This window comes from Rhinolophus sinicus, linkage group LG17 (assembly GCF_036562045.2).
Source record: "Rhinolophus sinicus isolate RSC01 linkage group LG17, ASM3656204v1, whole genome shotgun sequence".
In the NCBI taxonomy this organism is placed as follows: domain Eukaryota; kingdom Metazoa; phylum Chordata; class Mammalia; order Chiroptera; family Rhinolophidae; genus Rhinolophus; species Rhinolophus sinicus.
Genome location: NC_133766.1, coordinates 2398079 through 2683270, shown reverse-complemented (window position 1 = coordinate 2683270; position 285192 = coordinate 2398079). Strand labels below are relative to the sequence as shown.

The window sequence follows — 285192 nt, the reverse complement described above, 5'->3', positions numbered from 1 at the left end:
GGGGGAGAAAGAATGAGACTAAGGTGAATGAATCACAGAGATGTGGAATCTTGATGCTGAAAAGCACCTAAAGTCACAATGGAAATTCACAAATTCCCCTTACAATATCCTAGATGCTGGATCATGCATCATCCAGCCTCTGCAGGATGCTTCCAGTGACAGAGCGCTCAGTACCTCACACAGACACACACACACACACACACACACACACTCACTCCATAGTTAGATCACTCTCATTTTTTGAGAATTCCTTTACATGTTAGGTAGGGCAGAGTATAACTTTCTGGAACAGACATTCAGGGCTCCCATGCTGCTGTTCTGGGGTCACCCACATGCACATCTGCCTGAACCTTCCAGACAAAGGTCTTTAAGAAGGTCACCAGCATACTCTTCACTAAATTTTGTTTTTCTTTTCCTGGCTATTCAGGGTCTTTCAATCATTACTCGAAGACCGTTTCACGTTCCATGACTATACTAGCTAAACTCTCCCAGGGCAAACTTTAATGTATCAGTTTTTTTCTTAGGAGTTTGTGTCAGGATGAAGCAGGATATTTCAGGTTTGGACAGACCCCCAGAGTCAAGGGGGCCCTTACCACCCTCATTCTGGGCACTGGGCCTTCACTGGTGCCATCTAAGCTTGCAATGGGGGTGGATATGTCACACAATGAACTCAAACTAACTTTTATATCAACTGAAACTTATAAAGATTTTTTAAACACTGCTACTAATTTTCATGTGTCTCTTATCTTGTAGCATATTTTAAACCTAAGGACAACTTTAAAAATTCCTGCTAATGGTTCTGGTGGGTATAACCTGTTCTTGACGTTCTTGTAGCCTAACAGAGACTTTTGCAAGTCTCGACTCTACCATTCAATAGACCAGTTATCCCCTGGCCTCCCTGTCTGCTTTGCTTCCTTCGTAAACATAACAAACTTGTCTCCTATGCCTTCATTCTAATGGCTGTTTAAAATGCAGCGAGGGACCTGCCTTCCCCCAGGCTGCCATCAGTCAATCGGCCAACAGTCTTTGGGGATGTTTGTAAATCAGTTGAGTCCTGTCACACAGTAGGGGGGTGACTTTTATTAGTATATCTTTGCACCAGTTAAGAACATGCCTTTGTCACACAAGACGTCAGAGACCAAAGCAAGACCTGAGGGGACCTTAAGGAGCTGTAACGCTAACAGGTGCTTTTGCCAAGGGCCAGTGGTCACTAGGGGGCGGTAAGTGGGCAGAATCCAAGCTGCGAAGGACCATCTACAGGTTGGTGACTTCTCCCCGCCCACCTCCAGCTCAGGGCTCAGCTGTCCGTCACCACGGACCTCTCCTTAACGGTTGCCCAGGCCACAACCCACTACTGTAGGTTCCACAGTCTCCCTCCCTCCCTTGGGAGGGGGAGTCACAGGCCAGTGCACTTCCGGCCATCACTAGCCAGGCGTCCTCACAAGGGCACCCAGTCACCATCTCTGCCTCACATTTTTCTTTCTTTTCTTTTTAGTTTTTTCTGCCTTCACTTTCACAGAAGTTTCAAAGGCCAGAAGCTCTGTCTGCATCTGTCATCCCAGTGCCTAGAGCAGCTCCTGGCATGTCAGCAACTCCATCACTACTTCTTAAATGAGGGATCGCCCTTTCCTCCCCGCTCTGCTTACAACCAGACAGACTGGTAATGGTGGGGAGGTTCCCACAACGTTCCGCCCCCCCCACCCCCCGCCCCCGTGTGGCTTCTCTGTGGAATTCCAGCGCGCAGCACACAGACCCCACTCACCTCTGTAGGTCAACAGGGCTTCGTCCAGGAACTCGGCGGCCTTCCGGAAATGCTGGGAGATGTCCACCTCGGGAAAGTCGTCTACCTCCACGCCCAGGTACTGGATGTCCAGGCCGGTGTAGAATTCGGGCCCAGTGTAGACGCCGGTGCCGTGAGCAGCATTCAGGATGTGGGTAATTCCCAGCCTCTTCAGCCTGCCCTTGTTCACGGCCACACTCCTGAGGAGAAAGAGGCAGGGACGTTTGTTCATTTGTTTGTTTGTTTGTTTGTTGCCAGAGTCAGAGCTAGAAAGCTGCATTACCCCCGAGACCGGGAACCTGCTTCTGCCGGGTCAGGAGGGTCACAGCTGGCCAGGGCCTCCTGCTCTGCTCCCCGATGCATCTGGGGCTCACTGCAAACACGGTTTTGAAAAGGAGGGGGGTGGCCAGTGACTTGCCCCAGTAAAGGAGAGGAGGCACAGGAACTGGGCAGGATGAACTGGAGAATAAGAACCATGTGGAAGGAAGCCTTTAGTTCTGGTGTAAAATCCCATGCCTTGGGAATAAACATTCATCAAGACACAAAAGTGCAAAGACAGTAACCGCCTTAGGTGTGCTTCACACTGCTCTGGCAACGCTGTGTTTGTCAAAGTCCTTTCACACACATTATTTTATTTTATCCTCATAATAAACTGAAGAGGCAGACAGGGAAACTATTTTTATTCCCATTTGAAGATTATAAAAATGACTCAGAGAGCTTTTATGGCTTCCCAAGACGACTGGAGGAAAAGACTCTCCTCGAGAACTGCTGAGTCAGCTTTCTAGCTCAGCGCTCTTTCCGCGGCAGAAGAATAAGGGACGCCCTGAGGACAGGGCCACCCCAGCAGGAGCAGAGGCCTTCAGCTGGGGCAACTGGAGATGCCTGGGGTCCCTGGGGACCGCGATGTGAGGGTCTCTGGGTCTACAGAGCTCATTAGAGGTCACTTAGATTGGGGCCCATCTCTGGGAATCGGGTTCCGGGAAAGATTATTCCACGGTGGAGAACAAGACCCAAGGCCCACAGGTCTTGTCCTTCTTGTCCTCCTGGGGCCCCAGGTCCCCTCCTTTGCTTCTGGATAGATGGGTAATGACATCGGGAGGACTTCTCATTAGGGAGTCAGTGGCTCTGCAACAGTCAGGCCCACAAACTAGCCTGTTGGTCCCACTGACGCACGTGGCAGGGCCCTGAAGGAACAGGTGTGCGTTGTTTGGGGTTTGTTCTGGATCCACTGATAAACTTTAATGTGTTTGTTTGTTTCCTGATTATAAAAATAAATGTTTACTCTAGGAAATCTGTACAATTCAAAAGAAACCTAAGGAAAATGAAAATCACTTGTAGAACCACCTCCTAGAGAGACGTGCTATTAACATTTTACTGTATTTGTTTCTAATTTGTTGCCTCTGCAAAAGCTATACACGCACACGCCTGCATCTCTCAGTTAGCACCATCGTGTATCTCTCAGTTAGCACCATCGTATATATACGGTAACCAATCGGTCCTCTTAGTGTACTATGAACCTCTTCATGTCGGTAAATACATATAAAAATCAGTATCGGGGCCGGCCTGGTGGCTCAGGCGGTTAGAGCTCCGTGCTCCTAACTCCGAAGGCTGCCGGTTCGATTCCCACATGGGCCAGTGGGCTCTCAACCACAAGGTTGCCGATTCGACTCCCGCAAGGGATGGTGGGCTGTGCCCCCTGCAACTAACAATGGCAACTGGACCTGGAGCTGAGCTGCGCCCTCCACAACTAAGACTGAAAGGACAACAACTTGAAGCTGAACGGCACCCTCCGCAACTGGGATTGAAAGGACAACAACTTGACTTGGAAAAATCCTGGAAGTACACACTGTTCTCCAATAAAGTCCTGTTCCCCTTCCCCAATAAAAAATCTGAAAAAAAGAAAAAAATTCAGTATCATCAGTAGCTGGGACTGTCCCGTGATATGGCTGTTACGGATGTCGTTGGATGATGGTGATTGTGGGGTGTGCTGGCAAGGCTCTGGGCAGGAAGGGAGGCCCAGAGAAGGCACCGGGGTGAGGGCAAGGCTACAACAGAGAGCTCTGGTGGGAAGGCCGAGGGTAAGGGAGCCCGCATTTTGCTGGGGGTCTCTGCGTGCAGATAGGTGGGTTGGGCCTTTCTCCAAGGCAGGGGCTGGGTGAGTGGTCAGGTAGCACCAGTTTTCTGGATGGAGCTACTGGGGACTTTGGTGAGATCTGGGGGAGTTTCACCTCTCTCGGGCACTCCCCAGAGGGGCAGCACAAAGGGTCGTGACCCCCAGTGGCTAGACTCACTTCTCTGCTATGAAGACGTTGGGCCAGACCTCATCCACCTCGTTCCAGGGGGCCTCCAGGCGGTCTCGGACCAAGGCACGCTGCAGGTCCAGGACAGAGGGGGTGTTGTACAGGCTGGTGTCGTCCATCTTCTCCCGGACTCGGTTGTACAGGTCTTCTACCAGCAGCTGCTCAGCGGACTCCAGCATACCCGGACACTCAGCATTGGCCTGCAGGCCCCGTGGCTTGAGTTCTAGAAGGGACAGCCAGCACTGTCATCAGAGAGTTCAGAACCCCACGGCCTCCCCGGTCCTGGGGAGAGCCTGCTCCAGGCCCATTTGCTGCCAGGACTCTGGACGTGGGCTGAAGTGCCAGGAAGGACTGACAGGGGTCGTGGAAGGCCCGGCCTGGGCCTGGACACTGGCCGTCAGGACCAGCGGCAGTGCAGGTGTATAGGTGTAGGTGAAGGGAACCACGGCCCCTTCCTCCCTCATATTTCTCTCCAGCTGGCTGAGAGTCTCTTAGACTGAGGTCCCTAAGTACCTGGCACACGCATATGTCCGACTCATACTTACAACTCCCATGATTCCCCTCCAAAGTAGAAGTATTTACGAAGTGTGTAAATGGCATTCTTTCCTAACATAATTCACTCTGTTACTGGTGTGACTCCTTTGCATACGGAATGCAAAGAACCCTGGGAAAAGGAGAACTTTCAGCCCCACTTTTGCTGGCTCGCCTCCAGTACACACTTGGTTTATGTGTCCGCTCCTCTGACCATCCACTCTCCTGGAGTGAACGTGCCTGTGCGTCTCTGTCCCCAGCTCTCCCACAGGCACACGCTGGCCCTGGGCTCCAATTCCAGTCTCAAAACAGCACGCAGGGCCTTGCCGACAGGCCAGAGACGCTCACACACGCAATGAATTCAAATTCTACTCATCCACATCTCCAGTGGACCTTCGTCTCCTCCTCCTCATCTATTTGCTCCCAATCTATCCACTTTCGGGGGGAAGGAAGAGATTTCCTCTCTCTAAGAAGATTTCCAAGAACAGAGGAGAGCCAAACTGTTCCCCCCACCTAGCAGCCAAGACCACTGAGCAGAGAGAAGGAGAAAGGTGGTCCAGCAGGAAGGACTCCCTCTGTGCTGGTCATGGCGCCTTGCCGGCACCTTCTCCTTCCCTGATGGGTGAAGGCAGAATGCTTGGCCGGTCGATGTGACCCAGACCAGGAACACCTCTGTGGTCCCCGAGCTCTGTGGTGTTTAAAGAGAGATGAACTGCTCTGTGTTCTCCGCACTTCATGTCTGCCCCCGGCTCTCCTAGGGTCTTGCAGAGCGAGTGAGAGAGTGCCTCTCCTTTCCTCGCTTGCTGAGAGATCTTCCCTTTGCTACAGGTCAGAAGGAACGCTCCCCAGGGCCTGACAATATGTAGCATTGTCTTCCTGGGCCATTTGCATAGCAGGCGTTGCTCTGATCTTTCCCTTCCTGGTTTGAAGACAAATGTCCCAGGCCCTGCACCCCCCTGGCAGCTCCTACCTTCCCTGTCTCCATCTCCGGGCCACACCCCAGCCTGTTCCCATGCGGCCCCTTCCCTGTATCCACTCCCCCATTTGTCTCTACCACCTGAGGTTTCCTCACAAGAACGTGAGGCCACACATGTCCCTTCTGCGCTGTCGGTGTGTGGCCCAGACAGGCTTTCAGGAAAACAGAGGGCTCTTTGACATACATTTTACCCCTCGGATCACTAGTGAGCAGGGCCATGTTTTCAAATATCACCTGATAACGCTTTCCTTTCTCTGCATTGTTTTTCAATTTCCCTACGGCCCTTCAGCCACTAAGACTACTGAAACTTAGGCCCAGTACCCCAGAGGAGGGGACAGACCTAGAATACGAAGAGCCGTTGCTCAGCCTTTGGTTTCAGTCTAAATGTTGAGTGTTCACAGCAACCCACAGACTTGAAAGTGAAGCTTTCGAAGACCAGAGATGTCTTTCTCACAACGGCTAAAACTGGCTTTTTATTTATCAGGAACCAAAGCCTGAAGAGTGGTCCAGACCGTGAAGTGCAGAGCAGGGTGAGGCAGGATGGAGAGTCAGGGAAATTCCCCGGCACACAACTGGGAGAAAGACCCCCCCAAGTTGGCCGGTGCCGTGCCCGGAGCAATCTAGAGCCAGCCCAGGACACGCCCGCCCCCCACCCGGCTTCTGACGGCATTACCTTCACTGATGATCCGTTTAGCGGCCACGGCCGAGGACAGGTGAATGGGATCCATGAAAATACTTTCCGTTTCTGCCTCGGAGACCAGGGAGTACCTGAGAGAAGAGGGGATTCAGGTGAGAGGACCAGGGCAGCAGCTGAAAGGCAGGCGTTCTTTTCACATGAGGAACCTGGGTCTGCGTTTAGCCCTAAGTGGGAAACCTTGCGAGAGAAAGGGAACCTGACAGGGCAGGACATGGGGTGCTGGGCGCAGTGGCTCTCCGCCTCCAGCCCAGAGCGGGCGCCTGTGTGAGCTGAATGACATGGTCGTCTGCGTTTGGCGGGACTCGCCCTGACAGAGCCTGACTTTCTCTGCTGTGTTCCCACCCTGGGAGGTCCCGCTGCTCATTTTGTTCCCTCGTCCCTGTCCCTCTGTGATCAGTACTATGGGATGCCCCTCACTGTACCTGGACCAGGTCTGCTGGATTGGTGGGCTGGGGAGCGGCCACCATTCCCTCCGTACCCCGTACCTTCTCCCGGCTTGTAAGGGAGTGGGCTGGGGAAACGTGCCCACGCGCCCAAATGCACAGTCCCCATTCTGACCACAAGGACTCAAGGATTGGCCTGAGCCCAGGGAGGCAATGAAGTGACTGAGGCAAATTTCGAGGCAATTCCCGGAAAGAATTCAGCTGAGGTGTCAGGGGGGCCCCTGGAGGCACGTGGTGAGTCAAGGGCAGAAACAGGGTTAAGACCAAAGGGGTGGGTGTCCACCTCCCTGGGGGGGGGGGTCTCCTCTTTTCCAGCGTTGGGTCTTTTTCTACTTAGTCCTTCCTTTAGATCCAGAGACGTTAAAAAAACAAAAGTGAGAGGCTCACAGCACAGCTTTCTGTTTCTATCACAATTCCCTCATGCTGCCCCTTTATATTCAACCCCTCCCTGCACCTCGCCCCCCAGCCATCCCTGATCTGTTTTCTGTCCCGACAGTGGCCTTTTCCAGAATGTTGTGTAAATGGAAGCATATATAAATGGCATCTTTTGGAGCTGGCTTATTTCACTCAGCAAAATGCATCTAAGAGCCATCCATTCTGTGGCATGAATCAATAACTTGTTTCTTCTTATTGTCGAATAATATTCCATTATTTAGGCACCTCAGGCTATTGCTGTCACAGTGTCATGCTCCTTGAGTCAAGGCGGAATATTCCCGAGAAAAAACTGGTTCTCCCACTGCCAGTTGGTGGTGCTTTGGGTCCAGTCTTCTCCCTCAATCTGCCTGCTACTGTTTACTTTCCAGAGCCTTCACACAGCTGCTGAGGATCCTGCCCAGGTGTTACAGGGGCAATCCATGCAACAGTCCAGGGGACGGTGCGTTCACCCCCTCGCCCAGAGCCGGAACCTCTGTCCCGGGGCTTTTTGCTCCTAAAAGTTGGAAGTCAACACGTTTCCTGATCCTCGTAACGGACCCAATTTTATCTTCATGGAAACCCGTAGGATCCGGTTTTGGTTCCTAGTGTTTAGAAATTTCCCAGTGATGTTCCTTGGTCAGTTTTCATCCATTGTGTTGGAAACAGATACCATTTTTGAGTCTCTTCTATGAACTGAATCCTGACAAAACTCTCAGCAAATAGGTATTATTATTATTCCTGCTTTAAGATGAGGAAACTATAGCTCAGAGAAGGTAACAAATTGCCCAAGGCAGAGAGAGTTAGGGCCGAGCTACAAACACAGGGGAGCCCTGCTCTAACTCCAGTCTTCTCTCCACCACAAGACACCGATACCATTTAGATTGGAAAGGGGAGGCGAGTCAGTTGGTAAAAGTAACCCCCCAATCCCAACATAGACTTTGACGTCTAAAAAATACTTGTTGAAATCATGGGTGGATGATGGGGGGACGAACTGGGCTGAATTGAGCTGAGTCCAACTGAACTGAACACAAGTAAAGTGAGCTAAGTTCAGTTGAATTGAGTTGATTCGCAGGGCAATTCTCTTAGTGGATATCATAGCAGAGTCTACCCTTGGCAGAATGGTGTGTTCAGGGCTAGCGAGGCTGTAAAGAAAGAAATGCCTTTGCCAGGAGAAAGCAGTAGCCTGTGACTCTACACAGGAAACAGCGAGACCTGCCCAGGCCACGTGAGGGACAGCACCATGTGACATCACCATGGGTAATTCCTGAGGGATTTTCCAGAGCGGTTGTGTGGGATCATGTCCTTTCTAGCACCAAGCACTCCTGTGAACAGAAGATGCATTTTCACACCAGCGTGACTGGGGCGTGGGGGTGGATTAGGGACGAGGTGTGTGGGACATTCTCCATGGATGCTAGAACCAGAGAGGTCTTTCGAGGTCTCATTGCTTGATGGAGGAAACAAAGACTGGCACGCCTGGTGAGGGGTGGGTGTGAGTTCTGCAAAGGTACAGACAGGTGGTCTTTACCCCTGTATCTCCAGCATGTGGAAGGTGACTAGGCAGCTTTGACCACTAAGTGAGTGGATGGCGACTGGACAGATGGATGGCACAGGCAGGGTGACCACATGCCACCCTGTGGTCCAAAGTCCTGCGGTCTCTGGCCCCTCTTTTTTCCAGCTTCAGCACCCAGTTCCCTCTGCCTCACTCCTTTCCAGGACCTGGTCTTCTGGCTTTGCGTCCTCATCAAGTTTCCGTCTGCCCGGGGACTTTGCAGGAGGCAGTATCACTGCCCGGATGCTGTCCTCCCCTCTCTTCCCATCTTTCAGATCTCAGGTCAGTCATCACCTGTTTGGGAAACGTCTTCCCTCATCTCCCCCTCACGTGGCAGCAGCCTCGTTTCCTTCCGGTACTTCTATTAGCTGCATGTTCACATTTACTCATGAAATCATCTGATAAATACCTGCCCCCTGTACCAGACCATACCCTCCATGGGGCAGGACCTCGGGTGGGGATTCTGACGACTGTTGGGTTCCCAGCACCTGGCCCATGTCTGGCACAGAGCAAAAGCTTAATAGATAATTTATGATTCACTGACTGGTATCATATTTAAGGGAAGGGGGCAGTTGTAACACTTAGCAACACATACAAGTGTTTATCCAGTATCTGCCACGTGCTCGTTAGTTTGCTGGGAGACCAGTAGCAAAACCAGGGTCCTGGCTCTGTTCTGTCCCTGCCCTCTGCCCTCCTGAGGCCAAAACATACACAACTTCGGGGGCCGGTGCTGGCAGTTAGCCGTTTTTCTTATGGTGGATTAAAGGTGGCCTCATACCTGTGACCCTCCTCGCCTAGGGAGGTAGGATCTATGTCTACGTCCCTTGAATCTGGGGGTCTCTCTGACTGCTTTCACCAATAGACTGTACCAGGGTGACATTGTGCCAGGGTCTGAGCCCAGTGTAAAGGGCAGCTTCCGCTTCCTGGCACTTGCTGTTCTCTCTCTGGAAGCCCTGAGCTGCCGCAAAAGAAGCCTGACGACCCCGAGATCACCAAGCTGGAAAGGCTGTTGGTCAGCAGTCCGTGCTGGGCTCCCAGCCAGCCGCCCACCCCGCTGGGAGCCTCTCAGAGGCGGATCCTGCACCCATCAGCGCCCCCTTGCGGACACCACGTGAAACACAGGCAGGCTGCCCCGCCGAGTCCGGTCCAAATTCCCCACCCACTAAACGCGGAGCAAAGTAAAATCATTGTCTTCAGACATTACGTTTTGGGGTAATTAGTAAAGCAACAGTGAATAACGAGAACAGGCTGTTCCAAGGGCTAAGAAGTGAATTTCAAGCAAATACCAAGGCACTCTTCTCCCCAACAGTGATACAGAACCTAATAAATGTCAGTGACCGACCCAAACTTGCTGCAGTTCAGACGTAACAACAAAATCACGCCGATATGAGAGAGCGGGCCCTGCCCCGGTGTCCGACCCCGTGAACAGTGTGGGCCGGGGATTCAGGCCACACTCAGTTCTCATAACACTAGCGTCAGAGCTTCAGGTTTCATAGCAATGTCACATCTCCATTTCAACAGGATTTATTACGGGAGATTAATTCTTTCATTGATTAAAAATTAATATTATTTCTCCTATTGTTAAAATAATTGTTTTGTTTCTTAAGGGTCAATACTATGTAAAATGAGGTTGGGGGAGATCAAAACAGAACGCTGTCAGGGTAATTGGCCAGAATGCTTGGTTCCTGGAGGCTGACCAGGCGCCTCCTCCAGGCAGCCAGCCCTTCCTTGCTCCCACAAAGGCAGTTGTCTTTTTTCCTCTGCCAGCCTCCAGGGCTCTGCATTCTGTAATCAGTACTCCAAGCAATGGGCACAAGGTGAAAAAGACACAGGATGGGCCCTCACCTGCCAGGTGAGCAGAAAGGTCCGGGGAGACTCTTAGCAGGTGGCGTCACGGGGATCCCAGCCTGGGACTGTCCATCTGCAAGGGACTGTCCATCTCTTCCCTAAACAGCGTTACCTTCAGATGGTGTGGATTTGGTGTTAAGTGACACACACTGGGAACTGAGAATCTGTCCTAAACACACCTACTAGCCTCCAAGGCTGGGAGTCTGACAGGGGAGCACTTGCATGAGATATGGCCGAGAGCATCCTCCTTCCTTTCTTGTGGGTGGACAAGATGCAGTTCAGCGAACGAGCCAGTGAGCAAGGAACCCACTTAAAGGCCCCACTCAGGACACTTTCCAGAAGACCCCCCTCTGCAGCCCCACGCTGTGTCTGTTCCTGCTGCTGCTGCAGAAACGTGACAGCAGGAAACGAAGCTCAACATTATCCAGCGTCACACACAGGGTGGGGGCACAGTGTTTTTATGAGCCAACTGCCGCGAGAGCAGGAGACAGCCACCCGATGGCCATAAAACTGTTTTGCCACCGATGACGGGGTTTACAAGTCTATAAAGAAGGTGTGGGGGGAGGACCTGGGAGGACTTGGGGGGAGAACAACATCCCAGCAGCGAGCAGCGGGTCCTTCGTTCTCCATGGAGGAAGCAAGGAGCAAAGAGGCGAGACCCAGCACTGGCCCTGCTTCTATCTGCAAGGTCAGTGAGCCGGTGGCCCTGCAGGGTTTGATTTATGACCATGTCAGTGCCGCCACCGCATCCCTGAGAGGAGCGAGATGACACTCACACCCTGATTAGAATCAGCAAAGGCTGGCTGTCCAAAAGGACAGGCCGGGAAAGATAGGGGCTAGGATCGATACGCACCTCATCCTAGGATCGGGGAGAGGCGGCCAAAAAGCCTTGAGGGGGGACTGAAAGAGAAACCGTAAAGCAGAGCTGGACAGACTTCCTAACCAAAAGCAGAAGACGGGTGTAGCTTTCTTTAAACCTGTGCTTTTCAAAATTGCAGACTGTGACCCATTAGTGTATTGTAAAATCAATTCAATGGGTCATGCCAGCTTCTGGAAAAAAAAAAAAAGAAAACGAAAAACAAAACAAAGAAAGGAAAAAAAGAATAGCACCACCCATCGTAAGGATAAGTATAATTTTGTGAAGCCTTTTATCAAGTTTTTGCTTACCTGCATACTATCTGCTCTGAGCTGAGGTGTAAATGGTGTGTCCTACTATACACTATAGTCAGCATTGTTTGAAAGCTACCACCATAAACCAATTGACAGGCTGTCCAGACACAGGAGGAAGTGGAATTGGGGTCCTTCAACCCAGACCCCCTGATAGCTAATCACTTCCCTTCAAAGAATCCCCTGGAAATGACATGGAGGCAGAGCCTGGAAGACATGTGTTTCTTGATTTGCCTTTTGCAGAAAAGGGACAGATTTCCGAGCTCCCTCTGAGTGTTCGTTCACCCCAGAGAAAGTGACCACACTTTCAGGCTCCAAGGAAGGAGAGAAGTCAGTAAACGAAAGCAAATCGATTTTTAGCCAGCTGCTTCCAGCAGGCTTCGTGAAAGAACAGAGGCAGAAAAATCTTCGCGGGAAAAGAAATATAAAAGAGAAAGGGTAGCTAGGAGGAGCCATTTCCCAAGGCCAGCCAGAGCCGTCACTCCATGCCCCCAGCTCCTGCCCCACCTGCCACACCAGGCACTCAGACCTCACTGCAGGACAGGCAAGCGGAGCAGTTAGGAAACTTCACTGAAGGCAGAGGGGAAATGCCACCACAAGAGACGGCCTGAGCAGGTCACCAAGGAGTTCCAAATTCTGCAAAGGCTTGAAAAATTCAGATCCGAAGAGCCAAAGCAAGAAATGGATTTCGACTTGGAAAGAAATAAAGGGAAACAGAAAAATGTGACCCGCCTTGCATCTTTGCTGCCATGTCTCACTGTTTCCCATCTCCAACCAAGAATCTGTGAAGCTCCATCACACCGAAGTAATAGGCACTTAATAAAACGCATGTTCCCTAGGGCAGTATTTAAAATATATACCAGACTTTATTTATCCAGCCTACCATTAATGGGACAGTTCATCATGTTGTTTAAACATTCTATACCCTTAATGACTGTTAGCTGCTGGAACATTCTGGTACTTCTGGTGCACATATGTGTGATACTTATTTCTGTTATGAATGTATCAGGAGTGAGCCTGCTGGCTCATAGGACCCACATATGCTTAGTTTCAGTAGATGCTACAAAACAGTGTTCCAAATGCCTGTGCTAGCTTACACTCGTGTCAGCAATGAAAGGGGGTTCTGATTATTTCATAACCTCATTAATATTTGTTGTCATTGGTCTTTAATGTAGTGAGTATATAGTAGTACTGAGTTGTGGTTTTAACTTGAATTTCTATTACATCTTTTTGTTTTTATTGATTTCTAGCTTAAGTCTCCAATGGTCAGGAAAACATGTTTTGTATGATTTCAAGCGCTAACAGTTTGTTGATATGTGTATGGCCCAGTGTATGACGTTTTGGTTAAATGTGCCTGTGTGTGTGACAAGAACGTATAATCTGTAGTTGTTGGGGACATGTTCTAGAAACGCCAAGGAGATTCCTTTTGTTTATTGTTTTGTTCAAATTTCCCATAATTTTAAATTTATTTTTCAGTTCCAGTTGGCATACAATATTACATTAGTTTCAGGCGTACAACGTAGTAATCAGACATTTTTATACCTTACAAAGTGGTCACCCTGATAAGTCTAATACCCACGTGGCACCATACATAGTATATTATTAAATATATTCCCTACGCTGTACCTTACATCCCTGTAACTATTAATTGCTAGTTATAAAACTTGCTATATTCTTAATTTTTTTTTTTTGCCTCATTGTATCCGTTGCTGAGATTGTTTTGTGAAATATGTACATTTGACTAAGATTGTGGATTTTAATTCTTTCTTTAGTTCTGTCAGTGTTTTATGTGTGTTGAGGCTATGTTATTAGATCATAGAAATTAAAAATGATTATATCTTCCTGGTGCACTGAACCTTTGATCATGATGGAACTTCCCTCTTTGTCTCTTACCTTAAAGTTACCTGTAACTCTCTCTCGTTACCTGTGACGCTTACCTTAAAATCTTTTTTGTCATTAAGAAATAAGTCAAGATTGAAAATTGTATGTAAGAAAGAACTTTCCAGTGTGGTTTCTGACTCATGGAGTTGTGGTTTATGGAGATCAGAAACCTAGTAGGTTTCTGAAGGGATCATATGTTTAAAGAAACCGTGAGCCTTAAAACAGCCCTGGGGCCACCAGTGTCCATAAGCAGGACAGCCAAAGCTATCTGCCAAAGCTGTCTAGCTTTCAAGGAAGACACTCTCCAACCTCACTTCAGAAGTGGCCGTGGAGGATAATACACAAGGAACAAAGGCACAGAGGGTGCAGCTAGCGGGCAGAGGGAACAACACCGCCAGGAATGCCACCCCAACAGCCAAGCCAAGGTCAAATCTAGGCCATCTCCCCACTTCTGGGGCAGAGAAGGTGGACAAGTTCATTCGTTATGTGGACTGATGGCCACTGTATCTCCCACCACTCCTTTGATCAAACGGTCGGAATATAAGGTGCTGTGTTCAGACCCGGGGAAAAGGTGCACGTCCTCCAGACGACAGGTGTTTGAACTCACGGCTGGGAAAGGGGATTTTGGGTGGTCTCCCTTAGGAGGCAGTGGATGCGTTCCACGCATGGGGACAAAGGGCACGTGACTATTAACCGCCTAGCGGGTAGACGGGCACTGAGGCCGGGCTGCTCGTTTTCCTGGGCTCCTGGACCTCATTTCCCATCCTCACAAGAAATCATGGCCTTGCTGAGTTCCCACCGATGGAATATGACTGGAAGCAAAATGGCCGTTTTCAGGCCTGACCCATAAAACCCTCCTGAGAGATTCCTCACATTTCCCCCCACGTTTCCTGAGGCTGATGAGCGTGATCCCTTCAGCCGCCATTAAAATCCAGGCTTCTGAGGACAGATGGAGCCTCAGCTCCCGAATCACTGCTCAGGCCCTGCTCTGAATTCCTTCGAGTGAGAAGTCATGTCTGTTTGCTGTAGCACAGCACTGCCCTCACGACGGCACAAACCACCCCCTACCTAGCCACGCACGAAGCTCCCTCTGCCTGTCTGGGGCTGTGCTGGGGCGAGGGGGGGTACACGGAACATCTCTCAATCCAGACAGCTTTTCTAAGTGGGAATGTAATGCCGGATTTGAAGGGTCAAAGCCACAGGCTCCATGAGAACAAAGTGCCGGCCGTGAGTGGGGAGCAACCCCACCCACTCCCGGGGGGAATCCTTTGGAGCCCCAAGAGGCAGGAGCCAGCAAGACCCCAGGAGACCTGGGGGAAAGGGAAGCACGTTGAGAGGAAGTGTGAGGTCAAGTTACCTTGAGATATTCTAGTTGAGTCTTTCCTTCCCTTTTTACAGATAAGAAGATACAGACTCAAGAATTAAAGTGGATTTTCACAGAAACTCAGTGACGGAGCTAAGATGAGAAGTCACACACTCTTGCTTTAGCGGGCAATTAAGCATTCCTTTGATGTCTCATGGTTTTTCTTAAAATTTCATGAAATTTTTTCGTTCTACACCATAATATATTCTCAACGATTTTATGTGAAAGAAAAGTTTGACATTGTCATGAAATAAAGGGTCTCTCCAGGAAGGGGCAGCATGTTTACAACCCCTGAGCTCACTGCCACCTGCCCCAGGCATGGACATGCCCCAGGCCGAAAGACACAGCTTGATCACAGATCGAAATGATCTTAGTAGTAAAACAGTAAGGCCTGGTCTGGGCCTTTTCCTGTCCTGCCGCCCCACCTTCTCTCCCAGTCTGTGGTCTACACCCGAGATGCAGCCTCAATCCTCACGAATCAAGCACGGCCCTCCAGGTACACCTGTCAGCCTCCTGCCGTCCTTGGAGGTCCAGGCACAGCGTCCCTGCCTCCACGAAGCCTCCTATGCCCCTTCCAAGTCCAGTTGTTCCTGTTTCCTACCCCCATCCTGCTGCACCCCGCCGGCTGACCACACACTAGACCCCAGGCACACGAACGCTAACACTCACTGTGCCCATCGCAGGGCAGTCGGCTGGGGTGTTTGCCTGCTCTAGAAAGTATGGCACAGGAAGAGCAGGGAACGATGTTGGTTGGATGAGTGCAGTTAGGGCGGTGACTGCAGGCTCCCTGGGGCTCCCTTCTCTTCATGCTCCCCGGCCCCCCCTGGCCCAGCTGGAGGGGTGTGGACCTCAGCGCGTGCACACTTACTGGCTGGGGGAGGGGCTCCGGAGGTACCGGGCCTGCACGGCCCTCACATCTGCTTCGTCCTCTTCACCTGGGACCACCTGCTCCTCGTCCGGGTCCCCACCAGTCGCCATGACAGCCGGCCCCGTCAGCCTCTGTACATTTGGCAAGAAAAAGGCGGGTAAGGCATCTGGTGCCGGAGGTTGGGGGGGGAAGGGTGTGTCAGTGATGTCACCTCAGGGGAACTAGGAATGGAAAGGCCGTCACATGCTAATACCCTGCTGGCGAGAAGACCCAGGGCCACAAACCAAGTTAGACTCGGCCCAGCCAACGTTCCCAGGACACCCTGAGGTACAGCCTGGCGTGTAAAGAGCCCACCCGGGAGTCTCACGATTTAAGAAGTGACAACTTGGCTACTTTCATAGACGCCACCATGGAAATGGTGAGGGCAGCCAGAAGTTTGCCTAAACTACATCTAAGGCAGTTGAAAAACAGTGAATTCCCCAGACCAGAAAGATCTTTCTGTTGAAATCCCTGGGTGTGTGTACTCATACATACGTGTGTGCGTCCACATACGTGCACACACACACCTGCACTCACACACACACCGTTAGTCTCTGTGGGGGAGGGGCAGCTTCAGGGTCCCTAACCCAGGCCATTGGTGTCCCTGCCTTTAGCGCGGGCACCGTCCCCCAGCTATTCAGGAACACAAAGTCCCCAGGGAGCCGGTCCCAGACATGGCGGGGCCCTGACACTCAGGACAGAGGTGCTGCCCCTTGGCGTTAAGTCCTGGGCCCACGGGACAAAATGAAGGGAGTACACTCACCGCTGATCTGCCTGTATCTCCACACCCAGGGACAGTCACCCAAGGACTGAGGGACCGAGATGCAATGGCCAGACGCCTTGACCAGCGAGAAGGACCAGCTCTCGCCCGTCGTCCTCGGTGGTGCGTCTTCTCTGAGGGCAGGACAGCTGTTAAGAGGAAACCTTAGCTCCCTTCTAAATTTAGCAGCTGGCCCCAGCCCACAGGCAGATCTCGGAGGAAGGAATGCAGGGCGGCTCAGGACCCAGACCCAAAGCGGGGCCCACTTAACTCTTTCCCTCCGGGCTGATTCACTGAGCTGAGCAGCCCAGCTGGGAGAAGTTCACGCTTTGTAGAGGGAGAGACCTCAAGGAAAGCTTTTCTTGGGCTCCCTCTCCACACTGTGCAGCGTGGGGCTGCCTCCTCAAAGTCCTTCCAGAAGACAGTCTGAAGCCAAGAATCTAGAAGAATGAAACAACCTGTACCTCAGCCCCATGTCAGCTCGGAGGGGGCTGGAAAAACAATACCTGACATGCAGAGAGGGGTGGGACCTGATACGTGTGGGGACAGCACCACAATGCCACCAGAGGGTGGTCAGTGCTTGTGACCAGGGTTAGTTTCTCTGAACAGATGACGCTGGATAGCAAACTGGATACTAGCCCTCCAAAATCCCTCCCCCACGCTCACACCCCTTGGTGATGGTCAATTGGCAACCATGTGTGATAAAAAATTCCATGAGCTTCATAAACTTCAGATGAGCTCATAACCCACCCTGCAACTCTACACCTCTTCCCACCATCACTGATCAAAGCAAAGTCCAATAGCCCAATAGTTCACCCCCTGTCCCACACGTCCTGTGATTACCTATCCATCCATCCATCCATGCATCCATCCATCTGTCTGTCTACCCATTCACAAATACCTACTATGTGGCAGGCATTACACTGGACCAAAATTAGTAATTATACAATTCATGCTTAAAATGGTCTTTCCTCCTGGCAGGGTGGAACAATGCCTGGCACACAGTATAATTAAAAATTGGATGAAGAAATGAATGAGCTCACAGTTTATTAGGAGAAATGGGGCACAAGTCAAAAATAACTCAAACATAAGGCGGACTGTAACTAGTGTCCTAAGAGAGATCGAGAGTGCGCTGTGAGTTCAAAAGAGGGAAAGAGTCTTCCCCTTGAAGAAGTCAGGAAAGGCTCCATAGACAAAGAGAACATATCTGAGCTGGCTTTAAAGAACCAGTGGGATTGTAACGGCAGATACGGTGGGGAAAGGATTCCAGAGGGGACACGTGGACAAAGTGCTGGGGCAGGAAAGTATAACCTCTGGGTTGCAGAGATGTCTAACTTGGTCAGAGCACAAGTCACATATTTTGGGAGAGACTTTTGGGGAGGGAGTCTGTGTTAGAGAACTAAGACTAGAATCTACATACACAAAATAGCTGTGGAAGAAACTGATGACAGTGGCTGCCCCCGGGAAGTGGACCCAGGTGACTGGGAGACAGAATTGGGAGAAGACTAACTTTTACTCTGTGCTTCCTTTTGAATATTTTTAATTTTGTATGTATTCAGATGAACAAAAGTTAAATAAAAAGTTTGTTCGCAATGGAACTGGGCAGACGGGAGAGCCCAGTGTTGTTTGTTATGGAGGATGATTCTTCCCGCATCCCCTGCCTAGAACCCCATCCCACCTGGCACATGGTGGGTTTCGATAGTTACTTTTTTAAGGAATGAATTCCCTAGGGAGTCCTCCTAAGAAAAATTATTAAATGATGCATAGATATGTTACCTTGAAAATAAAAAGGCCTTTCAAAGTGAGAGGCAATAAGCATTTATTTGAGATCAATAAGAACGGCCGTTCAGAACGCACTGATTCAGGAGAAGCCAGACAGTGTTCCAACGAGGAGACAAAGGCCAGGGGTATTTGTGAGCGGGGGGAGGTGAGCAGCTACATCGATAGAGGGCAGGCATGTCTACTGGGGCAGATAACACAAGATAGTGCTGTTAATTCTAAACATGTCTTCAAATCTCAGGCCGGTGGTCATAAAAACTGTTTTCTTGTTATCTCTGCAAACAGTTCTGTGGGACTCAATGCTGCCCTCGGCCCAGCCCCAAGGTTATTTTGCCCTGTTTTAACGTTCCAAAGATTTGAAGCATAAGCTGTGCAAGGCAGTTCTGGCAGGGCAGCCCCGGCGCCATGTAAAGTGGCTCCATCTACATGTTTATTAACAGTGGGAATGGTGCAGGCAGGGCCAGGTGCCTGATGACAGCTGCCAGCAGGGAAGGAGGTGGGGGAGGGAAGGTGGAACGCCAACACACTGAGAGAGACAGTAAGAAGTTGGGGCCCACTCTGGACGAGTGAGGACTGAAGGCTTTGTCCACTCTGTCCCCTCAGTGACCCCACCTGAACTTGCAGAGGGTGACATCTGGGCCACTGGAGTGGTGAACTAGACATCAGAAGACCACTTAGCAGCTGTGTGCCTTGGAGAACCCACTTAACTTCTCGGAGACGCAGATCCCCGCTTATAAAACACAGACTCCTAGTCCCCGGCTCCCCACTTTGTTCTGACCACCCAGTCTAAAGCGGAGACCCCTCCCCGGGCCCACTTCGTTTTCTTTACCGGGTCCCAGGCTATGTTTTCCCCCCAGGACGCTCACTCTTTAAGTTGAGGAGCAGCCATCCCGGGTTGTCTGAGACTGAGAGGCCCCAGCACCATGGGACTTTCGGTTTTAAATCCGGGACAGTTCCAAGCAGACAGCTGTGCAATCACGGTTTTCCTAAGGTTGCCTCCTGTGTTTCCTTGGGTACTGCCTAGCTCCTGACCCGCCGGTCGGCTCTCTGAGGGGAGAGATTTCCTGCGTTCTCACGACTGTGTTTCTATCATGGGGTGGGATGGCGGAGTGGACAGGGAGGGGCATAGAGGGGCGTATGCTGCCTTGGGGTGTTTCAGGGACTGTGGGTAACACCCTTCTTTTATTGGCTTCAGACCCACTCCTCTGAGCTCAGTTCCCTTTTCATTACGAGGTGGCAATTTCCTGTCCATTCACCCAAGCCCACACCTTGATGGAAGCCCAGGACTTTGTACACCTGCCCAGCAGAGAGAAGGCAGGAGAGACTTTGGTTCAAGGGGAAGGTGTAGACGGTTCCCACTGGGGCCTTTGCTGGGGTGGGTGGAGCACAGGTCCAGTCCCATAGGTGAGCTCACCTGCCAGTCCAGCTGAGGGGCGGGGTGTGGCGGCCAGGCTCAGCAGAGGTGGACAGGAAGGGGAAACGACAGGGACAGAAGACTGGCCTGGCCGGGGGCTGTTGTAGCTTCAAACAGTCAGCCCAGACCTGTCTGGGTTCCGCCAGTTCCAGGCTGGGCTGGAGGCAGAGCACAAGCAAGACGATGGTGCGGACACCGTGGCCCGGGCTGTGGACACTCTGTGCAGGTGAGTGGGCTCCGGCCAGCGCCGGGTGGTGGGCAAGACGTGGGCGCTCAGCTCTGTCCCCCAGAGCGTTTCCAGGGAGGGCCCCCAGGGACAGCTTTGCTCCTGCTGGGCGGAAGGACACATTGTGTGTCCAGTCTAGCGCCCAGAATCAGCATGTTTTTATTCGCATTATTAGTAAATGAAATTCCAGCCTCTGTCGGGAATGAAGAATTCATAAATTCTCAAGACCGTATTTTCTGATCCCAAATCAGAGCATCGGATCAGACACAGGATCTGACAACTGGGGCGAAGCATTTGAAATTGAGTTTGTCCTGGAAAATCAGGATGGATGTACCTACGTATGTTCCGCCTTAGGATTTTCACCCCTGCCTTAAAACCAGAGAGAGAAGCAATGGTCAGAGGGTTACATCCGTATCACATAGAGGAAAGCTGAGGCAGAAAGACAATTCTTACCCCGTGTCATTCCCAGAGCAGGAGAAGACGTAATCCTTCAGTAAATATACCAGGCTGGCCCTTTCCAAAGGCCCAAGCTCCTCAGCCTTTGACGCTCTAGTCACTGAAAACTCGGGAGACGGGCAATCCCCAAAACAGAAATCAGAGAGTCGTCGAAATACAGCTGAATCCAAAGCAGGCACTAAATAGCCAAGTCGCTGTGTGAGACCCACGGAGCTTCTCGGGCTAGGACGGAAGGCTTGCCTTAGGTCCTGAGAACGGGCAAGGGACGCTGGGTGATGGGGCTGGGAATTTTAGAAGTGCATTTAGTTCAGCGTATTTGGCAACACTGAGAACCTCACCAGCTTACAGTTTAGAAGCTATGGCAGGCTCCAGGGATCTGGGAAGAGAGGAGGGGAGGTGAAGGGTTATACCAGGAAACGCGGGAGTCCCTAGCTTTGGGACGGAAACTAAGGAGGCTCTGGTTAGAGCTCACTTTTCAACTTGCACAGGCAAGCGCCGGCCACGGGCCTGCCCACCTGGGCGGTTCTCCCAGGCCCCCAGGCTCCCCCACCTCCCCCATCTCTCAAAGCCTGGCGTGGGGCCCTTGGGTGGAAGGCAGCCTTGTGCTGGGGAAGGGCTTGGAAATAGAGCTGGCAAAGGTTGATTCACTCAGGCTGCCTCAAACCCATCAGGTGGTCCATCAGTCATGGCAGAGGGGCCCTTGTCACGAGGTGAGAGGGCCTGGTGGGCTCATTCCTTCATCCAAACAGCTCTTTACTGAGCATATAGTTTGTGCAGGCAGCCAGGAGTGAGGGTCTGGAATGCTTGCAATAGTGAGGGAACCTGTGTCAGTCATCTGGGGCCTGATCCAGATGGGAATGGGGAGGGAGGCTGAGAGGAAGCGACCATCCTGCACGTGGGGGAGAGGGCAGGCTACTGATGCCTCCCACGCCGCCTGCCTCCCCCACATCTGCATTTGTAGTCTAGCTGCAACCCATGCATGAATAAAAAGAAGGGATTTGGGTTTAGGAAAGAAAAACCCCAAACAAAATGCTCATCCAGCTTAGAATGAAAAGTGGCCTCAATTTTGCATTGCCTGGAGGGGTACAGTTTGCCTCCTCCTGTGAGAAGGCACGTGACCCCTGGGTGAACTCAGCCAGTGGAATCAGTTCCTGGGTCTGTGTTCAGATACACAGGCAGTGTGTCTTCTGCCCCCACCCCCAGCCCCCCAGCCCAGGTCCACCTTTGCCTCTACACCTTAGAGGAAGGGGCTGGAGCAGAGGGCTGGAGGAACCCAGCTCGGTGGCCAGCTCAGGGTGTGCAGTTTGCCAAGTGGAAACATTTGGGGGAGAGACAGCCATTGCCACGTGCAAGTGAGCAATGACAACCCTCAAAGGTCAGACCTCAGAGCAATCGGTGGCCCTGCCACATGGCTCAGGAGAGGGAAGCTGCCAGAGGAAAAAGCAGGGAAGCTGGGGAGGGCTTCCGGGAAAAGGTGGTGCTTGAGTTGGGTTCCAGAGGACCTACCACCTTCGCCCTTCTTCCTTTCTCCATCTGAACTTGCCCAGAAATGACTTAGGTTTTGCTGATGTCCTGGGCAGAGCCACACCGAGCTGATGAGAATAGGCCCGGGACCCATCGGACTTTGGGGCGGCAGAAGCTATCACAGGAGGTTATGGGGAGGGGACACACACAGAAAGCAGCCCCTCAGAGAATCGCAAACCCACGCTGAAACCGACTAAATGCCAGCCTGACAATTCTAAACGACGGCAGTGACAAAGTACTTCTCCCTCCTAGGGCACATGCTCTCCCTCTCCTAAGACGCACGCCAGCCCTCACAGGTACTGGTGGGGGCAGCCCTCATCCTTAACCACCTTTATCGCAGGCCTGTCGTTCATGTCGACGAACCTCTGTTCCCTAATCTGTGACGTGGACAGGATAACCCGTAATGCGTAAAAAAGCACGTTGTCCCTCCCAGAGGTTATGAATGGCAAATAAGCTTGGAGATGGAAAGACCTTGGCAGAGGACCTGGCACAGAGCAAGCTTCGGTAAATGCCAGTTATGGTTGTGGTGGTTGCTATTATTAGTGTGGGCAGGTGTACATTAGGGGAAATTAACCAGGCAGCCGTGTGTCAAGAAAGAGAGGCAGAGTCACTGTGGACAAACCCAAAGTTGTCACCCCTCCCAGTGGCTGCCAGAAAACAAACGCTCCAACTTGTGCACAAAACCAAGGCGTTTCCACTCCAGGAATTTTTTCGGCCATGAGACTCCATGCAAGACTCGATGTGACAGAAGGTCCAGCTATAGGAACTGAGACTCCTAAAGAGAACCCACCAGGGGAAAAAGTCCCTGAGCAGCTCTGCCTGAGTCACTCAGCTCTTTGAAGATGTCACAAAAGCCCCACCTTCCAAGAACTAGAGGAAATTTCCTTGAAGCCTAAATTAGAAACACTTAGGAAAATATTGCTTTACCTAGAGAAATAAAGGAACCCATCCTCCCAAAATATACCAGATGAGAAAATACATTTTTTTCTCCCCCCATCTATATAAATTTCAGTAAAGCCTTGGATGCTTGATTCGTGGTGGGGTTTTGTTGGGAACAACGTTTTCAGGTTCCTGGCCTTTTGAGGCTCTCAGGTTGCTTTCAAATCCTTCGCTGGGGGTCTTGGTCAGAGCCAACATCCTCAGGAGGGTAGCTTTCGCTAACTGCCTCACGCTGCCCACTCTGAGATGCCAGGTTCCTGTTAGTCACCCGGGCGCTGGAGCTCCCTGGGCCCTGCCCGGTCAGAGGGCGGCAGGTCTGAGTCAGCGCCACTCGCATGGCTCAGCACCAGGCACTGACCTGGCCCCAGCTGTGAGCCTAGGGCTCAGCCCGAGATGTGCCCATCTAATGGAAAGCAGATAAGAGAGTGTGTGGGCCCTGAGCGTGGTATGAGCCTGCCGGTGCACTGCAAGACTGGCAACCCGGACCCCCTCTGCTCTGAGGCTGGGAGCCCTGAAGGCACTCCTGTCCCCAGGGCCTGGCTCCCGCTTGACGCCTGGGCAAACCCCACCGGAGCCTGAACACAAGTCAGAGCCAGTGTTCGCAGGGAGGGCTCCTGTGCCTGGGGAAATATGCTGTCTGCCTGCACAGATGCGATCCATCGGGAGGAAAATGGCCCCGAGCTGGCCCAGCCTCAGGGGAAGGATGTAATGACTGGTTAGCCTGAGACGGGAAGACGGTGCTTTGGGGCAGTGGCTAGCGGCCCTGGCTGCCCACTGAATCACGGGAGTGAAAGTACAGCCAGCCAGGCGGCCCCAGAGCCTGAGAAACTGAATCCTGAGGGGTGGGACCTGGGTGCCTCTGATTTCGAAAGCTCCCCAGGCAGCGCGGGTGTGCACTGGAGGCTTAGATCTCCATCCTGGAACCTGAGGAAGTCCCCTGTTCCGGGCTGGTACTGGGCCTGTGACCTGCAGCTCAGCTGTGCCCTATTGGCCTGCTCCCGAGTCCCTGGAACTGGGATGGCTGGTCCTCTGCCTTAAAGAGCGAGAGTGCCGTGGGGAACACAACCTGGGACGTGGTACAAGGCAGGGCAAGGGGCCCCCCACTTCTGGCCACACTGGCAGTGACATGACTCCAGAATTGCTCCGTGGAGAGTCTTGGGGCTGGAGTGGGGGGCAGATGGCAGGATTTGTCCCAAACTGCCCTGGAGGAATAGCACCGTTTGTACTTGGCCTGGACGTGTGTTTGGGGTCATAGTGGGAGGCTCAGGATAGCACATGGGGGGTCACACACCCCAAAACCAGCCGCTTGGCTCCGTCGCTACACACTGGCTTGTGTCAGTTCCTCCCAGGCCCCAAGCCCTGCACAGCACTCTTCCCTCTCCCACTGCCTCCTGGCTCACTCCTCATCCCCCAAAGGCCCTTCCTCGGGACACCCTCTCCTCACCCCTCGGACCTCTGTTACACCCTGTCGTCGAATGTGTAACACTTGTAACTATGGAGGTTTTGCTTACATTTATCTGTGATCATTTATTTACTACCGTTTGACTCACTCAAAGGACCAAACGCCAGGGGAGCAGGAAGCGTGTCTGTCTCTGCTGGTCACTCCCTACCCGTCTCGCCCGGCGCCTGGAACACGGGCGCCCAGCAGCCATGTGCTGGGGGCGTCAGCGAGTGAGGGCCACCCTTGAACCTCGCCAGGCAGCTGGTTTGCGTTCAGGGTCTCCTCGCCTGCCTTTCCTCCCTCCCCTCTTTCCCCAGGCTTCTCTCCAAGCGCCAATTTCCTCATCTCATTTGCTTCCATCAAAATGTACCCACCCTGCGTCTCCTTCTGGGGTTCGATGGAGAAGAGGGACTAATTACACGTTAAAGGAAGGGGGTGTCTCCCCCCCGCCCCAGACATCACTTGCATTTTAGAAGCACCAGCGCCTTCCCTCAGTGCTGGGAATTCCAGCAGTGGAGGGGACATTTGACGTGGAGGTGAAGTTTAGCCCAGGTCGGCAGCGCTCAGGTTTCATCCGTGCCTCCCCTCTGCCAGCTGAGCTTGTCTCTGTACTCAGAACACCTGCCCAGGGCAGCACCTGTCACACTTGGACCCTGCCTTCTTCCTGCGGTGCCTCCCTCCCCTCAGCCACCCAGTGACCTTTGCACTGCCCTCTTGTTTTCTGTCCCGTGAGTCAGGGATGCTATAAACGCCCAGCAGAACATGGCAACAGATGGATGTCCCCACTCGGACTGTCACAAAGGTCACTGGGAGAGAAGCATAAAACGTGGAGGGCAGGGCCCCATCAGGACTCCCTGCCACACATCTGCCCACCGACTTATTTCTGTCTGCACTCATGGGAACCGACGACACTGGCTGAGAGCGAGGCTGGTCCTCCAGCGACCGCCCCGAGCCCTCCTCCCCTCATCTCCCCACAGGCTGGGGCCCTGCTCCATCTGGCTTCTCAGTCTCTTCCTTCCAGAAGCTCCTTCCCTACAACCTACAAGTGCACTCAAGTCTCTCCATTTTCCAACCCAGAGGGGACTAGAGGAGCCTTCTCAGGAGCCTCGGTCACCCTCTGGGTCCACTCTCTCATCTCTGGGTGTTAGGTGAGCTCCTTGACAAGGCGGATTGCCTTGCTATCTCCACTTGCTCACTTTCTGGCTGACTTATAAAACTAACACGGCTTTCTGGTTACGAGAGTACCGCACGCTTGTTGCAGAACATTTGGAAGCTGAAAATGCACAAAGAAGAAACCCAAAGTTGCCCCCATGATCTCAGAATCCAGAGACAACTTATTAATCCTGCATTTGGGTGCATTTTCTTCCAGAATTTGCTTTCTCTCTATGATGATGTAGAAGTGGGTTCCGTTGTGTACATAGTTTTGCTTTAGCGCCTCATATACACAAGTTTAACCTTGTGAATTAAATCCCTTGGGGACTATTTCAAGTCCCACCCCCTCTGAAAGCCTTTCCCTTACAATCCTTCTGGTCCACATACAGCCCCTGCCCTCTCCACCCCACCCCGCAACACTTCACTCAACACTTGCACTTAACCATGAATTAGGCTCCATTGTGATGCTGGCTGACAGTGACCTCTAACTGCTTCCAGGACAGGACTGTGGTGTGAACCACTCAATCAACACGGTTCGTATTAGCACCTAGGTCTGTGTAGACACCATGTGTAGGGGGAGGGGGGAACTGGCAAGTAGTGGGTACAAGAGAAGTGGGAGACATGGACCCTACTGGAAGGAGCTCGCTCTCTGGTGAGGGAAGGAGGCCTGCACACGTGGACACAGGTCAACATGAGAATTCTGTGTGCGTGGGATAGACACCGCCTGAAATGATTCAGGAAAGCCAGCAAAGAAAATGAAAACTTGATAAGATATATGCACCCCTATGTTCGTCGCGGCATTATTTACAGCAGCTAAGATACGGGAGCAACCTGGGTGTCCATCAGCTCTCAATACATGGATAAAGACGTGGTCCATATATACAATGGAATATTATTCAGCCATAAAAAAGAATGCTATCTTGCCATTTGTGACCACATGGATGGACCTAGAGGGCATTACGCGAAGTGAAATAAGTCAGACAGAGAGAGACAAATATTATATGATTTCACTTATTTGTGGAATCTAAAAACACAAAACAAACAACACAAAACTAAAACAAACTCATAGAGACAGAGACCAAAGGGATGGTTGCTAGAGGGGCGGGTGTGGGGGACAGATGAAAAGGGAAAGAGGAATATAGTCAATAATATTGTGATTAAGTCTGCACGGTAACAGATGGCTACTAGACATATCGTGGTGATCACATCACAAGGTATGTAAATGTTGAATTGCTACGCTGTACACCTGAAACTAGTACAACATTGCATGTCAACTGTACTTTAAGATGATGATAGATAGATAGATAGATAGATAGATAGATAGATAGATAGATAGATAGACAGATAAAAGGAATGCCAGCACCGTAAGGGTTGGGATGGTCCCCACGGGCTCCCGGAGGAGGCAGGCATGAACACACCTGCGTTCGTTTTCCTGGTGCCTTGCACTAAACCAGGGCCTTAGGGAAAAGTCATTGAATCAATCGGAATTTACAGATTCCTAAAGATTCATGTTGAACAAACGGTTCAACAAACATTCATTGATTTCACACCCCCTCCTCCTGCCTCTGGATCCCTCCTACCCGCAGCTGCCAGCGGGAGAGCCTACAGAGGCCATTTCCACCGGGAGAGATGGGACCAAGCAGCTTGCAGGTGGGAAGGGTCCCCCCTCTCTCCAGAGACCAGCACTTTCTCAACCCCAGAGCATGTGTCTACTCCTGGGGCAGGCAGAGTCCCTTCTGGCCTCCCTAAGAACATGGTTTCTCTGAGCAAATGCATTTTCCTAAGTGGAGGCATTACTGCCAGTTTCCCAAGGGTTCCCATAATGTGCTGTGTATGCCTCAAGCAGCCAGTTCCATCAAGCATTTCATTATCTTCTGTGGATGTATTACTTTCCGGTTAGCTCTCAAGAGACAGTTTATTATCTTCTTAACAAACCTTAATTATTTACAAGCAATCATCGAGGCTTCAAGCTGGGTCTCCACGCCCCAGCCCCTTAGGGAGGTCAAATGACCTCTCCCACTTGCATCCGGGGCACTCGGCTTCCCCTGGCTGGGGCTCCTTGAGGCTCCTTTACTGGATTTTTTGGCATTTCCCAGCAATCTGTGGGATATAGGGCCTCTGACCAAGTGTCTCTGCTTGTAAATCCTACCCGTGTTTTAAGCTTGAATTCTCTACACCTCACACACTTGCTGTCAAAGAGCACGTGTGGGCCCTCTGATGTGTGAGGCACTTTGTTGAGCCCTGGGGATGTGACGATGAAGAAAACACGGCATAGCAGAGGAGGGAGACATGACACTAGAGAAGGCTGGTGAGGTTCGTGTTTACGTGCCGGGGCAAAGCGTGTGTGTGCTGGACATGTCAAGTCCTTCTATCCTCACAACAGCCTGAGTCAGATAATATTATCATCCTCATTTTATAGTTGAGCAAGCTGAGGCACAGAGAAGTCATTAAGTTGCCCTAGGTCACACAGCTAGGAAAATTAAGAATGAGGGTGCCAGCCTCGGCCGTTTGGCTCCAGCATTTGTGCTCTTGGCCACCCTGTCATACCGTGTGATCAAGTTTCATGAGACAGAAGCACTAGAAGGCAGGGAGTCCTGGTAGCAGGTGTAACCCACTCTGCTTGGGCGAGTTTGGACATTTTGTCTAAGACAACGTCGGTGCTAAAAGCGCTTCTGAACTATTAGTAAGTAGCACTTCATGGTGAATTAGCTTATCAGATGGATGCATCAGTGAGAAGAACGGAGCAGAAGGGAGTGAGGAGGGCTCACAGGGCTGCGACTGCCAGGCTGGGGGCTTGGGTTCTGGGCAACTGGGAAGCAGATGCCCAACACAGACCTGTACAAGGAAGCAGAAAGGCTGGTGATTGGAAAGCTCTAGATAGCTCTAGAATTTCTCCACTTGCTCGTTTTCTAATCACGGATTAGATGTGCCACCCGGGGCTCCTGTCTCACCCCCTGAGCAAGGATGCAAAGATCCCACAGAGGAGAAAACCAGGGCTGCAGAGGGAATCATTGAACTTATGGCAAAAGTCAAGAGGAACTGGGCTGGTTTCTGACGGAGCTGCCAAAACTGCTGGTTACAAACGTCAGAAGTCTGAGTGTGTGGTGGGAACTTAGTAGGAAGAAGTCTCGCCCCATGACTTTGTCGCCGGCATCGTCAGAACAGGAGGACACAGTCTGAATCCAGGAAGGATCCCCAGTGATGGCTGTGGGCACGAGGGTCTTAGAGACGCAGTGAATTCCATCTAGGATTATGGAAAACGCGTGTTCCCTGGGGCACAGGACCCACCTTCCAAGGTCCTTCTCAGGTTTACAGACCTCAACTGACACTGCTCTACCTTTGTTCACGGCGTTTCCCCCTTTGTGAGTGAGCTCTTACTCACCCATTCATTTCAGCCTTTCCCCTCACGAATCTCTTAGCAAGATAACTTTAAGGTCACTGTCATAACGATCTCTAAAACTGATCTATTCTTTAGTTACAACCATTAGCAATGACTATTCCTGTCTGAGAGTTCGCCCAGGGTGACAGTGGATGGTTATCTCTTGCGATTAACTCCTTACCAAGGATGGGCCTCAAGAACAGTCCATGGGACGAGAAAGCAGAAGTGATTCAATACGACAAAGGCTTTACCATAGTAACTGACAGCTACTGAGCACTGATTATGGGTTAGCACCCATTCCCAACAAAGACTACATTCAGGTCAATCTTCACTCAACCCATTTTTCCAGCGAGACCGCAGGTACTGAGAGCACAAGTGAACTGCTCAGCATGAGGCATTGAGTCCGTTAAGGAGCTGGAACGCTAAGCGGTGCATTCTGGTTGCAGAGCCGGTGCCTTTAAACTCCACGCCACGTTACTTCCTGAAATGGCCACAGAGAAGTTGTGCGCTAATGTGGCGTCGTACAGATATGGAATGAAAGTATCCAAGGGACATTTCTGAATTAGAAGAGAGGTGGGAGAGAAAAAGGACGGGTGGTGGGAGGTGGGGCTGAGGCTCAAGGCCGGGCGCCAGCCACTAGACAATGGCCTGAACTGGTCTGTGATGCTGCAGGATGGGGGTGGGGTGGACCGAGGTCCACCTGTTGGTTTTCACCCCAAACTAGGAGAACAGCTGGTGTGCCGTGGCCAGGATGGCAGTTGTAGTGTCTCGCTGTGGTGGGAGGAGGAAAGGTGTCACTGAGCACGCCCTCAGGGGTCCCGAGGGCAACGAGCAGGTATGCCCATGTCATTTACTTCTCCCTCCCACTTCCCACTTTCCTTCCAGTCTGGGCGACTGTCAACGCCATCTCTGTGGAAACCCCACAGGAAGTGCTTCGGGCTGCTCGGGGAAAGAGTGTCACCCTTCCGTGCCACTACCAGACTTCTTCCTCCGAACGAGACGGAGTTGTCAAATGGGAAAAGCTTCTCAGGAGTCACACGGTAAGGGTCTTTAAAAAGTCGGGGGCATCGTGGAAAGGCGCACAGCTAGGAAGTGACTGAATGGGGGTTTGCTTTGATCTTAGTACCATGTTGTGTTTGGTGAATGATGCGTGTATCCATGAATAAATAAACTCCAAAGGCAAGAATTCATTAAATGAAGTGGCTTGGAAGCCACGGGTGGCTGCCTAGCACAATGCCTGGCACATAGTAGGTGCTCAGTAAATACTGGTTGAGTCAATGGGTGAGCCTGGACAATGGAGTGAAATGGGGTGGGTAAGAGAGATGCCGGGGGCACAGGGGGAGTGTGGTGGGGTCTGAGAAGAGCCCACTGAGCCACAGGTGCTCCTGCGGTGTGCGCTGCCTCCTGGCCCAGTCGTTTGATACTTTCATTAAGTGAATGTGCACATTGTACGATGGGCACCGCATACGAGGGCTGTTTGTCTCAGGGGTTGGTGTATCAGCGCCCCTGGGCTGGAGCTGGGGGACGGGGGTGGTCAGGACGGGCTGGGAGAAGCTGTGCCAGGGCCTCAGGGGGAATACCAAGTGGCCTTTCTCCTTCCTCCCAGGAAAGTGTGTTCATCTGGACATTTTCGACCCAAAGCTCCATCCAAGGTGACCTTTTTAAGGGCCGGGTCAACATTTCGGACAAGGTAGAGCAGTCAGACGCCTCCCTCACCATCGACCAGCTGACCATGGATGACAACGGCACGTATGAGTGTTCCCTCACGCTGATGACAGATCTGGTCGGCACCTCCAACTCACGCGTCCGCCTCTTGGTCCTCGGTGAGTGTCTCCATCTCCCTCCTGGGAGGCAGGAAGCAGGTGAGGCAGGGAGGGGATGCAAGGAGGAGAAGCACCTGGTGGTAGGATAAAGCCAGAGGCAGCAAAGCCTGACCAGGAAGTAAGACTCCTCCCCCGGCCCTGTCTGTCTCAGGGCAGGAGCACCACGCTTCCTACTGGAACAGAAGACTACTTTGGGTTCTCCCGGCATGGCAGACAGTTCCCTGGGGAAGAGGAGAAGGCCCATGCGGAATGTCCCTGGGAATCAGCCCGGGAGACCCTGTCCCTGTTGTCCAGTGCACTTCCTGGGCAACTGTCCCCTTTTTCATGCCGAACTTATTAAGGAGAAGAAATGGGAAACCCTAGGTCCTGTTGGAAAGATGCTCGCTGTGCCTGACTTTGATGCTGAGGGCCAGTCGTGACCCTTCCAGGTAGCGCGTCTTTCCCTGTCGTCAATTCAGCAATCAGCAGAAAGCTCTCACATCACCATCTCCTACCCCTAGACCCCAACAACGTGCCGTCGATCAGGTTCTACTGCCTTTGAAGTCCGAACCAAGATACAACATGCTTTTCACACAAATAACTTCTTATTGGAGTTTATAGTTTGGGAAGGTTCTGAACAATCCCCTATCTTAGTATCTCCGTTTTGTAAATGAGGCTCAGAGAAAGGAGGCACCTGGCTCTGGGACCTGGCCGAGCCCCAGAGGGACCGGCCGTCCCCCAGCCTCTGGCGCCCCCTGGCGCCCGCGTAGGGAGTCGCAGGCTCTGCTAAGGCCTCCAGCCATCGTGTCCCCTGCTCCCTCCCTGTCACTCCACTGGCAATAAATTTTCAGTCCTCCAAGGCAGGTCCTCTTGCCTTGTCATCATCCAATGGCGCGTCTTTTGTCCCCACTGCAGTGTCAGGCATACAGTAGGTGCCCAATGAGGTCTGTACCTTAACACTGCCGAGGTGCTGAGTGGGAGGCACCAGCGTAAGGTCTTCAGGAATTCCGAGAGGGCCGGGTAGGATGTGACTTGTGGGGGCTGTCGGTTTTTGTACCCTCCTTTCTGTGGGCTGCCCTGTCCTAATCTGCTTGTCTGCCCCTTTCATCCCTTTGGTCCTCACTCCCCCCCACGCCCAGTACACACCTCTGCTGCTGCCAGGGGCATCCACCCTCTTCCAGTCTCTCAGCGCAATTGCATTTTATCAGCAAAGCCCAGAAAGAGGGGAATGCTTAACCCAAAGAGAACGTCCCCGAGAAGTTCAAGCTGGCGGGCTTTAGAGAGAGGGCCTTCCAGCTAACCCCGGGGTGGGCCAACTGTGGCCAGGTCCACCCACAGCCTGCTTTGATGTGACCTGCAAGCTAAGGATGGCTTTTCCATTTGTACAGGGTTATTACAAAAGCAGAAGCAGTGACAGAGACCACGGCAAAGTCTAACATGTTACCATTTGGCCCTTTACAGGAAAAGTCCGTGGGCCCCTCATTTGACAGGTGGGAACAGTGAGAGGCTGAAGGATTCATGTCAAGTAGCACAGATGAGTCACTGTCAGAGGGCGCTTCTATGGGCTGGTGACAAGAGCTGTGGATCTGGGGTGAAAAGACGGGGCCCAGTCCCAGCTCTGCCTGGACCGCTGCCAAGCCTTCCCCTGGGTCTCACTCCCCCATCTTTACAGTGGTGATGACTAAACTGGCCGTGAGAAAGGATGCCTCCCACTGCACATGCCGCTTCTCTGTGACGGCGACAGGCCACTGAGGGGAGATTTTGGGGGGACTGATCCCGGACCATGACTTCTCACCTCGAGGCTATGAATTTCTCTGCCTGTGAACAAACAAGGCAGCATGTGTGTGTGGGGGGGTGGGGTGGGAGTGGCTGTCACCAAGCCCCACCTGATGCATGCCTTCTCTTTGGCCCCTCCCCGCACAGTGCCACCCTCCAAACCAGACTGCGGCATCGTGGGGGACACCGTGATTGGGAACAACATCCAGCTGACCTGCCAATCAAAGGAGGGCTCCCCGGCCCCTCAGTACAGCTGGAAGAGCTATGACCTCCTGCACCAGGAGCGGGCAGGCGCTCCAGGTAACAGGGGCCCCAGGGAGGGTGGGGCCACCACATCAAGATGCAGCTGATTGGCCAGGGCTGCCAGGGGAGACCCTGGGGCTGACCAGTCATGTCTCCCTGAAGGCTGTCCCTTTCTCTCAACCTGCAGTCCACGGTGCGATATCTTAAATCACCTCTTTAAGCACTGTTTTCTCATAATAATACCTGCCTACCTACCACCTACCTCATAGGTTATTGTGAGAAATGAAAATGATTTCACCTGAAGAACGTAGAGGAACCACATGCTAAGTGGTTTTCCTTAGTCCCCATAAGTCAATTCTCTGAAACAAGCATGTGGGTGGGGTTTTGGTTTGGATTACGACCGTGTCCTAAAGTATACATTTGAGACCCCAAGTTTAATTCTATGGCTCCACTCAAGGGTGGGAATTTCCTGTTCCCATTCTCTCTTCAGGCCAGTCTGTCTCAGACTCCCCTGAACCCCACTTCCCCAAACGCGCACCCTTTTCTGGCCACATCCCACCACCCACCAAGGCTGCTATGAGGGCCCCACGTTCTCTGGGTCGCAGGGATGGGGATGGAAGGTTCACTCACAGTTGCCAGGAGATCACTTTTGTCCTGGGCAGCTTGGTATTCGACTTTTCGGTCAGGAAACAAACTTAAAAAAACAAAAAACACCCTATGTAGATATTCTACTGTCATCATGTTGGGCCCACGGGACAAAATGAAGGGAGTACACTCACCGCTGATCTGCCTGTATCTCCACACCCAGGGACAGTCACCCAAGGACTGAGGGACCGAGATGCAATGGCCAGACGCCTTGACCAGCGAGAAGGACCAGCTCTCGCCCGTCGTCCTCAGTGGTGCGTCTTCTCTGAGGGCAGGACAGCTGTTAAGAGGAAACCTTAGCTCCTTCTAAATTTAGCAGCTGGCCCCAGCCCACAGGCAGATCTCGGAGGAAGGAATGCAGGGCGGCTCAGGACCCAGACCCAAAGCGGGGCCCACTTAACTCTTTCCCTCCGGGCTGATTCACTGAGCTGAGCAGCCCAGCTGGGAGAAGTTCACGCTTTGTAGAGGGAGAGACCTCAAGGAAAGCTTTTCTTGGGCTCCCTCTCCACACTGTGCAGCGTGGGGCTGCCTCCTCAAAGTCCTTCCAGAAGACAGTCTGAAGCCAAGAATCTAGAAGAATGAAACAACCTGTACCTCAGCCCCATGTCAGCTCGGAGGGGGCTGGAAAAACAATACCTGACATGCAGAGAGGGTGGGACCTGGGTGCCTCTGATTTCGAAAGCTCCCCAGGCAGCGCGGGTGTGCACTGGAGGCTTAGATCTCCATCCTGGAACCTGAGGAAGTCCCCTGTTCCGGGCTGGTACTGGGCCTGTGACCTGCAGCTCAGCTGTGCCCTATTGGCCTGCTCCCGAGTCCCTGGAACTGGGATGGCTGGTCCTCTGCCTTAAAGAGCGAGAGTGCCGTGGGGAACACAACCTGGGACGTGGTACAAGGCAGGGCAAGGGGCCCCCCACTTCTGGCCACACTGGCAGTGACATGACTCCAGAATTGCTCCGTAGGAGAGTCTTGGGGGCTGGAGTGGGGGGCAGATGGCAGGATTTGTCCCAAACTGCCCTGGAGGAATAGCACCGTTTGTACTTGGCCTGGACGTGTGTTTGGGGTCATAGTGGGAGGCTCAGGATAGCACATGGGGGGTCACACACCCCAAAACCAGCCGCTTGGCTCCGTCGCTACACACTGGCTTGTGTCAGTTCCTCCCAGGCCCCAAGCCCTGCACAGCACTCTTCCCTCTCCCACTGCCTCCTGGCTCACTCCTCATCCCCCAAAGGCCCTTCCTCGGGACACCCTCTCCTCACCCCTCGGACCTCTGTTACACCCTGTCGTCGAATGTGTAACACTTGTAACTATGGAGGTTTTGCTTACATTTATCTGTGATCATTTATTTACTACCGTTTGACTCACTCAAAGGACCAAACGCCAGGGGAGCAGGAAGCGTGTCTGTCTCTGCTGGTCACTCCCTACCCGTCTCGCCCGGCGCCTGGAACACGGGCGCCCAGCAGCCATGTGCTGGGGGCGTCAGCGAGTGAGGGCCACCCTTGAACCTCGCCAGGCAGCTGGTTTGCGTTCAGGGTCTCCTCGCCTGCCTTTCCTCCCTCCCCTCTTTCCCCAGGCTTCTCTCCAAGCGCCAATTTCCTCATCTCATTTGCTTCCATCAAAATGTACCCACCCTGCGTCTCCTTCTGGGGTTCGATGGAGAAGAGGGACTAATTAGGGAAATGGACTGTCCTGCACGTTAAAGGAAGGGGGTGTCTCCCCCCCGCCCCAGACATCACTTGCATTTTAGAAGCACCAGCACCTTCCCTCAGTGCTGGGAATTCCAGCAGTGGAGGGGACATTTGACGTGGAGGTGAAGTTTAGCCCAGGTCGGCAGCGCTCAGGTTTCATCCGTGCCTCCCCTCTGCCAGCTGAGCTTGTCTCTGTACTCAGAACACCTGCCCAGGGCAGCACCTGTCACACTTGGACCCTGCCTTCTTCCTGCGGTGCCTCCCTCCCCTCAGCCACCCAGTGACCTTTGCACTGCTCTCTTGTTTTCTGCCCCGTGAGTCAGGGATGCTATAAACGCCCAGCAGAACATGGCAACAGACGGATGTCCCCACTCGGACTGTCACAAAGGTCACTGGGAGAGAAGCATAAAACGTGGAGGGCAGGGCCCCATCAGGACTCCCTGCCACACGTCTGCCCACCGACTTATTTCTGTCTGCACTCATGGGAACCGACGACACCGGCTGAGAGCGAGGCTGGTCCTCCAGCGACCGCCCCGATCCCTCCTCCCCTCATCTCCCCACAGGCTGGGGCCCTGCTCCATCTGGCTTCTGAAGTCTCTTCCTTCCAGAAGCTCCTTCCCTACAACCTACAAGTGCGCTCAAGTCTCTCCATTTTCCAACCCAGAGGGGACTAGAGGAGCCTTCTCAGGAGCCTCGGTCACCCTCTGGGTCCACTCTCTCATCTCTGGGTGTTAGGTGAGCTCCTTGACAAGGCGGATTGCCTTGCTATCTCCACTTGCTCACTTTCTGGCTGACTTATAAAACTAACACGGCTTTCTGGTTACGAGAGTACCGCACGCTTGTTGCAGAACATTTGGAAACTGAAAATGCACAAAGAAGAAACCCAAAGTTGCCCCCGTGATCTCAGAATCCAGAGACAACTTATTAATCCTGCATTTGGGTGCATTTTCTTCCAGAATTTGCTTTCTTTCTATGATGATGTAGAAGTGGGTTCCGTTCTGTATATAGTTTTGCTTGAGTGCCTCATATACACAAGTTTAATCTTGTGAATTAAATCCCTTGGGGACTATTTCAAGTCCCACCCCCTCTGAAAGCCTTTCCCTTACAATCCTTCTGGTCCACACACAGCCCCTGCCCTCTCCACCCCACCCCGCAACACTTCACTCAACACTTGCACTTAACCATGAATTAGGCTCCATTGTGATGCTGGCTGACAGTGACCTCTAACTGCTTCCAGGACAGGACTGTGATGTGAACCACTCAATCAACACGGTTCGTATTAGCACCTAGGTCTGTGTAGACACCATGTGTAGGGGGAGAGGGGAACTGGCAAGTAGTGGGTACAAGAGAAGTGGGAGACATGGACCCTACTGGAAGGAGCTCGCTCTCTGGTGAGGGAAGGAGGCCTGCACACGTGGACACAGGTCAACATGAGAATTCTGTGTGCGTGGGATAGACACCGCCTGAAATGATTCAGGAAAGCCAGCAAAGAAAATGAAAACTTGATAAGATATATGCACCCCTATGTTCGTCGCGGCATTATTTACAGCAGCTAAGATACGGGAGCAACCTGGGTGTCCATCAGCTCTCAATACATGGATAAAGACGTGGTCCATATATACAATGGAATATTATTCAGCCATAAAAAAAGAATGCTATCTTGCCATTTGTGACCACATGGATGGACCTAGAGGGCATTACGCGAAGTGAAATAAGTCAGACAGAGAGAGACAAATATTATATGATTTCACTTATTTGTGGAATCTAAAAAAAACAAAACAAACAACACAAAACTAGAACAAACTCATAGAGACAGAGACCAAAGGGATGGTTGCTAGAGGGGCAGGTGTGGGGGACAGATGAAAAGGGAAAGAGGAATATAGTCAATAATATTGTGATTCAGTCTGCACGGTAACAGATGGCTACTAGACATATCGTGGTGATCACATCACAAGGTATATAAATGTCGAATCGCTACGCTGTACACCTGAAACTAGTACAACATTGCATGTCAACTGTACTTTAAGATGATGATAGATAGATAGATAGACAGATAAAAGGAATGCCAGCACCGTAAGGGTTGGGATGGTCCCCACGGGCTTCGGAGGAGGCAGGCATGAACACACCTGCTCGCTTTCCTGGGCTCCTGGACCTCATTTCCCATCCTCACAAGAAATCATGGCCTTGCTGAGTTCCCACCGATGGAATATGACTGGAAGCAAAATGGCCGTTTTCAGGCCTGACCCATAAAACCCTCCTGAGAGATTCCTCACATTTCCCCCCACGTTTCCTGAGGCTGATGAGCGTGATCCCTTCAGCCGCCATTAAAATCCAGGCTTCTGAGGACAGATGGAGCCTCAGCTCCCGAATCACTGCTCAGGCCCTGCTCTGAATTCCTTCGAGTGAGAAGTCATGTCTGTTTGCTGTAGCACAGCACTGCCCTCACGACGGCACAAACCACCCCCTACCTAGCCACGCACGAAGCTCCCTCTGCCTGTCTGGGGCTGTGCTGGGGCGAGCTGGGGTACACGGAACATCTCTCAATCCAGACAGCTTTTCTAAGTGGGAATGTAATGCCGGATTTGAAGGGTCAAAGCCACAGGCTCCATGAGAACAAAGTGCCGGCCGTGAGTGGGGAGCAACCCCACCCACTCCCGGGGGGAATCCTTTGGAGCCCCAAGAGGCAGGAGCCAGCAAGACCCCAGGAGACCTGGGGGAAAGGGAAGCACGTTGAGAGGAAGTGTGAGGTCAAGTTACCTTGAGATATTCTAGTTGAGTCTTTCCTTCCCTTTTTACAGATAAGAAGATACAGACTCAAGAATTAAAGTGGATTTTCACAGAAACTCAGTGACGGAGCTAAGATGAGAAGTCACACACTCTTGCTTTAGCGGGCAATTAAGCATTCCTTTGATGTCTCATGGTTTTTCTTAAAATTTCATGAAATTTTTTCGTTCTACACCATAATATATTCTCAACGATTTTATGTGAAAGAAAAGTTTGACATTGTCATGAAATAAAGGGTCTCTCCAGGAAGGGGCAGCATGTTTACAACCCCTGAGCTCACTGCCACCTGCCCCAGGCATGGACATGCCCCAGGCCGAAAGACACAGCTTGATCACAGATCGAAATGATCTTAGTAGTAAAACAGTAAGGCCTGGTCTGGGCCTTTTCCTGTCCTGCCGCCCCACCTTCTCTCCCAGTCTGTGGTCTACACCCGAGATGCAGCCTCAATCCTCACGAATCAAGCACGGCCCTCCAGGTACACCTGTCAGCCTCCTGCCGTCCTTGGAGGTCCAGGCACAGCGTCCCTGCCTCCACGAAGCCTCCTATGCCCCTTCCAAGTCCAGTTGTTCCTGTTTCCTACCCCCCCATCCTGCTGCACCCCCCGCCGGCTGACCACACACTAGACCCCAGGCACACGAACGCTAACACTCACTGTGCCCATCGCAGGGCAGTCGGCTGGGGTGTTTGCCTGCTCTAGAAAGTATGGCACAGGAAGAGCAGGGAACGATGTTGGTTGGATGAGTGCAGTTAGGGCGGTGACTGCAGGCTCCCTGGGGCTCCCTTCTCTTCATGCTCCCCGGCCCCCCCTGGCCCAGCTGGAGGGGTGTGGACCTCAGCGCGTGCACACTTACTGGCTGGGGGAGGGGCTCCGGAGGTACCGGGCCTGCACGGCCCTCACATCTGCTTCGTCCTCTTCACCTGGGACCACCTGCTCCTCGTCCGGGTCCCCACCAGTCGCCATGACAGCCGGCCCCGTCAGCCTCTGTACATTTGGCAAGAAAAAGGCGGGTAAGGCATCTGGTGCCGGAGGTTGGGGGGGGAAGGGTGTGTCAGTGATGTCACCTCAGGGGAACTAGGAATGGAAAGGCCGTCACATGCTAATACCCTGCTGGCGAGAAGACCCAGGGCCACAAACCAAGTTAGACTCGGCCCAGCCAACGTTCCCAGGACACCCTGAGGTACAGCCTGGCGTGTAAAGAGCCCACCCGGGAGTCTCACGATTTAAGAAGTGACAACTTGGCTACTTTCATAGACGCCACCATGGAAATGGTGAGGGCAGCCAGAAGTTTGCCTAAACTACATCTAAGGCAGTTGAAAAACAGTGAATTCCCCAGACCAGAAAGATCTTTCTGTTGAAATCCCTGGGTGTGTGTACTCATACATACGTGTGTGCGTCCACATACGTGCACACACACACCTGCACTCACACACACACCGTTAGTCTCTGTGGGGGAGGGGCAGCTTCAGGGTCCCTAACCCAGGCCATTGGTGTCCCTGCCTTTAGCGCGGGCACCGTCCCCCAGCTATTCAGGAACACAAAGTCCCCAGGGAGCCGGTCCCAGACATGGCGGGGCCCTGACACTCAGGACAGAGGTGCTGCCCCTTGGCGTTAAGTCCTGGGCCCACGGGACAAAATGAAGGGAGTACACTCACCGCTGATCTGCCTGTATCTCCACACCCAGGGACAGTCACCCAAGGACTGAGGGACCGAGATGCAATGGCCAGACGCCTTGACCAGCGAGAAGGACCAGCTCTCGCCCGTCGTCCTCGGTGGTGCGTCTTCTCTGAGGGCAGGACAGCTGTTAAGAGGAAACCTTAGCTCCTTCTAAATTTAGCAGCTGGCCCCAGCCCACAGGCAGATCTCGGAGGAAGGAATGCAGGGCGGCTCAGGACCCAGACCCAAAGCGGGGCCCACTTAACTCTTTCCCTCCGGGCTGATTCACTGAGCTGAGCAGCCCAGCTGGGAGAAGTTCACGCTTTGTAGAGGGAGAGACCTCAAGGAAAGCTTTTCTTGGGCTCCCTCTCCACACTGTGCAGCGTGGGGCTGCCTCCTCAAAGTCCTTCCAGAAGACAGTCTGAAGCCAAGAATCTAGAAGAATGAAACAACCTGTACCTCAGCCCCATGTCAGCTCGGAGGGGGCTGGAAAAACAATACCTGACATGCAGAGAGGGGTGGGACCTGATACGTGTGGGGACAGCACCACAATGCCACCAGAGGGTGGTCAGTGCTTGTGACCAGGGTTAGTTTCTCTGAACAGATGACGCTGGATAGCAAACTGGATACTAGCCTCCAAAATCCCTCCCCACGCTCACACCCCTTGGTGATGGTCAATTGGCAACCATGTGTGATAAAAAATTCCATGAGCTTCATAAACTTCAGATGAGCTCATAACCCACCCTGCAACTCTACACCTCTTCCCACCATCACTGATCAAAGCAAAGTCCAATAGCCCAATAGTTCACCCCCTGTCCCACACGTCCTGTGATTACCTATCCATCCATCCATCCATGCATCCATCCATCTGTCTGTCTACCCATTCACAAATACCTACTATGTGGCAGGCATTACACTGGACCAAAATTAGTAATTATACAATTCATGCTTAAAATGGTCTTTCCTCCTGGCAGGGTGGAACAATGCCTGGCACATAGTAGGTGCTCAGTAAACACTGGTTGAGTCAATGGGTGAGCCTGGACAATGGAGTGAAATGGGGTGGGTAAGAGAGACGCCGGGGGCACAGGGGGAGTGTGGTGGGATCTGAGAAGAGCCCACTGAGCCACAGGTGCTCCTGCGGTGTGCGCTGCCTCCCGGCCCAGTCGTTTGATACTTTCATTAAGTGAATGTGCACATTGTACGATGGGCACCGCATACGAGGGCTGTTTGTCTCAGGGGTTGGTGTATCAGCGCCCCTGGGCTGGAGCTGGGGGACGGGGGTGGTCAGGACGGGCTGGGAGAAGCTGTGCAGGGCCTCAGGGGGAATACCAAGTGGCCTTTCTCCTTCCTCCCAGGAAAGTGTGTTCATCTGGACATTTTCGACCCAAAGCTCCATCCAAGGTGACCTTTTTAAGGGCCGGGTCAACATTTCGGACAAGGTAGAGCAGTCAGACGCCTCCCTCACCATCGACCAGCTGACCATGGATGACAACGGCACGTATGAGTGTTCCCTCACGCTGATGACAGATCTGGTCGGCACCTCCAACTCACGCGTCCGCCTCTTGGTCCTCGGTGAGTGTCTCCATCTCCCTCCTGGGAGGCAGGAAGCAGGTGAGGCAGGGAGGGGATGCAAGGAGGAGAAGCACCTGGTGGTAGGATAAAGCCAGAGGCAGCAAAGCCTGACCAGGAAGTAAGACTCCTCCCCCGGCCCTGTCTGTCTCAGGGCAGGAGCACCACGCTTCCTACTGGAACAGAAGACTACTTTGGGTTCTCCCGGCATGGCAGACAGTTCCCTGGGGAAGAGGAGAAGGCCCATGCGGAATGTCCCTGGGAATCAGCCCGGGAGACCCTGTCCCTGTTGTCCAGTGCACTTCCTGGGCAACTGTCCCCTTTTTCATGCCGAACTTATTAAGGAGAAGAAATGGGAAACCCTAGGTCCTGTTGGAAAGATGCTCGCTGTGCCTGACTTTGATGCTGAGGGCCGGTCGTGACCCTTCCAGGTAGCACGTCTTTCCCTGTCGTCAATTCAGCAATCAGCAGAAAGCTCTCACATCACCATCTCTGCACTCAGTCCTCTGGGAGCTCCCTCAGAGGAGGGGCTACAGTTCATTCTTTTCTCTCTTGCACCTGGTGTGATGCCAGGTCTTCAGAAGGTGTTTAATAAACGTTGGAATGAATAGTAAGTAAATGAATGCATGAATTGAATGAATGAACAGATGAATAAGACAAACAAATTTGACTTTGAGGAAGGGTGGAAGTTGGGCTACAAATGAAATTGTTCTCTTGCCAAACAGATATTAAAAACTTGTTAGTAAGTAAAACAGGGCGTAAGAGCCCACAAATAGAGCAGATCAGGAAGTCAAGAATTAGACCTAAATACACACAGGAATTCATTACATGGAGAGTCAGCATTTTGAAGTTAGTGTGCAAAAGTGTATTTAAGAAGTGATATGGGAAACTGGTTAACTACCTGGAAAAAAATACAATCTGAATCCACATCTCACACTGTCACCAGGATACAATTCAATGGATCAAAAATTAAACTATAAAACAATGAAATCCTAGAAGTCTAGAAAGCATGGAACACATATTTTTCATCTCAATGTGGGGAAGGCATTTCTCAATGTAACATAAAGCACCAAAACATAAAAGATTGATAAATCTGACCAACACAAAAAGAAAAATTTCAGCATAGCAAAAAACACAAAAAAGATAAAAGACATGCAGTGAGCCGGGATAAAATATTTGCAACTCCTATCATAGATGAAAGGCTTCTAAGAATCAAGATAAAGACAAACAACTTAGTAGCACAGTGAACAAAGGACAGAAACACTTAACAAAAACGAAGTACAAATTACTCTTACACGTGTAAAAGGTCCTCAGCCTCACTCATAATAAGAGAAATGGAATTTAAATTATGCTGCGATACCATGTTTACCGAGCACTCTGGCAAAACTCAATTCCAAGTCTGATAACACACTGTGTGGTGCGAGTGGGGAAACCCTCGCACGTGTGCAAAAGTACGAACACACAGGACGTCCATTCAGCTTGAGTAACAGCAGAGGAAGCAGCTCCACTGCACGTGCCCAGGGACAGGCCACACCCACACGACGTGAGCTGCTACTGTGCGTGTGGCTACAAGCTCCTGCTAAGAAGCGGGAAACGAGAATGCCATGGAACGAGCTCCCAGGGATATCAAGTGGGAAAAACCAGGGGCAGAACAGTTTGCTACCATTTACAGTTTTGGAAAGAGAGGCTGGAGAATGTGTGGATGTGTGCGTATTTGGGGGACAGGGTGTCATGCCTGTCATCCTAGGGACTACCGAGGACCCTCTGTATCTGTTGATTGTGTATAGCAATGTGGTATCTATTCCAAGTAACAGCAGTGATAACTGAAAGGACCGTCTCTCTGTCCTCCAATTGGGGAGACAAAATGGACACACAGTGTTTGACTACGTGGTAGAAGTGTTAGCTGTCCCGAGAGGCAGGCATGACGTTATGCTCTGGCTTGGCCTGAAAGACACGGCTAGTGGAAACTGAGGCAGGAGCGAGCTGCTATCTTATTTAAACAAATGGAACTGGAATGAGCGCACCAGCCTCCAAGTTGAGGTAGCACTTAGGCCTCCAACAAGTTTTTTGTTTTGTTTTGTTTTGTTTTTTCTGGTTAAAAGCAGGCGCCTGAAAACGTGAGGCGTTCCACGAGCATGACAGACTCTGGCAAAAGTCAAGGGTCTAATGTTACTCGTTAAAGGCTTTTCAAGGGCTTGGCGCCCTCCTCTGTTCCCATTAATGCAGCTGTGCCTGACACCACTGTGCGCCCGCCAGCGGGAGACAGAAAATGGATGTGATTTTTCGCCAGTTCTAGTACAAACGGCAGGTACTCCGGGCTGCGTGGGCGGACTTGCTCTCAGCTCCTGGGAAGCCAAACTGATTTCAATTGCCCCCCTTATCTGTCATCTCCAATCAAGAAACGGACTTTTTAGATTCTTCAAACCATGATGTGCTGGGTGACTAATTCCCACGGTGGCATCCCACTGTGGCAGGACTAAAAGTTGGGGGGTTTCTTCTTCTGAAAGCTGAGTAAGGACACAAAGTTCCAGTTCAGCAGCTGATAAGGACACCAAATGTCCCAAGACGGCCTGCACAACCCTCTCCTGTCTTTATTTTATAAAATATTAGGTTGGTGCGAAAGTAATTACGGTTTTTACATTTATTCTTAACCTTTCAAATTGCAATTACTTTCTCACCAACCTCATCCATCATCTCATTTTGGCTTCTCATCCCTCAAATGACTCCTTTTGCCAAAGTCAGCATATTTTAAAGACTTTAACATCAAAACTTTATTTTTGTTAAAGGCTAATTTTTTTAGGTACTTGCAATGAAAATAGCCTGCAGGTCTCAAGAGAAAGGTTCTATATGTCATAATGGGAAGAAACAGATAAACACTATTTAAAAAACCTTTCATAACAGATACCCCATACCTTTATTGTGGAGGAAAAGACGATCAAAATATAACATTCCCAAAAGCACAACTCTGAAAATGCCGGTGTTGATCTTACAGGACTCGAAACTTTACAGGCATTCCCATCATACAGTCAGAAAGTAGAACAAGCCCTCCAGAAAAAAGCAAAAAATGCCAAAATCTTCTCCAACCACAATTACTTTTAATCCACGAAACAGGATTTCCTTACAAATGAAGTCGTTTTTCTAGCAGTGACATTGATCACTCGTGTGACCCGTGTGTTTAATGTGACTGTACTCAGGAGGGAAGCTGGGCCTGTTACTTTTCCAGAATTGAAACAAGTACCGTCATTCAGACAAGGAAGAGAAAGGTTTGTGCCCGTCCTTCGGGGACACGTGAGGTGCGAGTGCGGTCTCACAGCTGGGGAATCCGTGCACGCCGCCGGGAGCGCTGGAGATGCTCTCTAGTAGGCGTGTGATCCCTCTTCCTCGAACACCGCTCGTTTGGCCGGAAGCCTTCACTCCAGACGGGCAGTCACCTAAGATATTGAAAACGCAAGGAAAGCAATGTAGCCACTTCCCATTTTATTACAAGGGGATCCCCGACCGACCACGAGCATCCTGTAGCTGGCCTCCTGCTGCACCGGGAGTCAATGGGGATCAGTAAGAGATTCTCCGAGGTAAGGCAAAGGCTGAACAACGATACTTCTTTTCGCCTTTAGGCCTAGAAACCGTGACTGAGGGTCTTCAGGCAGCAATGGGATTTCATGTCACTAGCTTTTAAACTTTCCCATATCCAGAAACACATCATCACATCAAAACTGTAAAATTATAGCTGCTACAAGAACAGTTTTTATTTAAATGCTCTGAACAAGCCTGAAGAATAAGTTAAACTGTATCAAAGTGATACAAAAACGCACACACACATTGTTTCAGGCGACGATGCCAAACAAAAGCCCCCACTCCACCAGATCCTTACGTTCCAGTTAATGAAGAATGTCCGTCTTGTTTAAACACCAGACCCTGGGATCTTAACACGTTGCGTACGGCGGGGTTTAAATCCCTCAAACCCCTCTGTTCCGGCAGGTTTTTAAAAGAAACTACTTTAAAATGCACTCTTCTCTTTAAAGCGTAAATGCTTCTATGTCGTTTATTATTTTTCTAGGATTTACTCACCTATGATGTGAGTAATCCCTCCTGGTGTGATACTGCAGAAAGCAGCTTCCTTTGTGCAGTGGGACACGGCAAAAATTGCATATGTACCTAGTTTCACTTCTCACTTTTTTTGATGCGCACACTTTACACACCCGTGTGTGATATTTTTTCTTTCCTCTTCCCACTATGGGCTCCAGATGATGCATGGCCAAATCTCCCAAGAGCCTGGCCGGATTGTCTTCCTTGGGGGCCCGCTGCGTCGGCACTTTCACAGCTGGTTCCCTATCGCCACTCGTCTCACCTCCCTGTCTTGGCCTCTCACTGCTCTCTGCCCAATCTTTTGAAATTCTGAGAAGATATTGTTTGAATCTTATTTTGCTGTCTTGATTCAACGTTTTATAGACCCGAAAGGAATTAAAAAGTGCACAGTTGATCAACCACAGCACAACTTTTTTAGACCACTTCATTGTTTTTCTTAGTATTGTGTAGTATGATAAATACATGTCTGCTCTGTCAACACCCTTCATGCAATCATTGTACTTCACAATACAACTGGGCTTCTTGACCATAAGTCCTGTTCTTTTATTCATTTTCCTTGTATTGCTCATGGTTGCATCATGAATGGTCGTGATCATCCTAACCTCCCGTTTATCTTTCCAATTCAGGAGCAGGACTTGGCCTTTTCGGCAAAAGCTGTATTCCCCTGTTTTCAATTTTTTTGATTCTTTTTTCAAAATCTCCGGAAGACCTCTATTCACTCTAATTGTGCCACAGACTCTTGTTTTTGTGGCAAGAAGAGATTCTGCTGTTTTTACACTGTTATAATAATTGTCCTGGTAAACGTGATGCCACTGGCCAAGGCTAGGTTTCAAAACTGATAGGATAGTTTCTTCAAGTTTTTTACCCTCAGCTGCATAAACCTCCAAGTTTGAAATGTAGCCAGATTCACTTTCGCATAACATGCGAACAAGCAGTCCATATTTCACTATCTTTGCTGGGTTGTATGTGCGGAATTTCAGTCTTCCTCTCCAAGGAATCATTGCCTCATGTAGGGATAATTCTTGTTTTGGTTTATAAACTGTCTGAAATTTTTCTACAATATAGTCCAACATTGGTCTGATTTTGAATAGCCTGTCTACTGTTGTGTTTGAATACAAATCGTTGTTGAAATGCCATGCTTTCCATATATATTCAAATCTGTTTCTAGACATCAATTGCCGGAATATAGATGTTGAAATAAAAGGCTCGGTACTCCAATATTCTTCCAATGACGTTTTCCTTACTTGCCCCATGAGGATTATTATAGAGAGGAACTTCTTCAATTCAGGAACAGTAATGTCAGACCATTTTCCAGACTTAGGAGATAGTTTGTATTTATCTTTGTTCTGACTGTAGTACCGGTTGGACTCATCGCACATGATTTGGAAAAAGTCATCACCGAGAAAAAGTTCCACGACTTCAGAGATACTATCAAAATGATTAGGCCTGATTTGTACACCAGGTGTACCTTCAAATTTCTCCAAACTAACTTTTATATCTCGTTTTTTCCATGTATTGGAAACTTCACTGTCAATTTCTTCATCGTCACTATTTTCCGAAGACTCACTGTCGCTAATTATGAAAGAACGAACTTTTCTTCTTTTACTCCTAACTGGAAAGTCGCTGTCATTTTCACTCTCACTGCTCTCTTCATTGGCCTCAACAGGTACATCAGTTAATTCATCAGCACACAAATCTGCTAAAATTTCATCTTCTCTCACTGTTTGACCTTTAGCTTTCGAAGCCATACCTACACAATCACACAAATAAAATAACTGCAACAAGAAATTTTGTAAGCGTAATACCCCCAGTTCGAAAAAGAATATAGGCACAAGTAAAGAATCCAATGTCTTCTTGTATAAAAACAACCAAGCACGTAACACAGCAAAACTCGAAAACAAAACTCGGGCAGTGAGACCGTATGAGCAAGTGTCTTGAAGGAAACTAACCCAAACCAAGAACGTCTCTTGTGAGCGCATCTCATATTGTGGGAGCACCAAACACGCAGCCAAGTTTGGACGACGAAAGCCAGAGATGCTAGTGTAAGTGCTTTTAGGAAGCCTGAGTTAGTGATAAACCCAAAGACGCTGAGCTTCAGAAGTGTTTATTTATGCGGTCAAATGAATCTGCTCCGTTATTAGAAATGAGGGTCTAGAAAACCGAAACCCAGTGGTACGTCAGCGAGTGGCGATCCGAGGGAAGAGCTGCTTTCGAATCGTGCAATGGAGAACAATGCGGCTTTGAAAACAATCCACTCTAATGCGAATGGTAGCATTGTTGCATAGCAATGCATGGTATGTTGAACACAGCAATGCATGGGAGCACTGTTGCGTTAACTATGGCCAATAATATGAAAATAATTCCTTTCAACTTCCTATAACTTTGCATTGACGAGGTTACAATATGCATCTCATGAGGTATCACCGAAGAGTTAAATAAAATAATTTGGTGTTTTTCCAAAAATAACATAATTCAAAATCGCCTAAGGGATACTAAGGTTCCAAATGTTATAAACAAATCACTACAGTTCTGGAAAACTCTGTTTATTCGTACATCCACTGTTGTGAATGTAACACGTGAAATGACTCATGGGTGAAAAAATGTATCCGATTCAAAATCACTATTTTTTCAGAGAAAAAAAATAATATGAATTCTAAAAAGTGTACATATGATGCAGACTTTATTCATTAACGACATTTGCCCATTAGATATTAACGAAACACAAATAATTCAATAAAATATGCAAAGTAAAAAGAGTCAACAGTAAAAACAAGAATTCTCGTTATCCGTCCTTAACGCATGGCTCAGAAAAAAACGAAGATTCTCGTGATCCGTACGCAACGTGTTAATAAGCTGTAAGGCCCTCTGCTCTATGATGTGCATTCTTATAAAATGTTAAGGTGCTTACCAGTAGGTGTGATTGATCTTTGTTCCTGATTAGAAGAGTTGAAAGGAGAGAATCCGGGACTCTCAAATCTTAGCTTCTGTAAGTAACAAAAAGAAAAACAATGGGGGAAAATGCTTATTTCTTATTAATTATTGTTTCATCTACTACGATTTCAAATTACTCTTTAAAGAATACAAGTTAACTCCCATTTTTCCAATGTCTGATCCACTTTTAAAAGAGTAATGCTGTAGAGGGGGCAGAGAGTGGCCTCTGGAGGGGAATTACAGCCTGGATGTAGCAGAGCCTGGAATGAACCTCAGGAATTCCAGCTGCAAAGTCGCTCCCCTGACTGCCAGGCTGACTAGTGAGGGCGGCAGGGAGGTTAGACAGCTATTAATCAAATCCTGAATTGCATGTTACGCATTTCCAAAATAGACATTTTCAATAGTTATATTATCTACATTCAGATATGTAATTTTTGGAAGAAATGTCTGCATGTGTTTTGATAAAGACTAATCGCCAATTTTAGTTTCCTTAAAACTTTGTTAAATATAGTGGGAAAATCTACCAGGAAGGAAAAGGGCTTTATGCAACCTCCACCTGGATTAAGAACTGACATTCCAGGAGGATTTTCAAAAACCCTTCAAGGGAAGAGAGAGAATGGGAAAAAAGGCCTGGGCATGGGCGCTGCTGGCCAGGACCACCCTAAGAAGGGCCTAAAAAGAGGCCAGCAGCGCCCAGTCTGCTCCTTACCTGGTAACGGCCTGCATCCAACACGACCATCTTGGGTGTCACGCTACTGCTGGCCTCGTAATCCTGGAGAGGCACATGAGCCTCTGTGAGCTGGATGCCAAAGTGAGTGGCCAGAGAATTACTGATGCAGTACCTTCAAGAGGGAGGAAGAAAGACGCGTTACCAGGTCCCCACCCGAGTCATTCCAAGAGCACTCATCCTTGAAACATTTCACATGGAAAGCACGTGAGTGATACTGTTCTAAACCGGGGGAAAAGAAATTTAGCGATTCTGAGAAGAAACCGGAATGGTAGCAATGCAAAATAAAACTGGTTGCCACTGGTATTTTTACTCAAGTATTGTCATATATTTTTAACTCTTAACACTCTGATTACCAGGTAAAATGTCAAGTTCATTATCGGGGAATATACATGAGGGTCAAGATGACCAGAATTCTCAAATGTTTGAGGCATGGAGAGGGCAGCATTAGAAGCAAAGCTACCCCTGTAAAAATGCTTAGCGATCTTCAGCACCAACTGCCAGCAGCCAGAAAGGGACGGGCAGCACCCAGACACCTGAGGCCCCCGTGCTTTTACGAGCAAACGAGACGAAGGGGACCCCCGTGTCTGAGCGCCTGCACAGGGCCGCGTTGCCCTAATGACAGTTGGGGTCTCACCCAGGAGCCTTGAAGGACATTTCAGTAACTGCTGAAGGTTCACCCAAACCACCCAGGTGGTAACTATGCCAGACAAGCAATGACATGGGTGGAATAATAAAAGTAACATGAAAGAGAAGCCCACTGCGTTTTAAAAGAGAATTGTGGGAACGGAGGTGAACACTGATTCATGCCACTTGCCAAATTAACAGCAGGCAAGCAGGCAAGGACGTCTGCGACAAATGCAGCCTTATGAGAAGGGACTCCTTTCTTCAACTTACGCGATTTTCTTGCAAACAGCTAACGCGCAGAAGAGAATGTCATTTTCTTCATGCCACTTGCACCTGCATAGGAAAAGGACTTTAATGTCCTACCCACCACAGCGGCACAGCTGAAGCTTTCTTACACGCCAGGCCTCTAACTTACCTAGTGGAAAGCATTTAAGGAAAACTGACACCGTTAATCCACGATTAAGGTTTCTAATTGAACACACAAACATTTTTTTAAAACAGATTTTCTATGTTACCTCCTCTGCTGCAAATTCATGGCGCTATGCCAATCACACATGACTATAACAGGTAAGTCTTACCTTCAAGTAAAATGAATGTTCTAGACGGATCAGTGATGGTGGTGAAAGCACACACCCTCAGGAAACATTTACCAGCCCTGCTCTAGGCACTGAACGCAACACAAAAACTCTCTCCACACGAAACTGACTTCTAGTGGGGAAAACAGATCGAAAAACACATCGGATAATACCGAGTAATGCTGTTAGAGGATGATACGTCCTAAGGAGGGAGAAACAAAGAGAACGATGATAGGAAATGTTGGAGGGGGTGAGGGCTCAGACCAGGGCTCGGGAAAGGCACCGGGGATGTGTGTGATGGAGACGTCAGGAGGTGACGCTGGAGAGGAGGTGCGCAACAGTGTAATTTCCTGATGGAGCCACTACAGCGGCATGTTTCCCCGACTGCACAGTCTGCTGACACTCAGACAGCCCTGAGCGCGTAATACCAAACCAGCCTGAACTTGGCAAGAATCTTCACTTAAAACTACCAACTTGCTAAACCATTAAGTGTACAAAATCAGTTATCTGCACTTAATAAAAGTTACTTAACTGAAAGACTGTCTAAAAACAAGATTAAGAATTTCCCACTGCTTTTCCAAAAAGTGAGTCAATAAATGATTCATTAAACTCTAACTCTAAAATGAAACCTTAGTTTAAAATTAAATCTAAGTTCTTACATACCCACATAGATTCAAGTAATTTTAATTTCCAGTTAGTTTTGCTCCTTGTCTTAAATCCCAAGAGTATCCACCTCCTAAACATTACCATTGTAGATCATATTTAAAATGAAAAGCAACTGAAAAACACTGCATTCCAGAATTAAAAGAAACAAAACAATAAGCAAACAACAAAATAAAACCATACAAATCTCTGATCCCAGGGAAAAAATGCCTCCAAATCAACAGTTATACAGCTGACCCATGAGCATCAGCGGGGTTAGAGGCGCCGACCCTCCCCACCCCCCACGCAGTTGAAAATCCATGTATAACTTTTAACTCCCAATAAATTTCAGTTGTCCCTGGGTATCCACGGGGGTCGGTTACAGGCCCTCGCGGATACCAAAACCAGAGGTGGCTCAAGTTCCATATATGACGCAGTGCAGAACAATGCCTGCAGTCGGCCCTACGTGGCCACGGACTCCCAACCACGAATCGAAAACAGCACAGGTCGTCACTGAAAAAAATCTGCATAGAAATGGACCCACACAGTTCAAACCCGTGTTGTTCAAGAGTCAACTGTACTGTTAAAAATGACACTGTTTTGATCTGTTTTCACTAATACTTATCCTCTTCCTCCAAATCATCCCAGCAATCCCTCTAAAACTGTGAGTGTATTTTCTAGTTAAAAAAGGATTCGTTCTAAAAATCTGTCCAAACCCAGAACGGCTTTGTTAAGCTCTTACTATTCACTTTGCGGCCACAAATCGAGCTCCAACTGGAATGCATCTCAAGTATGTTTCTTTTAGGGAATTCCACTCCAAAGATGTAGGGTCAGGTCACGAGTGCGTATGTCTTCTGAGTAAGTTCGACGCCAACACACTAGCATTTACTAACCCAAACCAGAAAGGCCTTTCCATCTGGACATTTAAAAGCCTTATATTAACTCCTGGGTTAAAGAGAGTTGAACCTAGAGGGTTTTTTTTTAATGACAAAATCATGTCAATCTACAGGATGCACTGAAAGCAACGTTCACTCTACTAAACAACTTCAAACCAATAAACTTGGAAACCTATATAAGATGTATTTCCTCAAGAAGTAGACAAGACCCAAACTGATCCCAGTAGAGTTAGAAAGCCTAGTAAAATCAATTTCCCTAGAAGAAACAGAGGAAGTGATCAGGGAACTGCCCCACAAAAAACTGCCAGTCCCAGACATGGAACAGCCTGTGTGAGGAAACTTTTAAAACCGACTTGAAAGACCCAAAAGTACATTAGAACGAAAAGACATCTCTTATCTTGTCTTTGGACAGAATTCAACGTTATAAAGATTTCAGTTCTCTCCAAGTTAATTTACACATTTAATACAATCCAATGAGCTTTTTTATGGAACTACATTGAAGTGAGTTTTACTTCTGACTATGTTTATTTTGTTTAAACCATGTTAATGCATCATACTTTTTTTTTTGGCATCATACTTTCAAAAGATAAAATCAACAAGGATGGCAAAAACAAAACTGTAATAAAATTACCAAATGGACTTAGCTGCACTTCAAACAAGTAATTTAACCACACTAAAGGGGAAGGAGAAAAACCCAACCCAAATAACTTTTGAACAAACAACTTTGACTATTTACCTTCAGCCTAAAAAAACAACCAAAAGCAAATTCTGAGATGTAGTTAATATGTCTATTTACAGGGGTGTCACTTAACAATTCTGAAATGATTTTTAATGTAGTCTAGGATTGAACAAACACAGAAAAATACTAAGTGCCAGGTCCTTCACTCAGAGAAGGGAAATACAGAAACAGAAAAGTGGAAATGAGAAACGTTGGTGGTGGTGGATTGGGACTGTAGGTTTAGTATAAACTCATGGTGAGACGGACTGACCCAGCTACATAAACATGCAGGTGGAAGGTGTGTACATACATCTATTTCCGAGCTCTCTCCACTAAGGGGAGCTGGAACCCATGAGGCTGGAGTAGAAATGAGCACAGAGAGCCTTTCTCCTGATACTCTCCTCCAGCTACTGGAACCAGGCAGAGCTCCGTGGGGAAGCAGCTAATTCAAAACTGGACCAGGGAGAGCAGAGACGAGCCTGGAGCACACGGAACAAGAGAGCACAGCACACTCAACAACAAAGAGGCCCTGCCCAGAGGACACAGAAACCACCGCTCTGAAGGGGTTCCCACCGGCCATAAATGCAACAGTCTGAGCCTAAAATAAATCGATAGTAACAGATTAGAGCTCACGGAATAGAACAGGAATCCATGAGTTCACACGCATGCAAATGAATGAAAATGATGAGTGAAAGGAAGAGCTCTTCCTTACAGTAGGATGCCAACCAGTAAATGCAGAAGGACGAATCGGACTAGAAAATCACCAGCTCACAAATACAGTAACAACAGCTTCAAGGAAAAACCATCAACGGATGCTAAAACTAGCAGATTCAAGTTTGACAACAGAATATCTACCAAATCTCAAACTATCTCCCCACAAAACATTAAGTATAAGGTGATGAACGTTAACTTTTCAATGGAGAAATCTGGCAGCCATTATCTTAAGTGGTCCAAGTTATCATCAGTAACTGGACCAACGGGCACATGCCTCCAGATATGACACCAGGAGAAGACATCGCTTTTGCGTTACTGCTGCCAAAAATATGTAACCTCATCATGAAGAAACACAGGCAAACTGAGACAGAAACGCTCTAGACAGTAACTGGCCTGTACTCTTCAAAAATGTCCAAGTCATGAAAGTGAAAGTAAGACTGAGGACCTAATCCAGGTTAAAGGAGCCTAAAAAGACATAACGACTAAAGGCAACATGAGATCCTCGGTTGAATCCTAGACTAGATTTCTCTCTTTTTATTTTAATGTTATAAAAGACATTATTGGAACAACTTGCAAAATGTGAATATGACCTTTAGGTTTGATGATAGTATTGTATCAATGGCAATAGCCTGTTTTGATAATTGTATTGTGGTAATAAAAAAATGTTCTTGTTCTTAGGAAAATCACATCGATATATTTAGGGGTGAAAAGACACCATGACAGCAACTTATTTTCAAGTGGTACATGTATTTAAAAAGTTATAAAGAAAATGTATTAAAATGTTAACAATGAGAGAATCTGCGAGAAGGGTATATAGGACCTTTTTTGTGCTATTCTTGCAACTTTTCTCTAAGCCTTAAATTATTTCAAAATGAAAAATACTTCTGCCAATTTATTTCACCTACATATTTCTATACGTAAGTATAAGAATTCTATGTAATAAAATGTCTGTCCGAATAAATATATTCTTTCAGCAGTATAGAAATCCTCAGTGATAAAGCATGGTGTCAATTTAATTAAAACTGACATTTAGTATTTTCTGGTTTTTGTTTTTAGTGATAGACAAAGTAACGATGTATCCTACAATCAATGGAATCTTACATTCAAGGAAATACAATGATTCCAGGATTTCATAGAAATCCTGCCTCAATTTTCATAGAAAAATCCTGCCTACAAAGGCAAAAACTAATCCTACCCTATTTTCTCAGGACAGAAGAGAAGTCACAATCAGTGTCACAAAATGCCCACACATGCCTTGTGTTGCTAGAATAATCCCACATGGCCACATCCAGGAGGCTGCGAACCCAGGTCTTGGAGGCTTCCTTGAGGAATTTCTGCTGGTAGATCCCCACAACAAGGTCCTCCACCGTGAGAAGTTCCAGATCTTGCCTGACTTCTTTCATTGGAAACAAAAAAAATACAGTTAGTGAATTTAGGTACGCAGAATATGTACATCCCAATGGAAACAAATGCAGATACTACAACGACCGTGAGCAGGGACCCAGTGCTACTCACCTGACGCCCTGGCCATGTGCTTCAGGCACCAGTTAACTCTGGCTCTATCATCAGACTGGAGAAGAGAGAAAAATTCACTTGCATTTTCTCCTACTGTGAGTTATTTTTAAATTAATGCTCTCTTTTCAAACGGGGGACGGGGTATGGGGGGGCAGGGAGGAGAGAAGGGAGAGACTGAAGAGTTTGTGACAACTATAAAAACAAGCAACGTATATTAGAAAAGACTACTGTTGTTAAATATAACTAGTAAGTTATACTGAAAAACAATGTTAAAATACTTTTTGAAAATTCAAGTGCAACTTAGGGTAGGCAAATGAAGAAACTAATGTATTTAATGGTGGCACTAATAAATAGTAAGGTTAAAACCCAATTCTTCAACTCCTGTCTAGAAGAATTTAGACAAAATAACAAAAAAAATCTTTCTAAAGACTGAAAAAAGAGGATTAAGGGATTGCTGCAGAAACAGTTTTGAGTAAGTGGTAATCTTGCTTAGAAGAACAGGCATACAGACTAGGACATACATTCTTCAGGGTAAAAAGATATTGAAGATAACTCAGAAGGAGAAACTAAACACATGTGATACACTGAAGTAGAAATACGTTCAGCTTTTGCAGTTTTCAAAACCCCTCTAATGTCAGAGACATTTAGAAGAAAAGGAATGACACCTACTTACGTTAAAAACAATTCACAATGAACACGTTTTAACATGCCCATTAAATATACAGGCAAAAGTTCTTTCTTCGGATTCCTCTCATGGATCTTTCGATATCTAAGTGAATGCCTTAAATTACCTTGCAGTAGATAGGTGGCCATTTCCCTGGGTTTGGATGAATAAATCTATAAAGGTTCTGTAACACTGTTGCTTGGTCACGCCCAGATTCAAAATTTGAAATAGGAATCTTGTGACTAGAATCGCCTGAAGGAAATAAAAAGGAGGCGGAGTTTAAAATTTGACTAACGTATTATGGAGCAGGTATGGACGCAGGAATACAGAAAGAGGCTGGTGGGAAACTGATATTGAAGCACTTGGGCCAAGCCTGGTTATGGTTACATGTTTTATCCCATCATCTATGAGGTAGGTGATAGATATATATTAGAAAAGAGACAACTGGTCACAGAAGGTAGTGCATTCTAGAGAGCTAAATCTGACATTTGGGATCATTGATAATTTGGGCATTTACCAATTCTGGAAGACGAGATTGAGAGGCTGAGAAACTGAGCAATTCTCAACAGACCCAGAGCTAGTGTGAATTAAAAATATTACTCCGGTACTACTATATACATAAAAAATTCGTAATAAAAAGTATTCAGTTGTCTTCTGGCTTCCATTGTTTATGCTGTGAGTCAATTATAAATATTGCTGATGGTAATCTGTCCACCTCTCCCACCCCCCCTTTTTGGTAAAGATCAATTAGAAACAGACTGACTCTCATCAGGTCTGAACCCAATTTTAATCCTGAGACTGGATTAAGGCAATCGGAGATAGCTAGGGACTCCAGCTTTCTGCCAGAAGAAATCTGTTTTATCTGGAGAGAAAATAACAAGTTTTCCATATGTACTGTTGAGCACTCAATTAAAAATAACCAGACACATGAAGAAATCTGGTAACTTAATTGAACATCAAGATAACCAACAGACTATAAAAATAGACCCAAAAAGAAAATCCCCGGATCAGTTACCACACGTAAGACTTTAAAATAACAAGGCTTATTATTAATATATTAATATGTTCAGGGAAATAAAAAAATTTTTATATTACTATATTAATATTATATATTATATTAATAATATAAATTAACATATTAATAATTTTTATATTAAATTTCATAATTTCAGCAGAATCACAAAAAAAAACCAAACATAAATTCAAAGACTGAAAACACATTCATCAGGACAACAAACTTAACAACAAAATTAGGTAAGTTAATCTCAATCATTAACATAAATGAACAAAGATCATGAAGCTAGTCCTCATTTTCTTCTAAAGTTTCATTTTTTTATATCCAAGTCCTTATTTCACCTGGAATTGACTTGCATATGTTGTGAGGCAGAGATTCAGTTTAACTCTTTTCCCCACGTGGATAATAAGTTGTCTCAGCCTCAGGTATTAAATAATTTATTCTCCAATATGTAGTGCCACTTGTATCATATGCATGGGTCTTTTTGATATCTTACTCTGTTCTATTGGTCTGCTTGTTTTTTTGGTGTCCGTATCATAGTTTATGAAAAAGTCAAAGGACATAACCAAAAATGAATCTAAAATATTTTCTTCATTTATAAAGAACAGCATTATAAGTATTACAAAATATCTGATTACGGCAGATTTGAAAAACTTCTAATTTCAAATACTTCTATAGCCTAGTTGTCTACATTGTTAAGTAAAAAAAAAAATACTTTTAATCAAACAATGATTCTTTTGAATTTTAAAAACAAACCATGATTTTCATTCTAATCAAACAGGAAACTGGTTAAAACCTTAAAACCTAATTTCTTAAAAAAGAATTCAGTTCAAGAGCTTAGGTATACAGTCATGTCCTCTGGTTGCAAAATACTTAAAATAAAAACCTGTTTTACTCATCTAAAAAATTAACTCAGAGTTCCTTTGTCTAGCACTATCATTCTGTCATTTTTGAAGCATCTTTTTTTTCTTAGTTTTGAATGGCCATTCCTATAAATGGCAAAAAATATAGCTAAAATGATACCCCTTAAAAGCCTTACCTCTGTACCTGACTAGTAAAAGCAGCTGACCTTGTGGCCAAAGGACACATGCAGAAAAAAAACAAACCCATAATCCCAGATAGGAAAAGGAATATTATCCGATAAGTCTATATAATTTTCAAGATTTTAAGGACTATATACACCATCTACCACTCCTATGAAGAGTGTCCAACAATTAACTTGAGGTTATTCTTCCCCCCACTTATGTGTTACGTGTTTGTTTAAAGCAGTGAGTCTTAACCACGATGCATATATTCAACGCCTGGAATCCACACCGTTCCTTTATACTTACTTGCAGCCTGACAATGAAACCGAAATCCTCGTGGAATTTCACCTATAACACAAAATACTTTGTTGAGAGAAGCAGAAATCTGGAAACTCTCTGGATCCTATAGCAGTATTCCCCAGGACAACCAAGTCATGACATGGGTAGCTAACTGTTGTTGCTATGTGAAAATGCAAAATATCAAACCTTCAAAGCGGTTTTTTAAACCAAAGGTATGACTATCAAAGAATTTTTGGCATACAGTCTAAGCTACTTTAAAAAGCAAATTACTCATTATAGAGAAATACTAGGTAAAGAAAACTTGTGCAAAAGGAGTCTTAGCAAGGGGTCCATGAATGGGTGTCAGGGTTTCATGAGGCGAGGCATACGGTTTATCTATTTCTCAGGGGAAAAACGTCTCCAGATTCTTTCTTTCTAATGTTTTACAACCATATGGGAAAAAGCAGTTATTCGACTCGTCCTAAGCAGCAACTCTCACAAGTGTGAGCGGATGATTACTTTTTCTGTCATCTAAAAACAAGGGAAAGTCGTGGGCTGTCTTAATGATTTTTTGAGCAAACAAAAATTAAAGACAAAACTAAAGATGAAGTTCTTTCCCCAACCTCTTCTCCTTTACTCTTCTCCTCACATATTTCTCCCACTTACCTTTAAAGGTATAGTGTTTCCTTAACTACTGTCTATCCTCTTGGGAACTGAATCAAATACCATGACTGTGTAACTAATTGCCTTTGACGGGAAGAAGAGATACTGATGGGAAGAAGAGCCCATTACGTACAAGGCTGTTTCTGTACCTTCTTATGTATTCCTCAGAGCAGCTCTCCAACAGGCATGATCCCTGTTTTACAGATGAGCTAATGGGTTCAGGAAGGTTAAGTACTTGGCTCAAGGTTACAAAGCAACAGCAGCTTAAAAAACAGTGACCGCTGAGGTGAAGGACGGGGCAAAGAAATTCTTGAAAAGAGCCAAGGCATAAAAGGCTTTTAGAAAATTGACATGTAAAGCCGCAGGTAAGCCAATAGCAGGCTTTCTACCCTCCCAATGCTGATGCTTACCTGAGGTTAAAAGCCTAAACCAAAAACTCTGTGTCAACACTTAATTCTTAACAGCTTTTCAACCATTATTATGAAGTCTTGTTACATTTTAAGAACTCAGCTGTGCATCAGCTTTCAAGAAAAACGCTAGCATTATCAAATAAGGTCAAGATAAAAACCATATTTTTTAAGACCCAGCATTTACTCTACCTGGCTACTTACCCGGATTTATGAAACTGTGGAAATCTGCCATAATACCTTCTTGGAGAGAATATTTAATACAGCCTATTTCACAAGGGAGAAAGCGCTGTCCACAGTGAGGAGGTAGCTCGCCATGGCTAAAAATGTTCAAAAAATAAAAAATGCCTCCAAGGAGAGCTAAAAAATAAATAAATAAAATAGTAAGACAACATGATCAGATGAGCATCTCAAAGGCAGAAGTTTTAGAACCATTTTCCCTGTGTTCCTATGTGCCTAAAAGAGCTGGAAAAGGGAAAACCCATCAGCCGTACCAGATAAATGAACAAAATGTTTACAATTACACTTATCAAGGATTAACGGTGTTAACCACTCTTTGCATGAAGCCACAAAATTATTCAAACTTGCAGCCCACTCTATATAATTTAGCTATATGTAAGCCCCGATCTCTGGAAAGATTTAAGAAAAGCTGTGACCCATATTCAACCATTATAATGCTTTGGGAAATAAAGTCAAGTAGAATCAGTGTAGAAAACTGTGATCTAAACTATGACAATTTGGTTAATCATTTACTTTTTATCAATATACACAACTTATAAATACTCTAAAGGAAGAAAGAAATGTGAGGATGTGAGAAGGATCTTATTTACCAGGACTAATCGCACTTAAGGTTGTTAAAAGTTTATCAATCTTCAACAAGGTCACAACACAATTAATAAAAGCAGCCAGAGGGGACTAGGAAGGACTTTTATTAGTGATGTTCTTTTCTAGGCTGACTCACTAACTCATTTCTACCTTTATAACTTAAATGTATTTAAGTGTCCAGCTATAAACACTTAAATCCATAAAGTACGCTTCATAACATATGACATGGTAGAAACCAAGACACTAGATTTTTGTGAAAAAACACAATTCTCCAGTGTTACTTCAACATATGCAAATTACCCGATCTCTTACACCTTTAGCGCCATCATACTTGAACACCTGTAGTCAATTACCTTGAAATACAGGACCACAATGAACAGAACACATATTTACTGATCAATACAGCATAGTGTCTTGAGCGCCCAAATTTATCTAAGCAAAACATTTTAGGATTACTCTACCTTGATCACTTTGTAGAGACAAGCTTGACATATCTGGGGGTGAAATGTTCTGCTTTGGTACAAGCATGGCGGGCCTCCTCAGTGGGGTGGACACAGGTCTCTAAAAAGGAAGAGAATGACTGACCACGTACTTAAACTCTTAAATTTAGAAAAATAGCTGCAAAATTAAGCACACAGATTACTTTGGTCACCTCTCTGGGCCAATGAACCTCATGAGTTAAATACACACAAATTTGTCAATGACACCAACACTGAAATGCAGACAATGGCAAAATCTATAAATATTCCAAATCAAAAGGTGAGTGGTAAACAATCAATTCAACTATTGCTGAAAGCCCTTTGCCCACTACTGATAATCTAAACTAACCCTACGGAGTCACGTAATATGTGCCAGTGCAGCAGCCAAAAGAACATCATTCACCCAAATACTCTAATACTGTTTGGATTTTACTTCAAGTAGAAACCGGATCGTGCTGATTCCAAGTCTCAGTGAGGTACAGATACAACACGGGTTACATTTTGAAAGGAAATGTCTTATAAGAAATTCTAGTAAGATAAAGGGGGGGGAAAAATCAGGGCTCACAAGTAGAACTAAGTACAAATTCAACCGATTAGAGCTTCTACTCAAATATAAATCCAGAAAATAGAGATCTCTCAAACCTAAAACAAGCAAAGCTCTCTTGAATTTCAATCCAACATTGACAGTTTAAAATAAGGATGGAATTTCACTATGAAAGAAATGAGAGAACGCGAGGGGGGGCGGGGGGAGAAGACGCCACAAGTACCCTGCGTTTTCTAGATACAAATCCACAAGAAAACCAACTGCATTTCGTACTTTAACCTTCTACTACAGAAATTTACCCAAATACACTCTTTTAAACCCTTACCTGTAAGGCACACAAATATTTGTCAACATCCGCAAGTCCTGTAATACCAATATTTTAAACACAGCAGGGGCCTGGTTCTGGGTGTCACTTAGAGAGAGAGACTGGCCTAAACAACTTTTAAACACCCAAAAAAAAAAAAAAAGGTTCTTTTTATCATAAAAAAGGTCCCCTAGTACAAACCCCAAATACCACCACTCCCGTGGCTGATCACGGTTCACTGGCTGCAGGTCTCCTACCGGGATTTTCCACCTTCGCCACCAGTGACACCAACCTGTGCCCCAGTCACGGAGCCTGCGGGTTGTTTCCCAGGCATCCTGACACCAGGGGAGAGAATGGAAACCGTCCAACCTTCTCTGTACTCATGGAAACCACCCAGCGGTCCGCCCTCGACAGCCTCCCGGTCGCTCACCCGGCGTTTGCTGAATGTGCCTGCGGCCAGGCGGCTGCTGGTCCCGGGAGAACTTTACCTGTTTCTCCGAAGGCCCACAGTCCTTTCCCTGGGCGGCCCTCCACTCCCGGGCCATGTCTGCGTATTTCTCCTTGTCTTCCTCCCTCAGGAGCTTGGGGAGACGGAAGGGGGAGACAGGAAGAGGCGGCCGTGAGGCCCGGGTGCCCTGGCCCCGCGGGCAGGCGCCTGGGCATCGCAGGGCGGCGGTTCCAGCGGCGGTTTGCCCCGGGCCAGGCCCAAGGGGCTGCCTCTGCCCCCAGCAGGGGCCTAGGGGTCACTGACCTCTTCGAGGTCTCCCTCCCTCCCACCGACCCAACTGCCCGCCCCGCTCACCCCCTCCATCCTCACCGCCCAGTCAGCAGAGCAGTAGGGGATGGCATCCGCCACGCGAGCCACGGGCAGGCCTCGCTGCCGCAGTTCGGGGATCTTCTCTTGCACGAAGAAATAGTAGGCGTTCCGGCTGGCCTTGCGGTTCGGCATGGCAAGCGTCGTCAGGCTTCGAGCCACCTGAAACAGGTCCAGCCACCCTCGCCCTCGCCGGGCTCCCGCCCTTAGTAACCGAGGCGGAGCCTGCGCGCGCAGCCCCGCACCTCTCAGCCAATCAGGGAGCGGCGCGCAGCCGCATTGGCCTCACTGGGAGACAACCAACGCGAGAAGATCCCTCCGCGTGCTGCAGTGGGGGCGGAGCGTGGTGCTGAGTGCAAGACATTCTGATTGGCTGGGAGGAGGCGTGGGCGGGGGTGTTGTCGCGGAAGGCATCGAGCAATTTGTGTGCCTTATTGCGTAATATGGGTCAAGTAGGTAGAGAAAGGAGGGCCAGCGAGTGCTTTAGTTCTTCCATGTTTTGCAACTGGGAACGGTATTGGGTAGGGGGACAGAGTGAGAAACTCGACCGACAAACAAGGTCTTTTTCCTCAAGAAGTTTACAGTCTAATGGGGGAAAAGATGACAAAAACAGGTGACTCAACCAATATTGCTTTGTCTTTCCCCTTAAGTAACATTTATTACTGTTGCAAAGAATATGTGTTTTTTTAATGCAATTTTTAATAAGTGTTAGGGAGGAAACACAGTAAAGAGGCTGAAATTTAAAATAACGTCCTTGAATAAAGTTTTATAGATTTCCTCATAAAGGTGTGGTTCATTTTTTTTTGGTTTTATTCCTAGAGCGTATTTGCAACTACTAGTATGAAAAGTTTATTTTTTTCCCATTATATTTTCTAACTGGTTACTGCTGGTGTTTGCAGAAGTTACTGATTTTAGTGTTAGTCTTGTGTGTGTAGTCACTCTGGTGAATTCTTTTTCACTGGTTTCAAGTTACAGCTTCTATTTTGCTTCATTCAGTGACTACCCATAAATTTTTAAGATACTCGTTTTAAAACATATTTTTATAACAAGTTATACAGTTAATAGGTATCCATATCCACTCTTCCCAAATAGATAAGCTTAGAAAATCACTGCTTCGCCCACTTGGTCTCCCAACCCACTCCACCACCTCACTTTGGTCTCCCATGTTGATTATATCTGGGATTTTAGTTCCAATTTGATGAGTTTTAACACGTGTACAACTGTGGAATCATCACCATCAAGATAATGAACATATCCAGCCCCAAAAGTTTCCTCTCCACCACCTTACGCTGTTCGAAGTTGTCCACAGTTCACTGATGCGCGATTCATTTTTTCCTTCAGTCTCTTTGTTTAATTTTGCAGTTTCTATTGCTATTTCTTCATGTTTACTAATCTTTTCTTTTGCAATGTCTAATCTGTTATTAATCCCATCCATAGTGTATTTTTTTCTATCAGATCATTTAGTTTTCACCTATAGCATTTCATCTGAGTCTTTTCCGTATCTTCCATATGTGTACTTTACATGGTCTATGTTTCCTCTACCTTCTTTAACGTGGTTAGAATGTTATATAACAGGTATAATCTGAAGTATAGTTATAATTATTCAATGTCCTTGTCTCCTCATTTCACCATCTGTGTCATTTCTGGGTCTGTTTCTATTGATTGATTTTTCTCTTTACCGGTATTATGGATTGTTTTGTCCTGCTTCTTTGCACACTTGGTAATATTTGATTGGATGACTGTGGTAAATTGTACCTTGTTGAATACTGCATATTTTTGTATTCTCCTAAATGTTCTTTGTGCTTTGTTCTGGGACAGAGTTACATTCCTTGGAATCAGTCTGAGTCTAGTTTTTCCTCTTTTTGAGGCTTGCTTTAATGCGCTGTTATTTGGAATCAGAGCAACCTTTAGGACTCATTTTCTCCTCTGCTGATAATAGCCTTCTGAGTACTCTGCCTGACAACCCATGAATTTGCAGGTTTTTCCACTTTCGCTGATGGAAACAAACTATTTCTAGCTCTGTATGAATTTCAAGGATTGCTCCTTCTAATCATTGCATCTTGTTCTTTCTCTGGCGCAGTGTGGTTTCCTCCCACACATGCACTGGTCAGTATTCAGGGGGAGCTTCAAGGGAGACCCTCAGCAGATTTCCAGAGTTCTTTGTGCTGCACTCTCTCTTCTGGTCCTTTGTCCTGTGAACTCTGTCCTACCTAGACACCCAACTCCACCTGCTCAACCCAGAGAGACCCTGGGGCTCTGCCTAGTTTACCCCTCTTGATGCTGCCTTCTGACTCTCTCCAGGCAGCAACTTGGGTCAATCACAGGGCTCACTTTGTTTGTTTCTTTTCTTTCAGGGGCTACTCACCTCTGCTCCCTGAGGTCCAGTGTCTGAAAACATTGTTTCATATATTTTGACCAGTTATTTAGTTATTTCAGACTGCGAGATAAATTAATGTGGAACAGAGTTAGCCATGTGAAGAACTGAAAGAAGAGCATTCAGACACGGGGAACAGCATATGTGAAGGCCTCAGACAATGAAGAGCTTGGAGTCTCCTGAGGACAGACGGAAGACAGGTTGGTGTTGCTGCGAAGTATCTAATCAGGTGGAGAATGGTGTGTGCGGAGGACGGCGTAATCTGCAGGGATTTGGGTATGGCCAGCGCCAGGAGCTTAAGTATTACTCTAGGTATGTGGGTGGTCATGAAAGGTTTTAAAGAAAACCGTGATATGGTTCGCAGTTTAAGAAGATCAGTCTTGATGTTATTTGGAGAATAGGTTCAAAGCAACAAGAACGGGCATGGGAGACAAGATAGGAGTCCAGGTGAGAGAGGATGGTGACGTAGAACAGAGAAGCAGCAGCAGACGTGGAGGGGAGAGGAAGGCTCCAAATTGTACTTTGTGGCAAAATAGAGCTAGCTGATGGATCGGATGTGGAAGTGACAAAAAGGGAGGAATCCTGGAGTTTTCCCCTGAGTAACCCAGAGGCAAGCGGTGCCTTTTTCTAAAACAGCAAGAACTGGGTGAAGGAGGGTAGTGCTACTGCCAAAGAGGGCCCAGTACTCCCCATAACTTCTATTACCTGCTCCTCCTTCTTTGATACAACTGATATTTTGGTCAATCTTACTTAAGTAAAGTCCTACATAAACAGAACAGTTTTTCCCTCTTTTCAACCAGATAAATCTTCCTATTCAGAAATTCTAGAGGGTGGCAGGCTTTGATGGGGGGGGGGGTGCATGGCAGGGGCGGTGGGAGGAACCAAGCTTTCAGTTATGGACATGTTAAGTTTGCAATACCTATTAGACATGCGAGTGGAGATGTCAAGCAGGGAATTGGCTAAGTTTGGAGTTCTGGGCTAGAGCTAGAATTTGGAAGTAAGCCGCATCAAGATGGTATTTAAATTAATAGCAATGGATGAGATGCTGTTGGGTGAGAGTGAAGAGAGAAAAAAAGGCCCCAGGATGGAGCCCTGAGGAACACCAGCAGTTTAGAAGCCAGTCAGAAAAGGGAAATGAAGTAAAGGTAACTAAGAAGGAATGTCTGAAGGAGCAGGGAGAAAGCCAGGGAAACGAGAACAGATTGTTTTCTGGAGGAAGTGCTTCATTCATTCATTAAATATTTATTTTAAGAGTCTACTGAGTACCAGCCTCTATTTTAGGCACAATAATACATTGAATAGAACAAAGCTTATAACATAGTGAGGAAGGAAGGCAATAAAGAAATAAACAATTATGTTTATAATAAGATAGCTAAACATTTAAGATATCTTATCGGACAATAAGTCCGCTGAAGAAAACTAATGCAGGATAAGGGAATAGGGACCGACGGAGGGTGCAATTTTAGGGTGGTCAGGAAAGGCCCTATTTGAGGACAGGAAATTTAAGCAAACACCAGAAGGAAGTGAGGGAGCAAAGTAGGAAAATGTCAGGCAAAGAGCATTCAGGCAGCGAGAACAGCAAGTGCAAAGACTCCACAGTGGGCACATGTCGTGTACGCTTCAGGGACAGCAAAGCGTGACTGTGGCTGGAGAGAAGTGAGTGAGGGGAAAAGTAGAGAGGCTACGGGAGAGGGAGCGAGGGCCAACCCATCCAGGGCTTACAAGGCCACTGCAAGGACTTAGATTTGAATCTCAATGGGTGACAAGCCACTGGAGATTTAAATGGCTAATATATATATATATATATTATATACACACCTATTTATACATATACGCACGCACACACATGAAAAGTGAGTGTTATGAAAGTAAGTCACCCAAGAAGACACAGCCTTTTCGGAAAATGCTTTTCCTAATGCTAGTTTTTTCCTGACGCTAGTTTCAGTGGAGGCCCCAACCTGGTTCAGAGTCTACCCTCCAACCTGTGCTAATAATAATTGCAACAATTGTGGCTCTGACCTCTGTGAGATCTGTGCTTCCTTAACACTCTTCTTCCCAGCTGCTCATTAGAGATGCTCAAGGCTGTTTATTATGCGGTGCTTTGCCAAAGCAGAAAGGGGAATTTCCAAGTTCCCCACCTTCTCCAGATGTCCCGACCACATTCCTGCATAACTCAGCCTGAAGTCTGCTGGAGTCCTTTGCTCGCTCTGTCCACCTGCAGCCTCTATCAGGTCGGTGCATTCTACCTGCGTCTCCCGGCAGTGTCTCCCTCGCTTCTGTTTGCTTCCCGTCCCTGCTGCCCCACGGCCTAGTTTCGGAGCCTCAACCTTCCTGTGTTCTTGTCATGAGCGCTCACGTGGGAGAGGTGTCTGCTTAGTGTCTCTCTTCCCACAATCTACCTCCACCCTGTGGCCACAAGAACTCGGCTGGATCACAGGTCTGATCTTGTTCTTCTGCATAGGCACCCACATGGGAGGTCCGCTGCCTGGAGCGTAAGGCCCGTCTCGGTGGTCTGGCCGCCATGGTCTGACCTCGGCCTGCCTTTGTGGCCCGATGCTGAATCTGCCCTTTGTGAAGCCATAGTCCTGGCACAGCCCCCACCCTCACCTGTGCCTGTTGCTGGCACATCTGCACTGCCTCTTGCTGCCTTTCTGCTTCGAGAAATTCTGCCTAGATCACGTTTAAGTCTTAGCTCAGGGGCCACCTTTTCAGGAAGACACCTCTGAACAGCACTCCTCATGGGTAACTGACCCCTCGCCCTCTGTGCCCCCACCATTCCTGGCACTGTCCGAATCCAGGCCTTGTCACACTCTCACGTGTAAAGACTCCATGTCCGTCTCACCTCCACCCTAACACGGCAGCCACCGCTCACCCGTGTGCTCTGGGACAGTAGGGGCTGTGACTTATTCATCTCTGAATTCCCATTCATCTTGAATTTCTTGACAGCACCGTTTCTAGAATACAGTTGGGAATAGACTGATGAATTCAGGGAAGAAAGAAGAAGAGAAGACGAGGGAAAAGGCAGGAGAGGACCCTGGAATAGTCTGTAATTAGTTCAACAAACATCTATTGACCATCTCCGGGTGGAAGGCACCTGCTCAGAATTGGGCTGGGGCACAGAATGAACACTTCTGGAGAGAGGTCAGGGCGGCTGTTCCTTAACCCTCACTTCTGAGAGCCCATGCGACCCTTCTTTTGTTCGCGCTGCTTCTTTTCATGATGTTCAGTGTTCTGGCCTTCTTGTTTCAGCTCCCCCCCTGCCCTTTATCTGGGGGTGAGGTCCCCCAGTGACATCGCTGTTCTGGCTCACTTCCTTCCCTTAGTTTCCATCTCTGACCTCTAGGAAGACGCGTGGGGCTGAGAGTACTCTTCTGGCTTAGTCACCCAGACCTAGCGCCGGAGGCCTCCATAAAATACAGGAAGACAGATCCCCGCTCCCCTTCATCTTTCCCCTTTTGGCTGAAGGACGCTGCTTGACCACTGGAATCTGCTCTGTTGCTTACGTGGGGGGGCTGTCAATGCCGTCTGGTCCCCAAAGGATGCTAACATGAAAACCAAAACAGAAACACAAGCCCAAACTGGAGACAGGGCTCTGAAGAGAGAGGCAGCCTTACTGCAGATCTGGCTCCAAAACTCAGAGAAATAGTAGCTCAGAATTCACTTGACTAAACTGCTCACGCCTGAGACAGAATGGGGGCTTTGTATCTGGCTAAAGATACAGGCCTGGCAAAACACCTGTCACCCTCTCTCCTTCCTCCAGGGGTGTCCCAGAGGCTGAGTAAATTGTGGCACAGCTGTAGCTTTCGTCCAGCAACCTTTTCTACACTGTAGAAATATTAGAGCATATAGAGCAACTATAAAGAAGAAAATAGAAACGAACGACACTCTTACCCACTGATAACCATTGTTACTCTTTTGTGGTTTCCATAGCCTCTCTTCAATGCATTTCCCATATTTGACACCCTGCTCTAAATATAATTTTATGTTCTTCCATGAATTTATGCTCTTTTCTGCACATTCTCCTTGGCCAGACCTCTGTGGGGAAAGCATTATTAGAGACCTAATGCAGGGGGAGGCCACCCACAGATGGGGGGAGGAGGGTCCAGGCCCCAGGGCAAGCAGATGTCACCTAATTCAGCACTGAGTGCCACCATAGTTTGATCTGAAGCCTGAGACAGCAGGTTCTTGCGTTAAATCTGCATCAAGAACGTGGAATTTTCAGCACATTCTCCCAATCTTTTACTTATTATACACTTACCACTGTTCTTGGCAGTACAGCTTTTTTTATTTTTTGGCATATACTTTCCATTTCATTTTAAGGCATTTTCTTAATGAAAGCACTTATCCCTCAATAGGAAAAGGCTTCCAGATTGAAAATGTTTCCAGTTTCCAGGATAGGTTGCTTCATGTCTGCAGTATTTAAAAAAAATTTTTTTCAGTTCCTTGCTTTTAGATTTTTAAAAATTTATAATTAACCGAAGGCGGTTTTGAAAACATGGGGTACAGGGAAGATAAAAAAAATCCAAAAGGTAACATAAGAGAAGGAAAGATGAACAAAACTTGGATAAGAAATGTAAATAAAATAAATCAATAAAAATAAAATAAAATGGTACGGAAACTCTGGATATATTTAAAACCATTGAATTGTACACTGTAAATGGGGAATCGTATGATATCTGAATTATATCTCCAAGCTGTTTTTAATGGTACAGAAAGGGGGGGGGGTAAAAAAGAAATGTGCTATCTGTTTAAAGTCACACGTCACAGATGCGTCCTAGAAGTCAAGGCCAGAGAGGAGAAGCAGAAATGCATGGTATCTATGTGTGCTTTAAAAAGACCTGGGTCAGCAGGATTCATGTGCATACATGCCTGGGTGCCTGCAGTGAAATCATGCTTTAGGGAAGATTCAGCGGCATTATATTTATAACCATGTGGTTGCTACCAGCGACCAGCGTGTCTCCTCACAGTGGTTCACTTCTCTTTTCTCCGCGTCCTCATTCTGCTCTGAAATGGGCAGCTTTGACGAAGAAGCTTGTTAGCCCGGCCCCCTCCCCCATCACACAGTGGCGTCCTGGGTCCTGCTCTGGTCCCTCACAGGCCTGTGTTCTGACATGTTTGTCTCTGTCGCAGCGTGAAGTTTGAAGGGGTGGAGATCTGGACGCTCCCTCTCTCTACCTGGGGGTCCGGTCCCATTTGGCCAGGATAAATGGACAACTGAAGGGTCACGGGATCGGAATCTGTGGCTCATTCCCAAACATCCACTCAACAGCTTCTCAGGAAAACAAGAAAGGAACTAAGGAGTGCTTCTTAAACTTCAGCGTGCTTCAGGAGCCCTTGAGGAAGGCCGTTCAAATGCAGATTTCCAGCCACCCTCCCACCCCCCAGCATTCCTGACCTCCTAGTTTTTAGTGGAGCCTGGAATCTGCAGTTTAGGCAAACAGGTCAATGTGCTTCTGATGCTAGAAGTTCGTAAAGCACTGGGATTCTGGAGTCCCCCTGCCCTCACCACCAATACAGCAAGACAATACCATTATCCGTTCCTCCTTCTGTCTCCATCCCTTAGCCCCATGTTCAACATCACTAGATGCAGCCTTCAAGTTCCTCTGAACCCTCCACCCCTTTGGCAATAATGCCTGCGTGGGGATGGGACCCACACCGACCTTGACTTACTCCCCGTAGCCTCTCCTTAGGGATGGGCCAGGGCCCCGCCCACTGGGGAAGAGGCAGACTCCACCAGCTGTCTCTCCAGCTAGAAGCCAGCCAGACAGGGAGGGTGCTCTGCAGAAAACCCTACGCCTCACTCTGGCACAAGCTCTTGCCCAGTCCCCTGACCCTTGTGGATGCACGTGGGCACAGACTCCAACCACACAATGACAGCTCGCTTCTGTGGGCATTCACTCTTCACTTCCCGTGCATAGCCAGGTCCCCTCCACTCAGTCCATTCCCCATTTCTCAGCTTTCAGGTCCCAGTTGTGCATAAAATGCCATGGTCATGCCTGCTTAGATGCTGAGGACCTCTCACGCTCTTTGGTGCACTGTGCGCATGTGCACGAAATGGCAGCGCCAATACCAATGCATCATCCTTGCAGTCCTTTGGTCTAGACGCGCCTTTCATGGTGCAAAGGGCACATGTTTTGGAGTTAAAAGACCTCAGTTGAACTCCTACCTCTGCCCCCTGCATAACTCCCTGATCTTAGGGAAGTTAATTAAATCGTCAGGGCCTGAGTTTCCTCAGTAGGACGAAATGAGAATGCCTGTAAAATGTTTAGCACTATGCTAGAACCAAATAGGAAACCCACAGATTTTAGGTACCTCCCTTAGTTTTAGTTTATATGTTTTGTATGTGAAAGTCCTCCAAGTGACTCCCACACAGTGTATTTGTTAGGGTTCTTAATTGCAAGCATGAGGAATCAAAGCTGACCAAAAGAAGCAAAGAGGGCATCTATGATAGGATACTGGGTGGCTCACAGAGCTGCCGAGGCCGAAGAGCCAGGTGCAGGAAGTGGGCTGGGACCCAGGGAGGGGACACATCCAAGACCATGGCCACAGTCACCCATCAGGGCAGTCTGGTGGCCGGACCTCTCCACAGCTGCCCCCTCGGTGGCAAAACCGATGCCCTGCCATTTCTGCTGCTTGCATCATTTGCTCCAGGTTCAAAAAGCTCCGAGTGACAGGGTCACTGGCCAGGCCTGCACTCTGGCTGCGGTGGACAGGAGATGGCTATAGACTTTTTAGCTTCTATAGCTGGAATTCTTCAAAAACAAGGGAATTCAGAGGTCAGGCAGCCATAAAAGAGAGTCAATTGTCACCATTTCTGATGTCCTGTCTCATCCCCGTTTCACATATATATTCATTCCTAAGTTCTGAGGGTACCGTCTCTGTATCTCCATTATCACATCTGCCTTGTGTTACTACCGTGTTTCCCTGAAAATAAGACCCAGCCAGACCATCATCTCTAATGTGTCTTTTGGAGCAAAAATTAATATAAAACCTGGTCTTACATTCTATTATAGAAGACCCCGTCTTGTATTCTATTAAAATAAGACCGGGTCTTATATTAATTTTTGCTCGAAAAGACGCATTGGAGCTGATGGTCTGGCTAGGTCTTATTTTCGGGGAAACACGGTACCAGTACGTGTTATGAGGTTAATGGTCCGACCTTCCTTCCTCTCCTGGACTGGAGATGGGGCGCCTTGACCTCAGGAAGTCTGTCTTACTCGTCTTTGCCGTCTTCGTTCTTGGCACCTAGTAGATGGTTGTTTGTTAACAGACACGTTTCTTGGTTGTCTCTCAACACGAATAGACTCCTTTCACACACACACACACACACACACACACACACACGACACAGATCCGTGTAAAACATGGAAATTAACCCATGTGAACGTGTCCCACAAACTGTAAAGTGTGAGACAAATGCACTTGATCTTAGCCAAAAGTTTAAGAAGCCATGTGCTGGATAAATATAAGCCGATATAAGTGTTTATTTCATTCTATGTTTACATATTTTCCGTGAAAGGGCTGCGTGCCCGTATCCTACCTTGTAACGCTTTCACAGGAGGATGCTAGGACGCAGGATTCCCGTCCACCTTTTCCAATTCTGCAGAGCATCTTGGTTTCTCGTCAGAAAGGGATCCAGAGAGCGGGGCAGGGGTCCAGCCCAAGCCAACCCCCTTGCCTGGGGGACTTGCTGACAAGTTACCCCAAGTTCCTGCAGTTCCCCGGCTTGGCCCTGCTGTCCCTCGCTCGCAGTCCGGGCTGGCCGGAGCCACGTGCACGCACAGGCTCCCCTCCCCGCATCCCTCCCCCGGTCCCCCCTGTGCACTTGGTGACTCGGCGCTGGCCGCGGGGGCCGGCACGTGACCCAGAAACTTTGGAGGCCGCGGGGCGGGCGGCGGGCGGCGCTGCGGGGCGGGGAAGTGGAGACCGGGCTCCCCCGCGCGGTGAGTCTGCGGTGGGGAATCGCCTGCCGGGCGCCTGGCGTGCGGGAGCCGGAACCGGAGCGGGAGCGGCCGCGCGCGTGGGCCCGTCCGCGCGATCCGCCCGGGGCGGCGCCCAGGGACGCGGACACCCGCTCGCGCCCGCCGCCGCCTGTGCCACCTGGTCGCACAGATCTCCACGTTTGTACCGCTCCCCACTTTGCTCACTCCTTCATCTGGATGGGAAGTTAGGGAAGATGGACAGGGTCGCGCTGGCGTGGGTCGCTCTCTTCTGGCTGACAGGTAAGAGGCATGTCCTACGGAGACCAGTAACTTTACATATATTCCGCAGTGGTGGCCTTGTCACCCCACCCGCCCACCCCCATGGCCCCCGGTTGTGCTTCAAGCTGCTTAGCGGGCTGGTGTTAAGTGGGGGAGGGGCTGTGTGTGTGTGTGTGTGTGTGTGTGTGTGTGTGTGTTAGGAAATGGGGAGCCAGGCGGGGAAGAAGCCCAGTTACAAGTGAGACACGGAGATGCAGGTGTCTGACCCATCGGAGACGCGATTGTTCTTTGAACGTGCATTTCCCCTTCCACACAAGGATGCTTCCTCCGCTCTAACCTGAGTTTGTAATGCTGGGAAAAGCAGGGCTGGACACAACGGAAGCTTGGGGGAGACGGGTTTAAAATTCAGGGAACTGGTTTTGGGGAGGTGGGGGTGGAGAAGCATTCAGTTCTTTCCTTGGAGAAGCCAGGGATCCAGGGGCATTCTCAGGGGAGCCCCGGCTGAAGAAGGAGGTGGGTTGGAGGCTTGACTGGTTGTGGAGTTTGGGGCTCTGCTCTCTGACTTGGTACCTTTTGGGAAGCAGTCCCCTAGTTATAGAAGACCCTTCCTCCGCCCAATAAAGGTGATTTGCAGAGATAATCAGAGCGTAGGGCTTCTCCCAGCATTAGACTTCACTCCTCCAGCTGGGTCCCCCTATGCCCCCCTCCCTTTTTGTGAACTTTCTTCCACCCTCCTGGAGTCTGGAAAGGCTCTTGTTCCTAATGTGGTCTCCCCACGTGATGATTCTGTGGGGTTGAGGGGCAGGTGAGCAGCACCGAGAGATTCACAAGGTGGCCCTGCTTGGGGAGAGGGTGTGAGGAAGGTTTGGGTAGTTTGGACGGGTTCTGAGACCGTGACTGTGGAGCCGGAGAGACGGAGGACAGGAACAAGGGGTCAGAAAGGTTGTGAGGGCAGGAGAGGGCGGTGGAGGGCAGGAGAGAAAACAGAAAATAGCACCAAAAAATGAAGTTTTGTCCCCCGAAGATTTGGGGAAATCAAGTCAGTTGGAAAAGGGAAACAAGTTTAAAGTATCTAAAGCAAGTCACTGAAAGAGGGCAACATACATTCAAGAAGAAAAGCAAAAACCCTACTTCCCTTGGCCTCAGAATAAGATGTTTCATTGCTTCCATTGTTTTCCCTATTCCAAACAGAGGGCCCTCACTGGCCCTTGCCCCCCTGCTGGGTTAGGTTGGGGGGGCAGAGTTAGCCCCTTCTCTTGGCTGCCAGGTTCATCCCTCCCACATTATTCAAATATGAATCATCTCTAATTTCAGGGTTTGGCTGCTCCACGCCTCCCCACACCCCTGGCCTCAGTGCCTGCCACTTCCACCCTCTGACTCTGTCCTTAATTTGCCTGTTCTTCTCAGTTTTCATACTCCTGGGGAACTTTGGCCTTGAGCCGGTTATCACCACCTCCCCTAACTCAGCGAGGCATCTGGGGAGGGGTCCCTGAGTCCGAGGAGCAGCTGGGGAACCCTTGGCCCTCCCTAGATGGCTAACAGCTTCTGTTGCAACGGACTCAGATCCCTGGCAGGGGTCACAGGCCATCCATCTAGTTCAGCTCCCCTCACTTGGTAGAAATGGAAGCCCACAGAGGCGATATGCACACGGCAAACCCAATGCCAGCCCGATTGGGGCTCTGCTAAGCTGCCTCTCTGGGGTTCTGTTTTGGTTTTGTTTCGCGGGGAGGTGCTATTTTGTCTGTGCCTGCTTCCAGCTGCACCTGGAGAGGCCAGCCCCCTGGCAGCAGGCAACAGGTTAGCGATCAGGGCCGTTGGCTGTCAGCGGCCGCGGGGCTTCCGTGCTCCGCAAGTGCGGCTGACTCCCGGGATCCCACTGAGCACCTGCTGGCATCCCGACCCCAGCTTCTGCGGCCCCCTCACCCTTCACAGCTGTCAGTTGTGCGCTGGACAAGTTGCTGTCAGCCGGAGCAAAGTAGAGGCACAAACAATGGCGGCTGGGGAGGAGGAGGGCGAGAGCAGCAGTCAGGGATGAGATAGCTGGATTCACACTGGTCGTTTACAGAGAAACCGGGAGAAGAAAGGTAAGAAATTTTGGTCCAGCCCCATCAATGAAGTCTGTCTTGAGGGGGTGGTAGAAAGGAAGGGAGAAAGGAACGGACAGATTAAAAATGAGTCAGAGGCCCAGGAAGAAAACACTCGTTCCCCTCTGTAGGCTCCCTCCCTTCTCCTCCCCCATCTCTTTTTCTCTTGCTCTCCTCCCATCCCCCTCCCTTGTTTCTCTCGTTCAGTGCAGGCTGAGCAATTTCTAATCTACACTTCGGTTTTTTTCTTCAGGCTCTAGCAGCTCTAGCAGCTCCTTCCTTCGCTCATTATGGAAATTCTGCATTTCTTTCTGCCGTAGATTTAGCCTGATGATTTCTGATTGTCATTGTAATGGTGCTTCCTGTAATAGATTGCTTTTTGTCATTGTTTTGTTGTTATGAACAAAACAAAACGATCACCAGCTGCTGTGTTAGCAACAGGTGCCATCTAGCAGTAAGACTGGAAGGAGGGTTCACTCTTTCTTTGTTCCGGAATATGGAGGTTTCCTCCTCTCCTGCCTGCAGGGCTGTGAGAAACGCTGGCGCTGTGTGACGGGAAGGGAGTACACGCTGGGAGCAAGCGCTGTGTTCGCTTGGACACGCTCTGGGGTCTCTCTGTGATGAAGACTGCTTGCTCCAGTGGCATTTCTTTTGGTGCCTTTTTGGTTTCGTCATGCATTTGCTCATACCAGCTACTAGCGCGCGTCACATTCCTGTGCTTTCTAAGGATGCTGATAAGTGCTGAGAATAAAGAGATAAAAGACATGGCTCTTGCCCTCAGAGAGTTGTTAGTCTAGCCAGTGCCTCAAATGAGTTTTCAGGTAGGTTTGACATGGCGGTCAATCAAGGTCCTCGATGCCACAGGTGCTCCGAGAGCATGGGGGAGGCACGTCCAGCCAAACCTGGGGCCGGGGAGCAGTTCTGAGAGGCCTCGCAGAGGAGGCCATGGGACCTAAGGCACATTCACGCATAGTCTGCTGCTGAGCTTCTGCCACGTCCAGGCGGTGTGGAGGGTTCACAGATGAAGAAGGCACAGTCCCTGCCTTCAGGGCTCGCACAGCCTGGTGGTGGAGACACCAGCGATGGGCCTGCAGACACACACAACGGAGCAGCCTGTGCAGAAGCCGTCATGGGGCTGTGCTGTGGGAGCCTCCCAGGGGCTCCTGCCCCAGCCTGCAGCGGGAAGCGGGGATCCAGGCAGATGCCAGGCCACTGCGTGAGGACACACTTGGGCATGGAGAGTTAAAACGCTATGAGCCCTGGAAGAGTCACTTTCAGGGACTTCTGACACCTCAGCTTCCATGATCTCCTTTCCCGTCCCGTACACCTTTCAATCTCTCTCCTCCTCTGTTCTTTCCCCCATGGAAGAGAAGAGACCTTATTCACACAGAGCACCTTCTTGCTACACTTTATCACAGCTCTCCGCACTCCCCACCCCCCAGCCTGGATGCTCCTCTCTGGAGCAGGACAGGGGGCTTGTTTCAGTATCCTCACCCTTTAGATTTTAGACTCACACGATTCTGCTGGCTGGCCAGCTTATAGCGACTTGGGTATCAGTACTAGTAGTCTTCGTGCAGTGCATAGTGCTAGTACTGTGCTAGTAATGCAAGTACTTAATGCTTAGTACACAGTTAGCAGTATCAGTACCAGCACTTGGTGAGCGGGAGGAACCTAACCCGGGAGGCAAGGAGTGGATTCCACTCCCATCTCCTCCACAAAAGAGCTGTACAGCCATGGGATCTGGGTCTTGTACAATCTGCTGAATGAGAGGACTTTGAAGGTCACGTCCAGCTCTAAGATTCTATGGTTCTTAACTCTTCTCCAATTGTAATGAGTGGGAAATCAAAACTCAAGAGCGACAGTTCCATTCTTCCTTTATCATCCACCCGTGGAGTGCCACGGGGAGCCCCGTTTTCTTCAGCCTTTCCCTGACCATGAATAACGGGCATGAGACACACCAGATGGGAAGGGAGAGCTCCTGTCAGGACACTCACAGGCACTGATGGGGCAGCACCCAGTGTGTGGTGAACAGGACAGGCTCTGCTCGGAAAGACTGAATGTGCCATACTGGGGGCGGGTAAAGCAAGGCGAGCCCTTTGGACCGGGCGGGATGAACCCGACTCTAACCAACATGGCCCCAGAATGTCCCTTCTCGTCTCAACTTTTGGTTCCAGGACCCACTCACCTCTTCCCTCCTTCCAACTATTTTAGCTTTTATGTATCTTTTTCCCCCAATCAGGAATAAGAAGAAAGGTATGATGTGCTTGCTATTCTTGCTTATGTATAGGCTATAATGCTTTTCTATGAGTTAAATGGCTTTCATTTACATTACCCCTTTCTAAGTAAGTATGGCTGATATGACCTATGCACTTAAGAAGACTTAGAGGTGATTTGTCTAAGGCCATGGTAGCTTATTGACGAAAAGAATAAGAAATAGTGTCCCAGACTTACTATGACTTTTTGTTTCGAGTGCCTGAATCCACGGGAAGCATTCTTTTCTGGTCAAGGTGGTCAAACTACAAGTGCCGGTTGCGGTGAGCATAGCTGGTATCTATTTTGGGAGTCACAATAAGGGTGGTGGGGCTTGGAGCTCATAGAACTCAGGCAAATATTGTCTATTGTCGGCGATGTGAGAAAGAATAGGATTTTGCATGTCGAATTAAATCCTGGAAGCTACAGGAAAGGAGTGAATGAGGCCTGGGAGGGCAGAGGATGTGACCCGGTGACGGCAGATGCCGCTGGCATGTCAGAAGCCCACTGGGGAGTAGAGGCTGGTGCTGTGTGCCCGGGAGCCACACAGGATGTGGCTGTGACATATGTATGCTCATGACCTTGGTCTTCAAGGTAGCTTTTGGCTCTCTGCAAATGAAAGAAGGCATTTTGGATGACTAGGGTTCTCTATGGGCCAAGAAATCAGGGAGAACTCCAAAGAGCAGGCAGCGCCCCCTGTTCTCTGGCAGTATCTGGAGCCCTGCAGGAAGGAATGCTCCGGACCAGGACAGAACCCTGGCACTCAGCTGGGGTCCTGCACCGGCACCCTCCATGCAGAGGGCCACGGAAGCAGCTCGTCCTTAGAAAGGGCACCAAGAAGGTGCACACCTCACGTCTCACACTCCTTTGTCCGAACCTAGTCATACGGCCACAGTTAGCTGCCAGAGAGGGTAGGGAATGTAGCCCTTGGATGCTAGACTAAAACTGGGGTCGTGCTGTTACTAACAGAAGGGGACAGGTAGCGTCTCCGTCTATAGCGTGCTAAGTTTGAAGTGCTTGTGGAACCTCCAGGTGGAGACGGAAGTTGTGTATTTGGGTCTGGAGCTCAGGTGAGATCTAGATGGAAACACAGATAAAAAGTTGATCAAGGTTGACAGGAGCTTTCTTCCAGGAGTTTTCTCTGTGCAAAGAGCTGGTCCATCCCAGAAATCTGACCCACCTGAATGAACCAGGTCAGTTTCCAAAGTAGCTCTGTCCTGCGGGGTATAGACTGACCTCTCCAGTACTGCTTTGGTCCCACTGGAACTGCAGGTAAGCCAGCTAGACACCGGCTCATTCCAGGTCTCTGGAAGATGAGGCAGATCAGACAGAAAGGAGATATGTGCCTGGCTTTTATCCGCACAGTGGTGACAGAGAATGGGAAGGCAGGGCTCAGTGGGACACACAGAACATACGCGTAATGAATGGCAAACTCTGTCTGCATAAGGACCAGAGCACTGGCAGCAAATAATAACTAGGCCACGAACAAAGCTCACCGGGCAGGAGGGGCACTGGCGTTTGCCATAGATAGCCCCGTGGAAAAGGGGCAAAGACTTCTGCCTTTGGGGGCTCTTGGGGACAAAACATCCAAGAATGCTGTCATGGCTTTCAAGTCTCAGAATGGTCCATCTGGTCACTTTAATCCTGACCTCAGTCAAGCAATCAGGTACCAGGGTAGCAAACAAGAGAAACTGATGCTGGCCAATTGAAGCAGGAAAGGAATTTACCGGGAGGACATTGATTGACTTACAGCACCAATGGGAAAGCTGAAGAATCAGGCTTCCATATTAGATGAACACCAAGGGAACGTCTGCTATTCTTTGTAAAGTCTTTGGATTTTATGTTTTAACCCACAAATGTGAAGAAGACGAATGGTCCCAATTTTGGGGTTGGGGGAAAGATTCAAGCTGCATTTTCTTTGCCTTTAAACCTTGAGCCTGTAGTCAGCATTTCCACCCAATGCTTTGCTCCCACCCTGACAACGCTACTAAGGGGTGGACACGCTTTCGCTCCTCGTCTGGACTCTAGACCAAACGTAGAGGAGATGCTCAGACACTCCTTAGTCATCTCTGACACTTAGAAAACCTGCCCACAAATCGTCCCCACAACAATGCCTTAGGAAATTGGGACATGTTAAAAATATGAGGACAAAAGACGAATTTCTTAAAGAACATCTAATTTGAAGGCAGAAAGAGGAAGATCTGTATTGTGACAGTGAATGAAGACAAACCTTAGGCGTCTGAACGCCAACATACACTGGGGAACGGGCAGTTCTGAGGTCATGTCCCACTTGGGGCACTTCACGAGTTAAGGGGTGGGGGAGCTGTAGTCACAATTTCTAAAGATGCTTGTCTCTAACAGTGATAATTTTCCATGACCTTTAGCAGCAATCTTTGTCTCTTCTAAAGTGGGGCTGTGCTTCTAGATCTGCCTCGCAAAGATGTGGCAGGAATAGCTTACAACTGGTGGGGAAAAGGGACTCGCTTTGAAAAACATGAAAGCGCTAAAATAAGAACAGCATTGCTTCAGATACTGCTTTTGTTATTCTCCCAAGAACACAGTTCTCGGGTACAGAATCCTTTTCTTTACATGAGAATTGGGGCAGGACCTTATTTTGCCACATCCAGGGCAGTGGTGTCTCTACTTGGAGCTCATGTTTCCTGGTCTGGTGGCTAGCTGAGGTGGGGGCTGCTGCTCTGAGCTGTCACCCATCCCTCTACTTTCAGGCAGTTTTCTGAGGTATTAGCCAGAATCCATTCTCTGCGCCGGGGACCACCTGCTAAGAAAGGCCTTGCAGATTCCCTCCTTCATTTGTTCCTTCACTCACGGGTGCATTTCACATTGTGTGAGCGTCAGCTCCATTCTGGGGCTGAGCTGTAGACGGGGCTACGAGTCCTCCAAATCCTGGTCCTTGCCCTCCGGAACCTTAGCCTTAGAAACCAAGCTTATATCGAATTTCTCAAGTTCAGGGACTGGTCTCTTAGACCTGTTTTCCCAGAACTTAACACAGTGTTTGAAAATGTTTTTGATTGAATTTGAATTGGATAGTCAAGGGCAGTTGCCCTGTGGGTGAGGGGGCACGATAAAAACTGAAAGAACGGTCTGGTGGTCTAAGAATGATGACCCTCTTCTGCAAATGTAGAAAAGCAGCCTTGTACATCACCTTCAATGGCCATCCAGTGTGTCTGGGGTCAGGAATCCCCATTTTTACACGTGTGTTCTAGGCCTGCCAGTCTTTGTTTTCACCCCAATTCGCTCCTGTCTCTGAGAGGCCTGATCTGGGGGTAGGAGTGGGGTCCCATGAAAGGTATTTGTCGAAGCTGGGTGGGTAGCAGCATCACAGGTTCAGATTTGGACCAGTCCTGGGCGAGGGGTACAAGAAACAATACCCAAGCTGCGGGAGAGGGGCTGGCAACAGGGCCCAGGGGGCAGGCTGGAGCTCACAGCAAGACTTCAGTCCCAGTGGGGCACACAGATTGCAGATCAGATGGAGACACAAGTATAAGATAAACAGGTGGGGGGGAAGATACGCTGCTTTGTGGGGATACGGAACGCAAGCCCTCACCTGAGATCCAGGGTGAGGGCCAAAGAGCAATTCTAGACCCTAAGGTTCCTAAGGCGTGGGAGTTAGGGGGCACTCACGCTGCAGTTTGAAGCTACAGCTCAAGCAGGGCTTGGTGTTTCCGGCTTTCTTATGGCCCTCAGAGATCCAAAAAGCTGACACTTCCTTGCAATTCCAAGTGCTGTCCTCTGCAGCTCTGTCCTTAGCTCAGAGTCCCGGGGCGCCCACTGGACCTGCGCCCGTGTACACACACACACACACACACACACACACACACACACACACACAGGCTGACCTCCTGTCTCTGACTTCCGGGAGGTGCTAGGTGAGCGTGTAATGAGCACACACAGGCACGGTCCCTGCTGAGCTCCTAATTCCACAGTCTCATAGTCCTGTGCCGTTCCTGCCACCTGCCTGTACACGCTCGGCATCCACACCTGCACGTCTGTGCTCCCCCAGCTCTAGGTTCATAGCTTCACAGGGGTTGACAACAGAAACAACTACACTTACTGACCGCTTACTCTACTTATTATATGCCATGTTATGCTACGTGCTTAGGGTGAAATCTTCTCTCACCCTCAGACAGCCCCATAAGGCATACCATTATTCTGGCTGGACCAGGGAGGAAACGGAAACGCCTAAGAGTTGAGTGATTCCTTAGGGCGTGCAGCCGGGAAGTGGTAGAGCTTGGATGCTAGTTTAAGACTGACTCCGAAATCTCCGAAGTATCACGCCGTAACGACGCAGGTGTTTCTGAGAACGTGTGCCTTATTCTTTGGAGCATGAGTCTGTGTGTCTGTCATGGAAGGAGCTGAGAACCGAGTGACCTCTAGCAGTGATTGGGGGTCCCACGTCTTGGTCAAGTGGCCACCGTCATGAACAGAGGACAGAGCTGGAAAGGGGGGCATTCTTAGTAATCATCTAATGATCGAAACCCTATAGATAACTGTCTCAAGAAGAACCACAGCTACCCCCCAACCCTTTTGTGCTGCAGCTTTCTCCCTTGCTGGTTTGATTTATCCTAGAAAGGCCAGGAAATGTGATTTCCCAAGTTCGCCTGAATAGGGAGCAGAGAAGAAAGGGTGTAGGGTCAAGAGCACAGCTTAGAGCTGGGAACAGTGCCCGTCATTGGTTCTCTGACCTTGGGCACTGCTAACAGAAGTCACTTCACCTCTCTGTCCCATTTTTGTGCCCTGGAAAATGGGGAGGTAAATAGGGTTTGAAGAAGAGTCACAAGGTTACAAAGTAATGCAATGGAATTTAAGGCGATATGGTGAAGAAATGTCTTGTCTTAATCCAGCTGTGTGAGTCAGGGAGCATGGAATTAACCCTGTCCACATTTGGGGGGGGGGAAGGTGGACGGTAACAGGGGAGCCTGGGGACTGGGGTTCTCCAGTGAGCTTCCAGACGGAAATGATTTGTGCCTCGATGGGGCTGATTTATACAATCTGGCTGTGGTCAGACCTACTGGTGGTGGCTGGTCATCAAAGGGGCTTCAGAATGACAGGTGAGGATGGATTCGTACGTGAGAATTACCCTCAGGCTCTGCTCCAGAATCTTCTATGTAGGTGAATGGCGACATCACAATGGTTAACAACCCTTTGCATAAGAGTCACGAGGCTCATTTTATAGGTGGGCGTTCTCGAGGGACCTCATGAAGGCCTCATCCCCAGTATATGGCCCCATGAGATTCGAAGCCCTATTTGACGCCAATGCTATTTTGCTATTACCACGCCTCAATGACTCATTTAACCAGTTTCCTAGAAATGCCCGTATTAATAATCATTCATTTGCTCATCCATTCCTTTGGTATTCCATAGGTCGCTACTAAGTGCTTGTTGGGTTCAAAACACTTTAAAGGTCACTAAATCTCAAGTACTCTGTTGCATTCACTTCCCAATGGCACAGAGAGCAGAAGCCTTTTCTCCTCACAGGAATTAGAACGTAGTTTCTCAAAGTGCTGTCATTCAGGGGAGCCCCTGGTCTGGAACCCAGAAGCTGTGAGAACAAACATGGAATCCTGACCTTGTCGAGGATGCTTGGATAAAGATATTCCTAAAGAAAAGTGTGACTGAGCTGAGAGAGAGTTTGCTTTGCAGGATGTCATGTGAACACTGGCAGTAATAAAGGACAGAGACGCCTGTGGAAACTGGCCCTTTCCTGCATGTCCCAAGTCCACCTGTAATTCTAGGTGAGACTCTCTGCCTCGAGCTGCCGCAGCTGACTTGACAGGCTCCTGGATTCATTTCCGAACCTCTTTGTCATATCCTATTCATATTTCCTTTTTTTTCTTTTTCTTTGTGCCTCTCATCATAATTCTGTATCTGCTTCTAACCTCAGATCAAGCTGGAAACTCCTGATTCTCCCATTCACCTGAGGAAGTGGTGTTCCCTTTGCTTGGCATTTCTAGATCTTACCATTGAGTTCATAGTGGTCCTTTGCCTCTCAAACACTCCCCTGGTCTTCCATTCACTGAAGCTTCTCTCTCTTTCTTGGACACCAAGCCTCAGGTTGGATCTTTTCGCCACTTAAACGTCTTGTCTGCTTTCTAGTCTTTTCCCCTCTTTTTTGATTACCCGTCAAAATTTTTAAACTTAGCCTGTTGCTTTTGATCTGAATTTCTCCGTTTCTCTCAAAGCCCCCTTTCCCCTTCATCTCTGTCCCCTTTGCTTGGTCACCGCTAGAAGGGAAGTCTCTTCCTCCTGAAGTCTGACCTCCTGGCTTCATTGTCCTTATGTATCAAATCTTTGTTGAGCACCTATGGGCTCCTCAGCCAGGACAGCAAGACAAGACACATAAATCTGATGGGGTGACAGGCATGAAAATAAATACTTGCAAAGTGATTATAATAAATGTCTGGAGGAGAATGCTGGGGATCCTGGTGGCACAAAGGAGGAAGTGACAAATGCGTTGATTGGTCAGAGAAGGCTTTCCAAAAAGCCTTTGAACGGCGTTTTGAAAAGTAGAAGGGTGTTTCCCAGGCAAAGCAGTGAGGAAAAGCATTCCAGAAACCAGGGACTTCATATGCCAAGACCTGGAGATGTGAAATAGCATGTCCCACTTGGGGAAACCGCTCTTCTTAGAGGTTGGTGCTCAGAGAGAGAGACTCTGGGAGAAGTGACGCTGAGGAGGTAGGAGGAACGGGATGACAGAACGCCTTACGTGCCGTGCCAGGAATGTGGGGTTTTCTCCTGAAGGTCACAGTAGATGAGATAAAGGTTTTCAGAAGGAGAAGCCCTAACAGTCAGATTTCAAAGGACCACCTGAACTACAGTGAGGAGAAGGGACTGCCTGCCGGCAACTGCAGGCAGGGAGACCAGACAACAGACGACTGCAATGTTACAAGCAAGAAATGAAGACAGATTAAAACAAAAAAGTGGGGTTAAAGAAGAGGGGAGAAATATTAACGGTGTTGAGAGAGGACGCTGACATGACTTAATGCCTGATTAGATATTGGGAGTGATGGCAGTTTGCCATTAACCGTGATGGAAAAAACAGGGAGGAAGAGGTGAGGTGAGGTGAGGGGGGCACATGACCATGTGGGATGAGATGAGGTGAGGGGTGTGGGGTGAGGTGACGTGGGGGGTCATGACCACGTGGGGTGAGGTGAGCTCCAGGACTTAGAGTGTTCGTTCTGTCCTACAGCCATGGCGGAAGGCCTGCAGGTCACAGTGCCCGACAAGAAGACGGTGGCCATGCTCTTCCAGCCCACTGTGCTCCGCTGCCACTTCTCCACGTCCTCCCATCAGCCCGCAGTTGTGCAGTGGAAGTTCAAGTCCTACTGCCAGGACCGCATGGGGGAATCCCTGGGCATGTCCTCTCCCCGGGCCCAGTCTCTCAGCAAAAGGAACCTGGAATGGGACCCCTACTTGGACTGCTTAGACAGCAGGAGGACTGTTCGGGTGGTCGCTTCCAAGCAGGGCTCCACCGTCACCCTGGGAGATTTCTACCGGGGGAGAGAGATCACCATCATTCACGGTAATCCCCTTTGAATCTTGGGAATGGGAGGGACGTACGTTCCATTCTTCCCAGACAGGGCATGTCAGCCTCCCGGCCTTTCTGTCCCTCAAGACTTTGATTTGATGGGAGATGGGAGCATAGAGAAGCCTAGGAAATTGCTTTCACGAGCCGGTGAGGTAGAAAAGGTGGAGGGTATAGTATCTAGGGAAGACACAGAGATGAGCTTCGGGAACAGTCTTTCCTGAGCCTGATCTGCAGTCGGTGGAGCTTGTTGTCAGGACGGAGTCGGGATGGTTCTAGTGAAAGAACTTGCTCAGTCAGATATGTTACACCTTGACATCACAGCCTGTGTGCCCCTTTCCCAAACTCAGTTTCCCAGACTTCCTCTGCTGGGAGAGGGGACGTGTGCATACGAGTGACAGAGCCAGGTAACATGCCGTGGCCCACGCCCCAGGTAGGTTTGTCTCAGTTCCACCCTTTCTCCTGTTCCCGAAAGCTTTGGACAAGAAAAGGTCTGAAGAGTCTGATATGACCTCTTTGAACTTGGAAGAACTCCCGTGCAGCCGGCTCATTGCCAGGAGTCCAGAGTTCTGGAATTTAACCAGCTTCCAGGGGCCTCTGTCGGCCTGCTTGGTTGCAAGCAGTCTTCTATTCCTGGAGCTGGCCTGGAACGAAACCAGATTCTCGTGCTGGTCTGTCTCTCGCCTCAGGGATGCTAGCTTTTTTGTGATTTTGTGTGTGTTTCAGATAACGCAAACATCTCACCAACCACCATCCAGGTAAAGAAACAGAGCACTGCAGACAGGCCCGAAGGGCCCCCCTCGCTCCCCTCACTGTCAGGGTTCCTTTCAGAGGCAGTTTTGGGACTGGGTCCTTCTCTTTGTGATAACAGATGCCGACCTTCAAATTGGAAAACTCATGTGGGGAGACAGCGGACTCTATTACTGTGTTATCACGACGCCTGACGACCTGGAGGGCAAGAACGAGGACTCCGTGGAGCTGCTGGTGTTGGGTAAGCGACGACCGGCAGCGCCTTCTGCGGAGCCGGCTGGGGCTGTTCCCTCTCCTGCGCCTCCCCTTGGCGTCTGCCAGCAGGCTGCACAGGTGGACTTTATCTCGGGTGCCGACAAAGCAGTTGTGGAGTACTGTGTCTCCCCGAAAATAAGACCTAACCGGAAAAGAAGCCCTAGCATGATTTTTTGGGAGGACATCCCCTGACCATAAGCCCTCATGCGTCTTTTGGAGCAAAACTTCATAGAAGACCCGGCCTTATTTTCGGGGAAACACGGTATGTTCTCTAAGAGAAGCGGCTATCTTTCTTATGTCTTGTTTCTTGGAGGCGGTGGCCCCCGTTTCAGTGTTGCCCTGAATGTTTCTTCTGCTTTCTTAGGGTTTTTTTTCCCCTCCTTCCAGCTGCAGCTTTAACCCTGATTGCTCTCTGCTCTAAACTTTACTTATCTTTTTATATGCTAATTGTTGAAGAAAATGCCCCAGGCCTTTAAAGTGGGGTAGAGACCATTGAGAGAAAGGAATTCACTGGTGAGCCAGGACCCCCTGAGACAGCAGGCACCTTTCCATCTGACCTCCCCTGAAGACAATCGTAAGGAAAGATGGCTGTATACTGGGTTGTGTAATAATAAAAGGTGGCAGTGAAAAGAGCTGCTGGGGAAGACGCTAGTGTTTAACTGGAAGGCAAATTTCCTGAAACCTCAAAGTGTCTGAGTTATTCTCAAAGCAAATATACCTGATCCTCATTAATATTAATTTCTTCATAAATGAAAGCTCATTACTTTTGGCTGGTTTTCCTCTTTCGTGGATTGGAGCAATGTCGGTGGGAAAGGACCTCCTTGTATGAACTGAAAATTGAACACGTATTTCGTGCTCTATAAATGTTGGTTGGACAAAGAAATTAGAATAAAACATAGAAATGAAGAAGAGAAACTACATTAATTGTAGGAGAAAAGGTAAACGCTTGAAGCCATTTTTCAAAAGAAATTTCATTTTTTGTAGCTTTCAAGAAACCAGGTGATAACAATTTAGGGGACGATTTGAGGGTGTTTTCTTTTAAAGGCAAATGAGGCTGAAGGTTAATTTTTACTTTACTTGGGAAACTCGGTGCTCAGGGAAAAAGTGGAATTTGCTACTTAGGATTTTCAGTTTTACTCTAGCGTGACTGTGTGATTTTGGCAACTCGACTGTTTGGCTTCCTTAATTTTATAGTTTACAAAATGGGTTAAGGTAACACTTATTTATTAATAGTTAACCTTTTAATTACTAATAATGAACCCTTATTAGAGGGTCAACATAATTGAAATACATGTACCGTGAGTCCAATATATAAAGCCACAACTGCTGTGCTTTGTAAAGGAATGGGAACTATGACAGCTATTAAAAGGGAAATAAAAAAGGAAAAGGCTTATATTGACATCATAAAAGAATACGGGGAAATCAGACTTGGGATGTCCTGTCGATCCGAAGGGAATAAAAAAGATAAATTTCTCTAATCACACAGCACTAAAGGCCAAGTATGAAGGAACAAGTGGTTCATTGAGCCTGCAATCAGCTAATCGTAAGCACAGTCAACTTGGCCAGTGCAGTCATGTGCAGAGGAAGTGACTGCCTGTGCAGGAAAGGAGGCCAGGTGAAAACCACTTTAAATAATTCGGTCCCAGTTCTGCCAACGCGGGGGAAACGAAGTGAGAGCGATGTCATCTGAAGATGTGCTAAGCGTACAAAGGATATTCCTCTGGATCCAAACATACAAAGTCCCTGGGTGAAGACGCTGTCCTCAGGACAAAGGGAGGTGGGTGACAGGAAGGCTCACGGGGAAATGGTCACCAGTGATGGGACAAAAGATGAAGAACAGAAATCAGTATCTGAAAGACTCGTAAAGGAAAACTGGGGCGGCTGCAAATCAGCTCATCAGAATAGAAGGAGCATAGCTGGGGGAGAGACAGACACATGGCAGGGTTCTCAGGGAGGAGAAACACCGTTTTTCTATATTCCACATGAATTAGGGATGTCAAAGCAAGATGCGTTTGCCATGGAAACTTTGTAGGGCAACACTCGTTGTATTAGTTATTGAAAGACGTAGTTATGACATCTACAAGAGTTTTCTGGATGCATAAAGGACTGTAATTTACTTTCCAAATGCAAAATTCTGAGTCTCCTTTGTCTTGACACCCCATTCTAGAAGTTTTCAAAATACGGTTGCAGTTTTAAAAATTCTAAATTATTGGAGGGTTATATCGTGCAGGCCTGTTTGTTTGGTGTTCTTTTTACGTAAGACCGGGAGAGCAACCTGATTTCTGAGGTCAGTCCCAGGAGATGAAGACCTCAATGGAAGTAAGTGGATCTACAGTTCGCTAATTTGAATCTCCATGAGCCAAGGGTTCTGTCAATGAAGTTTATAGGAGAAATGGCGGGAGAAACTGCTCTAAGGAAAGAGGACTTGGAGCCAGGAAGGAAGTGAAATCGCATGGAAGAGGGATTGGAAACATACTCTGTCTGTGTGGCTCGATAAATCTAGAACCACTAGTGGACGTTACAAGGGGAGGGAGTCCCTCTCAGTGTAAAGGAAGAACTGTTTACAACTGGAGACACCTAAAGATGGAATGTTTTCTCAGGCGCTGTGATTTGTATGTCCTTCAGAGGGTGGGATCTTTCTTAGGAGATATGTCAGGTTTTTGTGCATAGGAAAGGGTGTTTAACTAAGTTACTCTGGAGCTTTATTTCAATTCTCAAGTTTTGGGATTAAAAAGTAGACAAACGTGGGTGATGTGACTAGCTTGGTAAGTGAGAAAATGACCTCCCAGGAACTCAGTCCTCGTGGAAGAGATAAAAGAGGCTATAGGTTGGTTATAGGACGTGCAGGGTGACGGTCACTCACGAGGAAGCCAGAGGGAATAAACGGTGGTCTTCTGCCATCGGCCAGGGCTGAAAGGACTAAGCCCACCAGAATGAGAAGAAACTATTCATGGTAGCTTGGAGGAGCTGAAACTTTAGCTGTTCTTGGAGGTGATTACAAAATAGAGAGAAGAAAACTGGCTGGAATTTCAGATGACCGATTAGTAAGGAAAGATGAGTTAAAGGGATACATTAGAGGCAAACTTAAGAAGAATTTCGTTTTCTCGTTATACTCCCAAAGGTGGACAAACTGATGGAGCAAGATTGCGAAGTGTCTTCTATGTCAGACTAAGCAGTTTGGGCTTCATCCTGGAGACTTTGGGGAGCCGGTGAAACCTTCACAGAGGACTGAAATTAGACCTGAGGGTCAGAGCGATAATGAGCGGCGGGGTGGACAATGCGTTAGACAGGAGGTGCTGGGACAGAGGGGGCCACTGGGGCAGCACGGATGATAGGGTAGGAGATTCTGCACCAGAGGGATGAACTGAGAAGAGGCAACATAGAAACGTTTCTGAGATGGAAGTGATGGACCTTGGTGACTAATGTATAAAAGGAAATAAAAGAGGGATGAGTCAAAGGGACACCGTGACTCCTCGCTAGCTGGGCCACAGTTCCATCAACTCAGAGAGAGGACACAGGTCGGAAAGCAGGTCGGGAAAGGAGGAGACTGAGTTTGGTTCTTGACATGTTGATGTGGGACACCCAGGTGGAGATGTCTTGCTGACAATTAGAAGTGTACGTCTGGAACTCAGCGGAAAAGCGAGACTTAGAGACAATAGATCTGAGAATCAGGAGTGGTAGTCAGAACCGTGAAAGCATAGATGAGTCACCCAGGAAGATTATGTAAAATGAAGAGGGACAAGGGCAGCACCTTCCGGTCTTATAATCTAGTCTTACGTCACGAGAGTGGTAACACTGGCACCACACGTGCTTGTCGTGATTTCCCCACAACGTCAGAAGCTTCTCAGTAGCAAGGGACCCTGTGCTCTTCCAAGACAAGGACCGACTCTCACTATTCTTTGTATCTGCAGTGCCTTGCGGAGCGTCTACAATAAAGGAGCCTGAGAGCATGTTTCTTTGTAAAAATGATGAAGGGGCAGAACCTGTAACTAATTGTTACTCGGTGCCTCTTACGTGTTAGTCAGTGGTGAGTATATATATTTGCCGACTTGTAAAGTGTCAATACAATAAACATCTACAGTCTCAAGTGAGATAACGTGGTTCAGTCTCATTGGTTAGAATTCTTTATCTGGGTATTGAAATTACTACGAGTGATAGATCCATCAGGGACTGTGGTGGAAAGGAACAGAAGTAGACACTGGCTGACTTGAGCAGAAAGGAATATGTTGGAAGGATATCAAAATTGCAAGGGAGGCTGGAAAATCGGACTCTGAAAAGGACAGTGGTCTATTAGGGTCACACTTGTTAGCTTCTGTAAAGATTACCCCCAAAGCTCAGTGACTTACTACAGCAGACTTCGGGTACTTCCTCTTGTCACAGATGTGAGTAGCAGGCTTATCTGGTCGCTCTGTTCCAGCTGGTGGGACAGGGGTCTAGGCTTCTCCGTTGTTTGGCCCCGCTGTATTGGAGACCTTTGCTCCCAGCTTCACAGAAGGAGAGAATGAGACAGGTCATGTGGGACTTTTTTCAGCACCAGGTCTGACAGTGACGTGGGTCACTTCTGCTGGTATTTTGTATGCGCCCAGGAAGAAAGTAAAAATGTTTTGATGAACACAGCACATTCCCTGCCCTGCCAGAGACGCTCCAGCGTCTGTGCAGCCAGAATGAAAAAACAACGTCTTTAAGACTCCATAGCCAGAAAGAAATCGACTCAACTGTGTTTTTCTGAGCTTGCATTTTCCCATTCAAGAATCAGTCTCACTCATGGATACAGAGAACAAATTGATGGTTGCCAGATGGGAGGTGGGTTGGGGGGCTGGGTGAAAAGGGGAAGGGAATAAGATGAACAGGGATATAAAGTACAGCATAGGGAATACAGTCAATAATATCGTAATAACTATGGATGGTGTCAGACGGGTAATAGACTTACCAGGGTGATCACTTCATAAGTTACGTAAATGTCTAATAACTATATTGTACACCAAAAACTAATGTAATATTCTATGTCAACTGTAATTGAAAAAAATTAAGACAAAAAAGAATCAGTCTCAGGAGAGAGTCCAGTTGGCCAGTTTGGACAGGTGTCCACCATTGCTTAGCCGTAGGCGATCAGGGGCTCTTGGTGGCTAGTCTACCAGGTATGGAGATGAAGTAATTCCCCAAAGCAAACTGGGCACCATTGCAAAAAAAGGAAGAAAAGATGTGAGATGCCCCCAAAACAATGCATTTCCACCAAAGTGATGCCATTATGAGGTCGACTACTAATATTAATGGACACTGGTAATAATTTGTAGCTCACAAACTTTTTCTATAAAAATCTTGTAAGGCAGGAGAGCAGGCATTCTTTTCCTCATTCTCCAAGTGAAGACTTTAACGTTCAGGTTTTGTTAACTACTACACCCTGTGAAAAAAGGGTCGCTGATCAAACGCAAGTGTTTTGGTGCCTAGCTTCACCTCTTTCCACAAGACCACCTGCCTGTCTATATTAAGAAACTATAGAATGCTTCTTAGAATGTTGTCAGAGCTTCAGGTCAGGGAAAGCGAGTTTTTACTTGTCCCAGATCAGCTTTAGTATTTCACCTGATTTCTTAATGAAGTGGTTTATAACCACTGGCCGGAGCCCTCATTTCAGAGGCACAGTCGTTCTTTTCTAGCTTGCTACCTCCCCACTGAGCGTGACCCCCCTTCCCCCAAACATCTGAACCACCTACAATGGCTCTGGAAGCTTCTTTCAGAGGGTTCAGAAATACCCCAAGACAAGTGACTCAGAGAAATGCAAAGATAACCGCTGATTCAACATTAAGTGCGAAATTCTACGGAGCACTCTTGAATACTCTCTTTTCACAATTGATTTTTTTTTTAACTTTTATTTATTTCAAGTGTGTTTTTCCAGGACCCATCAGCTCCAAGTCAAGTAGTTGTTTCTATCTAGTTGTGGAGGGCGCAGGTCACAGTGGCCCATGTGGGGATCGAACCCGCGCCCCTGGTGTTTCGAGCAACGCGCTCTAACCAACTGAGCTAACCGGCCGCCCCTGAATATCTTTTTGATGGTTCAGAAGGTGAAGTCATTATGAAGTGGGAAATGCACACAGTGTGTTGGGTGCTTTGAGATGACAGTGACAAGCACCTTAGAAATATTTAGACAGATGTTTGGGACCGCAGGGCCAAACAGGCACAGGTGCAGAAATGGGAGTGTCCAGAAATCGGCGCCCTGAGATTAGGCCGGGGTCTAGGATCACTGGCAAGGACGGGCTGTTTATAACCTGGAACCACGCCACTGTCTGCTCAGGAAAGTTCCCTCGGCAGCTCCAGCTGTCAGGAAAAGGTCTTCCCCACTCAGGAAGGCCCAAGCAGGGAAGTTATTATTTTAAAACCTAAAAGCAACTTCCCTCTTTCTATGGACAACGTGAGGGCCTGACCTCTGCTTTCTGATCCCCCATGTGGTAGCTTGTTTTGGGCCATCAAGTAGAAAAAGGAGGGAAAGGGCCCTGGCGGAAGTACGGCTGGATGCACACTCCGGCCTCTGGCCCAAGAATAGAATGAGGGGCCATAAACCAAGGCGTGTTTAAAGCTAAGAAGATTTTCCTGATGGTAAATAACAATTTGGGGAAATTGTGGTTGGTTGAGGAAAATTACAGAAGCTACATCTCTGACGAGCTTTCGACATGGAATGGTCGAAAAGATAGCCGGGATGTTAGGATAACCAAGATGGCTTTCAGAGTCCTTTCGATGATTTTGACTTTATTGAAAAGTCTACAGTTTGCAAAATTAATTTTCCATATAGGGTGATGCCTCAAGTACTGTTTTAGAAAAAGAAAAGTGATGCACGTTTATTGTAAAAATTTCCAACAAAACAGAAAAGTACAAAAGAAGAAAATATTGCCTAAAATCGCACCGTCCAGAGCTACGTGTTGTGTTCTTCAGAACTCTTTTTGATTGCAAGGGACAGACACTGACCATGGCACAGGGGAACTTTCTGGCTCAGGTAGCTGCTAAGCCCCGTGTCTTCCCAGCTTCAAGCCTGGCCAAGTCCCAGGATTCAGATTGTTTTAAAAAACGTTTGTCCCCTCCGTGTGACTGCATTGTCGGACAGGGTCTCTCCACGGGGCAGGTGTCCATGGGCTTTAACACCTTCCCCTCAGGAGGATAAAATGTCATTCTCCAGTTTTGGGGGGCCACCGTGCATTGGCACCGGAAGCAGCACACCACCAGCCCAGCTGGACCATCTGAATTGAAGCGAAAGGGGAAAGGAGTAGCTTCCTGAAGGGAAATGGGGCAATTGTTTCCAAATGAAGAAGGAAAGCATGCCAGGCAGGCAAAACCAAGCCCTACTAACAATCGCGGGCTACATTTCTGCTTATTTATAGGCCAAAGGCGGTGCTATTCCAGGGGACCAGAAAGAGGTCTGCTCCCAGGTAGGCGCTAACTCAGGGTTGATTCTCCCTTGGGAAGGTCATGGCATGGAATTGTCTTCCTGTCACGCTTCTGTTTTCTTCCATCTCCTCCTGGGACTTACCCAGGAGTACAGCATATTCTACCTGGGCAAAGGGTGCAGGAACAGGTGTGCCTAACTTTTTCTGAAGTCAAGCTATTCACAGTAGTGTGCCTGGAATTGTTATTCTGGTCTAAAATAAACCATTCGGCCCATCAGTATGAAACAGCCATTAAAACGTAACAGGAACTCAGGGCAGTCTTGGAGGGGTCATCTCCGAACTGGCTTTGGGGATGTTTGAGGGGACGGGTCTCAGGCTGTGCAGACGTGCGTCAGCACTCAGCCCGATGTCAGTACCACCTCCATCGGAACCCCATGGCACCCCCACTCCAGGACAGTAGTTTCGGCTGTTTAGAAAGGCTACTTGTTGCCGAGGCTCCCCTCCCCCTTCTTTCCTCTGTGCCAGCCCAGCCCGGCTGCTAACCAGGGAGATTTGCTGATTAAAAGGGCTTTAGCTCCCAGAGTTCCCATGGCAACAGCCTCCTTGGAGGTCTTTGTTGCCTGGTAAAACTTTGATCTCTGAGAGTGACTGCTGCTGTTTCTCTGGAAGATTTACAAACAGAGGAAGGAGGAGAAAGAATTGGAGGTGAAGAAACGAAAAGTTTACTCCCGGCAGAAGGCAGAGAAGGAATTAATTACGGAGCCACATTCGAGCCATACAGTTGGGGGTGACTCCCCTGGAACACCTTCTGATTTGGGCTGTGCCCACATTTTCACGTGTAGACTCCTATGCGTCAGATGTCCTGGCCCCACAGGAAAGGCTGAGAGAGGAGCTGATTCTTCGAGGACGGCGGAACCATCCTTTCTGTCTTCAGTAGGCACCTGTCCCTTCAGATTGCCACAAGAGCCATGGCTCCCATTTCTGTCTTTCCAGGGAGACAGACTAATGAGAGAGCTTTTGGGGCCTCAGCCCCACGGCCTTGTCTCCCAGCCCCCTCTCCTAACCCTGGCCTTCTCCACCCTGAGCTTCCCTCGATGTCTCTACTGGTCTTGGTTTTGAGAAGAAGAGAAAACTGTGTTGAAGGGATGAAGGCGAAGGAAGGGGCAGAAAAGACAGCCAGGCATCAACTGGAACCTGACAACGGCTGATGAGGGTCCAGAAGGAGCATCTACTGGAGATGGACTGGAGTGGGGGCTGGTCCCTCCAAAGCCTGGGGTCAGGCCCTTCCTGTGGGCGGGCGGCGCCCTGGGGCCTGCCGGCCTCTCCACAGCATGGCTGCTGCCTCGCTGGGATACGCACACACGTGTGGCTCCAAGTCTGCTTTATATTTAACTTAGTCTCTAAATCTAACCAGCACTTTTGTATACTCAGTCCCTAGCACAGTAAGGATTCAGAATAAATACATGACACTGTCTTGTCTCTGTAAAGAAAACAAAAAGTCACTGTTTTGGTAAAGATAAAAATTGTACATTTGAAGCAATTAGAGAACAGTGCAAGAAAAGATTAAAACTGTATTTGATATGAAGTATCTAGGCTAGTGATTCTCGAGAGGGGGCTATTTTGCCAGCCCCTCTCCTCCCAGGAGACATTTGGCAATGTCTGGAAACATTTTTCGTTGTCACAACTTGTGGGGTGCTATGGCATTTAGTGGGTAGAGGCCAAGGACGCTGGGAAAACACCCTACAATGCGCAGGGCAGCCTCCCACACCCCGCCAAGAATTCTGTGGCCCCAAATGTCCATAGTGCCGACGTTACAAAAGCCTGAGCTTGACCAAAGGACAATGTGGATACAGGATAAAATCCACTGGGGTCAGATATCCCGGCACCTGTGCAGCAGCTTAACCTCAGAGATGTCAGTGTTGCTGAGCCTGGTTTCCTTCTGTGGAGATGGGGAAGGAGTAATAAACGTGAGCGGAAGACCTACTGTGAGGCTCAAATGGCCCATGATAGGAACTCAGTAAGCGGGGTTTCCCTTCGCTCACCCTTCCCATCCCCCACACCTCATTGCCACTGCGTCATCCCTGATCTAAGGGAAGCTCGGTCGGGAATTCTGCATTCCGGGACTCCTGCTAGAACCCATCTGCCTGTAGCTGGTCCATAGGCAGAGCCTTTCGAGCCATCTGTGACTCGGCAATCCTATTACTACTGGAGTCACGTTTTCTCAATGACATCTGTGTTGTGCCTTGCCAGTGGTGACCCTAATCAGCCCTGTGGGAATCTTCCCGCTAGTGGATTTTAGGACACTCTGTCCCACATGCTGCCTTCTGGCTGCTCCATTTGGTTGCTGTTGGAAGCCCTCCCGTTCTCAGTGGAAGGCTCTGAGTCAATTACAGGGTGTTTACTACCTAAAGACAAGGATTGGGTCGCTAGGTCGCACAGGCCATTGCATGTCGTCTGGAGAGCTTTGGGGAGCACCTCAGTCATGGACGAGGACCTGGGTGGGCCTGGCAAGACCAGCTGAGGGGACTTTGTAATTTATCGTCCAAACTAAGAGACGCTTGAGAGTGAAAGGGGAAGACGTTTAATAATTTACGGCAAGATGACCAGCGTAAACTGGAAATGTCTGGGCAGAGCGGGATGATGGTCACCCCATCTTTGGAGATGGCTCCCTTGAAGGTTCTCCTTGATTGACAAGCACTGACGGCCCAGAGCAGCTGGGGGCAACTTCCTGTCAGCTCCCTCCAGCGCTGAGCCCTTGCTGTAGCTGGCATTTTATTCATGGGGCTTCGGATGTGGGCCTCTGCATTCATTTACTTAACCTAGCAAGGGGCCCGGCCCAAAGATGGTGCCTTGCGAATATCTGATCTCTGAGAAAGTGGCGCTAAGGTTTGTGCAGGGCCAGTGAGGGACGTCCATGTAGGCTCTTCCAGCCCTGGGCTGTTCAGAGAACAAACGGGGTCTTGGAGGCGCCCCCGCCCCCGCCCCGACGCGCAGCCCCCACGCCCCCTCCCTCCCCTGCTCACTATTTTTGCTTCACTTGTTGCTCATCATTGTGGGAGGAAACTGGTCTTCAATTAGTGCGCATTCCTGCAGCCGCGGTTGCCGTGGTTACCGGCGGGCGGGGAGCAGCTGGGTCAGCCGCCAGCCTCATTGTCCTCGTGGACCCGGCGGCAGACGTGCGAGGCCTGGGCGCGGGAGAGGGGGTGTCACCGGGGAATGGCTCAGCCCTTGGAAGGCGGTCAGGAGACAGTCGTTCCATTTTTCTCCAAAGCCAGCTGCCGCTATTCAAGTGTGGAGGTTTGTGTTCACACCGGGCCGTGCTCTGTCTGGGAACGGTTTCAGGGTCGGAGCCCCTCGCCCGGAGAGGGGGCTGCCCACGGAGCGGAGGGCGGGAACGCTGACAATGCAGCCCTGCCCAGCTGTGTGCCCTCCGCCTCGGCCTCAGGCCGCCAGGGCTTCGGGGTTCAGGAAAGGAGCCATCCTGGGTCTCTGTGTAGACATCTCCAGTGCCTGGGACAGGCTGACAGGTGGAGCATCGTGAGCGCAGGAAATCGCGCTGGAATCACACCCAGAAACTCAAGTTTCCTCCTCCCATTAAACCCCACCCGCCTCCACATCGCTTTTGGAGTCCAATCTGCTGTCTTCTGCATTTCATCGCAGGCCCATTCGAACATGTTCTATTACTAATAATAGTTTACATCTGTTCACTCTCTGGGGGCAGGGGGTTACATCGCCATAGCTGTGCAAAGGCGGAGTACTCTGCAATCCTTTAAGTCAGTTTAGGAGTTTGTAACAGCAAATGGCCAATGCTTTTTAATGAGATGGCACTGTGTTAGGACGACGTAACCGTTTTCTGCTTGCACCTTGAAAAGGTGCTGACATTTTCAACCATCTCTAACCTTTCCTACACCCGAAAATTATACTTTAATTACGTAACTAGAGCAACGATGCCACAAACACACACGGGTTTCAGGGTTGCTCTCGGCAGATACCAGGAGACTCGAAAGCAGTTGCAGCACTTTTCTAAGTTAAGGATAAGCAAATCTTGATGGGCAGGGAGGTATTGGCAAAAAATACTGTGTGACGGAGGAACCATTCTTAACCTCTCTGGTTGCTGAAAATATGGGGTGGGTTACAGATTAGATGACCTCTGAGATCTTTTCTAGCTATAAAATCTGCTTCTAGAATTCTATGTGAATACAAGAGGTCAGTGAGTTGGTGCCACGCTCATAATCACTGCCGAAAAGCCGGAAGCATTTATTAACCGTTAATTGCAGATGGTCCAATACCAGTCATTTATAGAGCGAATGCAATGTCAGAACTATTCACTATAATTTAAAGCTAAAATGCAAACGACAAGAAGGAAAAGCACACACGAAAGCGTTCCATACATAGTGTGTGTGTGTGTGTGTGTGTGTGTGTGTGTGAAAGAAAGGGAGGCCATCTCCACATTTGTGATGGATAATCACAAACTATATTTATTGAATGCACGGTTGCCATGGGAATACAGAATACAAACAGGAATGTGTGTGCCCCTGGGAAATTTCCAATCTATTTGGGATTCCAAATACTAGCTATAGAAACAACCTTACACGTTCAAGGGCCAGAAAAGGGCTCCTGCTCTCCTCAAAGACTTAGAAGAGAAACATTCTGGAGGGTTAGAGGCTGTGAGAACAGGGAGTAGGTACAGGACATCCCTGAAAATGGATCCAGGGCATCTTAGGGAAACTTGGCAGCAGGACGAACCCCGCGTGTGTATTAAAGAGAAGGCAGAAGGGAACCGCCAGGCGCTGGGGAAGCACAGCACCCGCGATTATCCTGATGCACACGTTCCTGTGTACAGTGCGTTACCAAACCCCAGGAGGACGCCAAGTTAGTAAGTGCAAAGAGAGGTCAGCAGTGGTGGCATCACAAGCATAAAAGAAATGTCCTTGTCCCTTGCACTCTGAAGGCTTGGACTAACAATCAGGGCTTGGACTTAAGTTCTAAGAGTAGAGACACGAACAATCTTTCTGGCTAGAGGTTGTATGCACGTTTTATCTCTGTAATGGCTGCCTTAAAAACACCCTAGTCTGGGGGTTTACAACTTACAGGGTGTGGGTGGGGTGGTACTTCCGTCCCCCTAGATGGCAAGATGACATTCTGAGATGTTCCAATGCCTGGAAGATGCTCCTGGCATTGAGCCCTGAGCCCAGGGGCGCTAACCGTCCTCCAGTGCGTAAAACAGGGCTCAGTGAATGAACAGTTCCTTCCTCTGCGTATCAAGAGCCTGTTTCCACCTGGGATGGACAAAAGCACTGTCAAGAGCAGCGAATCAGAAGCCCAGCCAGGAGCCCAGCACACTGTACTGTGGGGCTTTGCCACTGGAAATGCTATAGGGTCCTGACGGGTGGTGAGCTGCCACCTCCTGCTGGGGACCCCAGGCAGAGACCACAGTCCCCGCCCTGGAGGGCTCTGTCCTGCTGGTGGAGGCACACGTGAAGGAATCCTCCCCAGGACGTGTTTGTGGTGAAATGTGCAGAGATAGGAGAGCAGCGGGAACCTGGCACAGACGGTGTCTCCGGGGCAAGGCCCCAGGACAAGGGGGAACCAGATAATCAAAAGGCAGTGACCTTAGCTGTCCTGTGACACAGAAGCAGGTAACTAACACTGAGTTCCAATGCTCATACTGTTGGATAGGCTGCGTGAGCCTCTCGAGTGGAGGGATCTTGTCTCGCTCCCGTGTCTCCTCCACCTGGCACAATAGACGTTTCTTTGTTGATTGAATGAATGAATGAATGAATGAATGAACTGGAGACATTCCAGAAGTGAGCTGCTTCTGAGACATACGCACACCGAGTTCAGTTGGGGAAAACGTCAAGGTGTCAGTGGCAGAAAACAGCAAGGGCAGGGAATTCTGTAGGCACGACATGGAAGCTGCTTTACCCTCAATGCACGTTTCTGCCCTGATCGGTCAACCCCAAAGCATGTGAATGGTTTTGCCTGTGCAGTTTGTGACGGTGTGAAACTGGCACTTGTGTGTGTGCAGTACAAGCAATTACTAGGCCCGATTGGCTTGGCTGATGCGTGTGGAACGTTCTTAAAAGTAATGGATTCTGCAAGGTTTGGGGAAACCTGTTTGAGTGCTTACATGAAAACTGCATTTCCTACTAATAGGTTGAACTATGGTTTGGAAAGAGAAAATGGGGCCTCCTAAGTGCGGCACCTGTTTTCCATCCTTTTCTCAGACATTAAAGGGACTCGTAATTGCCGCTCTTAAACTGAATCCTGGGAGAATGACAGTGACACATGCGTGCTGATGAAAGTGCTGTTGAAATCAGGAATGTATTTAGTGCAATTGTTTAGACTGTCTAAGATCAGGCTTTTACTGGGTGTGATGGAGTAGAATAGGAAGAAAAGATAGAGCATTTCTAACTGGCGACGGCATTTTTCAGGAATCATTAAGCAAGGAGATGGAAGCAAAAGGATTTTCAGAAATATAGGATTCCAGCACAAATCCACTTTTCAAACGGCCCTTAGCTCCCCAAAAATGTAAGTCACGGTGTAAAAGCCAGAGACTGTGCACTCTCTCTAACGTTGACATGATACAGTGGTATGGTCTGCTGTCCCCAAACTCCTACTATGTTCAAAGTTCAAAAGACACTTAATCTCACCCACTGGACTGCAAGAGTGTGTCACCCATGCCACCCTGGGGCTAACTGCACAGGTGCACTATGGGAAGCCGTCACCATCTTCTGAAGCATCAGCTATTGGCTGTGGCTTCAGGGAGAAGGAGAAGGTTGATTTATGTCTTTCTGCAGGAGTGACAAGCTTTGTGAAGCTCCGATCCATATTTCTGATACTACCTATCCTCATTTTAATTTTTTCAATTACAAATGTAAAAAAAATTTTTTTTAAGTGAAAGCCCCTTCAGTGTTCTTCCGCGATGCCTTTCCACAGAAGGGAGAAGAGCTAACAATTTGGCGTGGATACTGTTGCTTTCCGATTTGAATTTGAACCTAGGATCCTGGAGCTTATATTCACCAACATGCTGGGTGTAGAACAAGGTCAGATCACCATCAAGGTCGCCAAAGAGCTTGTGGAGAAATCCAGCTTTTGTGTTTCATCTGCCCATAAATTCATCTGTGCGGGTCAGTGGTTGCAACCATGTGATTTCTGGGCTCCACACACCCCCAAAACATATTTTGTATGGCTTGTCCTGTTTTTTTGTTTGTTTGTTTTTTAAATCTATGAATCAACTGCCAACATTTGAAACTCAGGGTATTTCATATAAAAATCTGGGGTCTGGCTAATCTTGAAAAATAGGAAGACCTGCGACCCTGCAGGCAGAATCTTTGTGGGGCAACAACTGGCTGGATGTGAGGAGCAGCAGACGCACCCCAACTGCAGCTGGCCAGCTGCGCTTACACTTGCATTACCCGCTGGCCCTACAGACATCTAGTTGCATGTGCAGCTCTGATCACTGAGCATCAGCTTCGGGAACTAAAAATCTTATAGCTGGGGTGACCTACCATGAACTGGCCAAACCAGGGCGCTCTGAGAGTAAAAAGGGGTGCTGTGAATCATTACAAGAGGACAACAGGCATAAACCAGGAGTGTCCCAGCCCAACCGAGCTGTACGGTCTCTCTGTTTAGACACCACGTCATTGACTAATGAGAAAATCGAGACCTAGGATGAGGAAGGGGTTTGCTGGGGTGATCACCGAGTAAACGAACGGCTAAGCTGCCCAAAGGACCCGGCGCGCAGCCCACTGCTTTCTCCTGGGTAACAACGTGCTCTGTGCAATACGTACGAGCACCACTGCTCCTTGAGCGCATGGATTTTTTCCAGTTAATAAGCAACACGTAGCTAATTTCTTGTGAGAACGTACAAATTGGTAGCTTCCCTCATCAATAATATTTCTAGTATGAATGTAATTAACGATAGGCTATAGCACATCTAGAGATGTTTAAAACATGGGTAGACTTGAGAACTAGAAAGGAAATGCAAGAAAAGGTTCTCGTTTTACTGGATACAATAAGAGACATACTTAGAAGTGCTGCTTGTCCAGATTTTTAAAAACACCATGAAGTCCATAACTGGCTTGTTAAAAACACTGTATGTTGATTGACTTCTTGGTCACCAGCTATTGGCTGGTAACTAACAGTATTATGTCTTTAAGAGATTTCCAAAATCCCAAATCCCCACTGGTCAGCTGTCAGTTGCCTTGTTGAGTTTCCAGGAGACACTTGTACAGAGAACAGTCCCAGTGAGACCAACGCATGCTCTTCATCACTTGCTCAGACTTTGGCCCCCAGTCCCTGTCTCGTGTCCCATCCTAGAGGACTGGACTAGCCCCCACGCGCACCTGAGAGTCACCTGTCAGCCCCCTGTGGAGGCTCAGGCCAACGGCTGGCCTGAGAAGTGTCCTGCGGGAAGCCCATCCCCAATGTCCCCTTGGCTCCCACACGTCCTTCCAAGAGACCTTCCAAGCCGCAGGTCCTTCTCAGCATGTCAGCTGCAGACGAGGGAAGACAGACAGAGGAAGCTCTTCTTCCCAAAACCAAACCAGAGCTAGCCTGAGCCCCCACTCCAAGCGTCCTTTCTCTTAGAAGGTACTCTGGCTCGCAAAGAACTAATCTCCTTCCCCCCATCTTCCAGGGTCTTGTTTCCTGAACAGCCCTCTGCCAGCCAGAGCCTGAATGGCTCCTGTTCTGTCCCCAGCCCTTCAGCTCCTGCGCCACGTCACGCAGAAGGCACTTGGGTCCCTACAGCACCAGCTGTGGGTGCCATATGGAAGAGCCTTACCACATACATATGTGCAGAGGATTTCTGAAGCCAGAAGGAGTGTAGACGAGCATGGGACTGATCGAGCTTTAGCTTTTCCTTGCCTTTGAAAAATTTTAATGACTGAAATATCTCTAGCCTATAAATAGATTCACGTAGTGAGATAATTCCGAGTTGAAACCGACGGCGTCTTTTTGTTTGGATGTGGACACAGGACTGGGTGTGGGCGTATGAAAATGTTGGTTGAACGTTTGGATACAGAAGGGTTTGACTTTCCCATCCAGTGTGTGGGGAGGTACGTACAGATGAATGAAGGTGCTCTAGCGAGGTGCTTCCTGTGTGAAGCAGAGACTTCCTGCTCCTGGCAATAGTTGGGGAGAAAGTTCTGTTTTTGCTTCTGTCTGGTTTAAGTGCGGCGTTCCTGGAGATGGAGGCCACAGGTGGCTGGGGAAGGTCACTGTCCTGACTGAGTGCAGCCTCTGTGATGTGCCTCACACACCGCGAAGAGCAGGGGTCAACGGCCCGCGTGGGGACGGCGCCCCCTGGAGCCAGGCTTCGGGCTGTTTTCCTCTCAGTAACCTCTTCCCTCTTCTTTCCCCTCCACCTCTTCCAGGCAGGACAGGGCTGCTCGCTGATCTCTTGCCCAGTTTTGCTGTGGAGATTATGCCAGGTATTCAGTCATTTAACTCTTTATTTGCTTACTCTGCTGTCATCTGCCTTGCTTCTGCATTAGTCACCCACTGCTCCTTTCATTTATTTGCACATTTGTCTGTGTATGTCTGTGGTCTTTTCCAGGAAGAACTGAGCCCATTGGAAGAGCCTTTCAATTGTATTTCTTCTGTTATTAGGCCCTTGAAAGAAAAATGATAATTAAAAACGAGGCGGAGATGGGGGCCCGTCCTTCGTGGCAGGCATACGGGCTCTTCGGCCATCTCCATGCCTATCTGTGTCTCAGACGCACCCAGAGACTTATAAGCATCCTTCACAGAGTTATTATCTAGCTGCATCCCTTATTCCCTAAGTTCATGTTTACCCCTCCATGATTAGAGTGCAACCATGTTACTCTGCGTTGCCTTTTGTAACTTTGTTACAACATTTTTTTCAACAGAAGGGATGCGTTCCTCCTCCCTTGCACAGTGCACATCTACAGACCTACATTGCTTTGATCACAATCTCAGGGGCTTCTGGGGCTCCTACGTCCCTGGGGCCTGGGCCATATGTCAAGGACACCTGCCCCCAGTGCACGCCTCTGTCTTTGTACGTAGCTTCAGGTGGACGGAGTAGCCAAGCCCACGTCAGTCTGGTACAGCCCTACAGCCCATCTAGGAGGAGGCTTGGCCCACTGGGAGGACAGATCCAAACGCAGGGAGCACCAAGGCTTTTCAGTCCTGTTTGGAGGGTTTCAGCCAAAGGTTTAAGAGCTGCCTGATAGCTAGTTGAGAGCCACAGAGAGATACAACCTATTCCTGGCTGCTGCTTTGGACTTGATTCAAGTTGTGAGAAACATCCAGAGCCTTCACATAAAGTTTCACTCATTCTTCTTCCAGGAATCCTCCTGGTCCTTTTCCGTTAGCTGGCCAACCCAAATGGAGACGTTCTTACTCATGTTGATCCCAAGGACACAAATAGGTGTCTCTTTGCGATCCCCCTTATCCAGAGTTGCGTCAATTTGTACACATTTACTCACCCCACCAGAAGGAAACAATGTAACGTTGCATGGCCTCAAACTAGATGTTATTCCCCCAGTCCCAAGAAAGAGTTACTGTGTTTTTCATATCCGGTCCTGGAGGCCCGAATTTCCCTCCCTTTTGACTGTAAGAATCCATTCATGGATAACATTCTGAGTTTCTGCAAGGTAACCGGGCGGTTTTTTGGCCTGAACTGCCTGACCCACATGAGCTGTAGCCACACAGCTCATTGAATCCTCCCGCCTCCAGTCAATCTCAGGCCGCACTATGTTATGTTATTTCCAAGGCCCAGGCCAAAGCCCTCAGCTGTCTGCTGTCCTCAGCAAGAACGCTCTCCGAGCCGCTCTAGCCAGGCCCAGGCCTCCTCATCTCCTCGCTGAAGAGAGGGCGGCCTGGTTAACCTGAAGGTATTTCAGGCGGATGGATGAGCAAGGAGGGCCATTCAGGTGACAGTTGTTGTTTGTTTTCTGATGAAACGATCTTCTAAACAAAGGTCAAATAATGTCACCATTATCACAAAACCCTCTATGTAACAAAAAATGTCCTATTCTCGAGCTCTGAGTGAATGTCCATGTAATGGAAGGAGTATTTAATAACCAAAATTTAGGAAAAACAATGTGTTCTTGACGTTCATTATAAAGGGGTTTTTGGTAGATGGCTTTCAATCAAAATGAACTGCTTGAATCTTCTGGCTTCTAAAGGACATCACAGCTCACTCCGGTCTGTCCCAGGCCTTCAGTGGGAAGTTGGGTCCCAGAGCCCAGTCCCAAAAGTAGGACATAAAGCTAAGTCATTCGAGGGCCACGGTCATTTTTATCTAAGGCAAATGGAATTTGTTTCTTTTCTCTTCCCCTTTGAGAAGGGCAGGTGAACTAGAATTGCAGCTCTGGCAGAGCCGTGACTAGAACAGAAGATAACAGACAGCCGTAGACACATGCCAGCCTTACCAGTCTTCAGAGCTGAGCCACGTTAGCCCATGGCTATGCTGGCATGGTCAGCCTGAGTGTGACCAAACCAAGCCACGCCATCCTGGGGGGTGGGGACAGCGTCTTCTCTATCGGAATCCTGTTGGATCTCAGCCCTGACGCTGACTACGGGAAACGTATTACGGGGCGGCCGATCGGCAGAAAAGCAGATGGGTACAGAAGGCCCGGATCCCTCAATATGTTCAGCATTAGACCATATAGACGCAGAGAAGCTCTTCTCAGGACTTACGCTTTTAGTGATGAGATTAACTTGACTACCAAAGATATGTATTCCCAGAATCCACCGCTTCATAGCTCAGCAAACGAAGTCCCCCCTCTCCGCAGCCACAAGCCTTTCTGCTCTTGTCCCATACTCATTCTGACGCTACAATGGACACGGTCAACCCTTTCCCCAGGAGGGGGCCCCGAAACCCCACCCCAGGGCCTTGTGTTGGTCATGCTGCATGCTCAATACAACCTAGGTAAACTTCGTCCCTCTTCCCCCGCCCCAGCCCTGGGGGGTCTGCATGGCTCACGGTCAGACTTCCTCCTGAGTGTGGGGGCTCTGTGCCCCATCACAGGACGCTTTCCTCCCCAGGTCCTTCCCACTCGTGCCCCTTCCCAGGGAGACACTGATGAGGGTGGCCGTCCTGACGGCGGCCGCCGCGAGCGTGCGTTTCTCTGTGCGTCCTTCCAGAGTGGGTGTTTGTCGGCCTGGTGATCTTGGGGGTCCTGCTCGTCTTCGTCCTGGTGGGGATCTGCTGGTGTCAGTGCTGCCCGCATAGCTGCTGCTGCTACGTCCGCTGCCCGTGCTGCCCGGACTCCTGCTGCTGCCCTCAGGCCTGTGAGTAAAATGCCCAGTGGGGACGTGCAGCCACCGAGGAACGTCACGCTCCGGCAGGCGGCTGTGTATCCTGAGTTCTTTCTCCACCTCCTTCCCTTCCCCCCGAGGTGTTGGCCATTAGGACCCCAGAGCTGAGCCTCCCTGTGTGCCTTCTCCCCTCCATGCCCCTCTGCATGCGTCCGTCCACACCCATCTCCCTGGCATTCAACTCCATGGATGAAAGGAAGGGCAGGATCAGGGTGGTGAGGTTGTGGGCTGAGGCTTTTGCCCACTGCTCGGGCATTCAAACCAGAGGAAACCCCTCTGCTCATGCCGCTCACAGGCACAGAACTCTTTTTACAAGCAGCGTGCCAACCGCAGCCTGTAGGCACCCTCCGGCCACAGCTGCGTTCCATTTACACCCAAGACAAAACGGTCCTCGTTTGGCGACGTGCAGTCTCATGTCACTGGCCAGGCCCGTGTAGGCATGAAGTCTGGCAGTCCTGCCAGAAACCAAACACATCTGGCAGGAGAGAGACACGTGGATGTTTAGTCTCCTTAGGAATGAAGCAGTTTCCAGGAGGAGTCAGGGTGTCTGCTCCGCGTCTGAGCTCATGGATCAGGGCCTTGTGTGAGCCCGTTGTGGCTTCGCCCCCCTAGAAGAGGCTCAGGGTCCCCCTGGAAGCAGCCCTGGGCAGCCCTGGCGCTGCGGCCACCTACCAACAGTGTGGTTCAGAGTGGGCCCCTGCTGTCCCTGGAGAGGCTGCAGTGACAGCCCCCAGTACCGCTGACTTACTCCGTTACGGCACTACGCACTGTAATTCCTGATGGCGTCACCTTCTGGTGGAGCTGAGGGAGTCCAGGGAGTGGGGGAGAGGGTTCTGATGAAGCAATTCAGGCCTAGGAGAACACACACGTACACATGGACACTCATGCACACACAAGCACACGGGCACACGCACACGGGCACCATTGGGAGCTCCCTGAAGCACATCCGTAGGGGTGTCTGGTGTGAGGGTCGTGGAGGGTGGGATGATATAATCTCTCTTGCTCTTCGTCTCCCTCCACAGTGTATGAAGCAGGGAAAGCAGCCAAGGCCGGGTACCCTCCCTCTGCCTCCGGTGTCCCCGGCCCCTACTCCATCCCCTCTGTCCCCTTGGGAGGAACCCCCTCATCTGGCATGCTGACGGACAAGCCGCATCCACCTCCCCTGGCACCAAGTGACTCCACTGGAGGAAGCCACAGTGGTAAATGTGGTCCCGGCTTCCACTCTGGTTCCTTGCTCATGAGAACCATCAGCTCAGGGATACGTCGTTGGGAAACGGTTCTCTCCACTCCAGAAATGGGATCCTTCCTGTTGTATCAGATGCCTTCAGGAGTGTGTGACAGGCTTTCCAAGGGCTGCAGGACACAGCTGCCCCTGCTTTCTTCCCAGGCTCCTCAGTAATGCAAATGATACGGCAAAGAGGCAGGGTACCAGGAACTGTCTGTTGATCATCCAGGGAATGAATAGTTTGCCATCCCTACCTAGTGCTCTGGGAGGACCGACGTAGCCCTGTGGGGAGCAGCAGGCAGTGCAGGCCGTGGTTTGTCTGGCAGGCAGTGTGGTCCAGCCGGGGAGAGAGCGTGGGCCTTTATCAAGACCGTGAGGTACCAGGAATTCAAAGGAGAAAGCCCTGGAGTGGTTACCAAGTCTTCAGGGAAGAGGTGAGGCTTGAGCTGGGCCTTGAGGAATGAGAGGATTGGGAAAGAAGAGTGGGGGACGCTGAGCACCCCCAGGAAGGCAGCCTGGTGGGAGCCAGAGCTGGGAGGACACGTGTGTGTTTGACTGTCCAGCTTGTCTGACCCCCTAATATGGTAGAGCCCTGAAACACCCCCCAGAAGACGTGGGCTTGGTGCCATAGCCAGTGAAAGCCACCAGGCAGAGCCCTGCGTGGAGAGGTGACATGCTGACAAGGGCAGTGGGACGTGGGAGAGAGTGGACTCAGACCCCTGAGCTGTGACTGAAGCTGTCCTGTGGGACGTCTGAGCATCTGGATAGAGGCAAAGGAGCTGCAACGAGTGGGGATCTGAGAGCTACTTTGAAAGAGGAAGCAACAGACTGGGGAATGGGGGTGGGGGAACGGAGGCCTCAGGATGTGGCAAGCTGCCCAGTGGTGTGTATCGGAGACAGGAGTGAAGCCCCTGTGAGGAGAGCTTGTTTGGATGAGGAGATTGGCCCCGTTTAGCATGGTGAACTAGTGCCTAACATGACTGGCCAGGATGGGGGGCACTGGGGCGTTACACTGTCACTTTTCTGGAGGCATTTGAACAGCGTGGCAGAGTAGTAAGGCTAGGAGCGTGTGTGCGGTCGATGTAGGAGGCGATTTTTAAATCCCTAGATGGGTGAGTCACTAGGGTTGGTAAAACAGACATGTCTCCCCTGGAGGCACCTGGACGGCCTTCAGGGGGGTGGGGGGAGGCTGTGGGGACGAGGACCCAGCCCACTCAGCAACTGTCCCTGCCCCACTGTGGAAAGAGTGGATCTCCTCAGTGAGGAACTGGTATGTGTGTGTTTTCTCTCCCCGGAACTATTACTAGCATTCTGACGTCTGAGACCAGGAATGAGTCACAGACTGAGAAGTAAAAGTTAATGATCACGACACCCAGGGAATTAGATCAAGAAAAGACCGTCCACGTCCCCAAAGCGTGGGGTGGGCAGAGGAGACATTTGTGGAACTTGGCTCGTCCTCTCGGTGCAGCTTCCCCCTTTTCCCACTCTTCTTTGTCCCTCCTTCCCACCGGAACCCTTTCCCCGTACTTTTTATTTAATGATTCTCCTAATAAAATGAGTCACATTCATAGAATGGCAAATACTTCCTCTCTCCTGTTTTCCACCTTTTCCCAGTCCCTGCTGGCTGCAGTCCAGTTGTTTTGGCCCCATCCTGCCACACTAACCGACTGCAATGAGAAGTGACTTGGAAAATAGGAAAACTTATGATTTCCCATAGCAAGACATGTCAAGGTAAGGTGGCTCTGGGGTTGGCTAACTGGACAGTTCAAGTGGCATCAGTGAAGGACCTCGTTCTTTCCATCTTGTTCTGTCCTCCTGGGCTGGCTTTCCTCATGTTCCCATCATAACTGCCATCCTCCCAGGCGTGAACGGCTTCAGAGATCGCAAAAGAGGCGCATGTTCCTTGTGCAGCTTTTCTCAGGAGTGAGGACACTTTTCCAGAAGCCCCTCCTCCATCCGGCAGACTTCTCCTGGTAGTTTCGTGGGCGAGAATTGTGTCCCAGGCCCATTCCTAAACCACATGGGCTGGGACTAAGCAAGATTCATCTCTTAGGCCAAGACACCCATTCACCTTGGAAATGAGCAAAGGCAGGGTTCTTCACGAGGGACAGGGTATGATGCAAAGCCAATGGCAGCCTCAGCTTGTCTGGCCGTGTTGTCATTATGTGGCTCGTGGGTCAGGACAGAGTTTGTGTTTTCTACTGGGCCCGTTTCTGTACTGACGGTCTCACGGCCAGGATTATGGGTGACATTTGGCCAGTTCTCCTGGAAGGAAGGTGGTTTCAGCCACCGTTCCCTGCCGATTCTTCTTTAAAGCATGTCAGAAACGTTAAGAAATGCTGATTAGTAAAGATGCAAATTTAGGCTATTTTAGATTTACATGCTACTTCAATTTGGGGGAAAATCATCCAGCAACAGTGATTTTTCAGATCACGTTTGTACACAATACTCTTGAACACTCTGTGTCGTTGGAAAGGCATCTTTGATGAGCTATGTATAGTACAGCCATTTGGTTACCGCATGGGGGAGAGAGAAGAGGCTCGCCGATTCCTTCTCCCCTTCTTCCCGCAGCTTGTTGAGACCTGTCACAATAAGAGACGGCTGTCTCCTCTTCCTCGGGGGCTCTGGCTCCATCCCTCTCAGCGTGGTCACATTCTCTCTTTGTGGACTCTCCCCACTGTACCCCATTCCCACCTCCCATCTGCAGCCTCCCTTCTTGAGTGATTCCTTCCTGTCAGCGTACAAAACATGCTCAGCCCTCTCCCGTTCAAATGCAACAACCATTTGCAAAACCCCTGGAGTCCTCCGAGCCCCTCCTCTCTCCCCTTCGCCTCTGCACAGCCCAACTCCTGGAGTTGTGACTGTCTCATATCTCCATTGGCTCTGCTCTCACCGAATCCCCACTGACTTCCATCTAGCTAGCTGTCGCTTTCACCGCTCCAGAAACCAGCTCCTGGCAAGGTCGCCTTCCGGCCGACTCCAACGCGCTCTCTCCCGTCAGTCTTTGCCTCCCTTCACGTCTCTCCAGCACTTGCCACCCTGACCCACTCATCTGGCTTCACCTTCCTCCACACTGTGCTTTGTAAGACATTCTCCTACCTCTTTCGCTCCGTGCTGGCTGTTCTCCCTCTGCACGTGGCCCAGACGTCAGGGTCCCTGTCCTGTCCGAGGTCCTCTCCCTGGGAAACCTTCTCTACTCCCGCCTGCACCATCAGCGATACGCCGATGACCCTGACCTGCCCTCTGCTCCTCAGTCCCAGGCGTCCCTTCTGGACACCTCCACCTGGATGTCCTGCGAGCATTTCAAATGCAGCCTCTGGGAAAGTGAATGAATCTGCAGTTTGTCGACTTCAAAGCCACATGTACCTTTCTTATTTCGGTGGCAGGCACGCTGTCCACCTGCTGGCCCACAGCAGGACGCTGGGCGTCACCCTCCTCTCTTCTTCGCCCTCACTTCCCTCATCTGATTGGTCACCCCACCCCTCAGCTTGTATCTCAAAATGCGCTTCCGTTGGTTTCCGTTCCTCCCGTTCTACGGCAATTACCCGAGTTCTTGCTGTCATCTTCCCCCTGCGTTAAGGGGATGGGCTCCTACCTGAGCTTTCTGTACCTATTCTGGCTTCGCTTGAATCCGTTTCATTTTCACATCTACCTGGCCTCTACTCATCCTTCTCGCAAAGGAATTGAGTCGGCAAACAGGGTTTTGAAATGTCATTTTCAAAACTAATAAGGATGTGTGTCTATATATATGCCTACTGTATGCATACAGAGAATATGCAAATTGTAAGCGTCACTTCTCCCACAGCTGAGCTGCTGTCACCGTGGGGGTGGAATCTGGCAGCTGTCCCATCATCCATAAACAGCCTTACTTGGCTCATTAAGCTAGGACATGAAGAAAAAGGCTATATTCATGGGTATCTGCCTGACAGACATCTTTTGCAAGTTTTACAAGCTGCCTTTGGCGGTAGAGGGGACATTAACTGAAAAAATAGTTGAGCCTTAATGGGTTCAAAAGTATTAGCTCAAACCCTTCAACAATAAGAAATTTTTAAATGGTAGTTTGGCATTAAAATGAATAGCCCGATATCCCCTCTCCAGCAAAACCAAAGTTGGGGAGGATGAAGAGCCACACCAAGCAAAGAACCGGGACCAGACTGAACTTGAAAAGAGAAATAAGTCACCATCTACCCTAAACTGAAACATCACGGGGTCAGTGGGGAGTCATTTTCCAAAAAATTGCTGCATTTTGGCCAACGGTCTAGGACATCTCTTATTAACACGTTGCGTACGGCGGGGTTTAAATCCCTCGTGAAGATTCTCGTGATCCGTACGCAACGTGTTAAAATATCACCACACATCAGAGAGTACCCTGATCTTCAAATTACAGATCAAAATCAACCAGACACCATTCTATTTATTTTTGAATCAAGAAAAATGTAATGAATGCCTATAAGTTTTCCCTCAAGGAATTTATGGTCTAGCAGAGCGATTGCTGGGGGTTAGTGAATGGAAATAAAATGAGTAAAAAACTGCACTGCAGTATTTGATACTGTTCTCTGGTGCAGGCTCAGAGAATCTCTGCTTGGAGGGATTAGGAGAGGTTTTCTATGCTCCTGAGAACATGTGGGACATGGCCAGATCCCACCAGGATGAGAGAAAGAGCTATCGCACGCCACAAGCGAACTTAGAGCTTATCATAAAAAATAAAATAATAATAATAATAAACAACCAATTCCTTTCAAAGGGAGAATTGCCTAGCTTTCCAGCTGCTGGAACCAAACAGACGATACCTCTAAAGCCTAAAGATCAATACTTGGCCTCTGTTCTTTTTGACAAATGGGAGGGATTGAGATTTCTGAAGTCGTGGGCTGTTGGGACCAACAAGTCCCAGCTGAAGGTGTCAGTATAGTGGAGTCTCTTTATAACGAAAGGCAAAACCACCACCTTCATTTGAGGCTGTACATAGTTACTGTAACTTTTCAGGGATGTGATAACTCACGCATACATAACCAAACCTGTCTCATAACAAGGTGTGTCATCTGTGATGATGACACAGAAAACAATGTAAGCTCCAGCTCACCAAGAGGGGCCCAGCTGTCGCTGGGTGGCAGCCATCTCTTGTTTGTTACTGAATGTTTACCATACCAGTGCTGCATGTATGAAGAATACCTAGATAAAGTCACAGCTGCGGGTGGAGCAGACCCCTTCCCAAGTGCCTAAAAACATGCGAGTTTTCGTTCCTTAGAAAATAATCATCAATAAAAACAACAAAACTTCCATAAACTTTGATGCCCCCTCAAGCTACCATTTAAGCCTTCTCCTTCCTGGTCAAAATTCTCCAACAAACAACCCACATGGCCTTTCTGCCTTACTTCGTAATCCCTTGTAATGTAATTTCTACTCCTGCCTTCTCATTCATTCATTCATTCACTCACTCATTCACTCACTCATACAAACACATGTTTTGAGCACCTGCAATGTGCTAGGCTCTATGCTAGGTGCTGAGGATGCAGAGCTAAACAGAGAGAACTGGTCCTTGTCTTCGGGAAGTTTAGTCCAGAGGGAAACTCTCCCGAAAATACTCTTGGAACAAATCATTAAACCCACCTCCACCCCCAGGCTGCCAGCAATTCAGCTCAACACTTAGGAAGTTCCTACTATGTGCATGGCATGGCCTCGGGTTTTACACCCCCTTGGAGTGATGAAAAGTCCTACCCCTCAAAAATCTTTGGGAAGACTACACATTTCTACAAATAACTTGAAACAAATTAGAACATATTGAGGGCCGTAATATAAGTTCAAACTAAATGATTTGTCAGTTGGGAGCGAGACAGAGAGAGAGAAGATACAGAAGTCCTGTAGCTACGAGAATCAAGGAAAGCCTTTGAGATGAGGTGACGTTTGAGCTGCCCCCTAGTAATTACAAAGAACTCAAAAGGCTCCACTGATTTGGGCTCTGCTGTCTTCTTTAAGAAATTATCTAAAAGGTGGGAAGTATTAGGTGCATTTTATAGACATGAAAACTGAGTCCTAGAGAAGTCACCATTTATTTGGGGGCCCTCGATAAACCACTGGCATGTCTACAGGACGCCCAGGTCCCCACTTCCCAACCCTGTATTTCACCCATCAGACGTAACTGCCTCAGAACAGACATAGAGGCTTCATAGGATAACTGCATTTTTAATTGAACTGTCTGTACTACTCTGTAAACGCCTCTGCAGAGATGGAAGGGTGTGTAGCTTGATAAAGAAAATAATTTCTGCTAATAATTGCTTCTGCAGAAGGATTATGGCTCTAACCTTTAGGAGAAAGTGTCACTAAAAGACATGTACTGAGATTCCTTAATTTTTTTTTTGTTTCAGTAACTCCACAATTTGAGATGAATGTGGCCTGCCCCACAGGCTCTCAGATAGAAAACCAGAGCACCTGCAAATGGGTGTGTGGGCGTCTCCTCAGTCTTCAGTGCCAGGGCTGTGATTAAGGAGCTGCAGAATATTCTATTTCAATCTCCCATGTACATAGCTGTGTGTGTGTGTGTGTGTGTGTGTGTGGTGGGGGGGTGGGTGCTTTGGCCACAGCCAGGGTAACATGACCAGAGAGCAGAAAGCAGGGTCTCCTTTGGAGGCGCGTGCAGTCACAAGGTGCGGTCATGTGGTTTCCTTACGGCATCTGCCTCACTGTGGGAAGGGAAAGTTGGAGCTGGGTCGCATGCTTCCATCCTGGTGTACAGGCCTGATGGACTGGAAGGTAGGACTATGCCTCGGGCCACAGAGCCATGGCAGCCTAAGGGCACTTCCTACTCTGTGCTCTTTCTGTTTATCTTTCTCGTCTACCTCTGCGTCCTGCCTGTGCTCCCAGACTCCAAGAGAGGCACGTGCCCCGTGTGGGTGGGCTTCGATGAGACGGCGTGCCCCCAGCCCTGCACCTGCCAGCGATCCCTGCGCAAGTTATGAAACCCCTCTGCGCCCAAGTGTTCTCATCCACAAAACGGGGCTAATAAGAGTCCCTTCCGGGGGTGGCTGCAAGGACCAACGGCCACATGAAGCCCTTAGCACAGGACCTAGCACGTCTGCAGTGCCTGATACATGTGGTCTGTCACCATTGTCATTCCCCACCCATCCATTCCCTTCTCTCTTTTTCCCTCTTTCTGTTATCTATGGCGACTAGACCTGCCCTTGGGGCTGGCGTTGGACTAGACGGATACTTAGGTCACATGGGGCGTCGGCAGCTTTTGTCTCTGACAATATGAGTGACGGGAATGTAGGCGGTGGTATTATCGCCCCTGCTTGGATTTTGGTTTTTATTAAACCCTGAAAAGAACACCTGCTTGTATCCATATAGCAGCAGGTTGAATTACTCGTGACTGAAATTCGGTATTCCCTTTCCTAAAAGGAAAATGCTAAGGAAATAAAATGAAACCGTACTGAGTCATCCACGTATTTGGCACCTTAGTTTGTACTAATGCACACATAGCCTCTCTAATATTAGCTCAGACGGCCCACCCCGCGATGGGATCTGCACCATCTATCTCCCAGGCAACCAGAGCCTCTCAGGCCACCTTTGTCAAGCTCCCTGACGTTCAGGTGTCTGTTTCAGAGTTACCTGTGCTCCTACCACGTAAAGGTGTGATCCTGACTATAGAATGATCTGTGCCCTCGGTCTAGAAACTGGTCTTTCTTTAGTGAGTCTACTCCACTGAGCTTTGAGAAGTGGAGCCGTAGGAGGTGGAGAGATGAGTAGCAGAGATTAACAAATGACTGAAAATAGACTGGCAGAGAATTCCATTGTCCACCTGCTGGTCCTCCTTCTAATGGCCAACCTTATAAAGGGGACCGGAGGTTGGTTCCACGTGTATAAATATAGATTCCTCTGTCTGGGTGACTTCCAAGGGAGCTGTTATACGTGGGAACCATGCTTTCTGGTGGGTGAAATAAACGGAGGCCTCGTCCTGCTGACGTTTCCAACTCACCTTCCTGTCCTTCTCTCAACAGTTCGCAAAGGTTACCGGATCCAAGCGGACAAAGAGAGAGACTCCATGAAGGTCCTATACTACGTGGAGAAGGAGCTGGCTCAGTTTGACCCAGCCAGAAGGATGAGAGGCAGATGTGAGCATCTGTTAGTTTTCTGGGCTCTGTGCAGCGTGCAGGAGGTCATAGCTAAGGGGAGGCTTGGGGGGTGGTCCGCCAAACGTGGGCAGCCCTTGACGTTCAGGGTCAGAACTGGCAGGGGTGCTGGTGACACCGTCCTGAAGGAAGTCATTTCATGTATGCAGAATGGAGAAAACAACGGGCTTCTGGTGTGAAGGGCGAACAGCCATGTCCCACCCTCGTTTATGCTGGGTCTTTCCACCGGGTGGTCGGTATTTCTGGCACCGCGCAATCCTGGGGTTGGAAACATTTTCCTAAAACAAGCTTTCCCCACCACCCCTTTTAAGATACATTCAAAACAACACCTTCACAGGTAGAAGTTTAGGTACCAGCTTTTTCCAACATGGAGGCCCTAGCATTGCCCAACAGTCCAACAGCTGGGGACTTGCTGCGTGGAAGCTTCCACGAACGTGAAAGAACAGATCTGCCAAATGAGTCTCATGGGAAAGAGACCTTCAGTCCTCTGAGAAGCCCAGCGGGAGAGACTGAGGGCCGCGCACAGAGGCTGCCCCGCTCATCAAAAGAACGTTTTAATTACGGAGTCTGCAGGTGGCAGGGCCCCAACCCTTCACCCATCCACAGCCCTTGGAGACTGTGGGGCTGACACAGCCCATTCTTTGGGAGTGGATTCCCAACGGCCATCCATGTGGAGAGGTAGCACAGGGCCAGGCTGACACGGGCGGCTCGTTAGCAGAGGGAGCTGGCAGGCGCGGTGTAAGAGGAAGGCCACCTCACTTTTCTCTTTAAACACTCCTCACCCTGGAACCAACAAGAGACGTGATGGAATTGGTGGGGAGACTGTCCCAGACCAGAGGAGCTGTATTCAAATGAAGGACAACAGAGCCCTCCCCGTTTGCAGTTCTAAATTCGTCCCGTCTGAGTTGCATCCATTGGCGCACCCTCCCACTGCACTGACTATAAAAAGACCATCTCCAGATTGCAATGTCAAGAATGCAGATGTCACTGCACTTGACGAGCTAGTTGTAACAGTGTTGTCATGGATGCCTGGAAGGGGACAGAGACAGAGCTAGTAGGTGATCAAGGAGAAGGCGCCTGTGAAGGAAATCTGTGAATCTCACAGCACGGAGAAAAAGTTAAAAGCTGCTCTTAGAAGGAAAGGATAGGCCCTGCTTCAGGGATGTCTCCTCTCCACCTAGGTGACAGCGTTCTTCGGGCGCTGAGTGCTCCTAAGGTAATGGAATCTCAGAGCCCAAGGGCACCCTGGAGGTGGCCTGGACCGACCTCTGCAGTGGACAGAAGCATAGAGAACTGACATGACGAAATCAGATGAGAACCCAGTTCTCTGGCTCCCGTCCGTGCTCTTCACACGAGAAACTTTGGAGCCAACTGTGGATGGTTTCATGGCTTTGGCGGCGGCTCCTGCCCAGAAACCACAGCTGTGTAGCTTGTAGGATGTTAGGATACTGGAGCTGGAAGAGACTGAGGTTGCTGAATCCCCCTCCCTCGTTTCACAGAGGAGGAAAGGGAGGCAGAGAGGGAAGTAACCAGCGCCAGGACTCAGTGCCAACGCCAGAACTGGACTCTGGATCTCCTGGAACCTTCTGGCTGACATTACAACAACTGCATAGACATGAGGCGGGAATATGGTTCAAGTGACTTGGAGACATTCTATCCCTGAACAGCACAGTGACCCCCAGGGTGGGTCATGGCAATGGGACGGTTTTGCCGAGGGGTGCGCATGGTCCCCGGCTGCAGCAGGGAGTGACAGATTCTGTAAGAAGTGGAGTCTCAGGGTCAGGCTCGTGAACCCGCTAACCGGTAGGATCCTCACTTGCCTTCCCCTTTAACGCGGCGTTGCTGTTGCTCTTAGGAAGCTTTTGGTCTGGAATCTCAGTGCAGGGATCAGCAAACTGCCGCTCTCAGGGCACATATGTTCCACCTCCTGTTTTGGTAAATCAATTTTACTGGAGCGCAGCCATGCCAGCTGCAGTCACAGGTATATTATCTATGACCCCTTTCATGCTACAGGACAGAGTTGAACAGTCATGACAGTAAGACGTGCAAAGCCTAAAATGTTTACTATGTGGCCCTTTACAGAAAACGTTTGCCAGTCCTGTCCTCGAGTTACAGAGTTAGGTGTCTTTGATGTTCACGGTCAGAAGGGCAGAAATTTTAGAGCAGGATACGATCTGGATAATCCATCACAGAAATGGGGAAATAGCCCTCACTATCTGGAGAAATAAAAAATCTCCACTGTTCCCTGAAGTTTAAGGAAAGTTCTGAACCAATGATATGATTTTTCAGTAGTCACACTTGACTACGGACAATTGTCACACTTGGCACATTTTAAAGTTCTCACCTGTATAGCTCCCAGAAGATTGAAATTCATTGGAATCATGAGAAAAGGAAGGTTCTAGACTTTGTTCATCAAGAGTATGAGTTATTTTCCTTTAAAATAGGCACTATCACTCTCCTTAGGAGGAAGAAAGGTTTAAAAATTAGATTATAATTCCAAACCTACGATCACATGACCCACTCGAATGGTATTCCGGGTCAGCCCTGTGTGCCGCTAAGACAGGACGAGGAGGCTGTGTGCCGTGGGGGAGGCCCTCCCGCCCCTTTGCAGGTGGGAACCAGCAAAAATTCTCTGCTCCTCCAAGGTCTGGTGGGGACAGGGAGGAGAAGAAATAGCGGCAACCTCAGGCCCTCATCTGTGCCTCCCACACCCTGCCCTGGCTTACCTCTCACTCAACAGCCAGACTTTACACGTTGTCAATGTTGATTCTGATAATATTTTGAAGTTCTAACCAAAGGATTTTAGAAAACAAGGGACTTGAATTACATTAGAAATAGATTCACTAGATTTATTTTTTAAGTAAAATGAAATTCAATCCGTTTCAAAGTTCTATAAATAAACAGGGGGTTTTGTTTTGTTTTTTCCAGATTGTAATTCTGGTCCTTTTGCACAAGTGCTTTTGCAAAAAGCTACCTAGACCACATTAGGAAATGAGTTAGCTGTGACTAGCGTCCTCCCCCCACCGTGCTTTTACATTTTGGGGCTGGGCCACTACAGTGGAGGCCCACAGGCCATAAGTGCAGCCAATCCTCCCTTTGCTTCCTGGTCACCATGGCCATGTACACCTGGATTCCTCTTTGGGAGGGGAAGGGGTCTCCCTCAGCCCTGAAAGTGGACATGGTGCCATCTGGGGAGGCTTTCCAAGTTCTGGGATAAGCTTCCAGAGGGAGGTGGATGGACAGACACTAGGTCCGCACAGGCCTTTGGCCCCGTGGACTCCCTGCTCTGTGGAGGGGCTGGAATGGGGCGTCTCACAGCAGCGGACAGTCCTGGCCCTGAGGGTCCATCTTGGGACTCAGCCACCAGTAGGGAAGATACTGTGATCTGGGGCATCTCTCTCTTTCCCCCCATTGGGTCCACATGCCTGGGATCCCACGGCTCATCACAGAATTACCCAAGAGGAAAAACATTTGAACAAGGATGCCTACGGACCAGGGGGAGGCAGCTGCAGAGAAGCCTGCCGTAGGAGGAACAGTAATAATTGTTTTCCTGGTCTAAGAACAGAGCGCGGAGGGGGCCGCCCTCCCTGAGGGCAAGTGTGCTTCTAGCTGGAGCCAGTTCCTGCTGTGCTAAACACACCAATACCACAGCTCAGGTCCATCCGCACCTGGACAGGCTGAGGCCCTCGCGTGGAAGTTTCCCAGAGGCACCCAGCCTCAGCTCTGGTCGGAGAGCCCATCCTGTCTCACGTAGAAAGCTCTGTCATGCCTGGTTTTGTCCCCGCAGATAACAACACCATCTCAGAACTCAGCTCCCTACACGAGGAGGATGGCAATTTCCGCCAGTCTTACCATCAGATGCGAAGCAAGCAGCTCCCCGTGTCCGGGGACTTGGAGAGCAACACTGACTACTGGTCGGGTGTCATGGGCGGCGGCAGTGGGGCGAGCCGGGGGCCCTCGGGCCTGGAGTACAACAGAGGGGACCGGGAGAGCTTCAGGCACAGGTGAAGGGGGCCGCGCTGGGCGTGAGGGGTGGGAGCGGGAGGCCGGGCGACCTGAGGCTGGCTTGCTGGGGAGCCGCTGTGCCTGCCGTTCTCCTTCTATGGGCTATTGAACACCCCCTCCCACCTGTATGAAGCAAGGGGATACTCGTGACACCGTGTGTAGAAGTCGTCATCGAGGCCCTCTGACCCCTTAATGCACCTTGTGGACCTTTCCTCGCCCTTCTCATGAATTTCACGCTATGGCCTATAGAGAATGCCACCACCTTCTCCATCATTTTTGATCATTTGTTACATGAAAGATAAAATGCAAAACACATTATACTGTTGCATTCGATTCTCCCAACTCTAAAAGGCAGGTACTATTTATTAATGTCCCCATTTTGAGCTGGGGAAACTGACACTTACAGAGGCTAAGGGACTCACCCCGGGTCACAGCACCAACGAACGGCTGAGATGTGCCTCCACGTTTGTACAGCCGCTTCCCACCAGTAGCACCTTCCTTGCTCACCTGTCCTCTACCTTCCCGGCCAGTAGACACTGCCTTTCTCTCAAACCTACCGCCCACGGGTCCCTGTGGCCCGCTGCCCAGAAGTAACCCGGCAGTCAGCTGAGAGAGGAAAGGGCCTCTCTGTCTGTCACCAAGTGCCTTGGAGGCTGTTTGGGCCACAGCTGTGTGGCAAGCGACCCCCACCCTCGCCAGCGGGCTTGAGGGTGTGAGCGGGGAGAGGTGGCTGTCAGCCTGAGGCCACATAATGATCAGAAGGCCCCACAGCATGTTCCATCACAGTGTTTCTATGCACACAACCCCATTTCCATCCGGACACAGAGCCGCGACACGGACACGTCGCCCTCCCTTCACGGAGGACGACCCTGCGGAGTGAGGTGCGCAGCCGCCTGGGCCCCAGGTCTCCGGACCCCGGTCGAGGCCCGTTCCCGGCCGCCTGACGGTGTCCCCTCTCCCGCAGCCAGCAGCGCTCCAAGTCGGAGATGCTGTCGCGGAAGAGCTTCGCCGCGGGCGTGCCGGCCGTGTCCATGGACGAGCTGGCGGCCTTCGCCGACTCCTACGGCCCGCGGGCGCGCCGGGCGGACGGCAGCCTGGAGGCGCGGGCCGGGGGCCGCTTCGAGCGCGCGGAGCCGCGGGCGCGCGGGGGCCTGTTCGCGGACGGCCCGCCCGACGGCTACTCGCCCGACGGCTACTCGCCCGAGCGGTACTTCGGGGCGCGGAGCCGCAGCCGCGAGCCCCTGGCCGACGCCGAGCGCGCCTGGACCCCCGAGGCCGCGCCGCTGCCCCGGCTGGTGAGCCGGCCGGCCGCCGCCGAGCACCCGGGCCGCGGGGGCAGCCTGGAGACCCCGGCGCGGCGCGGCGCCCCCTACTACGCCTGGTCGCCGCCGGCCACCTACCGGGCGCGCGCGCCGCGGGGCGACGACGACGACGGGGACGAGCTGGACGACGCGCTGCCGCCCTACAGCGAGCGCGAGCTGAGCCGCGTCCCGTCCCACCGCGGCCGCGACCTGTCGGACAAGAGGAGGAAGAAGGAGCCCGCCAAGAAGCCGGTGAGGCCGCGCGGCCACGGTCACGGTCACGGTCACGGTCACGGGGGGGGGGGGCGGCAGGAGGGCGGAGCAGCCGGTGGGAGCCCGGGGCTGGGTGCCCACCTCCCCGTATAAGGACAGGTGACGTGTCCTTATGGAGAGCCAGAAAGGGCGGACGTCGCAGGTTACGCGTAGATGGAAACTGCTGGATCATTAACGACCAGCTTTAAGAAGCCTCTGGGATTGCAGGTGCCATTGTCACCGCAGGCCTTTAGGGGGGCTTCTGGGGCCTGCGTGCAGCCCGTTCTGCGCATGCCTACAGGCGCATCCCTCCCCGTCCCCAGCCCCTCTGGGGTGAGGTTTCCGAGCCCCCATCAAACCCCCAGAAGAGTCCACATCTCAGAGCAGGTTAGTAGTCACTGCTATTTGCGAAGGACAGCAAGTACTTCTTTCCTCCTCTGACATTTTGCCGAGTGGAAACTGCTGTGCCCTGTGCCTGTGAAGGAAATCTTTTGGTCCCTGCCGTTACTTGTCTCTCGTGGAAGTGGCCTTATAAGACTGGATTGCTTTCCCTCTAAATGCCACGGGCAGCACACTCCATCCTTCAGCCCCCAAATGTGAGCTCTGGACCTCCAAGAAACATTGGGGGACAGTCACGGGGCTCCACTGTGGGTCACCAAGGTGCTTCCGTAACCTGGAGGCCATTCTCCAAGCCCAACTGCTTCTGTCCCCCCCCCCCCCAATTACCCTGCCCCTCCTACCATTTTGTTTTCAGGATTCCAAGCTGGACATTTTCCTTAGTGTGTATTATGGGGAGACGACATGAACAGACAAAGGTTTCGACATGATTCTTGATCTCTCTAAAACAATCAAACGTCTTTTGTGGCTTCTAAGTAGAGAAGTGGAAAGACCAAAGTATTGTGAGTGGGGAGGGAGCTTTCAGGTGAGGTCAGGTTGAGGTGCACCATCCACACTAGCTGGTGGGGGGGCTGTGAACATTGTCGTTGTCCCCAAAGACGCGAGAAGTTACTCTGTGGCCATGGAACTAAGTTCTCCCAGATGTATGTTGGCTTCTGCACCACCTGAGTCTTAGGAACAGCTGTCAGTCACAGGCCTAGCGAAATGTCCTAAGAGCCAGGGTCTGCCCAGCACCCCTACTTGGTTGGGTTGGGTTTCTTTAACTAGCGTGTGGCCTAATGTTGGGTTCTTTCTGCTCTTCCCCAGAGTGACTTTCCAACCAGGATGTCCCTCGTGGTCTGAGGTGTGTTTGAAGACATCTCTGTGGATGACAAGAAATCAGAAGCACACGACGGGACAAGAGCCAGCAGGCCCAGGACCTTCTCTGGCCACCTCCTTGGAAGGTTTGCTGATCTTTGCTTTGGCAAGGGATGGGGGGCAGCCCAAGGGAGGCTGACTGCAAACCTCAGTGCCCATCGCACTCGCTTGAGAAACTTACCATGAAAATGACTACGGGGGAGAACATTCCCACACACGGAGTGTCTCGCCCATGGAGTTCATCCTGCCCAGTCTCCTTAGCTGAACCGGGATTCTTTTTCCAATTCTGAAAGGGAGTTAGCTCAGGATTGCTAAGCTCCAGAAAAAGCCTCTGCCTACAGTCTGCGTTTCTATACCTCCTGGGCTGTGCTTAGAAACGAAAGAATTTATTATTACCATTAGAAGGAGGCCTTCTCCTGATGGTGGAGGGTAGCTTCGGGCTAAATATACCTTTTATCCCCATCGCGTCCCACATACGAGTCAATGACTGTTGTTACACTAAAATCAGAAAGCCTTCGGTGAGCTCAGTGACAGTGACATGCTGGACGGTCACAGAAATAACTTCAATTTTCTGTTCTGAATGACATTCTTGAATTGGTGGAACAAAACGAAAGAGAGGATAAGTGTCTGAAAAGCTGTGTGGGCGGTACTCCTTTTTCTGTTTTGAGAATGTAAACAATGTTTTGTCTTTCTGCTGCACACCCGACATCTGAGTCCTGGATGATAAGGGCTCTCCCGGCCTCCCCTCTCCTGGACTTTCCACAGGTGGGTGCCACACACAGAGCCCTGCCTCCCTCTGCCCTCTGAGTAGGTTGTCATCAGGTGCCTTTTGATAAATGCTTGAAGAACACACAGGAAAAAGAGGAGGGAGAAAAAAAGAGGAGAAAGCAGCAACCAAAATAGAGAAGAATGAGAGAATTGCAGGGAACGGGTGTTCTCATCATATCTGGAATGGGGGCCGTCTTCCCCACACGCTCCACCCAACCTTCTCTGTTTTTGTACTTCATTTGCCATGACTTGTTTCTGCCACCGCAGCTCTGCCAGGTCCATGACACCGGCTATGTGAGTGTGCGTTTCTTGGTCTCCCTGGGCTGCCGCTCTAGCTGCTTTTGGAAGATGAGGGATTTGCTCTCTCCGGAAGAACTTCCTGTGCTCACACCCTTGCTTAACGGAGCGGTTTTGCCTAAATCAATGCTAGATCTCTCTGGACTTTGTCATTTGTACAGATTGCAAACAATGGCCCCAAACTCTTCTCTTCTCATCAAGCACAGTCTGTTTCTCCAGCCCTTGAATCTGGGATTGGCCACGTGGTTTGACTTGGCCAGTGGCCCAGTCACAAATGTGACACAAGCAGAGACTTGACACATTCTCGTGCGTGGGCTTCTCCTGTCTTGCTGCTCTTGGGAACCATGCAGTCACCACCAGGCAAGTAAGCCTGGGCTCTCCTGCTACACGACGAGAGCAAAGGGCCCTGCTACCCGTCACCACCTCAGACAGCTGACTGCAGACACACACGTGAGCCCAGCCAAGACCAACAGAAGAACTGCCCAGCTGAGCCAACCCAATTGCTGATTCCCACTCAAGGCATGAGAAGTTGGTGCGTTCTTCAAATGTTCATTTCTCTTCAAGGAAAACTGACTTTTTCTTCTCGTCTGACCCTTCGGCCCTGAGTCCCCGACTCCATCCAACCTTAGGTGTCTCACGGTCTCCACTTCCTCCGACAGACTCTAGTCAAAGCTTTTCATCCCACGCTATCATGGTGGGACCCATGGTTGGGTCAGAACCCTGGAGGACGACGCTGCGTGGCCTCGCTGTCCCCCAGACCCCGCAGTGGTCCATTCTCTACCTGTGGGCCCATGGACGACCTCGGAAGACGGTTTCTGCTTCAGCGTCTCCTTGGTCTTCTCCTGGGCCACCTGAGTGGAGCCAGGCCCTGTTCTCCGAGTACCATTCCACTGGTACCCATTTACTTCATGGCATGTCCGAAACAGCCCCACATGTGCCATGAGATAAAGAAGTGGCTGGGAGGGCATGTGGATGTGCTGATGGCACCGTGTGGAGGAGAACGGCACACACGGCGGCATTGGCCTGTGCAGGAGGAACCGGGAGGACAGGTCAGCCCAGCGCTGGCACTTCAAGAGCTGGAAGACACAAGCCATACCCCTGGTGCTGAGTGTACACGAGCTGGTGTCCCTGGCCTCTGAAAGCCTCCATCTAGTCTGTCTGTTTGGGCCCCAGTTCAGAGGGAAAAGATAATTAAAACATTTCTTAGTCACCAGCTTTGGATTTCAACTTGCTCAGGCAATTCTGGAGAATACTGGGTCGCTGCAGTAGCTAGTATCTCTTCATACTGAGTTCCGCGTCAGGTTTCTCACCACCAAAGAACCCCATAGCACCAGTGGCAAAGACAGAGAATACGGCTTTGAGTAGCCGGGGGCATGTCTGATTTTGGTGAAGGCTCAGGGGAGCAATGGGAAAGAATGGCTAAAATTGGAAGCCTGCAATTCCAAAGACAATAAAACCACAGACAATAAAAAATACAAAGAGAACAGGCTGCTGAAATAGCCTGGGGGGTGGGACCAGGGTGTCCTCCGCAGGGCTGTATAGGTCACTCAGACTTCCAGGCCTCAGTCCAGAGAGAAAACAGTTGCTTCTGGGGCTGTGGACAGCAGATAGCGCTGACCAGACAAGTGGAGGCACAGTCGGCCATCCTCGGCACCCCGGCTTTTCTCAACGTCCTTTCGTTTCTTCTGCTCTGAACAGTGTGTCCTCATAGGAAGTGCTTGTACGTGTTAGCGTCCTTCCTAGGTTTCTTTGGGTACAAAATAAGTCTTGTGTAAGGCATGGTCTCTGTCCATTGGGACCCTGCAATTGAATAGGGGCGATAAGATATGCCCAAGGAGGAACTGGGGGGGGGGTATGCCTATACTATGAAATATTGCTATGGATACATTACAACACACCCAGAGAATTAAAGTTTTTTTTTACTTAAATGGTTATATTGTGATATTTTAGTGTTGTGTGTGTGATCCATCCATCTTATTTAAAGATGTGCTCAGTGAGCTGAAAAGCCAGTATTAAAGAATCTGAACTGAAAGAGGTGAGTTAGGCTGAAAAGGGTGAGAGGCGCAGACGCAGCCGGAAGATGTGTGAGCTGCTGCGCTGGCCTGTGAGTCACCGTGAGTGGGGACGTGGGGGCGTGTGGACGTGCGGTGTGTGGATGCAGGGGCAGGAGGTGTCCCCTGGTGGAGGAGCTGCCTCTCTGGGCTGTGCACAGACCCATGAGGAAGTGGGGCACCGGCCGTGGACCCCTGGAGCCTGTCAGCCGTCCCACCCGAGCACGCTCACAGGGGCTCCGTATCTGCTGCTTGGGGGGCTCAGCTGTGCAGCCGTGGGTGCTGCTGGCCTCCCTCACCACACAGCCAAGGTCCTGCGGAAGCAAGGGGCCTCTCATCTCCCTTCTCAGGACCCTCATTCTGCACCTGGCACAGGGCGCTGTCAACGGGGGATGGGCAAGGGGCTGCCACTCACACCCGAGGCGCCTGCGCTGAGAGCACTGTCAGTATTTCTCACTAGTCAGAGCGCTCACAGGTAATCCGATTAGACCTGAGGCGGCCTCTGGAAGAGGCTGGAGTCACAGATATTGTTGTAATCCATCTCCCCCTTTTCTCTGTAGATGGAGAAGTAAACCATCGCTACCGTTCGTGAAGCCACAAACCTAATTAGGTCTTTAGACTCCGAGCCTATAGGTCTTTTCTGTTGGATCAGTGTTTCCCCAAATGGCCTAAGCATACAAATTACTCGGCTACTGTTACAAATGTATTGTTGGGCCCTGCCTTGGACACTGATTGGGTAGGTCTGGAGCTAGGATCTGTGCTTTGAACACGCGTTTCAGGAAAGTCCTGCGGTCAGATGCAGTTGGGAAATGCTATGTGAGATCACACCCCTGGTGGACCCCAAACAGTTGGTTCTGAGGCTTCCTTGGGTTTTGAAAGTTTTTCCTCAGACGCCCTGGTGAGGTCCCTCTTACTCCCTTGGGGCTGGCAGGGACATGCACCCAGGGAGTCCGGCTGTGACAGTGGTGACTGGCTCCCCAGGGTCCAGGGGCAGGAAAACGGGGAGAGGCACAGAGAAAGGAAAGCCAGGAACACTCCCCAGGAGCCTCTTCTAGATGTTTCCAACCCGAGAACAGTGATCTGTTGTGACAATCTCAGATTTGACAACAAGAATTACAGGTAATTTTCTCATTCCCTTGATGTCATTCTGAGCAAAACTTAGTTCGTGAATAGAAAGAAAAGAGACCTTTAGGGAAATGGCAAAAATAAGTCGTTTTTTGAAGCATTCAAATTATCAGTCTGGCTGATCAACACCCACTTCTACCTTAAGATCCAAAGTGGGGTGGGCAAGAATACTTTCTACATTATATATCCTCCCCACAGCAGATTTAAATGCTGCCAGAATCTTACGGGAGTTTATGATTGATTTATAGGCTGCAGACATCCAAGTTCACCAACACAGGGGCTGAGGGTCCTGCCAGGATCCTGCGTCCTAGTCACCTGGAAACTGATCAATGAAGCCGAATCCAGGGCCTTCTAACGCCAGAGTGGAGCAAGGCTAATACTGAGCAGCTGTGCACAGCAGCCCGCGCTTTGGCCCTGCCTGAGGGTACAAGGAGGTCCACACTAATCCGATTTGTATGATTTTCATGGGGGATTACTGTTTACAGACCACTTTCACATGCATTATCTCACTGCATCTGTGACAGAGGCAGGACGCATGTGTGGTCCCATCAAACAGAGTGTAAAACTGAGGCTGAAAGAGGCTAAATCCTTTACCTATTAAAATGCTAGAGCCAGGCCTTCTGACTGTCTGGCTAGGGTTCATTCCAGTCCCTACAATTCCCAAAGGACTGGGGTCTGGCTGCTTCTCTGCACAGCCAAACGTCAGGCGAGAGGAGTCCTGGACTCGACGCTCACGCACATGCCATCAGTGGAGTGAAGCTACCGTGTTTCCCCAAAAATAAGACCTACCCAGAAAATAAGCCCTAGCATGATTTTTCAGGATGACATCCCCTGAACATAAGCCCTAATGCGTCTTTTGGAGCAAAAATTAATATACGACCTGGTCTTATTTTCGGAGAAACACGGTATGAGGAGACTGCTGCTGGCTCGTCCCACCCAGCTCCGTCCCCCACCCCGATGGTACAGGGAGTCAGCTTCACAGAGGGCAGTTCCAATTTCATTAGCCGTACCCAGAGGGGGACAGGCTTTGATAAAAATGGGCTTCGGAGTTTAGAATCCTTCTTCAAGAGAAATTTCGGATCCAAAGTACAAATTCATTTGGACTCAGAATTCCGGGGATTGGGGGTGACCCGCTTAGAAGCCAACTATCTGGCATCTTCACTGCACTTTGGAGTATGTGGTAGACCGAAGAGGGGCCAGATACAGAGGGAGATAATACAGCCATTAAAGGTTTTGTCAGAGTCTGTGGGTGGAGCTGGACCTATTCTGGGAAGGCTGCAAGAGACACAAGTTCTCTCTGTGGCTTTAAGGAAAAGCTACGTTGTCAACAAAAGTATTAGACTCTACCCCAGGAGAACGTTCCTTGTGGGAAGAAAAAGGGACAAAGAGGGTCAGAAATCTGCTTCCTGACAGTCACCTGCCCAGTTGTTTTTGTGTCTTTGCCACGGCATCAAAGCTGGAAATGTTTGTTTCACTTTTGCTCATGATTTTTTTCAATGTCAAACATACAAAATGAATTTGGTTGTAATGTTTCCAACTAAATAAAGCATTTTCACCTACATTTGTTGTCAAGAACTCATAATTAACGCAACTATGTTTACTCATGATCTGACATTCAATGACTCCAGCAGGAAAAAAAAAAAATCCTACAACATATGACTGCCTCAGATTGTTTTCTGTCCTGTAACAGAGGAAAACATAAATATTGTGGGACTGACAGAGCATAACGTATATTTTTACAGATTTAAATAAGCTATGGCCTGGATAAATTCCGTGTCCACTCTCACTGCTCTGCGCAGACTGGCTCACACTCAGGAGATGGAGAGACGGAAAGCTGGTTGGACACGGTGATGGAACCTGGCTCGTTTTCCAGAAAGGCACACACATTTGCCTGCCAGGAATGGCACTTGGGGAAGGGAGGAAGGAAGCTATTTGTGGGAGGACCATCTTAAGTTGCAAAGAGATCTGACAAACTGCATCGCATCCTGCGTAAGAGAAGGCAACTTAAAACCTTCGCTAGCACACGTATTCAGATTGCGATTTGTTATGCTTCCTGAATCCGTGGGTTGCATTTTCCATCAATTACGGAAAACTCTCAGCTGCTAACGTATCCAATATTTCTTCTCTTTAACCTCTCTTTTGAGAATTCCAATTAAATGTATGTCAGACCTTTTCATTCTATGCTACATATCGCTTAATGTAGCATCTGTATTTTCATCTCTTTGTCTATCTGTGCTGTGTTGTATGTAATTTCTTCAAGATTATCTCCCAGTTCACTGCTTTTCTATTTAGTTGGCTCTAATCTCCTTCCTTTGAGTTTTAATTTTAATTAAGTTTTTTTTTCATTTTTAAAAGTTTAATTTAGTTCTTTTTCAAATCTGCATGTTCACTGTTGAGTGTCTTGCTCCTTACTCTTGTATAAAATTCTTGTTTCTTTGCATACATTAAATATACTAATTGCATATTTTATACTCAGTAGTTCCAATATCTACAGTCTTGTGTCTAATTTTGAAGTTTGTTCCTTCTGCTAACTCTCACTCATAGTTTCTTGTTTCCTTCTATGTTTTATAGTTTTTGATTGTGAATTCATGTTTGGTGGAATGCCATACTTATCGGTGCCAGTCAAGAAAGACCTTTCTGCTCTTTAGCTGTCCTTTCTCGCCATAATAACTCCACATATACATAGCAACCCTAGAAGGTCCAAGAGGAATGAGTGGTTGTGTGAAGAAGGAATGGAAATGCTAAGTGGGAAACATCTGGAAGGTACATGCATTTCTCACGAACACAAGCCTCCAGACTGGAGAGCAAGGAGCTTTAACCTTAGATATAGTTCAGAGTTTGATCACTGTAAAAGAATCACTATTCTAATTACAGAAATAAAACAACTGGGGGAGAGGGCGGTTAAAAATGACCAGAAGACCATTTATTATTTAAGAGTGACCAAAGAAATTATGGATCTAGATGTCATTCAAGAAGCAAGGAAGGACTAGGCCCATAGGATGTATTAGAATTAGGCAACGGTGGAGAAAAATAAATTATTTGATGTTTATACCCTACTTTAATTCCCGTTTGTTTAACGTAAAAGTCATATTTTTAAATATGTTCAATTCAAGAAATAAGTAAGCTGATTGCACGTTCTGAAACATTTTGGCAGAGACATCCTAAGAATACTACTCCATTTAGGTGAAATTACGTTTTCTGCTGAAGTGGCCTTAAGCTTATGGGGTGGCCTGATGACTGACCGAATAGGGCAGGAGGCCTGGGTGGTAGCCGGGCGGCTGGCAAGCGGCTCAGAGAAGGGGAGTGAGTTAGCCTGAGGCGCCACCTAGTGGCCTACAGCGGAGGGCACGCCGCCGGCGCTCGCTCTACAGGACTCAAGGTGTTGAGTTCACTTGTTTGAGAGGGATTCTTAAAAAACCTTGTATGAATTCACTTTTGACAAATCAAATAAGTGCACTAGGAGTTCTTTATTTAGAAGTGGTGAGTTTCCTGCATGTATTGAAACTTTAGACCTTGCCACATGACATGTTTAGGGAAGGTTTCTGTGGGTACCACGTGGGGAAAACCTCCTGTTTCTTGCTTGGGAACAAGTGGGAATGACGTGCGTGTCTCCCTTGATTTAACACTATTTGAAAGGGTGTTTTTGACCCGATTGAGTTACAAGCACTTTCTGAAGTCAGGTCGGACTCTGATGCTACAGAAATCGAGTGAAGCCCAGTTTCTGATTAGCAAGCAACACTTATGCCATTGAACTGTGCAACCAAAGGATGTAAATAATCCAGTGCCTGGCTTTTGGCTGTAAAAAGATGAAAGTCTCTCTCTCATACACATTCACTCTCACTGTCTCTAAAAAAAAAAAAAAAAAAAAAACACAAGCAGAGAAGATTCCATCATCTCTGCTACCAAAACACTTTTTTGAAAAACAAGCCTTGTTCTCAGGAGATGTTTTCTTATATTTTGTTTACACATCTTGTGCTGCATCAGTGGACCCTTCACGGCTTGCTTAGTTTCTTCCTGAAATGTTCAGTCTCCAGCAGAGCAAAGCCAGAGAGATAAGAAAGGAAAGAGCGGCTGACAAAACCCAGTAACAGCAACAGGTACCCACGATTGCACCCCGAAAGATTCCTCTCCTATAGTCACAGAGCCCTGGGCATCAGGGAGGCTGTTTTCACAGCAATCCCGTGAAAAACCCACCGGAGACTTCCACCTGCCAACGTATCTCCCTCGTTACATACAGCCTGCTCATTCTGAATTTAGGGTCCATCTCTGTCACTGCCTCAGTTAGGGCTTTTGATCTCTTTCCTGGGTTATTCTAATACCCTCCTTTTTCTCTCCCACCTCCAGTCCCTAAAAGTTCTCCTTCTACTTTGCTGCCGAAAGTTCTAGAAAGTTTCAAGAAAAATACTTGGTGTTGGGCAAGGTGCCTTGTCCTTCTCTAAGTGCCACAGGCCTGGGGACCTCCCGCTCTCCCCTCCAGGAGAACTCACTGGACCCACGAGCGCCACACGTGAATCAGGCCACATGTGACAGCGTAAAGGTGAGTGCTCGCGCACCGCATATCTCTTTCCTGGTCCCGTATCCTGCCATTTCCTGTTCTCAGGGATGTCAGACTTTGTGCGTCCTTCTCTCAAGGGAGGGCACACTTGGGTAGCGTTGTCCCTCTGCTGCTCAGCTTCAGACCAAAGCTGTGCCTGTCACATGGTTACTGGAAACCCTGCATTCGGGAGTTGTGTGTCCCTCGGAGCCCTCATGTGACTTGTGATCACGTAGGAGGCATTGGTCAGACTCCTGCTGCTTGACAGGACATTTGTTGACCAAAAAAATATCTGTACATGTAATGGGAAGTTTAGTGATACAGGTATCTACCTACATGATTTTTATATCACACACCAATGGCAAGGAGAAGAAGGATGGACCGAAGTGTTTTAGCTCATAGAATGATCACCATGGCAACAGGAGTCTGAATCATCACTATGGAGACACAGTGCTTGAAATTATGACTAGAGGGACAGCCTGACTCTGTTGGTGAGGATTCTGAGAAAGGTAAACAGGTGTGTTACAGATGTTTCCAAACGACACTGGTTCTGGCTCAGTGGAGGTTACCGCCTGGCTTCTTCCCAGCGTTCTGTTTCAGGGCGGCTACCGACAAAATAGTTCAACAGCAGCAAAGATGGAGATGAGGCACAAGCTTTATTTGGTCCCTGCCACCCGTGAATGCACCAGCCACAGAAGAGCGTTTTACTCAAAGAAGCTCGTGCCCAGTCTGACACGCATCACGGACAAAGTGTCCTGGCGCCCTGGACCTCCGATCCCCGGGGGCTTGGTTGTTGGGAGGCTGCTTCGTACACTTCCGCACGGCACTGAAGGCCAAAGAGAACTTACACATGGTCGGCAGTGGGGCTTGCTTTTAATGGGAACTCTGACCAGAGCGAGAGCTATACTCGAGCCTCGGCAGGCCCTCGACTAACGTGTCATTCTCCATCGTTTTGTCATAAGGTTGAGAAGATGCCCCAGGAACTCTAGCTCATACCAATCAGCCTGTGGTAAAACAGGTTTCCTTAGACATCCTTTCGCCTCAGTTCCAAGAACCTACTGACAACGTCGAGCCAGAACACTCCAACAGGCGCTGCCTTCCGACATTCCTGCAGGGGCTGGCGCCCAGCTTTGGAGGGCCAAGGGGTCCGAGTCGGTCCCCCTTCTAACCCGCAGGAGGAATGCGCATTCTCCGGTGACCGCCTGCGCACCCCAGACCTCGGCGGTGGCTGGCAGGACTGAGAACCACAGAACCCGCCGGCCGGAGCGTCCTGGAGGCCGGACGAGGGCGCCTGGTCCTCTGCTGACCACCCAGCAGACGGACCCCGGCGAGCGGGAGCCGCGCGCCCCAGTGGCCTCTCTTCCTAGGTGCTGCGGCCACGTCTGGGTGGCGGTGGGGACCTGCTCTGCATCTTCGCTTTGCTCCGCCCTGACCCGCAGAAAGATTACTCCCCAAAGCTGCCTACCCGCGCGTTTCCTGCAGGAGGCGCGCTGCCCAGGGACCCAGATCTCTCCGGGGGCCGCCCGGGGAGCCGGGCGCCAGCACCAGGGGCCTTCCCGCCGGACCAGAGCCTCTGGTTCCAAAACTTGAAGGAGCCCAGGACACACGTGGGTCTCGGCCCGCGTGATTCCACGTGCGCCAAGGTTGCCAGGACCGAAACCGGCGGGCGGTTGCCGGGCAAAGGGGCCCAACACCTGCGCGGCGTTGCTGCCAGTCCCCGGGCCGCTCGGGATGGAGCATCCGCTCCCTCCGCGCAGAAGTATTTGGGCTGCTCTGGAGCGCTCGACGGGTACACTTTGGGGACAACGGGACCGGACCCAGACTTCCCAGGCCGGCGGTAGCTTCAGCTGCCGGATGAAGGCTGGGCGCCCACACGGATGTGGAAACTCAAGGACCTAAACTGCCTCTATAAAGAAGCGGTGCGAAAGCTGGGACCCAAAATCAGAGAACCCACAATCCAGCCTTTCCTTCATCACGTGACCCTCCTGACTCTTCTTCGGCATAAAGTCGCGCATATTGGGCCACCAGTGGGGGCCCTACACGAGCCCACTTTGACCCAGCAAAATAAGCATGGGTCAACAATGAGCTCTTTTGAAAACTTACAGGAAAAGGAAAAGTATATAGAAACACACATCAATTAACGAAAATAAAAATAATAAAACAAGACACCCAAATAATCGAGGAATTAAATTAGAAGTTTTAAAAAAACTGTCTTCTTCTCCACCAGAGCAGGCTCAGATGGTTTCACCGGGAATTTGCTCATACGCTCAAAGAACAGAGAAGCCCCCCCTCCCTTTTTCCAACATCGTTTCAGGGAATAGAAAAATGGGAAAGTTCCCCATGATGCGGTTTTTATACCCAGACAAGGACAGTACTAAAAGTTTTAGATTAATATTACCTATGACCGTAGATGCAAAAGTCCCCAAACACAATATTATCAAATCAAATCCAGCAGTGTATTTAAAAAATGTGTCACAATCAAGGAGGATTTATCCCAGAAATACAAGAGCGATGGAACATCAGAAGAAAATCAGTGTAATTCACACCAAACGGAAAGGAGAAAAACCATTCAATCCACTGAGTAGACCCGGAAATGCATTTATGCACTCGAGGCTAATTCGTGGTAGAACTTTCAGCGAACTACAAGTAAACGGTATGTTTCGAAGTGTCCAGCCAATAACCACTCTTACTGGTGAACCGGGAGGCCTGCCATGACAGTCAGCGGCAAGGCAAAAAGATGCCCTATCTTTTTGGGGGTTCTAGCCTTGAGCTGTTCAATCTGGTTGCCTGCGGCCACAGGTGGTTTTTTTCATTGTAACTACAAATTCAGTTCCCAAGTCTCACTAGCCATATTTCAAGTGCTAAACAGCCATGTGTGGCTACTGTATTTGATAACCCAGCTCTAGAACATTTCCATCATTGGAGAAAGTTCTATTGGATAATGCCAGTCTAGCCAATAAGAAGAAGAAGAAGAAAATTAAGTAAGAGGCCTCAGGATTGAAAGAAAATGCTTCCCGAATCTGCAGACAATAGGATTATCCACAGAGAACATCTAAGAAAATCCGCCGATAAACGATTAGCACTAATAAGAGTTCAGCCGTGTTGCTATACATCAGATCAGCATCAGAACAGCTATACTGTTGACCTTGAATTCCATGCCTGGTGCCAAGGGCTTTCATGTACTCTTCCTTGTTATAATTTAATTCTTACAACAACCCTGAAGTAAGTACTACTATTAGCCCCACCTTGCTGATGTGGAAACTGAGGCAGAGTGATTAAGTAACTTGCCCAGAGTCATAGAGCCAGAATAGGAAAAGTCAAGGTCAAACCTCAGGTCGACGATCGCCCCAGCATGCCCTTGAAAGTTATGCTCTTCTGCCTCCACTGCATTCCACTGCACCAACAAGACAAATGAGGTAACCCAGGAGGGGGGAAACGATGTCTTTACAAGCGCAACAAAATTTTTTTAAAGAAATTAGGCATGAAGCAAAGAAAAGATATGCAAGACTGAGCGTCTTACCTTGAGAAGTGCTGGCTCCCAGCAGGCTCGCTGTTTCCGGCCAGGGTGGAGAGTGGGCACAGACCCCAGGAGGTGGCCCGGAAGCTGTTTGGTACAACTGCCGCTATAACCCTGGGCAGTGATTTCCAACAATGAGCCCTGGCCAAATCTACAATTCACTGATCAACGTCCTTCCCTGAGGTCAGGTTTTCTGGGGCAACAGTGACAGGAAGTGTTTTTCTGGATGAGCACTTGGGCTTTCTCTCCTTCGAGGGTGAGGTGTGAAGCCTAGCCTCCATCCAGCACAGTCTCTCCATGTCAGCAGCAACTCCAGTGACAGTGCGTCAGTTTCCAATCTCCACCTGCCGGGGGTGACAAAGACCTCCCACTGCTTGACCTCCATCACTGTACAAAAGTAGTTTCAGCACCTTGGAGAAGCTCATCCACATTCTGAGTGGTGGTCAGAGGCTTCAGGCAAGTGTTCCAGCTTTCATTTTGGCTCGCTGCTTCCGGAGGTTTGAAAGGGCTCTTTTCCAATGTATGCGGTTTTATAACTGGTGTTTTGAAAAGCATAAAGAGTGGGCCCATAAATACCTCGATATTATGGTGAGGGCTAACTTCATCCGTAATAGGAGCTCTCCGGGCCATCTGCTCTGTCTCGCTACAGACTGTCTGCAGGGTCCTTACTACAGCCATGGGACCAAGCGGGTCTTCGCCGTCGGGGTCCTGGAGTGAGAAGAGGCAACAGAATGTGAAGAGATGCTTCTGAGACTCCCTTCAAGACACAGAAACACCCTGGGGGGACCAAAGAGGCTGTGCCCACAGGTGGCTGCCTCTTCCTGTCCTTGGAAGCTCATTAGTGGTCCAGCTCTGCCCCAGATCCTTGCCTCTTAGCTGAGTAGTAACCCCGACAGCACTTTTATTCTCAGCTGATTGTCCTAATTCTAAATCTTCTCTTCCTTGTAACAGTATTTAAACCTACTCCTCTAACTGGGGAAAGGAGAATGGAATTGCTATAGGACAATTTTGTAAATAGACTTAAAGAAACAAGATTAAGCTAATATTTGTTATTTACATTTTATCATTTACAAGGACAGTTGATGGGCTTCTAATTAGCTTCCATCTGCGTTACAGGTCATGCCCCCCCATTCTTTAAATGTTTGTTCCTCTATTTTAAGACTCACTAACTCCAGGGAAATGCTTTGATTACATTAATGACAACCCTGAGAGTATCAAAACACATGGAAAAAAACAGTGTTCACTGTCCAGTGTTCTTGGGGTTGCTTGGGTGTCTTTCACTCACCAGAATCCCTACGTGTCTTCCATTTCTCCCAGTCCTAGAACTTTAATTTCCATGACCTTCTGAGACAGGGGAAGTGTACTGAACTCCCTGCAGGACTGTTACGGACTGAATGTTTGCACCCCAGCCCCACAGGTGTATGTTGTTAAGCCCCAGTGTGGTTGTGTTTGGTGTATTTGGAGAGAGGGCCTCTAAGGAAGTAATTACAGTTAAATGAGGCCCTAAGGGTGGGGCCCTCATCCAACAGGACTAGTGTCCTTCAAAGAGACACCAGAGAGAGTGACCCCTACCTCACTCCCCACCCCCCAGCAGCCCTTCACCCCACCCCACCCCTGGGCACCGAGGAAAGGCCATGTGAGAATGAAGACATGAAGCCAAAGAGAGAGGGCTTGCTAGAAACCAAATTTGCTGCCACCGTAATCATGGACTTCCAGCCTCCGAAACTGTGACGAACAAGTTTCTGTTGTTTAAGCCGCCGGGTCTGTGATACCTTGTGACTCTTGAGCAACGCAGGTTACAGGTGCCGACCCCAACAGTGGAGAATCTGCTTATAACTTCTAACTCTACACCCGGCCCTTCCAATACCCCGATTCAATCAACCACGGATTGAAAACAGCGCTTTCGATCACCTGCTGGGAATGTGAAAATACTGTTTTCCATCCTTAGTTGGTTGAATCTGCAGATGCGAAACCCGTGGATACCAAGGGCCCACTGTATTTATTGCTTTTAAATCTGCCTATAAGTGGACCCGCACAGTTCAAACCCATGGTGTTCCAGGATTGACTGCACTTATAAAGCTTCAGAGGGTTTGAAGCTGGGGCCCATGGATAGATCTGCATTTCAATAAAACTTTCAAATGTAATCCTATGTAGTGTATGCATTTAGAAACATTATTCTGAAAAGGGCTACAAAGCTTCACCGGACTGCCAATGAGATCCAAAAAATGAGGCACGAAAAAGATTATAAACCACTTTGCCTCCTCGGGCGGATATAAAGTAAATCTGTGTGCTGTCTGGCGACAGCCTATCCGATGTTTTCAACCATAAATCTTACCAGGACCGAATACATTCTAGTCTATACCCTTCAGCTACATTAAAACCTGTACATCGATACAGATATAGATGAGGAAGAACATTATATACAATTTTCTAAAATATTTAATTCTACCAGTGGAGTGTGAGAGTCGCTAGATTGCATGGTATGACCATATGTGTGTACCATATGTACCGTAATATTCCGTATAAGTATTACAAGTTACCATTATAATGGTAAGCTCAACGGGACAACTAAAAATATTCTCAATAATATTTTCAAGCCGAACTGTAAAAGTCCTTCCAGCAGAGCAGAGCTGCTGAGTCTGAAATGGAAAGAACTCACACAGTTGCTGACAGTGCTTAGAGGAGAAAGCTGGTGAGTCCATGCTAATAAGTGGAATAAAGTCCAGCGACACATATTTCTGCTGTGCTAGGCACTAGCCGGTGTAAAGGAGTCAGTGGTTTATAAATAGGTCTGAAGAACCTAAACGTCCGATCGGGGAGAAATAATAATAATAATAATAATAATAATAATAATAACCTCCAGATTTGAGACATCTCACAACTCCACCGACATCCACTCTTACTGCCCAAAACACCAGTGCTTCATAAAACACAGAATTGGGAAGAAACAAGCAAGCCGAGACCAAGCTTTTATGACTATATAAGTAAAACAGCCATGAACATGAGCTTTGGGGAGGGCTTTCCTTTGTACCGTATTTGTACCCAATTATATTTATAATCCTAAATAAGGACAAGCCTTATGCATAAAGTTTGTTACAGGATTGCTTTTAATAGACAAAAAAATGAAAACAATCTGTCTACCAACTGAGAAACAAGCTACGGTGTCCATTCTATCTGTGGGGTATTTATCTAGTGTGCGGTCTTGAAAATTATGATTAAAAAGACAATGTAACACCAGAGGGAAATATTTATATTATTATATTAAGATGAAAAAAGGCACCCAACCAAGATGCACAATTGAAGACAGAGTATGATTATAAATTATGGGGTGTGTGGGGCGTGGGGGGGGAAATCTCCCAGGTAAAAGTTTGTGGAAGGGGCTGGTAAAACACTGTTTCTTTCTTTTCTCCTTCGCCTGTGTGTTCCCTATTTTTCACAATTACTCCACTCACTCAGCAAATATTATGTGCCAGGCACTGCTCTAGGAATTGGAGAAACAGCAGAGACTAAACCACAAACCCTGTCCTCACGGAACTTCCATTTGAGCTGGAGGGGGCAGAAAATTAACAAGATAAATCCATTACATGGCGTATCAGATGACTAGTGCTCGACGAAAATTAAGGCAAAGAAAGAGAATAAAACTGATGCTGCTCTTACTTTCTGACCCGGAGGGGAAGCTACTTAGCCAGGTATCAGGACTGGAGGCCCAACGCCGAGCTCGCGCAGCAGGTGACACGCAGAAAGGGCGGGGACGCGCCAGCCCAGCAGGCGGCGCTGCAGGCCGGCCGCGGGGGGCGGGGCAGGCGGGGAGGGCGGGGCATAGGGGTCACGTGAGGGGCGGAGGCCTGAGCCAACACCCGATTTGGCTCCGCACTTTACCTTCAGACAGGCGGGCGGGGCCGACAACCAAACAAACGTCTTCTGAGCGTCTGGGGGCGGGACGGGCGGGAGCAGGCTGAGTCTCCGGCCCGAGTCCCGGGACGCGTTGGCTTTTCGGTTTTTGGTCGCTGTGGCCGAGAGGCCTGCGGTCGGGCTGAGACGTGGGAGCAATGGCGACCTTTGTGAGCGAGCTGGAGGCGGCTAAGAAGAACCTGAGCGAAGCCCTGGGAGACAACGTGAAACAGTAAGAGCCGCCCAGGGGCCTCCGCGCGGGCACCTCAGCCCCGGGGCGCCGACCTGCCCGGAGACGTCCCCGCCGCCCGGCCCTGGGCAGCCTCGCTCTTCCCGGGCGGCGGGGCCTCGGGGCCAGGCGGGCCGCGGGACTCAGCGCGCTGGAGGCCGGGCCTCCCTGCCTCCCTCGGGACTGGGACTGTGCACGGGTGGGGCGGGGAAAGCGCGCTTCACGCCCGAGGGCCTACTGAGCGGGTGCGGGGCCTGTGCGGGGTGCGAGGCGCGGGGTGCGGGAGGCCGGCGGAGCCCGCACCGCGCTGGGCGGCCCGCCACAGGAGGGCTTCCTGGAGGCGGAGGCTTATTGCGCTCGAGTGAGGTGTAGGCGCTGTCGGTAAGAGCGTGGACGGCAATATGGGAAGGCAGACAGACCCTCCAGCAGAACAATAGTCACCGAAGCAGTAGCGGGCATTTATCGAGCACCTTTCGAGCGCTCTGAATGGATTGTCTCATCCTCACGGCGGAGGTGTGAGCCTGGTGTAATCCCCATTGGATAGATGAGAAGACAGATGTAGAGAGGTTAGTAGCTCTTCAAGAGTCACAGCAGGATAGGGACGCTTGCGTGTGCTTTTTGGCTCTGATACCTAGTAGGGGTTGCAAAGGACCCCAGAGGTGCCCAGCCAGACTTTCCCCCAAGTTACAGCAAGGGACCGAGGACACAGTGGGATCAGATGCGGATTGGCAGGGTGTAAAAGCAATAATTCAGCCAAGGCCCAAGCCAGGTACTATCGTAGAAGGAACCTGTGAGATGCAAGGACAAGTTTGGAAATTTGCAAAACATTAATTGTTGTCACAATTTTACTTTTCAAAATACAGGAAGCCAGTTTTAAACTGCACGTGAGAATGCCTGTGTTTGTTGCAGTTAAATGCGTCGGTGACATTCGACACATTTGCATTACTCAGTAGATGCACCCGGTCAAAGGACACGGCTGGAGGGGGGAGGGACGAGGGGCGAGTTTTCGCCAACACTTTCTCCTCCTCTTTCTCGTTCTGTTCTTTATTAGGACTGGATTGAAGTTACTTACCTTGAATGTCATACATGATTTTTGCAGTTTTCCCTTCTTGTGAAATTTTGGGGTGGCAGAGTTGACAGTGCTTCTCATCCTCAAAAGATACGCAGAATTCCCATGGAAGGCATCTTACACACGCATGGCCTACACGGAGTGACTCAAAACGAGATATCATTGCTAAAGATTATTTTAAGATTATGAATGTTCGTAAATCAAATTTAGTACAAACACTAGAATTAAAATCGAATCTGTTATTTTGGCATCATTTTTAAATTTTTGACAAACATTTATTAACACCCAGAGAGAAATGTTCTGACTAGTATTTTAATATTCATGTGTACTGTCGATCTGTTTCTTTGCTTACTTAATTAAAAATTCTTAATTATTTTAACAGGTAAAATTGACAGCTTTCACTTCATTAAAAACCATACCTTTTTACTTTTGTAGTACCTGTAGCATTTACGTTTTTTGAAGCACAGTAGACATTTCACTCTGTTACATCTAGGTGCTCACAAATGTTTGAAAAGGGATGCTTCCATACTGCAATAAGTCTGCGGACCTGGCTGGTGAGTGTGATTTGTTAGATGTGACAGTAACCTCTGTGGTCCCACACTCATCACACAGGGTTAGGGTTGCCAGTAGGTGTCGATGTTAATAGTAGTCCCTATTTTGTCTGTAAAAGGCCAGCACTGGCTCCCCGACGTTGGTCAAATACAGACTCGGAAGCTAAATTTGGAGCACGTGTGGTATGAACCTTTACTAATGAAGCAATCAAATAGACCTGTGTGCCAGCAACAGTTAGTAGTCCAGGATGGTTCAGTAGTAGTAGTTTTTCTGCTCTTTCATTGGCTTTCACCCCATCTCCTTAAAAAGTGCTTCTTGGTTGAACAGTCTGTAATATTGCTCTACAGTCACTTCTCACATTTCCCCTGTGCATAGTTTGCTTTGGACCATCTAAGAGTGGTCCTGGGTAGGCAACACCTGTAAGGTATATGAGGAACTCAGGTGTGAGTAGTTTTCTGCTTACCCGGTGGTCCAGGTGTCCTGTCAAGTTGTGTGCCCACTTCAGCTCCTATGGAGACATCCGCTTTGCTGGCTAACTCACTGTGTGCTGTGCCCTGTGGCGTGACATGTTCAAATAGGTGCTGAATTTTTTGGATGACTTGGTCGTATGTTACTCAGTTTTCTCCAGGTGTCTCCAGTCCTTCCCAGTCTGACCCACTTATACTCGTCAGCATCATCCTCAGTGCCTTTTGGTATTGTCGGGGAAAAGAGCCACGTGCCCATGGGTACAGAGCGGGTTAACGCAGGGACCAGGATGGGGAACAAGCCTTCCAACTCCTGATGGCCAGGGCTGGCTATTGGGGTGAGCAAAGTTTGCCATTGGAGAAGGTCGATAGCATTCTGTTGGCCCAGTTTCCTGGTAGAGCCTGTCTTGGTTCTAGAACAAGTTCACTTGCTCCCGATATGCATATATCGACACCTTTCTTGTAAAATAGTGACATGGGGCTTTGAAATAATGAAGTTTTTCTCGTGTTACTTTCCTCTTTCGTTGGCTAGAATGGTATGGGGAAAATTCTTTTGTTTTTCATTGAAGCTTCATTTCATAATTGTTTCTGTCCTTAAAAAAAAAAAGGCATCTAAGGGTCCACCTTTGGGACGTTATCAATGAGTATGTGACTGTTAGGTGAAAGTGGTGCGAAGCTCTAGAACTAAACATGTTTTGCTGTTGTATGAAATGGGTCTTGGGCAACTTTAAGTCTCCATTAAATCTATGGGTTTTCTCCTGGAAAAAAAAATGCACATGAGCCCAAAGCTGTGCCTGCAATTGCCAGGTACATACGGAGATACCTACTAAGACACCTTGAAGCTGATCTGTGAACAGAAGTCCTACTGGGGGTATAATAAGGCAGTTCTCTCTCTCTCTCTCTCTCTCTCTCTCTCTCTCTCTCTATTCTATTTCATCTTATAAGGACACCAGTCACATTGGATTAGGCCCCCCCACCCGGACAATTCCATTGTAACAAATTACCTCTTTGCAGGCGCTGTCTCCAAATCCAGTCCGGTTCTGAGGTATCGGAGGGGATCAGCCCCTAACACTAGGGGGAACAGTGTCCTTCCTGGGCGTGGGAGCCGATAGGGTGAACTCGGGAAAGAAGCCACACCTGCTCTCAGTGCTGTTTCTGCCTCTGCAGGTACTGGGCGAACTTGAAGTTGTGGTTCAAACAGAAGATCAGCAAAGAAGAGTTTGACCTTGAAGCTCATCGGCTTCTCACACAGGACAATGGTAACATGATTACCTGGGGAGCTATTTTCCTGTTCTGAAGCTTTACCAGATTTACAGCAAATTACAGTCTTTTCACTTACAAAAGTAAACGTTTGGTTTTAGTGGCATGCAAAGGTACTTTAATAATGCGGATATTTAGAAAAGTGTAAAGAATGGCAGAGCAGGGGATATCTAAAATCCTTAAAAGCTGGACGTTATAAAATAGTGATTTCTTTGTGTTGTGAGTATGTTGGGCCTAACTTGTGACACTCTTCCCTTTTTCAGTCCATTCTCACAACGATTTCCTCCTGGCTATTCTCACACGGTGTCAGATTTTGGTGTCTACACCAGGTAAGGGACTGGAACTACTCGTGGGGATGCCCATCCAGAAAGCCACAGAGCCCTAGGCTTTCGCTTCCTGGAACAGACACCTCTGCTGTCTGTTCTGCGAACAACGAGGGGACATGTTATTATGTAGGCATGGATTCCTTTATAGAACCTTGTTGAAGCAGGTGACTTCCCTGGATTGACCTTGACGTTTGGCCTTGACTCCCCACTTAGCTGGATTTTAGATACTGAAGTCATGAGCCGTGAGGGAGGGCTGGGTGGTCAGGGTGAAGAGAATGCACAGCAGGCAGCCGGTGTTCGGAGAGGGTTTGATCTTGTTTTTAGCTCTCCTGAGCCCGCCTGGTGCCCACCTCTCCAAAGCCAGAACTTTCGATTTCTCCCGGGCAGGTGGCCTGCTCCCGCCTCACTTACCAGCCTGTTACTTAGTAGAGCTCTTGTTTTGGCTGGCTAGCCCCGGTTACGGCCAACCTGCATCTGCTTCATAAGGCAGAACCTTCTTAGGCCATCCTTGAAATGTGTGGAGATCTCATCTTGTCTGCCACTCGTTTTCCTTGTAATCTTTGTTGTGTGAGTGTGTCCCTTAGTGTCCCCCTGTTGTCACTTTTGGCAGGGTCTTGAAAGAGAGAAGAGGTAAGTACCGTGCTCAGTTCACCACCTTGAACTAGGAAATCCTGTCCCTACTTTTATAATACTGCTGCTACTGATAAGCAAACTAAACACCCGGTAAACGTTAACTAAGAATATGAAAGGCAGATTTGTCTTCCTAAATGAATCGTTTTGGTCACAACAAGAAAAAATGTGATTTGAGAGAACTTAGGATTTTGTGTGGAGACTTTAGAGAAGTAGAAAGAGAAGGTCTGGATTTAAGTATTTATAATTTATTTTCATTACTAGAGAGTTCCATACTTTGTTGGCCCCAAATGAAATCAGGCTTAGCAGTTATCGGTTGTCATTATTTTCTCTTACGGTTGTTTTTCTGTCTCCTAGAGGGTGCTGGATCTTTGCCCTGGACCGGGGGGTCTGCAGCCAAACCAGGAAAACCAAAGGGAAAGAAAAAGCTTTCTTCTGTTCGTCAGAAATTTGATGTAGGTTGTGCTTCAGTAGACGTTGGTAACGACTGAGTTAAGTACGGGCGAGATAGAATTGGCTTAAGTTTTTAAATAAGTATTAAAATACTGGTAGTAGAGTTGGAAAAAAAGGGGGGACAGGGACATCATTTGGGGAGAAAAGGTGTTAACCGTTTGTGAAGTTGGTGAAGGTTTCAAAGACTGTCAGTCCAGGTGCCTGAATTTTTATAATTCTAGTCTGTTACTGCATAAATAGTAATTTGTTATCATTAGCACCTGATGATTTTTCAGTGATTCAGGAACTGTGTCTGGGTCCTTTCTCCTCCTAAATGTTTTTCCGGAAGGAATGGTATTTCTCGGATTGACTTCTGCAGGCCGCTGGCAGGGTCCTGCTGGTGGCCAGCAAGGCCCCGAGCCTTCCCGGGGTCAGAGAAGTCAGGAAGGCATTTGGCTGTGAAGTTTGTAAACATGAGAGTAACTTGCCTTTTCCAGTTTCTATCTAGGGAACAAAGTGTCCCCAAAGTATCCCTTTTATAGATTTTGACGGGGTCTTGATAGCTTTATCGATTGACATAGCAAACATTTATTTCTACTTTTGCTCTGTATTTTATGTCAATGATTTTCAATCTGGAGGCTATAGTATCTCCAGAGGGGCACACTTGGCTTCCACAGGCATATTCGATACAAAATGCAGTGTTATACCCGGAAAACGGAAAAACAAGTGTTGCTATTAGACTATAAACTTCCAACAGGGACAAGCCTAGTTGCTCCCAAATCTCGTATGTATGGGCTTAAGCAGAATCCCCACTGATTCTGGAGAACAGAAATGGGCTATTAGACTCTCCTAGAGGAAGGCTGACATTTTATGAGTGGAAAAAAGTTGAGAAAAACAATTTTAAATAATTAGTATGACCACGTCTTGGAAAGATTCTGTATTGAGAACTATAAGTAGAAGAGAATAGTAACTAAATAGTTACACTACACAGCCTTATCTTGGAGTATTTTTGTTAGATCTGTTATATTGGTTAGCTGAGCTTTAATTAAAGCGTTCATTATACATTTAAATTTTTCAGAACCTGCTTACTTACCCGTAGACTTAACATGCTCCGACTTGTTTGAAGATAGTTTGATATTTCTCCATCTCCCTAATTATTATTTTTAGCACTGAGCTATCAATTCTGTGGTTACCCAGGTACTGATTGATTAGAATAAACTGCTACGCATACGGCCATTCCTCCCCTTAATTCACGTCTTCATCATTACCTTGTAATGCATGTGAATCCGTGACTATTTGTGCACAAAGTTGCTTTTTTCTTTTTGATCCCTGTGGACTGGTTTTGGTGGCGTTCATTTGTGGGCTCTCAGGCGCCAATCCGTCACTGACTTTTGTTTGTGTCGTATTACTCGCCACTGTAATGAATAACTTTGAAAAGTTTTCTTACTCGTAGCATAGATTCCAGCCTCAAAATCCCCTCTCGGGAGCCCAGCAGTTTGTGGCAAAGGACCCCCAAGATGACGATGACTTGAAACTTTGTTCCCACACCATGATGCTGCCCACGCGGGGCCAGCTCGAAGGGAGGATGATAGTGACCGCGTACGAGCATGGTCTGGACAACGTCACCGAAGAGGCGGTGTCCGCTGTGGTCTACGCCGTGGAGGTGGGTTTGCTGGTGGCAGGAAGTTTCACCTGTTGCATGTGACGAGCGCGTGTGTGTGGTTGAGAGTTGGTGCTGTGGGAAAAGAACCTCACAGTCATTCCGATCGCAGAATTGTCATCACTGACGTTTTCTTTTGGGGGGAGAAACACATCCCATTGCCGACGGTTGCCTTCACTTAACAGATGGAGCTTTCAGGAAGGTTACTTATGACATGACACTTTCACTTGATCTGATGTGTAATTTGTCAACGAGGGAAGAGTTTTGAAGGGAAAAAATGAGGTTGAGCATGCCGAAGCTTCCAAGCACATGTTTGTGCTGTGGGCGGGCGTTCGAGGGGTGTCCCCGTGACGTCTGAACACTGGTTGTCTCAGCGCTTCCGTTCATCCACTCATTGTGTTCACTTAGTCACCTGACAGAATAGACACTGGGCTCTATGGTGCACAGGCACTGTCAGGTGACTTTGGGTCATCGTTCAGTTCGCTGGGTCTCCGTGTCCTCACCTGTACCTCAAAGTTTATAAGTTATAAACGTTAAACGAATCTGTGTGTGGAGATTATAAATTGTACCATGAAGTCCTGACACAAGATGATCTTACTGCTTTAAGTGAAGCGCCAGCCCTGATCCTGCGACCCTGCTAGTAACGGGAGGCTAGGCCTAGTTTTGTCTGTTTCACAGACATCCTCCACCCAGTATTACTGGGCTCTCATAAAGGTGAAGAGATGTGAAATACCTCATTTTGTATTTCCTATATATTTGTTGTTTATGTGGCTTCTGAGAGAGCCATGGTTCTTTTCGGGCAAGGATTTCAGTAGATTTGGCAACACAACCAGTAAATCCTAGATCTTGAAACCTTTTGTCCCGTTTTAAACCAAGTTTCTTTTTAAAAATGTATTCATTTCTGTGCTTTTATTTAAAGGTATCCGAAAGTTATTTTGGGGAGAGAGGAGCCCATTTAGAGATACACAAACTTCTTTAATAACTTTCATGTAGAACAAGCCCAGCTTAAATAGAGCTAAATAAAAACAGCGCGTGTCCCTCATCCCTCCCCCCTCCGCCCGCCCCGCCTGGTCTGGCTCTGTGGCTCGTTAGTGAACATCCATTTGGTTCCAGCCGTGCTAGTCTGTCCCGCGTCTCCATCCACCAAACGCCAATAAAATTATCGGGTCAATGGATGTTTTCTGATTTGCTTTTAAAGAGGAGTTCATGCTTTTTTCTTTTTCTCTCTCGTTTTTACAGAATCACCTTAAAGATATATTGGCATCAGTTGTGTCGAGAAGGAAAGCTTACCGGTTACGCGATGGTCATTTTAAATATGCGTTTGGTAGTAACGTGACCCCACAGCCGTACCTGAAGAACAGCGTCGTGGCTTACAACAGCTTGATAGAAAGGTACGGAAGTGGCTCGTGGTTCTGTGTCGTCCTCTCCCCTGCGTTACGCCCCTCTGATGTCACAGACCATGGGGACATGATTGCTTGTTGCGTTTCTGTAAGTCTAAGGTACCTTGGAGAAGTTTTCTTTTATTGCGCTGGACTCGTGCATGATAGCTAGCGAGCTCTGTATCGGAAGCGAAGGTGCAGTTTGGCTGCTACGTGTGTTCAATGTGATGTCCCCCATTCTGAGGACGAGTGCCCTTGGGCTCCTGAGGGTCAGCCCCTGCCTGCTCTCATCGGAAGTGTGGGCTCTGGTTCTTGGGGCAACGCTGGGTTCCTTGGTGGCGGGGGGAGCGGTAGGTGTTTCTCCAAGCCCTCATCTGGCTCCTGCCGCTGTAGCTCGAGACAGTGGCCTGTGCTGGGTGTCATCAGGTCACGCGTGGCTGCCTGCTGTGCAGAGCTGGGACCCCTGTCCGAATTCCACTGAGGGCTCCCAGGACCGCCTGTGAGGTGACCTGGATGACCCGTGGGTTGTCTGTTCTGCCCCTCCACCTGCCTTTCTTCGCCCACCCACCAAAAAATTTTTTGTCCGAATTTTAAGCTTTTGGAGTGGGGGATACTATACTTTTCCCCGTGGTAACTGAAGTGACCGCATTTCTCTGAGTGCTGGACTTCGTGTATCTGGTTATTTAGGGAGAAGAGATAAAAAGATGACAGGGAGACCCAAGTTCAGAGAAGAGTGTGATTGGGAAGCAGGCAGGAGGGATGGTGGTACAGAAATGTCAGGGAGGGAGGAGGCGCTGTGATGGTAAAGGACAGCGGGTTAGTCTGAGAAGTGGTGTGGGCCCCACCCCGAGGCTCCCAGCAGCGCCGAGCGCCTTCCCTGCCTCTGAAGACCCCCCACCCCCAGGGCCCACGGTGAAGCGTTCCACAAACTGGGCTCCGTTTACATCCGCTTCTCCATCTCGGGCAGACATATCTGTCGGAATTACTTGTTCCTATCTGTAAGTCACTCTTCTGTAGAGGAAATCAGACCCCACAAAGTGGCTGCTTGGAGTGGTGGACGCCGGCCCCCCTCCCTCCTGAGCTGGGCGCTGGGGCTCCTGCCTCAGATCGCACCTCCTTCCCGGAACAGGCTGCCTTTGTCGCGGCTGAAACCCACGCTGGGGCCCCACTTGCCCTTTGCTCCGAGTCACCTCCTCTTGGTTGCTTCACCTGCCTCGTGCTCTTCCCAGCTGTACAGGTTCTCCCCCTCTGTTCTGATAGGGAAATTAGGCCTCACCTCCCAGCGGTTAGTGTATCTGGGTCCTATTTTGGGACATTGGCAAGATCTGGATTCATTTTCCCCACCCTCCATTTTTGCCTGTGGCTTCCTCTGTGCTGGGTCTTTTCTGGCTTGTTATTTCTGATCCCGTCGTCCTCAGTACCATCTGCCTTCCTCTCCAAGTCAGTTGTCTTCCATTTCCTCTTTCTTTCATTGAGGTCTGTTATTGTTTCCAACTAGAAGGTCTTTCAGGGCAGGAAGCAATTCTGGCTCAGTCTCCCGAGCCGAGCGTCGTAAGTATGGAACTTTGTGGAGGGAAGAGGGTAAATGTAGCTGCTGTACATTTTGTTTCCCTCTGAAAATGACAGGCGTGTGTGCGCGCTCGCTGAAAGTCACTGGGTTTCGACTTCGTTTTCAGATCTCTCTCGTAAGACGAGGATTCTTGTTCTCTAGCTCCCATCCCTCTTCTAGCCGTCCAGTTGTCTCCTCCTTCGTGGCCAGGCATGTTTCTAAAATACTCTTGTTTCCAGCCCTCCAGCCTTTTCTGGCCCCTGTGCTGGTCAGAATCCCACTTGCCACCCACCGCCCGACGACGCTGAGCAGCAGGCCGCACTCCTGCTGGCCTGCTCTGGGGACACCCTCCCGGCGTCCTTGCCGCCAGTGAACATGTACGACCTGTTTGAAGCGTTGCAGGTAACTCTGGGCTCTGCAAGGTTTACCTGGATTGACGGCTAGGCCCCAGGTTTCCTCAGGTCGACAGAGATGAGGGAGCAGCTGTCCCACTTCCTGGCTTTATGTGTCTCGGTTTCTGTTGTCTATTAATGTCACTCATCAAAGCCTCATTTTTCAAATCCTGGGCCCAGGGGTCCCTCCTAATTTACCCACCTCCCCAACGAAAGACAGAGAAGGAAAAACATGCCCTTGTTTTCTTATTCCTGTTTCGGAACCTTGCTATTGCCTATTCTCGGCTGGTTTGGGATTCGTTAGGTTCTGGTTTCACGTTTGCAGGTTTATATGCTGGAAAAGCCAGTACCTGCAGTGTAACTGGAGCCCTGCTCGTTTCCCTCCCAGGTGCACAGGGAAGCCATTCCCACGCATACTGTGTACGCTCTCAACATCGAGAGGGTCATCACGAAGCTCTGGCACCCAACCCACGAGGAGCTGCAGCAGGACCAGGTCCACCGCCAGCGCCTGGCCACCACCGAGGGGCTTCTGCTCTGCTGAGCCAGGCGAGGGGGAGCAGGGCCCTCAGCACACGTATGGCTTGTGAGAGATGGAATGTTCCCGGGGTCCACACTTTAAGACTGAAGTGTATAGTGTAAATATAACCTTTCCTATGGAAATGTGACATGGAGTACCTTTTGTGTTGCTACTGTGAAGCCATTAATACAACTCTGATTTTGACCGTGACCCCTATGTGTGGATGTGTGTGTGTGTTCCCATCGTGGGAGCAGAGGCGGCACTGATGAAATCCTGTGCCTGGGATGGAGGTGTGTAGGCCCCTGAGGTCTAGCATCGTGTGGCTGCATGTAGGTGACCTCCTAGAACTGTTGTAACTTGGTCCCCTTGCTCAGCAGTACGTTCATCTGCGTGCTCAGTGCCATCACCTGTTCTGTACCTGACACGTCTAAGATGTCTGCCTTTCTCCGGAAGAACCGTGCCCTTGCATTTTGAAGTAACCTACACAGTGTTCCCAGTCAGATACCTCCTTTCGTGGTCAGTTTAAGTTTTAACAGCTATAGGTAGCGCCCTAAAAATTCATCACAACTCCATAGAAAACATGACTTAGAAACGCTGTGCTGAAAGACAAAATAAAGTTTTTTGCATTAAAAAAACATTAAAACTCTCGCAATGTTATTAACCTTATAAAACGTCTTCTCATAACTCAGGTTTCTTTCAAAGTTAATACGCCCAGAGACTTCGATTGGCAGGTTCTTCTGTTAACTGTTTCAAGTCCACATGACCAGACTGCGTTTACACTCGGTAATCTCCCCGTTCCTATGAAATACATTCCTAGCCTTTCAAATGATGAAGTGAAAATAATTTACATTTGGCAGTGTTTCTAATAACCAACTTTGTTCTTAGACATATGCTGCTTTTTTCTCAGGAGAGTGTTGGTGGATGTATAGTTGACCCTTGAACAAGGAGGGAGTCCGCCGACCCCAGGCACAGTCAGCAATCCACACCTAACTAAGTTTTTATCCCCAAAAACTTAGTTGTCCCTCGGTATCCGTGGGGGATTGGTTCCAGGACCCACCCACACCCACACCCCTATATAATGGTGTGAAACGGTACATACAGTCAGCCCTCCGTATCTGGGGGCTCCCAACCACAGATCTTAAACAGCACAGGTATTTATTGAGAAAAATGCCTGTATAAGTGGAGCCCCACACAGTTCAAACCCGTGATGTTCCAGGGTTACCCACGTTAAAGTGGGTTTCTGTGGGTTTAATAATATACGTACCAACATGTACACATGGTTTGCTGTCTGGATCTGTGTATTTGATTTTGTACTTTAAACATGACAAACAAACCTTTTGGGAGAAAACTTTGTTTATTAAACAGATAAGGAATGCTGCCTTCTACAAAAATATGAAAAGCCCTGCGTGATGAGACCTAGAGGCATTGCAAAAGAATGTAGTGGATGAGGAAGATTAAAAAGTTGGTTCCAACTAAGGTATATCATCTCCTTTTGTGATACGCAGATTAAGACTAAAAAGAGAAACTAAACAGTTTCAGTCTAGAAAGCCCATTAGAGGTTCAGATGAGATGACCCTTGAGTATTTTAGTGTTTGGAAGAATTGGAACCAATGTGTACCTTACTGTAGAGGTTGTGTCTTGGACTGTATGTCCTGGGCCGTAATGCTGAGTCTGTTCAATTTCATGCGTTCCATGATGCAGAGGCAGCCAGGGCCATGTCCTGCTGCCCATCTCAAGGGCAGGTTCCATCCAAGTCCAAACAGAAATTCCCCACGGCCCTCTAGGACCTGACCTAAGTCCCCAGTCACCTGCTCTGGTGGCACCACGCCACACCAGCGGGCTCCCTTGGCTCTAAGGGCAGGAAAGTAGAGAGATTCTTAGGAGGGTTTTCAAGAGCCCCCTGGAAGAGGTTCGGACACCTCGGTTCCACCAAAGGCTGGCTCCAGCTCCGGCACCACTGCCACCTGTGCAATCCTGAGTGAAACCATGAGTGCTTATTATCAAGTCTCACATCGAAAAATCGTGAGGAACAAAGCCATCGAAACCCGGTAATTTCAGCCTTAGCATAAGGCTTATTTCCTGCAGGGGTTTCAGCAACTCTTTCAGTTACAGGTGTATCCCTGCAAAACCAGGTTCACTAAGACCCACCCGACTTTACCCCGGGCACGTTTCATCACTGTGACCAGCCCTCACTGGGAGCCACCAAGCACAGCTCTGCAAACACTTCTCATTGCCTGAGGTGACTGCGCGATATTCTGATGGCATTTCAGTTACCCTCTGAATGATCACGCTGCTTTGACTAGAGATAAATGCCTCCATTTATCAGGGCTTTGACCCCTAGCCACATGCCTCCAGGCATGTAAAAGCATAAAGATGCCAGGTTTCAGGGGTCAGACTAGAGGACCCGGCCAACAGGCAGGCTCATTTCATTCTGAGGCCTTAAAAGGAAAAAGGTCTGGATTCTTCTTGGAGAGCAGACCACTACTTCTTGAATTTACAGGTAAATTGTCAGGACTAATCTTACTAAAAGCACAGTGAAAGGGCCCCTAGGTTCATCGTGCTTTCATCTTTAAAGAAATTTATGAACACAGGATGCTAAGTTTTCTGTGCGTCAACGTGCTCGCATGTTTTCACTCACTTAAAATCAATATCCTTTGATGGATTTCCTTCATGTGATTTTGGTAATGTACCATTCGTGACAACGTCCAAAACATGACTGACCGAGGGAAAAAGCTATTTATGCCAGGCCTCCCCCACCCCCCACTTAAAAGCCAGTTTAAAACCACACACATCATTTTCCCTCCCTTTGTCTTCAGAGACACCATATTACTTACACTGCCACCCTCTAAACAGATCCAAGGGTGGAACACATTGGTAGGATGGAGAACAGAGTGTAAATGATAGTTTGAAATGTGACTTTTTACAATACTCGAGGTAAATGACAAATAAAACCACCATAGCCGATGGTCTTTATTATCAAAGTTTATTGTTGGGGTCAGTTCCTATCTACTGGGAGACAGCTATGTGTCAGTGTGTGCTCTAGTAACTAGGGTACTAGCCATTCTGCAGACTAGTCGCACTGGGGCTGTCGGACATGGGTCGTAATTAGGTCAGTGGAAGCACGCGCCCAGGACCCTGACAGCAGAGCCATTACTCTCGGAAAGTTCCAGTGCCGTGCCACCTGTAAGGCATCTTCTATCAGCGGATGAGACTCACGGACGTGTTGGTGGAATGAATCAGGAGTTGAACCCATTCTCTACTCTTCTCTGCGAGAGAAATATGGCTCCAAGGCAGGAACCCAAAATCAGGGTTTAGAAAATCCTTTCAGCTCCCAAAAAGCAAGTAAAACAACGTCAAGAGGAAAAGTGCCAGGAACCAGGAAAAGGGAGGATAAATTAAGTGGAAGTGGAGGGAATGGAAACTTCTGGAATGCAAAGTAGCTGGGTATAGATGCCATTTGAGATGACAAAGAATACAGTACAGTCGCAAGTGGGGAAACAATTCAAATATTGAAAGTTATTCAGATACCAGAAATGAAGAGAGACTCCCCCTCTTGGAGGAAAACTGGTTTTAAAAAAATGAGAAAAGTGACTCACTACTAGGAAAATGAGTACCTGAGTAGAAATAGGTGTTTCAAAATGCCAAGAACAGTATCATACACAAATAAGCTGTCTATAGGACGGGAAAGTGGTGGTGGCCTGTTACCAGATTTGACATCGGAATGACATTTCCAGCAATGGCTTTGTCGGTAAGGTTCTGGCATATTTTCTGTAGCACAGATAGCTCTGAAGGAATGTTTTCATAACACTCGACTTATGTGGGAATGCAAATGACTAGCGTGGAAAAACTCAAAGACCTCCCCCCCATTCCTGCAGGGTGGAAGGAGTAGAATTCTCGAAACAGCTGTGGCTAAAGGCCCAAGCCCTCGCACTACCCTCGTGATAAAAGTGTTAAAGAAATTACCAAGTGTCAGGTGAGTCAGTGAACCTTGTACCATGGAGACAGCAGATGACGTGTGCTGACTTCTGCAGGCAGCTTGAGAAACTGAAGAACACGTATACTAAATGCTGCCCTACCATGAAATATAATAAGCACAACTAGGGCCGTTAAGTGAGACCCGGAAAAGGTCTAGCTGCCAACCAGACTGGGAAGATAAATGAGACAGCACAGGTTTGTAACCTGTACCTTCCCCACGAACCCAGTTCGTCTATAGAAAAGCCATCTGCTGGCACCAGGCCAGTACGTCTGAATTACCCTTAGTATGTCATTCTTCTAAAAGAGGAAATGTGTAAGTAGCAGATGTACGTCAATGACACGTTTCTACAAAGCCTTCTCCACAGTCTGGACCTGGACCTGCTGAGGACAGGCTCTACTCTTGGAAGCATCGTTAAAGGCAGAAGAAAATGATGACTTGCTTGAGGTTTTCTCCCCAGAAAAGGACACCGGTGGACTGGGGCTCGTATGATGAGTCTCTTGTTGAAGCTGAACAAACGGTCTCTTCTTCAGGAGCTACCTTCGTTCGTTCATCATATTTACAGGTTTCTTCTGATGGACATGTGGAGTCATCTCCAGGAGGAATGGGGCAGAAGCAGTTTCTTTCCCAGTCACGTCTCTGATGAAATGAAGGAGCCCAGACTTTTCAGACATCTGGCTGTGGGGCGGGTGGGGTGGGCTGTGTCCCGGGATGGGATGCACGGACGGCTGTCGGACCTGGCTGTTCCCGCCCCACGGCCTTTCCTGCTGCAACCTGTGCGTCCACATTGCGAGGAATCGTAAGGATTTTCCTGACCAACTGTTTCAAACACAGTTCCATGTGCTGGAAAACAGAGAACTTAAGTGTGAATTCGCCCTGGGATTTTAGACAGCAGATTTTAACAAGCATAATGATTCCATCAGTCAGAATTCCAGAGAGGAGGTAGTTTAACGCCCAAACGTGTCCTGGGTCCCTTGTTCATGTCGAGAGTCCCTAGCTACCTGTGTCACTTAGTGCGCTGCACAGACCGCTGTGGAAGTCCACAGCTCATGGGTGACACCGACAGACATGTCTACGTTCACAGATGCACCTAAGCGTCGCTTTGCTCCCTTGCCTCTTCTGGCAGTTTTCGATCTAGTCCTTTGGGTGGCAAATAGCTTAGAAAATTAAAATACAAATGCACACAAATGCTATCTAACGGGGGCAGGAGGGAAGAAAAGGTAAAATGAGAAAAGGGTAAAACTCACTGTAAGCCCAAGTGTGAGATCCAGTGGAGGCAGTAACATGGCTAGCAGAAAAGGGAGTGAGAGAGTAGGGGACATGAGGAAAAACAGCAATTTTGGTGATTTTGAACGTGGTAGTAAGAACGTCTCCTTGGCTCCGTGGTAATTCTAGGGATCCCACAATTACAGTGGGGTTCCGCGATAAGAGCACCACTTGATTTAGGGGCAATTTGAAGGAGACCTAAGTCACTCTTCGACTTCCATAGCATGAAGTGGGGTGGCAGAAGACTTCTATTAGCATTTCGTTTGGAGAAAAACGCACATAGGATGGGAACACCTAATTACACTTTAAGAAACAGAGTTTAGTCAAGATAGTGTAGGTCCTCTGTAAAAGAAGGAACAGCCTCGGGCGGCTGGTTGGCTCAGTGGTTAGAGCGCAGCGCTCATAACACCAAGGTCGCCAGTTCGATCCTCACATGGGCCAGTGAGCTGCGCCCTCCACAACTAGATTGAAAACAACGACTTGACTTGGAGCTGATGGGTCCTGGAAAAACACACTGTTCCCCAATATTCCCAATAAAAATTAATAAAAAAGAAAAAAAAGAAGGAATCGCTTCTTCATATTAAACACTGTTTGGAGGAACGAATTAATTGACAACTAGAGAAAGGAAAACGAGAAGGTAAAATGAATTGTTCTTTCCGTGTCTCCCCTCCTGTACATCGTTATTCTCTCTCAAGGTGGAGGGTGGGCAACTGTAGGCTCCTTCCACTAGTGTTATCTGTTAGTTCTCAACTCCCCACCTCCATTGAAAGCTGTTCCCCTTTTGTACTTGACTGAACATTCCAGGCCTGTCATCAGCCCCCACACTTAGCTGACTAGTCCTAGATATGCACCCTGTTTTATTACTATTTTTTCGGTGCAAAGGTTCCATTTAAAAATATCTTCCTTCAGACATCTGAAATTATTATAATTGCTCACTCAAGGTGAAGGTCATTATGAAAATAAGGTGATGCTTTAAAACACTTGCATTCCTAGGGAAAAGCAAGCACTCGCTATTATTGTGATTTCCTAGTGGGCTCCTGCCGACCAGGGCGGGACAGACCCGAGGCCCAGAGGACAGTCTGCAGGCCCCCTTGGTGGTCTCCCTCCGTCCTGGCCCTCCAGCCAGCACACGTGAGCACCGCTGTTCCCAGGGGATCAGGCCTACACAATGGCCCTGAGTGAGCAGCCCAATTGAGAAGGGAAAGAAAAAGTGGGCTTTTCAGACAAAACGCTTTGTTAACTCAGCGTTTGGACTATGCTCCTTCAGGCCCAAGTAGTTTCAGCATAACAGCTGTCAGATGCAGTGTCCCGGCAGCTCACTCCTTGTTCACGTTAAGTATTACATACAAGTGCTCCTGGGTCCAGGCCACAGAGCACAATATAAAGTGAGCCAAGCAACTAAAGTGCCATTTGAGGGAGAAAAACTGATGTCCTGTTACAGACAGGACCATGTTGTGGGCTCTGAGAGGCCTCGGAAAGAGAGGAAAAGAATGGCAAGGGAAGGTCCTTGTGGGGCACAGACATGTCACTCGGCGAGGGCGCGCGCGGACCCCGGCAGCTTACCTGGGCGGTCCCTTCAGTTGCTCTCCGCGTCACAGTCTTTGGGGGGTTCCCCACCTCCTGGCAACTCGCTCTCGATTTCCCACAGGACGTCATCTTCGTCTTCCAAGTTGCTGGAGATGTGGCACTTCTTGAACCCTTGGATGATGGATTCACTCGGGATGCTATTCCAGGCGACCATGACCCACTCCAGGAAGAGGCCGAGGGGCGGTTTCTTGGCATTGCCGGTGGGGCTGAGCGCCAGGTTGCCGGCCAGAAGCCAGTTGGAGTACTGGGCCCGCACGCTGTCGTTCAGCGGCTTGTAGACCACCACATCCAACACCTGCAGCTGCGAGGTCAGGCCCCCGGGGATGATGACCATGTCGGTGTTCATGTTCTCCATGGAGCTCTTCACCGAGTCGGTGGCGTGGCCCCGGAAGCTGTTCAGGATCAGCATCCCTCGCTGCTTGGGCGCCGCGCCCGTCCTGCGTCTCCACACCACTTCCAGCCAATCCTGCATCAAGTCCTCGGTCATCCAACCGTAGCGGTGACAGCGGATTTCCATCCCGCTGGGGAACTTCCCGGGGGGGATGTATGTGCCCCTTAAAATGATGTAGGGGGGCAATTTCCTGCCATCGGCCAAGACGCCGAGCATGGCTGTGATCTTCAGTTTCTCCCTGCCAGGTGTCTTCACCAAGACGGGCTTTTCACCCTGGTTGTCAACAGTCACCCTCGACGGCACCTCTAAACAAATGGGCGTCTCATCTGCATTTCCCATCTGAGCCACCTGGTAGTCATGTGCCCTGCGCAGAGCCAGGACGCTGCGCTGGTAGGTGACGAGTTTCTCCGTCAGGTCTTCAGGCAGTTGCTGGGGCACCGGCACCTTATGCCTCAGGGACAGGTCATACCTTCGCATCATGCGTCGACACCAACCCAGGCTGGCCTTGAACCCCTTCTCCGGAATGTTCATTTCCTGGGCGATCTCCAGAGCTTTCAGCTGCATGGCCTCCCTGGTGATGGGGTCCCCCTTGGCCTGCATGTACCGGACGTACTCCGCCACCCGCTGGTCCACCAGCGCGAAGCGCCCGTTCTTCGGGCCCCGGAACGCCCGCCGCATGGCGTGGGCGTTCTGCAGCTGCGGCTTCACCTTGCGCCAGTCCCGCACGTTCTTTTCCAGCACCCCAAACTGCTTGGCCGCCTGGCAGTTGTTGGTGCTCTCCGCGTACTCCACCACCATCAGCTTGAACCCCGCGTCGTAACTGCGGCGCATGCCTCGGCTGAACTGGAACTTGGCCGCCAGGTCGTCCGCCGCGAGCTCGTACCCCGGGAAGCCCATGGCCATGTAGAAGGGGTAGCCCTCGCTCCACTCGGGCAGCTCGGCGAGGTCCCGCGGCAGGCGGAGGCCAAAGCCGTCCAGGGGCTGCGGCTGGGGACACGGGGAGGCAGAGTGCATCGGGCCCACCCAGTCTGGGGGCTTCACGTCAGGCTCTTCGTTTTCTGGGAGACAAACAGGCGGGGGCGAAGGTAATGCCAGTAAGTAAAATGATGTCTCGCTTACTCCCTGATTTTTGGGTGGAAATGGCAAGAATACCTTAATCTGAGGTTCACTGAAAGCAGTAACCTTAAAAACAGGTACTGTTTCTTAAATCCTTACCCACGTGCCAATCCCCACGGATTACCACGTCTAAGTCTCACTAGGATCACTGAGAGTCACTGTTCCTTCTTTGCAGAGGGGGCTACAGAAATTAAGCACATCAGGGCGGCTGAGCTAGACAGTGGCAGATGTGGGAACAGGTACCATGCTGGGGTCACATAGTAATTTAAGGGCTATGTTTGGGCCCAAATAGTTTTTATGTGGCCGAGGAGCCAAACATAGCTCCTACTACCATAACAGCACAGAATCTGGATGTGGCATGGGCTGAGTTGCACCCCATGAACCAAGAAAATCTACAGCAAAAGCCACACTTAGAGTTAAGCTTCTAAGGCAGAAAAGTGGTAGAACTGGGCTTCATTGTGTGTTTAAATATGTGGAAGGTGGTCAAAGAACTGAGTATGATTCAGGGAAAATACCATATCTCACCCAAACCAAGATGCCCTCTTTTGCAAGATGCACCGTCATTTTAAGAGGCATTCTCAATTTCAGAGATGTTAAAGTGGTGGGGAGAAAATGTGTCTCAGAATCAATGAAATAAGGCATTTGACACTTACCTAGAGAGAAAGTAAATAAAAATTCTGGTTGTTACAAGTGGTGTTCATCCAATGCTACCCTCCTAACCATGTTTCTTGATAAAGGACCATGTGTTTCTTAGACCTGTTCGCTCAAATGTGTGCTATGCTTGGTGTCGTGCTTTCTATGCAGGATGAAATGGCCAAGGTGACCTAACTCTGGATGTGTGCTTCGTCACACGAGTTTCCTTAGAGGTGTAAGGGACACCGCTGAGGTGGCTCATTCACACAGGATGTATGCTGGACCAAATGCCACACAAGCTTCAGTTTGTTTCACCTGCACACTAGGCTGCACTTCAAGACTTCTTACCCATAGTTGACAGAGAAAGACATGGAGGCTCAGAGAGGCAAAAGAAGTTGCTTAAGGCCACACAGTAAGCACTGGGAAGGAGATTTTTAAACTCCAAAGCCCATGATCTCTCTGCCTCACAACCCTGCCTCACTCTCACATGCCCACAGAATGAATCCGGGAACTTAAACCCCACTTCATAAAGCCCCCCTGTGAGGGACGCTGCCTCGGTTTAACCGTTTACCTGCGAAGGTTCCTCCTGGGAGCTGCCATCCGTTGGAATTCTGAGGCTCCTCCTCCCCTTCCAGCCGAGAGATCATGTCCGGCTTCGGGAATGGGAATTCTGTTCACAGGAAGTAACGCAGGGAACCGCTGTGTGTTACTGTCTCAAAACACTGCCAGCATCAGCCCTTTAGAACACCTACCTCCACCCATCCTCTCAACATGGAGATTTATGAAAGACGGGGGGAAAAGGGCCTGGGATACTAAAAGAACAACTACGGAGGGACACAGGCCTGTCCAAGGGAATTCCTGGATCTCTGCTAATGAGGGCTGGTCCCAACAGCAAAAAAGAATGGCATTTAGCAAGGCAGTGGGTGGACGCAGCCACCGAGCTAGTCAACATTCTGACACCTGTACATGCAAACTGGGAAATCCCTCCAGACGGTAAAATTCTAATACGGGTATGAGTGCTGGGAGGGGAGCAAGGATTCCCCAAGCTTCTGAGGCTGACAGTGAGAGTGAGCTCCCCTCACCCCCGCCCCGTGACGACGTTCCTTAGGTTATGTCTGTTTTTGATGCGTATGCCTGGGCTGAATGAGGGGGTCCTGAGGGTGGCCCAAGTTGCTCAGTGAAAGGACACATATTCATATCCCTGCCTAAGTCCAACGGGCACAGGCATGGAGGGGACAGAGGCCAAGTGCAGGAGACAGGGGTGTTAGATATAGCAGAGAGGAGAGACCCGGGAACAAGTGTCTGGGCTCAGAGCTTCCAGGAGACAAAGGGACACAAAGCTTTACCCAGGGACAGGACAGTCTCGTAATTCATCCTCATGACTTCCCGGTAGAGCGCCTTTTGTGGCTCGGTCAAGACTTCCCACTCCTCATCGGAGAAATATATGGCCACCTCATCAAACAGGGCCGGCACCTGGAACAGAAGAGACCTTTCTCAATGGGCACACGCAGACCGACTCACACCCCCGTGTCACGGGGAGGGGCTTGGACCTGGGGAAGGGCCTGCCCACCCACACATGGCCACGAGGCACAGCAGGACACGAGCACACACCCCTGTGCCCCCTCAGTTCCCAGATCAAGGAGACAGCACCTCAAGAAAACGGCCCCCCCACCCACCAACTGTCAGGTCGGGAGACCCTCCTACAGGCAGGAAGGGCTGGTGACCCCTCATCTCCCTCTGGAGCCGGACACCAACCACACCCACCCCTGCAGCCCTGCTGTCTCCCTCAGGCACAGACCCGTAGCGGGGCTGGTTTGGTTCGTAAGCGCCATGGGAACACTGCTCTGCCTGGACCCCAGGGGTTCTCGGGCACCATCCTCCATCCCTCACTGGCCCTAGTGTTGGATTCTGCACCCAAAGTTAGCCAGGGAGGAGCCAGCGAGAGACGGGCCACCCGCCCGAGAGCATGAACAGGAGGCGAGATGCGCTAATGAGGGCTTAACTGTGTGTAACGAGCTACCAGAGCAAACGGTCTGCCTGGACCCCAGCAGAAAGCCCCACAGACAAGGGCTGCCCTCCCCGGCCCCACCCATCAACCCCAGTGTGAGGGGGCCCAGCAGCTAAAGGCAGCCAAGCCACCCAAACCAACCTCCTCTTATTTAGTCAACTATTGGCTTTTCTTTTGACTATGCTTTTTCTTTCGGTCACTAAAAATCCTTTTCCAAAGGCCATCGTATTCAGTGGTAAGAAATCACTGGGCCATTTGTTTCAGGCCTGTTACTTGGTATTACTGCTTTCAAAGCTGTTCCCAAAGCTGAATCAAGGGCCTGGGTGATTAGGATGGTTTTCATCAGCTTAGAAAATTCATTGCCTGCATAGCCTGCAGCTTCTTCAGGGGTCCGGCCATCAGTCACTCAGACATACTGGCCTTTCCTGCTGCTCCCGACGTCCACTTGTTCCCTCCCCACCCCCACAGCATCCCACACATAGGGATCACGTCCTAGAAAAGGCCCAGAACTGTGGCATGTATTTCCCTAGTAACAACCACATTTCATCAAGGAGGAAACGGGCTCAGAGACGCCTTGTTTCTGGTCCAAAGTCACACAGCCAATAAATGGCAGGCAAGGTGGAGATTTGGACTGGGCACCGTCTGACTTCCAGGCTCCAGCCCTTACAGACAACAGAGTGGCCTCCTCGGTGACCAGGCCTCCACTCTCCAGACCTCCATGCTCACCTCTGCTTGGCCACTGCAGCTCCCAGAGCCTTTCTCCGACCCTCCATGCCTTGGGGTCCCCACATTCCTGGACAGGCCCATACCCATCCTGCTTCCAGGACTCGGCCCAGATCTCACGTTCCCTGGGTAGCCCGCCCAGCCCTGGGCTGTGTGCCCACCTCCACGCCCCTGTCACGCCCTGGGCTCAACTCTCTGGTGACACTTATTATCACGCATGTTCTTTGGGTCACTTGTCTGCTCCTTCCAGCAGAATACAAGCTCACGGCGGGCAGAGCCTGGCTCTTCCGTTTGGATTCCCTCAGTCTAGGACACTTCCGGTATACAGCAATCACTTACACATAGTTTTGAATAGAAGATTTAGGCAAATACTCTCTGAATTTCCCTTCTCCTGCTCCACTTGGAATAGTTTCAAGTGATCATTAAATTTTATCTGTCACAAAACCAAGCCTATACTTCGGGGTAAGAGTGGCCCGAATCCCGAGTGTGAAATACCAGGAAGGACCAATGCATGGTCTCCATCCATCTGGAAAGCCAGTCAGCCAGGAATTTTCCACCGCACCCCTTCCCACTTCTCAGGCTTTCAAACAACCGCCCCCTTTTGGCCTTTTCTCTCCCTAGGAAATTCCAGATGTAGGCCATACCTATTTATAGTCCCTTTCCCTTTGCTGATAAAGTGGGACAAAAGACTGGCTGTCCTGTCATTTCAGAGGGGTTATCGCTCCTCGATCCGCTCGTAGAAGGTAACACGTCCCGGGCCTGCCTGGTAAAAATACCCGGGGCCCTGAAGTCGCGAGAAGGCGGCTGGAGGCGGGGCCTATTCGTCTCCTCCCGTCTGTGACCGACCACAGAGGATCTTCAGACAAGCCCACATTATGCTCCGCAGGCACACAGGGCAGCGGCTTAGAAATGCTGCCACAGCAGCCCTCTGTGAGAACGGAGCGAAGCTGCAGCAGGCCCTGCCGTGCATGCCTCCCCTCTCTCCACAGAGGCCTTTTATCTGGCGGAGCATAACAGAAGGCAACCAGGCCCAGCCCTGGGCCAGACTCAGAAGGCGGGCTGCCCAGGCTCCACCCCAGCCAGCCATCCTGGGCCTGGCAGGTAGGGAAACTCATTCCCGCCCTCCTCCCTGTCTCAGAACATCCAGGCCTCATCGGATAGGGGGCCTTCCTGCAGCCCAGCTCGGCCCGGCAAGCTGATGTCCAGGGGAGGTGCCCACAGCACTGACTCTGCAGGTCTCTGCAGGTCTCACCAGGGAACACAGTCTGTCCCCGTGCCCCGAGAATGCCTGCTGAATGCATGCCAGCATTGCGGGGGCACGGCCTCTCAGAGGTTTAGATATGGTACCTTACTGAATGCTTTAAATAATGTAGGGATACGGGGACCACTACCCCGCTTTCAGGGGTGAAGAAACAGCTGCTGAGTCACGTGCACAGTGCCACAGAGTGAGAAAGTCTGACTCCAACGCCTGTGCTTTCTCAGGCCATCGGGCCTCCTACGCATGGAGGCTGCAGGGAGCCTGGGGCTTCCTGTGGGGAGATGAGCCAGCCTCGTCCCTCAGAGCCACTAAGGACAGGGAGAGAGAGAGAGAGCTCAGACTCCCGCCAGGCACACCATGCCCTCCTGGTGGCCCTGCCCCTGCCTGGCCCATTTCTCACCCCAACTCTGCCCACGGCTCTCCTCTGAGCAGCCCGTGCCTTCCGGGGGCCTGTTGTGCAAGCCCCCACCCTCCCCTTGGCTGCTCCCACTCACAACTAATGCCCAGTTCAAAGGACACGTTCCCTTTTCTCTACTTGAACTTGTACTCTGACTCCAATTCTCCTATGGAACATTATCCTAACACACAAAACGTGCATATGTTTGCAAGGTTTCCACCGATCACGCTAATTCTCCACAAAAACACACATTTAAGAACCGGATTCTTTCCTTCCCCTAGTCTGATGCCTTCGGCAGGGTTTTTCAACATAGCACTACTGACACTTTGGGCCAGGTAAGTCGTTGTTGTGGGGCTGTCTGTGCACTTGACGTTTAGCAGCATCTCCCCAGGACAGGCCAGTAGCATCTCCCACTCCCCAACCCGCACCGCGAGTCCTGACAACCCAAGGTGTCTCCAGACGCCAAATGTCCGCAGGAGGGGAGGACGCAGAATTGCCCACTGCTCAACACCAGGTCCATGCTTGCCTTCTCCAGGAAGCCTCCTGACTTGTCCAGCCTGAATGCAACCCCCCAAGCTGACTTCCCCCACGACACCCCGAATACTGGACTTACTCCCCTGTCTTCCTCATGAGACCAGCACCTTCGCAAGGCTGGGGGTCTCGCCTCAGTACCACCCACTAACTGCACGTGGACGGCAGGCTGCCTGGAGGCCACGCCAGCCCCCTTCCTCCAGCTCCTCTGTCACTTCCCACTTTCCAGGTGGAACACGGTCTTCACCTTGTACTGTTCTCCATCCCTACACACTCAGACGCCTGGGTGGGCCAAAGCCCAGGGCTCCTGCTGCCTTGAGGTGGTGCTCCGAGCTACCTGGGACTGACTTCTGCCCTCCCACCCCTATCCCCCCCGCCATCTGCATAGATCAGAACCAGGAAGATGACAGGTGGGCAGAGAACACAGAAGAGATGGAGCAGTGCAGCCACCATCGCTAGAACGGCGAACCAGAGCCCGGTGGTATGTTTTCTATTTTGTATTATTACTATTGAGGTATAACGTACGCACAGCAAAACACACAACTTTTAAATGTCCAGCTCCGGAGGCTTTTCAAAGACAAATGTCAGTGTACATGGGTACCCTTGGGGCAAAGCAGATAACCTCCCTGCACCCCAGTTCCCTCACGTGAGAGGGGACCTGGCCCGGATGACCTGGGAGCACCATGACCCTATGAGGACACATCTCGCTGGGAACAAGCAGTATTGTGTACTCTACTGATGCTCACAAGCAAAGGAAAACTACGCAGAGAAAAGCAATGCCAACTTGTTGCTTATTTAAAACGTTTACCACTCATAACCACTCATCATGAAGTCCAGGAAGGACTGTGAAAAATTACACCTAAGTACAACGATCCATATCTGTTGCATTGACATTTTGACAAGCTCACCCCAATTCTCTCACACTGTTCTGTTTGGAAGTGTTCCATATTCCCAGCTGCCTACCACCCCAGTCGCCCCTCCAGGCCAGCTGGAAATGCAGCTCTCCTCATGCCAGCTCAGTGCCCAAGTCTTGTTTCAAGTGGTCCCCTTCAACCAGCAGCAGGTGACAAGGACGCTCTCCTTGCCCAAACTCAAGTCAGGCTCCTCTGAGCCCTCTTCCCACAAGGCCTCCCTCTGGGCTCCCGTCCTGTTCCCAGCCTGCCTAGCCCAGTTTTAGCAAGAGTCCTGCTCAGTCAGTTGAGAAAGAACCCCTCCCACCCTGGACATCTGATCCCCCTGACCTGCCTTCTGCAAGAATCCTGTTAAATTAGTTTAGCAAGAATCCCCCATCCCCGCTGTCTCCTCTTAGTACTTTTCCACCCACAGACCCCTCCACTCTGCCTCTCGGCTACAAATCCCCACGTGTCTTTACTGTATTCGGTGTGGGGCCCAATCTCTGTCCCCTATTGTGACCGTCTTGACATCTACCTCAATAGTTCTGAATAGAGTGTTCCTTACCTTTGTAACAAGTGCCAGGTCATTTTTTTCTTTAACATAGGTCAGCGGGCACTTAGTTGGTGTCGACAACAACATGCCTGGCATGGTGTAGGGGACCCAGGGGACAGGAGAGAGACTGGGTGGTGGCCTCTCGGACTTCCCATCCTGACGGTGATAAGCTACATGGCTGGCGCTCAGGTAACCAGCGCCTCCATTCTTCACAGCCTTTTAAAGCCACAGCACTGTTTTCTCAGGAATGCAAACACAGGCCTGGGCTGAGCTATTCTTACTTCCTCTGTGTGCCCAGGAGAAGGCCTACCGCAAGGCCTGGCTGCCAGGCCTGCTCCCACAGCTGTGTGCGGACCCCACAGCTTCTCACTCACCCATCCGCCTTCTGAGATCCGGACCTTCTGCATGTCTGTCGGGCCATCCTCCAGTTCCCGGCTCCGAATCTCTTCTTCCTCTTCCTCTACTTTCAGGGTCAAATTGAGAGGGCAGGCTGTGGACTCCATGTCTGCAAGCAAGATTCGGTTCAGAAATATCAGGCGCTGGTGTGACCTCTTCAAAGCCCCAGCTGGAGGCGGCTCAGCCTACACAAACCTCTGTAGCCTGAGCACTGTCAGGCTGGAATGAAGGGAGGGGACTGAGCTGGGCCCAGGCTTCAGGAAAAGCACCAGGAAGCTGGAAGGGGATGCATTTAATTATGATAAAGCAAAGCGAGGGGCTGCATGCAGAAGGCGTTAGCTGGCTGCCTTCAAATATTTCAAAAGCTATCTGTGGAAGAGAGACCGGACTAGTTCTGCTGAGACCCAAGGGCAGAACCGGCCGGTGGGTAAACATTCCAGAAGAGTGCATCCAAAGGCAGAATTCTCGCACAGCCAGCGCCACCCAAACATGGAATCAGCAGCAGGAGGGGGCGTTGGCTTCCTATCGGTGAAGGTGTTTGAACACAGACAGGAGGACACTTGCTCAACCGGGCTGTTCCTACCGGCCAGTTAAGCGTCAAGAGGTTTGGTGGGCCGGGAATCCCCATCACCTGGATATCCAGATTCAAAGGTTCTGTCCCTGAGCCGGTTCAGAAAATAGAATCATTCTGGAGTCAGTGCCACACAGTGAGGGGTAACGCCTGGGTACCCAACAAGGTGCATTAACCTGGCGGCGCCCGGCCTGGGCCCAGCCAGCGGCACTGCCTGGCTGCCCAGCGCAAATGCCCACTTGTGCGGAGCTCGGAGGTCGGTACAAAGGGCCGCGCTCCTGCCCTCTGGGGGCGGGCAGTCCCTAGGTGTGCGGTGAGAGGGCATCCTGGGGGCCGCATCCTCCCGGGCTGCCAGAGAAAAGATCGCTCCCGAGTTCAAAGTCGGCTTCTTCCATATTTCCAGAAAGGACGACACGAACGCGACAGGGAGGAGTCTGGGGTGCGCGGAATAGGCTTCTCACCCACGGAGATGGGGCCCCAACTTGGCCGCGGCCTCTCCACCGGCTCCTGGGCAGTGGGTGGGGAGTGGAGGGCGAGGTGCCCGCGGCCAGGCCTCCGCCCGCCGCCCGCGTCCCCGGGCTGCTCGGGTCTCTCCAGCCATCTTGTCCCATTTCCCTTCTCTGCGGCCCCCGCGCGCCCCGGCCCGGCCCGGCCCGGCCCCGCGCACCTGCCGAGCGCCGGCGCCGCCCGCCTCCCGCGGGCCCGCAACAAAGGCGACGGCGGCCGTGCAGCTGCAGCCTCGGCCCCCGCCCCGCCGCGTCGCCCCGGCCCCGGGAGGGTCCCCGCCCGGGCCCCGGAAGGGTCCCCGCCCCGACCCCGCGCGCACTCACCGCAGGGCCGGCGGCCGGGGCGCGGACCGGGGCGCGGGCAGACGCCGAGGGCTCCGGCCCGGCTGTCACAGCGCCATCCCCGCCGTCTCTCTGGCTGCCCGAGCGCGCGGCCCCTCGGGAGGGAACGCGAGGACACGTGGTGGGAGAGGGAGGGTCCGGCCGCGAGCTGAGGGTGTTGGGAGGCGAGGGGCGGAGCGCCGTGATGTCAGCAGGCCCGGCGCCGGGGGACGCGCCCGCGCCCGCGCCCGCGCCCCCCGTCCTCCCGCGGCTTCCGGCCGCTCCGCGCGCCCCTCCCGGCCCGGCGCGGCGTTCTCCGCTCCCCCCGCGCTCCCTCGCCGGCCCGCAGCCCTGCTCCCGGTGCGCTCGGCCTCCGGTGCCCTGTGCGCGACCTCAGGTGGAGGCGGCGGGAAGAGCCCGGCTCTGTGTTTGTAACCGAGTGTGACCTGGGTGCACACGCTCCTGTGCTCACGTGCGCTCCCCAGTGGTTTGCACCCTGGGCGCCCTCGCCCGCTTCGAGGAATGCTCGCGCAGAACCCACCCGCCAGGGGCTGCAGGGGCTGTGCGTGACGTTTGGGACGATCCCGCTGGTATTCCCGCAGGCGTGCGTGCACAACTTCGTAATATACATGGAGAAGGAACTTCCTGGTTTGTGGACTTGTTGCCTGGTGAATCCCGGCATGGAATCTCGCGAACGAAGCGTCCAGAAGGACCCTCTCCGCAGTGTCCCAGAGTTGTTTGCTTGCAGCTCTGTGGACACTACAACAAAAGTGAGTGGAGAAGCCCGGAAGCCCTTCTCGTTCCAGAACAAGATTCTGAGTTTGGGATTTTGTTGGAAAGGCGTTAAAGGGAAAAACACGATTATTCTGACGCTTGTTAAAATGCAAAGGAAGACTTCATTTGGGATTGTGGAGCTAGGTGTCCAGACTGTCGCAATAGGGAGAGATGTCGCGCTTCACTGAATGCAGCAAAGACTAGTTGGAGAATTACAGCCCGTGAACAGAGTGACAGGGTCAGGGGTGGAGATTTACTAAGAGGAGACAGGCAGGTAGAGGGTTTCCTGCTAAACAGATTTAACAGGATTCTTGCGTTGGCAGGCCAGGTTGATCAGACAGATATCAAGGTGTGGGGACGGGGGTGGGGGTCCTCTCTAAACTGACTTAGCAGGATTCTTGCTAAAACTGGGCTGGGTAGGCTTAGGACAAGAGTGTACGTGTGCACCCAAGACAGAAGCCTAGTGGAGAAGAGGGCTCGCGGGAGCCTGTCTAAAATTTGGTGGAGAGAGTTTTGTCAAACTTTTCAGACTGTCCCTGAGACTTGCGTGCCTGTGGGAAGGATCTCTCTGCCAAGTTTTTGTGGCCGTTTCGACTGTGTTTAGACATGCATTTTACTTCTCCCTGCCACTGGAGAGGCTGCTGTAGAGCTCTTCATACGTAAAGTATGACAGACATCTTTGAAGTGTAATTATTTCTGACAACCAAGACCTGAGAAGGTCTCCTCCTCGATGGATGGAGAACATTCAATATGGGAGAGAGGAGCTGTTAGAAATTTTTGTCTGAACGAACAGCTCTTCTTGTGTGTAAAATTCGCATTTTTAGAGCAGGGGTGACATGTTAGCTCACATTGATTGTCATTCCTGTCTTAGCTTTTCTGAGGAAATGGCTGGTTGAGATGGAAAGGTGACGGGGGTGTCAGGAAGGAGGCAGAGGGGGGTGTCACTGGCAACTCACCTTCTTACAAAAAAGTCTGAAGACGGGTTATGAGCTAACCAAAGGAATATTATGTTAGGGGATATAGTCTCTGAGAGGCCGCATGTTCTCACGGAGCTTTGCTTAGGTGTTCCCTGGCAAGAGGCCAACCAGTGGTGACCCACCTGAATCCTTGACTTTGAACCCACAGCCACATGATCTCACTTATGGTCATGGGACCCAGCTTTGCACAAATGCATAATTCCCAACAAGACAGTCATAGGAACAGAGTGCTGGAGCAGGTCCATGTGTAAGTGGCTTTGTGAGTCAGGTCAGGTCACTGATCTCGGCCTGGGTCTCCTCGTCTTCAGAAAGATCAGTTGAACAGGTGTTGTCCGAGTGTCCCCTTCAGCCCTGTCATTCAGCGATTCCATTCTCAGGAAGATTTCATCTTAGTCTGAATGGCGAGTGACGGAAGCTAGTCCTTGAGGCTTTGACACTTTAGGAGGACGGATTTCTGTGGGTGGCTGGTTGGTTAATAAATATAAACAGAGTACGTAAGGAACCAACACTAGTTCTTTAATGGTGCTAACGGAAAGACTCCATCGTCCCTCCTCTGAATTACTGCAGTACACAAGCCATAGGGATTTTTAAAAGGCCACGCCCCACAAAATACCCACAGTGAACTGTAGTGTCTCCTGGTGAGTGCACGTTTCCGACAGGCAGCAGAGGCTGCTTGGCCCTGGGGTAGCCTAGCTCCATTCCTCAGGGACTGAGGTAGATTGAATTACTGGTCCTGATGCCTCGTATCCCCGTGGTAGTACACCTTGCTGTGATGGAGTGCTGTGAGCTGAGGTCTCGTGTGTGCAGTGTACTTCAGTGTCCCTGCACTTGGCCAGGCCACGTGACATGCTTTGGCCAATGGAACGTGGGTGGAAGTGATTGTGTAACTCCTACAGGTCACATGTTTCCACTTGCACCTCTGGGAGCCATGACAAAAACATGCCCAGGTAGTCATTGCCCCTCCGGCCTGGGCTCCAGAATGACACCTGTGCTACACGGCCATCCTGTGAACAGGAGAAGCTGCTGAGTCTCAGGGTGGCTGGTTATGTGGCATTTTTGTGGCAATAGCTAGCTGAGACAGTGAGAACAGGCAACCTTGGAGTTAGGGCTCCCAACGTTGGCTCCCATGGGGACACTGAGGCAGGGGAAAGGAGAATTGCTGTTTCATGGTAGAATTTCTCAGACATGTGGACAAGGAAACTCCTAGATTGGGAGGGGAGGAGGAGAGAATCAGGTGGGGGGATGGCATGTCACTGCTGATGGTATCTTTCTCTTTCCTGGGATGCTGGCACTTCAGAAGATGACAACATGACCTCAACTTTAGATATGTGCCAGGAAAGCCTCAAGATATTCCTGGGAGATCTTGATAAAATGGTAAGAGAAACCCTGTTCTGGACAGTTCTTGGAAGGGCTTAGGAGGTTCCTGGAGAGGCGGTGTGTGGTTAGAGGACCTCAGAGGGCTAAGGAACACTTAGAGGTTTATCTAGAAAGAAAGATAATTCTAATACTGAGTGTACTACTAGCTACCGGAACAAACAGTTCCGTATAAACAGTTCCAAATGTATAAATGCTCAAACAATCAAAATTTATTTTTCATTCACTACTAGTCCTTTGTGGGTGTTTCTGGCCCATAGGTGACTCTCCTCCACACTGTGATTTAGGGATCCAGGTTCCTTCTGTCTGGTGGCTGTGCCATCCCTCCAGCCTGTGGTTTTCTTCATCTGCCAGAGTGAAGGGGAAAGAGCAAATGGAAAAGGCACACCTTTTTCTTGTCCCTAAAGTAACACACATCTCTTTGGCTTACATGCCATTGATTAGGATCAGTTACATGGTGACATTTATATGAGAAGGGGCTGGGAAATACCGCGTGTCTGAGCAGTGACAGCTCCACACGTGGACAAAGGGAGCCTGGGTTTTTATCTCTGCCATAGGGATGCTTTTTCTTTCACCACTTTAAATTAAAAAAAACAGTGCAACCATATTTTTCAATCCCCAAATCACAACGCCCAATGTGACAGATTATGAGATGAGAGTGGATAAACAGTAAGGTGGCTTATTTGAAATTGAGACCCTCGAATGATGTGAACGATGCTCATTCTATGAATGCAGATGCTTTGAATTTAATCACTTGTTTTGAGGTGAGTGCAGTGTGCTGTCATGCGCAGGAATTCACAGGAGCAGACCATGAACAAGCTGCTCACAGAGTTCTGTTTGACCCCACGGGGGTGGTAGCTCCGCGGCTGGCCGTGGTCCCCCGTAGGGTCAGTTTGTAGGGCCTGAGGCTGCACCCCAAAGACTGAAGCTGTGTCCCCAGTTCTGTCAACAGTGTGTAAGAAACTACCAGAGCAAAAAGAAGATGGGAAAAAGGAGGAAAGAATTAGATTCGCTCATATAATGTAGGCATCAGAGTGGGTATTGTTATTCCCACTTTACTGGAAAACAAAAATTGAGACTTTGAAATATGAAGTACAGATCCACGCCCCTAATGGCAGGTCGGGTGTTATTCATCCCCAAAGACGGTTGCTTCATTCTTTTTCTTTTATGCACAGTGGTATTTCCCTGGCCTTTGTGCTATCACCTTGGGTGCATTCCTACACGTGAACCTCTTGAAACACTGCCTGGCATAGGGGAAACACTGAGCAGTGTGTTTGGAAATTCCCCCATCCCCCCCTACACGGCCCTCCCCCCCCATACTGACACCAGTGGCCCAGACACACACAGGCATTGACCCTTCAGACCACTTTCACCCCCAATTTCTTATTTGATCCTTGCAACAATCCCATGATGAGAAAATTGGGGGTCAGGTAGATTAAGCGCTTTTCCATGATAATATCGGCTGGAAGAGGCATCCTCACTGGAGCCCCGCCCCTTTCCCCATGCTGCCTCCTGCTCCCCGCACCGAGCCCAGGTAACCATGGCGCTTTTTTCTCTGGAGTGTCTAGTTGGTCTCTTATTTGAGGATGGCGCTTTCGAAACTAGAAGGAAGGTGGCCCCACAACTTGTAGCCATCTGCCTTGCAGAGTGAGGGAGGGCTGATGGCGTCCTCTGCTGGCCATTCCGAGTAGGGCAAGGGCTCTGAACAAAGGCTGGGTGTGCCAGTGAAAGGTCACCATCCCTAAATTACTCCCAAGAAGTGGATACTGTAGGTAAAAGTCCGATAATAAGCCAGGAAGCAAGCTCTGAACGAATTCATTTTCCTTACTTGTTATTTGTAGCATCACCAGGAAAAAGAAAACACTGTAAGATTTTGGAAATTCAGGTGAGATTATTAGAAGTAATTAAGAATTGTATTTGATATATATGTATATATGTGTGTGTGTCTGTGTGTGTGTGTGTGTGTATATGTATGTATGTATTTGTTTTGCTTTTTTCATGTTACAATGAGCCTGGACTTTAGAATCAGACACATGAGGAATCTAATGCCAGTTCTTCTATTGATCAGTGTTTTGACTTTGGGGAAATTGCCCCTCACTTCTCTAGCCTCACTTTCTCCTTTCTTGAAGAGCAGATGAGCACATTTAGTTCCTTCCACAGTGGGCGCTCAGGGGGAAAATGAAAAGGAAGAGAGCGAGGAGACAGACGTAGTGAGCATCAGACATGCTTCCTGTGGACTACCTTAATGGAAAGCTATATTCAACTTACAACATTTTTCATTAACTCTTCTATTCCGACTTTTGCTACTTCATCTTTTTAGACACATACCAATTATGGAAATTAGTGAATTTGTCCTTAAAAGTGGCCACCTACAGATTTCTGTAGCCACCGGGAGAAAAGGCACCCTCCTACAAAAGAGGAACCCTTTCCATCCCTGGGACATGAACCAAAACAAACAAATGAAAGACCAAAGCCTTTCTTTAACCCTTTAGCACCTGTGTCCCACGGAATGGCTTGGGGCAGAGCTGGCAGATCAGGGAGGCATCCTGGAACAGGTGGAGTTTGACACGAACTTGAGTGTTAAGTTAAATACATAGAAACGTGGGAATGAGTCCCTCACAGGCCTGGAGATTTACAAAAGGGATCAAAGGCTAGTGGGTTGAAGGGAGAAAGTAGTATACGGGAGACCAAAAAGATGTGTCAAGAGAAGCCATGAGAAAGAGCCCGTTTGGTGTGCAAAATTACATTTATAATTCATGGAAACGTCAGAGCTCTTACAATCTGATGAAAGCTTCTAGACGCTTATCGTTAACTCATAAAAATAGCTAAGCAATGATATCACTCACGTATGCTCCATTATTAGAGCCATTAGAATGACCAGATTAATAAATGAAGCAAGCACAAGTGGGGTATGGAGCTCATTAAAGCTTTCTATCTGCACGCTGTACCTTTCCTAGTTTCAAGACAAGACTCATCCAGGGACAAGGCGTATTCTGAGCCGCTCTCAGACGCCAGCTGGCGTGGTCTCGTATTAATCTCGCTGCCGTAGAAGCCTACACACTTAAGTGCATTGCATTGGTTTACCCTCTGCCCTCTTCCCTGAACTAACATCTGTCCCCGGTCTGTTCTGTCCATAACGGCTTAGGTATCTGCATCCATTTACCTCCTAGCACATTACTTATCTGCTGCTAGCAATGAACGCTGTGTTTGACTTCAGCCTACCCAGAGGGAGACTTAATGTCCTGCTCAGCTCTTGCCAGACTGCACCTCTGGGGGTCACTTAGCTTGATAACCCAACCAGTGGCTGAGATTGTCTTAAAAATAAACAGATTCCTGCTTCAAATAACAGTGCTGCCACTCTTGCCACAGTCTGAATTTCACCAGGACGCTGGAATTTCTCTTGTTGAAGGGCGGATCCTCCCACCGGGTCCATTTTTCTTGTCCCCTTTCACCCGCTCAGTTTGGGCTTCCTGTCTCTAGCCTCACTAGACCACGTTGCTAAAGGTTTAGCGGGTTTTAACCCTGAGCCTCAGAAGTTAAGTCTAAACTAAACATTAAGTAGAGGAGCAGTTCTCAAAGCCTAGTTCCCAGGCTCTGGTGGGTCCCTGAGCCCTGTTCAGAGAGTCTGGGTGGGCGGGAGAGGGGAGAAACTTTTCATAATTACATTGATTTAGGTTGTCTTTTTTACTTTAGTGACATTTGCACTAGTGGCATGAAAGCAATAGTCGGTGAAAGGACAAACACAGGCAGTGGTACCACGCAATGCTAGTTGTCATGGCATTCTTTATCGCCACCTAACAATGACCTTGGGCCATTCCGAAATATGATGGTTTTTTTGGGAAAAAAACGCTTGTGTAATTGTTTAAGCTGTAAGCTAAACTTATGGCTTTTCTCATGTAACACCAATTTTATTTGAAAGAATGACTGACATATAAACTACGGTTATTTTGACTTGGGTACTTGTCAGACATTTCTAAAAACAAAACGGACGAAGTAAGTCTGTCTCTTCAAGGAAAACAACTGACAGCATTTGTTGTCAATGATAAAATTAGAGCATTCAAGCAAAAAATTTGAATATTGGAAAATTGTACTTGCTGCTTTCAGCTTGCTAGCTTCCCAATACTTCAAGGCATTTCTGAGGAGAAATGCGATTCTTAGATGTTGTAGAATGATAGAATGCCAATGTTTGGGAAATCGTTGAACAACTCAGGAAACCAGTATTTTCTAAGTGACCAGTACATGATGCTACAAAATCATGCGTAGTGAAAAGACATGTTCAAAGTGCAGGATAGCCAAAAGGATTTTAGTGTAATAAGACCACAAAAAGTCAAAAAAAGAAAAAATAAAAGACTACAAAAAATCCGTTGAGGCAGTTCCAGGTTTTACTGCGATCAACCTGTAAGACACTACCATTCGTCAAGTTTTGTTTTAATTTCAAAAAGAAAGTGCCACAGTTATCTTCAGAGCCTATTAAAACGTGCTCCCTTTTCCCAGCTATAACAGAATGAGGTTGCATTTCCTTCAGAAACGTCAATGAAAAAGCATATTGGAACAGAGTGAATCCAGAAGCAGATGTTAGCATCCAGCTGTTTTCTGTCAAGCCAGACACTGAAGAGATTTGCAAAATGCAAAAGGAATGCCACTTTTTCACTAAAATGTCTTTGTTCTGGAAAAGATAGTTATTCATCATAAAACATGTTGTGTTACTAGACATTGGGTTTATTGTTATTCATAAATGAACAAGTAAATATTTTTAAATGTCTCTGTTTTAATTTCTAATATGGTAAATATTAATACATGGAACTCACAGAAGGAATTCTTTGGAGTCATTAATGATTTTAATGGTGTACAGGGGACAGAGCACCAATGATATTATTTAAAATAAGGGAGAAGTGTTGCCATTTACTAGATGGTTAAAGGTTCAGATTTTTCACATCATTCCAGATAATTTATGCAATTTGTATTTTCTTCATGCAGTAAATACCTTAGGGATAACGTGTTTTCTAAAAAGTATTACTCATTAGGCATAGCCTATTAAGAATATGTTTAAATATTAATAGCAATTAACTATACCACAAAACAATTCTAGGCTAAAAAGGAAATAGAGTAATCTCCTAAATTAAAAAAAGAGAGAGCAAAAGAGAACCAAATAGACACAGAACATCCATTCCCAAATTCCCAAGGGCAGAAACTTGGATTTCGATGTTATAAAGAAGGAAATTCTAAGATGGAATGTTTTTGATATAAAAATAAGCCTCTATTCTCATCTAATAGAATTCTGGGATCGTTAACAAGAATACATTCACTGATCATAATTGTTGCAGTGACGGAAATTAAGAAGGAATTAAAACAATTTCTCATTGTAAATATTCATCCTGTAGAGTGTTGCATATTGGCTTGAATTCATCAGACCGTTCACATCTGAAATGTAAAATGCTGGGGTTCAAGTTGTGGATTTATTAAAGTGAGTGGCAGCTGGAACTGGAGCTCGAAGGGTCCCTTTTCCAGTGGCCCACACATTTGTCATCGTCCTTGCTGGTTATTAAATAATAAGTCTAGGAGACAGGTAGTTTTCGTTCTTTCCTCAGCACTGTGATGCCATAAAATATTAAACGCCACACTTAGAAACACGAGAATGCTTCTCTGTTTTTTTTATTTTTGAATGTAGCAAAAGAGATTTGGGATGAATCGGCAGATGTAATTCACTTTTCAAAATCTTTCATAAACTTTACACATAAAGAGTCATTTTAGAACAGAGGCATCATGGGCTGTCAGCTGGAATAAGGGTGGAAAGTGTCGTTGGTAAGGAATTAATAGGGTTCAGAAATAAGGGTCGAGATGAAGCATTTCATTGGGTGACGGACCTGTGTTAAGGCTGGTCCTACTTTTAAATAATCTTGAAATTGTACCATTTATAGAGGATCATATGGTATTCCGGGGAGGGAAATGCTGGAATAAGCTGTGGGAATATCTGTCATCGTAGGGTAGGGGGTCAGGGGAAATAGTCAATTAACCATAAAAGGGATTTGTTTCCCCTCTGCACTTTATTGGGCATTTATTACAGGCTAGGTAGGTAGAGTATTTGGCACTTTGAAATGAATTATGTCGAGTTTGTGAGATATCATTTTTCCATTCTTACAGATGAAGAAACTGAGGCTTATTATGTATGATTCCATAACTTATCCAAGGGATCAGAGACTATAAGTGATGGGGCTGGGAATTTGTTTTGGAACCTACATTCCATAATTTCTTTTCTACTTCCGTGTTTCCCTGAAAATAAGTCTGGGTCTTATATTAATTTTTCCTCCATAAGACACATTAGGGCTTATGTTCAGGGTATGTCATCCTGAAAAAATCATGCTAGGGCTTATTTTCCGGTTAGGTCTTATTTTCAGGGAAAGATGGTAATATCTTTTCTAGTAGAGATCATTTAAATATTCTGTAAAAAAGAGACTTTGAAGCATGAGTTACAATCCAGGAAGGATACCCAGAAGTAAGTACCAATGAGTGGTTCTCAGTGGGACAAAAAGTTGTCATGTGTCATCTACACCTTTATAGGGACACCAAATATTGTCTCTAGATGGAATAATGGAATCTACAAATGGGAGCGCTGTTGTTAAAATAGCTCCCTACATGATGCTATGGTTGATAAGATAGGAATTTATTGAAATCATTCTTGAGCAGTGGTTTTTGGAACCACATTTTTTCAACCAATAGTTACTGGAGGTATCACTAGTTTCATCTGAGGCTGTTGAAATTTTTTTAAGTTTTGAAATGGCATTTTCACCCTTACGTAGGGAGGAACCACCATTGTGAGTTATTCTCCAGCCTTTTCTGACACCGTCTGGAATGGGTTGGTCGCCCTTCCTTTGTGGTCTCATGGAGTTCAGTTGGATGCCTGAATTCCATTAACAAGCTTCTATTAAGTGTGTTTATTTAATCAATTAATTTATTTGTTTAATTAAATGTCTTTATTCCATTAAGGGACCGGGGCTAGGTACTGGTAATACAAAGCAAAGTAAGATCCATTTGCTCTTACTTGTGATGACATATCTGGTTAATTGGATGTTCCGTGAATGTCACAGGGAGCCCAGGCGCTAAGGATCATCCTCTGAGGAAAGGGTTTACAACTCTGTTCTCTTTCTTCTTTTTTAAATTAAATTTATTGAGGTATAGTTTATTTTAAAAATGAATACATCTATTCATCTAATGAATACGTCTAATGAATACATCTATTTTGATGAGTTTTGGCAGACATAGATTTATGTTGCCACTACCCTCATCACGGTTTAAAATATTGCCATCAACCCAGAAAGTTCCCTCACTTCCTTCCCGGTAAACATTCCCCCAACCCCACCCACCGTCCTTTGAAGCCTAGGCAATCATTGATATGTTTATAACAAAAAAGGAATCTTCCTGTTCTAGAACGCCACCTAAATGGATCCTACAGATTTAAGATTGAAAGAGCACCAAGAGTCTGGGGAATTTGGGAGCAACACATAGCACGGCCCTGTGATATAGGAGAGTCTCTCCAGGTTTTTTCAGGACGGTGGAGAGGCAGTGAAAGAATGGGGGCTCTGGAAAAAAGAAATAACTGACGGAAGATCCTTACGCAACAGGATTTTGGACTGAGGAACGCTAAGGTCAATAAAGCATTGGGCTCTGCTTGAAAATTTGGGAAAAGAATGGCAGTAAAGAGCTGAAGCGTCAGATGAAGTGGAGTCTTGGGGGCAGATCCAACACCATTGGGATCAAAGGTCAGGTCACCATTGTTACGTATTTGTTTCATCTTGTAGCACATTGTATTTTCCAAAGATGGCTGCAACTCTACAGCCCGTTCTGCACGGTTTTCTAAAATCTTCCTATGCCCCCATCAACAGGTGCAGTCTAATTCCTTTCCCTCTGAATCTGGATGGGTTTGTACTTGCTTGTGACCCTTAAAATGTAGCAGTAGTGACACTATATGACTTCCAAGACTAGGTCAGAAAAAGCAATGCAACTTTCCTCTTGCCTGCGGGAAGCCCTCATGCTGGAGCCTTAAGCTGCCATGTCATCAGGCTGAGGGCGCTCCGGCTGCCATGTTGTGAGGAAGCCCTCATGAGCTCATGTGAGGAGACCACGTGGGAAGAGCCTAAGCTACAGAAAGAGACAAATGCTCAGCCATGCCCCAGCCTGCCCCAGCTTCAGCCATTGTCGTGAGAGACTTCAGCCAGAGCCTTCCAGCTGAGCCCTTCCTGGATTCCTGACCACAGACATCATGAGAGAGAATACAATTATTGCTGGTCTTTTAAGTTACTAAGTGTTGGGACGATGTGTTATGCAGTAATAGGTAACAAGACTCAGTTTTAATCTTAAATTATTAGTTCGGTCTTCTCCTTTGGACTAAAACCCTTAGACACAACAATGTCTGGCTTTGATCTTCGTTAATTTTTTCAGAGCCTGAGGACGGAGCACTCCACATAGGGGAGACTTGAGGGTGCCCAAATATACGTTGCTGCTCATTGATTGCCATTGACATGTTGAATGGTTGGCTGTCACTCTTGGTTTACAGCTGACACGGTAATTTTCTGTTATTTTAAGAACAGGATCCAAGGTCAGGCCATTCTTGGGCTTTCCGTACACACAGTTACGAGTCAGTGTGGCACCTAAGCCAGCAACTGAACATATCGGTTCCATTATCTGTTTAAGAGGATGAAGAGGCAGTAAAACTTGACATCCAAGGGCTATTATACAGGACAATTACTTGGCATTCATAATTGTTTTATGTGTGTAAAAACTGAACTTGGAAATAAACTCATTAGCTCTGATAGAAAAACCACAAGCCCAAACAATCCAGTTAAAGGGTTGGTTCCTTCAGACACAGTTAAGTCCAGGCAGGACCTTTTTTGAACTTTCAATATCAGGGCAGAGGAATTTGGTTGTCACAGCTGTGCATTTCAAAAGGAACCCTAAGTTCTGAGTGGTCAGTTCAGATGGGATGGATAGCAACCTTTTAATGTAATAATCACTGCAAAAGTCTTCTTCCTGTAACTTCCAGATGAAAACCAATGGCTTGCTCCTGCTCAGCTTCTACAAAGAGGAGTCCATGTCTTGAGATGCTTCTTCAGGAGACTGAGGTTGGTCCCAGGAGTCACAGCCAGTGTGCAGGGGCCACTGAAGATCCTGTGATGAAAAGGGATCCTGGACTGGCCTCCTTGCTGAAGGAAGATTCTACACATGTCTTCCGCCTACATTCCTAAAGAAATCAATACACACCCAAGGCATCGTAATGCTTCTTTGGGATTAAGATATTGCCGTTCAGCCTTTTCTATTCAATTTATTTAAACACTTAGGCTGTGGTTTTTTTTCTCTCTAATTTTCTAGACCTGTCACCTAGAGAATTGTCTCAGTTGAAGATGGCTGTTATCTGTAGGCTGTATCAGAGTCCCAATGTCAGCTTGAGGGTGGAATTTGACACGGGAAAACTACATAATCATTGAGAGTGGGCAGGCAGTGGAGTTGGAAGGGGGAGAAAAATCATAAGCTTTTGTGTTTTTTTTTTGCTTCTTCTGGTTACCAGAATGTTGCAGGTATGAATACGGGGAAGACACTATGGCAACAGCCGGCTGAAACACTGGGTACATTTGCTCCTGTATGCTGCCATCGGGCTGACTTCTACAGCTGGTTGAGACCTGGAAGAAAGGCAGCAGATAACACAGGAGAATGACTCTTCTGTTAAGGGCACAGTTGAAAGTTGTTTGAGATGGAGTAATAGCTTATGTGATTTGATTTTGGTTAATCAAATTAAGTGTTATTTTGTGAATAAACTAATTAAACATTATAATAAAAATAGAAGTAAAAAACAGATCTTATAATCAGTGGATAGAATATTATGTTGTCTGATAAACTTGATGGAATGAACTTGTGTATATTTACATGGTAAGGTTTTGTTGAAATCTTTAGATTTAAAAGCCAGATGTATTAGTTTGGGTTCTCCAGAGAAACAGAATCAATAGGATAAATTATACCTATAAATTATACATATACATATATGTATAGATCGATAGATAGATAGATAGATAGATAGATAGATAGATAGATAAATAAGGGATTTGCTCACATCGTAATGGAGGCTGACAAGTCACATGTTCTGCTGCCAGCAAGCTGGAGACCCAGGAGAGCCAATGCCATCGTTCCAGTCTGAGTCTAGGGTCCTGAGATCCAGAGGAGCCAATAGTGGAAGTTCCAGCTTGAGAACCTAGAGAGCTGATGGTTTAAGTTCCAGTCTGAGTCTGCATCTGAAGGCAGGAAGAGGTCAGTATCCCGGCTCCAACATCTGGCAGAGACAGAGCAAGTCTTCCCTTCCTCTGGGAGCCCCAAGAATTGGAGGAGGCCCACCCACACTGGCAAGAACACACTGCTTTACTCAGTTGACCAATGTGAGTCTCATCCAGAAACACCCTCACATACATACCCGGGAATGGTGTTTAACCGATATCTGAGCACTTTGTGGTCCAGTCAAGTTAGAACATAAATGAACCATCAGTGGTCTACCCCTGTTGCCTTGGCACCCAGACACACCTCTTTCAACCATACTTAGTCTCCACATAAGTCTGTGATATTCCAGCGACCCTCAATTTTGAATAAAACTACAAGTTCATTTGCCGTAAATTGTAAGCTTCTTGAAGGCAGAGGCCATTTCTTAGTCATCTTTGTAGCCCAGGGCCAAGGACAGAGTCTGGAATATTATAGGCCCACAGCCACAATCATAAATACTGAGAGAATTCAATGCTTTGAAGTTCAACATACTCTAGCACTTTCTGATCTTTTCATGTCAGCTTTTCTAAAATTGCAAAAGTCTAGGAACAAGGCCACTGAGATTTAACTGACATTAATTGCATTCAGTGGGTTCAAGCTCAGATTTATCTTTAGCTTATTTTTGAAAAGGCCCAGGAGCTAATTATCTCTAATATTTATCTCTAGATTTAAAGACACCTTCCTTCGTAGGTCCTACCTTTGTAGTGAGCAAACTGTGCAATGGGAAGAATTTCTATCCACTTCTGAAATCTGTTTTCTCTTAGTTACTTCTTTACCAGCTAACCCTTGAGCTATTAAATATGCTGCTTAGTCAAAACTGTCAAGCTGTCTTCGCGAAGCTCGTGGGATTATGGTGGCACACTTTTATAGACAGGGGATTTACCTCTGCAGGAGAGAGAAAATGACAAGGCACACGGTCAGGGTAACCTCACAGTGGGGAAAATGTGAACAGTTGTCAGCCGTGAAAAGAAATATTCTTGTCACATGAGAAAAACACCTAAAGCACTGAATTATTTTGAGGCACGTGCATGGCCCTTCCTACCTGCCCCAGAGTACTCAACACTCACTAATTACACATGGCTGAGAGAGCGCTTTAAAAAATGTGTCCCAGATGTGACTTGGCTCAGTGGGGTTCGCCTTCCTTTCATCTCTTTAGTGATAGCGATTTTGCTTCTTATAAAATCCCTTAGTGATAGAAATCCTTTTTTTCATTCACTGAGGAAATGTTTATAGAGCACTTGCGATGGTCTCTGTCCTCTCCTGGGTAGCAAAAAACAGACTGACAAGACACTGTGAGATACTGGTAGGGTGAGGTGAGGGTTGGGGGGGGCACCCATGCCAAGTTGGGGAGTTTGCCCATTTTGTCACCTTCCATAAAGCCAATCTCTGCTTCCTGGGCAGAACCAATCACTTGTCTCGCTTTCAACTTGGTATATTCTTATTCTTATCCCTTTCTTACTCATAAGGCTTTATATTATTTACACAGTTCTGTACTTTTTCCTATTTCCTGAGTATGCTAGATTCCTCCAAACCGGTACAGAGAGGTTACCTTATGCTTTTCCCCCCAGCTGTATTGTGTTCCTTTGGGTGGCCGCCCCATATCTGTGTAACCAGTATTGTATAGCTAGGTACTTGGGATTTGAGATGTTGGCAACGTTCTGAATTATAAACAGTGCTTTAATAAATAATCTTGGTAGACGTCCTTTAAGTGAAAATTAAGTTTTGAGGATCTATAGTGTTGACTTAAATTATTTTAATGATATGATTCCTTAAAATGTGCAATCATTAAAACCAGATATAAGTTACTTACGTAAAGATCTTACATAACTTCAAAAGCAAATTTAAAAGTGAAATACGAACAAAACTAACATTAATCTAACCGAAGTAAAAGGCTTCAGTGTGAACATGGTATAAACTAGTCCTTTTGGCCTTGGCACGACTACATCACTATGTGCTAAGTGATAAGTTGATTTTTCTCTCTTTTTTACTTTTCTCTCTTTAAACTATTAATACTGTAAAAACTTGGATTGGCCTTCGCTTCGTTGCTTATCACTTACCCATTAAATCCTCGTCTGTTGTTCTGAGACCATTAAAATCCAGTTCCTTTTGGCACTAACGCAGTCGTGAATACAAACAAATTTGGTCACTGGTCATCCAGACGACCTCAGCTACGCTTATATTACTTTTTTAAAGAGTAGCATATAAATAATTTTGGAGAGAAATATTTTACAGTAGTTCCCCCCCATCTATGATTTTGCTTCTCGCGGTCTCAGTTACCCCCTGTCAACCAAGGTTTGAAAATAATACATGGACAAGTCCAAGAATAATTCACGAGTTTTAAGTCGCCCCGCGCTGAGTGGCGGGAGGAAACCCCGCGCCTTCGCTCCGCCCACCTGGTCGTGGCTCCTCCCCCTGCCCGGCGTCCCCGCCCCCGGACGCCCCGGGAGCTACTTCAACAGCCCCTTGGGGGTCAGCGCCGCTGTCCCGGGCGCGGGGCTGGTGGCCACGGCGCCTGACTGTCCTTCGTAAACGGCCCCAAAGCGCCAGGGTCGTGACGCTGGCAGTTCGGAGGCTCCGAAGAGAAGCCGGAAAGTGCGTGTCACGTGGTCAGCAGGTGCGAGCAGCCTGACGCCGTGTCACCGGGCCCACGTCACCTCCCTCCCTGCGTCTCGTCACGTCGGCCTCGTGTCACCTCAGCGTCGTCGGAAGGGTGAGTGCAGGACAGTGAGGTGCCTGGAGGGAGACCTCGCTCACCTGACGTCTGTTACGGGCCGTTCTAGTTTATCAGTAATAATTATTAGTGATAATAATTAGAACTGTTCATACTAAGAACAGCTGGGGAACGTTAATTGGCTCTCCTTGGCAATTATGTAAAGCCCACGCGATCACCTGTGTCCAGTGAGGACGGGTTTGCGCACGGCCGCACGGATGCGTGGGTGGCCTCGGCGTGTGGCCTCAGCCCTGCTGTCCACCTGGTTGTTCACTCCCTCGGGCTTCTGCGGGCGTCGACCTGTGCGCTGGGCTGGAGGCCTGACAAGGCAGAAGTTCATAGTTTGGAGAAGGAGCTTGTGACAGTGTCATCTCAGAAAGTTCAAAGTCCCAGTTTTTGTCTATAAGGTTTGTTGTTACCCATCGGCCCTAGGTTTGTCCTAAATGATCTAATTAGATGGAATGAACAGGGTGCGTTTCATAAACAATTTTGCAAATATAACTGCGAAAAGGACTTGCTTACCCTGGAAAGCCGCCTCTGTGAGCCACAATACTGCCACCAGGTGGCAGTGGCGTGCCCATCTTAGCAATGGAAAAAAAATTGCCAGAAAGATTCCTACAAGGCCTTTTCTTCCCACCTGCTGCTGCCCTGGTTGTCTCTTTCCGACTCTCTCTCCAATTTGAACAAACTTCACAGTTTCATAAGCCACAGACATACCCATTCCGGGAAAAGAAGAGAAACTGCTTTTATCCAAATTACGTGACTATGACTATTCATATTTAGCCTTCCTACGGAGGTCGCTTCTCAGATGTGTTTGAACCAAATACTGATGCTCTGGTTTATATTGTTTATACGTTTATTTTCAGCTTTGAAAAGGTTTGTATGTTTTGTTGAACTTTGGGCAGTCTGTCCTTTCCTGAAGAGACTCCAGAAAGCTGTATTTTGTGAAGTTCTGAGCTTCTTGGGGTGGGGGGTGGAGGGAGTCGGGTAGGGAAGGAAAGAACAGAATAAAACTGCTAGAAAGCTAATGTCCAAAATAACCAGAAAGGGAGCTTTGAAGGTCGCCCAAACGAGAGGGCACATGAGGCAACCATACATGGGCTGGGGGCTAAAAATAAGGGCCAAGAATTAGGAACAGTAAGGGCTGAGAAGTGGGGAGCGAGTCTCGTGCCACGTGTCTGGTTCCCCTCAAGTTGTCAGGGCTGGAGTACAGATGAGCAGTGAGGGTGTGGCAGAGAGTGGATGGGACATGGGAGAGAGTGGATAGACCCACATGAAGGCAAGAGGTTAGGGAGAGGCAGAATGCCATGGGGTCAGGCAGGTTTATATTGTTCTCAGTAAGGGATTTGTCTGTTTAAGGAGGGAACCTGATGACATTTCCTGCTCAGATGGTCTTTCTTGGTTTCCGATGCCGAGAACAGTAGACCTTGAATTACTTCCTGTGCGTTGGACTGGCTCGTTTGTTATACCGATGAATGAGGAAGTAAATGAGCGAAATTGCATAAATAGAAAATACCACTAGCACAGTGTAAAAACAGCAGGGCTTCTTGGGGGTTCCGAGTAGGCTTATGCTTCAGCTGGCTCTGTCGCTAATTGAACAGAATGCCCTAAGCAGCTAAAGGAAGGGTGGTCTGAGAACATAAGGACCTTATTATACTTTGAATTGTATCCAGCAGGGGTACTCAGGTACAAGCCACCCACTGCCAGTACCCACTTGAGTTCCAATAAACTGAGAAAACTGGGAGCCTGTGATGCCCTGTGGCCGAGGTGTCATTGCACAAGTGTGACGCTGCCTAAGGCGGACACTGCAAGGCAGCTGGTGACCCCACGTCCTACAGCACTGGTTACTCATGGAAGAGCATTTCCTTCAAGGCTTTGGAGACAGTGACAGTGCAGCCGTGGGATTTGAAGCATGGGAACCATCTACCTGGGTGTTTCTGGTCCTAACCCCAGCTCAGTGGGCCTTGGGCCAGCCAGCTGCACGTGTCTGTTTCATCACCTCATACATGAGGGGCTATTCAGGCTTCCTGGCATTTAAAGGACACTATACAATGTAATTAGCCCATGTGTCAAATTGTTTCACACTTATAAGTATCATTATATTGAAAGACCCCTTGGAAGATTTAGGGAAAACGACACATCAGAAATACTAAGTGTATAACATGTTTTCCTACTCATTTACTTCCCTCGACCATGGGCTTTCCCAGTGGGAGATCTGTAGTCAGAAGTATTTGTTCAGCTTTCACTGGGCGCAGTTCTCTGTTGGGTGTTGCCTGAGAAGAAAGAGAAGGTGGAGGCCTGTTCAAGCCTCACAGAAGGATCCATTTGTTCTGAGGAGTCTCTCTGGAGTGTGCCGTTCTCAGCAATGCACACATCTCATTGTGTGTGCTTATCAGGGGCTTCCTCATGGAGTTGTATGGATTATTCCTCCCAAAAGGACAGATTGTAGTGTTCATATCTAGCCCTAGCTCGTCAAATACCTTGGGGAACCTCCTCACCCTATAGCGTCTGAGATGCCTGGAGAAGCCAGGATGACAGAATATTCGTCAGCCGTCCGTTCCCAGGATGCACACACTAAATGCCTTTGGAACAGAAAAGGTGCTTGAGGGCTTGGAGCCACGTCCTCACTGCCAAGAAAATTTTTGTTTTAGAGTCAGTTCAGCAAGTTTTTGGTTTTTAACTTTCATAAAACAACATCGTCAAAATTAACGTTTTTTGACGTTTTAATATTCAGAACTATAACCGTTGGGAGGGACTTGGCTTCAGAAAACTACTCTGGTAGTTCCTCTAAGAAGTGAAAGTATGGAGAATTAGAAATGGAAAAGTATTTTCCTTGAGGATTTCTCAGGTCTGCCTTGGAGAAACTTTCAGGCACATCCATGAGTTGCGGGGGGCTTCTGCTGCCCAGGCCATCTCAGTAGCTTTGTGTGGTCCATTTTCCAGGGATCAGCATGAACTTGAATTTCTGACCTCCCCAGGAGGGTAGGAACGCCGCAGAGAATCTATTATTTGGGACAAGGGAAGAACGTCCTTCAGCTAAATGACAGGCTGAGTGTGGGGAGGATGTCACATAATCAGTTAGTGGGAGGAGGAGGCCTTGGGGGGCAAAGGACCCTTCTGCCCGCCCCCAAAATCACGACTATCCAGGGTAAAGAAAGGGCTGCAGTGAAGCTGGGCAGAGTGACCAGGTCAGCCAGTAGTTGTGTTTGGTCCCTGGAGGTCAACCTAGGCTTTGCTTAATATAACTTTCTGTATGACAGTGGCTGTCATACAACATAGTTGCTTGTTTCTAAATATTGACCCTTTAGAGTAATTTTTTGAAACATCTGAAATATATTGCACTTTATTTTAGTTGTTTCTTCAAAATAAAAGGGTTGTTTTCAAATGAACTTAAAAGAAACGCATACTTAATTCCTGTTAGGTTGGTGCAAAAGTAATTGGGGTTTTTGCAATTGTTTTTAACCTTTAAAACCACAATTACTTGTGCACCAACCTAATAGTAAATGAACATCTCAAAGAGTTTTTACTTGTGACTTTTAATTTCTGTGCTGTAAAAAACAGCATTAAAAAAGAAAAGGCTCAGTTTGAAAAGGTTCAGCTTTCATTCTGGATTAGAATACGATGGAATTACTCCGAGGAAGAAAGATAACATTGACAATAAAATCAGTGTTAAAGTAACGTTTTATTTATAGATTCCTTTAAGGAGATTTAGCGGTGCGAAACCAATTTAGGTAAACTGTATGTTACACACACGTTCTTAGATAAGCTTTTCTTGTGCATTCATAGTACAAAGAGAAGTGTGATGCATACCTACTTTTAAAGAAAGAAATCTATTTGTAAAGTGTATGGAGATCACATTTTCCGAAGTGGATACAGTTATCCTAAATAATATTGAACATATGTTACTGACTTACAAATTAAAAAATATCGTGGTCCAGGAGCAGGACAACCTATCACCTTTCTCTGCTCACTGTTCATTCACTTGTTTCTATTCATCACCGTGACGGATGTATCTAAAGTACGCTAAGGCAGCAGCCAGAAGGGCCAGGCCAGCTGGTGCCATCTTCAGCCCAGGAAGCTGTGAGGATGAGCCACTGTCCTCACTGGTAATCCGAGTCCTCAGGGGCTTGGTGATCTGCTCTCTCTGGGTCAGGAGGGCTCTCCGGGCCCCGTCCCACTCCCCGGCCCCTGCAGCCGATACTGGTACGGGGTACATGGGCCAAAGACAACCTCCATGGCCAGCTTAGGGTCCGAGAGAAAGAGGACCAGCAGGTTAGGCTTCAGCCCCACCAGGGTGGCGAGCTCATCCATGTAATTCACTTGGAGTGTGTGGCGGGGTGTCTTCACGTACCCGAAACAGGTGGGAGGACAGAGCTGTGTATCATTTGAAAAGGACAAGACTTTGACTGCTACTCAGTTTAAAGGTGAAGGGACTGAACTAGAAAGCTAAAGCGACCCACTCGCCACAGTCCTGTTGGACACGCTTAGACATGCGCCTGCCATAAAAATAGATTTTTAATGAGTGAATGTTCTTCCAAATATTGATGAGAATGACACTTGAATGGTTCCTCAACCATTGGTTTTCTGTGGTGCAACTTTTGTAAACCTGATTCTAAAATGGAGTGAGTTAATGGGAATGAATTTTTCTTCTTTATCTGAAAACACACACGTGCACACTAAAGGCTTTAGAATCCTGAAACAATGTGGCAAGGTGGTTAAGATATTAACTTGTGTATGTTCTGTCTGTGTTCCTCTCCTCCACTAGTCTATCAAAGTAGGCCAGCCTTTTGGGTTTCCTTGTCTCCACGTTTTTGTTACATGATTAAAAAAAGTCTTCCTTGGAAAGTGTCTCCACTTCTAGCTATTCTTTCCGTCAATTCTAGGCTCACAGAAGAGGATATGATAAATATCTTTGAAGGCAAACAGAGGGGACTTCACATAGTATATGGAATAGAAGTGTGGTGTGAAAGCGTCTAGAAGCCCGTGGCAAGATTTCAGAGGGAATGGTGTGTGGGGTTCCTGGGGAGGCTGGACCCTGAGCCCAGCTCCGCTGGAGCCGTGTCCTTACCCTCCTTATGGCAGGGAAGTCAAAGGCTCCGAGCTCACAGAGTGTACTTTAGACTCAGGCAGTGAAGGTGTCAAGTAGGGATGTGATGTGGTGACATTCAGACTATCCCCACGTTTGGGGGACTCACATAGGTTTCCTGGATTCTGGTGAGACCTTGGAGGAAACACCGATAATGACTACATTGAGGTTAAGAACTGAAATTCAGACTTAATATGATTGAATGCGAATCCATACATGGTTATTTGTTGCATGACGAAGATTCCGGCTTGGTTTTGTTACGTAATGACATAGGCTATGGAGAGGACTCTCACGTGATTGAGTGACATGAAGTGTGGGTTTTGGTCCCAGTTCAGGAATTCCATGTTCCCTATGTGGGTCCCCACCTAGTTGTTACCAATTATTTATTTACCATGTTTCCAAAGCCCTTTTCCTCTGGGTGATATCTGCCATCGTGTCCTTCACTGAGGGTAATTGGCTCAGCCCTAGAAAAGACGATTGAGGGTCAGTCGGGATTCTAGGGGACAGCAGGCGTGCATTGTGTCGAAAGTAGAGCCCTAGGGGCAGGAAGAAGTGAGGGACTAGCTTTACCTGAACTATGAGGTCTTTCCCCAACATTTATTCACGTACCTTTGAACACTCATGTAGCCCAGCGAGACTGGAGTTCTGCAACAGTGAGCACGTTGCCGACAGGCTGGATGAGGCCGATGAAAGCCAGTGTGGGCTTCTCCAGCTCAGGGGGGAAGATGAGTTTGTACAGGGACACTTCATTATTAGTAACGTTGATCAGATCGTCAAGGAAAGGAAAAGAGAAGCTGTATCCTGTAGCGAAGATGACAACATCAATATTCTCCTCTCTGCTGCCGTCATCAAAGATGGCGTCCGTTTCTGTGAATTCCCTCACATTGGGCTTCACTTGGACTCTTCCAGAAATTATGTGATTTGGCAGGTCATCACCGAAAGTTGGAGCCTGACTTAAAGGTCTGTATATATATGGAAAAAAAAATCCCAAGTAAACAAATACGTATACTAAAAGAAAGTCATGTATTTGAGAAGGAACTGAATCAACAATTTGTATTTTCCTCTGAAATCTGTGCTTATCCAACTTTCTGCCTCTAATAATGGAGGAGAGTGATTTTTGTACCCTCAGTGCTTTGGTGGCTACCTCAGCTCTACATGTTCTGAAGTCTTATGTTTTATCTTGAAAATTTGTGTTCATCTTGCATTCTGTGCCATAGTATTTTTTTAATGGTTAAACAGGTTTAAAGTACGTAAATCGAGGAAAAATGATCTATTACTCTGAATCCCTGTTTGAAAAGGACAGTTATTATCATTCCCTCCATCTCACTTCCTACCAAATTATTATTATTTGTAGGAAAATTCATTCTCCAAGTTAGATTTATAATATACTTGATGCACGATTAGCCATAAATGCACTAAACACAAGTATTCAGCCAAACATGTGTTCATGACTAAATTGTTGTCTGAAGTCATGCTTCCTACAGGCCCTGGATCCGCGCTCCAGGGAGGGAGAAGGAGAAAGGGGAAGAGCACAGATTGATGCTTGCAGAGCATGAGGCTTTTTCTAGGCAAACAATAGCCTTCCCAGCAAACCTGTTTGGTGGTCTTGCCGTTCCTCTTACTGGAGAACACTGGGTCCCGTGACCACCCTGACTAAGCAAACTTCTGTTGCAAAGAAGCAGGAGCTACTTCGTGACTAACTGGAAAGGTGTGTTACAGACAGGTAGGAGCTGAACTGAAAATGGGGTAGAGGGAAGGAAGTAGACAGAGGTGCAGACATAGAAAAACCAAGTCTATATACAGAAATGTACGGAATTAAGTTTACCTTAAGCAACTCGAAGTCAACAAGTGGCGAGCAAAAAGGCAGGGTCACTGGGTTTGGACTGAATTGGAGGGAAATGGAGAGTTACTACAAGCATATAAATACCATCAGATTCTTATAGTCACAATGTTGAAAGTAAATTCTAAATTGATTAAAGATTTAAGCATAAAAAACTGAAAAAGTGAGAATCTTGCAAGCTACTCTTGAAGACTGATTTTACAATCCTGGGACAGGGTGTACGTTGTAACACAGCTTTCAAACTCTGAATTTAGAACAGGAAAGGTAGACATATGTGAGTTCTGAAAATTCAAGACACTTGTGTTTTTGAAAAGCACTGCAAGCTAAATCAATGGAAAAATAATATGGTCAGAAAAAATTGTAACATGATAAAAAAAATTGCATTGATCTTTATAACACAAATAGTTCTTAAAATCCGAAACTCATAACAATGAAGAGGAATCTTTGGCCTTTGGTTTCTATTGTCACCGATGGATTAATTTTCTGATGTGCACCTCTTCTTTTCAGTTGTCTACTGTCTTTTCTTAGACCTCTTCATGCCTTGATTTTGTTGAGACAGTTGGTGCCTTTATTAGAATTTCCCTTTGCTAGGGCTCTTAGCTAAGCAACATTTATTTAGTACTTAGATCACACAGTGCCAGAGGGTCCATCTTTATCTGTTTGGACTTAACGATAGATTGCTCACACTGTTTCCATTTTCCCTCTTCTTCTTCCACATCGAAGTGTATGTTCTGATTTATCTGTTGAGGATACACCCTCAAAGAACTTTTTTTTTCTTATTACAAATGAATCATATCTTGTCAGGTTTTAGGATTCTTAGGATGAAGACATTTTCTCTGAGAATCTTTAGATTCTGTGCCACTATGTAGAATCTGGTCTTGCAAATGTAAAGTCTGGTGAAGTCCAATTATTTTTCGTTTGTAGATAACTCGTTTCTTGTGGTTGGAACATGATCATGGAATTCACCTAAGGGTGTGTGTGTGTGTGTGTGTGTGTGTGTATGTGTGTGAGTGTGTTGTCAATAATCCATCCTGGAAATTTTTTCTATTAATTGTTTGAATATTGTGTCTCCTCCATCTGTCTCCATTTCTCTAAATCTGTCCAGTAACCATTTTCCCCTTCAGTTTGTCTACTGTCATGTTTAGGTCGGAAATATTTTCAAGCTTCAAAGAATATCTTGTGCTGTCTTTGAATCTTCTTAAGATCTCTTCACATTTTTTATGCAAATTGACTTCTTTTCATGCTTCTGTTTTCCTATGCCTGTATTCTGATTTTCTGATTCATCTTCCTGTCTCTGGATGCAGATATCATGTATATGAAATGGTATTTATCTTTGACAGCTCTTGGGGCCAAGGTCTGGTTACGGGAGTGCGCCTTGAGGCAGCGAGCTGTTTTGCATCTGGTAAAGGTGTAGTGGACCACCTTGATGGGCCCAAGATGTAGAAAGAAGCAAGCAGCCCTTCTCTGGCTGAGATGCCTGGAGACAGTCTTTGTGTCCCCCACTCCGGGGCCTTTCCGGCCTCAGGGAAAACTCAACCTACTCATGTATCTTTTCTCACCCTTACCAGTGCTGGGCCAGGCGTTCTTCATGAAGGGCTGCTCTTGGCTTTCATCAAAGACTTCCGCACTGGGTCTTGCTTGCCTCTGATCTGTCAATCTTGGTCCTTACCTTGGAAATTTCGGAAGCTGGTCTCCAGGCACTGGCCAGGCCCATGGGGGAGAGAGACTGGCATAGAGATCAACTCCTTAATTGATTCCATTTGCCCTTGGGTTCCAACAACTGTCTGGCTCAGGGGACAAAGGTAGATAGAGCTGAGATTGGAGGGGAAAAGGGAGACATATGCATACTGTTGGCAGAGTCTTGCTTTCTTCTTTTCCCTCGCAATCAAGGATTTTTAAAGAATAAGCTGCACTAGTTATAAGGTTGTGCTTGAGTCTAAGAGAACTTATTCAGTCACATAATTTTTATTCTTCCTGATTTATGTCTCAAACTCAGGCATCTCCTCTGAGTTCCAGACCCACACAGTCAACTGCCTACCTCTACACTGTGGTGTCTGTCAGCTGATGGGAACAACTGGGGTGGGTGGCACAAAACTCGTTTAGAGCTGGGCCTTCTAAAGAACACAGTTGTGTGTGTGTGTGTGTCTTAATGAAAAATGACTTTCAAATAAAATGTCTTCTATTTCTCAAAACAATGGGTTTTTCTGCCACATTCTCTTCTCCACAATAGGACAGAACCTACCAAGACTTTTTTGTTTAGAGATGTAGGCTTTTGTTTTTGTTTTTGTTTTTAGTCTTTTGTTCTCTTACAATGGTACTGTTTAATGATACCGTCCGTTCTGTTTTATGGGACTGATGTGTATCCCTACACAACTTCAAAATGTCAGTACGTGCCTGGCCTGTAACTAACACTCATAAATCAGGGCGTGTTAGGGAAAGACAGGAGCCCCACCTCTCCGTGCAGTACTCATTCTTATCGCCAGGGTGTTGGTTGCGCTGTTTTCTCTCTCAGTCCCACAGACTAAAAATAAGTCACTGAAATTAAAAAGAAACTGATGGCTGCTAGATGGGAGGGGGTAGGGATGGGAGAGAAGGCGAAGGAATTAGAAAGTACAAATTAGTAGTCACAGTATCGTCACAGGGATATGAAATACAGTTGGGGGAATATCATCAGTAATGTTGTAAAGATCATGTAGGGTGTCAGATGGGCACTGGACTTATCAGGGAGACCACTTCATAGACTGGTGGATGCCTGACCACTGCACTGTACACCTGAAGCTGAAGTAGAATAATATTTAATGTCAAATACACACACACACACACACACACACACACACACACACATGCACACACAGATTCATGGGATGTAAAGTGCAGCACAGGGAAGATAGTCAATGGTATTGTAACAGCTGTACGATGTCAGAGGGGTAGTAGATTGGGGGGTTATCATTTTGTGATGAGTGTAAATGTCTATTATGTTGCTTTGTGCACCTAAAACTAATTTTAAAAATAAGGCATGAGGTGAGAGGAAGAGAAAGAAAGAGGAGAAGGAAAGGAGGGGAAAAACGCCTTAGCCTAATTGAAAATTTTACAAATGGTGGCTCTGGACATTTCAAATATTTGTGTAAAGTGCTGACTTCATCATTCTACAAAGCATTTATGGGATAAGATCTAAGAAGCACTGTCCGTGCCCTGGAAAAAGTGTTAGATAAATATAAAATATGGAGAATATAAAAGTGGAAGACAAGCTCAGATATATAGTCTGCGTTAGAGGACATAAAATTGCTTTATTCATCAAAATGACCCATGTAAGGTGAAGAAAGAAGTTTTTTGTTTCTTGGCAGGGTAGCCAGGCTGGTTTTCCTAAGGATTAATGTTGTGCCAACATGTTTATCACCAATAAAAGGGCCCATAGAAATACTGCTGCTCTCATGCAGCATGAGTCTGTGCAAAAACAATTCAGCTGCCTTCAGGGCATACTTGTATCACTTTGAGTCAGTTATTGTAAGTATTATACAAAATGCTATAGTCAAGCACTTCATTTTATCAGGGTGTCAGGTTTTCATATCGTTGTATTTCAAAATGATATCTTTTTGGACGTGGCTTCAAAATATTCTGCACATTATCTTTGGAACCAATTAGCACTATAACTTCAACGAATGACAAAATAAAGGGTAAAACATGGCAGTCTTTTCTCAATTTCATTTGTACTAAAATTCCTGCACCAATTTAAAGAAAAGGGTACTGTAAGTTTGACTGAAAAATACTTTACTACAAAATGAAAAGGAAAGAACTAGGTCTTTCCTTTATCCCAAGAAAATAATTTTCAAAAACAAAAGAGCTACATGTGCAAAGATACTTACAGCTGCATTATTTGTAGTAGGAAGAAAACCCCAGAAACAACTTAAATAATAGAGAAATAATAATTACATGTTGATATGATGCACTGCTATATAATTATTAAAGTGATAAATAAGGTGTTCATGAAAAGCTGAGAAAATGTTTACGATATAATGTTTTGAAAAGTGTTGAACAAAGAAAAGGAAGTGTATACTATGATTCTGTCCACGTAAAAAACTATATTTATGTAGATAAAGTGTGATGAGAACAGAAAGAAATGGAGACCATGGCTGTATCAGTGTGTCAGTCAGGATAAGTGAGGTTATGCTGCAGTAACAGACAATCCCTGTCTATCAGTGACTCAAAACAGAAGCTCGTGCTGGTGATTGGCTCTGCTTGTTGTGATCACTCGGACCCGGGCTGGAGAAGATTCCATCTTCACACCTCAGCAGAGGAAAGATTGGTTGGCACTCTGTCTTAAAGATTCTACACAATGTGAAATGTGTCACTTCCGCTTGCATTTATTTGGCCAAAGCAAGTCATATGCTCATGCCTAATTTCAAAGGGGGCAAAGAAGCTAAATGCAGAAATTGGGGGTTGTACATCAAACTCATCAGTCAAAGAAAGGCTTTTAACTGAAAATTCTTTAAAATATATGTTCTTTTCCTCAAACATGTTTAATGGCCTGAGGTGATAAACATTTTCATGTTAGGAAACACAGTTTGGTTGCAAAATATTTCTGGCTTCACATCATTGTAATATGCAATTTGAAAATTATATGGAAGAAAGAAACTACAACAAGACATTCCGTTATAAATATTTATAAGTGCTGTTAGAAAAATACATCTTTTGCCTATATACAATAAAACAATTTGCGTGCTTCAGCAAGCAATCAGCAATAAAGAAAATACATGTCACACTAGTAGGATTTTAAATATTCCAGTACATAAAATTCTGAAAAGCATCAGTTGAAAATGACGGGGAGATAGTGATGTACAGCAAAAAACACCAGTCTTGGCATCAGGTAGTTTCAAATGCTGAACCAGCATCGGTAATTTATATAACCTTGGGCCATCTGAGCTAACTTCTTCATAAAAGGAATTAAAACTCTTCCCTCATGTATAATATTGTGAAGTGTATGAACTGACGCATGTAAAGCACTTAGAAGAGAGGCTAGCACGTGGAAGATAATAACCTCTCATTTATTTATGTGTTGCCTGAATATTGTGCAATTGCACGACCATTGAATCCCACAATAATCCCACCATCCTCTAAGGGGAGTGGGTGTCTTTCCAGTTGTACTCTGTTATGAGTATATATATAAGGACGTTTGGTCAAAGCAACCATGAGCTGACTGTTCTTACTGTTCAGATACAATTCCATAGGGTGCGTATCTCTCATTTATTTATTTTCACAAATAGGATTTTTTATTCGTCACCGTGAAAAGTCTGAATTTTTCTTCTTTATTAAACCTAAAGATGGACCTATGTAGAAGTGTCCTGAAAGATGGCAAAAGGCATCCAAAGAATATCTAGTATCTTCAGTTCCTTTCCCGATCACAGCATTACAAGTATTGCTCCAAGCTTTGGAATTTCTCCTAGGACACCTTTGTGGTCTTAGCTCGTGTGAAGAGTCATCCTACCAGTTAGCAAACATTTAATTACCATCTGTCGGGAGTTGTGGGTGGGAATTATATTATTGACAATTATATTCTTCACGCCATCTGACTAGCATGGTTCCTGGCACATAGTGGCACACAGATATTTGTTTTCCACGGGTGAATTTCTGCTCTGTTTCTATGATTTCTACATTATGAAATATTTTCCCTTGGCCTATAGGGTAATCAGATCATACCAGAATATTAAAACCAAAGACAGAGTGTCTGCAATCGTGAGCTTTCAATCTGTTCTTTGACTTTTCCTCTGAGCTCCTTCCCTGATGTTAGAAGTTAAGACTCAGGGATTTTGCTTTCCTTTGACCCCACCCCTGCTTAGCCCATAAGTCCTGTTTTCTGTAATTGCCTGCTGGTGAAGGGCCCTTCTTTGCCCCATAGCCTCTCTTCTCCAGCCAAGGTTCTCCGTCACATCCTGGGAGGAGGGCAACATGTTCAGTCCTATAAAAGGTAACAGAGTATAAGGAAGGGTCTGGGGAAAGACAGAGTATGGTCCCAGGAAAGTAGAAGATGGGATTCTGGTGCTGAGCTTCTCTGAAGGTCTGGAGAGAAGAGTTGTTCTAGAAAGAAAATGCATACCTGAATTGTCCGTGTTAGCAATAGACCTAGAAGTTTTATCCCTATGTTGTTTACCAGAACTGCTGACAAAAGTATGTTTTCCCAGCAGGTTTTCCCTTTTCTGGTTCCTCAGTTACCGTTGGTTCCGTAGAATAGATAGAAAGAAAAAGAGTCAAGGACAAATCTTATCCCAGAGAGAATTTAATAAAAATTCTAAACAGCATGCTTGGCACTGGGGCAGTGCTGGTGCTGGCACTAATTCTGGCTATTTTCGTGCTGAGTCTAGAGCTCAGAAAGAGTATCCAAAGACAGGCAAAGATTGTCACATCTGTAAAATTGTTATAGATAGATTTCTCCAACTTTTCTTTTTTAGGCCTTTCTAAATTCCCCAAAAAGAAAAAAAAAATCTGTTATTATTACCTTTAAGCTAAATCAAATTTGGCTGGAAGATGGAATTATTTTAGAAGAAAGAATTAGTGAATAGTGAGATTGGTTGTAATTGATCAGTCCTTTAATTGAAACTGTCTTGATTTTGGTACTCCTTTGGTTCAGGGTTTCTAGCAGTAGCAAAGAAACCACCGTTATCCATTCCACCACAGATCTCTTACCTTTAAACACGTGGTGGCCCAGCGGCCTTGGAGTTCCATGGATATTACCATTCCTGTTGGCTGGAGTAGACCAGTGAAAGCCAAAGTTGGGTTTTCCAACTGAAGTGGGACTATCTGATGGGATAGAGGTATTTGGTCATTAGTGATATTCACAGACTCTTCAAAGAAAGGAAATGAGCAGGTGTGTCCTATGAGAAAGACGACCACATCACTATTCTCCACCGCGCTGCCATCTTCCAAAATGGCGGCTGTTTCCCTGCATTTTTCACATTGGATTTGACTGTTATTCTTCCAGAGATGATGTGACTGGGGAGGTATCGTTGGTGCCCACTTGAGATTTAGATATCTGCAAAACCAGGGACAAGACTCATATTCGCCATTGGTTTGTTTCATTTATTCATCCACCTATGACTTATTCATTCCAGAAAACTTTATTGGGTATTCTTTCCATCCCTTCTATTTCTGTAAATGAGATGAAAATGTTCTTTAGGAAAAGTTAAGACTCCAGCGTTATCTTTTTCCTCTGCTCTTCCTTTCTGAGGCCATTCTCATACTAAGAAGCCAGTAAAAAGCTGGGAAAACAAAGCCTGACCCTCCTTCAGCTGGCTTTCCACCCTTAAACACAGCTCCCTACCCTAGCACAACATAAACGCTGCAAGTGAGGGTCCTGCTCTCAACTTTGATCCTGACTCTCAATTCTGATCAAGCGTTTATCAGGGTGACCAACCCCTCATTCGCTCTGTGCTGTGATGCCTCAGCCCCAGCACATATGAGAAGCTCTTGCCAGGTTGAACTTCAGTTGAACTTCACATGGTGGTGGTGATTGCGTAGTTTTATAACAAAGCTTCATTTATCAGGCACTGCCATGTAATCAGAATTTTGAAATTTAGGCAGGTAAAGAAATCCTCCCTTTGCTTTTAATGCCGTTACTTTTTACTTTCTGTTTTGTGAAAATACTTCTAAAATGGATTGCGCTCGTGTCTTGTTTCTTAAATAGTGTGTAATGAACATAACTTGACCGTTTTTTACTCAGTCTCATCATTTAGCACGTTAATTAACTACCCAGATGCTGTAATGAGGTTTCTATGTGTCCTCCCTGTGCTGTTCACTGTCATGGCTCTTGTCGCTGAGTCTGTACCCAGCAGTATGTCCCCCTCATGTGTTGCTCTGGCCTGACAAACCCAGCCACTCATGGTTAGAATTCTCTAAAATAATGGTCAGTACCTTGTGAGTGATAGTCGGCAGGCCTGTGTCATTAGTGAAGTGTATGCGTCGTAATATGTAGAAGCCTGTTTTTGTCCTTTCTTGTTCTTATCATCACATCAGCTGAGACAAAAATAAACGCACCCTACGGGGTAACGTGAATACCTCTTCAGGGGCATTCGACTGTAGCTTGCATGATTGAATCTTGAATTTATTCTCTGCCCAGTTATTCATTATAGATGCCATCCAGGTCTGCTTGATGCCTCATTCAAGAGAGAAAAGAATGGTGTCCGTGGGACAGCCTTTGTCTCACACCCAATTCAATATTCAGGCCCCTTGTCCAGTCCTAAGAAACACCTGGAATCAAGTCAGAGTTTGTCCAAAGAGAGGGAGTCGGGCATTTGTGGGGAGGACGAAGCACAGAAGTTACCTGATCTCTTTGGTGACCCCAGAACCGTGTCATCGGCTTCCCCAGGCAAAGACTGCACAGGACTGGGAACCATGCCCGAGCCAGAGTCCTCCCTTCCCGGTCACTCTGCCCCTTCGCCTTTGCTGCTCTGGGAACATTACCTGGGTTCACAGCTGCTTTGGGAATCCTGCTAAGCAGGGTGGCCCGGGAACTGACAGAGGGGCTGAAAAAGACGACTGTCTTCAAGTCTTCGCCAACTTGAGTGTGTGCTTCTCTTAAAAAAAAAAAAGAAGAAGACTTGGTAAGCCAAGACTTTACAATGTTTGGATGGTGTAACTGTTTGTTTCCTGCGAATCTGTGGGCTTCTCAAGATCAAGTGCTTTTGAGCTTTACATCTCGGATTCCCCAGCAGAGCGTGAGTTCTCTCACCCTCTGCGTGCCCGAACTCTGCCTGCCTCCAGCTCTGGATTGGTGTAAGCATTTTCTTAGCAGGACCTCCGAAATCTTATACCTTGCAAAGGGCTGGGATCAGCTTTCCTTATTTTTACTTCTCAATTCACCCTCCGGCGTTCTCATCCATTCTCTGACAGCTGCTGTTTACTTCTATGTGGTTAAATGCTAAGTATACATCTCTACCCCAATAGTTTAAGTTCTTACATGTTTCCTTTGTCAAATCTGTGATCATTGCCTACACACGCACACATACACACACACTTTCTTTTATTCTTAGGTTGAAAATGTGGTAAATCCACTAGGAAGTGACCTGAATTTTAGTGCTGGCCTTTCCCCCTAATTTCCTGCCTGCCTTTACACTTGCTGTTAATGTTTCTGAACCTAAGTTTTCTCGGGTCTAAAATAAAGGGGGTTGAATTAAAGCCATCCCCAGTTCTAAAATGCTATAATATTTTATCTTTTACATGCATCAGTCCGAAGAACTACTATCAGAATTTCTTTACAACATAAAATGTGTTGATTATACTATTTTTCTGATTTCCCCCCTCTCTACATTGAATATTTTTGAAGGAGAAAATACTTTAAATATACAAAAAAGTAAATAAAATCACACAACAGATACTAAAGTATCATGAATAATGATACATCTATCTATCTGTCGCATAGTAGGTGATCAATACATACTCTTGGAATAAATGAATGATAATGGACCCTTTAGGAGACACAATTGTTTTTAAATCACGGTGATTTTCCCAGAATGGCCAGCAGAGGGCGAGCTTGGACGTTGACAAAACAGACCCTAGGTTTACATGGGTGACCTCAGTGTGTTAGCTCCCCTCTGTGTACTCCTCGGTTATAATGCAACTGCTTCGTACAATTCCAACGACTGACCTATTTGCACCTCGCTCACCACCCCAAATAAGCACAACTACACATGTGTACATGGCGTTCACGGTCCTTAAAGAGAGTGGACTGTGAAGTAATAGTCTAGGAATTACTTAAGTCGCCTACCTAGGTCCTGCTAAAGCCCCTAACTCTTCTTTGCCAGTTGTAGAGATAGGTCTAAACCTTGCCTGTCAGGCTAGGGGAGTGATGGTCTGAATTAACTCTGCAAGTTGCTGCCTGTTTTGTTTCACTAGTATTTACACTCACATTCCTTATGGCCAGAGGAAGCCACTGTTAACAGTTTTTTGCATCTTCCTGAAATTGTCCATACACGTACAACCATAGGAATATAGCTTTTCTCTGTCAATGGGATCACAAATGCACATGGTCCTATGTTTGGTTTCTTTTTCAATGAATTCCTTCTGCTACCTGCACAGATAATTGTGCTCCGTTCTTTGTAATGGCCAGGTATGTAGATGCGTGAACTAGCAGAGGTTTGGCCAACAGCAAAGGCCTGGCTTTTTCGGGTCCTGATTACTAGGTATCCATTTGGCCCAGCTTATAGGCTCAAACCTCTGCTGCTTCTTGTGTGTAGATGCCTGTTTTAGCGGAAAGCCATCAAAAGAAGCCTGAATCCGAGTTATCCTAGGTCTGTGCGTCTGCACAGGTGAGTGGAGAATTCCCATGTCAACAAGACATGATGAGATGAAAACAGACCTGCTTTGTGGTGGCCGCGTCCCCAGCCAGGTCAGTGCCAGAATTCCCAGTGCCAATCACGAGATTCTTTCGCATAAATCCCTCTGGAATCTTAGACTCTTTGCTGTGGAAATACTGCAGTTTGAACTTCTCAATCCCTGTGTAAAGAAAAAATGGAAAATCGCGGTTTCGATGCAGGAAACGCAAGGCTTGCTTTAGTGCTTACATAGCGTTTGCACAGTTTTGTAGTAAGCCTGCTTTGAACCTGACATCTATATAGCACCATGTTCAGCTTCTTTTCATTGGTCCTTCCATGACACAAAGACATTAACTGATATTAACAGAAATTTCACGTGCCATCGCGTGCACTGAAGTTATCTCACCTACACTGTTACAGAGCAAACTCATGTTGGCGGCACCCAGATTCGTACAGTGTTTTTCCTGTGATTATCGTCATGCGCTCTCAGAATTGGAAAATCAGGGTCACCTGTCCCCTTCGTACATTATACATCAATGCAGCCTTACTCTGCACAATGTGTCCCCACAGCCCAGCAGCAGCGTCCCCTGGGAACGTGGCCCCACTCCAGACACAACCCAGGACACTGGGCCTCGCAGTCTGACTTGACAACGTGTCCAGGAGATGCCTAGCTGCTGAAGTTTGACAGCCACTGATCTAAAAAGCCCTTGTCATTATTTCCTGCTTGAACACCTCCTGAATCAGGAGACTCACTACGTCACAAGGCAGGCCATTGCATTTTGGCACCTGACTTTTTGTTGGAAAATCCCTTCTTATTTTGAGCCAAGTCCACCTCCCTGGAACTTCTAGCTGTCAGCTCTCATTCTGCCCGACAAGAACACACTCAGTGCCGATTCCATCTTTTGTGTGATGGTCATATTGTAGTCAAAAATGTCCTTTGTTCATCAAGCACCTCTTGGGATGTTTAAATTATTACTTAGTCCATCAGATTTTTTAGGGAGTAGTTTATTAAAAGCCCTAGTCAGTTCATCCCCATACAGCTCTTTATTCCTGTACTGAAATAGTAATATGTTAAATTCTGATTTATAGACACGTTTGTCTCTGCTAGACTGTGACTTCCAGGACACAAGGGACTAGTGTACTTATCTTTGACTGTCTGGTGCCTAATGCCACACCTTGCCTGCCATAGGGACCCAATAAATATGTGAAGAATGAATGAATGAATGAATGAATGAGTAAATTACCAAAGACAGCTTCACCTCAGTAAATGGTGCCACAATGTACTCTCCAAGCAAGAGAAACAATGTGAAAACCGCTTCTTACTGATCTAAATCAAAGTCCCTTTTCCCAGCCCCTTTAAAAGACTAGAATAAGCAAACAGTACGTAGCATAAGGAATACAGTTCATGTCTTCTCTGGGCTGAATTCCGAGGCAGTGCTATTGAACCACTGTTGTACAATTTTCCCGTCCTCTCATAGTGAAGCCCCACTGCTGTCTGGCTGGGTCATGGCCACGCCGCCCCAAAGCCCTCCCTCCCAGCACTTGGCCCTCTGGACCATAAGCGCAGCCTACGACCACAACTGGCTCTGCTTTCCTGAGTGCTTGCTGTAGGTGTGGCCAGCTTTCCAGAACACCGCTAATGGGATTCCTCCCCTAAGGGCCCGAGGTGTAGTGAAAGTGACCATTTACCTAGAAAAAGGTAGTTCTTTTGATCAGAAAAGCACGTGTGCCAAGCCTGTTGGAATCAGCTCATCAGAACCAGTTTCTAGGAATTTTGCAAGCCAATCATTAAACACAGTAAAATTTATGTAAACGTACAACGAAATGAATGGTGTTTAGGTTCCTGACTCTTTTGCTCCATTTCACTGTCATCTATACTGTTTATTGCACGTGTGTGGTGGTACTAGCCAGACCTGATGGTGGGCTGCTGTGCGTCTCTCCCCAACTCATTGAGATCGTTGGGTGGTTTGAACTTGGCCTTGGTAGGAACATGTACACCTTAGAAATCAGCAAATGCTACAGAGCAGGGCTCTGCCCCCACATCCCCCCGGTTTGCTAAGCAGTTGCCAGCAGGCTGCTAACATGCACTGGGGTAAACTCTTACTTTTCTCAGCTTTGCCGCATAATGAGAAGTGAATATTCAAATGAGGACAGTGCTTTAGAACGCACGTGGGGTGTCCTGTCAATATCTGCACCACAATCTCTGACCCCTGAGAAAGCAAAGCTCGCATAGAATGCTGGAACGGAAGCCCCACGGCTTTATTTCATGAAAGCCACCTTGCAGAGACCCTCACTCTCCCTGGAAAGCACTTTCTGGGAACCAGACAGTGGAAAGAGATTATGTCCCAACTGCATTTTAATACTCTGACTGCACACCTTTAATGAAAAAGGCAGAAAGAGGACATTAAAAACCTCAGATTGATTCATCCGGCTTTTATGAGCCCAGACACAGATGTGGAGTGGTGAAGCAGAGTTTATTATCTGACTGTGATAACGGCTGGGCAAATAAACAGGAAAACATAACATAAAATAAAAAGTGTGGGTATGAGCTTAAGCAAGCAGATTGCAAAGAGGTCACCAGCCTTTGTGCTCCTCAAAGCAAGAGTCACAGTGATTTCAGCCAGTGATCAATAAAGGGACAGCCTTACGAGTCAGATACCTCACAGCCCAGCCCGCCTGCTATCGCCACTTCTCCTGGAATACTTGGCTGGTTTGAAATTCAGATTAAGCCAAGAAATCGTTGCTAGGAACTTATGAGGTAGTAAGATTCATTTCTCACCCCAAATTAGGTCACAGTCCAGCGTATCAAGCCACAGATTATTTTTTTTCCTGTCTAGGAGACTGACTACATTGTGAAGATGCATGTTAAGAGAAGACAGTATATGCTTGCTTAAAAAAATGAGACAATAGTTACAATAATGAAAACTAGCATCTACTCAGGCGCTCTATTAAGTCTGAACATAGTCATTAGGTTCAATAGGTACATATGTTGGCAGGTAAACGCTTCCTGTGTCCCCCACCTTCTCAGCTTTGGCGATTTGGTGGCTTCTAGAACTCAGTACACCCACTCCCACTGCACAAAACACAGCAGTTTTATGGATTTCTTTGCAGACAGCTGATCTCTGCCTCTTGCCATTTGCTGTGCCTGGAAAGATCATGTGTGTCCCCCCTTCCTTGCTCGCTGACAGCTTCCTAGCCCAGTGCAGATTCTGCCTCCTTCTTGAGACCTTTCTCAGGTTTTGCAAGCCCAGATACTCTCTCCTTCATTTCTGCTTCTCTTGCATTTTGAATCTCTTACTATTACAACATGTAATAGTTTCAGCCTTGATTTAGAGTTGCTTATAAATATATGACTCTGTCTCACCATTCTGTAACTTCCCTAAGGGAAGGACCATTTCTTATTCAGAGTTGTATCTTCTGCAAAGCTTAGCACAGCACCTTGCTAATAATAGGTACTCTAAATGCCTGACGACTTAATATAGTCTGCTAAAGTAAGTTTCTGAGTGTGTGACAAAGGTGATGAAATCATTAAAACAGGATGTTTAAGCAGTAAGAGCTCAACTTATTTTTAGAGTCTGCTGTCGCACTGGCAGAGTTGTATGTTGGAGCAGATGCCTCCTTTAATGTAATTCCGTCTGAAACACCAAATACCTTCATGCAAAGGGACTTGCTGTAATCTGTTCCTAATTGTAGATGTCACACTTTGCCTGCTTACTGGAATATTTCAGTAGCTTTGGATTAAAAAAAAATGTTTGACTAAACTGAGGAAGGCCCATTCTCATGCTTTGTTTTCATTCTGGCTTGTAGACGTTACGAGTGTCTCTCCCAGGACTGGGGTCCTCCAGACTGTCAATGAGATACAGTTCATGTCACAAAATTCATTGCTGGGCCCCTCATTTTAGTGCAGCCCATCCTTTTAGAGATACACTTTTTAGAAATAAGTTTTGGAGTCAGTCAGCGTCGCTGGTCACATCCACGAAGATAATACAAATAAAAGTGACGGTGAGGCCCAGGTCAGTGGCGGGTGCCGGGATACATGGCAGAATCGGGGGGCGATGCCAGGCCCCTGCAGAGGCGACTGGAAGTCTTGTTTCAAAAGATTGACACTTGAGCTTTTGGCCACTGATGACTACTGTCACATATACGTCATTTTTTAATGTAGAAATAGGCATTGTAAGAAGCAGAACCTTCACGGTATAACAGCTAAGGCACATCTGATAAGAGGATGAAGACAGCGGAAAGGAGGAGAGAAGCAATTTACCCTCTTAGGCAATTTCTCGAGAGACCTCTCCTTTCTTCAACTCACACCCAAGCTTAGTCCACAACTTGGCTCATCCACGAGCTGTCACCACCACTGTCATCCACGCTATCAAGCTTCAAGTGTTGATAAAAATAAATTGCTGCTCATAAGTCAGCTTTGTTGACACATTTTGGGAAGCCAGGGGGAAGCTCCTAGCCTGGTGTCCTTGAGAGCCACCAAAATGAGCTCCTGGCTCCAGGGCCCAGAAAAACCTAGGCGCGCCTAAGACATTAGAACAAAGCACCCAAATTCAGTGACCTCCAAAATCTTGCCCATGAACTTTCTCTTCCCTTCTGTACCTCGTTTTCAGGTAGGAGACTGTGGCACAGGCAAGTGAAATAACCTCGAACCTGGTACAGCCTATTCTAAACTGCTTTTCTTGACTATTGTGTTATCCTATTTTTGACAAGCTCGCTCTAAAGCCTAAAATTAATACACTTTCTATTGAATAAGCACCTAGTCTAGCTAAATATGGCCCTCACAGGTGTCCCCAATTTGAGGGAGGAGGCTAAGCATTTACCCAACACTGAGCAAGCATGGGGGACCGTCTGACCTTATGCTTAACCTTGGGCCAGCTCTCTTCAGCTGGGCAAGTCCTGGAGGGGCACTCGGGTGAGAGCTATGGGCCACCAGACCTCCAGTGCTGGGAAAATGAGTGCTTCAGCCCTGAGGGGCCCCGTGACACCCACTAAGTTCATTCCTTATGAAGGACGGCGCTCTCCACCGAAAACCTGGGCTCTGTGGTTCTCCCTCAGCCCCCCATTCCGCAGGGTCTGCCCTGCACCCCCGTCCCTCTGCACCGCCGACAATTCTTCCTCTCTTCAGTCATCCGAACAGCCCTTGAAATGTTGCTTCCGGCACGTAGCCTGTTAGGGTGCCTTGAACGGGATGCCATCGCCTTGGTCTCTCCCTTCCCGAACTCCCACTGAGCCCTCTGCACTCCCGTGTCCCACCCTGTGCACTTACACCTGCTCTGAACAGCGCACGGACTTTGTTGCAGCATTTTTTCTGGGGTTTGGCTGTCGGCACATCCTTCACTAGTGGACACATGACCACACTGTCGCTCTCCCGCCTTAACGACAGAGAAAGGACGTGGCAGTGCAAAGCCTCTCGCAGCAGGGAGCCTGTCACAGCCACGGCCGCTACGAGTGGTGAGGAGTCCGGGATCTTAGCCGTGCACCCAGGTATCGACACAGATCTGAAGAGGTTGATCTGGGACAAGGCCCAGCAGCCCTGACCAGAGGGGCGGTGTCCCTCTCGGGGCTGCTCAGGCTCTGTGAGATGCTGGGGAGAACTCGCGAGCACCAGCATCCATCACACACTAGAGGGCGCCATGGTCTTGAGTAACTGAGTCCATCCAGGAAGAGTTTGTCTGGGAGCATCACCTTGATGCCCCAGGAGAGAGGACCCCCCCCCCCCCCACACACACACACACACAGAACAAATGTTCTAAGCCCCATGAACAAATGAATTAAATTACATTTTCAGTGTATTCGGAGGGAATCTTTCTATTACAAGGAGCATTATGGTTATGAAATGAGGAAGACTTGTTTTATTCTTACTGGTTAGTTCCAGTTTATACATATGGGAATAAGGGCTGGGCCAAGTAGGTTCCCTGGAGACACCCCGGCTCCAGAGAAAGCCCAGTTATTCCTGAGAGCGGGGTTATATGACCAAGTGTGATGGCTGCTCAGTGAAGGGTAACAGGGCAGAGTCAGAAAGCTTGGATTCCAATCCCGCCATGCCGTGAGAGCTTGGGCAAGTTAACCATTCTGTGCCTCAGTTTCCTCATCTACAAAATGGGGCACTAAGAGTACCTACCTCGGGGAGGTCGCCTGGTTATAAGAACCAAATGAACTAGCATGTGTAAAGCACTGTAACAACACTGGCACCAAATACGTTCTCTCTGTCTCTCTCTTTCCATATATATATACACATGTGCCACTAGTCAACTTGCTCTGATCATGACAATTATAATGGCACTCACTGTTACTCGCAACAGGACCTAATTGTCCTGGGTGCGTGGGGGCTTGGAGGGGGGTGTACTAAAGCTGTTGCCCATAGGAGGTACAAACAGGATCTGGAATGAAAGGAAAGCAGCTTTCATAGAATCCCTGTACTTAACCACCGCACCAGGTAGTTGGCTGTGGCTTTGAAGTCAGGTGACAACTGGGAAAGCTAGAAAGTGGTGGCCAGTAACAGCAGCAGGTAGGTCTCACCTGTTGCTTCTGAGTGTAAGGTAGTCCCAGGGATGCTTGAAGAAGTCCTGCTGGCTGTACCTGAGCTTGACCTGGCAATCAAGTCTCCTTTCAGCGTCCGCCACCATGAGTGACTGGACACGAGCCCCCCAAACCTGTGGGGTCTAATTGTTGGTCAGGGGTCTCCTCTTCTGCTTAAATGATCTAGCACCACCCATCCCCTTTAGTCTGTTAAAAATCTGGGGGATTGTGGAAAGAGATTGACACAATCATTGAAATCACGACATAAGCTTGTGAATTATTCTCTCCACCCCAGACTAAGGGAGAGCCCCAAGAAAATCACTTGTTGAAATTGTGTGTTCCTGGGGGAAGGGGGGTGTGATGTATTGTTCCCAAACTGGACACCTGCTGAAGGGGCAGACCTGCTGGTTTGCCACTGAGCCTATGAGCAGAGGAAGAGGAGATGAACTTAAAGGTAGGGCGGGTGGTCGTAGAACAGCCTAGGTCCCACCGGTGGTCCCATGCAGACACTGCAGAAGGAGTGAGGTTTGAGGCAACTGGCTGTTACCCGGCTAAGAGGGCTGAGCTTCAGGTGAGGCAGTCCCCAAGCCAGAAACTGCAGACTGTTCTAGGAAGATGTCAGGTCATGCCCATGTTGGAGAGCTAAGGAGTGGGGGACTCCCTGACCCATCTCCACTCCCACACAGGGCCCCCAAAAGATGCATTCAGGCCTGTCACACACAGAACTTTGGGGGCAGTCAGGGTGAGGCAGAGAAGCAGCAGTCAAAAGAAGAACTGACAGGTGTCTGTCAAGGGCAGGTTGAGTGTACAGAAAAGATTATTCAGAAGTTGCTTTAATTTTAAAATTAATATTCCACTTATTTAAAAATCCGGTACTTTTTGAAGCTTTTAATTTCAGGCTTCAGACGTTGTTCTATTTATAGTTCTAGCAATCATTAACAATTGATTTTTAAGGGATTTTTGATTAACATTTAGTCTCTTTTACAAACTTAGTTTAACTCCTTCAAATATTTTAAGTTGCATTTATACATTAAATTATTAAATATACTTAATTTCTCATTTAAGTTCCCCAGGTATCTGCCTTAACAAAAATGCTTCTTCCCTATTGAATAACTCTTATAAATCTTATCAAACTTAAAAAAGGTAAAATGCTAGACTTCTTAAATGCTCTAATGTAAATATATAAACTTAGTAAGATTTGTGAAATTACAAGTTCGAATTAATTACTCACTTAACCATTTTGAATGAGAACCACAAGATTAGCTTACTGCCCTAATAGGTCAGATTCTCTTAAACAATGCAAATACCGAAAATATAAATATGTACAGATTCCTTATCAAAAAATAGTGTACTGTGAGTTTAATTCTCTTAAACATTTGTATGAATAATCCTAAACCTTCTCGGCGCTAAAAATGTATTTCCTCACTAATAAAATAATTAGGTCACCCAACAACTTCAGGAGATACCTTCTCAATTGTTGAAATAGAATCACTTGTGGAAGCCTGAATCCCCCCAGCTGCTTCTTCCCTTGACTGGGTCTGTGTTTATTTGGCCCTTAGGATGTTTATGTGCATTTCTGACTAGTTCTTATCTCTTAGGCCATAACATTCTGACACATGTAAGAGCTAATCAGATGAGTTAATTGATATACAGTTGAATTCTGGATATCGCTTACGTCTCAGTCTGTCCATAGGTCTTGTTATGTGCAGTGACCAGCTACCTAGAATGACCCTTGCCCTCTCTCGTGTTCCTGCCTCTCAGCCCCCATCCCAGTTCAGCTGAAATGAGGGGGAAGATGGAAGAGAGAAAAGGGCGCTTCCCTCTCTAGGTTATTGGGGCGACAGGTCAGGCCTGAGCTGGGGAGAGGACAGGAGATGAGATGGGCACCCTAAGTTGGACTGGCCTGGGGGGGGGGGGGTGACTGGGAAACTATGGGGTTTGCCTGAGAGGTCAGTGCAGGAAAGTTGAGGAGATCCAACAGAGCAGAGCTGAAGACAATGATTAGAAAAACGCTCGTTTGATGTTTCTGCGTTCCTGAGTTCAAACTGTTGAAAAAGCATGCAACATTTAAGCAAGGACAGCTGGCCACTTATTAAGCCTTAAGAGGTGTCTGGCTCCAGCTGTTTTGGATGCTTTTTAGAAAATGCAGACACTTGATCTTCCGTATCATCTTTGAGTCCCAGTGGCTAATTCTGGAACAACAACAACAAAAAACCCCTTAGCGCCCTGTCATGTCCATCCCCGGAGTGTATTTTACCCCCTTTCAAATACCCATAGCTAAGTCTCTGTCCAGAGTTCTGTGTATCTTTTTTCACCCCAGTCATCCTTGCCTCTTCATGGTGGTTTCACCTGCATGGCCCTGTCTTCATGTCTGGGGTCCCGGATGAGTCCAGCATATTTCTCAACTGCTGAACAAAACTTCATGACGTGTCCTGGATATAAGTCCCTTGCCAGGGCTCTCAAGAAAACAGAAGCTGCCTGTGGGGACAGAGCCCCAGAAAGCAGTTTCCAGGCTCTCAGCCTCATGTGGAAAGGTGCTGGCTCGGGTAGTAAATGGCCATCAACTGTGATTGCATGGCCATCAGCTGTGGCTAGTTGGCTGTCAGCTGTCACCAGTGAGCCACTGGCCAGTAATATAACTGCCATGGCTTTGCTAGCAGGAAAATGGGGGCTAGCAAGAAGATGGTGGCTGAGCCTGCAAGCGGTGCAGTGAGGGTTGCGAACAGTGTGGCTCCTGCTTCCTGTGTCTCCAACCCAGCTGCCAGCGAGACTATAGTAGTATGATTCCCCTACCTATGGCTCCGTGGGTGTTCCTTTTTGGCCTCACCATGTCCTGTGTTCTTATGTGGGGAGCGGGACCAGAGACCCCGCAGGCCGCCCCACACGACACTCCCATCACGGCCTCCCCTTTCTGAGCGTTTTCTTCTTCATTGTATCATTAGCTGCCTTTGGAGGGAGGCACCTACCGTGAGGAAACCCGCCAGACGGAATCTGGCAAACCACACAGGCCCAGGGCTGCGGCCTTCTCTGCTCGATGCCCCAGGCTCCGAGCCTGGACCAGCCCCTCTCCAGGTATGGGCCCAGGTGAAGTCCCCCAGCCCACCACAGCTGAGTGACCATCCTAAGGGAGAGGCTCAGGCAGGGACCAAAGGGAGGAGACCAGGAGAGGAAATTAAAATCTTCCGGCCGTAGTGTATTAAGTCATTGCGATACTCAAAGGCAGCCATTCATATCATCCAGAAAGCCCTGAATAAATGTTTCAGTAATGAGACGTGCAGAAAGGAGCTTGTCACCCAGTGATAGTCTTTCCGCAAAGGGTTTGATTTAAAGCTGGTATCAGAGCATGAACCATGTTAAAATACAATTACAAAAGAAACAGGAATTTCATTAGTGAGTTGCAGGGAACAGCGTGGAAGTGGGGCGGCTGCCGAGAGCTGATAGGGGTTGGCAGGGAGTGCAAGGGGAGAAGGCGCCACGGTGTGGGACGGGAGAAGCCGCCTGAGCCTGTGGCCCAGGCCGGGAAGGATTAGATGGAGATGTTGACCTCAGGGCGAGAGGGAGAAGATGCCTCGTCTTCCGAGCTGAGGTTCATGGCCCCCAGGACCCTGGGGCTCCTCCCTCCTGTAAGGGCAGCCCCAGGACCACTGCCGTGCTGTGTCCCCCCCCTTCCCCGCCTACCCCACCCCTACCCAACACACACACCCTGCGTCTCTGTCACTAGGGCCCTGATCGGCTGTGGACAGTGCCATTTCTGGGGAATCTGAGTGAGAGGATAGCACGACTGGAGTCTGAAATCCCAGCTGTGCCATTTGCTGTCGGTGTGAGCACGTGGGTACCAGGAATGTACTAGCTTATCAGTAAACCTGCTTCTGAATCTTAGCTTCCTTTCTGTGGTAAAGAGGTGGCTGGCACTCAGTGCATGACACAAGGCTGATTGTCACTTGGTTCCAAACGGGGAAATGTCAGTGGTCTTGGAAGTAAGGGGTGCGTGCAACCCAAGGTCTGCAAGATGCCTCCAAGGAGTGTGAGAAGAAAGTATTAGCATTTCTAACCTCATGACCTCAACAGAGATCAATAGCTCAAACCCCAGCTTAGGAGGGAAAGAGTGTTTTCTGGAAAATTAGCCCACATCTCAGCTTTCTTCAGAGGTTAATACATTTAGTGAAAATACCGCACAAAAGTGTGGCTGTTTCATGACCCCTTTCCTTCTAATTGACTCTGAGGCCTGTGCATTTACTGGACTCGCTGCTCCTCCCCTCACAGGCTTCCCACAGGGTGCCAGGCCTGATGGAGTGCCAGCAGTCCCCCGAGGACCCACACCAGGCCGGCTAAATAATATGCTGACTCATGATCACTCGTTACCAGCCAACCAAGTGATATTCCACGGGCTTCACGGGAACAGGGCCAGCTTGGAGGCAGACTGAGCCAAGACGCTACCCAGACCCAGCGCAGGTCTGTGGGATGTGGGGTAAGGAGAGGCCGTCAGATCTTGACTCAAAAACCTCTGATCTCCTTCGTGACGGGGGCCAGTTCCGTAAGCTCACTGGAATCTCCAGTTCTTTCCTAAGATAGAGATTTAAAAACAAACACACAGACAGCAACAAAAACAAAAATCACCGTCTTTCATGGGGATTTGGGAAAATTAAATGAGCTAAACACCAACTAGACTAGCAGAGCCTGTTGGAAGACTCAGTTTCTCCCTCATGCCCTGCTGCTGTTCAGATATGGACGAGTTTCTCTGGGACTCTCCTCCAAGGTCAGAGAGGATCTAGTCACCCTTGAAACAGGCCCAGGAATGGCTTACACATCCCAAATGTGTCCTCAATCAGAGCAGTGCCAGTGGGAACCTACATATCTCATCTTAAGGATTTCAACCCACCTCCCTCTTCAGCCCACGTTAGTCCTCAGTCTCCTGCCCACCTGGCTGGATTCCTCACTTTGAAAGCCAGATGGGTAGGACCTGACACCCCAGGCCAGCATGGGTGCCATGTGCACGCTGGGGCTTGCATATCCATCCTCAGCGGTGATGGCCTTAGGCCTGGGGGTGGGCACCACTTTCTGAATGACATCAGTTATACAGTCTCTAGAAAAATATTTTGCCTAGAAGTTCAGTTAGTCTCTGCATGGAAGGAAAGGTTAGGTGCTCAAACTCTTAGACTTCACATGTGATGTCATATTAACTGTTCCTTGAAATTAATTAAAAAGGCACAGGTCCCAAAGCCTTGTCCCACCCTGTACCCCAGCCCCAGTTGGGCTAATGACAACTTGTCGGTGTCCCCCTGGCTTGCTCTGGGCATATCTCGGTCATTGCACTTTTCTCTCTAGATCCTGCATCAGTTTGTCCATCAGCCTGTGTCACCCAGCCTGTGTCACCCAGCCCGTCATGGCTGGGATGTCTTTTTCATCTTTATGTGCCCCATCGCCAGCACAGTACATGACACCAGTGCCCACGAAACGTTTGTAGAATGAAGGAAAGAAGTTCCCCTCCGTGAGCGGGCAGGTCCTCCTAAGTGTGCCATCCTGCCATGGTGCTTCCGAGCACGCCGGCCTCCCGTTTCCCCTGGTGTCATAACAGACAAGGCTGCCTGGATCATTCTACAGGATAAACTGGCTGCCTTCCGGGCTCTTCTGTTAAATGCAGACTGCTATGAAGACAGCTAATAGTGTGTCCCTAGGTGTACCCCAGAAGATGCCAAGCTTTATTAGTCTAAGGTGTTCGCTTCACATAATGACTTGCTTTTTAATGAGCTTGTTTATCTCACCATCTTGGATGTTAATATTGTTGAGAGGGAAGCATGCGGATTGACTGTTACCAAGCAAAGATGAAAATCTGCAGGGAAAACATCAAGTGCTAACAGTCAGTCAATAACTACACTCGCTTTCAGAAGGAAAAAAGAAAAAGGAAGGGAGGGAGGAAAGAAGGAGGAAAGGAAAGAAAAAAGGAAGGAAGGAGAAGGAATGGCTTTAAGATGAGCGACAGACAAATAGGAAGCTGGAAGTTGTTTGTATTTCCTTCTCTCAGCTCCCAGCTTGCTCCACGTGCTAGGTCGATGACCTGAAAGTCTGCCTTGCAGGTTGAGCCCAGGGGCCTGCTGGGCTCCAGGCTTGCCTCTGACACTGGTTTGATGACCTCAGTGGGGTAGGTGGCACATAACACGTGAGTAAATCAGCTGAAAGGATAGAACTCTGTGCCTGAAATCAAGATTTTGGGGGTCCTTGTTGTTTGTCTCCTTAGCATTCAGTGCCGTGCTTGGCGCGTAGCCAGCAGCCCATGATGACGTTTACAAAAGCAGATGACTTGTCAGTCTCCTGAGAAGCCTTGTGTTTGGAACACATGGGTCCGTTCAAAGCCCCGGTTAGATCCCCGTGTCTGTGGTCTTATCCTGGAATTCGTGGCTTGGAACAGGCTGGTGTTGAGAGAGTCGAAACATAGGGAGCTTGTGAAGAACCTTTTGATTTGGGAAAGGCTCGACATCTACCTGATGACTGAGTCAATGAAGAGGTGAATTCTTGTCTGTGTCACGAGTATCCCTTTGGAAAGCCCAGGCTGTTTCTGTGCGTAAAGGCACTTGTTATGAGGAACGCACCCAAGACCCCTTAGCAGCTGCGGACTTTTCCCAGCAGAAGTGGGCGTCTGATCACGCTTGCTTGAGGAAGAGTGAGGGCATTTTATCTCAGCACTGTGAACGATCAGTGAGGAAAACCACAGTGCCGGGAAGACAGCACATTGATTACAGGGCGCAAGCACGTTTGGCATGAATTTTTCTCCACCTGTTAAATTGTTACACGGTTGGGAATCTGCTGAGCATGGACTGAGGCAGCCGTTCTTACTGACATCTGGCCCTTCTGATCCCTCTGGATATTAATGTGCGGGGCTTTTTATCTGGATCTGTCAACACACTCACCAGCTGGTACCATCTATAATTAGACAAACCTACTTACGAATCTGACTCAGTCACTCCCACCTCAATCAAGAAATATTAATTGAGAAGGCTGATGGGGATTTATTTTTGTGTGTATGTTTGGCAAATCCAGAAACATTTTAATAAGTATTACTGAGTGCCTAGTAAGTTTACGATATGGTGATGGTAACCAAGACTTTCTGTACACCCTCCAGCTTCAACAAAACTACTTAAACAAATCCCAAATTTCTGCCTCCCAGACAAGCCACGCCTCTCGTGCTTAAGAATAATGCTCAAAACATGGCCCCCCCGCAGCCTTAACCAACCGACCCAAATCTGACCAACCAGCAGAGGCAGAATATTGTGGTGGAAGTACCTGTGGCTCAAGCAACAGAGACCTGTGTTTTTACTCCGTCTTCTGCTAACCAGCTCTACAACTGTTCCCGGCCTCTTGCCCTCTAAGCCTCATTGCATTCTGCCTGGTTCTCTTGCACATGCCCCAGGTGAAGGCTCCTAAGCCTTGTCCCTGTGTCACCTTTTTGTGTACTTGCTCTGCTTTCCCACTGCTTATACAGGGTGTGACATCTTGAACTGCAGCCCAGGCTGCTTCTGAGACCTCCTCCACAGGGCACGGTCTCAGGGAGCTCCCACGTTATCCAGCGGGCACCTGGCAAGCTGTCTGTTTCCACTTCTAACAAACCCAAGAAACCAACACTGGCTCCTACTAAGCATTCTCTGTTGCCTTATGGCTGATCCCACTAATTAGACAAGACCCTGAGAATTGTCCTACCATCCTTTTCAGAGAAAAGCTACAATTCCACAGACAGATCCATCCTTAAGGGGGAAAGAAAATAGGAGGGGAAGCTGAGCTAAGCCCCATCTCAGAAAGGCTGCTCACCCCTCACTGACAGCTGGCTGTTGGTGAATCACTCACGTCCACGCTAGTGCGTGTGTGTAATCTGTCTCTGTTCTCATGCAGCCTCCTTCCCCTTATCAGATGGGAAGAGATAAGCGTAAGGTCGTCTAGCTGGCTCGACACATGCTAATTAGCTCTATCCACCCCTCCCTTCTGCTCCCAGTGTCTGGGAGTTTGAATTCCAAGTACAAAGAGAAAAGGTGGAACTATCAGACACTGCAGGCAAGGACAGCTGTTTGAAGCGCTTCAGCCCAGAATACTGGTAGGAAGCTGGTGCATGGTGTCCCAAGGTTGGCAGCACAGAAACACTAGCAGATACAAATGGGGAACTTGGAGGGGGATAAGTGCCATGGGGGAATCTGCCCCCATGTAATATGCTGCCGAAATATTATCCACAATAGAGTGTTCGGACTTGGTACCGGCACATCCAGGAGAGACTTCTGGTCTTAGAGCTTCTAGAAACTGAACATGAGTCAGCAGCATGGCGATACTGTTGAATAAAGCAAGGATGGAACTCGGAAGCAGAGGCTTGGAACGTGATACTCAGCTCATATGAGAGCTCTCACTCCCTTTTCTTATTCTCTAATTCTATCTTATATCTAGTCTTGTCTCTCTGATGAGATTAAAGGCCCCTGAGGGACAGAGGCAGCCTTGATTCTTCCCTTGTATCTTTTTACCACTAGCAAGAAAATATACGGAGAGAGAGAGAGAGAGAGAAAGAGAGCGAGAGAGGGGGAGAGAGAATTTGGAAGAATTCGGAATCTTAGAAGAGTACTAGTGTGTTTTGGGATTCTATAATTCCAGAAGGAATTCACTTAAAAGACAGGGACCTAGACAAACAGAGCATGAAACCAAAATCAAAAGAGTTGGTTTAACATTCAAAAGAGATGGCTGAAGGGACAGACAATGACAATCGTAGTTGCCATTTACTGAGTGCCTGTTAAGCCACAGACACCTCTCTAATCCTTACAGTGACTCCTCGGGCAGGTTTTCGTAGCCCCATCTCACAGTAAGAAAACTATGACTCAGAGACCCTAACCCTGCAGATGGTCCTAAAAATTACTACGTGACTGAGTTTATGTAGAACCCAGGGCTGCCTGCCTCTGAATTCCGAGTCCTTTCCACAGGCCCATCTGTCACCCAGAGAATGGAAGCCATGTGTCCTGTCTCTGCTGGGACCAGGAAGCAGCCTTTCCCCTGGACCTTGAACCACGAGGGAGAGAGCAGCCATGGAGAGCATCAGCCACACCTCCCGGCGGTGGAGAGTGACAGGTGGGCACATTGGCTCTGGTGCAGAAGGAGCCACAGAGGCGGGAGCTCAGCCCACACAGCCTGAAGTCCTAGAGTCAGGAAAATGCGAGCCCCTGCTGCTCTGGAGATGGTCCACTTCCTTCTCTGTTTGTGTCCCTTCTGTGTCACTTTGGCTGACTCATCCTGCTGCTGAGGGAGCTCAATCAGTGTCCTTGTCATAATGAAATAAGAGATCTTAAATAAGCTTCCCCACTCTAAGCTGCAGAGAGAAACTGGCAAGAAAAGATCCCTGTCACAGCAAAAAGAGTGGAAAGAATTAGAACAAAATGTTAGGTTTTGGACTTAGAGTTGTTGTTTGTTTACTTCTACTTATATTTCTCTGAATTTTCCAGATTTTCAAAATAAAAATGCTCTTCTTTCATTACCAGACAAAACATGACACAAATTTAAAAGTAAAAAAAAAAACAACAAAAATGTAGAAATTAAAAACAAACCAAACAAAAAAAAAAACAGCCACAAGAGATTTTTAGAAAAGCACGGCAAAGTATTTTAGGAAAACACAGCAAGTTATTACTTCTGTTCCATCACAAGCTTTTCTAGGGCGCCCCACTGGTGAATAATCGTCATCGGATCATTCCATTCTTGTGATCGGAAATGTCTTTCTCCCATGCTGTAAGTTAAAACCAACAAGCAAACATTTAAAGAGAAGTTTTCAAACTGTCACAGAGTGCACAAGCTGTAAAGCTGACTAACACGGCAGTCGCCTTCAAAATACAAGAGCAGGGAGGAGAGACACCGCTGGTGAGAGACACCGCTGGTCCGGGGACCAGGCGTCAGGCAAAGCTGGCTTCTCCCTGCGGATGTGAGCCCCGCTCACCAGGAGAGCAGTGTAGGGTTCCACTTTATTGTGGTGCTGGGACTCCGGGGCAGAGGTGTCCCACCTCTGTAGTGTCAACACAAAGCAGAGGACAACTGTCCACGCACTGAGACGCAGTGACAGCCTAAGAGGAGAGCTCAGACTGCTCTCCTTTCTCTCGTTTGTGTCTGGCTCTGCGTGTTTGGTGTCAGAAGGATCTCTTCCAGCAGAACCAAGTTCTCATTCAGCCCACAGTGTCCTGGAAGGAGTCCAAGAACAGGCCAGAAAATCACGGAGAACTGCCAGTGAACAGGGTCTCAGAGCAGAACGTCTCGAATTTCTGTCCTCATAGGAATCACCTGGGACCTTCGAATGCAGACTCCGATTCTGCACCTGGGACCTGAGGTGCTGCGTTTCTGTCAAGCCTGCGGAAGGTGTCAAAGCTGCCGGCCCGAGGACCACACTTTGAGTCACAAGGTACTGGACGGACTTCAGTGAGTCCTCAGATGGTAAGTACGTTTCTTCCTGAGTGTCCAGCTTGGAGGCAGCTGGATTCATTGTGGAGCTAGAGTTCAGTTTTGAGAAAGATTGTAAAGAGGGTGAAGCAGCTTCAAGACCCAGAGGAAAAGTTCTATAATCAGTTTGTCGTGTCTGGTAGGAGTGAGAAAGGGCCGTGTTTTATTGTCCTTGAGTTGTGTCTACATCCTTGTTCCTAGAGTAATAGGCTCAGACATTTTCCTGCGATGAACATGGCCCACCCAACTGTCTTCTGGGAGGCTGACGGGGGCGGCTGTGCTGGGATGCACGAAGCATCCACCTTGCAGTGTGGAATCCCAGACTGTGACTCCCGTTAACCCCTCTGAATTCCTCTGAGCCTCAGTTTCCTCTTCTGTAAACCTACCTGACAGAATGTTTGGGAGATTCAGTTCAGTTAGAGGCTGTGTGAACTCCACGCAACCACACAAGGAAAGGTACTGTTTTATAACCTGTGACTTACTGGGATTCAGCACCGGTGCCTGGTGGGAATTCAATCATGCAGGCTAGGATTTCTTCCAGAAGAAAAACATGAACCGTGACTGTCACTTATTATTCACGACTGTGTGACAGGCATTGTGCTAAACACACATCATGTCACTGAATCTTCTTAGCAACTCGTGGAGGTCGGTTTGGATCCTCCCTTTGAGATGAGAAAACTGAGGCACACGGAAGTGGAATGATTCACCACAGCTCACGGAGGAAGTGTGTAGAGGGCACATGACCCCAGTCTGTCCTGGCACACCTCTGAGAGAGAAAATTGAAAATCAGGCCATTAGCACCTCTGCGACCAGCCATGCCTGACCTCTCAGCACCTTGCATGAGAATTTAATCCGATAACGTCCGCCCACTGGCGGAGGCCGTCAAATGAATAAAGGCCTGGATGACACAGTGACAAGCTGACATGGAGCCCAGACTGCTGGCTGGAGTGTCTGAGCGGCTTGCAGGACCGAGCCGCGTCTACATATCACATTTGGATGAAACAACACTGCTGCACAGAAGTGTGAGAACATGGAGCATGGAGGAGGAAGCAGTTCCCTCGGGCAGAACAGTGGGGATGCCTCCGGGATGAGCTGCCAGCCAACTGCCCCTTGCAGGGAGCGTGGATTTTGATTACCGGAGGACAGAGCGGGCGTTCTGGGCCCATCAAGGGTCAAGAGTGAGTGGCCGGTGTGTTGGGGCCAGCAGATGAGCGGTGGAGGAGACTGCAGAACACACAGACGATGTGATGGAATGCGAGGCCAGAGGACTGGCTGGGGGCTCGGGCGGAACACAAGGCCCCTGAGAGTCTGTTTAAAAGATTGGTCTTTATTAAGAGATCAACAGGGAGCCATTGCAAGTTTTATGTGGACAACTGGAGCAGCTGTCTCCGAGATGGGTTAAGAAAAGACTGATGGAGACCGGAGGCAGAAGACGAAGACTGTGAGTAAACAGTGCCCCTCGTTCTTCTAGAAAGCTCTGTTCTGAGCAGTCCTCCAAACACAACATTTGTGTGCATCTGTAACACAAATCTTCTTTATAGGGAAAGGAAGTGGGGCTTGGGGCAGGTGGCTCTGTCCCATCTAAAAGCCCACAGGCCAGTGACTTTCGTGATGCTTGACAGGGTACAGGTGCTCCCCGCAGAGGGTCCCCAAGTGGGGGCACCACCTTTGAAGCAGAGCCGCAGCCTGTAACAGATTTGAGGACGACAGTTTGTGGCTCATATTCTCCACTGAGTCCTAACAGTGTCTGGCACACGGCAGATGCTCCGTGTTTGTTCCTGAGGGAACGGATGGACGGAATCACTTGTGAGCTTCTGCTTGGAACAGAAAGAGGAAGAAGAGAAGGAGAAGGTTTGAAATGCCTCTTCCGAATGAGAAGCTTGGCCGATGTTCCAGCGATCCCGTGAGTGTGTTACCAGCCTGAGAGCACGTGCTTCTTTTACCCGACCGGAACATTTGCCTCAGTAGCATGAGCCTCTCCTCTCGGCCCTGCCCTGGGTAACGCTGGAGTAGCGCTCACCACACCGCCCGTTTGCCTGCTGGAGGCAGAGCACAGACCTGTTTCTCACTGTTGGCGTGCTTTTGCCTTCATCAAACATGGCTCCCCAGAGCATGCATTGTACTCCACAAGCAGAATAATTTTCTCTGGGAGAAGACGCAGAGAGGCCTGTGGGGTGGGAGGTACTCAGGAGACCAACCCAGTTAAGAAATGAAGGCAACAGAGTGAAGGCAATTGGAAAGGGTGCTGCCTGCGTAGCTGGTACGACCTGTAGCCCAGATCAGTCCATTCCTTAGCTGTCGGACCAGGAGTAAGTTACTGAACTTTTTTAAACCTCAGTTTCCTCCACTAGCCAATCAGAATAGTAAGTAAAGCCTGCTCTGTGTGATTGATTGTTTTGGAGAGTGACGCGAACCTTAGCTAACAACCTTGTCCAACAACTAGCAGTGCCCAGTGCATGCAAGCGCTTAACACAGGGTCACGTCACCTTAACGGGCAGTGACATCACACACCAAGATGGTCCCATCTCTTCCCATCAGAGTTACTTTAACATATCAGCATTCTTCATAAATAACAAGTGATTTAAAATGGGGACAACTGCCCTGTACACGTGTAAACACACACGCACACAAGATTCATAATCTCAAAATTTCAAAGGAAGCGTGGCTGTCTTAGAACACTTAAGAATCATTATCTTCCAGTGCTTAAAGATACCTAGAATTTAGGGATTGAAAATGAAAATGGAAATTCTAGGGCACGGTCAGTTCCTGACTGTAGCCTATGGAGGTCCATTACCGTAACAGCTTCAGGACCCACACTCGAGAGGAGGGCCCACTAATGTTGAAGTCATAGTATCATTCATTCATGCATTCATTTGAGTACCTAGCAATGATGGTCTGATGAACTGAGTGTCCCCTAAAAAGCAAGAGGCCTCCAGGAAGAGGAGGGGCTCACCACCAAGGCAGCTCTCAGCAGCTCAGACAGTGGAGAAAATGTAGATTAAGGACAGTCCACACCAGCCCGTGTCCTGGGAAACTGGTAACTCTGGTCATTCCCGTTTCCATTCCGGTTCCTCTGTGATACTCTGCAGTAGATTGAATTGGTGGCCCTTCCCTGTATCCACTGCCACGTTTCAGTGCCTTCCCAATCAGACATAGGCTACAAGAAACTTGAAAAGTACTTGGGAGCTAAGGCTTTCTGTCTCCCTTGCCAAGAAAAAACCTGGTCAGACTGGTCCCAGACCAGCCTGCTGGTCCTGGGAAGATGACACATGACAGAACAAAGCTGGCCCCAGCGGGTCCCCTGTGTGAATGAGACCAACTGAAATCAACGTAGTCACCCAGCCAAGGGCAGCATAGGTCAGCCAACGTGAGCTCAATGGGGAAAAACAACCTTTTCTGAGCTAAATTTGAGGGTATTTAGCTCCACACCATGTTTGTGGCAATAGCTAACATATGAGTACACACACTTCCTTTTACTTAAGAGAAATTCTGCTCTACAGAAAAAAATCTGAAATGCATTCAAAGTTTTTAAATGTCTGCTAAAGCAGAAATAATAACCCCACATGAGGGCTCTGCATTTAAACTCAGAACAAAGACTTTAGTTAAAGCAGTGACTTTCTTTTGTGTGTGTGTGTGTGTGTGTGTGTGTGTGTGTATTAGGGAAGGACGCTAGAAAGGAGTCTGCAGCATAAAACCCTTTTCACAGAGGGAATCTTACTGAGAATTGCAATGTGTAAAACTGATAAAAAGCTAGAACCAAATCTAAACTGAGAGTCATGTTACAAAATAACTGTCATGTTCTTTCAAAAATTTAAGGAGATGAAAGTCAAGAAAAGGCTAAAGACCCGTTCTAGACAGGAGAAAACAAAACAAAACCCATGAGAACCAAATGCAATGTGTGATTCTGAACTGAATCCTTTTGCTGTAACCAACAGTCTTGAGCAGCTGGGGGTCCGTGGGTTAGATGGTGATATATCAATGTTAATTTCCTTATTCTGGCGATTGAATTAAGGTCTTATCAGTGAGCACTCATTTGCAGGAAGTAGCGTATTTGAAGGTGGTCGGTCATCAGATTAGCAATTTCCTTTCAAACGGTTCGGGTGGGAAACTTCCTTTATTCTTGTAATATGTAATTGTTTCAAAATAAGAAACAATAAAATTGAACTTCATAGTTAAATAATGTGGGGAATCTCCTATAGCAGATCAGTAAAAGCTAAGAGAGGAGTTACAGTCATGATAACATGTAGATGGTATAGATATAGGTAGAAATGGGATAGATCCCAATGGTAAATATATAGCTACAGATGATACAGATACAGGCTATAGATATAGAAATATAGATGGTGTAGCTATGTAGGCAGAAATACACATACACTTGCTGTCCTACCCCGCCCACCAGCTTCAGCCTAAGGGAACCCTACAGCATTTATGTCGGGGTATCTCCTGTATTTCAGTGGCTCCTTTTAGGCTGAGCCCAGACGCTCAGATGGAAGGTCCCTCCTTCCATGACCGTATCTGCTGGACACTCACTTTGTCAATACACGGCTGCCCTGTGTAGCCTGGCTTTGTCCCACTTTATGCTGTGCCAGGTTGCAGGATGTCAGGCTGACACTTGTTAGCTCACGTGCCCCATTCCCCATTTCTCAGGTAGAACAGCACATGCTCCCTAAACAGACGTGGGCCGGCCTGCTCAGGCACCCCTCTTTAGACTAATTCTGCAAAAGCACTTTGTACAAACCCTGTGACCACCCCCAGCTGTCTGCCTTGTAATTCGAGGCTCACCGGCTTCTGCCCTTCTGAGCCTTAAGCTCCATGACGGCCACATCTGTGTCTGCCTTGCTTACCTGTAAATCCCAGTGTGGACCCCTCACCCGACCAGCAGCAGGCACCCCGTGAGAGGGCAGAGTTCCTAAAGGCCCAGATACCTGTCCACCTATGTGTGCCCCTCCCCACGACAATCTCCCTGTTCAGGGTCAACCAACTGTCCTAGAGAATGTGACCCAGTGGCGCAGGAAGTGACTTGACACACCTTTTCCCAGAGGAAGTCTCACTAATGAAATGGCCTTTTGGCCAGGACTCTTCACTTCCGGGGACTTTCTTCCTTGCTCAGCTTGAGGCTGGCCACATGGCACTGTCGTCGCTTACCGTGGTCATGCCCTCGTCCGGACGCCACCTGTCCCCATGTCACGCTGCTTGGGTAGCTGATGCACACAGAATCAGCGACTAGGAGTTGGGTAGTTTGGGATGTATTTTGGGGAAACAGGATGAGCGGTGGCAGGGGACAGGAGAGCAGAGTGGCTGAGACTGGGCACCTCCACGCAGACAGGCAGCCTTCAAAACCTGTGTCTGCCACTCACCAGGCAGGTGACTGGCTCAGAAAACTCTCGAGGGACTGGTTTTCTCATTGCAGAAATGTAGATGGTCATGGTCCTATGTCACAGGGTTACTGTAAAGGTTACATTTAAAAATCTGTGAAAGCACTTTAGCAGTCGTGGGGCCTGACATATAGTACGTGTTCAGCAAATGCCAAATGATGGCCAATACAACTTATATATAAATATAAAATACAACGTAATATAGTTTTAATATCTGGCATTGCTACCCTTGAAGTGCTCCTCTGAGTGACACATCGCCGTGTCTGGCAGTGACAGGCCCTCCGTCTCATGGACAGACCTGGGTACCCCCTTTTCTGCCACCATCATGCAGACCATACCCTTCACTCGGTGCTGACGTGGGTCTTGCTCTCTGTGGAAACTGCCCGGCTCACACAGCCAAGGCTTCACCAGCAACACGTTCACAAACCGTCTCTCTGGGGGCTCCCTGCTACCAAAGCTTTCTTCTCGCTGATTTGAACTAGCTTTCACTTTCGAAGCGCGGCCTCCGCTAGCGCTATTAGCTTTGGGGTGGATTAAATCAGACTGGAACAGTGATTCAAAATTTTCTAGTTCAAGGGTAGTTTTCCCCCCTTTATCCCTTCTGCCCTTCAAGAAGTCCACAGATAGGAAATCAGCTGACTGTTCTCTCTCACTTGCCTGGATGACGAGGAGATTGCTTTACTCAGCATGAAACACTGGACTGGCTGATGTATAGACGGAAAGATGCTGCTAAGCCCTTGTCTGATGGCTCGTCTCAGATTTCCCGGGTCAGTACCATTCTGGTCTTTATCCACTCTGCAGATTCTAACTCCTTCAACTGGATAGACAGCGAGGGCGCACGAGTTCAGTCCTGTGTGAGGGTGTGTGCAGGGCCCAAGAAGGAGCGTACGGGCTTCCCAGAGGCAGGCTGTGTGTGATTCTGGAACGAGTCGCCATTCCTCAGCAGTCGGACGGCAGGGCTGACGAGCAGCTGTACGTGTGGCTGCAGCAAAGAGCTCATTCGCTGAGGGTCAGTCGGCCAAACTCTGAGGCTCCCCAACGCCCAAAGGAGTCACCAAAGCAAGGGTTGGGGAGGCTCTGTGTGTGAGTGGTTCTTCTTTGGTGGTTGTGAGGTCGTTAGCAGCAGGGCCAGGGTAAGTGGGTTCAGCCTGGCCGTGGGATCCTGAACCCACAGAATGCAAAGCTACAGGGCCTCGGGGAGCGTCTGGGCCCCTGGTTCTGTGTCAGGGAGAGGCCTGCCTGCATTGACACCAGCAGGGAGTGGGGAAAAGCAGCTTCCTGGGCCCCTCCCTCAGAAGATTTTGAATCAGTGGGTCTGGATTGGTCTCTGGAATCTCTCTCTCTCTTTTTTTTTTTAACATGCTCCCCAGGCAATTCTAATGTACAACCAGGTTTGGAAAACACTGATCTAATCTAAACCTCTCATATTGCAAAGGAGGCTGCCACCTGCCGAAGTGATAACTTAGAGTGACCCAGAGACATGGAGGCACTTGTCCGACCAAAATCTTACCCCTAGCCAAGGTATTCGCATAAATATCCACCGCGTCACCCACCAAGAATGCCCATGTGATGGGCCAGTGGGGGAACGATGACTCAGAGAAGCCAGCCATCCGAATCCAGCCTCCTGCCCCTACGGGCTCCCAAGTACCGGTGACAGAGGAGAGACACCAAGTCAGTCAGTTTGCAGGGGCAGGAATTCCTCCTGCCAATTTCTTTAAATGTCTTCCCATACGGAACTGCAGACTGTTTCTATTTGCTCTTCAGCCACCTCTGATTCCTGTTTGGTACAAATGAGGGAAAGCTTTTTTGTTGTTGTTGCCATGGTACCACCACAATAAGCTGTTTTCAAGCGTTAGATATTCTGAAATGACAGGCTCTGTTTCGAGAAGTAAGAACGCGGAAGGGGTCAGTAAAAATTGCCAACCTTCATTTATCAGCGGGTTGTTCTGAAGCAGTCATGTCACTGTACCAGGAATATATCCCCGAGGCCAGGGGACGTGTGTTTGGAGCATCTACCCCAAGCCTGGTCCTGAGTGGACACGAGGACAGTTTTCCTCCCTGGCCGTGCATCCAGCTGAGCAGCCTTGGCCAGTCCCTGAGCACTCATAGTTGCCTACTGCGCACCACACCCCAAGCCAGGCTGGTTGGTGTTTATTCTGGGAGAGAAGGTGGAAGGTGGAGGTGCTTGGGTCTGAGTCGTGGAGGAAGCGCGGGCACGGTGGGAAATGTCCAATGTTGATGTTCTTCCTTGGCTTTCTTTTTGATTGAAGGCATTTCCCCCACCTCTGAAATTGAATACAAATGAAGGTCCAGCCTGCAATTCCTGGGACAGGATGGACAAGTAGCGCCTAAGCTATAATCCCTGGGTTTCAGGCACAAGCTGGAAGCGAGCTAGTTCTTGAGCAACATTTTTGTTCGTAGCCTTGAGCTTTCGTTAAGTGTGTGGCCTGTCTTCCTTCTCACGTTGTCAAGTCCTCAAGGGCACAGGTCATGGTTTATTTCTCTCCATACCCACCACAGTGTCTGGCACGTATTAAGTGTTTATATATGTCTGTTAGGTGTTCAAAGAGTAAAAAGTGTGTGCGTGTATGTGTGTGTGTGTGTGTGTGGGGGGTGACAGGGGCCTGGCTTAGTGAGAGGATAGTGCAAATAGGAAGGAAGAGAAACTCAAAGCTGTTTTTCAAGGCATGTCCAATAGTAGTTGCTAGCAACATTTGACTGACATCTCAAGCTCCTGAGAGTTCATTTAAATCCAGAGTTCTGGCCGCCCCCCACCCCCACCCCCCAGTTGCTGATTCAGCTGGGCTGGGAAAAAGGCCCAGAAATCTTTTTAATCCAGGTCCCAAGGTGTTCTGATGCACAAGGAAGCATCTAGTAAGAGATTAAAATGAAAGGGTGAAGGATGCCTCAGCATTTGTGGCCCTGCCTTTAAGTAAAGTGTAGCATGTTTTAGGAGTTAAAAGCTGCACATATCAGACACTTTGGCAGGCAAAGAAGCACAACACACAAGAGCACACAGTGAGCTACAACCCATCCGATCCAATGCCAACAGCCACGTCAAATCACGAGTGCCCTTGTGGTGCTCAGACACTACCAGGGAGGATTTCCCGGAGAGGAGAGACTTGAAATGAAAGTGGGTCTTCCATGGCCAGCAGAACTTTCTGGGCAGAGGTGGACAGGGCATTTCAGGACACCTTATCTCTACCGTGTTCTGAAATCCCAGAGGGCTTATGGGCACTATGGCAACGTGGTGAGGACTGGAGTAGGGATGAGATGCTTTCGCTCCTGCCACCAGTGGGGAGTTAGGGACCCACTATGTGGCCATGGACGTGGGTGCCTGCATGCGATTTCTGAACACTCACCGTTCCTGCAGTTTACTCCCAGGCTGCCATATCCCACAGCAACCCAAGTGTCCTGTAGGTGTGGTTGTAGATATAGACCTAGATGTAGACAGAGATGGCATAGGTCGAGAATTAATGTAGATGACAGGTATTGAATAGCCGTAGATGGCAGGTAGAGGACAGATGTAGATACTGAGCATTAAATTCAATGACAAGCAGCCTCCATGTACTCTCCTTCTGTCCCTGACTGTCCTTTAAGGCATTCACTCGGGAACGAACAAGGGAATTCTTTTTAAATTAATGTCAGAGGGAGGGAAGCAGAAGCATGAAAAGAATAGAAAAGACCTATATGGCTTTATAAATAAAGCATCTGATATCAAGGGGTTAAACCACCATTTGTACTTAGGGACCCGAAGGGAACGAGGTAAGAATCTGCTGTGTCAGTAAGAGCTTGCAGAGGAAGATAAGGATAGAAAAAAACCACAGGAGGGACTAGGAGAATAATGAGGGCTTTCTCATAGAGAAGGAAAGAACGGCACAGATGTAAGTCCACAGACACATGGAGGCGTATTAAATAAACGATTAGCACAAAAGTATCCACACGCTGAGCTTAACTCACAGAGAAAAAGAAAGACAAGGGAGCCGTGGGCAATTAAGAGCTACTGTGATATGATCAGGAAGCCATGGGAGCAGCAGCTGCCAGAGAGGGGAGGGCCTGGGCGGCGGGGATGCAGGCAGGTTAGCAGGGTTTCCAGAGAGCCCAGGGAATGGGTAACGAACCTGGACCTGTCAGGACTGATTCATCAGAGGGGCCAGGAGGGTGGGGTCCCAGGGGTCCGGGAAGAGCAAAAGCACCACTACAAATTCCTCCAGAGGCCCGGGAAGTGAGTGACAGATGCTGTATTTGTATGCGCACACAGTCTGGCAGCTCTGTGTAAATACGTCCTCTGTGCACATCTGCTCTACGGAAAGCCAGGCCGATGGGCCTCAGTGAATGCTTAAAGCAGTAAGCAGGTAGGAGGAAGTGCCACACCGGTCAGAAGGGTGGTGTGTCCGGAGAACAGGACCAAGTCCTTTAGCAGAGCTCAGGGGGCTAGGCTGCATTTCCTTGGTGTCACTAGTGTGACTGAAAACAGTGCCCTCTAACTGACCACTCAGCCTGCGTCAGGCACTGCACTGGGCATTCTGTGCATCATGAGTCCTTGAACCCTCAGCGTGTCTTTATGATGACGTTTATTCTCATAAAGGGAAGTTTTGTAGGGAAGAAAACTACGGGTCAAAGAGAGTGAATCAGTGACCTACACTCACAATACAGAGCGAGGCAGGGAAAGGACAGCCCAGGCTCGGCCACTGAGCATGCCCGTCCTCAGCAGCCGACAGCAGAGCCCGGCACAGCTCCCTGGGCCTCTGACAGGCTTGGTTTTCTCATTTGTGTCATGTGGCCATGGGGTGTCACTAAAAGTCCTTTCCTAGTAGGTGGCTGGCTCTCTGGTAGAAAGAACAACAGCTTAGAATTTGAGTAAAGCTGAGTTTAGATTCCTCAACAACCAGGGCTCTCGATAACCTATCTGTGCCTCAGTTTCCTCACATGTAAATAAGGAAAATCACACACAACTTGTAGAATTCAATGAGATAGCCCAGTAGGTGCGTAGTATTCTATTCTTCTATTCTACTTGTAAATTGACCTGACTGTAATTACGTGAAAACCGAAAGACAAAATGGTAATTCATCAAAGAAAAGCCTTTTTTAAATCAACATGATAAGTTACATTTATCGAAAAATTATTAGTTTCTAAACATGTTATCCAGCCTGAGATGTTCTAATAATAAATTATTTTAAAGGGGGTGTTCAGCCTTCGCTCGTCCATAATTTCGAGAGAAAAATTATAAAGGTTTTATTTCCTTACGTCACTCAAAATTGAGTTCTGAATCTAATCGCAGATTCCAGAGCCTCTGAAGAGACTGAGGAAATTATCTTCTGAAGGGTATTTGTTTTCAGTGCAGTAAGATACCCTGCTGCTTGGTTACTTCCCATCAAGGGCATGAGTTCATGTATTTGGGGACAGTTAGGCCATTTATGCCATTTTGTCCTAAGACAATGAACTTGTATTTATTTATTTATTTATTTATTTATTTATTTATTTATTTTATTTTTTGCTGCAGCAAACATTTATTTTTGTAACTTCTCCCCCATCCCAATGCTTTACTGGTCATCATTTCCTTTAAGAGAGCAGATTACATCACAGATTGAATTTAAGCAGTTTCCTGATGACCTTTATTATATTTGATTTGGTCAAAATCAGTCCTCTTCTTAACCAGTTTTTGTGGAATCCTTATAAGGAGACAAACAGGAAGTGCCAGATGGCTGACTTAGAACAAAAACCGAACCTCATTCCCCCACCAAAAATGCAGAAACGAAGGCAACGCGATGGTCACCGAGGCTCGCTTACATCTTGTGCTTCTTCCCACAAAGTGGTCTGAGAATGGGGATGGCAGCCGGGATTTGCTGAGCAATTACTACGTGCAAGTGCTTCCCAGGGTTAGAATTCATGGTGCTGGAATGCGCCATCACATGTGACCCTGGGAGCTGGGACAAGCCTGTGAGCTGAGGTGACCTACTCTGTCCTGCAGCTGAGGCGATTCACACAGAGAGGGGAAGAGCTTCCCGGGCCTCACAGGCCCTCAGCAGCAGAGCGGGAGTGTCACTCAGGCAGTCGAGCTCTGGACCCCAGGCTTTCAACCACTGGGCCCTGTCTGGGCCACCCCTCCTGCGTGGGCAGGCTAGCTCCTGTCCTGCCTCTGCCGTGGATGCCGTGGGTCTTCATTCTGAAGAACCCTTCCAAGATTTGAATTAGCATCTTATATAATATTGTTATTAACAGTAATGACTCTCTTATCTATGTGCTGTTACTGCTCACAGAGCATTTTATGTACACCCATTCCCTGGACCCTGACGACACAAGCACTGTCAATTTCAGATGAGGAAATGGGCTCAGAGGGATGGAATGACTTACCAATCAATGTGAGCCAGTTCACCAGTGGCACAGAGAGGATGAAAGCAGGACTTCCGACTCCCAGTCCAGTGACAGCGGCATTCCCTGAGGACAAAGCCAGAGCCTGGAATCTGCCAGCAGGTCTGCCACCAGAAGCCAGCACCTCAGAGCACCTGCGGGACCAGGAGACACGCTCACTAAGCACTTCCTCTCTCAGGGACCCTGTAAAGCGTTTTATTTTGTTAATCTCATTTATGCCTCCTTCTCAACCCGACATCGTTGAGTCCAGCTGACACTCTGTTCTAAAAGTGAGGAATTTGAGGCTGAGATGAATTGAGCAGTTCATCCAGGCCATGCAGCTCCTTACTATCCTGAGAACCATGTAACCCATGCTGGGCCTGGAAGCAGAACACACGTCCACTTGATTGCAAAGCCGATGTTCTTCAACGCTCAGCTCCAAGCCCGACGTGGGCAGACAGGGCGGTGCCCTTCCAGCACCCACAGAACTGCTGGCCGTGGTCTGTTTTCAGCATAGCCCTGACGTGGTCTATTCGTAGTGTGTTGCTGTGTGACAACATCACTGCAAACTTAACAGCTAAAACAATACACATGTATTATCTCTCAGTTTCTGTGGTCAAAAATCTGGATACAGATTGGCTGGGTCCCTGGCAAGGTTGCAGTTGAGGTGTCTGCCAGGGCCATGGTCTCATCTCAAAGCTTGACTGGGGAGAGACCCACTTCCAGGCTCACGTGCTCGTTGGCAGGATTTTGGCCCTTCTGGGCTATTGGACGAACGCTCTCGGTTTCTTGGCAGCTGTTGACCTGAGACTGCGCTCAGTTCCCAGGTGGTTTTTTTGCCAAAAGCCACCCTCAGTTCTTTGACACATGGGTCTCTACACATGGCCCCTGGCTTTAGCAAACACAGCAGGGGTCTCCTAGCGTGACAGTTTACAACGCTATGTCACATAATCTTGGAAATAATATCCCATCACCTTTACCACGTTCTTTTGGTAGGAAGCAAGTCACAGGTGCTGCTCACACTCAGAAGGGGATGACACAGGTGTGAATACCAGAGGCAGGTTATTGGGGGCCACCCCAGGGTCTGGTTAGGACCCAGACTTCTGGAGGCCAAACATAGTGCATGCAATGAAGAACACACTTCCGGGTTGATGGTGCACCCCTCTCTCCTTACGAAACCTTGAAAGAGCAAAGAAGAAAGAGAATTGCTGCCTCTGATGAAATTAGTAGACACCTGTAACATAGAGGAAAGTTGCCAAACTCTAGTGAAGGTCTCACAGGGGTGCACAAAGGGCCGAGAGAGGGTGCCCATGGCTTTAGAGTTCAGGCAAAGCTGGTGATAAAGAGTTCCTAAAGTAGGGACACACCACTAGGGGCAGAGCAGAGCCTAGCAGTAGGGGTTTCCATAGACCCTTTTTGGTCCCAAACCTTGAGAAGCTGGCACAGTGGGACTCAATGAGGAATCGCACAGAGAGGCCATGTTTGTGAGAAGCAGCCTGTCAGGATGGCAGGAGGAAAGACAGAGCCCCAAATTTGGGAATATGCTGCTGTGCCAACCTCGTCTGCCTGGGGAGAAACGAGGGCTGGAGGGAGGCACTCGGGGGACACGATGCTATGAGAAGCAAGACCCCAGGCACCGGGAAAGAGCTCTGGACCCTCCCAGACACAAATCTCCTGCAAATAGCTGGTCCAGACAGGCCCCAACTAATTCAATGATTATTAATTTAAAAGAATAAGTACATGACCATAAAGGAATTATAAGGGGGGAAAAAAGATAAAAACACTAGGAGAGACAAAAGCAGTTGGAAACACATGAACAAGAAAACCATTGTGATAGAGCAGACGGAATATTTGACGATATTACAATTAGAAAATCATGACAATGAAGGAGTCACCTCCGTAAAACCAAGTCATTAGAACAGAGCTAAAAGTTCAGAGAAGACATGGCAAGACAACAGAAGTGGGTAAAATAGGAGCTGGCCAAAAGAAAAAAAAAAGTAAAAACTAGCACAAAAAGAACAAATTGAAAAGGCCACAAATATAAAGAAACCCTGTTGAAAACATAGCAAGGACGTGAAAAGCGAGACAGAGAACCAACAAACAAATGGAATGAAAATTTTAAAAACAAAATCAAAATAAATAAATATTTAGGATTAGAAGAGGGAAAATATACATATATATTTGTGTATTTAGATATATGTATATATAATATATGTATATATTTGTAAATATATATATGTATATATATATATATGTCTTTTTATATATGACACACATAATTAGTGACCCAAAAAGAGATAATTCAAATAAAGGGACAAAAATATTATTTAGAGATAAGGTTAAATAAAACTTTACAATAATTAAAGAAATTTTGGCTCCACTGATTAAAAAAACAGCAGACATAATCTGACAAAATTACAAGACTTCAAAGAAAATGAATCCTTTGGGAACTAGACAAAAAACTTGAATCACGTAAACAGAGAAGGAAACAAGCTAACTGGTAAGCAGAGTAAGTGAGTAAAACGGGCCAAGGAGTAGAACCAAATAAAACTAAACAAAACAAAACAGCTCCGTGAAAAATGCCTCTGAAGTCCTTGAGAAAAGATATGACCTAAGAATTTTACACCCTGACAAAATTTGTTCAAATGCAAAGACAGCAGGAAAATCTCTTATGAACATGCTAGAACTCAAAGAATACTTACGGTGAGTCCTTCTTCAAGAAAGTCTAAGGACAAAATTAATCCGATTAGGGAATAAACGGAGAAAGCACAGCCAGAGGCAGTAATGAGCTTTGGACTCTTCAGGTCACAGTCTCCAGGCCATGTGGGCCTTAGAGTTACAGAATAGAAGAAAATGTTTATGAAATGACTAGCAAAGTTTAGGAGGGTGAGCCCTTGAGGACACATGGTGGGCGATAGCGTACGCTTTATGACTTCTTTATCTTTTATAGCTAGGTAAAAGGTCTCTGAGAGGAACAGCGTTGTTTCTGGGTGCGCTGGGGTGTCAGCTGGTGGGCAGTATCCGCAGGCGCCCTCGGGGATGGACAGCTCACTGCAGATCAGGGTGTCCAAATGGCGGGGGCATGACAGTCGGAACAGCTTACACCTTCCTTCACCGTTCATTGGGATCTCTGAGAACTGAAACCGCCAGGACGTGAAGTCGGTGCTTCTTCCTGCAAAGTACAAAGCGTACACTCCTCCACTTCCAGAAATACAGCAAGGAGTTGGAGACGGGAAAGGCCAGGGTGGGCTGGGGTCCTTGCGGAAGACGGTCTGGGCAGGGGTGGGGTTTAGGCTGGATCCAGAAGCTAAAGAGAGAGGCCTGGAAAGGGTGCTTGAGGCCAGCATTGAGCTGTGTGAGCAGCCTCTGGAGCAGGGGGTGGACCTGGGGAGCCATTTATGGTGGGGAGGGCTTTGTGTGGCCCCTCTGTTAGGGGTTAGGGGCCAGCGTGGGAGACACCATCAAGACCCCCCGCCTCCTCCCCCTGGAAAACTCATTTCCATTCAGAATTCTGAATGATTTGCAGCTACTCGTAAACATCAGAAATCCAAGGCCTTTCTGGTCAGACTGAGCAGAATTAGAATTTGCTGTAACACTTCTAGCCTGTATCGTTGCAAGTTACCCAATTCTTCTGGTCTGCAAAATGAACATTTTAATGCCCACTTCGCAGGGGTTTTCTTTACTCAGATACAACTTACAAAAAGGGTATGGCAGAGTAGCAGCTCCAAGTGGTCGTCAGTGTGATTGGGCCAGGTGAGGGGAGAGAAACCTAGCTCTCCTACGACCTCGGGCACTGTTCTCATGACACCTACTGTGTGCCTGAATCCTGGACCTTCTGGGCCACAGGGCTGATAAATATTCAAATACCGGATTAGAAGCTGGGCTCTACTTGGCATTGTGAGTAATTCTTTTCACACCATTTTATTGTCATAAAGGTCATTAGTCAATTATATGACTGTCTTTCAGGGTTTCTATTACATAAATGTTTAAATTTAAATTCATGAAAATGGGGAAGAAATTCCCACATCAGACTGTGTCCCTTGATTTTGGCTTTGAACAATCGTCAGTGTAGTCATAATTCTGGTCTCCCCGTAATACCCAAGTCAGGATTTCTGAGTGTCACTGCCACTGGAAGTGGCCAGCTTCCGAAAGCTTTGGCGTGGCGGCTGCTGGCAGTAGCCCTCCCCTACGAAACCCTCTGAAACCTGCAGGTGCAAGGTGCTGCTGGCAGGAGGAAGGTGGGCTCGAACGAGAGCAGGTGGTCTGGGACCTTGGTGTTGAGCTTTGCTCCAGCTTTATCACAGGACAAGTGTGAGCCGTTAGTGTCTGTGTCCCTGAGGGTGTAAGAGCACTTACAAATGACAAAGCCAAGAACTCAGGGCTGCCCTGTGACATCCGTGGGCCCCTTCCTCCATAAAAGAAATTTTAAGTGGTATTTTATGCATTTATATAATGATGAGTGTATTAATACTGTATATTAAAACATTTTCTTTGACCTAAAAGTCCGTTTACTCTGATTTGAAAAGAAACTAAAAAGTTTTTGGGCCCTAACTACTGTGCCTGTTGTGCTTAGTGGATAATTCAGCCGTGATGGGGTGAAAATTCCATTTGAAAGGTGATGGTAGGGAGGAAAGAGCTGGAACCATGAAAACACTAAACGTCACTAAGGACTGTCGAGTGGTGAGTGAGAAAAAGCTGCAAATAAACGACCCACACTCTGTCAAGGTCGCCAAACGCAGTCTCTTCCTGGGAGGTTAAAATCTCCAGGTCTTAAGAATTTGCTCGTTGTACATTCAGGCTGATTACAGCTTAATGCAAAACACCACGGTGATCACTTTTCAGGAGCTAATGTTTTTCTGATTACTTTGCATTTGTGTATCTAAAACTGGTACTCCCTGTGTGCTAACTGCTGCAATTTGAGTTCCCAATTGAATTGTCAAGCGGTGACTTTGTTCTCTCTCATAAACGTCCATATAATGTTCAGTTTCCTCAGCTCTTCTCCTTTCCAGAAATCTTGACGTGTGTTCAGAAGCTGTCAGTCCCAGCCAGGTCACCTGGAGGGGACCCAACAAGGAGCTGGGAGAATTATGGAAACCTCATGTAGCGCTGTCAGCAATTTCATGCTTCACCTGTCCCCAGACCTGAGTTCTTCTGGCCTGCGATGTGAACACCACCATGACACCTGGCACTCTTACCTGCCAGACAGAGTCACCAGGAGCTCCCCGCAAACACTTAGGAAACCCACTGTAGGCCACCCACCCCCCAGCTACTCCGAGGTAGGAGGGGCTGCCACACGAGAAGCTCCTTGCCCCTGGGTTGTGAAGGGAAATCACTTTTCTTACCATCTCAGTGTTGACAGGCAACGGGCTCGCCCTACATGCAAATCCCAATGGAGCAGCATACCTGCTTCCGAGAGGGGAGGAAGCCTGCTTCCGGCTTTCGTCAGTGCTCCAGTTTGGGCCCATATGTACCAGCGCCCCTGCCCAGCACTGTTACTTCACACTTGTTTTCCCATTTGCAGAGGCCAGGTCACACTGACTTATCCTCTTTAACCTGTCCCCACTCCACCACCTATGGCGCTGGGATGGTTTCCTTTAAGGAAGCTGAGTAATACTGAGCTCTTACCGTCGGCTTAGCGTGCTTCTTTCTCAGGCATTATCTCATTCAATCCTCATACTTCTCAGAGGTGAAAGTACAGTTCTTTACAGATCAGGAAACTGAGGCTCAGAGAGGGAAAGAAATGGAGACATCTCAACTATAGAAATGAGAGGAAAGAGAAAAGAGATGGACAAGATGTACCAGACAATTAAAGATTGGGTTTTACCGCATTCAAGCTGTTGCAACAAGGAGAATGTTCATTAATGAGGAACATCTCAGAGAAAAGGAAGGGGACGCAGGTAATGAGAGTCACCTAGAAGCAGGCAGAAGCTTTTGTAGAAGCAGGTAAATAAGAGTTACCTACAAATCTGACAGGAGCCAAGAGGAAAGACGGAGACCGACATTGCAGTACGCCAGGTGGGGTGGTCCTCGGTGGGTAGCCCCTCCTGGGACACAAAAGGGTGGGGGATTTCTTAACTGTTGCAACTTTCTGGGAGCACAAAGCTCCACAAAAGTTCGACAGTGTCAGTACCCCCACTTTTGTTCCAGACAAATAGCATTTATTGCCTAACAGAAACCTCCTGAGAGGGTGAAGCCAGGTCCAAGAAATGGTCTCCCGCGGACTCTTGTTAGTTTTGTTCCTGCAAAACCAGTGGAACCCTATGTTAGGAGGTGGTGACAGAGATCAGCGTGTTAGGTTCTGGATATCAGGAATTCTCTGTGCCCCACAAGTGTCTACACAGTAGACCCTCAGTCATTGCTTGAGGAAAGAAAGGGATGGAAGGAAGGGGTCAAAGAAGAAAAAATGTCCCATGGGGAACCTCGCCCCCACGCTTGCACCCCCATCACCCTCCATTGATCCCTTTTTACAAGGTTTTGAAGCTTCTTTCTGACCCGTGACACTTCAAACATCCCACATTCAAACAGGGGAGTCAGGAACCGAGAAGGGAGAAGAGAAAACCTGGCCGAGAAGATGCTGTGCTCCTTTCTGGGTCCTTCGAGGAGACTGGATAACAGAGTTAATTGCCAAATGTGTCCTGGGAGACAAAATCACCACCCACCCCACCCCACCCGTTGAGAACTGCTGGGATTGAGGGGTGCTCCACCAGGCTGTGCAAAATCTGCATCAAAACAGGACCTTTCTGAGGACCCACCTCTTCGTGGCTACTAGACACTTGACAGCCCAGTCTCTGCTTCCCAGGTCCAGCGCAGCTGGTCATTTCGCCCAGACCACTCCTTCCAAAGGACTGTTATCCAAACCTTCCCTGCAGTGAAATCCAAGCCTAAGGACTCTCCATCTGCAGCACAATGACTCAGCACTTCCCAGGGCGGGCCCTCTGGCAGGGCCGAGTGTGTCCACTGTCTGCTGAGGTTTCCTGGTTCACGTCCTGGACGCTGACCTCGTTTGCCACGTTCTGGCGGCAACTCACTGCAGACTCCAGTGTGCTGCTCCTGAGCTGCGCTGACCAACGCAGGGCTCAGCATGACAAACGCAGGCCAGCTTGCCAGGCACAATTAGGCGGACTTCTCGGTGTCCACTCCTGGGCGTGGGCTGGGAGGTCCTCCATTGCTCAGTGTGCTCCGTTACAAGCATTAATTATTTCCTGTCGGTTAATACTGAGACATTGGGAAGACATTTTTTTTTTTGGGGGGGGGGATGGGGTGGCTTTGCCTTTCTCTAAAGGTGAAGCAGGTCCAGATGAGGTGAGTCATGGAATTCCTGGAGGGCGGGATCCCTGAGCATTTGGTCAGGATGGGCCTGGCGGTGGGAACGTGTCAAGCTGTGCAGAAGGCGCTGTCCTGCATGAAACCAAAGCTTTGTGACCCAATGCATTAGGTCCACTCCTGGTCCAAGAGAAAGGGGCAGTCAGCTGAGCAGTAGCCAAAGATGTGAGGAAATTGAGCAAAGGCCTCCGAATTTAGGAGCCAAAGCAGAGCGCGTGAGATGCCTCCGCTGGTTTTCAGGGCAGAAGTGACTCCCGTGCAAGGTCTGGCAGGCAGTTGCCCACAGTTCTCCACTCCCCACAAATACTCAGCGGACAGGCATTATTATATTTCTCTTACATTCTTCCTTTTAGCTGTCAAAATGCTGGCGCGAAGCTGTTCATTAAGGATTCATGGATACTTTTTGATTGAACCATGAGGCAAACATAGGAGAGTAGTTATTTAGTAGATGGGGAAACTGAGGCTCAGACTTGCATGCAGACTGAGGGGCAAAGCCAGTGCTCAAGTCAAACTCTGGCCTTTTGGCTCTTAGTCCATTTCTTCCTTTCTGCACAAATTGATGGGAATCACGTGTGTTCCTACAGCCCCACTCTGGCTCTCCCTTTCAAATTATGCCGTCCTAAATCATTTTACTGGAGCTAATAGCAAGTAATAAAATGAGCATATTTCACTTTCCGCTCTTTTTCTTTCCCTAAGGAGAAGCAAAAGTCAGAGGTTAAAAAGGAATTAGGCGATAGACCACGAAATGACCAAGAGCTGGATTTCCTCAGAAGACGCACCAATATACAAAACCAGGTGAAAATACTCAAGTTCTAATGTAAAGAGCTTCCAAGTAAGAGGCAGCACAAATCTGGCCAACTGAAGCCTGCGCCCGCTGTGTGTGTCTGAGCAGAGGCGGCCAACTCTGGAGAAAGACAGTGGCCACCTGGAGAGCTGAGGCCTGAGTCTGATCCCAGCTTCACCACTTGCAAGCACGGTGGCCTTAGACAAGTCCCTCAACCTTCCCCAGCTGCTCCCCTAACGTCAAAACTGAGCTCACAGTACTCACTTTACACAATTGTGGTGAGACTGACAGGAAGTCGTGAGGACTTCCGGTGCGTGTGTGTGTGTGTGTCTTACATCTTTTTTATCCATTCATCCATTGATAGACACTTAGATTGTTTCCATATCTTGCCTATTGTGCATAGGCTGCAGTGAACATGGCGGCGTTCAGGTACCCAGGTGGCCTCCAGAAGTGAAAACAGCCTCCATCTGGGAGCAGTGGCCACTCTTCCCGCGCCGAGGAGCTGACCTCTGCTAATGACCTGAATGAGCCTGGAAACGGACTCTCCCCAGAGCCTCCAGGTAAGAGCCCAGCCTGCCCATGACTTTGGCCTTGTAAGCCCAGGAGCCGAGAATGCAGCCGAGCCCCGCTGGAGTTCTGCCTAAATTGTGAGACAACAAATGGGTGTTATTCTGAGCTGCTAAGTTTGTGATAATTTGATACGACAGCAATGAGAAAATAATATACCAGGTAGCTCTCTGTCCCCGAGTGATCCTGGATCCTGAAATATTTGTAATAAGACAGACTTCTTCCAGCTGGAATCAGGCCCACCTTGAGCAATCTGGCTTCTCTCGGCTTCCCAAAGATGTCAAATTGATGCTTTGAACTGTGATTAAAACATCACGTTCCTTTTATTCCCCTGGTGTCAGAAATTTAAATGAACCAAGGTACTGGAGATCGTCCTGTATCTTTTTTCAGGCTGTAGGGGAAACAGCTGAGACTTTCTGGGTTTAACTAACGGTCAGATTTTCTATTACCGTGTTTCCCTAAAAATAAGACCTAGCCGGACAGTCAGCTCTAATGCGTCTTTTGGTCCAAAAATTAACATAAGACCCAGTCTTATATTACTTTTTGCTCTAAAAGATGCATCAGAGCTGACTGTCCGGCTAGGTCTTATTTTTGGGGAAACACAGTAAGCATCAGGGGAAGTGAGAAATGGCTGCTTTCATAGAATTAGTAAATGCCACCAAAACCAAAGGTCAAACCACTCTGACATTAAATACAGTATTTCCAGTGGGGCCATGCGGGGTGCTTGAAAGAGCCATTCCCACAAGCCCCTGCAGCGCCTATTCTCTGAGCTGGTTCTGAGTGTTGATGGAATCCAGTTCAACTCTGTCAGTCCCTGGCCTTTCCCACCTGCGACCTCTCTTAGCCACAGTAAAGCTGTTTCACTCAAAGCCCCCTTGGTGACCAACATTGGGAAGGGCCGTGGGGCTGGTTTCACGATGCAGATGTTACATTCAGTCATACAGACTTCATGGGGGTGGGGAGGCGTACCTTCCAGTGCCACTGTGAGCTGGACACCCGTTTACCCTCTCCCGTGGCTTTGGAGGGCAGAGGAACAAAGGAGCGTGGGTGCTGGGCAGATTCCAGCTGAGCTGAGTTTGCGCAGGAAACTCAAGCTTGAGCTAACGGCCTGGTAACCTGGGAGCGCCAAGAAGCAGAGGGAGGCAGGGGTGTAGGGGGAATACACACAGACGTGGTAATCAAGCTGCTGCAGGTGGGAACCCCGGCTCTACCTCATATTAGCTGTGTGTCCTTAGGTAGGGTTTCAACCTCTCTGAGCCTCAATGTCTTTGTAGGATGAGGATAATATTAGATTAAAAATAAAATAAATGAAGCAATGTACCCTCCCTACTTCAGCATTTCTATTACCGTTCCCTGTTTTATTTTTATCCATGGCACTTATCACCATCTGTCATCAACATATTTACATGCTTTTACGTAAGGTCTGTGTCCCCTTCCGCTAGAATGTAAGTCCCATGAGGGCAGGGACTTTGTTTGTTCACAGTTGCATCCATGGTGCCTGGAGGCAATGGGCAGGAGAGCGTATTTCTACTTCACAGGTATAATAAACACATACAATCTTGAGATCATCGATAGTAGTAAAATAATCAGGAAGTGATGAGTTTTAAGTGCTCACTACCTTTAATATAATCTAATCATAACTTTGTATGATGTCATTTTTACAATCGCCAAGTTTAATTCTCAATAACAGGCTCTCAGCTTTCCTCAGAATGTAACAGTTAGCTCTTCGGAGCCAGTACAAGCTAACTCCAGCACGCAGCTGGCTGCATAAATGCGACTCTTCTACCACTACTATGTACCTTTTCTCTACCGCCAACAAATAAAGAGAAAATAGCATACATGTTTGTGCAGTAATCTAGGGCAGACCTCTTCCCCTACGCAAAGCTTGGAATCAGGTCCCAAAGCGGAAATTAACTGATCTCCTTCCAAACGCTTGGCCAAAGCTGGTGAAACAGGGCAAGTCCTTAGCCATTCCCCTCCAAGGACAGCTCAGACGCCCCGACTGTGCTCGAATGTCATTGTTTCGAATATGCTGGAAATACATGGACCATTAGCCTAGATAATGGGGTATCTCTGTATCACGTGGTCATTTAAGAGACTGGACTTTGGAGATGTGTCTGGAGGAACATGTGTCTGTGAGGGTCCACACTGTGCTGGTATCGTTCTCAAGGGCGTGATACACGCATCCTCCCTCCTCATCCTCGGCTCGACATTCAGGAAACGAAATAGTACTGGGGCCTGAGAAAACTCAGTCTCGCCTGGTACTCTCCCTTCGCTCCACTGCTTACAGCCCCCTCGGGAACCCGCTCGATCATCCTGGGACATTTCTTGGCGTACATGGCTATCCGCCCAGCTACGATTCCATCACCACAGAGGACGGGAAAATATGTCAGTGGCCAGTGAGTCTGTCACAGTGGCTAGGAGATAGGTGCTGTGGTGCATCTGCTCTTTCAGGTCTGGCTCCCCCATTCCCCGTGTGACCGTAGTTAACCAACAATGTATGTGCCTTCGTGTCCTCAGCCACACCGTGTGGATGGAAATCGGCCCTGCTCGCCTGGACTGGTCAGAACGGGAAGACATGCCAAGTGCCTATACCTGTGCCGGGCGCGTCGTAAGCACGTGTTCAGAATGGTGACAGTTTTAAAGATTCTCGTTTCACAGCCTTTTGTACATTATTTGATTTCTCGAATTCTCAGAGTATCCACTTTACTATGTCCTGCCTCAAATACCTTTCTCTCATGGGATTTTTTTCCTAGTGTGGCCTGTGATTCTTAAGCTTATCAGCGAGAGGGTTAATTCCTGTGAGATCTCATATGCCCAGGATTGCGGCTTTATCTCTAGTGGGGTCTCACAGAGGCCTCTGCCAGAACCCTAATATTTTCACTGGGTGGAGCATTTTTCCCTTCCATTTCTCAAACTGGCATTCTGCGCTACACAGGGAAGGCAACATTTTGACTGAATATCCAATATTCGTAATGCACGCTTAGAACTCTTCTCTAAGATGACGTGACTTCCGTGCCAGGTCTCAAGCAGATGGCAGCGTCCCCAGACTCTCAGTGGTCTCATCTTCCCTTCAAGGAAAGGGCAGCCCTTTGAGGTCCCCAGTTCTGTGCAGGAGGTTCCCTTTCAACTCCCCACCTTCCAGGGGCCTGAGGTCTCATATCCTGTTCCCAAATGGGCAGTAAAGCCCATGCCAGACCCTAAGGCCTTTATCTCCCCGTCTCCGTCTCCACTTCCTCCTCCACCCCTCTCCCTCCCCCTTACCCTCTCTTGTTCCCCCACCCAATTCCAGCATCAGCTCCCCTTCACCACTCAGGCTTTTTGCTCTTCTTTTCTGAGAATTCACCTGAGAATTTTCTTCTCTTTCTTTAATATATAGCTTCTTTAAATATATAGCTCAGCTAGATCGTGTTTTACTGAGCACTTCTGTATTCTAAAAGTGGGAGGGGTTCTGCTACATCTGCTCCGTCTGTCACACTTTTCACAAGTCTGTTTTAGCCCTAATGAGACAAAGAAAGACTCCTTTTAGGGAAAGCACTGTGTTTGTTTGAAAGAAATATGTTAAGTTTTTGCATGGAGTGAGATACGAGAAAAGAAAGACACTTCTGACCACCCACCAGCCATCCGTGGTCCTGCACAGGGATTCCAAATCCTGGACCCGCCGGCACTCCACGAGGAAGAAACACTTCCCTTCCCACCATCTGGGTCCCGCCTGAGAGGCCAACCAGCCCCATTCTGGAAAAAAATGTGTTTAATGAACTCCTTTGTGTTGAAGGCCGTGAAATCACAGGAATTGAGACCAAAAGAGAAATAGGGAAAGTGAGGAAAGAGGTCTCAGTGTGAGGTCAGACACTGGACTGGACGCAGACTTGGACGGTGGCCCAGAATTGCCGGAGGGGCTGAGCAGAGGGCCACCCAGCACGCGGGCCTGGGACAGTTCCAGCACGCTCCAAGCCCTGCATGGGCTCCGAGCCCTGCTCTCTGGCCTCAGCACCCCACGCCCCTGTGTGCCCTAGAAATCCTCAGCCTCCAGTGTCACGGGCCAGACAGGGATGAGAGGCCACCTGGCTGCTCGTACTAGTAATGACACCGGTGACAGCATCTCATGCGGCACTTTATAGCACAAAAAAACTATGCTGAAACAAGTAAGCATTTTACAATAATCCCGTGGGGTAAGTCCTCTAGTTTTATTTTACGAATTGCCTCCAATTTAACACACCCATTGTGGGGAAGTGAGGATGAGACAAATACATATTTTGATAAAGTTGTACCTTTCCCTTCACCCATCCTTCCTGCACATAATTTCACGATTCAAAATATTACAGTCCCAGGCTAAAATGTTTGCAGTTGGCTTACTCACAAAGTTCAGAGTAAGTCTTATAAAAAATGAATGGCTACTTGGCTTATATAAATCTCAATAAAAAGAGGACTCGCCAGAGCTGATTCTTCCAGAAGCAAGACTCTGCCCCAAAGGCCAACTCCCACTTTCTCACTCAGAGTTAAAGGGAACAAAATGCCAGTAGCCTCAAAATAGCTTTTTTTGTCTCTGTTTCAGGCCAAAAAGTTGCCAAAATTCTTACATGAAGTCTTGCAGCACCTCACCACACATTGAAGAATTTTTAAAAAGTGTAAAATGCTGGGCCGTTCCCTAATCAGTTTAATGTATTGTTATTTTCAGTTTACAGTTTGAGAAACTGAAATTCAGGCTGAACACTGGCAGCATACCTCTTCTAAGTGAGTAAACTGAGGCTCAGAGAGACTAAGTGACTCACCGAGGTCCCACGTGCAGTGAGGGGGGGGGGCAGCCCAGCAGGACCTGTGGGTCCATCACTGGTGGCACATTCAGTAGCAACTCAAAGGACCATGTGTATTTGATGGTACATTTCTTCTTGATCCAAGCTCGTAACTGTCACTTTCCCAATGTTAGTGATAAACCAGTTAAAGGAACAGAGAAGCAGTCTCCGCTACACGATTGCAAACCCCACCCAAAGCCACCAAGGCCATCCCCTGATGCCCACACTGCTCTCCCAGGTGCCAGACTCTGGGTTCATGGATTTGGGGCTGTGGTCGCAGTTTGTGGTTCTGGTTCATGCTGAGGGAGCCCAGGTTCTGGCAGGCTGTGCCACCTGTGGACCTTGAGCAGGTCACAGTGACCTGGGACGCGACAGGACTCACTTCCCAGCACCTCCAAGGAGGTGACCAGTGGTACGTGGTCCACTATTACTGAGTCCTGTTTAGGCACCAGCCTGGGCTAGACATGGGTGAAGCAGAGGTCAGGAGCATGGCAGGCAATAGGTGGACGACCTTTGCTTTAAAAACAGTGCTTACTGTTCAGCTGGGAGAGAAGATAGCAACATAGGGGCGTTTAGCAAGACAGAAGTGCCAAAGGAATGCACGTGGGGGGGTGAGGTTCCAAGGTAGTTCAAAGGGTGACAAATGGGGATGGGGCAGAGTGTCAGACAATTTGGTTACGAGGACAATGATTTGTTATGCTCTTGCTGCAAGACAGAGAGCCCCCAGCAGGCCCAGCCCAAGTTCCTTTCTCGGCAGGGAGTTTCTGGAGGAAAAGAGGACGGTTAGATAATCATGCCAGACTAGACTCGGAAAGAATATTCCGTGGAAGGTCACGAGCCTCTTGACTGACAGTCAGCTGGGGGTGTGGGTGGGTGATTAGTTTCCTAGAACAGGTCTTCAGCTCCTTTTCGTTTCCAAAAAATAAATTAAGCTTTGTATCAGGCATGATAATTTCTTCCCAGAACCAGGTTTTGAACTTCGTCTCACAAAAGTTCCTGTCCCGGTCTATGTTTAGGACAATTTTTCTTTTATACCATCACATCTGTGTCTTTCATGGCCTTGCCTGCCCCCACAAGGCAACAAAGACCACAAAACTCATATTTATACCATGTGGACTTACTGTCAGAGGCCAGCTCCACACTTGAACATGGGCTCTCTGGAGAAGGATGGTCCGATTAGCTTATTCTCATGGAAGAAACACGCGGGGATGGACCCAGGGGCAGTTGTATCAAAAGTTTGTATAATTTGGGGGATACTCTTGAAGAAAAAGGACAAAACTATGAATATACAATTAGATTTAAAAATGAATACTTAGGATAAGTAAAGAAATCACAACAATTTGTGGATACTTAGAGACTCAGGTCCCATTCTTCAGATGTCTCTTTCCCAGAAGTGGTTACATAGTAACATTTTCTGACTATATTTTGCCAGATGTTTGCCTGTTATGCAGGGAAGCTTCCACACTCAGCCCATGAATTCCCACACCCAGGACCTCCCAGGGATACCGTTTGTTCATAGAACTCTCCGGAGACTCTCAGGAATAAATAGAAGGAAGCAAGATAATCTGGACAACCGATTATGTCAAAGCTTGTCAAAGGCACCAAGGGAAAAAGGATCTCGAACAGATCTGCCCACCTGCCATTTTGCAAAGAATGACACAAATGACGGCCCTTCCTCTTAACAGACAGCGCCACTTCCTGTCAGATACACGCGTAACTCTAGTGACTGAATTCCAAACAAATATGCCCTCCTGTCGATGTCGCAAAGTGAGGCGGGGCAATGATTTTTATTCGTCTTCTGAAAAATCTCTACATTTTCCAGGTCAGCTCAGTTTCCTGGGCCTGGGAAAGAAAGCTCAGCGGGCTGCGTGCCCCGGTGTCTGGAGAAGAGGTGCTGCCAACTCCACTCTCTGGGAGCCTGAAATATAAAGCAGATAAGGTAAATTGCATTGTTGTTTTGGTTTGGACCTGACAGGCAGACATCCAATCTGAGACCAAATAAATGGATTCTGGGCCTGAGTGAGCTTTTTAACTAGGATTCTCTCTAAAGCAGCCTGAAAATTAGTAAGAAGCACCAGTAAAATTCTGCCTATACTTCTTGGGCTAAAAAAGGAAGTCCGCCAAGGAGAGGACCCGTCCATGCCAGACATTGTTTTACGTTTAGAAAAATGCAGCTCCACGCTCAGGGAATGGCGAAGCGTCTTACACAATTTTGACTTGAATGAAGATGAACAGAATTTAAATTTCCAGCACCAGTGGTTCCCAATAATAAAAGCAGCTAACACTGAGGGCTTACTATGTCCTTGATACTGTTTCAAGTACTTACTAATTATACAATGTTACCAACTCACTATTTGAAAAAATAATAATAATTTCCCCCAAAACTATGCAGTAGGTGCTATTACTGTCCCCAATTTACAGATGAGAAAACTGAGTAACAGCTAGCCCCTATGTGCTGGTGTCTGCCTCCAAAGCCCAGACGCTTAGCCACTAACTGACCTAGAAAATAGTCTGATGATATATTACTCCAAAGGAATTCCAGGATCTGTGTCTCAGCGATGCTGCAGCAGATACCATTTCCCCCTCCCAGTAGCTACTCTGAGACTTATCTTCAGTTTATAGGATTTCACATTGTCTGAGAAGTAACACCTCAAAGAGGGACCCGCCGTCCAACCTAGGAGGTAAATTCCGAGTGGTCTGAGCCACACAGGGCCATCTCATTTCTCTTTGCTGGGCATTGGTAGACATGTGACACAGATCTAGTCATGAGAACTGGCAAAATTCTGCTGCCGGTATCTGGGGAGGTTTTGCTCCACAATAAACAGACATAGTGACACAATCCTCTGCATTTTTCCTTTTTCAAATGCAAGAGTGAACTTGGAGTTGAGAAGCATTTTAGGCTTGGCCCCCTATGAACAAAGAGCCAGCATGCTGAGGATGGCAGAGCAGAGATTTTTAAACACCTGGACGTCTATTGACAGATTGAGCCAACACGTCAGACCTAGACTCTATCTCCAGGCTTCCTGCTACTCGGATAATCACATATCTTTGTGGTGTAAGCCATCGTTTTGCATTAGGCCACTTTGCATCCTAACTCATACTTACATTTTTGTCTCTGTATAGACATATGCTATGTCTATACATTTTCACTTTATTCCAGTTGACTTGTAGCTATTTGGCCAAATAAAACCAGTCAGCCAAGAAAGGAAAGGGAATATATTTGAGCAGCCATTTGTTAACACTGTTCCTGGTGTCGGGGGAGTTCAAGACTGCTGTCCTATCATTTCCTAATCCCCTATCCTGAATCCTGCAGTCCCCTGGAGGCTAGGACTCAGTAGTGAACAAAATGAAACACATTCCTGGTTTCCTTCTTAGCAAAATCAGCAAAAATCAGATGATCCTTGGGTAAATTTCAGCATAGACATTTTATGCTTCCTGCTATCTATCCATCTGTTCTATCATCTATCTGTCCATCCATGCATCCATCCATCTACGTATCATCTATTAAGAAGGGTTGTTTGTAATCATTTCTAGGATGCCCTATAAGTAATAACCACACCTTAAGCACTTAATGAGATAGTGACAATTTACCAGCAGTCCAAACTCCTTCCTGGCAGGACTTGGTTCCCCATCAGTAAATGGTGGGAAATGAAATCGATGCCCTTCAGGCCCTTTCCACCTCGCAAATCTGGCCAGAGTCTTGAATATGTGGTTCTCATCCTCATAGACTTTCTCCGCAGCTTATGTAGCCAGGGCCTGACAATGCCCGGCTCGTACAGAAGACTTTCTAGAGCACACACTTCTGGTCATAGCTCACTGACTGTGAGCTCCTTGCTCACCTCTGTATCCCCGGTGCCTAGCACAGCATATGGTACCTAGTAGCCACTCAGTAATCGCTGCTAAGCCAACAGTGGTTACCATGGTTTTCAACTATAGTTTACTATCGGATAGACACTTGATTTTATTGTTTTTTATTTTTCAATTATAGCCAGCATACGCGCTTATGTTAGTTTCAGGTGTACAATATGGTGATTAGACAGTTAAACAGCTTACGAAGTGATCTCCCCATGTGGCACCATACACAGTTATTACGATATTATTGACTGCGTCCCCCATGCTTCACCGACATTTCAAGCAGGACATGTCAAATCCTCACAGCGGTCCTGCAAGGGCACTATGCTTAATCCGTAACCTGAATACAACCGGGCCGCCTGTAGGCCAGGTCGCAGCCCGGTGTCACATCCAAGATAAACGTCCACACCCAACCCTGAAAACCTACATAGGTCTTTAGTGAAGTCTTGGAAGATACGCAAACAGAACAATTACATTGTAAAGCAGAGCAGTCCCCACTTATCAGTGGTTTCTCTCCCCACGGTCTCAGTTACCCACGGTCACTGAGGTTGGAAAATAATAAATGGACAATTCCAAGAATAATTCACAAGTTTTAAGTCGCCCCGCGCTGAGTGGCGGGAGGAAACCCCGCGCCTTCGCTCCGCCCACCTGGTCGTGGCCCCGCCCCCTGCCCGGCGTCCCCGCCCCCGGACGCCCCGGGAGCTACTTCAACAGCCCTTGGGGGTCAGCGCCGCTGTCCCGGGCGCGGGGCTGGTGGCCACGGCGCCTGACCGTCCTTCGTAAACGGCCCCAAAGCGCCAGGGTCGTGACGCTGGCAGGTCGGAGGCTCCGAAGAGAAGCCGGAAAGTGCGTGTCACGTGGTCAGCAGGTGCGAGCAGCCTGACGCCGTGTCACCGGCCCACGTCACCTCCCTCCCTGCGTCTCGTCTCGTCACGTCGGCCTCGTGTGACCTCAGCGTCGTCGGAAGGGTGAGTGCAGGACAGTGAGGTGCCTGGAGGGAGCCCTCGCTCACCTGACGTCTGTTACGGCCGTTCTGGTTCATTATTAGCGATTGTTGTGCGTCTCTGATAAATGGCCCTTTGTCGTAAGTGAGGAGGGAACGTGGTACCTACGGGGGTCGGCGCTGCCCGGGGGTCAGGCACCCGCCGCGATAAGGGGGGGCCGCTGTGCATCAGAAACTCCTTTTTACCCATCTCTTCTCCGGCACCAGGAGGACCCGAATCTCCATCTTCCCCAGACGCCCTCACAGAACTTCTGCCTCCTCCGCGGTCTAGTTCACCCTCCCGAATCCCTTCTGTCCTTTGGGGAGTGGCCTCAGCCCTGTGTAACCTCAATCCATTCTTTTTTATAGCTGAGTAATATTCCACTGTACACATGTGCCACCTCTTCTTTATCCGTTCTCCTGACTCCCATTTTAATGTCTGATCGTCCTAACAACACAGTGTTCCAGGCACACAGGCAACCCTCGACTTGTAAACTCAGGGCTTCTAAAGCACATTCGCCATCGGTGGTGAGGAGGCGTCCCCAGGGACCCCCCCATCCTGGCAGAGCGCCCTACAGCCTGCCTGTCTTCTCTGAGTCACTGAGAAAATCTACTCGTACTTGAAAGTCCCTCCGGGGGGCCGCCAGGGACACCTTCTCCCTGAGGTCAGGCAAGAAGAGCCTTCCCCGGGCTCCCTTCCTCTCTGGGGACTGGTGACAGGAGGGGAAGGTCAGATGGTGACAGAGAGAGCAGAGAGCTCTGGCGACTTGTGGAAAGGAACCTCCACAGAACCTCCAGGAAGCAGCCCTTACTGAGAAGGGGCTACGAAAAGGAATTTTCATAGGGTGGACCCCCCAACAGTGGCTTCTTTCAGCTCTGAATTGAGGGAGAAGGGGCACCCCAAGGCAGGGGACAGGAGGCTCAAGGCCTGGGATCCCTCAGGCCGCTGCTGCGGGGCTGAGGGGACAGGCGGGCCCAGCCCCAGGGCAACGACCAGCGCTTTATGGAGCTGCTGCTCACAGCACGGTGCCCTCTCCTGAGTCCTCTGCGGGCCCAGCCTGGAATGAACTTCAGCCTCTGGAGGTTCCGTATCGGAACCCTGCAAGGAATAGCCTGGAGAAAGCACGTGGCCTCGGTCCAAGGCGGTCTCACCACACGCATTCCGGAGACAGTCTTAGCGTGAGGGCCACTGTGTTTTGAGCCTCAACTGCGTGACATGATTAGTAGCAACTGCTGTCAACGAGCATTTCTCAAATATCTGCTGATGTGCTGGGCCCTGGGAACATGTGAGCAAGAGTGAATCAATCCTTCGGCAGAGCGTCGAGGGCCAGCAATGAGGACACGTGACTTGACAAGCATTGCTGTGCTTTGGGGTCGCTGGAACCAAACACGTGAATGTGGAACTCCCTCAGAAAAGCCAAGGCTTTTCCTTGCTCGAAATAAGGTTGGCAAGGTCAGTGAGGTCATTGATCAAAGCAGTCAGTGGGTTCTGCACACTGGCGGTTAAACCTAATGGGATCAAAACTTGACTTCTGATCCAACATCAAACGTGGGGATCCCTGCCTGGCCTCCATGCTCTGGGCAGCCAATCAAGGCGACCGCCTCTCTGCTTGCCTCCAGGGACATGTCCACAGGTAGCTTTATGTTACGTCATGCTCCTCTGTTTCTCATATGTCTGAGGATGTCCCCTCCTCTGTTAGGCAGTGTCCTGCCTCTGCTCTGCTTTGGAGTAGACCGGCATTTTGCTTCCTCTCCAGTGTGGTTTGCAGAGTCACTGTAGGCAGTGGACTCCTTTTAGGAAAATGTGAGTCTGTCCTGTCCCCAGGCCCTCTCCAGGAGAGAAACCCTGGAATCTCAACAACACAGCTGCTCAAAAACATCAGGCAGCACCAATTTTTGCCTCTGAGGCAGAGACGGCAAATTGCCATCCAGTATCCCTTTTCCCTTCTTTCTTAGTAACAGAATTCTAATTAGGGTGAGAATAAACCAACTAAAAGAGGACATTTCCAGCCTGTGTTGCTGCTGGGTAAAGCCAGTAGTGTGATTAAAGTCTGGCCGGTGATATGTAATGGAAGTGCTATGTGAGATTCCCAAGAAACTCCTTAAAACTGGGAGTTGTACCTTTTCTAGCCTTCTGTTTTTCCTCCTTCTTGTGGTCTGGAATAGGGGCATGATGGCTGGAGCTCCAGCAGCCATATTAGACAATTAGGTTCCTTTGAAGTTGGAGGCTATGCTCCAGAGATGGTGGCAGAAGAGATAGACAGAGCCTGGGTCCGAATGACTTCATGATGGGGCCATACCCGTTTAGCTTTGCCTGTCACTGGACTTCTTTTATGTGAGAAAACAAGCCCTGTGTGTCTAATGCAATGTTGCTTAGGTTTAGCTATAATTTGCAGATATATTAAGTCCCAACTGATACAGAAACTGTCTGTAGTTGACTTTTCCAGCAAAAATTCCACTATGGGTCTCTTCTTACGTACTATGTTTGCAAGGAAAAAAATATGGAGAACTAGGATAAGGCTATACAGCCATTATTGTACATAGGTATCAAACTTATTTATAAAACTAGTAATACTAGCTGGCATTTCCTGAGTGTTTACTGTGTTCCAGGCTGTCTGCTAAGCACCTGTGCATATGTTATTTCATTTACTACTCAAGTCAATCACATGAGGTAGGTAATATAGTGGGTAGTTTCCAGATAAAGAAGTTGAGGCCGAGAGAAGTTCATGAGTTGCTTAAAGTCACACAGCTAGTTCATTGAATAGTGGAGATTTGAGACTCCATCTCTCTTCTATACAAACATCAAGCGAAAGGGGGCTTAAAGTCTAAGCAAAGTAAGTGACTCAATTGGAGGGTCTTTTGGATCACTTTTATAATAATGACCATTTGGGCAAAGTGTGGCTTGTCCCAAGAGATTTGACTTATGTTGGTTCTCTTTCGTGATCTAAACTTGAAGTGAGGCAGCTCTGCAATCAGACTGGCTTGGGTCCGAATCCTTGCTCTGCCTCTTCCTAGAAGAGTGATGTTGGACCAAATACTTCAGCATCTCTGAGCTTCAGGCCGCCTTGCCCAGTGAGGTGTGCGTTACTGAACGAATCCACGTGGAGTTCATACCACCACAGTGCATGCATGTGACAGGTCAGTTATTATCAACTTTGCGACGCAGGGCAGGGTGAAATGAGAGGAATGAGATAACAGCAACCCACTTATTTTGAGAAGAATTTGCAAAGCGCTCCCTGGCGCTCTGGCACAGAACAGAAAAATGTTTATGGTGTTCGTGTGCATACCAACTGTATGAAGCTGAGCCAGACACCTCACTTTATTCTCAGTTTTCTCACCTGTAAAGTGGGACTAGCGATTTCTCTTACTACGGCCATGGGAAGAAAGAGATCACGGCTGCAGAGATCTGCGTGATCATTATCAGTTGCTTCACCAACCCTTCCACTTCTTCATTTTTCCAAATGACCTAACAAACCACCCATGCCACGTTCTTATTTTTCCTATTTTAAGCTATTACTAGGATTGCTTTCATATTGTGGAAATTGATGCCAACAGTTATGATTCAGAAATGCTCTCCCTAATAAAGGTGAAGAATCAGACTGGGATGACAGAGGAAAAAGACTGGCAAGCACACGAGAATGGCAGTTTTAAAAGGAAATGTGAAAAAAAAGAAAAGAACAAAACAACTAATTAAAAAATGAAAGGAAATATGATCATTTCTAAAATTACAAGTTTTGTTAGGAGACGACATCAAAATTAAAAACTCGCATCCTGTGTATTAAAGGACACAATCAACAGAGTGAAAAGACAACATATTGAATAGGAGAAAATATTCGCAAATCGTATATATGATAAGGGATTGATATTTAGAATTTACAAAGAACTACAGCTTAACAACAAAAATAACCTGATTAAGAAATGAGCAAAGACCTTAAATAGACATTTCTCCAAAGAAGACATACAAATGGCCAATAAGCATATGAAAGATTCCCAACTTCACTAATCACTGGGGAAATACCAATCTAAGCCACCCTGAGATACCACTTCACACCCAGTAGGATGGCTATTGTCAAAAAAAAAAAAAAAAAAACGAAAAGAAAAAGAAAAGAAAATACCAAGTGTTGGTGAGAATGTGGAGAAATTGGAATTTTTGTGCCCTGCTGGTAGGAATACAAAATGGTGCATCCACTATGGAAAACAGTACGTTGGTGCCTCAAAAAATTAAACCTAGACCTACCATATGATCCAGCAATCCCGCTTCTGGGTATATGTCCAAAGGAATTGAAAGTGGGGTCTCAGAGACATTTGTCCGCTTGTGTTCGTAGCAGCCAAAGGTGGAACCAACCAAAGTGTCCATCGACAGGTGAGTAGATAAGCAAAATGCGGTGCCACATGCACACACAATGGGATACGATTCAGCCTTAAAAGGCAGGAAATTCTCACACGTGCTGCAACATGGATGAGCATCGAGGAAATGATGCCAAATGAGATAAGATCATTACAAAAGACAAGTACTGTATGTTTTCACTTATTTGAGGTAGTACTTAGAGTGATCAGATTCATAGAAACAGAAAGTAGATGGTGGTTGCTAGGGGATGGGGGAGGGGGAAACGGGAGTTGTTTGATGGATGCTGTTTCAGTTTTGCAAGAAAAATGTTCTGGGGGTTGGTTGTACATCAGTATGAATATGCTTGACACTACTGAACTATACCTTTAAAAATGTTTAAGAGGGTAAATTTTGTTTTGTGTATTTTACTGCAATTTAAAAAAAAAACACCTCTATTGGGAGAATAGCCATAGGAGGAAGATAAAAGAGATGGGATGAGCAGGTGACAGGAAAGTAGCAGCAGTATATGACCATCAGTGATGCACGTGACAACAATTTCCATAAAGGTTGTGCTCCAAATTAAATTGGCCTGTTTTTGAATGCGCTCATGTAAATGGAATGCTGGCAGAGTGAAAATACTACGTAATCAGGAATAATGGGAACTATGTCTGGTTGGAATCAAAAGGCCCACTGGGGCATGTCGGAGGTTGGTGCCGGAACCGGCCTCATTTAAAAGACTCATTAATGACCTAGGAGAAAACGGAAATAGCCACCGCTAATGAAATTTGCAAAGATATGTTGGCAATGGCCTGGACTTGACCATAACAGCATAAACATCGCTGGGATGGAGAGAGGTTTTCCACTAGGTAGTTAATTGGATTAGACCAATGACTTCCTGGGAGGAGAACACTTGCTCAGTTTCAATTCTTGTCTCCAGAGCAGAAGGCAAATTCTGAAATGCAATGCAGTTCATCAGAGCATACTTGACAGAGGCCAGTGGAAGAATAATGCTTTCCCAGAGCACAATTCTCCCTTTGTCCTTTACCTCTAGGGAGGATACAATGGAATCCACACATCACAAAGAATTTAATCTTTTAAATCAAGGAGAAGGTGAGAGAGGCCAGGAGATACAGGATTTCTTCCATGGACCGAAGTCTAGCAAGATGCCCACAAGACCTAAATGTACACGTTCTGGGGTTTGGCACAGATTTTGTCGCCTTCTTCCCCTGCCTAACGCCTGTCAGCGGTTTCCCAGGGCGCCGTAGTGTAAAATCTGACGAGACCCTGAATGATCTGGCCTCAGCCTCCCCGTGCAGCTTCCTCTTGCACCACTGCCGTGCCCCACCATGCAGAGGTCATCGGCTACTTTGCCCAGCAGCAGCTCCCCTTCTTCTGCCAACAGTACCCCTGTTGTCCTTAGCAAATTCACCTGCCCCGGTCTGCCTCACAGTTCCATCCCCAGCCCCCGTGCTGGGTCCAGAGGTGGACAGAGGATTCAAGCTATGCCACCCCAGGACTTTCAGAGCAATGGTTGCTAAGGAACGGCTCTCCAGATTGATGAGTTGGCTGCCGGGAGACTGACTTCAGCCCGCACAGCTTCTCAGGTAAAAGTGCTATTGGCATTTTGAGCAGGACAGGCCTTTGTTATGCAGAACTGTTTTTAGCATTTAGTGTCTCTGCTTCTACGCACAAATGTCTGGAAGTATCCCCTGAATCATTATGACAACAGCGACAACAAAATTCCCCCCTTCCCCTGCCCCGCAAATCTCACCTATGGTGGGGAGCTATAAGAGACCATTGAACTTTTCACCACGAGATGCGAATCTGAGAACAAGACTCTTTGCCTGGGCTCTACCTACCGATCATTGAGGTGTTTCGCTTACATGCCTTTTCCTATCTCTGCATCTGAATCGGGTCCCTGTCATGACACTCTCTACTTTTATGTATAGTACTGAACCGATTTGCAAATTCATACTCAGTCATGTGGTTGTTTGTTTCATATCTGTTCCCCCCCCCCACTAGACTGTAAGTTCCATGAAGAAAGGGGTTATTGTGGTTCCACTGAATGACGTTTAATAAAATTTGTAGAAAAAAGGAGAAAGGAAGGTTGCTTGGAAACTAGTTAACAGGGACTAGGATCTCAAGCCAACCCACAAAAGCCTGTTTCATCTAAGAAGCTAAATGTCATCTCCTACACTGTGTTTATGAGAGAAGAGGAAGAGCTGGGGTTGGCGGCAGGGCCTCAGGCGCCCATGTGCCTCTCCAAAGATCCAGTCCTGGGAACTCCCCTGCCTCCCAAGGAGACAGGTCCCACTTCAGAGCAGAGGGACTGGAAGGAGCGGGTGGAAGACGGGGGTCTGGCAGCGGCCGCATTGGCCCCTACCCGTCTCCTCCCTGCTCCAGCCTTGGCAGAGCTGTCAGGTTTCCAGCAGCAGGGAGAGGGGTGGGGGTCCAAGAAAGAACACTGTAGCACTCGGAAAGCAGAAACCCATCTCCCAAAATAGGCTCTTGCTGGGAACACATGCTGTTTTGTGGTCACCCAGCACTACTTCCCCCCTCCCAACACACTCCTGTCCCCTCAGAGGACCGCTGTCCCTTCTGTGGCTAGCCTTGGCAGGATGGAAATTCCACATGCCCGCTCCCACTTTGGAAGCCGGTGGATGCGGTCCTTCCTGCCACGGCTGTCCTCCAGTGGTACAGGGACCAGGGCCTCTCCCAGGACCTTGAGTGTGGACTGGAAAGACATTAAATGAAATGACTGGAGGACATTCGCCTATTAATGTGACCCCGACTGTAATGCCCCTGCTGCTTGGCCAGTCCTGACCCCTAGTTTCCTGGCCCTGAAGGGGGGCCTTGACTCCTGCCCACTTCTAAGCCTAGATCTCTAGACTTTTCTCAATTCTTGGGCTCACTGTGTCACTCCAATAAAACTGACTTTGTCTAAATGAACAGGGTCAGAGGCCTTGTGTGCATCCTAAGAGTTTAGATGCATTTCCTGAGGCCTGATCCAGCCATTCGTTGCAGTTTCCCATTTGTATTCATTCCAAATCATTGCTGACGGAAGTCCATTATGCCCCATGTATGGTGCCAAGTGTTGGGTGTACAGAAACAAACAAAATTCAGACCCAGGCCTAAGAGGACACCCTGCTTCAGGAGGCAGGAAATTAATCAGCAATTAGCACTGAAGTGGCAGAACTGAGACAGAGTCCCTGCCGCTGTCAGCCTGAACCCCTCCCCTCCCTTCACGCAGCTTCAGTCTCTCTGCCTCTCCCAGTGCCAGGGGCTTCTGGGATCAATGGACAGCAGGTGCAAGTGCAGCTTAGGGCACTGTGGAGTGTCTGCTGACAGAACAGTGCAAGCTTCCTCACGAGGGGCGGAACAGCAGCAAGCACAGGGAGCCAGCGGTAGAGAACTGCAGGGTGGGGTCGTAAGCAGGGATCACGGCAAGAGCTGAGGGCTCAGGAGACATTGTTCAACCCACAAGTAAGAAACAGACATGTTTGATAAGCCCCTGAGGTCTGGGGGTTGCCTGTCACACCAACTTTTTCCAGGATTATCTGATATGTGGCTAAGCAATGGCAAGAGGGCAGTGTGACGGCAGTGCTGAGAGGGGTTGGTGGAAGGAGATGGAACAAGGGCCGCAGGGAGCCAGACCACCTAAGCCCTTTAGGCCAGAGTCTGACTTTTACTCTGGCAGAGATGGGAGTCAATGGAGGTTTTGAGCAAAAGAGTGATGCTATGATTGGCACAGTGGAAATATGTGGAAATGGCCTAGAGAAGGGGAAAGGATGCTATAAGCAGCATCAGTAGGTGCCGTATGAGAGTGCTGGGACCGCCCTAACAAAGTACCACCAACCGGGTACACTCCTGCAGGCCAGAGTCTGAAATCATGGTGTTGGCAGGGCTGGCTCCTTCTAGAGGACCTGAGGGAAGGATGTGTTCCAGGCCCGTCTCCTTGTCTCATAGGCTCATCTTCCTGTGTCTTCACATGGTCTTCCCTCTATGTGTGTCTGTGTTGTGTTGGATTGGGGCTCACCCCAGTGACCTGATTTTAATTTGATTAAAGATATTCTCTCCAACAAGGCCATGCATATTCTGAGGTACTGGAGTTAGGAGTCTAACATATCATGTATGGAGGGACACAATTCAACTTATAATGGCTGCACAACAAATCCGAGGGGAAATTTGCAGTTCAGTGAACAAATGGAATTGATATCCATATAATGTGAAGAGCTCTTATCAGTTGACAGGAAGAAGTCTGACAAACCAATTAAAAAATGGGCAAGAGTCATGAAAAGGCCACACACAAAACAGCAAACACAAATGGCCAAGAAGTTTATAACCAAATGCTCAAGCTCACTAGTAGTAAAGAAATATAAAGTGGCAATGAGAAATTATACCTATCAGAGTGGTGAAAAATAAAAATATGGATTATAGCTACTACTGGAAGAGATACAGAGAAAAGACTATCCTAATCTGCCAATGGAGGAGACAAACTATTGCAGCCTTTAACGAAAGCAATCTGGAAACTTCTATCGAAGTGAAAAAAAAGGGGGGGGCAATTTCTGGAGAGGTGGCATCAGGGGCTAAGCAGACCCTGTGACCTAGCAAAACAAGCATAACTAAAATTTAAAAAAACATATAGCAATCATTTAAAGTCTGGTGATTGTCCTAAGCGCATATGGCAAATGAAGAAGCATTTATTTTTTAAAAAAACCTACTAATTTCAGTAAGAAAAGCAAGAATCTGAGCCCCTTGAGTGGCAGCCTGCACCTTCCCTCCCCTTGCCCCCCTGTTATTCTGGAAGTTCCACTCCAGGCAAGTGTAGTCAAGATAATGGGGTTCCCTCTTCCTCAGGTTCCCAGACAAAAGTACAGTATCTACCCAGGAAGGGTAGGCTTCCAGCATTTCTCACTCTCACTGTCCCCTCCCCTCACCCCAAGCTCTGTTACAGAAGCTAAATTCTACTCAAGGTTACGCAAGAGGTCAGAGACCCCCTGCCTCCACCCATCTTACAGTATCTTACTGTACACGGCAGGCTGAGAATAACTAGGGACCCAGTCAGACTCACCCCTGCTCAGTGCAATCCCTATAAAAATCCCAGCTGCCTTCTTTGTAAAAATTATTTTAGGATTATCTTAATCCTTTGGATTAAGGGACCCAAATTTGGAAATTCAGGGGACTCAGAATAGCCAAACCATCTTGACAAAGAAGAACAAAGTTGGAGGAGTCACACACCCACATTTCAAAAGTTCTTCTAAGGATACTGTTGTACTGACACATAGATCAATGGAATAGAATTGAGAATTCAGAAATAAAGCCTCCAATTTACAGTCAATTGATTTTTGACAAGGACACCAAGACAATTCAATGGGAAAAGAATGGTCTTTTCAACAAGTGTTGTGGGACCACTGGATTGTCACATGCAAAAGAATGAAGTTGGATCCCTACCTCACACTATAGAAAATGAATTCAAAATAGACTATAGACCTAAACATTGGAGTGAAAACTGAAAAACTCTTAGCAGATGATACAGGAGTAAATCTTTGTGGTCTTGGTCAAGCAAGCCTTCTTAAATATGACACCAAAAGCACATGTGACAAAAGAATAAAATAGATAAATTGCATCAAAAATTCATCAACATTAAAGACCTTTGTGCTTCAAAGGATATCACCAAAAAAAGTGAAAAGACAACACACAGAATGGGAGAAAATATTTGTAAATCATATGTCTAACCAGGGACTTGTACTTAGAATTTATAAAGAACTCTTACAACTCAATAATGAATAGACAAATAATAGCCCAATTAAAAAATGGACAACGGATATGAATAGACATTTCTCCAAAGAAGGTATACAAATAAGTACAAGAGAAGTTCAGCAGCATTAGTCATCAAGGAAATGGAAATCACAATGAGAACCATCCTACCCCCCAAGGACCGGTGTGATTAATGACAGATAATACCGTGTTTCCCCGAAAATAAGACCTAGCCGGACCATCAGCTCTAATGCATCTTTTGGAGCAAAAATTAGCCTAAGACCTGGTCTTATTCATTTTTTTTAAAGATTTTATTGGGGAAGGGGAACAGGACTTTATTGGGGAACAGTGTGTATTTTTCCAGGATTTTTTCCAAGTTGTTGTCCTTTCAATCTTAGTTGTGGAGGGCACAGCTCAGCTCCAGGTCCAGTTGCCGTTGCTAGTTGTAGGGGGCGCAGCACACCAACCCTTGTGGGAAATCGAACTGGCAACCTTGTGGTTGAGAGTCCACTGGCCCATGTAGGAATCGAACTGGCAGCCTTCGGAGTTAGGAGCACGGAGCTCCAACCACCTGAGCCACCAGGCTGGCCCAAGACCTGGTCTTATTTTAATATAAGACATTATTTAAATATAATTTAATCTACTATAAGACCGGGTCTTATATTAATTTTTGCTCCAAAAGATGCATTAGAGCTGATGGTCCAGTTAGGTCTTATTTTTGGGGAAACATGGTAGCAAATGCTGGGGAGAAAGTAGAGAATCAGGTCCCTTGGACACCACTGATGTAAAACGATGCAGTCCCTTTGGAAAACAGTCTGATAGCTCCTGAAACAAACAAACAGAGTTACTAGATGACCCAGCAATTACACTCCTAGGAATATGTGGTGGTTAGTTTTCTGTGTCAACTTGGCTGTGCTGATGCCCAGGTAACTGATAAAACATTATTTCTGGGTGTGTCTGGGAGGTGTGTCCAGAGTGCATTAGCATTTGAATTGGTGAGCAGAGTAAATTCAACAGAGCATTTGAATTGGCTAGCAGAGGGCCCTCCCCAGTGTGGGCGGGCAGCATCCAGTCCTCTGAGGACCTGAATAGACCACACACACACACACACACACACACACACACACACACATAATACATGATCATCTGAGCATAAAGACAAGTGTGGGAGAATGCCCTGGGAGCAAGTGAGTCGCTGGAATTGTAGGGGAAATGCTATTGGATGGGTTGTCCAAGCAGATATAAAGTTAGTCATGTGTCTGACGCCTGAGCTTAAAAACTGAATGTTTGGAAGCTACTAAAACTTAAGATCTGTGTAATTTATGGGTTAGCATCCCAGGACCCGTTCTGTGCCACTTACTGGTTGTGTGACTGTAACTTATCTTGAGTGCGTTACTGGTAACTTACCTTGGGCGCGTTACTTAACCTCTCTGTGCCTCAGTTTCCTCCGCCAAAAGGGAGAAGACAATAGCTATTTCAGAGGGTGGTTGTGAGGATTGAAACGCTTCGTATTTATGAAGTGCTCAGACCGTGTTGTTTGCTATCGTTCATGTCTGTGTGACTGGTTCTTTACTGCAAGTTGTGTGCAAAACCACAGCTCGTTCCTGTTCCGCAGGGAAACACATGGTGATTTTTCTTATTGGCTTTTCCTCTTCTCCCCATCTTTTCCCCTAATGGAAGGAAGTGCGCTCTGGGCTTGTTCTGTGGCCACCCTGAAGTCATGACAACACTGAACTGAAAAGTAGGCCACATGTCAGGCGAGGCCGCGACAATATAAATGGACTTCGCAGGTTAGAAATACGGGCAGCACATAATGAAATCAGCTTTCTCTTGGGAGGAACGTGCAAACTAGTTTAAGAAGGAATCGTTCAGTCCATAGTCAACCTAGAAGGGACGAAGGGCGTATCTCAGGAAGAAGAAAGGGCAGTGGCAGGGATGTTGGCAAAGTGTTGCTGCTCTCCCCAGCGCGACCCCAGGAGAAGCAGACGACTGCTGATGAGACACCCACTAATACATATCTTCGCGTCCGACGGACTGTCCGTTTTGATTTCGGTTTTGCAGCTCTCACAGAGGCCTGTGGTCAAGTGCTTGATGTAATTTCATTGTGCACCAAATATTTCTAACAATTGTTTTAGTCGTTATTTTGGCGGTTTTAGCAACCAGATTAGACAGACAGTTTGAACCACCGCAGGCACTGTGCCCTCATGACAATTGCAAATGTGGAATCTCCTATCGGGGCAGGTCTCAGCCGCACTGCCCAGACTCAGCCGTGGGCTCAACGCTGCTGTCCAAAAACACGCATGCGCAGAGCTGGTGGCCCAGCGCCATGGCCGCGGCCCTTGAGTGATGTCCGCTGGAGCCGGCCTTTCCTCTCTCAGTGGGTCAGGCCAGCTCAGGGGGCCTAGTGTCAGTAGACGAAAGCAATGGACTCCTCTTAATTAACGACTGAGGCTTCAGGATGAAGCTGATCAATAAAGAGGCAATCGTACTTGAAACCCTTCCCCATCTTAAATGGCTTAAAACTGACATCAGTGGAGAAAACAAAGACAGCCCACGTATAATTAACCTCTGGAGTGGGGCTGGGGCACCTGGAAAGCAGTGGGTCCAGCAGGGGCTGTCGTCGGCGTCTGAGCAGGGGCCTGGCTGGTACACTTTTACCACCTCCTTCTGCAAATGCTAGTGATCTATTAAAGCACAATCTGATTATGGAAGCCCCTCACCCCCAATTTAGAAACACCCAGTCCATGTATTTAACAAAGCCTTGGTGTGCACGTCTGTACCCCAGGCACTGTGCTTAGCACTGAGGATACGATGAAAATAAAGCAAAGCAGCCTTGCACTCGTGAAGCTTGGTATCTAGTGGGGAAAAAAGACCACACGAAAATCTGGTTTAAGCGCTGTGAAGAGAGACGGCTGTGAGACTCCCTCAGGGGCTCAATCTCTCAGGAGTTCAGACGACTTTCCTGAAGAAGGAACGTGAGCAAAGGTCCGAAAGATGAGTAGGCACCAGAGAGGCCAGTGCTTCTGGTAACCTGTTAGTAGATTAAGGAAATTAGTATGTCAGGACCGGCTTCCTTTGAAATGAAATAATAGACTGGACTATAGTACCGTAGCAGAGAAAAGAACAGGAGAAAATAGAAAACAGATCAAAATGTACTGCAAGTAGCAAGGGTTGGTATTGTTTTGTGTAATGTGTGTACAGGACTGCAATCAAAAGTGTATTTCCTGCCGTGGGCTGGACGGTGGAGGAGGCAGGGAGAATGGAAGCACATCCCAGAAAGGGAAGAACTCCTGCAAAGTCTCCGCAGTGAGAGAAAACATGGGGTGTTCAGCCTCGTTTTCACGCTGCACCCACTCCTCATCCATTCAGCAAATGTTTACTTAGTTCTCTTCCAAAGCAGCCGACACAATGGGGGTCGCAGAGAAGAGCCAGCCGCGGTTCCCTGTCTTGATGAGGTCACATACCATCAGGAGAGACGGGCTGGCGTGTAAATAAATTTCAGACAAAATCTGAAAAAGAAAAATGCAGGAGTAAATGAAGTATAATGAGGAGAGTGTGAAGAATTTACTTCCAGCGAGGAAAGCGCTCAGAGAGAGCTTTACTTGAGGCCTAGACGAACTGGAAGGGATTCAGAAAGTGAAAATGTTGGGGGGAGGGGGGATACAGAGGTGCAAACGTCCCAGGGTGAGGAAGAGTGGGAAGGAAGGCATGTTTGGGGAATGGTTGGGCTGGAGCAACGGGTCTGGGAGTGGAAAGGGAGAGTCAGGGAAAGAAAGACGTGCGATGGCGGGTGCAGGCCAGGTCACGCCGGGCTTTGCCTGCCTCACTAAGGAACCTGGACTTTGCAGGCCAAAAAGAACCAGTGAAGTTTCTGGTCAGGGGAGTAACGTGCTCATCGCTGTGTGTTACCAAGGTTGCTCTGGCAGCGGCGTGCGCTAGAGCAGATGCAGGAAAGTGACAACTGGGAGGAAACGGCAAAACCGCGAGTCACGTACATTGACGAGGACCTCGGCCGGAGCTGGGCATGGCGAGGCGAGGGGGGCACCATGGCCAGGTGTGGGTTGGTCACGCTGGATCAGAGTGGGTCGCTGTCTGTCTCAGCCCCTGATTGGGACAACTCAAGCACGTCCTCTAGCCTTCTCTGCGGTGCTTTTCCTCTCTGTGAATTGGGGAATATAACTCTGGCCCCTGATACAATCAGCAGAGGCTGGGGAAAATCAAATGCATCCAACCACATAAAGTGTTTAGCTCGCTGGAATAAAGGTGCCATAAATCTACAACCATCTTAGCAGCCCCAAAAGAAAGCCAATTGTTTTAGAGTAATGGGGTTAATGGGTGGCATTTTTCAGTGCTTGCAACCTTCTTACTGTTGAGCTGCCTCCATTTCCTTTTCAAGGAAACTTTTCAAGGGTGGAAACGAAAAGATCTGAGGGCCGTCATACCTAAAATGAACATCAAAGCAAGAAGGCTTCTGCAATAACGATATCATCTGCGCACCGTGGCAATCATAGGACCTGTCCCCTGCCCATCAGGAAGGGGTTGCATGGTTGAAATCTGCTGATTTCCTCTATCTTCACTGGGTCCTGGGTTCTTGATGTGCTAAAATCTATTAGGTCATAATCTCCATCAGGGAAACAAACACAGCTGTGTTGTTCACCTGACACATCCCTGTCACCTGGCACAGGAAGGCCCCGTCATTGAATAATGAACTGTAGGATCTCCCATAGTGCACAGCGCATTCTCCTGCCAGTGAGAGGTGACAGAATTATTTCAGTCAGCCCTGTCTAACAACACAAGGGGACGTGTCCAGTGGACCCAAGTACAGTTTTTCTAGGAGAGGACATTCTATTTCTAAATATGTGTGTATATGCTTTTAAATTTTTGCATTTTATTTTCTTTGGACTGCCTTCCTTTCTGTCTCCCTCTGATTTTTCCTAAGGAGCTGTGGCATGCTGAGGCTGAGAGGGTCATGTGCAGCAGCATCGTTTGGGTCAGCACTCTAGGTTACAAGTGACAAAAATATATTCAAACTGGCTCATCTAATAGAAAAGTGCAGGACCGGGCTAATCTTCAGGCATGACTGAATCCACATATTCAAACAACGCCAGCAGGCCTTGGTCTCTGTCCTTTCATTCTCAGCTGGGCTCTCCTTTATTGGTGACAAAGAGCCCAGAGACGCTAGGCTTAAAGTTCTACGGGTCTGAAACCCCAAGTGGAAAGACAAACTCCTTCCCCGTAGTTTCTGCTGAAGTCCCAGGATTACCTCTGATTGGCCCAGCTTGGGTCATGTGCCCAACTCTGACCCAATCGCTGGGATTCTAAATGTGCAAGCCCAGCCCTGGATCAAGGGGTATGAGATCTACTCTACTCCAACCAGTGAGAATGGAAGCAGAGAACCGGGAGGACGGGTAGGGTCCCCAGAGAAAATCAGATGCCGTTACCCAAAAGACTAAATAAAGGCATGCTGGGAAGACTAGACTGGCAGAAGTCACCCTCTCCGTCAGTCTAGAATGAGGTTGAATAGGGCCACCTCTGCTGGGCTGTCTGGAAGAACGTGATTAATTAAGCCTTTGGCCACTACTGATGCTTCGTATGCCCTTCGTGATGGTAACAGATGAGACCCAGCGCCAGGGAGCCAGCGGGGCTGGGAATGGAAGCCGAAGACTCCCCCCCAGTCTGTTTCACTACGTGAAATGCCCAGACTGACTCAGGCACTTTTTGACTTGGAAAACTTGCTCTCATGCTCAACCGATATAGTTGAAACTGTTTTATGACCCACAGTTAAACAGGAGGAAATTAAGGGAGAAAAATCAAGGCTACAGCTTCTTGCATTAAAAAGCCATACAATTAGCAGAACCCACATTAATCATGTCAGTCAGGCCTCAGTGGTTTGATAGTTACTCATAGGCAGAAATAAGCCAATAGACGAGGAGGGTTGATGCCAATATAACCGAAAGACTTAAACGTAGGGACCCTATCATTTGTTAATCGAGTAATCACTCTCTCTGTGGCATTTGTGTGATATTTGGTAATTAGGTTTGTTAGTGTTTCTCCCCTTTCGTTCCAGCTCTTTATCACACCCAGCATTCCTTTATCTAGACGTTGCAGTGGAAGATGAGATGTTTTTAATAATAATAAAACGCTTGTATTTGTAGATCACTTTGTACTTGACAAAATGGCACAGTAGAGTCTTCCAGCAGCCTTTGAAGATAAGCAGGACAAATATTCTCGCCCGTACCAGAGTGTCTGGCTTGGAGTCAGACGTGGAAAATGCCAGCAGGACCCGACTCTCCTGCAGGCAGTCAGGCGTCTTCTCATCCTGGTGGTGGAGCGTCAGGAGCCTTGGTTCTGGGTTCGGGCACTCACAGGGGGAGCACCCTGGGCAGAGCAGAATCACTCTGAGTCCCCACGGTCCCTGGGGGCATGAGCCAGCCCTGCACAACTGCAAAAGCACTAAGTAAGATCATTTTTGTAAAGTGCTTTAATGATCCCCTCACTTGTATTGTGGTCAAGAACTCTTCATATCTCCTTGAAATGCATTACCCCTTTAGTCGTCAATCGCTGTAAACCAGAAGTACTGACATCTGAGAAATCGTATAGGAAAGAGGCAGGGAGGGCCCTGCCTTGCTGGGAGACCTCTTGTATCTTTCAGATGAATCTTTCTCAGAGCTGATCGTATCGTAAATGTATTCGGGGAGTGGGTTGTTGTTTTAACAAGAAAAATACCGGCTCGTTGAATTGATGCTGGTAAGCCTTTCGCATGACTCCAAGGCCCATCCTTGAAACTACTCTCCCTAAAAACGATCATTGTTAAAAGAAATGCAGCTGGTTCACTCTCTAAATCGTTTGCTTGTTCACTCACTTAGACTACAAACTTTGTAGGACAGACCAAGTTCTACCGTGGTGAGAGGAAGAAAGATGAAAAGTTAGAGGCCCGAATCTCAGTGGCTGGACATGTAAGCTAATCTCCACAGCAGCAGCAACAACAAATGATAGCAGATGTTTCTGAGCACTTGCCATAGTCCAGAGACTGGGCCAAGTGCCTTCCTTGTCTTATTTCCTTTCATCCTTCCCATAACCATTGAGGTAGGTATTATTATTAATGCCATTTTATAGATGAGCAAACTGAGGCTCGGAGTGCTTAGGTGACTTGCCCAATGTCTAGTTAGAGGAGGAGGTGGGAGCCAACCTCAGTCAGTCCGACCCCACAACACATACTCTCAGTTCCACACTGTGGGTACACTAGTCATGGCACGGATACAGTAGGGGTGACACAAGGAAAGAGACAGTAAAAGATCCACAAAGGGCTTAAATGTCACAGGAAAGAGAGCCTTATTTGCTGAGGCCTAGTGGATTTGTAGCATTTTTTAGGTCATCCGGCTTGCAAAGGACATTCCAAGCAAAGGAGATCGACAGCATGGCAGAAGCACGAAGGCAGGGAGGAGCCTGGTGCATTCTGGGACGTCCCACTAGTGAGTGGCATGGGCACTGAGTGGAGATTGGGGAATGGGAGAGAGGCCAGTGAAGAAAGCAGGATCTGAATACCATGCCTCAGTTGTATGAGGTGTCTGTGTAACTGCCTTCAGCTAGGACAGAAATCTATCCTTTAATTTGGTGATGCATCACTCTCACTGTCTAGTTACCACCAGAGTGGGCTTGACTTTGCTGGGTTTAGTCCCCTTGATGAACAGGCCAAGTTTGCAGTTACTGCTTCATGCCAAAGGTCTCTTCACATAAACACTTTAATATCATGTTTATTTTGGTCTTGTTTTCAATCCTCAGGAAGATTTAAAAGTGTTGGCAAATTATCTGCGGAATCTCAGCTAATCAGTTTACATTCACAAATTCACAGACTTGAATCCATCATGATGTAGCCTTGCTCCACATAATTGCAAATGTGTACAAACATAATCCGTTAAAAAAAAGACTAGAAGAAAAATACACCAGTATTTTATGAGTTGCCTTTAGGTACTGGAAAATTTTTCTATGGTTTCCATATTTCCCTTACTAAGCATGCATCACTTTTAGGCATTTAGGAAGAAATTTTTCTAGAGTGGAGACCAGACCTTTTTTTCAATCAAAGTAAGGTGCATACATAGTTCAAAACTCAAATTTTCTCAAAGAGCTAATAATGAAAACAATACTTTGCCTTTCACTTCCCTCTCAGGCTTTCCATCCACCATCAAGGTCAATCCACTAATTCTAACATATTATTCTGTAGTGAAGCAGAAATGCTGCCATTTTTCTATGGTTCTGTAGTACGCATGAGTTCCTGTGCTATTTCTGAATCGGTCCATTTTGGCCATTCAACTTCCTCCTTTAAGATTTAGCTCCTTAGATTACTTCTCGCTTCTCGTCCCCAACTCCCCATATTGTCACAACACATATTTAGTTTCTCATTGTTTGTTTACCTTTGAGGTGTTCGATAATAAACACACACCATCATTTCTTATTCCAGCAAATATCATCAGTCTCCTTCAACGTCCCATGGGACAAGGAGAACTCCAACGCCTGACCTGGGCTTCGTGTCTTCTGTCTCCCTCCTTCAGTGTCCCATCTTAGAGTGTCCAGGGTGACAACATGTACGGTTGTTTGGTTCTGTCATTCTAATGAAATCTCCTGTGCTTTTCTCTATCAGTTCATTCTAAAATCTGAAAACTAATAACAGCATTTCCATTATTTTGGCTCTGTACGTGTTACTCAAGTAGCGTTCTGTGAATAGAATTTCTCCTCCATGTTTCTGTTTCTCCTGATGCTGACACTGTTCAAAAATGTCCCATTACCCCAGCTATTCTATGAAGTCTCCTTTTCTCCCAGGAGACCTCCCTCGCAGGGCCCTCTGTCCTCCTGCCTCTACCTGCACTGTGTGTTCAGCAGGTGGATGGACAGAGTGGCCGAGTGTCCCAAACCCATCCCATTGCACATGATTAGACCGAGGCAACAGTCACATTTTCAGGGAGGACTTCCCCAGATACCTTCCCTAAAGTCCCGTCACCCTCCGCCACTTCCTGTCTCCTCCTCTGCTTTATCTGTCACACTCGCACATATCACCACACAGCATACGGCTATTTTGCAGACTTGTTTATCATCTGTTTACCTGGATGGAAGCTTCTGGAAGGCAGGCAGTTCTGTCTGCTTTATTTTCTGCTTTCTCCCCAGTGCCAAGAAGGGCACCTGCACGTAGGCACTACGCGGAAGAATCAAGGTGACTGTGCTAGAGACACTTCTGGGCCAGTGGTGGGGCGATGAGACGTGAGGAGATAGACACTTGCTGGGAAGGGGAAGCCAGGCTCTTTCCTGCTAGGTCTGAACAAAGAAGCACCTGCTCAGGTTGCTTCTGGCAACCAGCGGAGCACCAGGAGGAAACACAGCTTGGGGATGAAGCCAAAAGCAGGGCAACAGAGCAGAAAGATGGTAGAAGCCCGGGTCTCGGTTGATCTGTGAACCGTGAAGTCGACTGGGGAGGCCGCCCTCCCTTCGGTTTGTGTCGAGGCCAGTTTGAGTTGGGTTTTCTGTTACTTGCTGTCAAAGACTCTCACCTGTTACATGAGCTCTGCCGTCGTAGGAACGCACCTCGAGGCCTTTTGAACCCCATCACACTGTCATAGACCCCATGTCTTCCTCTTTGGGTTTCCTCTCGTGTTTTGCTGGAGCACATGCTGGATAACTTTCTGAGAAGTCGTTTTTCCTAAGTCGTTGAATGTCTTAAAATGTTTGAATTTCTCATTTTAAAAAACTATCCTGTTATTTTAATTTGTCTTAAAATGTTTTGCTACTTCATTGATGTGTAGGTTTGGGACTCCAGATGGAAAACCATAATATCTCAGAATTTTTAGAACATCCCTCCATTTGCCTTTTGCCATCCATTGCTCCTGGTGGGACGTGTGGGTGATCTCGCTTAATTCTGGGGAATAAGGTTGCAGCAATTAGCAAGTAAAAATACAGGACACCGAAGTAAACTTGCATTTCAGATAAAGAAGGAAATGGTTGGGACATACTTATTTTTTAAAAAAAGTCCATTGTTTGTAAGAACTTCAAATTTAACTGGGTGTCCTATATTTTATCTATTAACTCTACTGGGAAAATTTTTTAGGATATTCTCTGTCCTTGATGTTCTGAAATTTTACAGTATTTCTAGTTGTGAGTCTTAAAATAAATAAATAAATAAATAACCTCATTATATCAATGCTAATGAATGAGCCCCGAGACAATGTCCCCTTCTTGTCGACATGTTCCATGGTGACTCAACACTGCTTCCAGACCCCAACCCTCCGTCACCTTGGGTGTGAGGAACTAGGGCAAGAAAAAGAGAGGAAAAAGTTTCATCAACCTCAGAGCTCGAAGACGGTTAGAGAAAGTAATGGTCAGAGCAAAGGCCTGGGGGGACTGGAGCCTACTCCCCATGGCGCCTGGTCGTCTAGCTGAGTTAGCTGGTTTCAAACTGGCCACTGGTCAGCATTGCACACAAACCTCAGTGAACCATCTTAGGAAAGGCCCGGAGTTCAGTCTGAAGAGCCTTCCTGGGCACAAGTCACTATTGTGGACACATCGCAAATTTACGCTGCGATCACCCGCTGTGGGCACAGCAAGGAGATGCATTATCCGCAAAGAAGAAGATGGTTTGCTTGTGAGATGCACATTTCCCGGGGTTATCGCTGAGTGGGTGGGCCAGAAAGGAAGTGAAGAGGCAGAGAGATAAGAGGTAATGGCTTTGGAAAGTAGTGGTAAAATCAGGCAAGGTAAAAACAGGTCAAAGAAACTAGAAGGAGACCTGCAGAGTCGAGAGAAAGGAGATTAACAAAAATGAGTTCAGAATCCTTGAACTGGACACGGTGGCCTCATAAATAATCTAGGCCAGCCCTCCTTTTACTGGTGACAACATCCAGGCCGAGCGACTGGAAGAGACCTGGCCAGAGGCACAGAGCCAGACGGAAGCAGCTCCCCGATTCCAGTCCGGTGTTTATCCCACCCCGCTGCTGCTACCGTTTGGGACCCATTGCACAAGAGCCCTATTTAATCATCTTGACAGCCTCTGAGAATGATAAACTTTCTCTGCAGTGATCTGACTCAGGGTAGCAGCTTCAACTAACACCCTGTTAAAATGCACTCAGCTCTGGAAGGCGGCGGGGACTTCAGGGGGCTTGGGGAAAATTCCCCTGACCAAAAATACTGCCTGTACCCACCTGCCTCTGTGAAACCTTGAAAATGCCTGTTGTCATGCAAATGACTACCTGTACCATTCTGCTTGGATCTTTGCCGAGGCTCCTTAACAGTCTTCATGGTCTATGACACGGGACAAATACGTGTTGATTGGACAGGGCAGAATGATTAGACAGTGATCTGAAATGTACGAGGACCCGTCAGGTACAGGTGGCAACAGGTGTCTACTTGAGCAGCGTCCCTCCGCATCAGAACAAAGCTGCAGGTCGCGTTGTGCTCGTCATTTTCCTGTCATCAGACTTCACTTCTCGTGCCTGATGTCACAGCTACATATTTCAGTAGACCCAGTTTCCTTGATTACTTGAATAATTCACATTTTGTGTCTGCATGTGGGATGTGTTCAGCAGAACAAAGTTCCTTCATGTGGCAATTTGGGTTTCGGCATCAAGAATTGCTCTGTCTGGACTCAAACTCGAAAATGTACTTCCCACGCATCAAGGTCATTTTTGCCTTTTTCTCTTTGTGGCCAAAAGTTTTTTTTAAAAAAGGAAGATTGAAAGAGAGCCATTGGTTTATGTTAATGAGGAAGTCATTTTCACCAGAGCAGGTGGAATGGCGTGACAGAGGCCATGCATAGATCGCCATGCCTTGTTAAGAAGTGAGTGCCTGTGGAAAAGTGGGAGAAATTCGTGTAGACAACCTTGTAAGAAGCTTGACTATGACCTAAAAGAGAAAATCTGTTACTGACGCGTGTGGCTGGCTAGTGGTTGGTTGGTTTTAAAGGTGCAAGAGACTTGAGCTTCTATTTTTCCGGGGTGGCTGAGCTGGGGCTTTTTCATTAGCATTTTGCAGAAATGCTAAGACCACTTTGAACAGAGTCTGGCCAATGCCACCTGCCCAGGTGGCCAAAGTATCAGAACTGAAATCTGATCCTTCAACAGCTTGTTCTCTTGGGCACATGATATCTCTTCATTTGGCAAATGTTTTTGGTTTTCAGTGGGTCATGGGAAGACGTCGGTGGTCATTTCTGTACCCGGACATTTGGAAAGAGCTGGAAGGTCCCCTTGGGCATGGCAGGAATAAGCAAGTACCTGGTTAAGTAAACACTTTTCATTTACCAGATTCTAGGGTGAGCACTTCACCTGGAAGTTATTCATCCCTCACAGCAACTATATGAAGCAGATAAAGTTACTATCTTTTATTTCACAGATAAAGAAATTGAGGCTTAAAGAGATTAAGTAACTTGCCCAAGCTCACACAGCTAGCCAAAGCCACCTCACAGAGCCCCAGGCCTTAACCACTAGATCATACAGATTATACACTCACGGGAATGAAGAATGATACTGATTTAATACCGCAAATTAGTTAATAATATTTTTAAATGTCACAACTCATTTTTCTCTAGGCACAGTCATATTCATTGTCCTATTTTATCTTATTACTTTCAGAACAATCCTATGAGACAACTAAAAAACCATTTCCATTTGAGAATAGGACATTGAAGCCCATTCTTCCTCTCTCTCTCTCTCTCTCTCTCTCTCTCTCACACACACACACACACACACGCACGCACACACACACACACATACATACTCTGGAGCGAAGTGACAGAGCCTGGGCCAGCTCAGTGGCCAAATTTGCTGCAGAGCTGCCAGGAGCCTTAAGGGAAGAGATTCAGTCCACTGCTGTTTTTAGCAAGTAGCGCTGGGTATTCGGGGTGGAGAAAATAAACCCCTTCCATCAAATGCCGGAACTTAGGCCCAGGTTGCTTTATCAATGGACCAGTTGAGAGGATTCTTAAGTAATAACCAAGGAAACTCTCCGAGTGGAACGAACTCTTCAAACAACACATGGAGCTGGACTTCACCATTCCTAGCCCTTCCCTCTTCCGAGGGGCCTGAGTGAGTCCATTGGCATCACCCTCCTTAATATGACCTTGGGATGTGACTTGCAAGGAGCTTTAGGAATGAAAGACTCGACACAGCTGGCCCCACACACTCTCGATACACAACAGACCATTTAAAAAGACATTATCCATCAGTTAGTTATAAAAAAGGCATCACGCTTTGGAAGAAGAAAGATCAGCCCAGTGTGGCTTGCTAATCATTTGGGGGCAAGGGCTCTGCCCTCTTCATCTTCGCGTCCCCAGCACCCAGCACGCTGTTGGGCACATACGAGCAGCCCGTGCCCAAGAAATTTTGTTCAGTGATTGGTGAACATTAGCCCGGATATAATGGTGGCCAGGCCTGTCACTGTACTCCAAGTCTCAAAAACCAGTGCTCACACTAGTAAAATCTACTTAGTTGGACAGAGAGGACATTGAAAGGACACCAGTCAACTTTAGCCTGACTTTGCCTCAACTTGAATGGAAGCAATTCTGTGGTTGGCGGGTAAGTTTCTAGACCAACATATAAAGTTATTTTATCCAAATGTAGAAGAACAATAGGTCAATAGCATTGTAGGACCATATTCTCACTGGAATTATGCTTATTTGGCAGTATTTATTTGGAGTTCCGATCTGAGATGGTAGAAAGAGACCTTCTCTTGCAGGAGACCCACCTTAAGATTTGGGAACTTCTTAACTCCCTCTACTCTGTCTTACCTTCCATCACCTGTATCCACCTACCCATCCTTCCCTGCGCCCAAATGAAACCTGCCTCTCCTTCTATTTACTGAATCTCTGTGACTGGCACCACCATCTCCCCACTGATTGAAATCCGACACTTCCGAGTCACCCTCCTTAATATGACCTTCACCCTCGTAACATATACCCACATCCATATTCACATCCAACAGGCTATCAGGTACCCATGGTTCTCCCTCAGCCACTACTTTAGTTCAGGACATTATCTTTCTCGGCTTCTGCAGACTGTTTCTGGGTTCTAGAGAGAAGAAAGCTATAAATGCAGTAAGTCTTCGGATTCATAGCTTAGTAAGTGTACTCAGGTGAGTACGACACTGAGGGAGTGGATGAGTCTCTAAAAGTGGATACATTCTAAGGAAAAAAGAAACCAAACACCATGCTCATTCTTCAGCACCTTGGAGAGAGCCAGCCAAGGCCGCCAGACCTGGTACCAGGCGAGGGCTGTGAAGACAAACGCTGTAAACTGTGCTTCATGCTGGAGAGAAGTCAGGGGAGAGGTTCCAGTCAGTTTTCTTTCCGGTCCTTGAACACTTCAAGTCCATTCACGTCTCTGGGCTTTTGCTCCAGACGTTTCCCCTTACTGATGCTTCCTCTGTCTTCATGTCCTGGCGTTGTGGTCTGCCTCTCACCAGTCAGTTCTCAACCTAAGTGACTGCAGTAACGTCTTTCCTCACTCCTTTTGTGCCACGTCCCCAGGTGACTTTCTCCATACACCCATCACTGTTTGTTTACGTGACTGTTCCCTCCCTAGCCTTCACAGCAGGTGAGCTCCACGAGAGAGTACACCATTTCTGTGTGATTTGCTGTCATATCTTCAGTGATTAAAACATATCTGATACCTAGAAGGCACTGTCTAAGTATTTGACAGATGAGCAAATGAAATAAGACAAGAAATGAGAACAGGCTATGAGACTGGAAGTTTAAGAGACTATTGAGGACCTCGAACTGAACAGTTTGAGACACTTAGTGGTAGAAACAGGGTTCCAGATGCCATGTATAGATTTGTGTCAGCACAACCCATGGAGGAACAGGAACCTAACTCATTCATCGGGTGGCAGAGCCAATGCTACATTTCTGTTTCTAAAATAATTAATATACTTTGAACTAATAAAAGCAAGACAAGCCCTTATTTGGATCTCTGTAAAAGCAGCACTGTTTCCCCATTCATATCTTCTAAGAAGGGAGTTTGATTTTCTCTGTGACATCACGTGGAGACTGACCAGGCAAATCACTGGGTGAGTTGTTTGACCCTTCACAAGGTCGGTGAGGGAGAACCTTGGCCCCTGAGCCCTTAGTTACAGAATTCTTAGGAGATGAGTTTCCTCTCCCTGGGGAGCTTGGATTCTGCTGTGTCCGCCAGTGGAGAAGGCACACACCAGGGTGAGGGGCCAACTGTCTGCCCAAGATTTGAATCTGGTAAACAGGCTTCATTTGGCCCACATGGTCATTTTAAATTTTTAAAAATCAGTCACCAGCATTTTTAAAAATCAGGAGATTTCACATAAAATAAAGAGTTCCAGCCTCTCTTAAAAATGCAGAAGTTCTAGAAATACTGGCGCTTGAATGCCTACATGACAAAAATCCCCTGACATGGAGCAGTAGCTGCCCTCTTATGGTGGGGTTAGTCTGGAAGCTGCCAGGGTCCCCAGCACTCCACCTGTGGGACACCTGGCCTTTATTTACCTTCCTTGCATGGCCCTTGAAGGCATTTGAGTTTGAGGTCCCCCACTATGAAATAGAAGCAGCAGGTGATTCTAAGAATTGAGACGTAATAATTAGGAAGATAAAGTATTTATAAGGCGTCACAGAGTCCCTTTTCCAAAAGAAAGCAACAAATCTGTGCTACACTGCTACTGGCATGGCACTTGTCATTGTAGTGTTATAAAGATATTTATGGGGATATTGTACACTATTTCACAGTTTCCCCTTAAAAAAGGGTCTAGGGAAACTGTGTATGCACACACACCGACACGTGTGCACATAGCAGATACTCAATGAATAGTTATTGAATAAATGAATGAGAGGTTCAAGAGCACGTGTCAAAATCCTAAACCCTAAAGATTATTCTGAACTAGTGCTACCCACCTTTGAATCCACTGTACTTCTCTTTTTTTTCTTTTTCTTTTCCCCCAGTTTTAGCCCAAGACTGAGAATAGAGATGTAATTAAAATCCATTAATTGTAAATAGAGCTGATTGATCCATCCTCAGTTAGACTGTTTACATTAGCTTGATGGGGTTCGATGTTGCCTGATTACATCGGTGACGCCGAGTGCCTGGCGTGGAGATACGGATCCTGGCCCTGGCTCTGTCACTTGGTTCTCTGGCCAGAGTCCTCATCCATCAAATTCTATGTTTTCCAGGCCCCCTCTGCTTTGTGGTCACTGTTTCCATGAAAGACAAAGACACGTGAGAGCTGAGATGCTAGAAACGCAGAGCCAGCCAAGTCTAGCAAGGAAAGACCGAGAACAGACTTGTTTTCCCCAGTAATTAAGGCAAGGAGAACTCCAATGCCTGGGCAGAGATCCATGGAGGGACAAGAGTAGAACGTGAAATCATCAGCAGCATGTAGAGGAAAAGTCAGAGAGGAAAAGAGAGCAATGGAGGGCAGTCCAACTGGAGCCTGAGGGACATAGAGACTTCTGGAGAGAATGGAAAACGTGCTGCTAGTCAGGCCACTTAGAAACGGAATCACGGAACGAAATTCTGGCTGAAGCAGTAAGAACACAGCCTGGTGGGGGGCACAAGAGTAACAGGAATCATGCAACAAAACAGGACAAAACAGACAAAAACAGGATCCCTAAGTAACCAGGACAGAGATCCCATGGAAAGCAGAAGCTCAGCACAGATTTGAAACACATACAGAGGCAGCATATAGTGAGTGCTCAAAAAAATACATCAATTTAAATTATTAAAAGCTCAGGTGCACTTCACTGTATAAAAACTCTAACGTGAGAATGTGAAAAACCTCAGAAGTAATTTTTCATTTTTATAGTACGATTCCCTGCAAGTATATCTCCAATAGAAATCTTTCACCTTTAAAATATAAAATTCAGATATTTCTACTTTCAAAGAGTTTTCATTCACAGACATACAGAAATGAGGTTGAGTTCCAAATCAGTGTTTGGTTTGGCCACCACTTTGCCTAACATGGGGTCTGGCACAAGTGGACAGTTAAATAACTTGCAGTGAGTGGGTACATGTGACTTGGTTATCCGTTGCTGCACCCCAATGTAATGGTTTAAAACAGCACCTACTTTCTCATCTGTCACAGTTGCGTAGGTTGACGGGGCTCGGAGGGCAGTCCCACTGGTGGTCTCACGTGATGTCTCTCGTGCACTTGCAGTCTCTTGACCACTTGGCGTGGAATTTTCTGGAACCTCCAGGGTGAGCCAGGCTGGCGAGACCTCCCGTCTTCCACGTGGCCCCTCCATGGGGCCTTTGCCACAGCGCAGCCGGCTTTCTCACCTGGCGGCCCAGGACCCCAAAAGTACCGAGCCAGACGTTGCCAGGACTTCTGAAGACTTTAGTCTGGGGCTGGCAGTGTCCCTCGGCCGTAGTCGACTGGTTCAAGCAGGTCCCAGGCCAGCCCAGATCCAGCGAAGGAGGGAACGGCAGAAGGATGCCAACTGGAGGTGTGGTCCATTGGGTGTTTTTTTTTTGTTTTTTTTTGTAGACAAGCCACCCACCTCAGTTTGCCTTCACTCTGGGCCCTCAGTGAGGCAGAGAATGGGCTTAGAGCTATGCAGCTCCAAAAGGGCCATTCTTAGGGAAAAGGAAGGATGACTCAGAGCCAGAGCCCAGAGCATGAATCCAAGAGCCAGGGATAAACTGGTCCTAAAAAGCAAAATTCTGCCTTAATGAGGAAACGTCCTCTGCCTCAATTCAGGCGAGTTGGGACAAGAGCCAGCCAGGCTGGATTTCAAAATTGCTACAGATCAGCAACTGCTTATGACTCCCTTGTCCTCTCTTTTTGCACAGGGGAGTCAAGTGTAGGTTTCCTGTCTCTTTCACCATCCCATATTGGGGGGGGGGGCAGGTGAACTGTCCTTCACTGGTCTCTGCACCTGGGCAAGTGCATATGGGGCACTGCTCCCAGGTGGCCCTTCCATCCCAGCACCTGATGCAGGAGACAGTGTCCCAGCCTTTGGTGCTGTGTTGGGATGAGATTTGCACAGGTGAGTGTACTGAGAGTCAGGGGCGAGGAGGGACCCACACTCCCCCATCCACAGAGACCCCTCCCTCACTGAAGCTTGATGTAACCAACAGAAGATGGCAGAACTGACACTGCGCCTGTTCGGGCCTAAGCTTTATAGGCCTGGCAGCTTCCATTTCTGCATATTTGGAAAACCTGAGCCTCCATGTAAGAAGTGTAGCTCCCCTTCTGGAAAGACCACGTTGAAAGATGACATAGACAGGGAGAGGTGAGACCTCATAGAGGGAAAGAGGCCCGGCTGTCCAGCATCCCAGCCGAGCCTCCATCTAATTAGAACTGCAAGAGAACCCAAGAAAGACCATCGAAAGAACTGCCCCGCTGAGCCCAGCCAGCCAACAGAAAAGTGAGAGAGAATAAAATGGTTGTTTTAAGCCACTAAGTTTTAGAGTAGTTTATTAGCTATAGGTGACTAAGACAGCATCAGTGAATGAATATGGGCAAAGCGTACTAGTGGAGGGAGTTAGGTTTTCACATAAGATCCATAAGGTTCTTTTCTCTGTTCAAGAAATATGTATTGAGGGCCGGCCCAGTGGCTCAGGCGGTTGGAGCTCCGTGCTCCTAACTCCAAAGGCTGCCGGTTTGATTCCTAAATGGGCCAGTGGGCTCTCAACCACAAGGTTGCTGGTTCAACTCCTTGAGTCCCGAAAGGTATGGTGGGCAGCGCCCCCTGCAACTAAGATTGAACACAGCACCTTGAGCTGAGCTGCCACGGAGCTCCCGGATGGCTCAGTTGGATGGAGCCTGTCCTCTCAACCACAAGGTTGCCGGTTCGACTCCTGCAAGGGATGGTGGGCTGTGCCCCCTGCAACTAGAAACAGCAACTGGACCTGGAGCTGAGCTGCGCCCTCCACAACTAAGGCTGAAAGGACAACAACTTGAAGCTGAACTGCACCTTCCACAACTAAGATTGAAAGGACAACAACTTGACTTGGAAAAAAGGCCTGGAAGTACACACTGTTCCCCAATAAAGTCCTGTTCCCCTTCCCCCAATAAAAAAATCTGAAAAAAAAAAAAAAGAAATATGTGTTGAACCCCACACGGGTCAGCTCCCCTTCTCGTGTATGAGGGGGAATGGTCACAAACCAGAGTGAAAAGGCACAGACTGGAGCAAGCCCATTTCTGCATAGATTGTACAACCCACATGGGACTATCTAACTACCAGAGAAATCTAATAACTTGCCCAAGTACCTGGTTACTGAGTTGCTACATGGGACAGACTTCTGTAACTTGCCAGCATCTGTCTTCTCCTCTTCTCTGGCACTGGTGGATCGTGTTCCCAGGCCCCTTGCATCTGAGCAGGATCATGAGCTGATTTTGGCCAATGGAGCAAGAGGAAGTGATTGATGCCACTTCCAGCCCTGACCGGAAGGCCCACTAGATGCTCCACTTTCTATGTCTTTCCTGGCTGGATGCAGACAACCCAGGGGAAGACTCAGAGGGCACTGGTTGGAAGGAGCCTGGGTCCCTGAATCTACAAAGATGCGTAGAAGTGTGATTGAGGGTAGGGTGACCAGCTGGAGGATGAGAGGCAGACACGAGCCAACCCCCGTCTGGCTCTGTAGATTGTCACAGATGTCATGAGAGACCAAATCTATAATGTGTAGATGGGCTGTGACGTGGGAGGGAAGTACACCTTTATGGGACCAAGCCACTGAAATTATGTTTTTACAGTGATTACTCCCCATTGGCACAGTGCCTGGATTGACTCAAGGTCAGATTGACCCCAAAGCCTGTGCTCCCAGAGGCCACAGGCATGACCCGTAACAGATCCCACCTCCTGACCCAAATGGTCCAAATTACACCTGGCAAGACAGACAAGTGCCCTTAAAATCCCAACACACATGAAGTCACCACTGGTACTGGAGTCCAGAAGAATCCTTAGGAAAACATGTGTGTCCGTGAGCTTTGGCTACGTAGCAAACCACTTCAGAACCAAATGGCTACAACCAGAACAAAAAGAAAAGAAACACGTGATTTGAGTGCCCAGTTTGGAGAGTGTGCGATGTGGGCCTCCTGCAGCAGCGTGGCTCTTGCGGGATGAGGCCAGTCTCCGCTGCTATCGGCTGGGCACATGCAGACCTGTGACCAGCTGCAGCGTTGGCTGGCAGCTGGCTTGTCTCAGGTGGCCAGCTGGGATGGCTTATCTCTGCTCCACATGGTGTCTCTTCTTCCAGCAGGCTCGCTCGAACTTGGTCATTGGTGGCAGTGGCAGGGGTTGCATAAGCAGCAAGACGACAACCCCAGTGCCCAAGGACTTCTCCAGCTGCTCCCTTTGGTCAAATCAAGACTCAGAGCTGTGCCAAAAGTCAGTGTGGGAGGGCACTAGCAAATGCTTGGGTACAGAAGGTGCAAACAATTACAGTCATTACTACAATCTGCCCCAGTACCCAAGGATCACTGTGTGGGGACCAGAGCACAGGACAGACAGCATGTCACAGACATAAAGTCTCCCAAAGTCATTCCTTCCAGCTGCTGACCATGCCTCCAGCCACCCAATCTACCAGACAACGGCATGCTTGGCTTTTTTGCAGTTTATTGGAAACCACATCTAGGAGGCAATGACCGACTCATTGTTCCTGGGGCTGGTTAGACAGAACTCTGGAGGCAGGGAGATGTCTCCACCTGACAGAAGGATGGTTCTGCTGGGTGTGAGAAATCTTCCCGCAGCAAGTGAGTCATGGTAAGAACAGAGTGCCAGCCCTCCCTCGTACTCCTGAGTGTGGCAAGGAGAGTGTGACCAAATCCCTGGTGGCCACCTCGTTTCCTAAGAAGGAAGGGACCACAGAGGTGGGAAGAGGAAACTGCTGTGGAGCTGCCACCCGACCTGCTCTCTGCTCACGACACCCTTTGTCTTTGTTTCTATGTCTCAGGTCGTCTCTCTCTGGCTGTTGTTTCTATGAAAATGCCTTCCTCTTGGCAACATCTTAGCCAAGAAAAGCAAAATATCTAACCAGAAAAGTATAGCTTGTCTGTCATCTCAGAGACTTAAGGTCAGACATATAATGACGTGTTATGGGCTTGTCCCTCAAATTTCAAACATTGAAGCTCTAACCCCACGACCTCAGGATGTGACCTTTTTTGGAAACAGGGTCATCGCAGATGTAATTACTTAAGATGGGGTCACACAGGAAGAATGCCTTACAATGATCACGGCAAAGATTGGGGTCATGCAGCAGAAGCCAAGGAACACCAGAGAGGGCACCAAACCCCCAGAAGCCAGGAGGGAGGCATGGAACTGTCTTTGGAGGGCACCAACCACGCCAACGTCTTTACCTCAGACTTCCGGCCTGGGGCATGTGAGGCTATCACTTCCTGGGGTTTCAGCCACCGTTTGCAGTGCTCATTCTTATAGCAGCCCTAGGACGCTAATGCGTGCATGAGCGACTACCTGTCACGGGCCCTTTCACACCCCTTTTTCACTCCTGGTCCCAGTGCCAGGTGAGAACACCGAGATGCAGACAGCAGGCCCAAAGCCAGAGCCAGCAGCTCTCTGGCCAGCCCTGCCTTTTCCTGTACATGGGGTTGCTGTGAGGTGGTTGCTGACCAAGGTTCATGGCAAGGCCAAGGTCAGAGCAGCAATTCCGAAGGGGACCCACACCTCATTGCTCAACAGACTGGTTTCTGAAAGAATTAGTTCTTCTTCGATTCCTTACGGACTCCATATTAGGAGTGCTTCCAATGAGTTTCCCATTTAAAGGAGCCCCATGGGAGACTCTTGAGTGTAGCTGAGGGTCTCTGTGGATTGTGAGTGATCACCTAGCTCCCTCTAAATGCCTTTGCTTCGCATGCGTGGTTTGTTTTCGTAGGCGAGATCTCAGCCATGGCTGCTGCCGGGGGCTCAGTAAATGCTCGCAGCTCCCATGCTGGTTAAGGCCGGTGGGGAAAAGCGCCCACGAGTGGCACTGCCTTTTAAATCTGCGTGGTGTCCGGGATGACTTCCTCCCATTCCAAGTCATTTGGAGCATCCTGATTTAAAATCATTGCTTGGGTGTAAAAAAGGGGGGAAAACCATCACTTTGTTAAATGCCAACATTTAGCCATTAATTACTCCTTCGCTATGAGTCAGCTTTGTGTTAATTACAATTCCAGATACCTCCGTGTTTGTGAATTAGTAGGTGCTTTGTTGCCTCTCCTGGGTCTGCCTTTTGGCTGCCTGTGCCAAGAACTTCCCCTTGGGAGCTGCACATGACCCCCCCGGAGAGGGGGCGGTGGCCAGAGTGACTAGAATCTTACTGCTTTTGGTAACAGCCTCTGTCTGGGAATGCAGGCTGCCAGTGGTGTAGGCTTGTTTCAAGGTTCTTTCCTGAGCGGCTTTGATTATGAATTAATCCGTTAAATTCACAAACATCAGCTGAGTATCTACTGCCTTCCAGGCACAGGCCTTGGTCCTGCAGACGCAGAGAAGAGGATTACAGCGCTGCCCCTCGCTCCCGGCTGGCCGTCTACTGTGAATCAGTCACAACAGTGTGGTAAGCGATGTGTTGGAAGGATGGAGAACAGCACTTTGGGAGCCCAGAAAAAGAAGCAGTAACTTTGCTGGAAATGACAGGAACCATTTCCTAGCGTCGGTGGCATTCTCACCAAATCTTGAAGGAGAGGAGGAGTATGCCAAGTGCATAATGTGACAAAGGACATTTCAAGAAGTGAGAGCAGTGCACGCTTAAGATGCAGCTAAGAGGACCTGGTGTTTGGAGACTGGTGGGTGGCTAGACACAGGAGACGAGGGAGTCGCAGGGATTGGGTTTAAAACGGATTTGTGGGGCAAGATCAAAGGGCGCTTGGGCCTTAGTCTACAAGTGCTGAGGAGCCACTGAAAGGTTTTACCCCAGAAGGAGGGGGCACTACATTTGGTGGCATAGAAGATGGTCTGAAATGGGAAGGGGCTGGAGGCAGGGCGCTGAACAGGGAGACAGACACAATGGACAAAGGCCTGAGCTTGGGAAGCGGCGTGGAGATGGAGAGAGGGCTGTCACTTAAGTAATAATAACGTCAAATGCTCACAGTGTGTCACTGGGAGATGAGCGAGAGGAAGGGTCGGGGATGACTGCACACCTCTGCTTGACAAACCCAAACCGGTGCGTGCCATTTCCCAGAATGATTAGAGTGCAGACGTTGCAAGGAAGATTCTAGAAGTGAGATTTATGCCTGCTCCTTCAAGGATGGTTTGGGACCTGCTTGCTCATTCTGATCAGCAGCTCTCAGGAAGTTGTATCCGAGTCACAGAACAGATGAGTTTCATTTGTAGTCACGTGAACCGGAAGCGTTGGCCCTTATTAACCATAATGGTGAGGTTTTCCGCTGGGTTCTTAGCTACACATAACGAACCCCCTCTGGCTACACCTTAAGCAGAAAAGGAACATATTAAAAGATACTGGGCAGCTCAGAAAATCTCCAGCAGGTCTGAGGCCAGGCTTGGAAATGGCAGGACCAGGGACAAGTGTTGGACTCCACCGTGGGGACTGCACTGCGGGTGGTGACAGCACACAGGCCTCTGCCTTTGCCGCCCCCCATTGCCAGTGCTCCATAGTCTCCCACATCAGAAAGGAGGGTGTGGCCCCTGCTTCCTCCTCTGCCACTTTCCTAATAGAAGTCTCCCAGCAGCGTATCTGATTGTCAGAACTTGGGTCTGTGGCTACCCCCCAGCGACAAAGAAGGCTGAGAACGTGTGTGCCTGGCTCTCTGCTTGGGGAGGGGAGGAACAAAATGCCCCAAACGTGGAAGGGTTTTAGAACATGTGATTATTAGCTTTGGAGGGCTCCTGTTGAGGGAAGAAGCTAGAATCCAGTGATCTCTTATTCCAGGGGTTTGGGAATCGCTGCTTTTGTAGCCATCACAACTTTTTACTTTGTGTTGTAGTTCTTTACCCGAGACGCCCTGTGGCAGGTGAGGCGTGCTTTTCAGTTTCATGTGCCATATCGTGGGTGCCGGGCTCCCAGAAGGAGTCACTAAATGTGACCGCTGCAGAACTCTTCTCTGCTTAGTCATTCAGGGAGCACTAAGGGAGTACTTCCTGTGTACCCACGGGCATCCTGACCTGTGCCGGGCATTGCAGCTGATTCGGGAGACGTGCTGGACACACATGTGCTCAGACCCTGCAGTCAACAGGGCCTGCTGTGCCAAGTGCAGAGAGGACGCCTGGCGTCCGCCATCACTGTAACAATCTCATCCTCATAGGAGCCATGACCGTTTGCCCAGGGAGGCGGGAGCTTCTGCTGGCTGGGCCACCCTGGCTGTCCCTCCTTGGCGTTGCTATCTAGGGACTCTGCCCCGATCCAAAGAAACCAGAAGGGAAACTTAGCTCCCAGGAGATGTAAGGAGAGGATCTTCTGGGCCGTTGATCCAAGTGCTTTGAAGTGAGGAGTGCAGGCCTGGGAGACCTCCTGCAGAAAACTGTTTCCATCTGGCTTTTCCCAGAGGGCAGTCATCAGGGATGCTTAGCCATCCAGGTCACCAGTGCCCCTGCAGCACAGTGAATCTCTTAGGCCTCAGCCCAGCACAGCCGCTCCACCCAGGAGGTCTGAATTACTGTAAAGAGAGAAAGCCATTTATCATGACTCTACCACAGAGTTCATCTTGATCCCCAGGGGCAGAAGTGAGGCCCTGGGCACACGGCTTTACTTCTCAGGCCTGAGTTTCAGTGTTGAGAGGTTAGGAGGCCCCATGGGTCTCAGGCCTGTTGCCCTGGAAACGCAGGCAGAAACAGCCTTCACGGAAGCCCGGCAAATCCACTGTGCCCAGGAGCCCAGGCCCAACCCGGCCTGCTGACTTCAGGTTGGAATAAGTGGCGTCACTGGAACTAAGGGTGATGTTGCTTTTCCAGCCCCCAGCGCCAATGGGGACGTCTGTCTTGCTCTAGTAAAGCAGCATGGCAGGGTGGGGCCGATGATACCGTTTGGGATCAGTGAGGTTCTTCGCTTGCGCCTTACCATCCCCAGGGTTCCACGTGCTCGGTTTTTATGATCATTCTTTTGGATCTGAGGCTTCTTCAAACGCCAAGTCTTTAAGTACTCTCATCTTAAGTTGTCTTGTGTCTATTTTTGCTTCCAACCAAGGAGTCAAACAGCTCCTCTCTGTCTTTAAACAGCTAAGTGTATGGAACAGCAGGTTTCAGACACTGGGCAGCAGGCAGTAAGCGACAGGGCTCCCTGATGGAGAGGAAACAAATGTCACGTGTTTCCTGCCATGGCAGAGGGATTTTGTGGACGTGATTAAACCGAGAACCGTGAGATGGAAAGACTATCCTGCATTGTCCTGGGGGGCCCAGTGCAGAAACAAGAGCCGTTACACGTGGAAGAGACACGGAGAGCGAGCATGAGAGAGAACTGGCTTGAAGATGGAAGGAGCAGCCGTGAGCCAAGGGACAGGCGGCTTCTAGAAGCTGGAAAAGGCCAGGAAACTGACCCCTACTCCCACCTCCAGCCCTGCCAACACCTGACGTTAGCCCAGAAAGATTCGTTTTGGACTTTGGACCTCCGGAACTCTAAGGTAATAAGTTCCACTACATTTGTTTTCAGCAGCAATAGAAAACCAATACAAAGAGAGAATACTTCCAGCTCATTCTGTGAAGCCTGCTTTCTCTCGATGCCAACAGCAGACCATGGCATCACGATAAAGAAACCCCAGAGCTTAAGCACTAAATACCGTCACCAAATTCTAGCAGAGCCGATTGAACAACATAGAGAGAAGATAATTCATCATGACAAATGGGGTTTAACCCAGGCTGCATACTCCATTGCTTTTCCAACCTGCTCCAAATTCCTTTAATGGCCCTGGCTTCCAACAAGCCATCCTGTATGATCTTCCATCTTTTCCCGTTCCAGCCTTGACTCAGGACTTGTCTGCCTGGACTTCTCTGTTCCCTAAGTGTATAAAGTGCCTCCACACTGTAGTGTGCCTTCGCCTGCAAGCGCTGTTGTATCTTGCCCTCTCATTGGGGTCACTCATTCATCCTTCCCATCTTATCTGCTGCCCTAAGCAGTTTATCAAAGTGTTTCTCAACACAAAAACAGGAGGAAATCTGGAGACAGCCGTGAAGACAATCTTTTTGAATTATAAATACAAAAAAGGAAACTGAGGCTTGAAGGCTTCATGTAAGCTGCCAAGGCTACGGAGGTAGTTGCTCTGTTAACTAAAAGACACAAAACTTCAGAGACATAACTTTCCACTGCAGTGCCAGGCTGTGGGCCTATTTTAAGATACAATCAATTGTGCTTCGAACATTTGAGAGAAATTGCCTGGCCTTCTTCCCCCAGCTCCGCGGGGGTTTGTGAAATGAAATTGCGATGTGTGACCTGCTTGATGCTTCTCTCAGGTTGGTACAGGACTGTGGGTGTTGCCACGAGTTGCTTCAGGAAGTGTAAACACTAATGTTATTTTGCTTCCTCTGTGTGAGACTTACCGAGCAATCCAGACCAGATCAGTTTCCATTCCAGGAAACACAATGCCCAACCGAAAGAGCTTCTCGGGGTTGGGGTTTTCTCCCTCCCTTTTGTAGGGCTTTCTCTCTGTACTGCTTACTCCCTTTATTATCATGTGATTTAGACTTGCTTTCTACCCATAATTCATAAAATCCTAGTGTCCAGCAATCATAAAAATAAGTACTTACTCCGATGGTTAACGGTAACGCTGACCTCTGCTTATTCAGCCTGCACTGAGGCCCAGGTGGAATTCTATGAGTGACTGCAGCACAGATTAGTGTTCCCCACACAGCAGCCCCTGGGGGTTCCCCCCACCACCACCCAGTGTGGATGGCGCAGCCCAGGACGGGTGGAGCTGGAACAGACTTGCAGATCCCACAGCCGCTGCTGAGAGAATGTGTCCAGTCCCCCAGGCTCCGCCAGTGTCAGGGAGGCCTGGCCTCGGCACCACAGCCTCCGGTCGAGCGTCCTGCAGGGGCCAAGCAGGCAGATCCAGGAGCACAGAGAAGCCACGCAGCACGAGGGAAGGCTGTGAGCAAGTAGTGGAGACAGTCCCCACGGTGTCTGGGTGACGGAGTGTCTGTCCAGGCTGAGATGGAGCAACCGACGACTCTAGAAGGACTAGGACACTTGGCAGGTCACCAAGACAAGGTCCCCACCTACCCAACAAATATTTTTTTGAATGACCGCTATGAACTGAGCATTGTTTTGACACCTGGAAAAACAGCAATGAAAAATATAAACCTAAGTGTTGCCCTCGTGGAGCTGATAATCTAGCAAAGAAAACGGAAAACAATACCTGACAGAGGACAGCTGCTCGGCACATGAGTGAATGAATGAACGAATGAACGAATGAATGAATGCGTGAGTGAGTGGCTCTGGCCTGTGAACAACGAGAAGTGTGTTTGAGAAAAACAATGCTCAGCATCACGTAAAAGAAGGGAATTGAGACCAGGAGACCCACAAGAAGGAGCTGCAATTGTTATTGTGTACATCGGCGCCATACTGACACATTAAGGAAACATATATATATATGTATACATATATATGATAGAAATTTTAGCAGGAAAGGCTGAATATAGACATTCTATTGTTTGCTTTCTCTGGCCCAGTGGCACCATTTTGGAGCCCAGAGCTCTCCATGGTGAGGACCCAACGGTGGCAGTGGCCCAAGACACGGAGAGGACAGGTGGCCCCGCCCTCCGCACAGCGCACGGCTGGACAGCAGCCAGCCCCTCACTCCCTTAGGCCCACCACCTGTAAAAGAGGATAATGATACCACCTCCCAGACTTAGGTAAGACAAACCGTGGCTGTTGCCGTCATCGTCGGAGCAGGGTGGGCTTAGGACGTGCAGGGAAGGACTCAGCTTACACTGAGTCAGAGAAGAGGCAAGGAGGGAGGCCCGCCGAGGGAATGGTGAGTCATCTGCTCGGGCTGGGGCCCCGGCACCTTGGGACCAGAGGGAGACAAGGCTAGAAAGGCGGCGTGGGGTCGCATCACGGAGCTGCGATCCCAACCTCATAGACTTGAGGTGAACTTGAGAGTGACAAGGAAACACTGGAAGTTTCTACGATAAGGAGAATCGGAACTGAGTTTGCTCTGCCTCGTTGTGCTGGCGGACAGTGGCAAAGACAGAGAGGATGGAGAAACGGAGTAGTCAGGACGACACATTGGCTTTCAGGAAGAGAGGTGTCAACTCACTGAGATGGAGAAGATGGTGATTCATCCCGATGGAAACATCTAGTGGGCAGATGGATGTGCTGCTGGCCTTGTGTTCAAGGGAATCTTGGGGTGGAGGGACAAACTTGGAAGCCATTATAGAAAGTAATAGTCCAAGCCTACAGCTTGGGTAAGTGTCCTCAGGGAGTCCAGGAAGGGAGGAAAGACCCCCAGGAACGCTACCCTGCGGGAGAGGGAAGCAAGAGCGGCCAGGGAAGTTAGCAGGTACGTCCGGATTTGCAGAATCGTGGGTTAAAAGAAGAGCAGAGCCTCGACCCCTGTGGCTGAGGACTGAGAAGAGGACTGAATGTGCAGGCCCAGGCAGGGAGGACCCTCGATAGATCAGCTGAGGAACGACAGCACCCTTCGGGGTCTGCAGCCTAATGGAGTGGGAGGCAGGAGGGGAAAGCCTGATAAACACTGGCTACTTGAAGCAGCTGCCACATCGTGGGCTGAATGCCTTCGGCAAAGCAGCCCAAGTCCATTGCCATGGCCTGGTCGTGTTGAGTTTCTTGACCTGGCCTGGAAGAGGAATTGGGTGCTCTGACTGGAAGTGGTAGGAGGAGGAATTCACAGCCAAAACAGAGTCGTTCCCTTAATCCTGTGCTCTTGGACCTTGAGGATTCATTTAACCTCTTGCCTGTTTTCAGACCATCTAAGCTAGATAGAAATCGTCTCCACTTTAACAGCTCCAGACATAATTCCTCAACAGCTTTTGGTAGTCTGTCCTACAGCTCCTGAAAACCAAGGTCAACTAGATAATAGGCCCTTGTGACCCAGAGTTTCTAAAAAGCTCACTTGACAAACTGAGTAATGAGTCAATCAACAGGAAAAATAAAGTCAGCGATCGCCCTGCTTCTGGAAAGACGGGGCGTGGGGTCATGGGAGGCTGAATGAGGGGCTTGTCAGGGGGGTGAGAGGCCAGCACCCTGGAGTGTGCTCCAGAGCCATTACTCGGGGAGCTGAGGGGCTCTGTCACGCACAAGCTCATCAAAAGCATGAAGTACAAAGGAACATTTGTGCTGTGCCCAAGAACCAACTCAAATGAAGTTACTCACAAGGAATGACTGTCATCAAGGTCTTGTCACTGAAGTGTTTCCATCTCTCGGTGCCCAGAACAGATAACCCCTGAGATGATGCATCGTGCTCTGAGACAAAGGGCATCACTTAGCCTCAAGGAAGCATGGTGGGGGAAACGTGAGAGAACAAGGTGCCGTAGAGAAAGAAGCGGGATGAAAACACAGGCTTGCTGGAGGATGGAGACAGAGCTCATGTACAGTGACGGGAAACAATATTTTATCAGATTTTTGAGAAATGAGTCATTCAGACATTTATTGAGCAGCTCCTAGATGCCAGGCTGTAGGCTGGGCAATAGGACATGATGACACATTCTCATTAGGAACGAACTGCTTACTGAAGGGGACAAGTGAGAGCCAACAACTGTGATACAGCAGGAAAGGTGCTGACGGAGCAGGTACAGGGTGCTCCTAGAGACGGACTCCCACTCAATGCTGAGAGAGAGACAAGCTGAGAGAAGCAGTGTAGGGACATTGGCACGTCAGAGGACTTGCATTGGAGCCCCAGGCATGTGGCCCATTGTCATGTATTCAGACTGAATACTCTTCTCATGGACATGTATGGGGTAATTCTCAACTGTGGTGGACGCTTTTTTTTCTTTGCAGAGTCAGGGAAATACAGAGTTAATAAGGTAGAGATGTAATAAAGTAAGGAGTTTATTTTAATGGCAAAATTTATTGAAGTAGCTTTAGAAATTACCTTGGCCCCATATTTACAAAACCATTAAAGGATCCTTTCCATTTTTCTGTTGTACTTGACTGTGTTGTATGGTGGAAAGTATCTGTCAATGTGACATTCATGATTTTGGAGACTCATGAAGGTCATGGGTGAACCCTCTGAGAATGTCAAGGGTTCAAGTCTGTGAATGAGTCATATTTTATTGGCACTCTACTGGATATAACAAGGTCTCATTTTCAGTTTGAAAGAAAAAAAGATTTATTTTCCTTTACAT

At 48.2% G+C, this 285192-nt stretch overlaps 6 protein-coding genes and 3 long non-coding RNA genes across 17 annotated transcripts in view; 5 read left to right on the top strand and 4 right to left on the bottom strand.

The window, feature by feature from the left end:
- STYXL2 (serine/threonine/tyrosine interacting like 2) overlaps positions 1 to 17056 on the bottom strand; it is a 20725-nt gene extending 3669 nt beyond the window's left edge. Inside the window, exons 1-5 of the mRNA XM_019747365.2 lie at positions 16620 to 17056; positions 15818 to 15948; positions 6261 to 6355; positions 4072 to 4303; positions 1763 to 1980 (exon numbers count right to left, since the gene is read on the bottom strand). Coding sequence (XP_019602924.2) covers positions 1763 to 1980; positions 4072 to 4303; positions 6261 to 6355; positions 15818 to 15927 — 655 coding nt within the window. The 5' untranslated portion in view covers positions 15928 to 15948; positions 16620 to 17056. The remainder of the gene's footprint in view (positions 1 to 1762; positions 1981 to 4071; positions 4304 to 6260; positions 6356 to 15817; positions 15949 to 16619) is intronic.
- Positions 17057 to 19734: 2678 nt separating this feature from the next.
- Positions 19735 to 33497, top strand: GPA33 (glycoprotein A33). Its single transcript, XM_074322233.1, has 4 exons — positions 19735 to 20035; positions 29812 to 29966; positions 30533 to 30749; positions 32652 to 33497. Exons 1-4 carry the CDS (start codon positions 19993 to 19995, stop codon positions 32852 to 32854), a joined length of 618 nt encoding a protein of 205 aa, XP_074178334.1. The 5' UTR covers positions 19735 to 19992; the 3' UTR covers positions 32855 to 33497.
- A 10477-nt stretch (positions 33498 to 43974) lies between these two features.
- MAEL (maelstrom spermatogenic transposon silencer) lies at positions 43975 to 71705 on the bottom strand. The gene is made up of 13 exons (XM_074322459.1): positions 71449 to 71705; positions 61538 to 71153; positions 61209 to 61301; positions 59855 to 59954; positions 58773 to 58928; positions 57526 to 57567; positions 55307 to 55431; positions 54516 to 54570; positions 54255 to 54396; positions 49726 to 49788; positions 48811 to 48943; positions 48079 to 48154; positions 43975 to 44515 (listed from the first exon to the last, which is right to left on the bottom strand). The coding sequence occupies exons 2-13, from the start codon at positions 61667 to 61669 to the stop codon at positions 44325 to 44327; spliced, it is 1308 nt and encodes a 435-aa protein (XP_074178560.1). The 5' UTR covers positions 61670 to 71153; positions 71449 to 71705; the 3' UTR covers positions 43975 to 44324.
- Positions 71706 to 71863: 158 nt separating this feature from the next.
- Positions 71864 to 126617, top strand: ILDR2 (immunoglobulin like domain containing receptor 2). 7 transcript variants are annotated; one of them, XM_074322453.1, is made up of 10 exons: positions 71867 to 72130; positions 83651 to 83983; positions 84858 to 84977; positions 101745 to 101801; positions 104482 to 104628; positions 105678 to 105854; positions 113872 to 113985; positions 117791 to 118007; positions 118973 to 119561; positions 120765 to 126617. In XM_074322453.1, exons 1-10 carry the CDS (start codon positions 72085 to 72087, stop codon positions 120798 to 120800), a joined length of 1836 nt encoding a protein of 611 aa, XP_074178554.1. In that variant the 5' UTR covers positions 71867 to 72084; the 3' UTR covers positions 120801 to 126617. The 7 variants fall into 7 exon arrangements, with proteins under 7 accessions (XP_074178557.1, XP_074178558.1, XP_074178559.1 ...); XM_074322455.1 differs by lacking the exon at positions 71867 to 72130 and adding an exon at positions 73463 to 74193; XM_019747329.2 differs by lacking the exon at positions 71867 to 72130 and adding an exon at positions 82075 to 82196.
- A 10378-nt stretch (positions 126618 to 136995) lies between these two features.
- Positions 136996 to 148105, top strand: TADA1 (transcriptional adaptor 1). Its single transcript, XM_019747362.2, has 8 exons — positions 136996 to 137230; positions 140480 to 140571; positions 140836 to 140901; positions 141886 to 141983; positions 143414 to 143623; positions 144860 to 145011; positions 146788 to 146950; positions 147329 to 148105. The coding sequence occupies exons 1-8, from the start codon at positions 137157 to 137159 to the stop codon at positions 147479 to 147481; spliced, it is 1008 nt and encodes a 335-aa protein (XP_019602921.2). The 5' UTR covers positions 136996 to 137156; the 3' UTR covers positions 147482 to 148105.
- Positions 148106 to 150423: 2318 nt separating this feature from the next.
- On the bottom strand, positions 150424 to 164738 carry POGK (pogo transposable element derived with KRAB domain). Of its 2 annotated transcripts, none has more exons than XM_074322235.1 (6): positions 164584 to 164738; positions 163161 to 163291; positions 157770 to 157896; positions 156995 to 157093; positions 154260 to 155732; positions 150424 to 152273 (listed from the first exon to the last, which is right to left on the bottom strand). In XM_074322235.1, the coding sequence occupies exons 2-5, from the start codon at positions 163287 to 163289 to the stop codon at positions 154273 to 154275; spliced, it is 1815 nt and encodes a 604-aa protein (XP_074178336.1). In that variant the 5' UTR covers positions 163290 to 163291; positions 164584 to 164738; the 3' UTR covers positions 150424 to 152273; positions 154260 to 154272. The 2 variants fall into 2 exon arrangements, with proteins under 2 accessions (XP_074178336.1, XP_074178337.1); XM_074322236.1 differs by lacking the exon at positions 164584 to 164738 and adding an exon at positions 164421 to 164548.
- A 250-nt stretch (positions 164739 to 164988) lies between these two features.
- LOC141569343 (uncharacterized) lies at positions 164989 to 282465 on the top strand. The gene is made up of 6 exons (XR_012492878.1): positions 164989 to 165350; positions 167629 to 167705; positions 176743 to 176821; positions 177265 to 180711; positions 277400 to 277495; positions 280111 to 282465. It is a non-coding gene; the product is annotated as an uncharacterized LOC141569343 (long non-coding RNA).
- On the top strand, positions 214334 to 264565 carry LOC109455648 (uncharacterized). Of its 2 annotated transcripts, none has more exons than XR_012492880.1 (5): positions 214334 to 214891; positions 234643 to 234741; positions 235134 to 235290; positions 241913 to 242029; positions 261164 to 264565. It is a non-coding gene; the product is annotated as an uncharacterized LOC109455648 (long non-coding RNA). The 2 variants fall into 2 exon arrangements; XR_012492879.1 differs by lacking the exon at positions 261164 to 264565 and adding an exon at positions 244738 to 245193.
- LOC141569345 (uncharacterized) lies at positions 223632 to 233510 on the bottom strand. Its single transcript, XR_012492882.1, has 3 exons — positions 233376 to 233510; positions 226627 to 226778; positions 223632 to 223712 (listed from the first exon to the last, which is right to left on the bottom strand). It is a non-coding gene; the product is annotated as an uncharacterized LOC141569345 (long non-coding RNA).
- Positions 282466 to 285192: the final 2727 nt, after the last annotated feature.

Coding starts and splice junctions, on each gene's coding strand:
- TADA1 (XM_019747362.2), top strand. CDS start 137,157: ATGGCGACCTTTGTGAGCGAGCTGGAGGCGGCTAAGAAGAACCTGAGC. Junction 141,984..143,413: donor CTGTTCGTCAGAAATTTGAT/GTAGGTTGTGCT, acceptor TCTTACTCGTAG/CATAGATTCCAGCCTCAAAA. Junction 143,624..144,859: donor CTGTGGTCTACGCCGTGGAG/GTGGGTTTGCTG, acceptor TCGTTTTTACAG/AATCACCTTAAAGATATATT.
- MAEL (XM_074322459.1), bottom strand. CDS start 61,669: ATGCCGAACCGCAAGGCCAGCCGGAACGCCTACTATTTCTTCGTGCAA. Junction 49,789..54,254: donor GATTATTCTAGCAACACAAG/GCATGTGTGGGC, acceptor TTTCCTATGCAG/GTGCAAGTGGCATGAAGAAA. Junction 48,944..49,725: donor GCTGTTTGCAAGAAAATCGC/GTAAGTTGAAGA, acceptor TCCCTCTTGAAG/GTACTGCATCAGTAATTCTC.
- GPA33 (XM_074322233.1), top strand. CDS start 19,993: ATGGTGCGGACACCGTGGCCCGGGCTGTGGACACTCTGTGCAG. Junction 20,036..29,811: donor GCTGTGGACACTCTGTGCAG/GTGAGTGGGCTC, acceptor CTTTCCTTCCAG/TCTGGGCGACTGTCAACGCC. Junction 30,750..32,651: donor CGTCCGCCTCTTGGTCCTCG/GTGAGTGTCTCC, acceptor CTCCCCGCACAG/TGCCACCCTCCAAACCAGAC.
- ILDR2 (XM_074322453.1), top strand. CDS start 72,085: ATGGACAGGGTCGCGCTGGCGTGGGTCGCTCTCTTCTGGCTGACAG. Junction 72,131..83,650: donor CGCTCTCTTCTGGCTGACAG/GTAAGAGGCATG, acceptor TCTGTCCTACAG/CCATGGCGGAAGGCCTGCAG. Junction 104,629..105,677: donor CTGCTGCTGCCCTCAGGCCT/GTGAGTAAAATG, acceptor CTCCCTCCACAG/TGTATGAAGCAGGGAAAGCA.
- POGK (XM_074322235.1), bottom strand. CDS start 163,289: ATGGAGTCCACAGCCTGCCCTCTCAATTTGACCCTGAAAGTAGAGGAA. Junction 157,897..163,160: donor GGATCTCAGAAGGCGGATGG/GTGAGTGAGAAG, acceptor CTTCTGTTCCAG/GTGCCGGCCCTGTTTGATGA. Junction 155,733..156,994: donor CCCAGGAGGAACCTTCGCAG/GTAAACGGTTAA, acceptor TTTGTCTCCCAG/AAAACGAAGAGCCTGACGTG.